The 218489-nt window shown below is 32.9% G+C and overlaps 31 protein-coding genes, 3 long non-coding RNA genes, 1 other non-coding gene and 3 pseudogenes across 52 annotated transcripts; 24 read left to right on the top strand and 14 right to left on the bottom strand.

Moving 5' to 3' along the window:
• Nucleotides 1-4053: 4053 nt before the first annotated feature.
• Nucleotides 4054-4818, bottom strand: LOC108834508 (glutathione S-transferase T3-like). The gene is made up of 2 exons (XM_018607843.1): nt 4722-4818; nt 4054-4655 (listed from the first exon to the last, which is right to left on the bottom strand). Exons 1-2 carry the CDS (start codon nt 4816-4818, stop codon nt 4054-4056), a joined length of 699 nt encoding a protein of 232 aa, XP_018463345.1.
• Nucleotides 4819-15529: 10711 nt separating this feature from the next.
• LOC108814710 (vesicle-associated protein 1-1) lies at nt 15530-17384 on the top strand. The gene is made up of 8 exons (XM_018587334.2): nt 15530-15695; nt 15762-15832; nt 15910-15991; nt 16084-16199; nt 16273-16428; nt 16508-16558; nt 16674-16751; nt 17063-17384. The coding sequence occupies exons 1-8, from the start codon at nt 15644-15646 to the stop codon at nt 17171-17173; spliced, it is 717 nt and encodes a 238-aa protein (XP_018442836.2). The 5' UTR covers nt 15530-15643; the 3' UTR covers nt 17174-17384.
• A 3413-nt stretch (nt 17385-20797) lies between these two features.
• LOC108816769 (putative F-box/kelch-repeat protein At4g02310) lies at nt 20798-22024 on the top strand. Its single transcript, XM_018589335.2, has one exon. It carries the CDS (start codon nt 20802-20804, stop codon nt 21897-21899), a length of 1098 nt encoding a protein of 365 aa, XP_018444837.2. The 5' UTR covers nt 20798-20801; the 3' UTR covers nt 21900-22024.
• A 1113-nt stretch (nt 22025-23137) lies between these two features.
• On the top strand, nt 23138-26077 carry LOC108818436 (transketolase-1, chloroplastic-like; annotated as a pseudogene).
• Nucleotides 26078-26754: 677 nt separating this feature from the next.
• Nucleotides 26755-28077, bottom strand: LOC108815924 (40S ribosomal protein S13-2). Its single transcript, XM_018588461.2, has 5 exons — nt 27928-28077; nt 27764-27836; nt 27340-27478; nt 27049-27235; nt 26755-26952 (listed from the first exon to the last, which is right to left on the bottom strand). The coding sequence occupies exons 1-5, from the start codon at nt 27948-27950 to the stop codon at nt 26919-26921; spliced, it is 456 nt and encodes a 151-aa protein (XP_018443963.1). The 5' UTR covers nt 27951-28077; the 3' UTR covers nt 26755-26918.
• Nucleotides 28078-28527: 450 nt separating this feature from the next.
• On the bottom strand, nt 28528-30102 carry LOC108814609 (proteasome subunit beta type-1). Its single transcript, XM_018587216.2, has 6 exons — nt 29947-30102; nt 29730-29837; nt 29422-29503; nt 29045-29317; nt 28875-28961; nt 28528-28780 (listed from the first exon to the last, which is right to left on the bottom strand). Exons 1-6 carry the CDS (start codon nt 29991-29993, stop codon nt 28706-28708), a joined length of 672 nt encoding a protein of 223 aa, XP_018442718.1. The 5' UTR covers nt 29994-30102; the 3' UTR covers nt 28528-28705.
• Nucleotides 30103-30209: 107 nt separating this feature from the next.
• On the top strand, nt 30210-32438 carry LOC108814150 (actin-related protein 7). Of its 2 annotated transcripts, XM_018586653.2 has the most exons (6): nt 30210-30269; nt 30387-30710; nt 30863-31004; nt 31475-31716; nt 31790-31973; nt 32058-32438. In XM_018586653.2, the coding sequence occupies exons 2-6, from the start codon at nt 30411-30413 to the stop codon at nt 32276-32278; spliced, it is 1089 nt and encodes a 362-aa protein (XP_018442155.1). In that variant the 5' UTR covers nt 30210-30269; nt 30387-30410; the 3' UTR covers nt 32279-32438. The 2 variants fall into 2 exon arrangements, with proteins under 2 accessions (XP_018442155.1, XP_056846912.1); XM_056990932.1 differs by having other exon boundaries at nt 30256-30710.
• A 1603-nt stretch (nt 32439-34041) lies between these two features.
• On the bottom strand, nt 34042-34811 carry LOC108814207 (protein LITTLE ZIPPER 2). The gene is made up of 2 exons (XM_018586724.2): nt 34449-34811; nt 34042-34358 (listed from the first exon to the last, which is right to left on the bottom strand). Exons 1-2 carry the CDS (start codon nt 34568-34570, stop codon nt 34169-34171), a joined length of 312 nt encoding a protein of 103 aa, XP_018442226.2. The 5' UTR covers nt 34571-34811; the 3' UTR covers nt 34042-34168.
• Nucleotides 34812-38209: 3398 nt separating this feature from the next.
• On the bottom strand, nt 38210-39728 carry LOC108814208 (fasciclin-like arabinogalactan protein 10). The gene has a single exon (XM_018586726.2). It carries the CDS (start codon nt 39666-39668, stop codon nt 38370-38372), a length of 1299 nt encoding a protein of 432 aa, XP_018442228.2. The 5' UTR covers nt 39669-39728; the 3' UTR covers nt 38210-38369.
• A 2027-nt stretch (nt 39729-41755) lies between these two features.
• LOC108814209 (uncharacterized) lies at nt 41756-43424 on the top strand. The gene is made up of 8 exons (XM_018586727.2): nt 41756-42008; nt 42097-42210; nt 42296-42364; nt 42450-42469; nt 42585-42637; nt 42770-42800; nt 42890-42971; nt 43062-43424. Exons 1-8 carry the CDS (start codon nt 41825-41827, stop codon nt 43262-43264), a joined length of 756 nt encoding a protein of 251 aa, XP_018442229.2. The 5' UTR covers nt 41756-41824; the 3' UTR covers nt 43265-43424.
• Nucleotides 43425-43730: 306 nt separating this feature from the next.
• LOC108817084 (calcium-dependent lipid-binding protein) lies at nt 43731-47069 on the top strand. 3 transcript variants are annotated; one of them, XM_056990358.1, is made up of 11 exons: nt 43731-43879; nt 43967-44075; nt 44265-44366; nt 44580-44630; nt 44922-45042; nt 45184-45302; nt 45441-45539; nt 45634-45714; nt 45814-45899; nt 46065-46290; nt 46374-47069. In XM_056990358.1, exons 2-11 carry the CDS (start codon nt 43971-43973, stop codon nt 46908-46910), a joined length of 1527 nt encoding a protein of 508 aa, XP_056846338.1. In that variant the 5' UTR covers nt 43731-43879; nt 43967-43970; the 3' UTR covers nt 46911-47069. The 3 variants fall into 3 exon arrangements, with proteins under 3 accessions (XP_056846338.1, XP_056846339.1, XP_056846340.1); XM_056990359.1 differs by having other exon boundaries at nt 43745-43884; XM_056990360.1 differs by having other exon boundaries at nt 43758-43879; nt 43964-44075.
• A 233-nt stretch (nt 47070-47302) lies between these two features.
• On the bottom strand, nt 47303-49166 carry LOC108817090 (peroxisomal membrane protein 11E). Of its 2 annotated transcripts, XM_018589694.2 has the most exons (9): nt 49034-49166; nt 48907-48929; nt 48560-48758; nt 48396-48470; nt 48219-48293; nt 48055-48135; nt 47893-47967; nt 47644-47817; nt 47303-47539 (listed from the first exon to the last, which is right to left on the bottom strand). In XM_018589694.2, exons 3-9 carry the CDS (start codon nt 48749-48751, stop codon nt 47504-47506), a joined length of 708 nt encoding a protein of 235 aa, XP_018445196.1. In that variant the 5' UTR covers nt 48752-48758; nt 48907-48929; nt 49034-49166; the 3' UTR covers nt 47303-47503. The 2 variants fall into 2 exon arrangements, with proteins under 2 accessions (XP_018445196.1, XP_018445195.1); XM_018589693.2 differs by having other exon boundaries at nt 48907-49121.
• A 679-nt stretch (nt 49167-49845) lies between these two features.
• On the top strand, nt 49846-51632 carry LOC108817086 (protein-ribulosamine 3-kinase, chloroplastic). The gene is made up of 9 exons (XM_018589689.2): nt 49846-50003; nt 50088-50241; nt 50324-50414; nt 50495-50566; nt 50647-50735; nt 50814-50932; nt 51010-51150; nt 51223-51299; nt 51396-51632. The coding sequence occupies exons 1-9, from the start codon at nt 49913-49915 to the stop codon at nt 51540-51542; spliced, it is 981 nt and encodes a 326-aa protein (XP_018445191.2). The 5' UTR covers nt 49846-49912; the 3' UTR covers nt 51543-51632.
• A 161-nt stretch (nt 51633-51793) lies between these two features.
• On the top strand, nt 51794-51874 carry TRNAL-AAG (transfer RNA leucine (anticodon AAG)). Its single transcript has one exon. It is a non-coding gene; the product is annotated as a tRNA-Leu (tRNA).
• Nucleotides 51875-52448: 574 nt separating this feature from the next.
• Nucleotides 52449-53597, bottom strand: LOC108817092 (40S ribosomal protein S27-2). The gene is made up of 4 exons (XM_018589696.2): nt 53463-53597; nt 53061-53162; nt 52841-52869; nt 52449-52755 (listed from the first exon to the last, which is right to left on the bottom strand). The coding sequence occupies exons 1-4, from the start codon at nt 53463-53465 to the stop codon at nt 52635-52637; spliced, it is 255 nt and encodes an 84-aa protein (XP_018445198.1). The 5' UTR covers nt 53466-53597; the 3' UTR covers nt 52449-52634.
• A 1711-nt stretch (nt 53598-55308) lies between these two features.
• LOC108837155 (uncharacterized) lies at nt 55309-57312 on the top strand. Of its 7 annotated transcripts, none has more exons than XR_001947282.2 (5): nt 55310-55495; nt 55571-55836; nt 56151-56354; nt 56531-56684; nt 56764-57312. It is a non-coding gene; the product is annotated as an uncharacterized LOC108837155 (long non-coding RNA). The 7 variants fall into 7 exon arrangements; XR_001947281.2 differs by having other exon boundaries at nt 56151-56684; nt 56764-57018; nt 57124-57312; XR_001947280.2 differs by having other exon boundaries at nt 55316-55495; nt 56541-56684.
• Nucleotides 57313-66297: 8985 nt separating this feature from the next.
• Nucleotides 66298-67342, top strand: LOC130497545 (uncharacterized). Its single transcript, XR_008936525.1, has 2 exons — nt 66298-66706; nt 66984-67342. It is a non-coding gene; the product is annotated as an uncharacterized LOC130497545 (long non-coding RNA).
• A 307-nt stretch (nt 67343-67649) lies between these two features.
• On the bottom strand, nt 67650-68896 carry LOC108817085 (F-box/LRR-repeat protein At3g60040). Its single transcript, XM_018589686.2, has 3 exons — nt 68221-68896; nt 67991-68134; nt 67650-67901 (listed from the first exon to the last, which is right to left on the bottom strand). Exons 1-3 carry the CDS (start codon nt 68788-68790, stop codon nt 67650-67652), a joined length of 966 nt encoding a protein of 321 aa, XP_018445188.2. The 5' UTR covers nt 68791-68896.
• Nucleotides 68897-71842: 2946 nt separating this feature from the next.
• LOC108839104 (F-box/LRR-repeat protein At3g60040-like) lies at nt 71843-73568 on the bottom strand. The gene is made up of 4 exons (XM_056990210.1): nt 73554-73568; nt 72534-73480; nt 72302-72445; nt 71843-72203 (listed from the first exon to the last, which is right to left on the bottom strand). The coding sequence occupies exons 2-4, from the start codon at nt 73470-73472 to the stop codon at nt 71952-71954; spliced, it is 1335 nt and encodes a 444-aa protein (XP_056846190.1). The 5' UTR covers nt 73473-73480; nt 73554-73568; the 3' UTR covers nt 71843-71951.
• Nucleotides 73569-78991: 5423 nt separating this feature from the next.
• Nucleotides 78992-79716, top strand: LOC130497470 (uncharacterized). Its single transcript, XM_056990271.1, has 3 exons — nt 78992-79235; nt 79327-79494; nt 79567-79716. Exons 1-3 carry the CDS (start codon nt 79209-79211, stop codon nt 79699-79701), a joined length of 330 nt encoding a protein of 109 aa, XP_056846251.1. The 5' UTR covers nt 78992-79208; the 3' UTR covers nt 79702-79716.
• Nucleotides 79717-84025: 4309 nt separating this feature from the next.
• LOC108815516 (beta-galactosidase 15-like) lies at nt 84026-88091 on the top strand (annotated as a pseudogene).
• Nucleotides 88092-96443: 8352 nt separating this feature from the next.
• LOC108815517 (beta-galactosidase 15-like) lies at nt 96444-101410 on the top strand (annotated as a pseudogene).
• Nucleotides 101411-112812: 11402 nt separating this feature from the next.
• On the top strand, nt 112813-115242 carry LOC108814188 (COP9 signalosome complex subunit 1). Its single transcript, XM_018586700.2, has 6 exons — nt 112813-113317; nt 113725-114045; nt 114128-114244; nt 114328-114413; nt 114559-114793; nt 114877-115242. Exons 1-6 carry the CDS (start codon nt 112925-112927, stop codon nt 115051-115053), a joined length of 1329 nt encoding a protein of 442 aa, XP_018442202.1. The 5' UTR covers nt 112813-112924; the 3' UTR covers nt 115054-115242.
• A 1547-nt stretch (nt 115243-116789) lies between these two features.
• Nucleotides 116790-120717, top strand: LOC108814493 (homeobox-leucine zipper protein HDG1). Its single transcript, XM_018587079.2, has 9 exons — nt 116790-117040; nt 117128-117336; nt 117422-117539; nt 117615-118259; nt 118338-118439; nt 118528-118728; nt 119054-119231; nt 119319-119686; nt 120060-120717. The coding sequence occupies exons 1-9, from the start codon at nt 116924-116926 to the stop codon at nt 120432-120434; spliced, it is 2313 nt and encodes a 770-aa protein (XP_018442581.1). The 5' UTR covers nt 116790-116923; the 3' UTR covers nt 120435-120717.
• A 6077-nt stretch (nt 120718-126794) lies between these two features.
• Nucleotides 126795-127169, bottom strand: LOC130498043 (uncharacterized; the record flags this gene model as incomplete). The annotated part of the gene is made up of 1 exon (XM_056991382.1): nt 126795-127169. A coding segment is annotated over one exon (375 nt), but the record flags the coding sequence as incomplete, so codon positions are not given.
• Nucleotides 127170-127535: 366 nt separating this feature from the next.
• Nucleotides 127536-130312, top strand: LOC108816812 (shaggy-related protein kinase beta). Its single transcript, XM_018589377.2, has 12 exons — nt 127536-127944; nt 128024-128257; nt 128347-128406; nt 128489-128761; nt 128858-128932; nt 129008-129064; nt 129142-129282; nt 129377-129427; nt 129517-129612; nt 129690-129773; nt 129870-129972; nt 130055-130312. Exons 1-12 carry the CDS (start codon nt 127684-127686, stop codon nt 130114-130116), a joined length of 1497 nt encoding a protein of 498 aa, XP_018444879.1. The 5' UTR covers nt 127536-127683; the 3' UTR covers nt 130117-130312.
• An 11851-nt stretch (nt 130313-142163) lies between these two features.
• LOC108818394 (DEAD-box ATP-dependent RNA helicase 12) lies at nt 142164-146171 on the top strand. 4 transcript variants are annotated; one of them, XR_001944142.2, is made up of 10 exons: nt 142164-143843; nt 143922-144009; nt 144087-144321; nt 144415-144653; nt 144816-145067; nt 145158-145338; nt 145414-145502; nt 145588-145661; nt 145753-145889; nt 145968-146171. XR_001944142.2 is itself a non-coding variant. In XM_018591357.2 (9 exons), exons 1-9 carry the CDS (start codon nt 143641-143643, stop codon nt 145829-145831), a joined length of 1440 nt encoding a protein of 479 aa, XP_018446859.1. In that variant the 5' UTR covers nt 142164-143640; the 3' UTR covers nt 145832-146171. The 4 variants fall into 4 exon arrangements, 1 of the variants encoding a protein (XP_018446859.1); XR_001944141.2 differs by having other exon boundaries at nt 145958-146171; XR_001944143.2 differs by having other exon boundaries at nt 142166-143843; nt 143946-144009; nt 145958-146171.
• Nucleotides 146172-148148: 1977 nt separating this feature from the next.
• Nucleotides 148149-150711, top strand: LOC108815518 (transcription factor MYB17). Its single transcript, XM_018588097.2, has 5 exons — nt 148149-148452; nt 148770-148917; nt 149084-149213; nt 149286-149626; nt 150410-150711. The coding sequence occupies exons 2-5, from the start codon at nt 148785-148787 to the stop codon at nt 150631-150633; spliced, it is 828 nt and encodes a 275-aa protein (XP_018443599.2). The 5' UTR covers nt 148149-148452; nt 148770-148784; the 3' UTR covers nt 150634-150711.
• Nucleotides 150712-158807: 8096 nt separating this feature from the next.
• On the top strand, nt 158808-160848 carry LOC108815521 (uncharacterized). The gene is made up of 5 exons (XM_018588098.2): nt 158808-159156; nt 159224-159753; nt 159829-160021; nt 160120-160395; nt 160469-160848. The coding sequence occupies exons 1-5, from the start codon at nt 159019-159021 to the stop codon at nt 160829-160831; spliced, it is 1500 nt and encodes a 499-aa protein (XP_018443600.1). The 5' UTR covers nt 158808-159018; the 3' UTR covers nt 160832-160848.
• A 629-nt stretch (nt 160849-161477) lies between these two features.
• On the top strand, nt 161478-162983 carry LOC108814636 (F-box/kelch-repeat protein SKIP4). The gene is made up of 3 exons (XM_018587250.2): nt 161478-161635; nt 161729-162242; nt 162312-162983. Exons 2-3 carry the CDS (start codon nt 161770-161772, stop codon nt 162904-162906), a joined length of 1068 nt encoding a protein of 355 aa, XP_018442752.2. The 5' UTR covers nt 161478-161635; nt 161729-161769; the 3' UTR covers nt 162907-162983.
• An 11409-nt stretch (nt 162984-174392) lies between these two features.
• LOC108815522 (U-box domain-containing protein 36) lies at nt 174393-178060 on the top strand. 2 transcript variants are annotated; one of them, XR_008937015.1, is made up of 8 exons: nt 174393-174721; nt 174804-174907; nt 175378-175499; nt 175583-175687; nt 175818-176046; nt 176137-176460; nt 176525-177889; nt 177991-178054. XR_008937015.1 is itself a non-coding variant. In XM_018588099.2 (7 exons), the coding sequence occupies exons 1-7, from the start codon at nt 174484-174486 to the stop codon at nt 176762-176764; spliced, it is 1362 nt and encodes a 453-aa protein (XP_018443601.2). In that variant the 5' UTR covers nt 174393-174483; the 3' UTR covers nt 176765-178060. The 2 variants fall into 2 exon arrangements, 1 of the variants encoding a protein (XP_018443601.2); XM_018588099.2 differs by having other exon boundaries at nt 176525-178060.
• A 237-nt stretch (nt 178061-178297) lies between these two features.
• LOC108814560 (SKP1-like protein 21) lies at nt 178298-181091 on the bottom strand. Of its 3 annotated transcripts, none has more exons than XM_056991299.1 (10): nt 180913-181090; nt 180571-180660; nt 180112-180345; nt 179845-180036; nt 179664-179774; nt 179499-179568; nt 179169-179236; nt 178914-179095; nt 178723-178838; nt 178298-178618 (listed from the first exon to the last, which is right to left on the bottom strand). In XM_056991299.1, exons 2-10 carry the CDS (start codon nt 180604-180606, stop codon nt 178611-178613), a joined length of 1017 nt encoding a protein of 338 aa, XP_056847279.1. In that variant the 5' UTR covers nt 180607-180660; nt 180913-181090; the 3' UTR covers nt 178298-178610. The 3 variants fall into 3 exon arrangements, with proteins under 3 accessions (XP_056847279.1, XP_056847278.1, XP_056847277.1); XM_056991298.1 differs by having other exon boundaries at nt 178298-178624; nt 180913-181088; XM_056991297.1 differs by lacking the exon at nt 178298-178618 and having other exon boundaries at nt 178688-178838; nt 180913-181091.
• Nucleotides 181092-185107: 4016 nt separating this feature from the next.
• LOC108815872 (brassinosteroid-responsive RING protein 1) lies at nt 185108-185889 on the bottom strand. The gene has a single exon (XM_018588394.2). It carries the CDS (start codon nt 185822-185824, stop codon nt 185327-185329), a length of 498 nt encoding a protein of 165 aa, XP_018443896.1. The 5' UTR covers nt 185825-185889; the 3' UTR covers nt 185108-185326.
• A 4455-nt stretch (nt 185890-190344) lies between these two features.
• LOC130497705 (uncharacterized) lies at nt 190345-191023 on the top strand. The gene is made up of 3 exons (XR_008936714.1): nt 190345-190575; nt 190651-190746; nt 190821-191023. It is a non-coding gene; the product is annotated as an uncharacterized LOC130497705 (long non-coding RNA).
• A 1318-nt stretch (nt 191024-192341) lies between these two features.
• Nucleotides 192342-193842, top strand: LOC108817412 (photosystem I chlorophyll a/b-binding protein 2, chloroplastic). Its single transcript, XM_018590086.2, has 4 exons — nt 192342-192547; nt 192761-192948; nt 193052-193566; nt 193661-193842. Exons 1-4 carry the CDS (start codon nt 192498-192500, stop codon nt 193676-193678), a joined length of 771 nt encoding a protein of 256 aa, XP_018445588.1. The 5' UTR covers nt 192342-192497; the 3' UTR covers nt 193679-193842.
• Nucleotides 193843-194894: 1052 nt separating this feature from the next.
• On the bottom strand, nt 194895-197377 carry LOC108817409 (pentatricopeptide repeat-containing protein At3g61520, mitochondrial). The gene has a single exon (XM_018590082.2). It carries the CDS (start codon nt 197315-197317, stop codon nt 195014-195016), a length of 2304 nt encoding a protein of 767 aa, XP_018445584.2. The 5' UTR covers nt 197318-197377; the 3' UTR covers nt 194895-195013.
• Nucleotides 197378-197426: 49 nt separating this feature from the next.
• On the bottom strand, nt 197427-200137 carry LOC108817411 (3-methyl-2-oxobutanoate hydroxymethyltransferase 2, mitochondrial). 2 transcript variants are annotated; one of them, XM_056990291.1, is made up of 6 exons: nt 199934-200137; nt 199422-199845; nt 198484-198690; nt 198250-198396; nt 197998-198051; nt 197427-197923 (listed from the first exon to the last, which is right to left on the bottom strand). In XM_056990291.1, the coding sequence occupies exons 2-6, from the start codon at nt 199827-199829 to the stop codon at nt 197684-197686; spliced, it is 1056 nt and encodes a 351-aa protein (XP_056846271.1). In that variant the 5' UTR covers nt 199830-199845; nt 199934-200137; the 3' UTR covers nt 197427-197683. The 2 variants fall into 2 exon arrangements, with proteins under 2 accessions (XP_056846271.1, XP_018445585.2); XM_018590083.2 differs by lacking the exon at nt 199934-200137 and having other exon boundaries at nt 199422-199912.
• Nucleotides 200138-200585: 448 nt separating this feature from the next.
• On the top strand, nt 200586-202292 carry LOC108815524 (uncharacterized). Its single transcript, XM_018588101.1, has one exon. It carries the CDS (start codon nt 200586-200588, stop codon nt 202290-202292), a length of 1707 nt encoding a protein of 568 aa, XP_018443603.1.
• The last annotated feature ends 16197 nt before the right edge of the window (nt 202293-218489 follow it).

The raw sequence follows: 218489 nt of genomic DNA, 5'->3' as shown, positions 1-218489 counted from the left end.
CTCACACCTTTGGTCAGACTAATTACTCGGGATTTGGTGAGATTAGTCTCCTGAAATTTTTTCGTCTGTTAATTTGATCATTTTCCAAATTTTGGAGGCATTAAAGTGTTTGAAGTTGGAATGAAAAATCTAGTGAGTGAATTAAACAAAAACTGTAGTCAAATACTTCTTCCGTTCCTAAAAAATGGTTGTTCTAGAAAAAAAATATTTTTAGAACATGATTGTTTTATGTTTTCTATGAAAAAATTGCAAACTTAAAAAAAAATTGGTTTTATTGGATTACTACTGGATAAAAGTTGTTAAAAATTGAAAACTACAAAAACAATAAGTTTATTATAATAATTTAATGCATTTTTTAATATGTGTGGAAACACTAAAAAATATATCTTTTAAAAACAGAGGAAGTGGTAAATATGAAATCACTTTTCATTAATGCATCTTCCCTTATATAAAATTGTGAGCCCATTTGATGTCAGTCGTTGGTACAAAAAGATCCTGAGACTCACACTAACAACATCTTTAATGGGATAAGTAAAAGATATATCTTAAATGTGAAAAGTTAATAAAATAAAGTAAAAAAAGAAATTTAGTGTCATGTTACCTTATTAATCTCACCAAAATACTTCTTGTGGAAGACCTTGAGATACACATCTCTGATCACTATTTCAATTTTTTCTTTTATTATATTCTCCTAAGATGTGTTGAAATACACCAATAAAGATGCTCTTAACCGTCACTAAAATTCGCATATGAAAGAATAAAGCAAGAGCACACCCAACGGCCAAACCTTCAACCGAAAGTAAACAAAACAAATACGATTAAAAGTTGAGCTAGTTTGGTCTAGTCAACTGGTAGCTTACTTCACAACTTTGCTGCTATTGATTAGACAAGCACTCATACTTATGGAAGACTAAACCGGGCTAAGAGCCTAAGACGACCTAAGAACATCATTATCAACGTGCCTTAAGGTTAGGGCCCTTAACATATTATATTAATACTTTTGTGTTTAGGCACTTTGCTAAAGACAAATGATTAATGTTAGATTATTGGTGGGACTTTGTATTGTCCCTTAGTAAAATTTTTTTTTTTGAAACAAAATTACATATAAAAGAGAAGTTAAAAATAAAACATATAAAAGAGAACTTACAAAATAAAACATATAAAAGAAAAGTTTAACATTGAAATTGAAAATACAAAAAATTACAAAGAAAAAAAATATTCGAAACATCATAATACATAAAAGGAAACAAATATTTTATTCAATTTATAAATTATATGTTATTTGGAAGATGTCCAAATTTATCCCATATATTTTCAATCAAATCATTTTTTAATTGTTGATGGGCTTGTTTATCCCGAATTCTTTTCCGAGAATCAATAGAATTCCCGATATTTGAACCCTCACTAACGGAATATGCACCTTCTCCTTCTCCTTCAATAAATTCAGAAATGTTACGCAGACTGTATGAACCTCGTTCATTTTCGACAATCATATTGTGGAGTATGATGCATGCTTTCATAATATTTTTTATTTTTTCTTTATCCCATAGATTAGATGGATTTTTCACCACGGCGAATCTTGCTTGCAGAACTCCAAAGGCACGCTCAACATCTTTTCGCACAGATTCTTGGGTTTTAGCAAATAATTTATTTTTCAGACCCTGTGGTAGTCGGATAGATTGAATAAAAGTCGCCCATTTTGGATAAATACCATCTGTGAGATAGTAAGCCAAATTATACTCCCTACCATTGACGTAGAAGTTGACTTGCGGAGCAATCCTGTTAATCATGTCATCAAAAACAGGTGATTGATCAAGAATATTAAGGTCATTCATAGTACCTGGAGCTCCAAAAAATGCGTGCCATATCCAGAGGTCATATGAAGCTACCGCCTCCAACACAAGTGTTGGTTTGTCGGTTCCTCGTGAATACATTCCTTTCCAAGTAGTGGGACAATTCTTCCACTCCCAATGCATGCAGTCGATGCTTCCAACCATCCCCGGAAAGCCATGTTCTTCCCCAACATTAAGTAGTCTTTCTAGATCCTCCGGTGTGGGACGCCTTAGATATTCATCGCCAAACAATTGGATTATGCCGGCAGTAAATTTGTGCAAACATTTTCGAGCAGTTGTCTCACCGAGTCGTATATATTCGTCAACTGTATCCGCCGCAGTACCATATGCCAATTGACGAATTGCTGCAGTGCATTTTTGGAGGGGAGATAGACCAGATCGCCCGGCTGCATCTGGTGTTTGGTGAAAATATGGTATTTCGGTTGAGAGACGATCCACAATGCGCATGAACAATGGTTTGTTCATTCGAAACCGTCGCCGAAATAAATTATCCTTGTATGTTGGATTTTCGCTGAAATAATCATTCCAAAGTTTGTTGTGGTCTTGTTCCCGGTATCTCTCGACAAAAATTCTTTTCTTGCGTTCTTTAGGTTCTGGAAAAATTTCAGGTTTTTCAAAGAGATCATCGAATACGGTATCCATTTCATCATCATCATCATCATCATTATTTTTGTGATAATGGTAATGTGAAAAAGATGCCATATTGAATCAAAAAGGAAGAAGAGAGATGATTTGTATGAGAAAGTGAGAAGACAAGAAATGATTTGTATGAGAATATGATCATATGTTTGTCATATATATAGGTAAAATTAAGTGCATCATGTGAGCACACTGACACTACGAACCACTTTCTTGTGAGCACACTGACACTACGAACCACTTTCTTGTGAGCACACAGTCAATCTTGTGACATCTTTTAAAATCTTGTGACATCTTTTTAAACTTTGAGTCAGCTATAGAAGAAGAACAAATGTTAATTAAACTACATTACCGATTATCTCAAGTCCAACAGCATTACAGAATGTTACTTAAACTACATAACCGTTTTAAGTCAACTACATTACATCCGAGAGATCACAAAAGAACACAAGAATTACAGAATGTTACTTCAACATAAGCAGTACTCCTATTAAAAATATGACAACAACCATTACACCTAGAAAGAACTCAAACCCATGCTCCAGCCTCACCACCTTCTGCTCACTGTCGCACAGAACCTTCTCTAGCCTCACCACCTTCTGCTCAGTGTCACACACAACCTTCTCTAGCCCCACCATCTTCTGCTCAGTGTCGCACACAACCTTCTCTAGCCTCACCATCTTCTGCTCAGTCTCGTAGTCACTCATAAGGGACATATTGTCGACCTTTTGAGCCAGCATAAGGACATGTCTATCTCTGGATCTCATCTCCTCCATCACCGCATCATCCCACCATTTCCAAACATGACACTCTCCGTCATCTACATTGTGACATGTATAGTATCTTCTACCTGTGGTGAGCACAAACGCAAGCAAAGTATAGTATCACATGTTTTTGCAAAGTATAGTAAGACAGTAAGGGCAAAGTATATACCTGGATTTTCTCTACTGGAAGATGTTGCAATCTCAGGCTGAGCACCACAGTAACACGTCTGCGGGAAGCCAAACTCCACCTCCGATTGTGGAGGGTACTGAACCGGTGAACGAGCTTGTAAGCTTAGCTCTTCTTGGTCACGTCGAATTAGTTCATCCGTCTCGCTGTAGCAACCATCTGAGTTTCCAAATAAGTCCTCTGACTGCGAAGGCTGACTATAGCTGTAGTCATGTCCCATGTTGTACTTAACCTGCACAAATGGTGAAAGTTATTAAACATTAAACCACCATACTGATTCAAAGACAGAGATGTTAAAAGCAACAGATTGATTCAAAGAAAAAGATATATAACAGAGATTCATTCAAACTGAGATATAGAAAGACAGAGATATTAAAAGTAACCAGGAACATAGATATTGAAAGAGTTCAGACGACACAAATTTAAAAGATACATAGTAATTAAAATAGATCAGACGACAAAGATTTAAAACAGGATTTTCAGAAGTAAGCGGCTAAGATCTTATCCTTGACAACTTCTTCAGCTTCAGTTAATGCTTCTTTCTTGGCGAGGAGAGTATCTAAGATGGCCAGCTTAGATAATGTCACCTTCATCTCCAAATCCTCCTTCTTCATTTCCAAATGGACTTATAATCAGCAACAGACTTCCCTTGAGCAGTATTCCTTCTAGCTTTAGCTGCCTTGATACCTTCAGGCCGGATGAGATGATCAGGAACTTCGGTGGTTGGAGTCTCGGTACTAGTCTCACCAGTTTTCCACTTTGGAGTTGGCTTTGGAGTGTTGAGGCAAAGCCATTTCTGTTCATACCTCAAGAGACACCACGCGTGCTCAAGGTTGAACCTGCTGTTGTGATCAGAGTAGAAGATGTCATGCGCCTTCTTGAGAACATCAGTGTCACTCTCACCACTGCTAATCTGTCTGTCTGCTGCTGAAAATGCCCCACAGAACTTGTTAACCTGATCATTGATTCTATGCCACCTCTTCTTAACACAATGATGAGTACGCTTTTCACCATCCTCTCCTCCGTGAGGACTTGCTGCATAATAGTCAGCCACCCGTTGCCAGAAGGTCTGCGACTTCTGGTCATTGCCAACAATAGCATCTTTGGAAGTGTTAAGCCAACCACTGATTAGCACCTCGTCATCAGCAGGGGTCCATTTGCGTCGAACAACACGGTCCACTGGTGTGGGTACTGGTGTGGGTACTGGTGTGTCTACAGAGTTTTGGGAGCTGAATGGAGGGTTTTACGATTCTCCTAAGTGGACACTAGAGTGAAAACTTTCATAAGGAAAGTCTTCACGGGCAACACTGCCTTGTTGACTGTAAAGAAGTCCTACATAACTAGAGGACTGAGCATGAACATTTCTTCGATCCATACCAGTAAGAAAAGAGAAGAGAAGAGATTTAATAAGAGGAGAAACCCTTATAAGATGATAGAAGAGAGGAAGTAGCTAAACCACAATTCTACTTTCACTGCAAATGGTTGGTGTTGAAACTAACTACACTTACTATCACTAAATAGATTCGGGTTTGAGTGCAACTTTCAACTGCAATTCTACTTTCACTGCAATTCTACTTTCACTGCAACTTTCGTAACATTACATTCAATATTATCAGATTCGGGTTTGAGTTTAAATAGATTCTTAAGAAAACGAAGCGAAGGGGAGTTTTATAATTTTTAATATCAGATCAGAAAAGCCATACCTTTTAAGAAAACGAAGCGAAGGGGAGATTTTGAGATGGAGAGATTTGGGGATGTGAAGACGTTTGTGGATGACGGGACGACTCTGAAACACACCAGAGATTTCGAGATCGGCTGGAGAGATCGGTTGGAGATCAGCTGCTCATCGCCATCGGAGATATCGAAGACGATTTGGGATTCAGAGCGGTTGGAGATCACCACCTCGGGTCTACGCCATCGGAGATATCACGAGATATCAGGGCTTCGACACCGGAGATCGGTTGCAGATAACGTCAAACGCCGGAGATCGATGGGAATCGCCTTCGCCTTCGCCTTCGGGATTTTCCAAATGAGAGATGAACAAAACAAAGAAAATAGACGGTCTTCGATTACATCTCCAAGCGTATCACCTGCTGCCACGTAGCCCAGAGGGACGAAGAAGAAATGCCTTAATTAAGGCCCGTTTGCAACGTCCTTTACTCTTTTTTATTATTTTTTTAAACCCAAAACACCGGAAGGATCGGCCCAAGGGACGCCGATAATGCTGCTCTAAATACATGATCTTAGTTTTAGTTTTACTTTTGTATACTTTTAAATATTTTTTGGATCCTATATTTGTATATTTTAAAAGTTTTTGGATCTAATACTGAGACGAAAGGTGAATACCAACTGAGAATGACAAATGTAATTGGTTTAGTAGAGAGTTTAAAAACCGCATGAACTGTAGGGAAAATCTTAAATTTAGGTTTAGAATCATAGAGTTTAATCTAACCCTATCTATCTATACTAATAAAGTAGACTTTTTTATCTCCTTGGGGGGAAAAATGCCATGTTCTTTTAATAATTAAAATATTTTTAACTTAAATTTAATGAATTTTGGTATTAATTGTGAAATAAATAGGGGGGGGGGTAGGTTAAACTTTTCTTGATACATGTCTAAGCGTTTATAAGAGTGTTTTGAATCTGATTCAGATCCGTAATTAAACTGATAAATCTGTGACCCAATAGAAATCGAGTTTGAGTTTTATTGCAGCACTGGTTGAACCAATAGATAATTTTTACTTTACCATTTTTAGTTTAAGTTGTATTTTGAAATTATTTTTTATATTCTAAATTTCTAATTAGAATTTTGAAATTTCAGTTATACTGTCGTCTTCCTCTTCTACACTACAATTTACGTTTGCAAAAAGAGTGAGTCATGATTGTACTTGAGCTGCACGTCCGTAAAACAGACTGAAGCACGATGAGACTTATTATTTCCCTACACTGTAATTTACTTTGCCAAGAAAGGTGAGTAATTTTTTTTTTAATTTAATTTAATACAAATCATTACATTTTTAATTTACAGATAAAAAAAAATCATATGATCATATGAATCACAAAACAGAGTTTGGATTGTTGAAGAAGAAAAACCTGGCGAGATTGATTATAATAAATTAGAGAATGCTCTTACTGAAAAATATCCCAAAAATGATGAAGTGACAAATTTAGAAAAAAATTGTTGGTAAGTTTTAAAATTTAGAGAAAACTAAAATTAGTTGATGTGATCTGGTGTTAGTTTATTTTTGTTATTCTGGTTTATTTTGTGTTGGAAAATGTCTTGATTTTTTTAGATGTCATAATTCTTATGTTACAACTTTTTAAAATAGTCTAAACTATTTCTTAATATTTTGTATGTACACTTAAAATTCTTAACTTTAGTTTTTATATATATTTGTTTTCATAGCCAAAATATTATTATATAATAAAACTAATTTATTTTTTAACCCGCAATTCATCTGCGATTAATCCAATGATCCAGTGATTCGGTAAATCATCTGATTCAATGTTCGGGTCGGGTTACAAAACACTGGGTTATAGGATTTTTTTTTGTATTTGATGTTGACGATGGAGAATATAGCCTCTACAATTCTCTTTCTTTAACGCAATCGACGTCATTCATATAATCAATCCAGAAATCACATTCATCCCAGCATCTCCTATTGAATGCTTCTTTAGTTTCTGCTTTCTCAGTTTCATTGTATATGTATAGATGGTGTGAGAGTTCGGACGATACTCCCTTTACTTTTTCCAATTCAATTATTGTCGAATTTCCAGTTTCATTGCTCGGAATTAAAGACAAGTCAGTGTAGAGATGTTTAAAGAACAAAACTTAGCTTCACCCCCTAAGGTGAACCTCTACATTCACCCACCAATAGAAATTAGTTACTTGAGATTTGATATCTTTTAAAAAAGGAAACCAAGTAATAAAAATTTAATGAAATAAAATTATGTTTTTGGATAAATAAAAAATAGTAGCAATTATATAAAATATAACTTTTTAATATTGATAAATCCGTCAGAAAATACTAAACCCTAAATACTAAACCCTAAACCTTAAATTCTAAATACTAAACCCTAAACCCTTGGGGAAAGCCTGAACCCTTTGGGCAAATCCTATACCCTAAATCGTTAATCTTAAACCCTAAACCCTAAACCCGTAATCATAAACCATAATATTAAACCCTAAATTCTAAACACGAACCCCTAAACCCTAAACTCTTTGAAAATATTAAATCATAAACCCTTAATCCTAAACCATAAACCATTTTTGGAATTGGGGATTTAGGGTTTATTATCAGAGGTTATGATTTAGGGTTTAGAAATTAGGATTTAGTTTATAATTTAAGGTTTGGTTTAAATTTAAGGATTTAGGATATAGAATTTGCCCAAGGGTTCAGGCTTTTCCCAAGGGTTTAGTATTTAGAATTTAAGGTTTAGGGTTTAGTATTTAGGGTTTAGGGTTTAGTATTTTCTGACGGATTTATTAATATTAAAAAGTTATATTTTTTTGATAATTGCTACTATTTTTTATTTATCTAAAAACATAATTTTATTTCATTAAATTTTTATTAATTGGTTTTCTTTTTTAAGAGATATCAAATCTCAATTAACTAATTCTTATTGGTGGGTGAATGTAGAGATTCATCTTAGGGGGTGAAGCTAAGTTTTGTTCATGTTCAAACTAGGATACAACAATTTTGGCAAGCTTGAAATGTTAAGAAAGGAGAAAGATATTGGGGTTGATATGTTGTTGATTAATGGGAAGGTACACCGATTTCTTATTTCAGTTTACCAGTTGATGATTGCTTACTTTTAAAGTAGCAGTTTTCTTATGCATCATCTCCTTTCTTAGGTGGTGCTTCTAAATACATTAATCAACTTTTTCAGGTTTTTTAAACATTTTTTGAAAGAAATCTCAGTTTATGACACGAGTATTTAAGATTCCAACTAAAAAAGATTTTTTACGACTATTAATTTTTATTCTATTTTTATTAAATCGATTAGTAACAACTACTTATGCTATTTTACTTTGAACTAAATAACTTCAAAAAAATAATATATTACGGTCGCTAATCATTATAAAAAGATCAGAAAATATTTTTTACATATTTTCATTTTACATATTTTCTTTACTAAAACCATATAATAAATTATAAATTTAAGTAAGCAAAAAACATACAAATCCGGCACGTAGCGCCGGAATATCAATAGTATATTACAATAAAATTTCTCTCACTTCATTCTTCCACCTCAGGACACTCCATAAGGTAATTTATGACATCTGTCATATTGTCTTTAATTGTTTGACTTAAACTTTTCAAAAAAAACTCGAAGCTACCTCTCTCCTAAATCTAATTAAAGATCAAGGATGGAATTTTTTCAAGCATGTAAAAACTACAAAAATAAAACCGATTTACAAAAAAAAAGAAATAGTAACAAAGAAAACAAAAATTACAATTTGTTTTCAGATTATGTATGGTTATACTCTTGTACTTTGTTTGTTTACGAGAAAACTCTTTTGTTTTGTTCTTGTTTTTTTTTTGCAACTAATTTTGTTCTTGTTTTTCTTTTGCTGGATTGTCTTGTCTTCTTCCCTACTATTTTTGTTGGACGCAGAAGTATACACTAAACAAAAACAGAACATTTTATTTTCTTTCCGCTATTTCAGATTTTCCGATTTGGATAAAAGGAAATACAAACCTGAATTCTTCTTTGAAAAACCTTGCTTGTGACCGAAGTTAATATACAAATGCTATAACAAAAACCCAGAGATCCAGAGAAAAGAGTGAGATCCAGAGAGTTTGAACAACAAAAAACAGAATGAAAAGATATAACAAATACAAATTTACTTTGGAGAAGAACGATTTATGAAATTGAGTAAGAGAGAAGTATGCTTTTTCGACATGAAACAAATATAAATAATTGAACGAAGGTAGTTATTAGAGATTGAGGTGATCGTGGAGTTGTGGGAAAGAACAGTAGAAGAGACTAACTGAACAAATATTTGGATTTAGTAAATACTAGATATCTGCCCGCGCTAATGCGCGGATTGGCCAGTTTTTATTTTTAATGCATATTACAATGTAAAATCAAGTAACTTTATTAGAAAACAAAAATACATTATATTTACATACATAGTAAATGCTTAAAAGTTATCTACTAAATCAAATATAGCTAAGTTACTTTCTACAATCATATTGATGACAACAATATAATGAAAGCTTAACATAATTTTTTGTTCCTAACATTTGCACCAAAAAAACATAAATGTTTGTTTTTGTTTTTAAGTATGAGCAAAGCTATGTCATTTACCTATAAATGTGAGAAACATTTTTTATGTTTTACATTTAAATCAAAGGTCTTAAAACTGATCAACGCAACAAATATGGACATTTATTTTCTAGGAAATAATACTTTGATAAGTACCTATTAAAATTCTTTTTATCATATTTTTACTTCCATTTAAATTAATTGGGACCTATAAAATTGTAATTTTCTTTAGTTTTTAATTAAAAGTACCATAATTATAGTCACAAATATGGATAACACATGAAAATGCTGTATTTTCTCTGTTCAGTTTTATCTGTATTTTTTTTCTAAATAAGTCTTTTCAAAATATATTTTTTTGTTATAATCAATATAGTAAAAATAAAACAACATCTGTAAAAATGACTCACCAAAAACCAATTTGATGTTACACAGATGGAATGCTCTCCCTCATTTGCCCTGAAACTTATATGTCATGCAACTACGTTTTCTTAATCTTTTGTTTTTTCTGTCTTCATTTTTACTTTTTAAATGTAGATCATTCGTATGTGCTTGCTCTCATATTCTATTCCTAAGCAATAGTTTGTAATATTCATTTTTTGTTCGTGTAACTTTAGCATTTCAACCAAAAAAAAAGATTTGTAACATAGTGTGATGTGTATAATAGTCAAACCAAAACCAAAAAAAAAATGTTTACCAATTTGCACCACTATAGTTGTTGATAATCTTTTTCCTTGATAGAATGTTGAGTTCTTTTGTTGTATTTCCAAAATGATCATTATTTGTTAGCTGTGGGATAGGCTACAAAAACAAAGTGTTTTTGAAAAAAATAAGAGAGTTTTTGAAAAACATAAGCTACAAAAACAAAATGTTAAAGAGCAACATAAGAGAGAGATCAGAAAACCATTATGTATACCTTTTATTTCTTGTTCGTCTGTTGGCAGCATAATGATTCTTTCTTGTTAAAACCTTGTTTTTCTTTTGTCTTCTTCCTTCTTCATTTTTGTTTTGGTTAGATGCAAAAAAAATGTAAGTAATCTATCATAGAAAGAACCGCCAGTTTTGTAGATAACATAGTTGAACATACCTATCGTTATCCTTGTTGCTGTTAAAGCTATAAAAAAATTACTCAAGTGGCATTTTAACCTGAAATAAACAATTAAGAGATTGTAAATAGAAACCAAGAAGAAACCATATCTTAACAAAGCATGATCATAAACTTGTATAGAATTTATTGGTATTGGTAGAAGATCTCAATAGAAAGAGAAAAACTCAAAGTACAGAGCAATAGAGATTAAGAAAGAAAACTGAAAAAGAGACAGATGAAATATTCATCTAACGTGAAATAGAAAAAAAAAACAGTTTCAGAACGTGATATTCATCTTTGAACGTGGTGGTGATAATGTGAGAAAATTCAGGGATTTAGATATTTGAAAATTAACTAAAAACGTGATCGAATGAATTTATTTTAATGAGAAATTTGTTATTTTATTTGTTGTTTTTATGTTTTGCCAAATGTCAAATTCTGATTAGATAGGTGACTTGTGCTTTAGTATATAGAGATATTTTAAAGTAAATATCAAATTAACATGTAATTGGATTATAAATAACGTGAGTTCTCTTCATGTTTTTATTTAAAATTTTATTTATGCTTTTATTATTTTAAAAATTATAATTAATTTTTTTAAATATAAAATAGAATCCATGTGTCAAAATATCATTGGTAAAATGACTTGTGCTTTAGTATATAGGGGATGCTAACCAAAAAAACTAATGTATCAATTAACTAAATGATATGAATTTATATAATAGGATCATTTTTGTTTAAGTGATACAAACTGATAGAAATTATATCATTTAATTAAATTGATGTTAATTTAATTAATAATAACATCAATTACTATAACTGATTTTAAACTATGTATATTTGAATCATATATAAATAAGTAATTTAAAACAATATCACTTATTCTTGTAATACAATTAAGCGATGCATTTCATTCTTTTTTTTGTAGTGGCAATAACATGGTCCGCTAAATCTGGATTTTATTTATTTATTTTCTATCTATTGCAACAATGTTTTTTCTGTATATCAAATCATCTCAAACAATTGCTAACATTTACTGGATGGCATGGAGTGCTCCTCCTACTGCTGAATCTAAACCAAAGCTAAGTATATATGGGATTTTACTTGTTTAGGCATTTCTTCTTGCAGGAAGTTCACTTTGTGTTAGCAAAAACAATTGTAGTGGCAATAAGTGGTTATATGTTTGAGCATGGAGTGCTCCTCCTACTGCTGAATCAAAAAAAGTTGTTATGTTTGAAAATTCTTTCGCAGTCATAATTTAAACATTTATCTGATAACTTCCACAATTGTATTAGTACAAGCTTAGTGCATTTTGCTAAGTTTCCTTTTATGAAGCTATTCCCTGAAGAAGATACACTTAAAGTGTTTATATGTAATATTACCAATGAATTCTCGCAAGTAACATCAGGCAAGGTTGGGATCTATAAGTAGTTGAACGGTCCATCTTGCAGTACTCTACGACTCGCCAGAGGATGTCGCTCCTGACTACAGACGGCACTTCTATAAGACGGCAAGAGACCAGATCGTCTAACAAACGAGATACGAACTGCGACTTACGTGCCACTGATTCTTTTACAACGAAAGACTCACCATCAGAGCTCTTCAAGGTGGTCGTTTTGTTAGACATCATCAACATGGTTTGTGTGCTTTCTTGGATCTCAAGAATGGTTTGTATATTTTAATGAGAAATGATCACGACTATTTATTATATGTATTCACTCTTTAATTCTGTTTTTTGTCATTCTTTAATTTTTTATTTGATTAATATTATCTATATTATTAAAATAGAAGTACATTTAGGAATTACCCCTTAGTTTTTCAACTTATTTTCTAATTTTTCAACAAAATAACAATAACTAAAATTTTAATAATAAATAAAATTAAATTTAAATAGAGAAGAACTAAATAAAAAGTTCAATTTAAAAAAAAAATAGAAAATTCATAATTCAAAATAGTTTTTTTAATTATAATATTTTTTCAAAAAATATATCATATCATCGTGGACAATGATGGTTTTTGATTTTTATTTATTATGAGTTTTTATTAAATTTTACGATTTTTGTTTAATTTTCTGATTTTTTAAAAAAATTGTTTATTTTAATTATTAAATAATATTATCTACTTAGTAAAATAATCAAAAAATTAAATAAAATCAGAAAATTAAACAAAAATCGTAAAATTTAATAAAAACTCATAAATTAAATAAAAATAAGAAATTAGAAAAAATCAGAAAATTAATTAACATTTAGAAAATTAAAATTCAAAAACAAATGAGATCAAATTATAAAACAGAAAAATAAAAAATTCATATATTTCAAAAATGAAAATTCAAAAGTTCGGAAAAGATTTGTTTTTGTCATTTTCAACGATGATGTTGGAAACTATCATTGGAGATATGGCCATTATCGTCATTGTTAATGGTTATGTGAGAAACTATCATCGTCACTAGTGAATTTTGAATTTTAAATTTTCTATTTTCCATTTTTTAAAAAATTTGTGAACTTTTTATTTAGTTCTTCTCTATTTAAATTTAATCTTATTTATTATTAATTTTTTGTTATTTTTATTTTATTAATATTTTAGAAAATTATTTAATTTTTAAATTTTTTTATTAATTTTCTAAAATTTTAATTTTTTTTATTTTGTATAAATTTTATTAAAATTTTCGATTTTTATTTATTTTTTGGATTTTTATTTATTTATTTTGTTTATTTTGTTAATTAAATAATTATTTTTGAAAAATTACATGTTGAACCGGTCAACTTTTTGCTTTGGAGGTTTTTTATGATACAAAAATCACTTTGAATGTTAAAAATGTTAGTGACAAAATTTCAATGTTTAAAATGCTAATAACTGACATTTTGAAGATTTTTTATACGATTTTCCTTTTTTGAATGTATTAGTGATGGATATAACCCACACCCCGAAGATCACTATTATAAACCATGTGGGACACTAATAGATTGCTCCTTTAATTTTGTGATTTTCCTAACTTCAGTATCTTTTATCTAGAGAAACAAAAAAAATTAGAATGACTTGTACTTAATATAAACACCCTTATCTACCAACCAGTTATGAACTTATGATATACTGCATAACTGAAGAAAAAGTTTTAATATGATTGTACGGCATTATATTTAGAATACAGAAGTGATAGTAGTGATGGACAATTCACTTCGACTCGTTTTCGTATTTTACACAGTTCATTTATAGTGTCAAGTATAGTAGAGAGAAAAATCTTATCTAGTGATCTGCTTAGTGAATTAAACGGTGGAACCAAGGGAGACAGTTGAATGAGCCCTTCAGGCCACCAGCAGTAGGAACTTGCATTTTTTTTACTCGTTAGAAATTAATTCATATTATTAGTATCGATATTTTTGTAATCTGTTTTCCTTGGTTCCAACGTGCATAGTGTACTTATGTTCGATATATACAATAGAATCTCTATAAATTAACAACGTTGAAGCTTTGAATTTTTATTAATTTATAGAAATATTAATTTACAATTTTTTTTATTTTTTTCTATTTTAAGATATATTTATTCTAAAATAAAAAAAATATTTGATTTTAGTGTACAAATATTAATTGTTATTTTATGAAATTTGACATTTATATTAATTTGATTATATTATTTGGTTTATATAATATATATTGCATAGAATTTAAATATGATTTTAGATATAATATTACTAAATCTCATAAAAATAATGTTAAGAAAATATAAAGATAATTCTATTGTGAATATAAAACAAACAATATAATAATAGATTCTTAATTACATAATATATATACATACATATAAATTATTAATTTATGATTTTAATGATACCATATATTTTGACATAGAATTTTCTATAAAAAATATTATCTTATATAAGTTTTACTGTATTTTTATTTTCAACCTTTAGGCAATCCTTTCCGAGTTAATAGTTGGTTCTTGAGCCATCAAAAAGATCCATCGCAATTTTGTAACGGCAAACCACCATGTAGATGTAGGTACAAGTTATAGAGTATTTCTTGTTTTTTAAATTCCCCTACTTCATTCTCCTCCTCGATCGGACATTAATAAAGATCCTCACATGGGATTGGTAATCACCGGTTTTGCTTGTGACACCAGTTGTCTACGAAGCTAACCATTTACCAAGTTCTACAACTGATTGCGAGTGTTGAAAATCTAAGCGCAAAGTCAACGCACATGGTTGGGTGGTGCATATGCTTCGTGGGCATGTCTCTTGGTGGGATCTTGGGGATGCAATCAGCAATCCACGAGAGTTGCTTTGTTTACATCTAAAACAAAACAAGTCAGGAATTAGAAAATGTAGCTTCAAAGTAAAGATGGATATCCGTTTAGCTTTGAAGTCATGTCAGAAAAAAAAGATCTTTTAACTCTTCATTGCGTAAATTTTATTGCTGTTGACAGTAACAAAATCATATTCTTTATATTCATTTCATACATTCCTCTCTGCTTCAGTGAGGTACAGGTTCAAAAAAAAAATGCATATGTTTATATGTTAAACATCTCGATGTAATAAACAACGTAATATGGCTTATTAATCATATTCAAATATTTTCTCAAATTGATACCTGTCTCTCCTTAAAATTAATCAGGTCAGTTATTTAATGCGTTTGCGATGAGATCACGTTTGCGTTTCAAATTAAATAATGATTATTGTAATGTAAAAGACGATAGTACCCTCGACACGGAACAAGACAAATAGCGATGTCACACTCTCTTGATTCTCTCTCTCGATCTCGGTTCTCGATCGACGACTGAACCGGAGACGGGACCGATTTAACCGCCGTGAAACTCAAAATCGAAATAAATTCCGGCGATCTGATCGCGATGAGTAACAGCGAGCTTCTCACCGTCGAGCCTCTCGATCTTCAATTCCCCTGTAAGCCACTGTGCATTAATTTCGAATGATCCCCAGATCTAGATATTGATTGTGATTTGATGGCAGTTGAATTGAGGAAGCAGATCTCATGCTCTCTTTACTTGACCAACAAGACGGACAATCATGTGGCATTCAAGGTGATGATGAATCTCTTTACAGACTTTCTATTTGCGGTTTCTTAGGCTTCACGGTTTTGTGTGTGTGTTTGTTTTAGGTAAAGACAACGAATCCGAAAAAGTATTGCGTAAGGCCTAACACTGGAGTTGTTCTTCCAAGGTCCACTTGTGAAGTTCTCGGTCCGTCCTCTGATTGATTCTTTGTGTCCTTCCTTATGTGTTAAACTTTCAATTTGCCCAAAGGAAAGCTAGCTCTTTGTATGTTTGTGTAGTGACAATGCAAGCTCAAAAGGAAGCTCCTTCAGATATGCAATGCAAGGACAAGTTTCTACTTCAAGGTGTGATTGCTAGACCTGGTGTCACGGCCAAGGATGTCACTCCTGAGATGGTACTACTGATTCACATTCTTTGTTTTTTTTTTTTTTTTGGCTTCTTAAAGCAGTTTTGTTGAAACGTTGCAGTTTAGCAAAGAGGCTGGGCATTTAGTTGAGGAGACTAAGCTGAGAGTTACTTATGTTGCTCCACCACAACCACCATCACCGGTTCACGAAGGTTCAGAAGAGGGTTCTTCACCAAGGGCTTCTGTTTCTGATAACGGACAGGCTTCTGAGTTTTCTGTAAGTATATATAGCCCTCAGGTCAGATTCCTCTTCACTTCTTGTTGTACATTCTCTCATCTCATGTGTTTAATTTTAGTCTCAGAGACATATAGCGGACAAGGTTGAACCTCAAGAAAACACATCTGAGGTATTGTCACAATTTGTCATTTTTTGTTTTTGCAAATGTTAGTGTGTGAGAACGGTTACCTAGCAAGTCAAGTGATTCTACATATCTGTTAAGAGTGAGTTTTGTGTGATTTCAGGCAAGGGCTCTCATCACAAAGCTAACCGAGGAAAAACAGTCTGCCATTCAACTAAACAACAAACTTCAAAGAGAACTGGTTAACAACTTTCACTTGACTTACTTTTGTTTTTTATATATACTTTGACTATTAGCAATCACGGCAAGCATTTTCAGTGTTTTTTCATGGTCTTGCTAAGAAGGGGTCTTCTGGTTTTGAGTTTTCTTTTTCTTTTTTTTTTAAACTTTCTCTCCGTAATTTGACATTCAAGAAAGGCATGAGTTACTTGGGATTTAGGATGAAAGTGGTTGATTTATCTAACCTTACCCTAAACTACAAGCAAGTCTTAAAATTTACAGCCTTTTTTAGATGTTGAGTTTGTTTTCTGACAAGATTTGGTTGATCTGCAGGACCAGTTGAGACGTGACAGTAAGAGAGGCCAAAGTGGTATGCCTTTGATGTACGTTCTTCTGGTCGGACTAATCGGTCTAATTCTGGGATACATTATGAAGAGCACATAACCACCTGAGTTCTTCGTGCCACACAGGAAAGAAGAACAAAGGAAACAGACTATTTCTTTTATTTTTGTATTTGACAATTTCACCTGAAAGGTGTCTGATTGATTTGTAGTGAAAATGTCAATAACTCATTTTGCTTTGTTTTTATTTAAACTTATTTATTTTACTTTTGGTACCAATAACATGGTCCGCTAAATCTGGATTTTTTTTATAACTTCTTCATTTCATTGAATCAAATACATGAAATTACATAGTCTTCATGGAGAAGATCTGTTATAAACATTGGAACATGACAATGATACAAGAACAATATAGTAGATGGTAGTCTGTTTTTAGCTAACTTGTCAGTCACTCTATTTGCTGTTCTTCTTGTCCATTGAAAAGTAATCTCCTCAAATTTCTGAAACCACCATTGAATATCTCAAATACAGTTGTAAGCTGCAAAGTGTAGTACCGTACCATTTAGTAAATTTATCACCTTCTTGTTATCGTTTTCAATGATGATTTTAAGATGACCTCTGCTCCAGCAGTGTTGAATGGCCATTAAAATGGCTTGTAGTTCCGCTTCCAATGCATTACCAACTTTCCTTCCAATTACCTGAGCTGAATAATGATAGACTCCATCTGCACTACGCACAACCCAACCTGCCGAAGCTGTTGTATCCTCATTATAGAAAGATCCATCTACATTGCATTTAACCCATCCCATCGGTGGTCGTTTCCATGAATTCTCTCTATCTAGGGGAGTAGTCACTAGATTTGATATAGGAACATTCTCAGTTTGTGTTTCAACCATTCTCCATTCATTTGCATCATTCTTAGTATACTTCAGAATAGCCTTCCAATGCATATGCTTCCGTTGAAAGATTAGTTTATTTCTGCTGCGCCATAATCCCCACAGTATCCATAAAGGGAGTTCTTGAAAGTGCAGTAAATGAACAGATGACGAGAATTGTAAACACGCTTCCAATTTCTCTTGAAACAATGTTATATTTTTCCGTATATCAAACCATCTCAAACAATTGCTAGCATTTACTGGATGGCATGAAGTGTTCCTCCTACTGCTGAATCTAAACCAAAGCCAAGTATAGATATGACTTTACTTGTTTACGCATTTCTTCCTGCAGGAAGTTCACTTTGTGTTAGCAAGAACAATTGTAGTGGCAATAGCTGGACTTTCAACAGCAGAGAAGCTCTTCTCAAGTTTGCTCTGCAGCATTTTCAGAGCTCCCGTGTTCATGACGAGAACCAGACGAACAAAGCATAATGGTTTCTTTCTTAATCAAAGACTCGAGTACCTTTGTTTTATTACATGTTCAATAATAGGCATCCACAGATCAAAGAGTTCTGGATTTTGGAAATGACAATAAAACTAGGTTGGTGTGCTTTCTCCATTATTCAGGTTGTTGGAACTATCTTCGTCATGTCTCAAGTTGCTTGGCGAGTCTGTATCATCGTCATTCCAGTAGCAGTAGCCTGCGTGTTTTACTAGGTAAGACATAGTCTGATTCCTTGTCAAGGCTATATAGATAATCTTGCTAAGTTTATTTGCTCGTTTTTATTCAGAGATGCTACACACCAACAGAAAACTGTCACGCATGTCAGGTGTATAAAGAGCTCCAATCCTTCACCACTTTGCTGAATCTCTTGCTGGTGCAACAACAATACGTGCTTTTGATCAGAGAGATCACTTTATTAGCTCAAACCTTAATTAGTCTGATTGATAACCATCCAAGGCCATGGTTCCATGTTGCATCAGCAATGGAACGGCTTTCCTTCAGATTGAGTTTGCTTTCTCATTGGTGTTACTTGTGACACTCCCTGAAGGTGTCATAAATCCAAGTAAGTCAGCAAATACATTGTCTAATGGGATTAGAGTAAAAAGTTAGTTTATACATTGGTACTAGGTGTTTTCCTGCACAATGTGCAGAAAATATTTTTTATTCAATGTATATTTAGTAATATATATGTATATATACAAAAATTACAATTTTGAAATATTCTTTAATTTATATCTTTTTGTTAAAATATATTAAATCAAATTTTGTAATGTAAGAAAAAGTTTTGTTAAGTGTATAATTATCAAAACATAAAACTAAATAATTTTCTAAAATTTATGGATATTAAAAATAAACTAATAGTATTGGATTAGAAAATTACATTTAAAACTGTATAATTTTGAAAAATTGTTTTAGTAATAATAATTATAAAATAGAATTAAATTTTGAAAATTCCAAAATAATATTATATTTATATTTATAACATTATATTATTTATTGCTATATTAATGATGATCTATGAGTTATTACCATATTTTATAAACTTACTAAAATTACAAATCAATAATAAATGTAAATGTCCATGTCACTATTTAAAAAATTATTCTTAAAAATGCATAGTATTTTGAAGAATTGTTTTTGTAATTAAAATTATAAAAATATAGCTAAATAATATTTCGAAATTTTAATTATTATTATATTTCTATTTAATTTATTATTTACCATATTTTAAAAACTTATCTTAAATATAAATCAATATTAAATGTAAATATGTCATTATGATCTATAAGTTATTACCATATTTTAAAAAATTATCTTAAATATAAATCAACACTAAATGTAAATATCCATGTCATAATTTACTTCAAGCCATGTCATCAATGTTAGTGTGCCATGTCATAATTTTTTGTTCAAAATTAATATGGTGATGACACATGTCAAAATCACTTCTCAAATATAGACTAGGGGATTACACTTCCCTTCGAGACAGATGTCAAATAAAATGGAAAATTAATAATTTTAAAGTTAAAACAAAATTTAAATCTAATTAAAAAACAAAATTTAAATCAGTAGAAAATATAACAGTTAATTTACATAACAACATAAATGATCCAGAATAAAAGTAACTTAGATCCAGACTAACGTTTATTTAATTTCTAACTCATACTATTACCTCAAATTACAAATAATAAAACACACAACAAACTATGATTTTAATACTTCAAATTTATCAGAACTTTCTTATAAAAATTTGCATACTGACTAATTTTATAATAAATTCTAATGATAAATAAATTCAAATAAAATAATTTAATTAAAACTGTTGAGAAAAACCCTACTTATATAATATAGATGAAAAAAACTCATCTGTGAGCGAAAATCAAATATCAGTGAAGCGTAAATTTGGATTGTTTTGTGAATATTTTACTGTTCGGTAGAATTTCTTATAGAGTGTATATTTATCAGCAAATTGTAATACACAATATCACCTACTTTTAATTTTTATTTTGAATATAAAATTTGACATCAAAAATAAGATTTATTTTTCAAAAGATCAAAAGAGCTGTTTTCCAAATTAAAAGGTAGATAGCACGTTTTTAAATCTCCTTATTTAAGATATTTTTAAAAAATGATGTAAATCCATTATATAAATATATATATATATATATATATATATATTTTTTTTTAATTCTCAAAATATTATACAATTTAAACCAAATCAGAAATATGAATTAAAAATAGGAAATATGTAGTAATAATATAAGGATTCCAAGTGGGAAAAGGAAAAAAAGATTTTTCTTTATATAAAGAATGCTTGTGTTGGTGTTGATGATAAGAAAGCAAGAAAGCGAATGATGATGAGATGTGATTCAAAGAGAAACAAGTTTTGTAAGAGGATGTCTACCACGGCAAAGGAGGCACCGTCATGGTCGTTTTCGTCACTGCCAGACGATATCATCTTAAACGTCTTAGCACGTGTCCCGAGACGGTACCACCCAATTCTCTCTTGCGTGTCGAAGAAGTTACAATCTCTAGTACGTTCCTCTGAGCTTCAGATAACGCGATCTCTCCGGGGAAAAGAGGATCGCTTCTACGTCGGCTTTAGAGAAACGCTTCCTTCTTATAATTACGAAACCTTGGATGAGTGGTCGTATCATTGGTTCACTTTCACTGAGAGTCATCGTCGTTTGGCCTCGATCCCGTTCCCTTTTCCTCCGATCAAGCCTTACTCTACAACTCCTATTATGGTGGGTACTGATATCTACATTGTGGGCGGCTCGAGAAACATGTGGATCCTGGACACTCGGTCTGGAAAGTTGCGTCATGGTCCAAAGTCGCCTGTGTTCAGAGATAAAGCAGCCGTGGGACTAGTCAACGACAAGATTTACATTTTTGGAGGAACTTGTCCAAAATGTTGCTACCGGGATATCCAAGCGCAAGCGTTTGACCTAAACACCCAAACTTGGCAACTCGCGCCAAACCCTAGCGTGCCAGTGTATAGTACAAATGATTCTGTGGTAACCCCGGCACTAGGCAGAAAAATATATGTGATGGATGGTATGGACGTCATAGTTTATGACACTAGAGATGGTACATGTGACGAAATTGTAAGAGCTGAGGGCTTCAACAGTCAAAATATCTGTGTGGTAGACAACGTGCTATACATGCATTACAATGGTGTTGGGTTAATGTGGTATGAATCTAAGGCTAAAGAATGGAGACTGGTTCATGGTTTGAAGTTCAAGGGTTATTTCTCTGATATCAAAATGGCTGAATACAATGGAAAGTTGGCATTTTTGTGGCATAGTGTGAACAATGGAGAGGTTTGGTGCTCAGTGATCGCCTTGTATGGGAGAAGTAATGTAGCCATTCGAGGGCTTGGCATACTTTCCGACGTTCCTTTTAGCTACAACTTGAAAGATTTTATGGTTTGTACGGATTATTATTAAGTAGGGATCTCTTATCTCTTTTTTTTTCTTAGTGCTTTAGGTTGTGTGTTCAGGTAGTGAATATTTATTTCATAACTGAGTTTGTTTTGTTCTTAGCCATTTTTTTGTTGTAACGTAAATTGGAAATAAAGGTTGTTTTACCAAAAAAAATGAAATAAAGGTTGAAGTTTACAAAGAGCGATTAACAAAATGTAGTTTTTTTATTATCAAAAAAAAATAAATGTAGAGCTTATATGGAATTGGTTCCATGGCAAAAGAAATTTAAAAACATGAAAGCAAACACAATCGAAAATTTTACATTTTCATCTTCGTAACAAACATGATTAGAAGCATCGATACAGTCTTGACGTATCTGAATGAAAGGTCGAGCTGATACTGGTATATCAAGAGAGACATAAAGACAAAGTGTAACAACAACTAATTTCGCGAGAAAAAAGTTGATTCAGCCCGTCACATGAACAATGACAATTCCTCAAAATGAAAAGTTGATTCTACAATGAAAAGTGATTCTACAATCAATTATTTGCAGTTTTTTGGATTTTAATAAATCTAAAAAATCAATGACAAAAAAATAAAATATTATTATTTTAATCATATCCAAAAATTTTGTTTTCGATAAATATTCTAAAAATTCACATAAAGAAACAATTTTTTTTTGTTAAAACAAAATTTTATTTAAAATAATCAAACAATAAATATAAGTAAAACAAATCAACAAATTCAATGTCAGAGCTATAAAAACTTTTGATCTTCATTTTGGAGCTACAATAAAAAAATACTTTCTTTTTTCTCTTTGAAAATTAAAGTATTTACATTTTTTACGAATTAAAATAAAATTTAGTTATATAATCAATTACCTAAACCAATTATGATATTGATTTCATGTAATAAAATTTTTAGTGACTTAGATTTATGTTGTTGAATTATCTTAAATCCCATAACTTTTCTAAAAATATATGTGAAATTTTTTATCATCAAACTATGAAGTTAAAAGATAAATTATAATAATTCTGATTACTATAATATTGTAAACAAAACACCTAATTGTTCTTTTAAAATAATAATAATAATGTAGTATAATAAAAAAAACTTGCCAAAGTCCATACTCCATAGAGGATCACTAAACTCTTAGCCTAAATCAACGGTCACGATAACACCCTTTGGTGAGATTCAACGGTCAGATTCAATCCTACTTGTCCCTTAGTGAAGACGAAGAGATGGCGAAGCTTTTGTAATAAAAATACAGAGAGTCTCTCTCACTTCACTGTCTTCACCACCACCATGGCATCAACTTCCTCCCTCGCTCTCTCTCAAGCTCTCCTCACTCGTGCCATCTCTCACCATGTATCTGACCAACGCCTCTCCTTACCCTCTTTCTCACGCGCCTCCTCCGCTTCATCTCGCCGACGCGTGAGCAAACTCCGCTCTCTCCGTCCCCTAGTTCGCGCCGCAGCTGTCGAGACGCTCGAGCCGACGACCACCGACGCTTCTATCGTCGACAAGTCAGTGAACACGATCAGGTTTCTAGCAATCGATGCGGTGGAGAAGGCGAAGTAAGGAAGGTCATCCTGGTCTTCCCATGGGATGTGCACCCATGGCTCACATTCTCTACGACGAGGTCATGAGGTATAACCCCAAGAACCCTTATTGGTTCAACCGTGACAGGTTCGTTCTCTCTGCTGGACATGGTTGTATGTTGCTTTACGCTTTGCTTCACCTCGCCGGCTACGACAGTGTCTTGGTCTGTGAATCTTAAAGATTCAATCTTTTTTTTCTTTATATTAAACTGAATAAAGTATTAGACTTTATCTGATAAAGTGTTTGACTTTGTTGATTAGGAGGAGGATTTGAGTTTCAGACAATGGGGAAGCAAGACACCAGGACATCCTGAGAATTTCGAGACTCCTGGGATTTAAGTCACTACTGGTTAGCTTTTTGTGTGGTTCCATTACAGAACAGAGCTTTCTATGTTCTATGTTTAACGATTGTGTGTGTGTCTCTCTATGGCAGGTCCTCTTGGACAAGGAATAGCCAATGCTGTTGGTTTAGCTCTCGCTGAGAAGCATTTAGCTGCTAGGTTCAACAAACCTGATGCTGAAGTTGTCGACCACTACACGTAATATTTAAAGCTTTCTGTTACTATTCTTGGTTTTATTTCAATCTCTGATGTTAATAACATTTGTCTGATTTGTTTAGGTATGTGATCCTTGGAGATGGTTGTCAGATGGAGGGTATTTCAAATGAAGCTGCCTCTCTAGCTGGTCACTGGGGACTTGGGAAGCTTATCGCTTTCTATGATGACAATCACATCTCCATTGATGGAGACACTGAGATTGCCTTTACTGAGAACGTTGACCAGCGTTTTGAAGCTCTTGGATGACATGTTATCTGGGTGAAGAATGGGAACACTGGGTATGATGAGATCCGTGCTGCTATTAAGGAAGCTAAAGCTGTTACAGACAAGCCTACATTGATTAAGGTAACTACACAATCTCTTAGCCATCATCAGACAATATTGAATTTTGTAACATCTTGCTTGTGTCCCAGGTTACTACTACAATTGGTTATGGATCTCCCAACAAAGCCAACTCATACAGTGTCCATGGAGCTGCACTTGGTGAGAAGGAAGTTGAGGCTACCAGAAACAACCTTGGATGGCCTTATGAGCCATTCCAGGTACCTGATGAAGTTAAAAGGTAATTAAAACTAAACCAAATCTCATGTGTTTGCTCTGATGAGATGGCTCACCTGTCTTCTTTGCATTTTTCTAGCCACTGGAGCCGTCATACACCTGAAGGCAGTACCCTTGAATCTAACTGGAATGCAGCGTTTGCAGCATATGAAAAGAAGTACCCTGAAGAAGCTGCAGAGTTGAAATCTATCATCACTGGTGAATTACCTGCTGGCTGGGAGAAGGCACTACCAGTAAGTAAAACTCTCATCTCACAATCCAATTGTTATATTCTAGATATGGGGGGTTTATAACGTCTTTGTCTTTTTATAGACATACACACCAGAGTCTCCAGGAGATGCCACCAGAAACCTGTCACAGCAATGTCTGAACGCCCTTGCTAAAGTTGTTCCCGGCTTCCTCGGTGGGAGTGCTGACCTTGCGTCCTCCAACATGACATTGCTGAAAGCCTTTGGCGACTTCCAAAAAGCCACACCTGAAGAAAGAAACCTTAGGTTTGGTGTCAGGGAGCATGGAATGGGAGCTATCTGCAACGGCATTGCACTTCACAGCCCCGGTCTTATCCCTTACTGTGCTACTTTCTTTGTCTTCACTGACTACATGAGAGGTGCAATGAGAATCTCATCTCTGTCTGAAGCTGGTGTTATCTACGTTATGACACATGACTCCATTGGTCTTGGAGAAGATGGACCAACCCATCAGCCTATTGAGCACATCGCCAGTTTCCGTGCAATGCCAAACATTCTTATGTTCCGTCCTGCTGATGGAAACGAAACAGCCGGTGCGTACAAGATCGCTGTCACCAAGCGCAAGACACCATCTATCTTAGCTCTATCTAGACAAAAGCTTCCTCAGCTTCCAGGTACATCCATTGAAGGAGTTGAGAAGGGTGGATACACAATCTCTGACAACTCATCAGGAAACAAACCTGATGTGATCTTGATTGGAACTGGTTCCGAGCTAGAGATTGCTGCACAGGCTGCAGAGGTGCTTAGGAAAGAAGGCAAAACTGTGAGAGTTGTGTCTTTGTCTGCTGGGAGCTGTTTGAGGAGCAAACAGATGAGTACAAGGAGAGTGTTCTGCCATCTGATGTATCTGCTAGAGTTAGTATTGAAGCAGCTTCTACTTTTGGATGGGGAAAGATTGTTGGAGGCAGAGGAAAGTCCATTGGTATTAATTCGTTTGGGGCTAGTGCACCAGCGCCTTTACTATACAAGGAGTTTGGCATCACTGTTGAAGCTGTTGTTGATGCGGCTAAGTCACTCTTCTAAGAGAGTTGAAGATCAGAACCATCCTCTTCTATAAGGGTTTGATTTGGGAGTAAAGCTATTCATAACTTTGTCTCAAAATAAAGACATCTTGTTTTCTTTCTTTTTGTTACTTGTAAACATAGGTTTTGGGTTTGGGAAGAGATGAAAAGTAGAAGACAATGTAAACCTCTCAATGATAATTCTTGTTTTGTTGTTAAATAATTAAACTTTACAGCTATTCCTTCGTAGGTAACAACAGACACCAACATTGGTCAGTACTACTAGCTGTATGTGGACAAGAATTAATGATTGTATCTGGTTCTTCTTAAGGTATATCATCATCTACGTTTGGGTCCCATATTTGTCAAAGGAATGGTGAAGGATCCACCTTGAGACATATCACAATATCCATATCCTAATAACAAAGAGAAGAAAGCTAGGTTTGTCTCTTTGTCAATCTGTCATCATGACAAACAACACAAGTAGGACACACTACTTTCGAATACCCCAGAGACTATATTATGCTACATAAGCAAGCATATTCACATTCCATCTTGTATTTGCTTTGCAAGTTTATATTATACATATGTGATGAGATAAAGAGACCCAAATTATCGTTTCAGCAAAAGAAAGCCATGGGCTGCATCAAGAAAAACGTAGAGAGTCGACCAAAGTACTTGACTAGTACTTTGCTCCATCATGGCAACTAATACCAAGATGGTTGTGTTCAGAAAGAGGTGGCTTGTGTGGTTTCTGACTTAATAGTATTTGAGCCAGACTATTTTGTTAAATGGGTCCACCGCATGCTACATAACAAGGCATTAAAGCACAACCTTACCTTCTTTTTTTTTGTCAAAGCACAACCTTAATAAAGTGAGGAATGTTATGAATGAAGTTAAGCCAAACTAAATGATAACAAGAACAAGAGTTTTCATTAAATTAAAAATCGAATTGTAAGTTGTAACAAATCAAAAAACTAGAGAAAACAGATACAAAGTCCATAGTCATAGAACTAGAGTTGCAATGTTGCAACGAAATGGTCGCTCATTAAGGACTTTGACCTACTCTATGCTTTCCTTAAGCCACAAGAGTGCTTGCGGTGGTAGACTCACTGCAAATACAACAAGAAATGAGAATCAAAATCCAAAGTAATTGATAATCAATTAAATGTTTGAAGAGAACTCTTTTCAAAATTTGAAGTACTTACTATTTCCAGACGGGTGGGAGCTTCTTGGTCTTCTTGTAGTAACGAGCAAGACGATGGATTCTGCTCTCCACAAGAATCAACCTGAACTTGGAATCCTTGTCTTTCCTGTTCCTCTCAAGGTGCTTACGGATAGCAACTGCTTTCTTGATCAAGTGATAGAGATCCTCAGGGATCTCGGGAGCAAGACCTTCACCATATCACAAATGAACTCTCTTAGGTTTCTTTGAATGTTTAGCTATAAACAAACAAAACAGAAACAAAAAGAAAGACAGAAGAGAGACTGAAAAGTACCGTGTGCTTTCAAGATTCTCAAGATCTTGTTTCCAGTAACACTCTTCACTTGTGGGATTCCGTGAGAGTCACGAAGAATGACACCAATCTGAGATGGAGTCAAACCCTTCTTCGCAAACTTGCAGATGGACTCATCAACCTATTTGTGCACCAAAAAACAAATGTCAAGACGAATCAAAAGTAAACGCATTCCAGTAACGTCACGTGGTGAAAGAACAACAAACACAATATTATTAACATCAAGATGCTAACTTCATATCAGATCGTTCCTATTAACAAAGTTAATGAATCTCTTCAATAATCAACACATTACTTGTACTGCAAGCAACCTAAATGTAGATGATACAAATTATCAAAAAAGTTGACAACATTTTCAGAAAAAAATCGACATATGAAATGCAAACAGAAACCTATCGAATCTTACATCCTGGGAGGTTGTCTTGAGCCAGCTTGGTGGTGATCGCTTATACGGCAGAGCAGAAGCTGAGATTCCCTTACTACAGAACACAAAACAGATACGAGGAATGTAAGAGACACAGTTTCCAAACAATGCTGAGTTGAATACAAGAAAGAAACAAGCATACGAACCCTTTAGAGTGGAGTCGGCCCATGTCGACGGCTGCGCACGGAGTTTACTTTCTCTGAAGATCGTTCTTCCTCGGCTTTTTTCCGGCGGCGACTGCAGTCAAGAGTGATCAAAACCCTAGTTGCTAATATATAGTCTCTTAATGTCGTTGCTACATATCCCCTCACTTTTAATTCCGAAAGGCATTCTACAGGCCCATTAATAACGAAAATCCTTCTAAAATAGGCCCATTAAAAGAAATCCTTCAATTAAAGGAGTTAAGGCCCCAAGTATACAATACAACCTTGTTCAAAAAGGTGTTGAAAGCATCTATTAACTTTACATTTCCTTTATGAACTTCACAAATTTTTGCTAGGGAACTTTTTTTGATAAAAATTCAGTACTGAGAAAGTAATATAAATGTATCGCTAGCATCTTTATCGAATTGATAAACGTCTCTTGATAAACTATGAACTAGAAGATTTCTTTTGTTATCAATATAATTGAAAATGTTTTTAGATCATAAACCAAACACTGATAACAAGCTATTTAAAACAAATCTATTTAACAAGATATTGGAGATGAACTTTATAGAAGTTTATATGTAGCAAAGAAATCGAATATTGTTATTAAAACTCTCCAAAAGAACTTTTGTCATAAAGGAAACTTCAAGCATGAGTTGATAACTGCAATACATCAAGCCAATAACAACACAGTTCAAGATACCAAGGGAGCCTAATGTTGAGATGCGAATAAGAAAAACGAACAAAGTTGTGTCCTCGAACACTCTTATGCTTTTTCTTAGTCTTTCCTCAAGTCCATGACTTCGGTCCTGATGCCATCGGCTTTGAGAATCATGATCTCAAGCTTGTCTCCCTATTACCAGCAACGAACCCACAAAGCATAAGTTAGACACAAATGTTAAATCTTCAATAGGGAATATCTTAAATGGTGACATGAGAAAACTTACAGTGTAGATATCCCTCTCAGTGGCAGATGCGAACACAGTCTTGACCAAGTCAACTGCTTCAAGTTCGGAAAGGGGTGTGATGGAATCCTACATAGGCATAGAAGACAAAAACATAAGCAACTGAAATGATTCATTATGTGCTCAAATTGACTTAAAGGCCAATCACAAACCTGTGCGGGTAGCAGAAGTGGGCTGGGACTCTTGAGTTGATTGTCAAGGAAAGGCATGATTAGAGTGGAACCAGAACCCTGAGCACTGTATCCAACCTTCTCATAGGAACCAACAGCATCGTAGGTGAAGACGCAGCCTTTACCTTCCTCGTCAAGCCCTCCAAGAACATTAAATGCATAGTAAGGAAAAAAGCGCTTAAAGTAAAGCGTGTTGGAGAGAAGCTGAGCCATCGCAGGACAGCTCATCTGCTTGTTATGCTGATGCTGATAAACCTGCAAGGACACCACCAAACACACAAAGAGAACAACTGTTATTACTATGCCAAGTCTTTATCTTTCTCAATCAAACAGAATTTGATCAAAAAAAAGAATCTCACCAAGTGCCTTGATTTCAAAACTTTCTGCAACGCTTTCACATCAGCCTGAAAGCCAGAGGAAGAGAGCACAGCTTTGTCTGCTCTGGAGAGATTAAAAAGACAGCAACTTTGCATACTCAACACACAAAAATTATTAATTTTGCAAGAGACCCAGAACTAATCCATCAACAAAACGATCAATTCTCCATCCAGATCTACGAATCAATCATCGATTTCAAAAGCCCAAATTTTCTATTACAGAAGCCCTAATAATCTACCAGCACTAGGTTACGTCCCCTGAAAGATCGAAAGTGAGGGGGGGTACTTACAGTTTATGGATTTTGGAGTAATCGCGAGTGAGAATACTGTAACCGGTAGACATCCGAGTATCGGCGGCGATAACGCAGTAATCGGATCCAGCTATGGCCACACATGTTCTGAAGTAAAACACACACACAGAGCATTGAATCGCGATTGCAAACGCTCAATTAGCAAATAAGAAGAAGATACTCAGCGTATCGATAAAAGGGTCACAGGATCCGTTACCCTCCATTGTTATCGTAAGGAGACCAGTTCGCGTGCTGCTTCGTCATGGAGCTTCTCCGTCTTCAGCAAAAAGGGATGATGCTTTGTTAGCAAAGAGGAAGAAGAGAGTCGAGAGAGATTGGAGCATAAAAGAAAAGCTCTGGCTTTGTAAACACGAAAGCAGACCGAGACAAAAGCTGGGCTCTAAAACTATTGGGCTTAACAATGGGCCTTAGATACGATAATGGGCTTTTTAATGCGTCTTTTATGAGCGTTTGTTTCTTCTTCGATCCTCTCTTTCTGTCACTCACTCGTAAAGCTTCTTCGCCCATTTTCAATTCGAGGTAGGTTGCTTCTGAAAGCCATTCTCGTTCTCACTTGATTCCGTTCTCTGCTTTAGCTTCCCTTACTTGGTGCTACTACCACTAATCTTCGCATTTTTCTGGAAATTGGGGATTTAGGGTTTCTTTGTGTGAGAGAGAAAAATGGAAGCCCTTGTTGTCGATGCGGGCTCTAAGCTCCTGAAAGCAGGAGCAGCGATTCCAGATCAGTCTCCTGCAATGATAATCCCATCTCAGATGAAACGAATGGTTGATGATGGGTCTGATAATAACACCTCCACCGCTGTGTTTGAAGACGTCACTCTTGATCCGATTGAAAGGGGGTTCATCAGAGACTGGGACGCTATGGAGGATCTGTTGCGTTACGTTGTGTACACTGGGCTTGGATGGGAAGAGGGGAACGAAGGCAATATACTCTTCACTGATCCACTTTGTACTCCTAAGGTCTCTTGTATTCTCTCAACCCTTTTTGTTCTTAGCTTGTAAAGATGGGAACTTTGACTGTTCACAGTGTTGTTGTTATATTGAAGTTACTTCTTTTTTTGGAACATAAAGGTTGCTAATTTGTTTGTGTAAATGATTGTTTTGGGGGGCAGGCTATTAGGGAGCAGTTAGTGCAGTTGATGTTTGAAACATTCAATGTGTCTGGATTCTATGCATCGGAGCAAGCAGTGTTGTCTCTTTATGCCGTTGGAAGGATCTCTGGTTGCACTGTTGATATTGGTCATGGGAAGATAGGTATAGTAACAACTTGACTCGCCATCTTATCTTACTCGTTGATTCGTGTCACATTTGTCATATTTACATCTCTAATGTGTCATTCATGTTACACGAGCTGTTGTTTCCCTTTGAAAACCTTTTAGTTAAACCAAATGTTTTTGTTCCTCTAGTAGATTGAAGTTTCGTTGTGTATGTAGCTTTGTATGATCAGGATGTGGTTATGTGTGATGTTTTAGCCTTGTGATGGATGTCTCATTTGTTTTTTTTTTCCCGTTTTACTCAGTTGTTATGTGATTTATGTTACAGTTGTTGTTGTTGTTTCCTTTTACTAACCTTTTTACATACTCTGGAACATTTAGTTAACCGATGAATTTTATACCTGTAAGTTGTAGTAGATTGAAGGTTCCTTGTGTATGTATGCTGTTATGATGTTTGAACTCTGTGCTTGATCTCTCAGTTGTTTTTAATCTTTTCCGGTGTGTACCCAGATATTGCCCCAGTTCTTGAAGGTGCCGTGCAGCACATTGCCTCAAAACGGTTTGAGCTCGGTGGAACCGATCTTACAAAACTATTCGCACAAGGGCTTGGAAAATCCAACCCTTCCATGAATCTCAGCATGTCTGATGTTGAAACGCTGAAGGAACAGTATGCAAACTGTGCTGAGGACGAACTTGCTTACGAGAAAACTCAAAACTGTGAAGTTGAGCAGCATACACTTCCTGATGGACAGGTTTGTTGGACTACAAATCAAGAATCTTCAACAATGTGTTTCCTTATAATAACAGAAAATGGTGGTGTACTAGGTGATAAGCATTGGGCGAGAGAGATACTCTGTTGGTGAAGCTTTGTTTCAGCCATCAATACTGGGACTCCAGGAGCATGGAATCGTTGAACAGCTTGTTCGGATTATCTCCACAGTATCATCTGAGAACCATAGGCAACTCTTGGAGAACACTGTGCTTTGTGGTGGTACAACCTCCATGACAGGTAACAACAAACAACTTAGTACACTTTGTGCGTGTTGATATTGAAAAACTTAATGGGTTGTGGTGTACTCGTCGTCATTGGCAGGATTCGAAGGCAGGTTTCAGAAAGAAGCAAGCTTGTGCTCATCTGCTATTAGGCCAACGCTGGTGAAGCCGCCGGAATATATGCATGAGAATTTGGGATTGTATTCGGCTTGGGTAGGAGGAGCAATACTAGCCAAGGTGGTGTTTCCGCAGAATCAGCATGTTACTAAAGCTGACTACGACGAGACTGGACCATCTGTGGTTCACCGGAAATGTTTCTGATCCTGAAATGAACAAAACGTTTGTACTTGTTGTTGTTGTAGCTGAGGATTGTTTTTGCTTCTTCTGTGTTTAGGTTTAATCATGGTTATTTGGAACACATCCCACTCAGTCTATCTACATTTAAGCAGCTTACATTGATTTGGACGAGATTAAGAACTAATAGCCTTGTAAGAAGCACTTCAATCTTCATAAAACCAGTAGTATACTAAACGACTTCTTCGTCCATTCTCTTCTCCAATGAATCACTAGAGCTGCTGGCGTCGTAGGTATCGAGCTTACTTTGTGGTGTAAGCATCCTTGTGAAGCTGTGATAGAGATCGGATTAGTCTAATCATTTTTCAAAAAAGTTTATCAAATGAGATTATAATATTTCATGTATGTATATCCTTCTTATACTTTGTTTATTTGCGATCAAGCTAGTACTGAGATTTTGACATGCATTTTTTTGAGTATATCCGACATGAACTACCTAAGACAATATTAAAAGAATAAAACATCTTGAAATGATTAATTTTCGTGCTAGGTACATGTGTTCCATGCAAAAGCTTTCAAACATAGAATACTAACGATAGAGATTGGATAAGATTAAACTTTATAAAACCTTACTAGATTAATAATAATAATGTGGAGTTGTATTAGCATAGCTCTTTTTTTTTGTGTAGCTCTTTCTTGTGCGTTTGTGTTATGTAATTGGTCTACACTAAAGGCATAAAGCCTAACCACAATAATAGGTTTGAAAAGATATACAAAACTCTTCCCTGCAGTAAGGTAAAAATGAACAAATGATAAATTAATTTAGTTTCCAATAACAAAATTAGTTTTGCTCATTATTTTATTTGTTTCAAGAAGCACTTTCAGTATTATAAAAAAAATACAATTGTTAGTACAAATAAAAATAAAATACACTATAAAAAATAAACATAGTACCCTTCGGACCTATCAGTATTGTCAGACCGAACCGGAGCTTAAACTACCCAAATCTTTGAAAAAAAGTCATCAGTCTTCCTCTGCAAAGCTTCATTTCCATCCTCCTGATGAATCCTCACAAAACAGAAGATCTCTTCCACCATGATGTTGATGTTGTTGTTGTTCCTTGGAACAGATAAGGCCACCACCGGGGTGTTCAAGTCCAAAAGATATCTTGTCTGAAACATGAAAGCCTGAGAAATGGTTGATGAGAAGAGCATTCTGAGTTGTGAAGTTTCTAAACTAACAAAAACGATGAGACACAGTGAAGGTATAGTATCAGACGTAGGTTTAGTTGGACTACAAGTTGATTGCTGCTATCAAGAGAACTCCAAATGGTATGATTCTCCTTGTGGTTTGGATTCAATTCAAACACTGACAATGGGTTCAGACATGGATAGATTTTGTAGAAACACGGTAAGATTGTTCTCTTTGTAACCAGTTTCTAACTCACTATCTCAAACGTCTTCTTATGCATATGAGTCCCCAACTCATAACTAGGGATTAGATTGTAAGCATTCCATAACACATTAATGTTTCAGGGGTATTTCGTTAGCTTGTATGTTGAAGCTCTGTAAGGGTTTCTTTGTGGGTGTGGACCGTGTGGTTATGTAAAGTGAAACCCGGATTGTTTCTCTGCATATATAACATTGTTACTAAATTTAACTAAGAGTTGTAACCTATGAAATTTTCACTTTTGATTAATGTGAAATGATCTTCTTTGGCTCCCAAATCATTCGTGTGTATAACTGTAATGTATCATTAAGGTTCCATTTGATTTCACCAGAGAAATTGGAAAAAAAAAGGGCGAAATATAATCATTGATATGTATTAACACTTATTACATAGACAAATTTAGGTTTCTAGCGAGGGTACAAGACGAGTAGTACAAACGTAATCAAGAAACAGGGTTCAAGAACATCACTAGGGGAAGGAGGATGAAACAGGGGAGAGTTTTGGATGAAGCAGAGAGAAGAGAGCATTGTTTTCTTGGTGGAGAAGAGCAGCTTTCTTCTTTAGAGCCTCATTCTCTCGTATGATGCTTTGATTCTCTAGGAAGAGCTTCATGTTTCTCATCTCCATCTCCTTCTCTTCCCTAAGTATTCTTCTCCTCCTGCTTCGAAGGAAAGGAAGAAAAAGAAACAGAGTAAAGTCGTTATAACTCAAAACGCTAAATACAGAGTTAATGTATCTGATACTGAACCTGGTGAGATTAAGGACACGAAGATGGGTTTGTGTCTTAAAGTTACGTTTGTTGTGGCATGAAGCTGATCTCATCGTGGGTGTGCGTGTGTCTGGGAATGATTCTAAAGATCTCAGACACATCTTATGGTTTTATAAAAGAACTATGTAAAACAGAATGAAAAAAGCAAGCATTATATAGAAATAGATAGAGCGCTTGTGTTTTGCAAGTGAGAGAGAGAAGAAGAAGAAGTGTTCTGAAGGTAATGATGGTAAAAGGAAACTCATGATTATAGAGGGACCAGAGATGCATGGGTTAAGGACGAAGATGATGAAGAAGAAGACCAAACATACTCTCTCTCTCTCTCTCTCTAGAGTCTCAACTTCTTGATTTTGAATATGTACCTCAAACAGCAAATGAAACAGTTGAGGTACATACCAAAAAGACCACTTTTTTCTTGTACTGTAATCGACAAAGAGAGAGGTTACATAAATATTTCCTATATAAAATCTAATAATGTGATAAAATTAATGAAATATTCATGCCAAAATAAAGTGATAAAATGAATAGAGAATAAACAAACATAATTGATGAGGCTACGGACTAGGACCACTGTTAACAATTCTTGTGTTGATATATTTTCAAGATGAAACCAAAATATACAAAAATAAAAGAATGGTGAGGAACAAGTCAACATACAGAATTATTAGCATGCTTCAAAATGATCAAAGCTGTTATAATTCGATACCTATGGTCTCTACTCCTAGCTGTTTTCAGATTAAGCATATTGTCTTCCACAAGAGATGATGGTTCTTCTTCAAACCATGCATCAAACATAAACTAAAACTTATGAAAGGATGGGAACAAGTATCATAAATGGCAAAAGATCTACCATAGACTAGGGGGAATCTCTGGTGCTGGTACTGGTTACAATGATGAGTTTTGATTCATAGAAGTGGTCCAAAATCAGAATCACACGCCCCCTTCATTATTTCTAGATGCTACCTTGTATGATTCATCTTTGATACTAAAATCATATAATCTTCTCATAACTTGGACCAAGAAAAAGTGGGTCGGTGATGTGGGAATGGCAAGTTGGTTACACTAAGCCCGTTGGGCTCTTGAAATATAATTGATGGGTCACTTTCAGGGGCGGCTTAGATGGGTGGGCGGGGAGTGCGACCGGGCCCAAGGATCCAGTTTTTTTTTTAGAATTGTTTTTAAAATTTTTAATAAATAAAAATGTAAATATAAATATAATTTAATTAAATTTAGTTATGTATATTTTAAAAACTAAATTTATCTTGAAATTTTTCATACAAAATAATATAATTTCTTAAATAATTATATTAAATTTTAGATTTTAACTAATTTTCAAAAGAAAAATTGCCAAAAAACTATATAATTTATTTTTGCCCAGGGGCCTAAAATGTTTATGAGCCGGTTCTGGTCACTTTAGTGTTTTGAGTAGGCCTAGGTATTTTACCCGGATCCGAAGACCCGACCCGAAACCGACCCGAAAAACCCGGCTCAGGTAGGAACCGACCCGATCAAATTACCCTATCGGATCTTGTTGTAGAGGACCTGCGGATCTTGGACCCGACCCGACCCGAACCCGAAACCCGGAGGATACCCGAGTTAATAATGTAAATTAAATAAAATGAATCAAGGGAGAGTCAAAGACGGGTTATTTGTCTATAGAGCAAAGAGGCCAACCACTAGGAGACAACCAATTATTGTTCTATCTTGCATAGTTTAATATATATACACATTTTAATATAATAAAAACATAAATTTTAAATAAAATGTCAAATATTTTTGGATATATTAATATTTTCAGATATTTTTTGTATTTTTAGGGATTTTTAGGTCGAACCCGAACCGAACCCGACCCGAACCCGACCCAGAACCGAACCGATAAATTCTAGTTATCCGAATGGGTCCAACTATATAAGACCCGAACCAACCCGGACCCGGTACGACCCGAACCGACCCGGAACCAAATATTTGAAATTACCCTATTGGGTCCTAAACTTCTAGACCCAAAAGACCCGGACTCGAAAGGACCCGGCCCGAACCTGACCCGACGACCCAAATGCCCGGGCCTAGTTTTGAGTCTGACTCCGATCGAATTCTTGTTTTTTTTGCATCCGGATTCTTGGTTTATTTTATTTATTTTACGGTAAGCACAAAATGATTTTGATCTTTTTGTGTACTAATCATTTTGATTTTCCATCATGATTTCTATTTGAGATAGGTCAAACCAGAATTATATTGTTTGTAAATGAAAATTATGGCTAGGCAAAATATCTGAATGCAAAGAATCAAACAGATCGGATCCAAATAATTGTACTAAACCCAAACCAAAATTAATTAAATATCCGAATAGATCCAAAATTTTAATATTTAAAAAATCAAAACCGAACTTGACATAAACCAAAATATTTCAGGTATCCGAAGATATATGAATCATAATTATATACTAATTTGTTTGAATATAGCAAAAAATACCCAATATTTGAAATACCTATTTGTTTTTCAGCCAAATATCCAAATTGAACTAATTTCATGCTAATTGTAGATATTTAGTATTTTATTATTCAAATTTATATGTTGTACATTAATTTACTTTGGATTTTAAGTATTTTAAAGTTGATTTTGAGTTTTTTATTTTTACATCATTTATGGGGGTGTTAGTGGAGAATATAATTTTAATGATTTAGGAATTTATAGAGTTTAGGGTTATTGTTTTATAGATTTCAATATTCTCACTAAAATATATTGTTATTGGTATGATGATTTTATAATTCTATACAATTTTTTGTTATTCAAAATGTTTAGATTTTAATAATTCTATAAATCTATTAGTTAGTGTTGTTAAGATTTATATTTTTAACCATTTAACTCATAAAACAAGATTCTTAAAATTACTATTATAAGTTATTTATAATCTTTCATAATATACAACATTCTCTACGATTGTTTTCAAATTTAACAAATCTTTCAATTTTTAAAAGTAACAAACTCTATAAAAATCTAACTTCCACACTAATACTCCTTTATATGGATATTTGAATCTGAACCTAACTGCAATGATTTGAATTGAACCTGGACCAAAATTTATAAATATTGAATGTCATTTAAGTTTCTAATTTCAAAAATTCAAAACAAACGTAAACTGAACATACCTGAACACCTACCCTTACTGAAAATGATAAAGAATGTGGGATATCACTGGCCCAATTTCTAAAAGTCCATTCCACTTTGTTACTTATTTTTTTACATGAAAATCCATCAGATTACTAAGAAAGTTGTATTCAATTTAACATTTGATGTGATTTAATTTTTAATGGAGTTTTAGATGATTTTAATAAGTTACAGAGATTTAGGTGATTTTTGTTAAACTACTCTAGAATATCACCTAAAACTATGAGATTTGAGTTTAAATTTTTTTAACTAAGAAAATCCACCCAAACACCCTAAAATCACCTCAAAACTTTAAAATTCCACAACTTAAAATATTTTCAATAACAATGGATTTCAGAGTACTTTACGAAATGTCAAATTCAATAACAGTGAATTTTAAATAAATTTTTAAAATTCATGATTGGATAACAGTGAATTTATCATTTTAATACAAATCACCTAAAACTCTCGGTTGAATACACCCCCCAAAGTTGCATCGCCCAATGATAAGCGTGGTTGCTTTACGTAATTGTAAAGTGTCAAAAACCTCAAACTGGAAATCTAGTTAGCTAGAATAGATCTCCAAGTTTCAACAGTATTACAAACTCACACCTTTAGACGAAACAAACATCTATGTCTGGATTAATACAAAGATTAACTTCAACCTCACTTTCTTATCCCAGTTTTAATTAACAAAGCTAAAGAAAAAAGAGAAAAAGAACAGTCGGCGTAATAACGAGAAGTTGCAAGAGTTCTCTATATCAATAGGGATGTGGCCGCAAGAGTGACCAATGCGGTGAAGTACGCAGGAGTGTTCACGTGAAACGCTGCGTTTTTTGCATGGCTGTTCTCTAAACTTGTTGGCGAGTCTGACGGAGCAGCTCCTTCCGAAGATTCATCAACTGGAGGTGCCGGTGGAGAAGGAGAAGCTGCGACCGGTGACGGTTCTTTCGTTGGAGACGGTGATGGTTTTTTCGTTGGAGACGGTGACTTAGCCGGAGACGGTGTCGATGCACTCGTTGGCGACGGTGCACTCACTGGTTCCGGCGCCGGAGATGGAGATTTTCCGAAGAGCTCTACGGGGAGGAGGACTTTATCCACCTTGAATATTACGAGGGGCGTCTCATCAACCACCGTGTCAGCAACTCTGGACGGACCGACGCCAGTGTGAAGAGTAACCTCGTCACCTGAAGTTGACGTCGTTAAATCATATTTTCCGGCTCCGTTAGTGGCTAACGTGGAGATTACATCTTTGTTGATCTTTAATGAGCCTTTGGGTTTGTACTCCGCGAGGGCGTGATACTCTAGCAGCGAGACCACCTCAGCTTGCGTGAGCTTCGTCAGATCTGGTGCTGCACCTTCGGATTTGAAACCTTCATCGGACGGCGCAAAAACCGTCAAGCCGCCTTTTTGAACGGTGGATTCGTAGGTTTTTAGCACACCGCTTGACACGAGCATACTCGCAAATGTCTTACAACCAGCTTTCTCGAGAAGTCCGGTCATGTTGTTGGAGGGAGCTGGTGCGGTTAAGATTCCAGGAGCGATGATTGGAGCGTTGATCTCGAGGATGGAGATGTTGTAAGGGATCTGTTTAACGGATTTGGTGTAGTTGGCGTCGAGATTGGAACCAGGAGCGGCGGAGCCAAAGCCAACCTTGCCTCCTTTGAGATCAGTGACGTTGACGAACCCTGCGTTTCCGGCAGCGCGACCGGTGGTTTGGTAAAGCGTGGTGGTGAGTGTGGTGCCTTGTGAGATCTTGTGGAGCTTCAGGGGGTCGTAGTAATCGAGGAGAACGAGGAGGCTGAGAGCAGTTTTGATAACGGAGAGTGGGTGTTTCCCGGCGAGGGAAGACATCGCGTCATTGTTGAGGACAAGGACGGTGATGGTAGTGCGGCTGTTGATCTCGTCGCTGAGCTTTGTTTGTGAGAGGTAGCTGTTGAAGGAGGAATAATCCGGGGATTCGGAGAGAATTTGGGTGATGTTATGGCAGGAGACGGTGAAAAATACGGCGAGGAGAGTGAATGCAAGGAGACAGAAAACTCGTGATGCGGCCATTGAGTGGAAGTGTAGACTGTGTGGGAGAAGAGAGAAGACACGAGTTTAAAACAAGAGAGAAGAGTTGAAAGTTAGACGTTACACAACAATGGTTGGATTGTGAACACGTGGCTTTGATTATTAAAAAGAGCATGAAAATCACGTAAAAATGGGCTTCATGCCTGCTTCTTTTCTCTGGTTCGTCTTCTAAAAGCATACGTTACAGTATTTCTTTGTCATCTGATTTTATTTTATTAGTAACAAAGGCAGTTTGAACAACGCACAAACAAAGAAGACTACAAGAGACAAGAATGATGAGTGTACTAATAACAAACAAAAACACTGACCATTACCCAAAGAATAAGACTACACCTGACACCACCGAGACTGAGACCAAGGTTGCATACGTTACAGTATCAAAAGAAACAATTTGATAAAACAAAATTTATGTATTATCTACTATATTAAAAGATAAGTCATGACTTAGTTCATGTGTGATTTTTTTTTATTTGGACCACCTATTCAAAAGTTGCTTAAATTATATTTTAATTGATATATGAATTATTTGAATAATTCAAAAACAAACAAATTCAATAGATATTCCTATATTTTCTCTTTATCTAAACAAAATCTTTTCATATTTTTTTATTTAGAATATGAATATATATTTACATTTTTCAATTTTTTAAATATTTAGTTAATTTTGTGGTTATTTAAAAATTAAACATATATTTCATTTTAACTAAAAAACTTTTAAAATATGTAACTAATTTTGTAATAATAAATAAACTAATGTACAATTTTGTATTAAATCTGTGATTTTAATTTAATATTATAATTTTCAATTAAATTTTGATCCTTAACGAATAAATTTTTCAATTTAAAAATTTGTACATGATTTAAAATATGCTATCACTGAAAATTTAAAACAAATAAATAAAATTATTATGTGAACTGTAAAACAATGTTGTATTTTAAAATAATATTTTTTTTTTGAAAGAAAAAATATTATATTATTAAAAAAATTGTAAAATGGCAGATATTACAATTAATCATGCAACCAAATAATTATGTGTGTAAAAATAAAAATAACCACCCGCACGGTTGTTCGGGTCGAGATCTAGTATTAAATTAAAACAGAAAATATCATTTTAATATCGTACAGTTTAAATTAATTACATCAAAAACAAATCTTTAAATCTCTAGAAATAGGGAAGATGACGCTAGGCATGTCGATTAGGGCCGCAACCCGAACCTGCCTGACCCTAAAAATTACCGGGTTTAGATTTAGTTTTATAAGCCAAAATAATCGTGCCTTTCAGACTAAGTCCATTTGGACTTTGGATATATTGGGTTTAAGCCTGTCTCGGCTACAACCGACCCGAAAACCCGAAACTTTGTATTTTACTTTAAATATTATCATTCTCGTAATCAAAACATTTATTGGTATTAACATATTATTATAATATTTTTAATCCAAACTCTAATAAAAATATAAAAGTTATTAATGCACTTTATTGTTTGATCATTACAAATGTCATAAATGTAACTTTTTTTTATAACATAGTTTTTTCAACATATAAAGTATGAAACGTTTGGTCATGTTTATCATAAATTTTGTTCTTTTATATGTTTAGTTTAAATTTATATTTGATTAATTAAATCTTTTTAAGCTTGGTTAGTTTATAATATGTTTTTAAAGCATACGAAAAATAAAATATTTTTGATAAAGAAGAAAAATTGAAAATCACTACATTTAAAAAAAAAATTAAAACTGATTTTTTTTTATAAAATTCATATGTATTAAAATGGTAGAAATGACAATGATAAATTATTTTTTGTAAAGAAAAAAAAAACCTGAAAAGCCCTATAGCCCTATAAAAACCGGGCCGGGCTTGGAATTCTAGGCACGAAATATTTTCCGGTCGGGCTGGACCGGGCTCAAATATTTACGGGTTTAGCGGGTTTGGGCCGGACTGGGTCGGGCCAGCCCGAATCGACACCTCGATGCTGCACGTGTCACTCACTATTCAGCTTGACATGATATCTATTGGGCCTGTCTGAAGCCCAAATTTCGTAAACCGGTCCAAATAACAAGTCAACGACAAACAAAAAAAACCTCCGCCGCAGATTCTCAGATCGGATCCTTCGCGCTAGAGAGAGAGAGAGAGACAGAGATGCAGAGGGACGTGTCGAGCTGCAACACTTACAACTATGGAGACGCTCACTACTGGGACGCTCGTTACGTGCAAGACGCGCTTTCCTTCGACTGGTACCAACGCTACTCTTCTCTCCGCCCTTTCGTCCGAAGCTTCGTCCCTACTTCTTCACGAGTCCTCATGGTCGGCTGTGGCAATTCCCGTAAATCTCCCATTCCTCCTCTTACCATTGATTGAAGCTGACAGTGTTCCAAGTTAAAAAAACCTTTTGAACTCATTTTTTGGTGCAGTTATGTCAGAGGATATGGTCAAGGACGGATACGAGGACATTATGAACGTTGACATATCTTCAGTTGCTGTTGAGATGATGCAAACCAAATATGCTTCTGTTCCTCAGCTCAAATGTACAAACACTTTACTTTTCTCTGGTTTCAGTTACTTGATTTTAAAATATATGTAAAGGAAGAAGCTTTATTGATACCCCAACAGATATGCAAATGGATGTTAGAGATATGAGTTACTTTGCGGACGATTCCTTTGGCACTGTCGTTGACAAAGGTGAGTCCTTTGTTCCACTTCTCTGTTTTTTTTTTCTTCCCTGGTATAATAAAGCTTATTGGTTATGGTTTTTTCTTTTTGTTAGGAACCCTTGATTCATTGATGGTAGGGAGTGTATCTTGAATCTACTCTCATCCTTTGTTTTACGGTATTACATGTCTCCATGCGTATGTTTTTTTAAAGCTTTCTTCTTTTGTGGTGGCCGTGTGTCTACTTCCAGTGTGGGACTGATGCTCCTCTAAGTGCTTCGAGAATGTTGGGTGAAGTTAGCAGGTTCTTTAGTTAGTTAGCAGCAGCACCTAATGTCATGATTACTCGCTTCTGGATCATCACATGAATCGCCATTACTAGATTAACATTTACCCCATATGTATATGAAAACTCATTTCTTTTTGATTTATGCAGGCTGATCAAACCTGGAGGGACCTATTTCCTGGTAATGTGTTTTTCACTTGTTATGTCTGGAACTGTTCTTGTCCATCGTCTCTGGAAAGCTTAGACATTGACTTTGTGTGTATGTTATAGATAACGTATGGTGATCCGAAAGTGAGAATGCCTCATTTGAATCCTTCTGTTTACCACTGGAAGATCTCCTTATACATCATACGTAAGCTTTCCATTTCTCTCTACAAGAGAAGCAAGCTTCTCACTAACTATGCAACTGCATTCTCTGCTTAATCCTTTTCTCTTACTGTAGCAAGACCAGGATTTAAAAAGCCTGGTGACTGTAGCTCGTCGTCGAAGTCGTGTCTTGAAGCTATACCATTGACAAGTGAAGGAATGTTGCCCCATGATTATGTTCTGGAGGACCCTGATTCCCATTTTATCTACATATGTAGAAAGACGGATGAAGAAGTAGCTCAAATACCCTCATACCCATTAATGGAGGATGATCTGTAGTGTGATGCTTGTGGATGGCGTAAAACAATGCACTGAGTGTTACCTTCTTTGATCTATTGTTGTATTTTGTATTTTCTCTTTTGATCTATATCCCTTTTGTAACTCTTAAAGTGTACTCTCTGTGTCTCCTTTATACGAATAAACATCTTACTTTTTTTTAGTATCTTCTTCACATTCTTTCATGTATGGGTCATTTAACAAATTGACTCTTTATAAGTAAATTTGTAAAAAGAAGTTCTGCAAAGTGGAACCATTATTATTACAAATAAAAGATTCGAATTAAGCCTCTCTAAATCAGTGACCTTCAAAACTGTGCACGGAGTGTTTATCTCTAACACTAACAGGGTGCTTGATTACTTTAGTAAAACTAAAGGGGCAGATTTGAGAAAATAGTAAAATAGAAGGGGCTAATAGTAAAGATTGTTTTGGAAGATAGTGAAGTAAATACAAGTTGGATTCGAAAAGAAGCGTTTTTCCTTTCTCTGGCCTCGCATTATCACAGTCCCTCTCTCTCTCTCTGGCCTACCAAAAGATAATAATACTACTTGAATGCGCTCTTGACTCTTCCCCGTGAAGATAGAAACTACCTGCCGACGCTTCAGTCTTTGTGTGACCGTAAGGTTCCTGATTCCGTTTTTTTGTTTGTCGTTTTCTGGCTCCATTTCTAGGGTTTATTTGATTGGTAACTTGTTTTGGTAGCAGGAAGATGGGGTTGATATCAGGGATTCTGTTCGGGATTGTCTTCGGCGTTGCTATAATGGCTGGCTGGGCTCGTATGATGACTCACCGCTCCTCCAAGCGAGTCGCCAAGGTTCGATTCAGTTTCTTTTATTTTAAATCTGGGATTGTGCTAAGAATCTTATTATCAGTGTTAGGTCGTGAATGCTAAGATAGATAGGTTGTATAGGTCACTGGATTAGCTGAAAACGCGTAACTTATCAGTTGTGAATCTGTTTCATTCTACTTAACGGCCTACCTGGTGGCTGTTTAACTTTGACAGGCAGTTGATATGAAACTTCTAGGCTCTCTTAGCAGAGAAGATTTGATCAAAATTTGTGGTGACAACTTTCCTCAGTGGATATCTTTTCCTGCCTTTGAACAGGTACTTCTCATCATCTCTGTGTGCTTCTCTTGTATAGTCAACGTTCAACATGATTTTAGTTTTTTTTTTCTAACTTAGATGTTGAATTATTTGCCTTATATTCCACTATGGTTGGTCTTGGGTTGTGTAGATATTATCTTTCTCTGGTTTTGGAACACGTGTTATTAGAAAAAATTTCATAATGGAAACTTCTTACACGTTTATTTTTTTCAGGTCAAATGGCTCAATAAACTACTAGGCAAGATGTGGCCATTTATTGCAGAGGTGAGGTTTTAATTTTTCTGTTGATACCTTTCTTTCCCAGTGTAGATGGTTGGAATTTGCCTTATGAGATTACCCCTGAAAATTGGTAACTGTAGATATATTGATCAGAAGTTCGGTTTGAACTCGAAATTATTTTTTAAATGAAAAATCTGTGGGGGTTTAGTTGACCTGGTATACAAGTCTAGTGTAAATCGACACCTAAGATAGGTCCTACTTGTTGGAATGCAAGAAAACACTATGCAGTTTTGGCCGTCAAGGAGTCTAACTATCCGTGTTATTCTATTGTACCAGGCAGCAACTATGGTAATCAGGGATTCTGTTGAACCGCTACTTGAAGATTACAGACCACCGGGAATTACTTCCCTGAAGTTCAGCAAATTGACTCTGGGTAACGTAGCACCAAAAATTGAAGGTAAAGTATGGTGGACTACATCATCTTCTGTGACTGTTACTTTTTTCTCTTCCATTTTTTGTTTTGTTTAGGCTTGCATCGTCCTACTATCTATTTTGGATAAGTAAGCCTTAGCACATGCATTGTTAATCATCGCTGCAGGTATTCGTGTTCAAAGTTTCAAGGAAGGTCAAGTCACAATGGACGTTGATCTTCGGTGGGGTGGTGATCCAAATATCGTTTTAGCTGTTACAGCACTCGTTGCTTCTATACCCATTCAGGTTACTAAAGATATATTTTTGTACTTCTTGTTTGGGTTTTTTCTGTAGTATAAGATTAACATATACGTTTGCACCTTGAGTATTGCTTCCCAATGTAGATTGATTATCTGTACCAACACTTGTTTCTGGCTGAAACAGATGAAGGATCTTCAAGTTTTCACAGTTGCACGTGTTATCTTTCAACTTGCGGATGAGATTCCTTGTATATCTGCTGTTGTTGTAGCTCTACTTGCCGAGGTACATTTCCTTTTTAAAGATCCAGAACCAGATACATTTTTCTTTATCACTCTCCTATCTGGCAATGACGAACATTTAAAATGATGCCAATCAGCCAAAACCAAGAATCGATTACACTCTGAAGGCCGTGGGTGGAAGCTTGACGGCAATTCCTGGACTATCTGATATGATCGATGTAAGTTCTTCTCTTGGCTGGTCAAGCAGTTTCCATATGTTTTATTTGTTTTCCCGTTTGCTCTCTTATGCACAGCTTTATGCTTTTTTATTCTGCTAGGACACGGTTGAAACTATTGTCCAAGACATGCTTCAGTGGCCTCATAGAATAGTTGTTCCCATTGGTGGTATTCCTGTTGATCTCAGGTACTTTCCTCTGTTTTGTTTTGGATTTTTCTTCACTTACATATATATTCTCCTTGCCGTTGCCAATATTTTGTCTTTTCTCCTCTGATATAGCCGTAGGATTTACTTGGTCATGATACATATTGAGAATTACATTATGACAATTATCCTCTCTTTTTTTCACAGTGATTTAGAACTTAAGCCACAGGGAAAGCTTATAGTAACAGTTATGAAAGCAACTAACTTGAAGAATAAGGAACTGATTGGAAAATCAGACCCTTATGCTACCATCCACATTCGTCCTGTGTTCAAGTATAAAACAAAGGCAATCGAGAACAACCTGAATCCTGTTTGGGACCAAACATTTGAATTGATTGCAGAGGACAAAGAAACCCAGTCGCTCACTATTGAGGTTTGCAATCTGAAACAGTCATACTTTCGTACTTTTTCAACTTTTTCATGTCAAACATTAACTGTCCTCTAAACTCTTGACAGGTATTTGATAAGGACGTAGGCCAAGACGAGCGTCTAGGACTTGTGAAACTTCCTTTAAGCAGTTTGGAAGTCGGGGTAACAAAGGAAATGGAGCTGAATCTGTTGTCTTCACTTGATACTCTGAAAGTAAAAGATAAGAAAGATAGAGGAAGTATAACCCTAAAGGTACATTACCAGGAGTTCAACAAAGAGGAGCAAATGGCTGCGTTAGAAGAAGAGAAGAAAATCATGGAAGAGAGGAAGAGATTGAAGGAAGCAGGAGTGATAGGTAGCACAATGGATGCAGTAGGGATGGTGGGAAGTGGGCTCGGTGCTGGTGTAGGAATGGTTGGGTCTGGCATTGGTGCAGGAGTCGGTTTGGTCGGAACTGGGGTGACCTCGGGTGTTGGGATGGTTGGTAGCGGTTTTGGAGCCATGGGTAGTGGATTGAGCAAAGCAGGGAGGTTTATGGGTAGAACTATTACAGGTCAGTCCAGTAAGCGTAGTGGCTCCTCCACACCTGTGAATAGCGAGACCGATAATTCGAAACAACAGTAAGTAAACTTTCGGACTTTAAGCAAAGATTTGTGAGTGCAATATTCTCTGAGCCTAGTCATACGATGTGACTTTGTGTTCTTTATTACTTGTTTACTTGTTTCTATATTTTGAATTCACTCTTTCAATTCTCTTAATCGGAAAAAGTGTTCAAGACCCACATCTGAAGCCTTGAGAAAATGTTTAATGAAAAGTTAAGCAATAATATTAACTTCAAAAGATTAAACCCAAGTTGTGTTACACAACGGTGGAGGTCTCATTGCATGTTCTTGCACTGCAATTACTATTGCCCCCAAAAATACAAGAACATAGAGGCAACACTATAAACAGAACAGAATTAGCTGTTGTGGTATTTCAGTCTTTTTCAATTTTGCAGCAGCAGTTATGAACTCAAATAAGCAACACAAACTTTTCTAATCAAGAATGTGAAGAAATATCACATATAGAAATCTTATTTCAAGAGTTATCATTATTCGTGTATAGAGAATCATAGGAAGTGCAAATTCTTTGAAGGGAGAAACAGAGGCTTCTGAGAGATGAAATATGAATATAAAACAATTATTCTGCAGGCCCTAGAGAACCATCTTCTTCCTGCTTCAAGGTGTCTTCACCTTGGGACGTGCAGGGAGTAGCTGTGTAATTACATAAGAAAATATGTGAGATTTTTTATTGCAAAAATGGGATGAAAGATGTGAACTTGGAAGTGGGTTTGTGAGAAGGAAGACAGAGTTTTTACCTGATAACAAGAGATAAGAGAGGTGGTAAAACCGAGAGCGCCAGTGACGCGAGGAGTAACAGTTTTTGGAGCTAACTGAAGCAGACCAATGGCTACAACGATGTCTATGCTTGTTTTAACCAAAGCTAGAGTTCGGTCGTTTGATTTCTGAAGCTTAGCACGATACACCTCATCCTACATTTTTACCAAGAGAATAAGTTTGTTTTTTAAAGATCAAATAATTAAAATGACAGAGGAGAGTGTTCTTACATGCTGCTTTTCACCACCTTTGAGTTCCTTCTCCATCTTCTTGATAGAAGAAGAGAGCCTTCCAAGCTCACCAATCTGATACACACATGAAGATCAAGATCAGTATTTATGTTAACACATGGACAACATCAAAATGTAGAGAAAGAGGAGATGAATAGAAACCTCGACTGCTGTTGTACAGACAGATGACCCAAGCCAGCAGAAAAGTGATATACGTCCAAGCAACTCAGTTCGTTCTTTGTTCTGTAATGTGAATGAACAAGTGTCATTACTCATTAGTCACTTAGCAGACTAATATGGATTGTTTGTCTTAAAACTACTCTCACCTTGTATATGCCGGATCTACCAAGCCAAACGATTTGATCAAGAAACAAGAAGGTAGACAAGAGCGCATTCTTGGACTGAAACAGCCAACCAAAAAAACAAAACAAAAAGTTCAGAGACAGAATAAAACAACATACGATGAACAAATGTTGTAAGAATCCATCATCTATTTTCATCACCTTCCCGAGTAAGACAAGAGGAAGTGGGGTCCCTTTAGGCACAGGGCTGATTAGACCGTGAAAATCATTGACAAACTGCACCATTAAAACCCATTAATTTTTTTCTAATCGGTAATCAAAAACAGTTTTCAAAATCCAAAATGAAGTGACAATGAATGAATGACCTTGAAAAGACGAAAGACTTTTCTAGCCAAGCTGGTGTTTTTGTCAACTGTTTGAGCAGTACCAGGCTGGCCACCGCTCAAGAACTTGGAACCATATTGTATAGCTCTGCATATCTTATCTCTAGCCTCAGCTTTGTTCAAATACAGAACTATAAGAGCTAGCTCGGCTCTGGTCAAATCTAACGTTGTCATCTTCTCTCTACCAAAACAAACATCAAACACACAAGAACCTAGAGATTCAACAAAACTGATTCCATAATAAGAGTGAGCATAACATATATCAAAAGATTGAATCTTTTTGATTCTCGCAAGCCAGAAACATTCAAGGGCCAAGATTAGAAGCTTACCCTTAATGATCTCTATTAGGATCCTGTAGATTATACAAAATGAGATCGATTCAGGTTTCCAAGACGCAAACACACAAAAGATTAAAGATAGAAAGCTATCGAATTTTCAAGAGAAGGGATCCAGTGCCTTAATATATGGGAAGATCGTGAGCTGTTCTTTCTTATTATTATGTCATTATCTTCTTACTCGTTTACGTCATCTAAAGATGAAAAAAACAGCTTTTATGTATTTGATCAAAAGCGTGTTTGGTCTTCTTTCTATTTATAAACTGATAGTAATCTCCTTGATCGCTTTACATTTAACCGTCGATTCTTCGATTTAACAATTTGTGGGATCCACAACGTGTTAAACATACCGTGTACTTTTATCGTATCCCACATAAGACAAACAAGTTTTAGACATAGGCGTGTGTGGCATACGTGGCACGCATATCAATGAAGTTTAATGATCGAGGTCAGTTTCCGCCAAATTAACTGGGCAGAGCCTTTAAGGAGCCTTTGCTTGCTAAGACCGAATGAAGAAAATAAGACACCTTTTATTTTTTCACTGAATATCACTGTTTCACACTATATTTTTTTTTTTTTATCTTACTTATTTTTTAAATTCTAAATTGTTTATTATTTTCATGGAACAAATAGAATATCTAAAAATACTGATGCAATCGGATATACAACATTATAGCAGAATAAATCAAACAAAAAAAAACAAAAAAAAAATAGCAGAATAAATCAAATAAATAAAAATATTAATCCGGATAAAGTGGAACTGAAATCCGATCAGCGTCCATCCCACCGTATTCTTCATCGTAACGCGGCACTCGTATCGAGGAAGTTAAATGGGCCGGATCAGTCATCGATAATCTAAATGGGTCAGCAGGACCCTTACGAGGCCTTATTACATTCCAAGACAGGATGAAGATAGCCTTGCGTCCAAACAAACGTCTAAATAAGCTCCTGTCGGTAAATAACGGCCACATGAACCAAATCAAAAGCCGGAGAATGAAAAATGGCGGCTGTGGTGGCTTCTCTTAGTCTTTGCTACTCTGCTCGGCCAAAGCTTCATCTTCGCAGCTTCTCTCGACCCAAATTTTTTGCTAGTAAGTTGTCTTTATACTTGATGGAGTTTTGTATAGTTTTGAATAACAGTGTTCTTGTTTATTTTGAATATCACCTGGTGGTAGTGGCTGCAATGAGTGAGGATCCAATTCGTGAATGGATTCTAACAGAAGGAAAAGCGAGTCAGATCACGAAGATTACTTCTGTTGGTGGTGGATGCATCAATCTTGCTACCCATTATCATACTGATTCTGCTTCTTTCTTTGTTAAAACAAACAGGTAACATAAAGACAAACAATGTCTTTTCTTAGGTTATATACAATCACAAGCTCTAAATGTTTTATTTGTACAATGGTTTTAGGAGTATTGGACCTGAGATGTTTGAAGGAGAGGCTCTTGGTCTTGAAGCTATGTATGAAACAAGGTCCATCCGTGTCCCCAAGCCACACAAAGCAAGTGAATAACTTCTTTTTTTTTTTTTTTAATGTGGAGATAGATCTTTACTGGTAATAAAGATTCTTGTGTTAAACAGGTTGGGGCATTGCCAACCGGTGGATCTTATATCATCATGGAGTTTATAGAGTTTGGATCAAGAGGCAGCCAGGTGATTGATAAAATGATGAAATACTAACTAATGAGCCAATGCTTAAGTTTCATGGGTTCATGGGTTCTTTTAGTCATCAGGCTGAGCTAGGAAGGAAACTAGCTGAGATGCATAAGGCAGGACTTTCCTCAAAAGGCTTTGGTTTTGAGGTTGACAACACTATTGGAAGGTGTGAAAATCTTTTCCCTTTGAGTGAGTTTTGAGTTTATGTCCTGTCACAAACTTAGTGTGTGTGCCCATGTTTTAGTACCCCACAGATAAATACTTGGTCATCAGATTGGATTGAGTTCTACGGCGAGAAGAGATTAGGTTACCAGCTAAAGTTACTTAGGGATCAATACGGTGACTCTGCAATTTACCAGAAAGGTTTTAAGCTTTGTCTCTTCTCTGTTGTGGGAAGAGGATAGCTTAGTGACATTTTGAATGAATGTGTGAACAAACAGGTTATACACTGATACAGAACATGGCATCTCTCTTTGAGAATGTTGTCATAGAACCTTGCTTGTTACATGGAGATCTCTGGAGCGGGAACATAGCATACGACAAGAACAGCGAACCTGTCATTCTTGATCCTGCCTGTTACTGTACAAACTTTCTCTTCTTGATGATACAGTTACCATTCCGGCAACCACGTTTTGATCTTACTCATCTTGCAGATGGGCATAACGAGGCGGAGTTTGGGATGTCTTGGTGCGCAGGGTTTGGAGAATCTTTCTACGATGCCTATTTCAAGGTTCCACCACACACACACTTACTTAAACCACTTTTGATGATGGTTTTGTTTTATAGTAACATAGTTGCTGTGTTTGTTTGTTTTGACTTGTTCAAGGTGATGCCAAAAGAAGAAGGATTTGAGAAGAGGAGGGATCTGTATTTGCTCTATCACTACTTGAACCATTACAACCTCTTTGGATCAGGCTATCGTTCCTCTGCAATGTCGATCATTGATGGTTATCTAAGGATGCTCAAAGTTTAAAATGTATAAGGCTGGTGAGAGAAAATATCATCATAATGTACTCTTCTTCATTAAAAGCATTATTTGAAAAAGGCCTAGCATTTTGATGAATTCTCAACGTTAATGAAGCTTCTTGTTTATAAACAAAGGTTGAGATTTTAGTTCCTCTCACAAACCATGTGGTAATGTAAAAGTTAAAAGACTACATGTTCAACTTGAAAGTTGGGCGTAATTGGATTTGTCTACTTAGTTGGGTCAAGGATAACAACATAGTTGATATGGCCGAGTTGGTCTAAGGCGCCAGATTAAGGTTCTGGTCCGAAAGGGCGTGGGTTCAAATCCCACTGTCAACAATAACTTTTTTGTAAATTTCATCGTTCTGCAAATTGTCACAATTTTGGTTTGTGAAGGTGAAATTGTTAGGTAAACAATATTTTCAGAAGGAAACATGAACCAAATTTTATTGAAACACTTTTTGACAATAAACAAATTATATTTCTAGAAGAGAACTTGAATGAAATGGGACTAATCCCATTGTCAACAATGAACTTCTTATCATTCTCATCGTTCTGCAACTTTTCACAATCATAGTTAGTGAAGGTGAAAATGTTAGGTGAAACAATATTTTTGGAAGAAAGCATGAACCATATTTGGGTAAAAACTCTTTTGACAGTAAACGAAATGTTAGGTGAAACAATATTTCTAGAAGGATATGGGACTCACGCACTCTGTATAAGTAACTCCGTATAAGTGTTATTATCAGGTGATTCAATCAATGAGTGTCAGGACAAGAACTAGTGTTTACTACAAAGAATTGAAGAAGTACTAAGAACATATTTAATGATTCTACATAAAACCTCAAAATTTTCTCATAAACTATATTCGTTTATGTTCTTAAATTATTTCATTGTGATCAAAGTGGCAATCTCCAAGGAAAGAACCTTTTAAAATAGTAATAACCTTAAAATCCAAACATCAACAAAGGTTTCTTCCTCTAAACTCCAACTGAGTTGCTTTTTTAAAACAGATAACCAAGATTCATAATATCATAGAACAAAAAAGAAACCGGCCTTGATTGATTTGATGATTGCTTCAAGCTTCAAAACCAATCTCTCACTTTTTCCTGAAAGAGCATCCTTCTGTGAGCCTAGCCTTTCCTCCTGTAGGCTGACACAGAACTGTCTGGCAGTTTCCACACACCACAACGGTCTGCGAGTGACTGAAAACAGTAGTGCTGCAAATACCAAAACGGCGACTCCATTAGTTTACTATCGATGTAAGGACAACAAGATTGAATAAAAATGTAATGAGATTCTTACATGTTGAAGCATCCTTGGCACTTCACATCCTACAATTAAAAGTTTTAACAACAACAACAATAAGAAACATAATCAGAGACATATAAGCAGAATTCCATCATCAATCAATCACTAGGTTACGGTTCATGAGAAAATAGAATTCAAAGAAACTAAATTCCTAAAAAAATTGTTGTTTCTCAACGGTTCAAAAAATATGAGAGAGGGTGTTCAAAATCAGTACCATGAAGAATGAGTTGGGAGATTGAACAAGACGCTTGAGCTTGTGCTTCCTCTTCTCAAGCTCTGCTGGTGGGTTAAGGAGATCGATGTCGTTTTGTAGAACCTGTTTCACATCAAAGACAGTAACATTCCATTAAAAAATAAAACAAACTTAGCTAATATCAATCAAAACACAAGACTAACACTCCTAAATCAGCTAGTTTCCGCTTACGATACGTTATTTAAAACCTAAGAATCATACTTTCGAATAGTTTTAAGCTATGGAGAATCATAAGACTCGAGATCAAATCAGAATATAAACAACGAAGAATCATTAGACTGGAGATGTCACTAAGAGATCCGATCCGTACAACTATGTCGAAACAAACATAGGGAAATGGAATGGAGAAGAGCGGGAACTAACCATCTTCGCAAGAATCTCAAGACAACGGCAAATGAGAGTAGCGACGGCAGCAATAAGCGAGAGGGATCTTTAGGGTTACCACATCATCCCCTTCCTTATATACCACACGACAATCTGACCTTACTTCCTTTCAGGACCTTCGAAATGCATTAGAGGGTTTCATTCTAATTTTATATTTATTCTAAAAAGTGTCAACAACTTTTTCTTTTTACAAAAAAATACAGTATTATGAAAACTAGAGAAAATGTTTTTTTTCCATAGCATTTTATTTTGTCGACCTATTTTTTTACCAACCTATAAACGAATTATTTTTTGGAAAATTTGCATTTTCTGTTCTTTATATAAATCAATTATCCGAAAGCAGAATTTTGTTTATTTCTATGTGGAGATGTTCAATGATACATTACATACAAAACAGGCATTAAGTTTTTCTATCAACATTGAAGCATGCGGTGATTGAGGTTCTAATCACATATAAATAAATTCACTACGTCAAAAGTTGCAAAGAAAGGCACATGATGATAGTTGGCCATGCATGACTGATACACTAAAAATGAATCCTTACTACTGCCAAGTTAACAGTTGCAATTGTAGTACTTGTGATTCAAATCCAGAGGACCAGTCTACACTCTAGTTCTATAAGTTCCAGAATCAAGCTAAGAAGAAGATATAATTTGGTTGAAATAGGCGATAGTAAACAAGCGAAAAAAACACGAGATTGATTCAATTAAACAAGAGCTAGCCTAGGGTATTTCATTGGGTGTTGAATTGGAGCCAAACAATTATTTAAGCGCGATGAAGTGCTTTTTAGAACTCGGATCACTCAACTGGAATACTCCACTGTCGTGGCAGTGATCGCTTTGCAGATCGATCTCACCACCTAACTGTCGTTGGGATGAAGATCGATTGCAAGCTTTAGAGAACATGTCCGATCAGTTCACTTACCACCCTAATATCTACTTTCGCTGATTAGGGATACTAAGCTCATTCAATACATGTCAAGTTATCATCCTAAGCGGTTAACTAGGTGATGAACTAGTGATCTAACATCAAGTGATCAGTTTAATGAAAGCAGTAAGAACAGTATGAAAGAAGAACAGTTATGGATCGCTTATCTATGTTTAGCTCATGCCTCAACACCCTAAAAACCCTAAGCGAGCAAGGTCACTACTCGATCATGATGCACATAAACAAAGACATAAATCCTGAATAAAATTGCATAAGAACAGAGTATGAAACAATAGGATTCAGATGATCTTCTCTATGAGAGGATGGATTCTTCTCCCTTACAAGTTGCATATCGCAAAATACTCAGTGTTCTCTTGTAAAACTAGCGTAAGAAAAATAGAAAATAGATAGATGGCGTTTTTATATGGAGGCGCCAATCAGAAGAAAAGAGATTAGGGCAACATGGCTTTAATTCCCGAAATAGGAGTTTCCATATTCGTCTGGAACAATCTCCGGATCACTCCGTCTGCTTGTTCCGCTCCCGAGAGAACAGTCTCGGGACTGTTCTCTTGAGTGTTCTCCGCAGGAATGCTCCAAAAAGACTTCTTTTCATCAGGCACCTTCTCTTCTTCCTTCTACTAACTCCAGACCTGTAAAAGGTCAAAAAGGACTAGACTGACACGAATTAGTGACTTGAAACAAATGAAAACATATATACAATGATGTGAAAACAACATATATCAATGACTGACTTGCAAAGTTGAGATGAATCTATTTATATATAATTGAGTTCTCTCACTCCTTAACTATGCCAGCTCGGATGACAGGCTGGAAACTCGGAGGCTGACTGACAGACACGTGTCACAGTCGGCTTAAACACCGCGTTTCATTAACCGCAATCCGTATGGGCTTTCGTCGTTTGTTGCATGATGGGCTGTGAGTTTGGTTCATCTGAAACGACAGCGCCGCGTGATGTCTGAACTCCCTTCCTCCATCTGAAACTACCCGATCTGTGTATTCTTATCGCCAAGTATTTCTTATTTGTCTGTTATGAATCTCATAAAACTTTCCCTTCATCTCTACAAGTATTGCTTATCTCTTCTCTGTGGATTATGTTATGTTTCAATCAAAAATATCTTATTCTTTGGATTTTGTTTCAGTCAGTGAGCTCGATGTGGTTTATGACTACGGGACAAGCTATTGACGGGAACAAGAGGATGAATCAGACTTTTGGGTTTGTTGGAGTCTGATCGACGATGTGTTAGATCGAATAAATGATATTATTTCCTCCATGGATGTGTCTGATGAACCCAAGCCGTGTCCTTTTGTTCGGGAAGGCACCCAAAGTCTCGACTATCCCTTGAAAGTTTGTGTGTTCTCAGGAAATGCTCCAGATGATGATATAGACATGTGAAACCAGTCAAAGGTAAGCTACATCTGGTATTTTGTCCTATATTTTTCCTTCTTCATTCGTTTTTAGTGAAGTGAATCTTAGCTTAATCAGTTCGTACTTGGTACTCATGTTCCAACCAATCATTATCTGCTCTAGAACTATTTGATCATTGTTGGTTTTACAAAAAAAATGAACGTTTAGCTATTTTATGGAAGGTGATAGTGTTTCTGTTGAACTGAACGTAAAACTGATTATTCCCATTCAGATTCATTATTTCATTTCATTGACATGTTTACTGGTTTGGGATGACACTAACTTTGTTTTAATCTGCTTTGTCTCTGGTGTAGGCTTCTCAGTTGGATTGAAACCACCATGGATACGCATCTCTCTGATCTGATGGGTCCATGGGAAAACATCTCTGGCTATGCAATGGATCCCAAAGATTCTATTCCGCCTTTTAGTAAGCTCACCTGCCTTAAGAAATCCCAAGTATCTCTTAAACTTTTCTTCAGCATGTGATGATAAGAGAACTCTTATTCCCAATGTTCTTGGTAAATAAAACTCCTAACCCTTCCTGTTCAGATCACATCTTCCCTTTGATGCCTTCCTGGATGCAGCTTATGATTATCAAAGTGTTTCCATAGGCTTTATCTAGATGAATCTGATTTAAGAGTTCTCCTAATCCCTGGATACTTCTATAATCCTAATGCTCACTTGGAAGTTTTAGTTTTGTACAGGTAAAAAGAGTTCTTCACATTGTGGAGTTTTGTGGTAAAAGTCAACAGGGCATTTAAGTTGGATGTAGGACCTGAATGGAGAGAAGGAAAATAAAAGATTCTCTTTAATGGCTGGACCGGTAATGCCCTGTTGTGAGAACTTTGGTATGAAGCCAGCTTATTTCATAAAATTTTCTCTGTCAAATCTCTCACTCATACTCTCTGATAATGGCTTCTTTCACAGATTCATCTATCTGAATTGAAGGCGGGACAGTGCAGGCAGAGTGTTGAGGCAAGGCTTTTGCGTTTCTGGGAATCCTGAAATGTTAAGAAAGGTGGTGAGCTCATGGGCTTTGATATGCTTTTGGTTGACCTTATTATCTTAACTGCGTCGTTAATGCAACCATCCATCAACGCCTTAACACCTTCAAAAACCTCGATTCAAACGAAGCTGAGAACTTGACTATAACATTAGCATCAATTGTGATTTACAAACAAAGTATGGTTTTCGGATTATGGAGAATTGGCTTTTGGTACCCAAAGTTTTCTACTTTGTTAATAATACAGAATGAAAGCTTATGGATTGTACTTTTTGACTTGCAAGAGGTCAAAGTTGGTGTCGGAACTGAGTAACCGATTGTTTGTGTGGGAGTAGGAAGTCGTTAGTTAGTGTGAGACTCTGGTATTGAAGGTTTGATCTTGCGGTGTTGCTTATGGTTGCAGCTTCTGCTTATTTACATTGTGGCAAAAAATGACGTTTTATGATGAACATATGACCATTTAGTTCTGTCTATCTGCTATAACTTTTGTAATGTGTATACACTGCTGATAAAGTCATGCTTCAGACCCTATAACACTAAACAAGCAACGTTGTAGAATCATGAGCAATAAACTTTTTACTCACCCCCAAAAAGGCTCGGTTCCAACTAAAAAACATTGGTCCATGTAAGAACACAAATGTAGCAACCAAAATATCAAAAATTAATCCAAATTCGAGCTCGAACTCAAAATACATAATGATAGTTGATACATAATCAAAATATTTTTTTCCTTAAAAATCAGAATGAAAAAAAAAATCAAAAATGAACAAGATATAAAAATAAAATAATTAAGATATTGAAGCAAATATATAATATAACTTAAGTGAGAACTTTAGTAAATTTTTTAAAATATAAAATTTCAAGGGTAAATAGAAAGATCTATAAGAGCGAAAAGGAAAAAAACATTTACAATATTTCTTTTGGAAGATCCATAAACTTAACCTGAGAGAAAAATAAAAGTGAATTTGATGAAATATGCTTACCATTTTTGGCCATTATCCCAAAATTAAAGAAATTAATAAAAAGAAAAACAGAAAAAATAATGGAAATCGCAACCAATAATAATAAATAGTCGAAATAAATATCTTTTAAAAATCATTTTGCGAATAAAAATAAGAAAATATAACAAATAAAAAAATAAAAGTTTAGAGAAGTCTTCGCCCCTCCTTTAGCTGCACTTTGGTGTGTAAATAATATAAGAGTAAAGCATTTAGTCAACAAATAATAATTAAGTTAAAAATACATAATATAATCCAAAGTATATAAAATTCAAGAAGTAGTAGAAAAATCCATAAGAAAAAAGAAAATCTATTTTATATTTTATCTCACAAATACTTTTTGGTTCTTTTGTGGTTATAAAGCTCAAACTTGAAAAATTTACATAAAATAACCCAAAAGCACAAATTTGATTATAATAAACACATATATTATCTAACAATATTTATTAACTTAAACAATAAAAATATCATATATATTACTATTGCTAAAGCATCATCACACTCTTAACAAAAGAAAAAATTCAAGAATTAGTAGAAAAAATCCATAAGAAAAAAGAAAGGAAATCCATTTTATATTTTATCTCACTAATACTTTTTGGTTCTTTTGTGGTTATAAAGCTCAAAACTTGAAAAATTTAGGGGAAATTTCATAACTACACTTTGTGTGGTACCACAATTCAACAATACCATCAATAGAGGGACATTTTCACAAATACACTTTTTATTAATGTGTAAAAGACAAAACTAACCTTACCTTATCTCCAATTCATCTCTCTCTCCGTCGGATCCATCGTGTCTCTCTCCGTTGATCGACTCTCCGGCGGCGAAATCCAATCACGTTCTTGTACGGCGGCGGTTTCGATCTTCCACCGTATGCTCCTCTCTTGGAATGGCGTCTGTGATGAATTGCTCTATGAACTGTACTGTCTCCTCGTAACACTCTGCTTACTCCGTACTGGTCTCTGTTTAATTTCTTATTGGAGAGAGAGAGGGGGGGAGAGATCTCGCAGAGAAAGAAGAAGAAGAAGAGGAGATGGATGCGAAGATTAAAGATGGAGTCTTGAGGATGATTGTCTCGATAACAAATGTACTCGCTTTCTCCCTCCTAACACAGGTTCGAATCCTTCCTCTCACTCAAAAAGATCACACCTTTTTTGCATTAGGATCCATTAAAGGCTTAGTTTGTTTATATATAAATCTGGGAGATACAATATGGATGAAGGACCATCCATTTGTGGTGAAAAGTCGTAAGCGTTTAGACGATAGTACACAACGAAAAGGTGATGGAAGTGTTTGCGTTTCATTCAACTTGCCAGGTGTTTGTGGTGTTGATATACTGGTGATGCCTAATCAGAATGAAGTCAAGTTCTACGCTGAGAACAAGGAGGTGTATGAGCATGATGAGAGCTGCCGTATCTTCATGGGAGCTGTCAGCTGTGCTTACGTTTTTGCTCATGGAGTCCCACTATTGAGCCATGACATCGCTTGGGATGCTGAGTTTGGTGTTCTCACGGTCCTCATCACCTTTGCCAAAATCCTCATCACCCTTGCCAAAAAATATGCTATTTGGTCTGATCCGTCTTTCAATATATCTATGTCTTTCAATATATCTATGTCTTTCAATATATCGATGGATTATTTGTGCTTGCAAAGAGAAAATTTATAATGGCTGATAACAATACTCGTGTGTGTTTATAAAGGTTTATAAAACCAATCATATGGATACTTAAAACAGTTTTGTATATCAACCATTTATAAGATCTTATAATACTTTTTACGAACCATTTATGAATTTTTATAAAGTCAACTATACAGTTTATAAAACACTTAAAATATTTATAAAACTATTTATAAAACTATTCATCACACTATCCTTGGAGATCTTCTAGGCTTATCTCTCATCGTAGATGACATGGAAAACCTGAGTAGGTTCTCTGAAGAAATCTTGAGATGCATATCTTCTATGTATATCACTCTCTCCGGCAGAGCAAGAACCAATTCTTGTCTTCAGGCTTCACCTTCATCCAAAACCAGATTTGATAGCTGGAACCCATGCCTTGGGGATAGCAAAGAAGCAAACGCCCCACGTGGTGTTGTAATAGAGTCTCTGAAACTTCACCTTGATGATAGTTGTTTCGATAATTTATAAGTATTTATAATTTTTATAACTAATTTATAAATCTTTATAAACTAAGTTATAAACTCTTATAAATTGGTTAATGAATCCGGATAAATGACTTATAAGGTTTTATAAATCATTTAGTTGTTTCTTTTAAATTTAAATTACCCAAGAGATCATATGTGCAGTTCTAAGCTACTTTTACTTGAAATCAAACTCGTTTACAGTTAGTTTCACAATACATATGTCAAGTTCTCTGTCTGATGTATAAGAGTTGTATAGGTTTATAAGAGGTACTATAAGTGTTGTATAGGTTTATAAATCAACTAAAATAATCTATAACCATTTAGAAAGTCTTATAAAATAATTTATAATGGTTTGTATAATAATTTATAAGGGTATGTAAATAATGTATACGGATTTATAAAAATAATTTATAAAGTTTATACACCATTATAAAAGATTATAAAATGATTTATAAGGGTATTTAAAATTTCTGAATCGGTGGAGCCTTGCTTGCTGTCCACATGTACCTCAGAATCTGCCACGTATCATCATCTCTTTAAAAAGCCTTATAAAGGCTTTCTAAATATATTATTAAAGTATAGTTCATTTATAAGAGTTTATAAAATCAGCCTATAAGGCTTTATAAGGATTATAAATAATTTATAAATGTTTATAAACTATTTATGAAGATTTAGAATCATTTATAAACCTTTATCAATAGTTTATATATATATATATATATATATTTATAACTATTTATAAAGGCTTATAAAACCATTTATAAAACATTTATAAATTTTATAAGGGTATGTAAAATATCTGAAGCGGTGGAACCTTGCTTGCTGTCCACATGTGCCTCAAAATCTGCCACGTATCATTATCTCTTTACAAAAACTTATAAGGGTTTGTAAAATTATTTGTAAAAGTATATAAATCATTAATAAAGGCATATAAAAACAAGTTATAAAATCCATAAACCATTTATAAATGTTTATAAAAAATTTATGAAAGTTTATAACTAATTTATAAGGGGTATGTATACTATTAATAAGAGTTTATAAAAACTTTATGAAAGCTTATATTCAATTTATAATGGGTATTTTGGGTATTTAAGAATTTTATAGGTTTATAAATCAACTAAAAGATTCTATAACCATTTATAAAGCCTTATAAAACAATTTATAATAGTTTGTATAATAATTTATTAATAATTTATAAAAATAATTTATAAAGTTTATACACCCTTATAAAGGATTATTAAACAATTTATAAGGGTATGTAAAATTTCTGAAGCGGTGGAGCCTTGCTTGCTGTCCTCATGTGCCTCAGAATCTGCCACGTATCATCATCTCTTTACAAAGCATGCACGTGTTCTTAAGATTTATAAGAATATTTAAAGTTATTTATAAGGATTTATAAATTCATTTATAAAGATTTGTAGAATATCAAAAGGTAATTATTTTATGAAGTTTTATAACGTTTTATAGAGGCTTATAAATCATTTTTAAGAAATAATTGTCTGCTCTCCATAGTACTCGAGCTAATTCTGAACTTAAACCTTCATGTTTTGGAAACTTTTCAGGAGCAAAAGCTCTTCAACATCAGTAGCATAAACACTTAGCATCTCTTCATCATCACCAAAAAAATTATCCCATCCAAAACTATTATTGATGTTGTCACAAACAACCACCTGAAGCTTTTCCTTCTCTGTAAAAACCTTGTCTCTGAAATTATGCCTTTCTTTATTGGGTTTATATTTGAATCGCTATGTTTTTTGTAATTTACTCAGGACCTTGTGTTGCTGTTCTCTCATTCCTCTTAAAATCATTTGCTCAAACAGTTGGTGTGCAACAAAGCCAACAACTTCAAGTGACTTTTGAATCATTTCTTCCACATCTAAAATGAATGTAGGCTCTATTTTTGGAGAAATCCAAACACAAGTTCCTGAGAAATACTTGATTCAGTGAATAGAATCTGTGAGCTACCACTTCTAAGCAACACAAAATCCACTTCGTCAATGCCTTGGCTCCAAAATAAAATTTGGTACCTATTTTAAAACTACCCTAATCAACTCTTTGTAAGATATATCTTTAGGAATAACACTAATTGAACCTTCTCTTTCTTTATCAACAGTGAAATCCCAATGAATTATATCCCAATAAATATTCAAACGTCAAAATTTATAGAAATAGTATGTTTTCTATAATATGAAATTTATAAGGATTTATAAATATCACAGAGTAAAATTTCAATTTCAATATCAACACTTTCGTCAACATCACATAAACAGATCATGTTTGAAAATTTTCAACCTGAAATTAATTAAACAAATCATTTTCTGAAAAATAAAAGTAGAAGAGAGAAATCACGTTCTTCGATGCTTCATTCTCAAATTATCTTGACACCTTCGCTAATCTTCTTCCTTTGTTCGCCGGATCGCTTCTACATCTCGCCAAGTTCGCCAGAGATAGCAAGTTCAGTGGTGATTTCGTTTGGAGCAACTCCCAATTTGATCGCGGGACAAAGATTTGGAGAAAAAAGAAATATAAGTTAGTATGAGTAAAAATATATTCAACACAAAATACTCAAAGCTTGAAGGATCAAAAAGATACATCAAAAGACGATAATACATAACACTAAGTTCCTCATCGATAATATTTATAAGGTTTTATAAATTTGAGATTTTTAAAACCTCATAAGAAAAGCTTCGTCTTCCTTCCCAGAAACTGATCGATTATTTGAAATCAAGCTAAAATTACAGAAAGTGACGAAATCACCATATATTATCCTCTCACCTTTGTTACGCGTTCGTGGTAAGAGATCGTCTTGTTCTGTCCGTTTGAGATTGAAGTCTTCGTCAAATCTCACCGGACGTCGGCGTCATCAAATCTCGCCAGAAAACTCGTCAGCGTCATCGAATCTCGCTGGAGAACTCGTCGGAATCGTTGAATCTCGCCGGATTTGATCACCGAAGATAATTTGAGAGATTGTTATTGGTGAATCTGAAATTTGAAGAAATCGTGGGAGAAAGATACAATGTGTATGTTTGATCAATTAGGGGTATAATAGTATTTTATCTATTAAATTTTTAAGGGTAAATTTGGTTAGTGTAAACATGAAAAGTGGTACCTTGAAAATGGTATTAGTGGCAATTTCCCAAAATTTTACATAAAATAACCGAAAAGCACAAATTTGATTATAATAAACACATATATTATCTAACAATATTTATTAACTTAAACAATAAAAATATCGTATATATTACTATTGCTAAAGCATCATCACACTCTTAAAATAGTAAAATAGTAATATAATACAGTCTTTTGCATTTTGAAATTAGCAAAAAAATAATTGCAAAGTCCGGACAAACAGTGAAATACGTAATAACTCCACAAAAACATATAAAAGCACGTACAGTAAAAACTATACAAATTAATAATGCCGAAACTATAATATTCATTAATTATAAAAAAATAACCGAATTTAACCGGAATAACCGAGTTAACTGAAAATATCCAGAATGTTTAAAAAATGAACGGAAAAACCAAAAAAAACTGTTATTTCGGAAATAAAAATGAAAACTGAAAGTAACCGATATCTGAACTGAACCGAAACAAAATTTATTCAGTTAGTTTCACTTTTAAAATATTTGAGATGAATATTCACTCTTACTATTACTTGCTTGTTTTTTAAGAAAGATAATAAATTGGATTTTATGAATTTTTAATTATAAAATTTAAGAAAATGTATTAAAATCTATTCAATTCAAGAAAAGCAAATATTGTGAATAAAGTAAAATATTTTAATACAATTAAAAATATATAATTTCTAAAAAGGAAGAAATAGTAAATTTGTAGTCAAATAGTGAAAATTATAATTTATATAACTAAAAGTTTATAAAAATTTAAAATATATTTACATTGTTTCGTTTATTTGCTTACCCGTTCGTAGGGCGGGTCCGACCCTAGTTCTATATATTACATTTTTTCTAACCAAAAAGGGTTAAACCCGGATCACTATTGGAACCAGACCTAACTCTCTGGGAGAGTCGCAAGCCCGCAGATGAATTCTTTCTCCTGGATATTCAAATGGGTCCTAAAGCATAGACCCATATCCGCGTTAGGTGAACAGAATAATTTGACTTAGTTTCGCATAGCAAGAGGATTGAACCTGAAACGTGTTGGCGTTCCAGGCCCGTCCACTGCCACTTGACCACAAGACCAGTTCAATTCTATATATTACATCTAATACAACAATCTTCTCATGCGTTTGTTAATCCCAATCAACATTGTTAAACAATAACCAGTGTTCTTATTAGTAGTAACAAAGGAGAGATGAGTAATAAATACAAAATGAACATAACTTTATACAATATTTTCATATTTTTGGTAAAGGGTTTGTACCAATTTTTGACTATGAAAGTAAGAACATATATTCATGTTATTTCATATAATTTCACGAACATCTCATGAATGTTTTTACTTTCATAGTCAAATTGGTACAAATCCATGAAAGCAAATCTTTCATTACTGTCAAATTGTCAACTATGATGTATAAACATCCACTAGTAAATAATTCTATATTATTAAAACTAATGTACCTTTTAGAATTGTTTGAAAATACTGATATCAGTATAAAAAATAAATATAATGTTGTTTAGAAACACGGATAACAATATATTAGAAAAAGGTAATGGATTTATGTTATTAAAAAAAGTTAGAAGTTCATTATATTATGAGAAACTATCTATTTATATCAGTTTTAAAATATTCGAAAATAATCCAATCTAATGACCTAAAAACATATTTTGTCTAAAATAATTATAAAACAAAATTTAAATTTTATATAAATATTTTAAATCAAAATATAAAATTAATTTATATCAAAAGTTAATTCAAAAATATATTATATTCAAAAATTGATTTTTTACTAAAATGTTTTCTAGTAACCATTATAAAAAGTAGATTTCAATATATATATATATATATATATATATATATGAAAAATACAATACAAACCCAATTTCAAACACCAACTTATATTATGGTTTTTATATTTCACATTAAATTTTTAAAATATAATATATGTGATTATTTATATGAGGATACATATAAAATACCATTAAGTATATGATTACTTATATGATGGTAGGTATAAAAACATAAAATAATTGAAATTCCAAAATAACATGAAACAAAACCAAAATAAATAATGAGAAATTATATATTTGGACCACCTTTAAAATATACGAAAATGACTCAATCTAATTACCTAACAAACAATGAGCTCAATTTATTAAGAAAAATTGGAACTCCATCATATTATAACGAAACTATCTATCTGGACCAGCTTAAAATATATGAAAATTGCCCAATCCAATTACCTAAAAACATATTTTGTCTAAAATATTCATAAAATAAAATTTAAATACATATTTCAAATCGAAATAATAATAATCTAAAATTGATTATATCAAAGCTTGATTCAAAATATACATATACTCAAAAATTGATTTTTACTATGATATTTTCCATTAACCAGTAAAATGTTTTCAATATATATATAAGAAAAATACATTGCAAACCCCAATTAAATTGTGGTTTTATATTTCACATTAAGTTTTAAAATATAGTGTATGTGATTATTTATATGATGATATATATAAAATACTATTAATTATTTGATTACTTATACGCTGGTACATATAAAATACAATTATTATACGATGATACATAATTAATATATGATAGTGACATGAAAACAAATAGCAACATATTTTTGAAATACTAACGTACGGATCAAAATCTAATTTTTTTTTAGTTCTTATATAAATAAATAGAAATAAACAATGGTAATGCAAGGCCTTGATCAATGATCATAATGTCGACATAACCTTTCATGCCTTGTTGTTAATATTACATTTTAATTTCCCGATGACCATATCCAAAAGGATAGCATGCTGCTTTTTTTTAGCATCTGAATTTTTGTTATTATTTATTAGTATCATGAACGATCCAAAAAAGTCATGAACGATCAAAAAACGTAATTGAAAGAGCCCCTGGTGAGAAACCAAAAAGAGATAGATTCAACAAGATAAACGACATCGGATTCTAAATTCACAATTGTTTTCAGTAAGTTATGAATAAGCCCGAGAGTATTCAAATCTAGAGATCTTGATATTGTGCTGATTTTTCATGCACCTTCCAAAACATAACTAGCCAAGATGTCTAAACCATTCCGTAACTGTTTTCCTCTAAAATAAAATTTCAGATTCAAATTTGTATAGCAGAAATTTTCTTTTATAATAAAACTGTATTAAGTTTTAAATTTTAAACTGAAACATATTTCTATTCCATTCTCAAATAGTATAAGCTTAACGTTCTATTACCAATGTTAAACAAAGGACCATATAAAATAATATGAATGATGATGAATCACAATACAATGGCAAATTTATGCATCCGTTGACCTAAATATTTAAAACAAATAGGTGATCATTGTGGCGACATTATAAACAACAAGTCAACAACACAAATAAAATAAATGAATTAATAATTACAAAGATAACAAAATTTCACTATAAATAGACTGCAAATTTCAATCCAGTTTCCACAACAGACAATCAAAGCTTAAAGCCAAAGAAAAAGAAAAAGAAAAAGAAAGCACGAGAAGAAATGGCAAAGATATCCAACTTTGCATGCTTGACCACAACCGTTTTACTTGTCTTCTTGGTTGTTTCCAATGGTAACTATTAAAGTTGATTTGATATACTTTTTGCATAATAATAATAATACTAATAATAATAATAGTAATAATAATAAAATAATAATTATAATAATAATAATAATTCATAAACTACTAGTTTTGAAATGTCAGTATAACAGATATGCCATATTATTTAGGTCTAGTAAATATAAACAAAAGAGTGATTCAACATGTCTTGAAATATATTGCTGAAAATGCTATTCATGCATGTGTATGTTGTGCTGATGTTGAACTTGATGGCTACATCGAAATGTAGGAATCCCGAAGAGCAACGCATGTCATACATTCTTAGGTGAATGCGATGTGCCATCACCATGTACTGAAACCAATTGTGAAGCCTGTTGTCTATCAAAGTTTGGAGCTCTCCATTGTGACGGTGTGTGTGAAGTTGAAGGTACGGAAGAACACTGCCACTGCTATGGACAGCCATGAAAATTTAATCAACCACCAAGCAAATATACGTGCAAAACATCTCGCTTTATCACTTTGTTTGTAATTCACGTATCTGTGCATAAATAATAGATGGGGGAGTTGTCCCACTGCTCAAGCCTATTTATACATGTACTCTTGTGTTGTGTGCTCTTTTAATAAAATACATCTGATGTTTGTTTGTAACTTTGTATATCTTATCATTGATAAGTCCCAACTATCGATAATCTGTTTGTTTAAGGCTCCAGTTCAATCCTCTATTACTAGGGAAAGTATCTAAGAGAAGAAAGAGTTTATATGAATGTGTATGTCTTGTGTTCCAATCTTTTAAACCGTACATATAAAACAATTTCGTGATTAGAAAAACAATTTGTAAAATTCTATTTTGGCATAGATCAGGTATTATTCACAATGACACTTTACATAATGAAAAAAGTAAAAAGTTCGTTCAGATTATGGAAATCAGATTTAGGTTGGATACAAGATTTTAAGCTTATGTGACTTTGAACTGGCACTTGGATGGAAGAGAGACTCCAAGAAGCATCATTAGATCCCTCCTTTTGGTTTGCAGTGTAATGACATTATCTTCTACAGCTTCAGCGATATCCACTTGTACCATTAAAAGACAATCGAATTCCCGAAGAAAAGACTTCAACTTTAGGGCAGTTCCATGATAATCAAGAATATGTAACACCTTCACGTTGTTCAGTGGCATGGACACAGCAGGAGTGTAACCACAAATATCCTGAAACCAAGAAGAAGAGGAAGGTATTAATATTTATGTAAAATGATCAAAACCAACTAAGCTACATATTTTGCTTAATTGAATCTCACCTGGATGATTAGAGTTTCGAGCTTTGGAGACTGCTTAAGTAGACATGCCAGCAACTTGCAGCCTCGCTTACTAGTAATCCCCATAGATAGATTAACAAGATTGCCGAACACCGGTAACCCATCCCAACAGTAACGATAAATCACCTGATGAAACACAATAACAAAACACAACAGGTTTCAAAGAAGAATATCTTAAAAAAAAAAGAAAAAGAAAAAGCTCACAAACTTACATCAACAGAGTCAAGAGAAAGATGAAGGATGTGCACATTCCGCATCCCCATAATGAGATCCGTAACATCAGGCCTCTCACCGGCGTTTTTTTCCGGGTAAAGATCCAGCTTAGCTTCGACTAGTGACTCGAGATTAACTTGTCTATACTCACTCAAGGCGCAATGGGAGTATTCGAGATAGACGAGCTCAGGCATGTCAAACGACATAAAGCTACAGCCATCGACATCAATGGGTGAATCGTAGTGAACCGATAGTCTCTTGACGGTCCGGCTCGCTATGGTGTGAGGGGTAGCGGTAAAGTTATGGTGGTGGACTGTCAACTCCTCGAGAACAGGGCAACCAGCGAGAAGCACACAGCAAAGATCTCCGTACTCGAAAAAAACAGTGTCGATGAAGAGAGTCTTGAGAGACGGAAGGGAGACGTTTGGAGGGATGGTTCCGAGATAGAGCTTTGTTCCTATTGTCAGCTTAACAAGCGTTTCGCTGGCGAAGAGGCGAGGAGGGAGATAGTGTATGCCTTTGTCTTTTATCCTCAAATTGGTACAAATCCATGAAAGCAAATCTTTCATTACTGTCAAATTGTCAACTATGATGTATAAACATCCACTAGTAAATAATTCTATATTATTAAAACTAATGTACCTTTTAGAATTGTTTGAAAATACTGATATCAGTATAAAAAATAAATATAATGTTGTTTGGAAACACGGATAACAATATATTAAAAAAGGTAATGGATTTATGTTATTAAAAAAAGTTAGAAGTTCATTATATTATGAGAAACTATCTATTTATATCAGTTTTAAAATATTCGAAAATAATCCAATCTAATGACCTAAAAACATATTTTGTCTAAAATAATTATAAAACAAAATTTAAACTTTATATAAATATTTTAAATCAAAATATAAAATTAATTTATATCAAAAGTTAATTCAAAAATATATTATATTCAAAAATTGATTTTTTACTAAAATGTTTTCTAGTAACCATTATCAAAAGTAGATTTCAATATATATATATATATATATATATATATATATATATATGAAAAATACAATACAAACCCAATTTCAAACACCAACTTATATTATGGTTTTATATTTCACATTAAATTTTTAAAATATAATATATGTGATTATTTATATGAGGATACATATAAAATACCATTAAGTATATGATTACTTATATGATGGAAGGTATAAAAACATAAAATAATTGAAATTCCAAAATAACATGAAACAAAACCAAAATAAATAATGAGAAATTATATATTTGGACCACCTTTAAAATATACGAAAATGCCTCAATCTAATTACCTAACAAACAATGAGCTCAATTTATTAAGAAAAATTGGAACTCCATCATATTATACGAAACTATCTATCTGGACCAGCTTAAAAATATATGAAAATTGCCCAATCCAATTACCTAAAAACATATTTTGTCTAAAATATTCATAAAATAAAATTTAAATACATATTTCAAATCGAAATAATAATAATCTAAAATTGATTTATATCAAAGCTTGATTCAAAATATACATATACTCAAAAATTGATTTTTACTATGATATTTTCCATTAACCAGTATAAAAAAATGTTTTCAATATATATATAAGAAAAATACATTGCAAAACCCAATTAAATTGTGGTTTTATATTTCACATTAAGTTTTAAAATATAGTGTATGTGATTATTTATATGATGGTATATATAAAATACTATTAATTATTTGATTACTTATACGCTGGTACATATAAAATACAATTAATTATACGATGATACATAATTGATATATGATAGTGACATGAAAACAAATAGCAACATATTTTTGAAATACTAACGTACGGATCAAAATCTAATTTTTTTTAGTTCTTATATAAATAAATAGAAAATAAACAATGGTAATGCAAGGCCTTGATCAATGATCATAATGTCGACATAACCTTTCATGCCTTGTTGTTAATATTACATTTTAATTTCCCGATGACCATATCCAAAAGGATAGCATGCTGCTTTTTTTAGCATCTGAATTTTTGTTATTATTTATTAATATCATGAACGATCCAAAAAAGTCATGAACGATCAAAAAACGTAATTGAAAGAGCCCCTGGTGAGAAACCAAAAAGAGATAGATTCAACAAGATAAACGACATCGGATTCTAAATTCACAATTGTTTTCAGTAAGTTATGAATAAGCCCGAGAGTATTCAAATCTAGAGATCTTGATATTGTGCTGATTTTTCATGCACCTTCCAAAACATAACTAGCCAAGATGTCTAAACCATTCCGTAACTGTTTTCCTCTAAAATAAAATTTCAGATTCAAATTTGTATAGCAGAAATTTTCTTTTATAATAAAAGTGTATTAAGTTTTAAATTTTAAACTGAAACATATTTCTATCCCATTCTCAAATAGTATAAGCTTAACGTTCTATTACCAATGTTAAACAAAGGACCATATAAAATAATATGAATGATGATGAATCACAATACAATGGCAAATTTATGCATCCGTTGACCTAAATATTTAAAACAAATAGGTGATCATTGTGGCGACATTATAAACAACAAGTCAACAACACAAATAAAATAAATGAATTAATAATTACAAAGATAACAAAATTTCACTATAAATAGACTGCAAATTTCAATCTAGTTTCCACAACAGACAATCAAAGCTTAAAGCCAAAGAAAAAGAAAAAGAAAAAGAAAGCACGAGAAGAAATGGCAAAGATATCCAACTTTGCATGCTTGACCACAACCGTTTTACTTGTCTTCTTGGTTGTTTCCAATGGTAACTATTAAAGTTGATTTGATATACTTTTTGCATAATAATAATAATACTAATAATAATAATAGTAATAATAATAAAAATAAAAATAATAATAATAATAATAATTCATAAACTACTAGTTTTGAAATGTCAGTATAACAGATATGCCATATTATTTAGGTCTAGTAAATATAAACAAAAGAGTGATTCAACATGTCTTAAAATATATTGCTGAAAATGCTATTCATGCATGTGTATGTTGTGCTGATGTTGAACTTGATGGCTACATCGAAATGTAGGAATCCCGAAGAGCAACGCATGTCATACATTCTTAGGTGAATGCGATGTGCCATCACCATGTACTGAAACCAATTGTGAAGCCTGTTGTCTATCAAAGTTTGGAGCTCTCCATTGTGACGGTGTGTGTGAAGTTGAAGGTACGGAAGAACACTGCCACTGCTATGGACAGCCATGAAAATTTAATCAACCACAAAGCAAATATACGTGCAAAACATCTCGCTTTATCACTTTGTTTGTAATTCACGTATCTGTGCATAAATAATAGATGGGGGAGTTGTCCCACTGCTCAAGCCTATTTTATGCATGTACTCTTGTGTTGTGTGCTCTTATAATAAAATACATCTGATGTTTGTTTGTAACTTTGTATATCTTATCATTGATAAGTCTCAACTATCGAGAATCTGTTTTAAGGCTCCAGTTCAATCCTCTATTACTAGGGAGAGTATCTAAGAGAAGAAAGAGTTTATATGAATGTGTATGTCTTGTGTTCCAATCTTTTAAACCGTACATATCAACAATATGTAAAATTCTCTTTTTGGCATAGATCAGGTATTATTCACAATGACACTTTACATAATGAAAAAAAGTAAAAAATTTGTTCAGATTATAGAAGTCAGATGTCATAATATTAAGTTGGATACAACATCTTAAGCCTATGTGACTTTGAACTGGCACTTGGATGATAGTGAAGCTCCAAGAAGCATCATTAGATCCCTCCTTTTGGTTTGCAGTGTAATGACATTATCTTCTACAGCTTCTCTGACATCCACTTGAACCATTACAAGACAATCGAATTCCAGCAGAAAAGTCTCCAACTCTAGCGCAGTCCCATGATAATCAAGAATATGCAGCATCTTCACTTTGTTCAGTGGCATGGAAACAGCAGGAGTGTAACCACAAATATCCTGAAACCAAGAAGGAGAAGAAGGTATTATCATTTATGTAAAATGATGATACACAAAAACCAAGTTTTGTGTATATAAAACACATCATTGAATCTCACCTGGATGATTAGGGTTTCGAGCTTTGGAGACTGCTTAAGTAGATATGCCAGCAACTTGCAGCCTCGCTTACTCGTAATCCCCATAGATAAATTGACAAGATTGTTGAACACCGGTAACCCATCCCGACAGTAACAATAAATCACCTGATGAAACACAATAACAAAACACAACAGGTTTCAAAGAAGAATGTCTTAGAAAAAAAAAGAAAAAAGAAAAAGCTCACAAACTTACATCAACAGAGACAGGAGAAAGATGAAGGATGTGCACATTCCGCATCCCCATAATGAGATCCGTAACATCAGGCCTCTCACCGGCGTTTTTGTCCGGGTAAAGATCCAGCTTAGCTTCGACTAGTGATTCAAGATTAACTTGTCTATACTCACTCAAGGCACAATGAGAGTATTCGAGATAGACGAGCTCAGGCATGTCAAACGACATAAAGCTACAGCCATCGACATCGATGGGTGAATCGTAGTGAACCGATAGTCTCTTGACGGTCCGGCTCGCTATGGTGTGAGGGGTAGCGGTAAAGTTATGGTGGTGGACTGTCAACTCCTCGAGAACAGGGCAACCAGCGAGAAGCACACAGCAAAGATCTCCGTACTCGAAAAAAACAGTGTCGATGAAGAGAGTCTTGAGAGACGGAAGCGAGACGTTTGGAGGGATGGTTCCGAGATAGAGCTTTGTTCCTATTGTCAGCTTAACAAGCGTTTCGGTGGCGAAGAGGCGAGGAGGGAGATAGTGTATGCCTTTGTCTTTTATCCTCAAGTCGATCTCCCGAGCGCCCCGGTTAGCCACGTTGGTTATCCAGCTGCTCACGCAAGCCTTTTGGGGGTCGTCGTCTTTGCCAACGTGGCATTGAAGAGAGAGTTTGTTGATCGGGTGGGTGGTTTGCAAAAGGAACCGATCCACGAAGTTCTTGAAACTCTCGGGAAACACGTAGCTAGTGGTAGGTTCGCTGTCTTTTTTTACTTGCGTGTCGGAATCATCGAAATCGAGAGTATCGAACACTGTGAAGAGATACCTCCATCGTTTGGAGAGAATAGATGTTGAAGCGGCTTGCTTTGTGGTGGGGAGTAAGGACAAGATGGTGCTCAGAACCTCATCAGGGAGACAGCTGATTGAATCTCTCGAGCAGCAGCTTCTTAAGACAAATCGTTTGGCATCCATTGAGAGCCCTGAAAACATCAACAACAAAAAAAAGGTTAGGAACTTTGGAATGTATTTATAATATGGAAGACCGGAGGCTACCAGGCGGGGGCGTTGGTCTTGTCTGGATTAGGAATTTAATAGAATTGGGATAGAATTGAATAGGGTAATTTAATAGAATTGAATGGAATCTAAGTTCAGACTTAAATCTAGTGAATTGGGTATTTGGAAGACAGAATTTAAATCCACTAAAAAACACTGTTATTCAATTTTTTTAGATGTCATTAGGAATTCAGTTAGGAAGGATTTTAATGGAATTCAATGAATCTTTTTAACTAAAACAAATCCTACCTTTTTTTATTAATACTTTGAAAGAAAACATTTTCCATCAAAATACTTGCATACTTAAAGTCCACTACTTGATTTCAATTCCAACATTCAATAACACTTCCTTAGATCGCAAATTCTCCTTTTCTCAATTTACATGTTTTTTTCTGGTTTCCTTATTAATAAAGAGAAAAAAAAAATATTACAAAAATCCCTTTCTTCTTATTGATAGAGAAAATTTTTTAAAGAAAAACATAAAACAATAAACTATTTATTATAGTTTTATAATTGTTTTTTGCATTTGTTATGTGAGATTTATTTTATAGTTAAAAAACAGATGTTACACATAAGTTTAAGTTAATATTTTATAATCATGTTCCATAGATGAATTGGTATCAAATTTGTACTGAGATTACAAAAAAAATCTATACACTTTGTTATAAATAAAAGAAAAAAAAAAGTCAAATAGCGTCAATCGAGTCAATGGCATCATCATACACTTTCTTATGTAAAAATTAAAAGTTTTATTGAATAAGTTTTTAAAATTTTATTATATTAGGATTTGTTTTAAATGGAACACATTCTATTTTATAAATCTCCTTTTTATTTACAATTTAAAAATAAAAAATACTCTTAAATACTTTTTTACCTTTTTATTTAGGATGTACAAAAGGAAAATTACTGCTATGTAAACTTTTACAATTTATATTCTCTTTTAGAATTTCCAAAAAAAATTGCTATCAAATACAAAATTTTACACTTCTTTTATTAACTATATAATTTTTAGTATCATGTCCATCATCAACATTCTCTCTCTTTTAAAATTCTCTATTGGTTATCACTTAAAAATAAGGCAAAAATCTCTTTGATTAGGATTTTTAGAAAGGAAAACAACTATCATATATTCTTTTACAGTTTTTAGGGTTTTAAAAAAAAAAATTAATATTACATAATCTTTTAAAATTCTATTTTAATTGTCTAGGATTAAAAGTTGCCATTTTCAAGACTAGGCTTTTTCAATGTCAGTAATATTTTTACAATTTTTCTTGTTAATTAAAAATTGTTAGTATCATATTTGTCATTAATTTTTCAAAGTAAAAATTACTATTAAGTATAATTTTACAATTCTCTCTGGTAAGGATTTTGTTTTATAAAATAAAAAAATCTTATTTGGTTAAAATTAAAAAGAAAAATATTTTATAAATCTCTTTTATTTAGGATTTTAGGAAAAAAAGTTATTTTCAGATAATGACATGTTTAATTGTTTTAATTGATATATGTTACAATCATATCGGGTGAAATATGTATTTCATTTTGGTTTACAAATTTTTTAACACAAAACTACTAAAATTAAAGTTAGTTAATTATACAAAAATGAAAATTAATTACTTTTTTTTTTTTGTCATCGACTTTTACAGACTCATATAGACTCTGTAAACCAAACCGGCGGCTCGCCATCCATGTGCACAACAAAAGACGCTTGATTCCTAGTTCCACGTGCTAGTCCATCGGCCTTCATATTGTGTGTGCGTGATACATAGATGATTTCGGAGCTGTGAAAATTCCCCTGGAGGGTCTTGATATCTGCCAAATAAGATTCAAATGCAGGCCATTCCTCTGGTTCCGATACCATTTTCACCAATTGTGAACAGTCTGTTGCAAACGTAACCCGAAACTGACGTAAGTTCCGCATGCACTCCATTGCCCAAATCAAAGCTTCTATCTCCGAGTGAAGAGGAGATAAAGAAGCTCGGACATTTCTTGCCCCCATTAAACCTGCATAACCTTCAAGGGTGCTATACCATCCTTGCCTAGAGAAGACATCTTTATCCTTCCAAGACCCATCTATGAAGCACCAGCGCCCTGGGATAACCGGTAAATTCGGGGTTGGTCTATCTACCACAGTAATAGTTTGTTGTTGTGCATCTTCCCAGAGTTTTGCTTCCGTTACCGCTATTTTAAGTGTGTCCCTAGGATCAATATCCAGATTACTGAACACCTTATTATTTCGTCCTTTCCAGATGTACCATAATAGCCATGCAAAATGATGATCCTCCATTGTTGGCAAAACTCTCCAAAACAAATGATCCATATTCGTGTAAAGAGATTCAAAAGGAAAAATGTTTGGATTCGATGGAATCTGGGATAGGGCCCAGACTTGACGTGCTGGAGGACATTCAAAAAACACATGGTTTATTGATTCCTCTGGAGCACCACATCGATCACAACCTAGGTCCCCTGATAAACCCCTAGCATGTAAATTCTTTCTCACCGATATACATCCTGATACTAACTGCCATAGGAAATGTTTGAGTTTAGGTGGGCATCGTATTTTCCAACAATGTGCCTTAAGAGCATCCACTGTGGGTCCAAAAATCTGTTGTGGTCTTTCAATATCTGGGTATGCCCGTTCCACTTGATAACCTGATTTTACCGAATACTTTCCATTCTGAGTGAAATGCCATCCTTCCATGTCCAGTCTATGAGTCCTGCTCAGTGGTATGCTTTCTATTATCTTTGCATCCTCAGGATCTACTACCGCCCGAATTGCCTGTGAGTTCCATATTCTCCTCTCATGATCGATGAACTGATCAACCGTGAGGTCAGGGTGACTAGTAACTTGATTTTTATTTGCTGGTCTCGGGCGAGTGGTTGGGAGCCAAGGATCAGTCCATACAGATATGGACGATCCTGATCCCACCCTTTTAATTAGTCCTTTGCTTACCAGAGATCTAGCTGAAGAAATACTCCGCCAACCATATGACGGAGAGTATGAACGAATCAGATCCAGGGGTGATGCATTCCTGAAGTATCGACCTTTAAAAACACGAGAAAAAGTGTGTTTGGCTTCTCAATCAGCCTCCATAACTGCTTAGCCAGCATTGCTGTGTTAAAATCAGTTATCTCCTTGAAACCCAACCCGCCTTCCTCCTTGGTAAGGCATACCTTATCCCACGATTGCCAATGCATTCCTTTGGTACTTCCGCCTGGGCTCCACCAAAATCTAGCTACCACACTTGTTAGTTTCTTTGTTGTCGCTTTCGGTAATCGATAACAAGACATCACATGATTAGGTAGAGCAGTTGCCACAGATTTAATAATCACTTCCTTTCCTCCTTTCGTAAAAAACTTGAAGGTCCATCCATTAATTATACTATTTAGACGGTCATGTAGAAAGCCAAAAACCTGAATTTTTGATCCGCCCAGGTTCTCTGGCAAGCCCAGATAAGATCCCATACCTCCCAAATTTTGAATACCTAGTATATCCCGCATTTCCTGTCTTCGAGGCTCCTCAATCTTATGACCAAATTGAATCGATGATTTTTGAAAGTTTATAAGTTGTCCCGAAACTGCCTCTCAATCCTTTAAAATCCTGAGAATTGTTTGACATTCATCTCTTTGTGCTTGACAGAGAAAAGGCTGTCATCTGCAAATAACAGATGGGATATGGAGGGGCAAGCTCGTGCCACCTTCATTCCCGTAATTTCCTTATTTCGTTCCGCCTTTTTAATGTTTGCAATCAATGCTTCCGTACATATTATAAACAAGTACGGAGATAATGGATCCCCTTGTCGTAATCCCCTCTGAGGTACAATTTGACCTCGTGGTTGACCATTTAATAAAACCCGATATTGAACTGACGAAATACACTCCATAAGTAATTTAATCCAATGAGGATCAAAGCCCATCTTATGTAGAATTGCTTGAATAAAATCCCATTCTATGCGATCGTATGCTTTACTCATATCCGTTTTAATTGCCATATATTTTCCTTGACATGATTTATTTGCCCGTAAACCATGAAACATTTCCTGAGCTATTAAGATATTATCCGAAATCAACCTCCCAGCCACAAAGGCCGATTGAGTCTCCGAAACAAGAAGTGGGAGACACACTTTTAATCGCTGACATAACACCTTCGAGATAATCTTATACCCAACATTACACAGACTTATTGGCCTTAGCTCGGTCATTCTCGTTGGCCTCTCGGTTTTTGGGATCATACAAATATTTGTAATATTTAGCCTGTCATCCAATTCCCCCGTAAGCAGAAAATTATTAACCATTTCAACCACATCTTGCTTAATTATGTGCCAAGAACCTAATGGAATGAAATTAATTACTTTATAATTGGGTTTTCTTTAATATTTTTATACAACTAACTTAATTTTCCATAGTGTTTTTATTAATTGTATATACTCTATACATTATTTGAGAAGTGATTTTTCCACATGTCTCCTGAACAATTATTTTCACAAAAATAATATGATATGGCTACTAAAATTGATGACATGACTTATAACTTAATAATATTATTTATTTTATAGTTAGTTTTTCAAGATGATTTTGTTAAATAATTTATTATACTTGTAGGATTTTGTAATTCGTTTTTGTTTAATATTTTTGCTTAAAAGTTAATATTTATCTTTAATATTTATCCTTCTTTAATATCTTAAAATTATATATTAAAAAAAAGAATTACTTTCAAATAGATTTTTACAATTATTTTTATACTCTTTTAAAAAGAAGAAATTACTATCAAATAATTAAACAATATATAATTTTAAAAGACTATGTAATTGTAAACATCACTTTCAAATAGCTTTTTACAATTATTTTTTTGTTTAGAACTTTTTTAATAACTAAAATTATTATCAAATATTTTATAAAAATATAATGTTAAAGACTATGTAATAGTAATTTTACTTTTCTAAGATCTTAAAAAAACTTAAGAATAATTTGTAATTGAAATTTTACTTTTCTAAATCTAGACGAAAGAGAATTGTATAATATTTTTAACACATGTCATAATCTTAAATATATAACTAACATGTCGCGATCATGTATGTTGAGTTTTTCATGTGATCTAAATCTTCATAATTTTGGAATCAAAAATTTTCAGACGGTATCTAAAGTATTTGTTGAATCTAAGGAGGCGGCGATAGCGTCTTTGTCCGAAGCTGCCAAAAAGATGGATTTTGCGGCTTTGGTCGACAAAGTAAAGGTAAGAGTTGAATATGCGCTCGCTTTTGTGTAATCCACAAAATCGAATTTCAATTTTGGTCTTTTTTTTTTCTGTTAACAGGGTGTGCCGGAGCTTGACTTATTGAGGTTTAACTATTACCTTTCGAATGAATTTTCCCAAGTATCGTCATTACCAAGGTTTAACATGTTTTTGTGAACAGCCGTTTAGGTTAGAAGAAGAATAGAGAAGAAAACGTATTGAGGCAAATACCCGTTTAGGGTTTCTTATTAATGATGTGATAATAATTTACAAACTCTTAGACCCATATTTATACAGCCTCAAAAAACCCGATTTCCTTTTCCCAATAGAAATAGTAACTTTCCTAAACCGAAAAGGCATACTGTACCCACGAGTGCTGAACATTTTACTGGTACAATAGAGATTTAAGACACACAGATGCAACAATGGTAAAGAAATCTCCTTTGTCCGATGTGAGTGACTTTACCTTATTTTTTTCTTTCTTTCTTTCTTTCTTTTAAATAAAAAAAAAAAAACTCAGCTGATATCTTGCTTGCTTAACAGGTTCCATTATCTCATATTCCTAAGTCTGTCTACGAAACAGCAGCAGTTTGGATCAACCAACTTTCATTTGAGACACAGTGGAAGTTCGTATCGTGGGCACTTAATCGACTTCTCATTGATTGGGCAGCACATGCCACAGGCCAAGAACAAACTTTTACCAAATCTCAGGTAAAGTAAATTTCCCCCTTTGTTTTGTCACTTATATACCTTCTTCTACTTAGTCATTGTGGTAACATGTAGGTGGCGACGTTGGTTGAATTAGCCATGGTGTTGCGTGCGACACCTGATTCTTTGACTTGTCTTTTGCTGATGCTGAGGGGGAGACCTAAATATCATGGCCAAGACAAGACAAGCTTCCGCTTATCGTTTGGATGATGACTCAGGCCTTCCAAGATAATCTACTAATCATTAAATTAAAGCAACTATAATAAAAGGGATCAGATCAAAATATCTCCAAAAACCCGGATACCCGATTCATGTCCATTCTTACATCTATATGTACAAACGCCTAAGTATAATTGTAACAATAACTAATGTATAACAGCATGACAATCATATTCTTTTTAAAAAAATCAACATTAGGTTAATGTGAAGATCATGATATCTAGTTATTTCCTCAACATGTGACACAAAAAAAAAACACGCGAATATGTGAAAGATCATGTAGGAAAACTCTCCAGATATTTTTCTTGTGTGTCTTGACAATATATGAGAGAGCTTAATCACATATATAGATGTGTATAATTATAATTTTTTTCGGTTTATGAATTTTAAAAAGAAAATTATAGAGTTGAACCACATATATAGATATGTATAGTTCTTTTTGGTTTATGATTTTTAAATAGGAAAATTAATTAGTTATAATAAATACTTAAAATAATTATTCTACAAATATTTCTTATTAGGATTTGAAGAAAAAAATTACTATTAAACATTCTCTTGTTTAAAATTTTAGAAAAGTACAATTACTATCAAATTGATTTACAATATACTTTATTTAGAAATTTAGAAAACGAAAATAGTATTAATAATTATTTGACAAATGTTTTTTGTTTAATTTTTTTGTAAGTAAAAAAGTGCAGAAAAATACCAATAAATAATTCTGAAATTACTTTTTAAAAAAAAAAATTTAAAAGGAAAACTAATATCAAATAATCTTTTACAATAATCTTTTACAATAATCTTTTTTGGATTTTGGAAAAGCAAATTAGTATTAAATAAGTTATTTTACAAACTTCTCTTCTTTAGGATTTGTAAAAAGGAAATTTTCTAAAAATTACTAATGAATAATTTTTAAAATTAAATTTTACTATTAAATATTTACGGAAATTAGTTTTTCAAAATTATTTTTTAAATTTTATTAGTATATATATTTTTAATCATGAGATATTCTAACACAACTTCAAAATATTAAAAGGAAAATTACTGTCAAATAATATTTCTAGAATAATATTATTATGTAATTTTTGAAATTTCTTCTTTACTATTAAATAAATTTAAAAATTAATTTATTTCAAAATTCGTTTTTTTATTGTCTTAGTATATAGTGTTTTAATCATGAGATATTCTAAAACATGTCACATTATTAAAAAAAGGAAATTACTTTTAAATAATATTTTGAAATAATATTTTGTTTAAGATTTTAAAAATGGAAATTTACTATATAATTAATTTCACCAAAAGTTATTTTTATTATCTTATATATTTATTTTAAATTATGAAGTAGTTTAACACATATCACAATTTTAAATATATAACTATCATGTCAATTAACAACTTTGAAGAACCAAGTTTCCTATTAAGTAATTTTAATTAAGTATTTTTAAAATTTCCTTTTTCTATTAAATCAATTTCAAAATTAATTTATTTCAAAATTCATTTTTGTTATCTTAGTATATATATTTTATATCATTATAAATTTTAACCTCTTTAAAAATATTAAAAGGAAATTTACTATCAAATAATCATTTGCAACTATGTTTTGTTTAGGATTTTAAAATAGAAAATTACTATTAGAAATACTTACAATTAGTTTTTAACAAATTTGTTTTTATTATTATCTTAATATATATTTTAATTATAATATAGATTAACACATGTCGCAATCTTATTAATTTTATTGACATGTGTTGCGATCATGTTAATTAGTAAATTTGAAGAACCAAGCTTTATATAATAAGATATATAATATTTTAAGAGAGAATTTGATGATGAACATGCTACTAAAAATTATATAATATAAAGAAATAACTGACCAAAAGAATCTTACCATATAAATCGTGTGTTGAGTCTTTCATGTGATCTAAATCTTCATAATTTTGGAATCGAAAATTTTCAGGCGGTATCTAAGGTATTTGTCGAACCTCACATGCAACTGATTTTCTCTCAGTCAATCTTATTTGAAATTTATGATCTGAAACTCTGTAGTTTTTATTGCAATCTTGCACATTAAAATTGCAGATTTCAATGATGGCTCCTTCACGTAATCCTTGTCCAAACTTTTCAATAAGAGAATGATGCACATAACCTTGAATAGTATTTTCCTATATAATAAACAAATTATTTTTAATAATAAATTATATAAGGTTAAAACTAAAAAGAAATTAACCTTCTCATCGAGTATGAGAAAATTCATTCCCATAAGTTCATTATTCTTATTTAAATTTCTGGCCTCCCACTTTCGAGTAAAATGTTCTACGGTACGACGGTAAGGACATTTTTTATTCCACTGATTTAGAGTTAATTAACTTGCTGGAGCTATTATTTCTTGAGAATTCCTGGTAAATAGTCCTAATAAATAAGCATAGTTGAAACACACAGAAATAATAAGCATAACATTGATTGTTATGTCACCCAACACAACATAAATAAACATATTAAATAAGCATAATCACAACTAAAAGTCATAAAAATAGGACAAACACAACAATAACCATATTCACAACTAAATATATTAAAAAAGGATATGACAAGTTTGGGATATAAAACCTAACCTTCTATATTTCTTGAAGCAACGCTTATATTTGGTTGTGTGAAAAAATATGAGAGAGCTTAGTTATATATATAGATGTGAATAATCATTGTTCCTCTTGGGTTATGATCTTTTTAATTAGGGTTTGAATTAAGTAAAATCAACATTAAACAGTCTTTGACTTTTTTTTAAAGGAAACTTAGCATTTAATATTTCTTTACAGTTGTTTTTTTTATTTCTTTCGTAGTTATCTTTACTTTTTATTTACTTTTACTTTTTGAATCGTTTTTATATGTAAATATTTTTTTGGGGTTATGAACTTTTAATTAGGATTTTAATACATGAAAATTAGCATTAAAAATTCTTGTACATTTTTATTTTTTATATAATAATTTTTTTGGTTTATGACATTTTTAACTAAGATTTGAATAAAAGAAAATTAGCATTAATCAGCCTTTTACATTTTTGGTTTAATAATAATTGTTTTTAAATCATTTTTAAATGACAATTTCTTTCTTGGTTATGACCTTTTAAATTAGGATTTGAATAAAGAAAAATTAGCATTATTAAACAGTCTTTTAAATATTTTTGGTTTAATCTTTAAAAAGATAAGATTAATTTTATTTACTTATATGTATTTTAACACATGTCACAATCTTAAAGTTATAATTACCATGTGTCGCGATCGTGTTAATTAGTAAATTTGAAGAACCAAGCTTTATATAATAAGATGTTATTTACAAGCATGCCATGCTGATGTGGCGCTTCCACAATCATTCTTAGCCTAAATAATTAACTATCCTTCTTTAACTAGATTAATTACACAAAATACCAATCACAGATATGGACTAACATATTAACATTAATACTTATACACTTACCAACAAAAACTGGACGAACTGCATACACAAAAACGATTGGACCTATATGTTACGTAAAAATGTATAACATATTTGTCTGGTCAAGTTTAATATTTTTATATAAACATATATGTGGCTGATCAAAAAAATATGACGACACTAACGATAAAGAATTCCTCATATGTTCTTGGATAACTCAAGATAATACATTATAACACTGAAGTGGAATTGTTTATGTATTCATTGATATAATAGATGTGGTTTACATCGTAATTCATTGTTTACATTTGTATTCAAAAATTCATACGTGATAGTCACACATCATAAAATATATAAATGTTACAGTTATGGTTGGTTTCGGATTACTCTGGTTAAAGATCAAGAATTTTAAAATTCAAAAGGATAATTAATGCAGTATTTTTCCCCTGCATTTGTGCTTAAATTGAATTTTAAGGTGAAAATGTAAAGTTAAATAATTAAAAAAGGCAACTCCAACAAGATATCTTTTATATAAAAAACAGAGGTTGTCAAAAAAATTTATTTTATCTTCATTGTGAAAAATTGAAAGTGTTAAAAGATTATTTAGACTATAATTGGTTAAAAATCAGATGAAAACATATAAATAAGTATGATGCTTTTAATATTTACATTATTTAAAGCAGTTAATTTTTCATGTTCAGACATGATTTCATATATAATGAATTGATAACAAATTTCAACAGAAAAGCAACATCGATTCATATTTTTGGCGTAAAATCTGTTATTATCCAAATCAGTTTCAAATTAAAAATTAGGATAAATGTTTTTGTATTGGTTACAAAATTCAAAAGAATTAGTTAAAATATAAACAAATTTATACTTAAATAAAATGGCAGTTAAATTTTTGTTTTTCGGAATATCTATAGTTATCCATATTATCTTCAGGTAACGATTTTTATACCCTATAAAAGAGCTTTCTTTGCTTTCATATTTCTTCATTCAATAAACCATTTGTCTAGGTAAATATGATTTCTCTAAGATTTCTTTTATGTTTTCTTTTCGTAAGTAGTGCATATGCCACAATCGTTTCTCATGATGGCCGAGCCATTACCATTGATGGTCACCGCCGAGTTCTCCTTTCTGGTTCAATCCATTATCCTAGAAGCACTCCCGAGGTATTTTGATCTACCTTACATCAAACAGTATGTGTGGTCTTAGTCTTTTATGTTTGCTACTAATTATAATAGTTTTTGTGTAAATGTTTAGATGTGGCCGGATCTTATCAGAAAAAGTAAAGAAGGAGGTCTTGATGCGATAGAAACTTATGTCTTCTGGAATGCGCATGAGCCTACTCGCCGTCAATATGATTTTTCTGGAAAATTAGATCTTATCAGGTTCCTGAAAACCATTCAAGATGAAGGATTGTATGGTGTTCTTCGCATAGGACCATATGCATGTGCTGAGTGGAATTACGGGTAATGTATTAAAATGGATTTAGCTAGTCTCTTTAAATGCACTATATAACAGTTTAATACATTTTCATAATAAGCTAGCTTCTTGTATGCTGATATTGTGGTTTCCTATATAATTTTTTGGTCGATAAACGGTCTAATGAATTGATTTTATAAATTAGTATACCAAAACTTATGTATCATAAATGTCAATACTAGTCTTTTGATTGTAATATATATGTTTTTCTAATAAATTATCTTAATGAGTTAGCGTCTTGTATAATGATATTACAGTTTTTCATATAATAATTTTGACATGCAAATTTTTTAATAACAGAGGATTTCCTGTGTGGCTGCACAACATGCCTGGAATGGTGTTCAGAACTACAAATAAAGCATTTATGGTAATCTTACATGATGATCAATATTATTTTTATCATATATGTAGTGTTATTACTTAATTAAATTTTATATGAATGATTTATGTATAGGATGAGATGCAAAACTTTACAACTATGATAGTAGACATGGTCAAGAAAGAAAATTTATTTGCATCACAAGGAGGCCCAATTATTCTTGCTCAGGTAATTGATTTAACCTTTTACATACATTATGTGTTTCCAAATGTTATATACAATTCTTAAAAATATTTTTTTGTTTTATTAATCTTGTAGATAGAAAATGAGTATGGAAATGTAATGGGACCCTACGGAGAATCGGGTAAAGCATACATTAAGTGGTGTGCAAACATGGCTCAGTCTCTTGATGTAGGTGTTCCATGGATAATGTGTCAACAAAATGATGCTCCTCAGCCTATGGTAATTAGATCAGTCTAGTTATAATGAATATTTATTTAATATATTCAAAGGTTAACTTTTTTTTTAAATTGTTTTGTTTTAATAGTTGAATACATGTAATGGCTTCTATTGTGACAATTTTGTACCAAACAATCTCAACACTCCTAAGATGTGGACTGAGAATTGGACCGGATGGTTAGTTTCATTTTCAGTATGGTTTTTTCCTTATTTGTATATATTCTATCATAAATATATATAATTTGTCTTCTGTTTGTTTAGGTTTAAGCAATGGGGTGGTAAAAATCCTCACAGAACAACCGAAGATGTTGCATTTTCCGTTGCAAGATTCTTCCAAAGAGGAGGAACTTTTAATAATTATTATATGGTAAAAGATAATAACGAAAATTTAACTTATTTATTAAAATAAGCTCACATAAAATCGACATTAACTAGAAAGAGTAATTGATTTTTTTTATTATTATAGTACCATGGAGGCACCAACTTTGATAGAACCGCAGGTGGTCCATACATCACAACTTCATATGATTATGATGCTCCCCTTGACGAATATGGTAAATTTAAAGTATATTCATATTTAAAATATTTTAGAAGTTTCTATTTTTACTAACATGGAAGTCTATTAGGTAATTTGAATCAACCAAAATATGGGCATTTGAAACAACTTCATGATGTTCTTCATTCTATGGAAAGAACTCTCGCATACGGAAACATCTCCACCATTGACTTTGGAAACTCTGCATCGGTAATATTCTTATTATTTTATCAGTATTTTACATTTTATTCTTGAACTAATTATTTATCATGAAAATATTAAGTAGGCAACAATTTATAAAACCGAAGAAGGATCAAGCTGCTTTTTTGGAAATGGAAATGAATCTTCAGATGCAAAAATTAGTTTCCAAGGAGAATCTTATGTTGTTCCGGCTTGGTCTGTTACTATTTTACCGGATTGCAAAAATGAGGCTTACAACACTGCCAAGGTTTTTATTTTACATTTCTTTTGTTGATTTTAAATTTTCATACTAGCAACCATTATTCATTCAAATTTGTAGAAAAACATATCATTTTTTGTTGGTTTTAAATTTTCAGATTACCACTCAGACTTCAGTGATGGTTAAGAAACCAAATGAAGCTGAGGATAGCCCTTCAACTCTGAAATGGTCATGGAGACCAGAGAACATAGACAACTTCCTTTTGAAAGGAAAAGGAGAATCTACACAGACACAATTATTTGATCAGAAAGTAGTAACCAATGACCAAAGTGATTATCTATGGTACATGACTACCGTTAAGTTTAGAAAACGAGATCCATTTTTGGGTAAAACCATGTCTCTTCGCGTCAACAGTACTGCTCATGTCCTTCACGCTTTTGTCAATGGACACTATATTGGTAAGTAGCTCTTATATATATTGTACATATCTCAATAACACTAACTTACCAAAATCATTAATTTATATTTTTAGGTAATCAACACGCTGAGGATGGAAATTTTCATTATGTATTTGAGAAAGATGTAAAGTTTAAGTCTGGTCGTAATGTCATTGCTCTTCTTAGCATAACTGTGGGACTTGCGGTAAGTTCTTATATATTATTTTTATCTTGTATTTTCTTTAAAGTTTAAACTCTTTTATTTTTAATTTTTAACTGAAAACTATTTTTTGTCAAATTTTTTATAGAACTATGGTGCTTTCTTTGAAAGTAAGCCGGCTGGAATCACTGGACCCATTTTTATTAATGGAAGAAATGGTGATGAAACTATAGTCAAGGACTTGTCTGCTCATAAATGGAGCTACAAAACCGGTTTGAATGGGTTTGAGAACCAACTCTTTAGAACCGAATCAATGTCTAAATGGTCAGTTGAAAGCGTACCATTTAACCGAACCATGACTTGGTATAAGGTAAATAGGTGTTATTATCTATAAGATAACTAACCAAACACTTTTTTATTTAATATCAAATCAAATCATTCCATTTTATCTTTCAGACTACGTTCAAGGCTCCCTTGGGAAATGATCCAGTTGTTGTCGATCTTCTGGGACTTGGAAAAGGTACAGCTTGGGTCAATGGAAACAACATTGGACGTTATTGGCCAGCATTCATTTCAAGCAAAAATGGTTGTGCTGCAAAATGTAATTATAGAGGTGCTTATCATGCTGAAAAATGTCTGACCAATTGTGGAGAACCCACACAGAGATGGTATGTTTTCCACATCTTATTAGGTTTTAGAATCAAATATTCTAATGTTAAACCTGATAAATATTTACTGGGATTTTTTGCTTTGTTCTTTTCTTGAACAGGTACCATGTTCCTCGTTCTTTCTTGAATGCAGAAGGAGATAACACACTTGTTTTGTTTGAGGAGATGGGAGGAAACCCATCGCTTGTCAGTTTCCAAACTACTAGAGTGGGAAGTGTATGTGCTAATGTTTATGAGAAAAACTTTATTGAGCTTTCATGCGACAGAAAACCCATTTCTGCCATCAAATTTGCTTCCTTTGGTAACCCGGATGGCAGTTGTGGATCTTTTGAAAAAGGAAATTGTGAATCAAGTAACAACACTATTGATATTCTCACACAAGAATGCGTTGGAAAAGAGAAGTGTTCCATTGATGTCTCTACAGAAAAGTTTGGAGCACCGGATTGCAGTGGTGCTGCTAGAAGGCTTGCTGTCGAAGCTATTTGCTAAATGTTTTTTTAGATTTATGGTGTTTTTCTGTATCACATTTCCAAATTATGCTATATTTTTATTTTTCAAGTATTTAAGTCTTCTAATCTTTAAGGGCGGTGGTTTTATTCAATAAAATAACACATTCTTATATACATTTTACACAATCATCTTCTTTTCCCACAAAGTCGTGGTAATTTCTTCCCCACAGTCCTCACTCTCTCTCTCTCTCTCTCTCTCTCTCTGAAATATTGAATAATTGTTCCCTTCAATATTTTTCTCTCTCTTTAATATATAACACTAACTAAACTGCGCTAGCTAAGTTGGTAAATAACAAATTTTAGTGTATTAAGATACATTATTTCAAGTCTTATTGTGAAATTTTTATTTTCTTTTTCTTTTTTTGAATTAAATAAAATCATGAGCTTACAACCAATCACACAAAATGAAGGAGAAAAGAAATATCAAATTTGAAAGCAGAATGTTTTAGTTCAAGTAAATAGTATATAAAACATGAAGAATAGAAGACTATATCTTAAAAAGTATAGTAGACTCTCTATAAATAGTATAATTCCCATTATTCCAATATATAATTTTTACAGGTTCATGGTATTCAATACTTTTTGGCCATCTTTGATTTTCAATAATATAACCATAATATGTTATCATTCGTAAACGCTTAGGTTTTATAATAAGTTGATATACTATGGATCTTACCAATTTTATGCCATAGTATATGTTTATTTAGAGTCTTTATATTAGCCCAGGGGTGTCTGTCCGAACCGAACCGATTTTTTTTGTTTTCAGTTCAGTTACGGTTTTGGATTCGGTTTAGTTCGGTAAGACTTTTAAAAATAATTATGTTTTTGGTTCGGTTCGGTTTTTTGATTTTCAGAAAAAATTAAGAAAATCCAAAATAACCAAATATGTTTGAAAATAACCAAAATAACCAAATTAAAGCGAAATAATATTTAATTTGTAATATATTTGTACGTATTTGTAAGTTTTGTTTTTGTTAAACAGAAAGGAAAATAAAATATTTGTCGAGTTGTTAATAATTTTTAAATTGATCTTATATAAAAATTACTATTATAAATATTTTTAATTTAACGTAATACATATGTAAATATATATCTATATAATTTTGTTTTAATAATTTTTAGAGTCTTTATATTAGCCCAGGAGTGTTTTTCTGAATCGAACCGATTTTTTTTTGTTTTCAGTTCAGTTACGGTTTTGGATTCGGTTTAGTTCGGTAAGACTTTTAAAAATAATTATGTTTTTGGTTCGGTTCGGTTTCTTGATTTTCAGAAAAAATTAAGAAAACCAAAAATAACCAAAAGTGTTTGAAAATAACCGAAAATAACCAAATTAAAGCGAAATAATATTTAATTTGTAATATATTTGTATGTATTTGTAAGTTTTGATCTTGTTAAACAGAAAGGAAAATAAAATATTGTCGAGTTGTTGATAATTTTTAAATTGATCTTATATAAAAATTACTATTATAAATATTTTTAATTTAACGTAATACATATGTAAATATATATATCTATATAATTTTGTTTTAACAAAGGGTTTACTAAAGTATTTTTATCTAATTTGATTTTGTAATATTTTGAATTTTATAAATATATAAATTAATTTACGTAATATATCACGACTGGTACTATTTTGATTTTTTATGTTTGGTTATCTATATATGGTCGAAAATATGTATATTTCATATTATTATCTTGTTTTGATTTTTTTTCCTTACGTATGAACTGAATAATAGTACACTCAAATATTGAGATGTGTAAAAAGGTATGTTTACTTAGAAGGTTTCAAGAGATCATTGGGTTTTGACCATTTATTTTTGGTAAATCCAGTGGGTCTCAGTGGTGGCTTAGCTCTGTTTTGGCGGAACTCACATGAGGTGGAGGTGATTTCAGCATATGATAGAATTATCGATGTCAAAGTCAAACAGAGAGATTTAGTGTTCTTCATCTCTTTTGTTTATGGAGACCTGATGCGACACAAGAGACATATTGTGTGGGATAACTTGAAGTCTATTGGTCTGAACAGGAACGCAGGATGGTGTTTAGTCGGAGACTTCAATGAAATGATGAATACATAGGAGAAAAGTGGGGGTCCAGTTCGTGAAGAATCATCATTTTACCCCTTTCGTTCAATGGCAAGAGATTGTCAGATCAAGGAGATACCGAGCTCGGGAGACAAGTTATCATGGGCTGGAGTAAGAGAAGTGATCTCCAATGGAGTTAAAGAGAATGTGTGGGTGCAGTGTAGGCTTGATAGAGCCTTTGGAAACTCAGAATGGTTCAGTCTTTTCCCTCGTTCACACACTATATACCTAGAGAGGTTGGAGTCCGATCACAGACCAATTCTGACTAACATTAGGGGAATTGAATCGAGGCGTGTGGGACGCTTTATGTATGACAAGAGATGGAGCAATAAGCCAGAAGTTGTGGAGCTTATACGCAAAGGCTGGATTTCTCATACAAGTAATGCTAGCGCTTCAGTCTCAGAACGCATTGCAGCTTGCAGGAAGATACTTTCTAAATGGAAACGTTCTGAAGTTAGCAATTCAAAGAGGATGATAGTGAAACTGCGAGTGGAGCTTGAGCAGGAAGAGATGAAGTCAGATCCCTCTATGCCCAGGATCATATTTTTAAAGTTGGAATTGGCTAAATTATTTCAAGAGGAGGAAGAGTACTGGAAGCTTAGGAGCAAGAATAATTGGCTTCAGTCGGGTGATAAAAACACTAAAGTGTTTCATGGATGGGCTAAGACTAGGAAGATGAAGAACAACATTCCAAGTCTCACTGACTCTGAGGGGATCGAACATACTTCTGAAGAAGCTAAAGGTGATATAGCGATAAAGTATTTATCTGAGCTCTTCAAGTCGTCTCATCCCACGGATGCTACTGAGCTTCTTCGAGACTTCGCACCTCGAGTTACTGCCAGTATGAATGAAGGTCTGATTAAGCCGGTCTCTGATGCAGAAATAAAAAGAGCTGTCAAAGCTATAAAGAGTGATAGCTCACCAGGAGCAGATGGAATGACAAGACATTTCTTCCAAAAGTTCTGGACGATCACGGGACCGCAAATCATAGAGGAAGTTAAGAAGTTTTTCATAGAGGGAGTGATACCACAAGATTGGAACTTCACACAGCTTTGCTTATTACCGAAGAAACCAAATCCTACCCTCATGACAGACCTTCGACCAATCAGTTTATGCGCAGTCTCGTACAAGATTGTCTCAAATATCTTATGCGCACGTCTGAAGGGCATTCTTCCGCGACTGGTATCTCCAACGCAAGGCGCTTTTGTTGCAGGCAGACTGATATCTGATAACCTACTGATTGCACATGAGATGGTACCTGGCTTGAAGACCAATCCGAACTGCAAAAGAGATTTCATTGCTATCAAAACAGACATGTCCAAGGCCTACGACCGAGTTGAATGGGGATTCTTGGAAGTTCTGTCACATATACTGTACTCATCAATGGTCAAGCGTATGGGAAGATAACACCTGAACGTGGCATTAGAAAAGGTGACCCATTGTCACCATTCTTATTCATACTATGTGCGGAAGCATTAGTACATGTCATGAATAAAGCGGAGCTCGAAGGAAATATTACTGGTATGAGATTGACGAAAAACTGCCCCTCTATTCAGCACTTGTTGTTTGCCGATGACAGCTTGTTTCTGTGCCAAGCAACGTTGAAAGAATGCACCAATTTCTTACATTACCTGCAGCTTTATGGTAAAGCATCCGGCCAGGAGATTAATTTTCACAAATCATCGATCACTTTTGGTGCTGACATTGATCCGGTCATGAGACGTCTACTTGCTGAGAGACTTAAGATCGAGAATGAGGGCGGAGCTGGCACTTACTTGGGTCTTCCGGAATGTTTTAGTGGCTCCAAACAAAAGTTGCTAGCCTTTATAGGTGAGAAGCTTGGTAAAAGACTCAATGGATGGTACGCCAAGATGTTTCTCTTGGTGGAAAAGAGGTCCTCCTTAAATCTATTGCTATGGCGCTTCCTGTATACGCTATGTCTTGCTTCAGATTGACAAAACATCACTGCCAAAAAAATAATGAGTGCTATGTCGGCTTTCTGGTGGAACGAGTGCAGTGACAAGAAGAAAATACATTGGGTATCATGGCCAAATCTATGCTTACCAAAGGATCTCGGGGGTTTAGGCTTTCGAGACATTGAAGATTTTAATCAAGCATTATTGGCCAAGCAAGCATGGAAGCTTCTCAATGAACCGCAAAGTCTCCTTTCTCAAGTATACAAAGGCAGGTACTATGCCAACAAAGAATTCTTAGAGTGCGGTAAGGGGTACAGACCTTCATATGCTTGGAGAAGCATCTTGTTTGGGCGAGAATTACTTCAAAAGGGTCTCATTAAGTCCATTGGTAATGGAAATTCGACGTATGTTTGGGGTGAGAAGTGGATTATGGATGATTCTCCCAGAAGATCGGTTAACCGTCAACTACTCATTGATGTTATGTTAAAGGTGTCATCATTAACAGATGGGTCAGGGGGCTGGAATAATGATTTACTGGTTGAGTTATTCCCTCCCAATGAGGTTCACCGAATTCAGCAAATGAGGCCAGGACTAGCAGAGGACTGTTATATTTGGGCATACTCAAGACAGGGAGCTTACACAGTCAAGACTGGGTATGAGATTTTGGTTAGAGAGAAAGTACTCCAGGCGGGTCAGATTTCTCAGCAGGAGCAGGTCCGCAATAACCTGAAGAAAAAGATATGGAAAATGCCTACTTTGCCGAAGGTTAGAATGTTTTTGTGGAGGGCTGTATCTGGAGCTCTTGCAGTCGCTGAGCGTCTTAATCATAGAGGATTGGGAGTGGATACGACTTGCAAATTATGTCACAATGGTCTGGAAACAATCAATCACGTCTTGTTTCAATGCTCCGCAGCTTCCAATACATGGTCTGACGCAGGAATCCCTCTCCCGGTGGTCACTCTGCAACAGTCTCTGGAGGAAAATCTTACACTCGTGTTTAATCTAATGGAGGACAAGAGCCGACCTCAAAATATAGTACGTGCTATACCTTGGATACTTTGGTTAATTTGGAAGAGCAGAAACTCCATTTTATATGCGGAGACACAAATATCCAAGGACAGAGCTTTGCAAGAGATGAGAGAGGAAATAGAACAGTGGTTTCTATTAAATATGCCTATCGTACAAGACTCAGGAGAGAGATCCAATGGTGAGATATGGCTTCCACCGGAGGAGGGAGTAATAAAATGTAATATACATGCAAATTGGCGTAATACAGTTCTTTACAGTGGGGTTGCGTGGTTAGCAAGGGACGAATCAGGGAACGTTTCTTATCATGCACGAGACGCGTTCATTCAAACACCCAATCGTATGATTGCAGAGCTCCGTTGTGTGATATGGGCCCTCACGAGCTTACATGATCTTGGTGTCACGAGAGTCATCATCTCCTCAGACTATAGGGAAGTAATGGAAGCTCTGAAACTCCCACTACAATGGCCACGATACAGAGAGTTGATTTCACAGGTACTAAAGCTCACAGAGAAGTTTGTGATGGTTTCCTTTGAAACTGAGAAGGTATCAACGAATGGTATAGCAAGAGATATTGCGAGAAGCGTCTTGAGAGATGGAAGACTGCGATCTTATCTAGCCTTGGGAGGGCCATCTTGGCTTCATGATCGGCTTGCTAGAGAAAGAAATGGAAGCGACATATGACTCTTATTTTGAGTATTGTGCGTTGTCCTTGATGTTACCTACCTTGTGGTAGAAGGCTTGGCCTTGTTTTGCTTTAATTGTCACCAAACTTTCTTTGACTAATATCAATCTAGACGTTAAAAAAAATGCAAAAATGTGGGTGATATAATGATAGGCACGTGAGATATTATTATGTTACAAATAAAATCTTATTTAGACATAATTATTAACAGAATTAAGTGGGATTGATAAATGATGGTAATATAATGTATACAATAAATGAAAGGGTCTAACAACCTTGTTTAAGTATATTTTTTTAGAATATTTCCCTTTAAATAGTATAGATTATTTAAGAGCATTTTTTATTTGTGAGGGTCTATTTTTCACTACAAACCTTATCTTATTAGTTATTAGTAAAAAGCTGAGGTCGAGATACTATTAAAGATGGAAATACTTGAATTCTTATCTGAGGTCGAGATACTATTAAAGATGAAAATACTTGAATTCATAAGAAATTGTTTACAAATGTAGCACATGATTTACATAAGCTTTTCAAAAGGAAAAACATGGAGAAGTGACTTTTATAAAATATAAGATTTATTAGGAAGCTTTACAAAAGGAAAAACATGGAGAAGTGACTTTTATAAAATAAGATTTATTAGGAATGATATGATCTTAAATGAAGAAAGATTATTGATTCTATGTATCCTTAAGAAAAGATTTTTTTTTAATTCTTTTTCATATAAATCCAAAATATTAACAACAGATGTAATTGCTATTTAAGCTTTAAAACATATAAACTATATTTTTTTTTATGTTGGATTGTATTATTAAGCTTTGTAGACAAAGAGTTTTAAACAATGAGAACTATTAAAATAAATGTAGAAAAAGATACACCAGTAGAGATCCAAAGTAAACTAACACAAATTTATTTTGCGTATGAATGATTAAAAAAATATATATAAAAACCCCATATTTGTTTCTGGAATAGTTGAGTCTTAAGCGAGATAATCTTCGTATTAGTCCGAAACAACACGCTTTAGACTGAATTAAGAATTGTCCCTCTCTTTTAATACTTTTTAGTAGGAGTCACCGAGACAAAACAATTCTTTATATTGCTCTTTTGATAATACTAGAGTCAAAGAGATTACTGTTCTATATAATTTGATTCTGCTTTTTGAAGTACACATAGTTTGCAGAAAAAATCCGTCATTATCACATGAAGAACCATCAACGATTAAAGCTGGTAAGACCTGTCGCCACCATCTGCAGTAGATTTATCAATTACTTTTTCTAAAAAATTCAATTGAAGTGAGGTTTTTATATTTCCAAATATATTGGAATAAACATACAAAAAACAATAAAAACTTTGTCAGATTTAAAATAAATTGGCTATCAGACAAAATAAGTAAGCAGAATTAGATCAAATTAAGGAAATAGAATCAAAATGAATCAAACAATCCGATGATGGAGCTATAGAAGCCTCCAGACATCAGCTTGAAACTATAAAAAATCTTCCTTTTTCTCTTGACGGCTGAAATATATTTTTCCTATTTTATTGAAATATAGTTCGTTATATACAGTGGAAAGTCTATAAATTAATACTCGATAAATTAATAAACACGGTAAATTAATAAACATCTTCGATCCCAAGTTGGACCGGTGTAATATATGTAATAATTCAATAAAATAATAAGATAATAATATTTTAAAAACTCTTAGATAAAGATATGGTCCCATTAAAATTATAAATACATAATTAACATACATATAATTTTTTAAGCATACACAAAACTTTTATTGTTTATTTTTCTTTAAAATAAATTTTATCTCTAATTTTATCCAACTACATATAAAAGTGAATTTGTATTCCACAATATGTAATCATCATACATAAAATACATAATTAATCCAATAAAATAGTTAAAACACATCTATACAAACTTTAACCAATATATAATCATAAATGAAAATATTCATTTCAGTTTTCTACACTATAAATATTTTAAAAAATATAAATTAAAAAAGGAAATTCTTCTTAAATTAATAACTCCATAAATTAATAAATTCTTGAAGTCCCAATATTATTGTTTTATAGTTTTACTGTACGATGTAATTTCTCTAAGATATTTAACCCTTCTTCTTCCTTTGAAGAACACGAACCAGAGCTTATCGTCGCCCTTGGCGAGTTTTTTCCAACCAAGGTGATTCCGGCGAGACAGTGAGCTTTGGAAGAGACTGAAGCACTTTCTTCTTCAGTCTTTTGTTTGCCGCTTCTACCTATGGTGGAGTAGATTTACTTGAATTTCCTTATGATCCGGAGGATTAATTGTTACTGATGGCTAGACGATAGAGCCAAAGGAATCGAGGATGAAGATAAGTTTGGTTGGGTTTATAATTTTAAAAGGGTTTCAAGGAAGTTGATCTCGGTGGGAAAAAGAAGTTGAACCAGTTTGGTTCATGTTAGTTTACTTCGAATTCCATCTCCATCATGTTGTTGCTCTTTAAAAGCAGCGGTTAAAATCTTTGAATTCCATCTCCAATGGTACTTCTTAATAAGATTATCAATATTCCCATAGATTTAAATAGAAAATATTCTCACTTTTGGTGGGAAATGCTGATTATAAATTACAGATTATAGGTATGGAAGATGGTTTACTCGAAGATGTTTTCTTATTGGCAAGTTTCTCCGATGAAGGTGATTCTGGTGAGAATACATATCAAGGTGCATAGGAGAGAAACTCGACGAAGACGGTGAAACCAAATCAAATGTGTGATTATGTTTTGATTAGAGAAAGTAGTTAAGAAACTTGAGCCAATGAAATTAGGCTTATTTGTTTGAGAGTTTTGAAAATAAGGATTTGATGGATAATGGTCCTTGTTCGTATAAGAAAAGTTAACAGTTTTATTCAATGCAAAAATAAAAAATGAAAAAGTTGTCAAACTAAGTATCAAACTCTTGTACAGTAGCACAATAAAAATTAGATATTTCCAACTGAGTTCGTGCGACTATCTGAATATTTAAGGGTAATATTTATAAATGTAAAAGATAATTCATATAAATTTGGCAATTGACAAATGATTTGTTTATCATAGTAGTTTTAATGGTTATGATAAGATTTATTCAATGCTCAGACACAAATTTGATCGACACCAACAATATATCTTTTATATAAAAAGCAGAGGTTGTCAAACAAATTATTTTATCTTCATTGTGAAAAATGGAAAGTGTTAAAAGATTATTTAGACTATAATTGGTTAAAAATAAGATGAAAACATATAAATAAGTATTATATGATGCTTTTAATATTTACATTATTTAAAAACAGTTAATTTTTCATGTTCAGACATGTTTTCAGATATAATGAATTGATAACAAATTTCAACAGAAAAGCAACATCGATTCATATTTTTGGCGTAAAATCTGTTATTATCCAAATCAGTTTCAAATTAAAAATTAGGATAAATGTTTTTGTATTGGTTACAAAATTAAAAATAATTAGTTAAAATATAAACAAATTTTATACTTAAATAAAATGGCAGTTAAATTTTTGTTTTTCGGAATATCTATAGTTATCCATATTATCTTCAGGTAACGAATTTTATACCCTATAAAAAAGCTTTCTTTGCTTTCATATTCCTTCATTCAATAAACCATTTGTCTAGGTAAATATGATTTCTCTAAGATTTATTTTATGTTTTCTTTTCGTAAGTAGTGCATATGCCACAATCGTTTCTCATGATGGCCGAGCCATTACCATTGATGGTCACCGCCGAGTTCTCCTTTCTGGTTCGATCCATTATCCTAGAAGCACTCCCGAGGTATTTTGATCTACCTTACATCAAACAGTATGTGTGGTCTTAGTCTTTTATGTTTGCTACTAATCATAATCGTTTTTGTTTAAATGTTTAGATGTGGCCGGATCTTATCAGAAAAAGTAAAGAAGGAGGTCTTGATGCGATAGAAACTTATGTCTTCTGGAATGCGCATGAGCCTACTCGCCGTCAATATGATTTTTCTGGAAAATTAGATCTTATCAGGTTCCTGAAAACCATTCAAGATGAAGGATTGTATGGTGTTCTTCGCATAGGACCATATGCATGTGCGGAGTGGAATTACGGGTAATGTATTAAAATGGATTTAGCTAGTCTCTTTAAATGCAATATATAACAGTTTAATACATTTTCATAATAAGCTAGCTTCTTGTATGCTGATATTGTGGTTTCCCATATAATTTTTTGGTCGATAAACGGTCTAATGAATTGATTTTATAAATTAGTATACCAAAACTTATGTATCATAAATGTCAATACTAGTCTTTTGGTTGTAATATATATGTTTTTCTAATAAATTATCTTAATGAGTTAGCGTCTTGTATAATGATATTACAGTTTCTCATATAATAATTTTGACATGCAAATTTTTTAATTATTTTAAACAGAGGATTTCCTGTGTGGCTGCACAACATGCCTGGAATGGTGTTCAGAACTACAAATAAAGCATTTATGGTAATCTTACATGATGATCAATATTATTTTTATCATATATGTAGTGTTATTACTTAATTAAATTTTAAATGAATGATTTATGTATAGGATGAGATGCAAAACTTTACAACTATGATAGTAGACATGGTCAAGAAAGAAAATTTATTTGCATCACAAGGAGGCCCAATTATTCTTGCTCAGGTAATTGATTTAACCTTTTAAATACATTATGTGTTTCCAAATGTTATATACAATTCTTAAAAATATTTTTTGTTTTATTAATCTTGTAGATAGAAAATGAGTATGGAAATGTAATGGGACCCTACGGAGAATCGGGTAAAGCATACATTAAGTGGTGTGCAAACATGGCACAGTCTCTTGATGTAGGTGTTCCATGGATAATGTGTCAACAAAATGATGCTCCTCAGCCTATGGTAATTAGATCAGTCTAGTTATAATGAATATTTATTTAATATATTCAAAGGTTAACTTTTTTTTAAATTGTTTTGTTTTAATAGTTGAATACATGTAATGGCTTCTATTGTGACAATTTTGTACCAAACAATCCCAACACTCCTAAGATGTGGACTGAGAATTGGACCGGATGGTTAGTTTCATTTTCAGTATGGTTTTTTTCTTATTTATATATATTTTATCATAAATATATATACTTTGTCTTCTATTTGTTTAGGTTTAAGCAATGGGGTGGTAAAAATCCTCACAGAACAACCGAAGATGTTGCATTTTCCGTTGCAAGATTCTTCCAAAGAGGAGGAACTTTTAATAATTATTATATGGTAAAAGATAATAATGAAAAATTAACTTATTTAATAAAATAAGCTCACATAAAATCGACATTAACTAGAAAGAGTAATTGATTTTTTTTTAATTATTATAGTACCATGGAGGCACCAACTTTGATAGAACCGCAGGTGGTCCATACATCACAACTTCATATGATTATGATGCTCCCCTTGACGAATATGGTAAATTTAAAGTATATTCATATTTAAAATATTTTAGAAGTTTCTATTTTTACTAACATGGAAGTCTATTAGGTAATTTGAATCAACCAAAATATGGGCATTTGAAACAACTTCATGATGTTCTTCATTCTATGGAGAGAACTCTCACATACGGAAACATCTCCACCATTGACTTTGGAAACTCTGCATCTGTAATATTCTTATTATTTTATCAGTATTTTACATTTTATTCTTGAACTAATTATTTATCATGAAAATATTATGTAGGCAACAATTTATAAAACCGAAGAAGGATCAAGCTGCTTTTTTGGAAATGGAAATGAATCTTCAGATGCAAAAATAAGTTTCCAAGGAGAATCTTATGTTGTTCCGGCTTGGTCTGTTACCATTTTACCGGATTGCAAAAATGAGGCTTACAACACTGCCAAGGTTTTTATTTTACATTTCTTTTGTTGATTTTAAATTTTCATACTAGCAACCATTATTCATTCAAATTTGTAGAAAAACATATCATTTTTGTTGGTTTTAAATTTTCAGATTACCACTCAGACTTCAGTGATGGTTAAGAAATCAAATGAAGCTGTGGATAGCCCTTCAACTCTGAAATGGTCATGGAGACCAGAGAACATAGACAACTTCCTTTTGAAAGGAAAAGGAGAATCTACACATACACAATTATTTGATCAGAAAGTAGTAACCAATGACCAAAGTGATTATCTATGGTACATGACTACCGTTAAGTTTAAAAAACGAGATCCATTTTTGGGTAAAACCATGTCTCTTCGCGTCAACAGTACTGCTCATGTCCTTCACGCTTTTGTCAATGGACACTATATTGGTAAGTAGCTCCTATATATGTTGTACATATCTCAATAACACTAACTACCAAAAATCATTGATTTATATTTTTAGGTAATCAACACGCTGAGGATGGAAATTTTCATTATGTATTTGAGAAAGATGTAAAGTTTAAGTCTGGTCGTAATGTCATTGCTCTTCTTAGCATAACTGTGGGACTTGCGGTAAGTTCTTATATATTATTTTTATCTTGTATTTTCTTTAAAGTTTAAACTCTTTTATTTTTAATTTTTAACTGAAAACTATTTTTTTTGTCAAATTTTTTATAGAACTATGGTGCTTTCTTTGAAAGTAAGCCGGCTGGAATCACTGGACCCATTTTTATTAATGGAAGAAGTGGTGATGAAACTATAGCCAAGGACTTGTCTGCTCATAAATGGAGCTACAAAACCGGTTTGAATGGGTTTGAGAACCAACTCTTTAGAACCGAATCAATGTCTAAATGGTCAGTTGAAAGCGTACCATTTAACCGAACCATGACTTGGTATAAGGTAAATAGGTGTTATTATCTATAAGATAACTAACCAAACACTTTTTTATTTAATATCAAATCAAATCATTCCATTTTATCTTTCAGACTACGTTCAAGGCTCCCTTGGGAAATGATCCAGTTGTTGTCGATCTTCTGGGACTTGGAAAAGGTACAGCTTGGGTCAATGGAAACAACATTGGACGTTATTGGCCAGCATTCATTTCAAGCAAAAATGGTTGTGCTGCAAAATGTAATTATAGAGGTGCTTATCATGCTGAAAAATGTCTGACCAATTGTGGAGAACCCACACAGAGATGGTATGTTTTCCACATCTTATTAGGTTTTAGAATCAAATATTCTAATGTTAAACCTGATAAATATTTACTGGGATTTTTTGCTTTGTTCTTTTCTTGAACAGGTACCATGTTCCTCGTTCTTTCTTGAATGCAGAAGGAGATAACACACTTGTTTTGTTTGAGGAGATGGGAGGAAACCCATCGCTTGTCAGTTTCCAAACTACTAGAGTGGGAAGTGTATGTGCTAATGTTTATGAGAAAAACTTTATTGAGCTTTCATGCGACAGAAAACCCATTTCTGCCATCAAATTTGCTTCCTTTGGTAACCCGGATGGCAGTTGTGGATCTTTTGAAAAAGGAAATTGTGAATCAAGTAACAACACTATTGATATTCTCACACAAGAATGCGTTGGAAAAGAGAAGTGTTCCATTGATGTCTCTACAAAAAAGTTTGGAGCACCGGATTGCAGTGGTGTTGCTAGAAGGCTCGCTGTCGAAGCTATTTGCTAAATGTTTTTTTAGATTTATGGTTTTTCTTTATCACATTTCCAAATTATGCTATATTTTTATTTTTCAAGTATTTAAGTCTTTTAATCTTTACGGGCGGTGGTTTTATTCAATAAAATAACACATTCTTATATTCATTTTACACAATCGTCTTCTTTTCCCTCAAAGTATTGGTCATTTCTTCTCCACAGTCCTCACTCTCTCTCTCTCTCTCTCTCTCTCTCTCTCTCTCTCTCTCTCTCTCTCTCTCTCTCTCTCTCTCTCTCTCTCTCTCTCTCTCTCTCTCTCTCTCTCTCTCTCTCTCTCTCTCTCTCTCTCTCTCTCTCTCTCTCTGAAATATTGAATAATTGTTGCCTTCAATATTCATTGTTTTTATCTTAATATATAACAATAACTAAACTGCACTAGCTAAGTTGGTATATTATTTCAAGTCTTACTGTGATATTTTTATTTTGTTTTTCTTTTTTTTTTGCATTAAATAAAATCATGATCTTACAACCAATCACCCAAAATGACGGAGAAAAGAAATATCAAATTTGAAAGCAGAGTGTTTTAGTTCAAGTAAATAGTATATAAAACATGAAGAATAGAATACTATATCTTAAATAGTATAGTAGACTCTCTATAAATAGTATAATTCCCATTATTCCAGTATATAATTTTTACAGGTTCATGGTATTCAATACTTTTTGGCCATATTTGATTTTCAATAATATAATCAAAATATGTTATCATTCGTAAATGCTTAGGTTTGATATAAGTTGATATACCTTGGATCTTACCAAGGGCCGGCTCAATGGTATCATGGGCTCTCGGGCAAAAACAAATTTCCCTAACTAATATCTTTCTTTAAAAAATCTGATAGATATTTGTGTTTTTTCTTAAATATCAGAAGTATTTAAGAAAATAACTATGATAAAACAAAAATACTTTCATATAAAAAAATTTGGACTCCTTTTTTATTTTTAATATAAAATTATATATATATTTTTAAAAATTGGACCCTTATCTACTAATAAATAGGGGACAACGGACTGGACCCGGGGCTGTTGCACCGCTTGTCCCCGCGGTTGCACCGCTTGTCCCCGCGGTTGCACCGCTTGTCCCCCTATCTAAGCCGGCACTGATCTTACCAATTCTATGCCATATTATATGTTTATTTAGAGTCTTTATATTAGCCTTGGGATTTTTGTCCGAACCGAACCAAAATTTTTGTTTTTTGATTCGGTTACGGTTTTTGATTCAGTTTAGTTCGGTAAGACTTTAAAAAATATTATGTTTGCGGTTCAGTTTGGTTTTTGATTTTTGATTTTCAAAACAAAATTAAGAAAACCCAAAATAAACAAAAAATGTTTGAAAACAACCGAAAAAACTAGGGGTGGGCGTTCCAGTTTAATTATGGGTTCGGTTTGGTTTGATTTATTTGTATCTAGGAAAACCTTAACCAAAGTCAACTCAAACTATTTTGGCTTGGTTTGTATTCGGTTTGGTGATGTTGGGTTCAGTGATGTTGGGTTCGGTTTCTATTCGGTTTGGTTTGTGTTTGGTTCGGTTTAATATGGTATTATTTTTGTTTATTCAGTTCAATCGAGTTAATTATTTTATTTTTTCTAGTTTTATTAGAAAAATATATGGGCAATTCTCTCAAATAGCCTTTTTAAGTTTTTGTCACAAAAAATAGCCCTTAAAAATAAAATTACAAAAATAACATTTTTGGTTTTGAAAATTTTAATTTTAATTTTTTATTTTTAAAAATTTGAAGACATTCCTAAAACTCCACCCCTTAACTCTAAACCCTAAATCTTAGATTAGTTAATCCAAGTATTATAAATGCATATTTATCCTTTAATAAAATCTCTTTTGGTTATTTTTTTTCTTGGGAAGCTATTTTGTGAAAATAAACTAAAAAGGGCTTAAGAGAATGTAAAACGATATTTTATAAAAACATAAATAAATCACCATTTACACTAAATCATTACTTTCTTCGTATTTAAATGTAAAGCTAAACATCACAATAAGAATCTAGAAAATGTAATCCAATAATCTATACTATTAAAATAGAAGTACAAACTTAACTTCACCCTTAAACTTGCAATATATTTACAATTCAATACCACTGAAAGTTAAATAAATAATGTATTAAGTAATGTTATCTTTATGAGCATTAAATAATATCCTACACAAAATTGTAAAGTAATGTTTGCGTTTTTAACCATTAACTAATTTCCTTAAAAATTGTACGTAAACAATAACCCACTCCTCAGTATTTCCCCTCTAATTTATCATTCATCATTATACATTATGAAATATTACTTTAACTACAAAAGACTTGATATTATGATAACAATCCACCAGTAATTAGTGATTTATTCAATTTCATTGTAAGGTACTATTTTAAATTGCAAATTATAAAACTAACATAAATATATATATATATATATATATATATATATATATCCTTTAAATTTTTGTAAATAATGACTAATGCAGTTACTTTTTACATAAGTAAGACCAAATGTTTTATATTTTTAAGTGTATAGGCGTTTGTACGACATTATTTTAATTGATTATTTATAGTTTATTTGACGGTATTTGACAATTAAATTATATTTACTCAATACTGAAAATAAAATGTCAATTAAAATTGTCACAATAACATAGAAAATATGTAATATATTATTAGTCAATATTATGTAAATTTTGTAAACATAAAATAACAAAAACACACAAAAAACGAAAGACAAAACAATATTCGAGAGGTCGTGCGGTCAAACTCTAGTTTTATAATATTATCTTCAACCTAATATAAATATCATAATAAATTTTTGGTTTTGATGTTAATGTATGAGATTCATATTATTTTATTTATTTTTTAGTTATATTTATTCTATTTTTAGAAGTAAAGTACATAAATTTTTGTTTAGTTGTTTAGTTTAAATGGTTAAATATATTAAATTATAATATTAATAGTATTTTAATTAATTTAACTAAAAATACTTCGATTTTTCGGTTTGGTTTGGTTTAAAACTATCAAACTGAACCATTTGGGTTGATAAAATCTCAAACCAAATGGTTTAGACATATACTTAGGTCTGGTTTGAATCGGTTTGAGTTCGGTTGGTTGATTTGGTTTGGTTCAGTTTTTTTTTTGCCAATCCCTATGAAAAACCAAACCGAAATTACTCGAAAAAATAAAAAATAACCAAATTTAACCGAAATAGCCGATTTTAACCAAAAATATCCAAATAATTTTAGAAAATATACCAAAATTAACTGAAAATCGTACTTTGGAAATAAAAGTGAAAACCGAGAAATAACCAAAATTTTATTCGGTTAATTTTGGAATTAGTTTTCAAAATTTCGGTTAACTGAAAACCGATGGTGCGGTTTGGTTTCGGAAAACCAAAATTGTAGGCCTACTTTATATTATGTATGTAGTTTACTTTAGGGTCTTTACATGTTTAGGTGCGTTTTGGAGCATTGTGGAGTTTATGGACCGAAATGGAGCTTAAATGGAGTTAGTAGCTGAGTAAATGAAGAGATGACAGAGTCGATACCCAGAGGAAGTGTCGTTCGATATACATCCTTGGTTTCGGTCGACACCCGATGCGAGAGGCCTTACGGGCTGAGATCAAGAATTGGGCCCTTAAACTTCCACAAATTACAAGATTGTCCCTGACGTGTTTTGACCTACATATATATGTTATGCCATTGTTTAGGAAATACACATACACAAAGAAAAAAATAGGCTTTTATTCTTAGAATATTTTGTAAGATTTGGAGTGAAGATCAAGAACTCCTTCGGAGTATTGTTTTGAAACTTCGGTTGTTCTATCTCTAATCTAATTATGCAATTAATCGTGTTTATCTCTATGTATTGCTTGGTTATGTCTGAGTAGAATACTTGTTAGACTTAGGGTTTAACATGGTTATGATGAATTATTGATATTAGAACTTCTAAGGTTATTTTCTAGAATCCTTCATAGAGTTAGATCTTATTGCTTGCATTCTAGAGTAGCTAACTAGAATCATGATCTAGGAGTTGAAAATTGCAAGAGTAGGGTTATACATGATAGTAATTCTGTTGAGCTAGGTTATTAGTCGCAGTGACACACTGGTTTAATCAACTTAGTGAAATTATGGATCTGAACACTAATGCCTGTTTGGAAGCGTATCGATCGACATCCTATACTATAGGTGTATCGATCGACATTCGTTCCGTATCGCATATGAAAGTATGGTACAGATTCAAACTTCTAGTCTCACAGTGAGAGCTGGAGATCTTATAATTGCATTCGAGTTATAGGGTTGATTGTCACTTAGCAACTATATCAGAATTTATTACCTAAACCTGAAAGTCTAGCTTTGGTTTTATCTGTTTTCACAACTATTTCAATATTATTTACTGCTTTATAATTTATTTACTGTTTAATTTATTGCTGCTTAGCTTAATCTTACATTCTATCTGATATTTTGTGTGTCTACGCTCCCTATGAATTTGATCCCTAAATACTACAGTTGAACCTATTTGAGAGAGTAAAGTTAGCTCTAAGGTAATTTGAGCTTGCATCAAAAGAAAAAAAACTTGTTAAAAAATGCGGCCTCCATGGGCTTTTAATCGGCGGATATGCGTGGGGGCGGAGGACCACCGCTGTGAGTTGGTGTTAATCGGAGCATTAATCAGATTTTTTTTAAATTATCATTTTTGTATATTTTATGTTCTAAATCACACAGATCTCTTAGATTTGTTCTATTGTGATTAAAATCTTCAAGATTAAACAATGAAATCACGAAAGTAAAAGAATGGTGGCTGCTGCTTTTTTTGTCGGGTTTATTATGCTATTAGAAACAACGAGAAACATTACATAGATGATACAGTATTACAGCTGACCATTCTACCTGCTTTATAAGAATTCATGTCTGACTGCATCACCCTGAGCCGCCCTATGAGATCCATTCCTGACGGTATTCCTTGCGCCATGCTGAAGATCCCTTGTAAGACTTGTCTCCAATATTCTGCATAATTCGCCTTCTCCGGGAATTGAAACTCAAACCTCCTGGTGTAGAATTTGCGTCGCCTGAGATTCAAATCCCAGACTTGGGTGTATAAGCCTTTTAAACCTTGACCACTAGGCCATGGTGGCTGTTGCTCTGTTAAAAAAATTGCAGGGATTTAGGTTGAAAACAAGGATATTTTCGTCTTTTCTCAGTTAATTAAACCTAAAAATTCAAAAAATCAACATAATGAGCCTAACTCCCCTCGAGCACGGGCCTGGAATAAGTTTAGAGAAGCTCATTACTACTAGACTAGGTGTCTTCAACAGTTTTAGTACACATATTAATTATATAATACTAATATATATATATATATATATATATATATATATATATATATATATAATATATAATTTATAAAGTTACTCCCCAATTAATCTTTGTATAATCTCCGATTAACTGATTTGGTGCTAGACACTACTCGATCACATGCATAGCGCCTAGTGAGTTTCAGAACAAGGGTAAAAACCAATCGATTTAAAACAACGATACAACAACAAACATACCAAATGTTTATTTACTGTGCAGCCACATTTTAATTCTACTTAGTCAAAAAGAATAGAAAAATACAAATGACACATTGCAACCGAGTGATAAGATGTAAAGCTGATGGAGTAATGAAGGAGAAGAATGAAGAGACGGATAATATATGACTTGCAAAAGAGCTGGTGACAGGATTGATGGAGGAGGAAAAGAAACCACCACGGAAGGTGGAGAAGAAGAAGAGACGATGGGATGAACATACATGGGTGGAGATGGAAGTGGAGAGAAGATGGTGGCAGCGATGAAATAACTGGTGATGATGGTAGTCGTAGTGCTGATTTTACCGATGTATTAATAGCAAAAACATAATATATATTGCGTCTCATTGCGTCTCATTTCTATTCTGTATGTATACAAAAGTATAGAACATAGAATTTTTTTATTTTCTCCTATCTTTTACTAACTGACGGTGGCGTGTATGTGACGGCAGAGAAGAAGAAGGTGCATCTCTCCATATTGAATACAGAGGATGTGGATGAAGTGAGTCATAAAATGTTTGAAAAAAAAAAGAAGAAAGTGAAGGGGTTTGTGCTTTCACAATGGTGTTTGTCACTGTGAATTTCTGAGACCAAGGGAAAACACATGAAGGACTTCAAGCCTTGGTCAGATGACAAAAACTCAAAACAAATTCATTGTTTGCTTAGGGCTGGGTAAAAAAACTAAATCCGAATAATTGAACCGAACCCGATCCGAAAAAAGTAGTACTGAATTCGAAAAGAAATTGATTAGATATCTGAACGGGGTCAAATTTATATATTTAGAGAGCCAAAACTGAACACGATGAGAACAAAAGTATTTCGGGTACCCAGATTTATCTGAAATAGATCTACAGACCTATATATATGATAAATTTTTAGATTTAATGTATATTAAAACATCTAAAATATACATATGATACTTTTAAATTATCTAAAATACTTTAAAATATATACAAATAGTCAAAAATAAATATCTAAGATAGTTAAGTATACTCAAAACACCAAATATATTTAAAATATTTATTGATTCTTTATCCAAATAGTCAAACCAAACTAATTCATATGTAAGGTTTAGGTATTTTGACATATGTTATTCAAATTTATATATAATATATTACATGATTATAAATTTTGAGAAATTTAAAATATACAATGAATTTTTTTTAAATAATTTAAATGCATTATCCAAACCAAACCGAAATTCATAAATACCCGAATGAGGCTGAAATCTTTAACCCCAAAAACGCGAAACCAAAAACCCCAATAGACCCGAACCGAACCTGAATGGATATCCGAACGCCCACTCCTAGTTTGTAGAGTGTTTTGAAACCCGACCCGGATCCGCGGTTGAACCGGTAAACCCGGTGATCCAAAATAAATTCGGGTTAGGTTTTGTGAAAAATCCAAAATTTAAAAAACCCGCAAAACCCCGCTAAAACCCAAAATCCGGTACTGGTTGAACCAATAGATAACTTTTTAGGTGTTAATTATATTTTAATTATGTTTTATATTCTAAATTTGCAACTAAAAATTTAGGTTATTATTGCCGTCTTCTTTTTCCTCTTCGTCTCCTTACATCTACTGGCTTACTTACAATTTATTACAATTTGTTTTACTTTTAGTTTATTTTGGATTTGAAGTTTAATTTATTATTCACATTAGACATAAATATTTATGAATTTTATTCTTGATTTTTTAGATGTCATAATTCTTAACTAGTTACAATTTTTTTAAATAGTCTAAACTATTTTTGATATTTTGTATATCAAATAAAAATAAAAATATAAAAAGTTAAGCTAAGTATTCTAAATGTTTATTAAACATAAAATATATACATATCCAAACTATTTTTTTATGTTTTAAAGATATTTAGAAAGTAATAACTTTAGTTTCTATATTTTTATTTTTTATTTTATTAGCTAATATGTTATTATATAATAAAATTAATTTATTTATTAATTCACGATTCAACTGCGGTTCACCCGCGGTCGATCCAATGATCCAGTGATCCGGTAAGTCGTCCGGTTCAGTGTCCGGGTCGGTTTTCAAAACATTGTGTCCCTCTCTGTTTTGGCTGCAAACAAGAAGAATCCGAGAAATGACAGATCTTTTACATATACTAATTATTAATTAAATTTGGTTTTTCTCTTTACAGGTTGCACCAGTTTCATGCAAAGGTGATATGATATTATTACATAAAATACATGGCATATGCTATCAATTTAGATTATTTAGATAGGGTGAATTATATTTTTGCGATATATAGTAGAAACTCTATAAGTTAATACTAGATAGATTAATAAACACGGTAAACTAATAAATATCTTCGGGCTCAAGTTGCGTCACTGTAAAATATGACATAATTCAATAAAATAGTTATCATATATATAAAATTTATATAAACATACACAAAATTTTGTTGCTTATATTTCTCTAAAATAAAATTTATTCTAATTTTATCCAACTAAATATAAAAGTAAATTTGTACTCCATGATATGTAATCATCATACATAAAATGCATCATTAATCCAATAAAAATAGTTAAAATATATCTCTATAAACCTTAAACAATATATAATGTCATAAATGGAATCTTCTTTTCAGTTCTCTACACTATAAATATGAAATTATCTTTAAATTAAATAATTCCATAAATTATATAATTATATAAACTAATAAATTCTTGAATTCCCAACATTATTAATTTATAGAGTTCTTACTGTAATAAGGTTGATTTTAACACTAGCTAGTACTGGAAACAAAGCCCCTATATATTAAAGGAGAAACATTTGAAAAACTGTAACCTCAATTTTGTAAAAATTAAAAAGACCCCAATTCTTAGGTGTCACTCAATTAGGTAGTCAATTACATTCAATTGAAAAATAATTAGGTCCACATTCGATTTTTATATGTTGCTAGATACATTTGTTGGTTAAACTATATGATATGATGATATAATATGATATTTACGATAGAAACATTTATGATTGTTCTGCTAGATATAGTTACTATTTTCTTTTATTTCCTTAAATAAAATCTATGGAATTACCATGAATGACTAATATATATATATAACAATTAATGTTTCTAATAATAAAGATTTGATAACAATTTATATCTCCTCGATCATTTTTTATTTAATTTAATATTATTAAAATAAATTAAACAATCGAAATAGCTATAAAATTAAAACTTAGATGTTTTCGTATATGTTATATTTTGAATTTAAAAAATGAAAATAAATGACTAAAAATATTAAAGTTATTATGTTAAAAATTAATGATCAATGGTTTAACACTTTTATTATAAAAAGATACACATGATTTTAAAACCATATGAGTAAAAAGTATCATTTAATAATAACACAAATATATATATATATATTAAACTATATATCATATAAGATTACATCAATATTTTAATTTCAAAACTTTCAATGAATTTTCAAGAACATTTATAAATTATAAACTTATTAATTTTTCACATTGAAAATTTTGTTATCAATGATATTAAATATTTTGTTATAAAACGATATGAATGATCATAGAACCGTATGATTATGAAGTTTCATTTAATAAATAACTATATAAAATATAATATATAAATATACTATTCTTAGAAAAGTAGGTTGGTTCATCTTAACTTATATTACACTTTTATTAAACTAACTCGAATTGATAAATAATGTACAAAAAAACAATCTCGCACTTTCTTTAAATAAAAGTTATGAAATTACCTAATATGATTAACGTATATATGAAAAGTAACTATTATGAATAATGAATATTTGATAAAAAAAATTGTATCTTAGTTATTTTATTATTGTATATTATTAAAAGATATTAAACAATCACATTAACTATATAATAAAAACATTTAAATTTTTTCTTATATGCCATATTTTGAATTTTTCAAAATGTTTATAAATTATTAGAAATTTGAAGATCTCACTTTGAAAATTTTGTGATCAATAGCTTAATTTGTTTTGTTATAATAAGATATAAATAATCATAAAATGGTATTAAATATGAATTTTTATTTAATAAATTTTCAAACTAAATAATATATATATATATATACAAACGATTTAAAGCAACAAAACTGGCTGCATCAATTTTAGTCGTTCAGTTGAAACATTTCAAAACTATGTGGAAGACTATAGTCAAAGTAATTCAATTTTGAAAATAATAAGATGATGGTTCTAAAATCATTAAAATTGTTCTCAATGAAGTGAACATGATTTTGTAATAAAAAGTGACTTATTGACCATAATACAATTTTTATAGATATAAACAGGGTGATAAAAAAATTTAAGCCCAAATCGATCAGGCTCATCATAAATTCAAAATAGATTTCGGTCCACAATTACAATTACAAATATTCAGCACAACATATCCCATATATATATTAAAGGAGAAGCATTGTAAGAAATGTATTCACACTATAATGGACATGTGGTATTCTCACAATGATTTGAGAATGAGCATTCACACTCTCAAAAATATTTTCACACTCTATATAAATGTGTTCAAACTATGTATTTTATGTTTTTTAATATAAAATTCACATGTAAGGTTCCAAAAATATGAATTTAAAATCTAATTCTACAATAGGATATTAAGACATGATAAAACAATCCAAAACCAACTAATATCCAAATTAGGGATGTTCAATATGCTAAAACCAAAGAGTACCGAACCGAACAGAAATAGATAATATGGTTTTTTTTTGTATATACCATCGTAACCAAATGGATGTGATTTTTTTAAAAAATCGTAGGATTTGGATATGGTTTGATTTATAACCGATTAAACTGAAACATGTAAATATGTATATATTTATAATGACGCATGAATATCTATTTGTTATATGAGTTGAAATATAATTATAATTTGTAAATCACTTGAATCACTTGAATTATAATAAAGTAAAAATTTACTGCAAGTGAGGCTTCTTACTTTTTAGTCTTTCTTTTTTGATCTTTTTGTTTTATTTTAACAATAACTAAATTGAAGTAAAGATTATAAATTTGATGGACAACAATTAGTTGAAATTCTTTACAACTTTTTTTATCTTTAAACAAACAGAGTTGTGTTTAATCGAAGACATATTAATTTGATGAACACACTAAATATGGAAGAATAGAAAATCTTTTATTTCATGCTTCTGTTTTGTTTTTTTTATTTTTGGTTTTAAAATTTAGAGCTTTGATATCAATTCTAGATTTGATTATTTTATTAGATGATAGAAGCATTTTTTATTCTTTTATTTAATATATAATATTTTTAATAAATGACTTTTTGACAACATGACTCTAAAATTCGTATAATATATAATATGATCTCAAAGTAAATAATTATGTTTTTGGTATAAAACCGAATAAACTGAAAACCGACGGTATGTAAACCAAATCGAACCGAAGTAAATATGGATTTAGAATAGTAGTTATATTTTACTAAACGAAATACCGAAAAAACCGAACCAACCGAAACCAACCCGATATTTGGATTGAACACTCCTAATCCAAATGAAACGGAACTGTTGTTTCATTCTCCAAAACATAATAAAAATAACAATTTCATCCAGTAAAAGATGTGGATCTTATTCTATCCTAGTTAGACAGTATTTATTAAAGAAAATCCATAGTATATATTTTTGGACAGATTAATAAAACACAATAAAGTGAAAAAGAAAGAAATAGTATATAGTTTTGGACAGATTAATAAAACACAATAAAGTGAAAAAGAAAGAAATTTAAAACCCAACACTTATATTGAGATGGGCCTAAACCGGACCGACGTATATTTATCTACTAATACTAAACTACAAATCGCCCCTCCGTAAGATTCAGAAGAGAGAAAGCTCAAAAACCTTTGAGAGCGGAGAACAAAATAATCTGCAAGTAAAAAAAAAAACCCTAACTCCTCCCCCGACGAATCGATGGAGCGAGACGAAGAATCAAGCGTACCGATGATGGAGATGTGCACTAACGGAGGAGGCGAAGACACCTCCAATCGGAGACCAATTATAAGCGGCGAACCTCTCGACGTGGAAGCTTACGCGACGCTGTACAAGGGACGAACGAAGATCATGCGGTTACTCTTCATCGCTAGCCATTGCGGTGGGAACCAGACGATGCAGCTCGAAGCGTTGAGGATGGCTTACGACGAGATCAAGAAGGGGGAGAACACTCAGTTGTTCAGAGATGTGGTCAATAGGATCAACGGGAGGCTCGGGGATAAGTATGGGATGGATTCGGCTTGGTGTGAGAGTGTAGATCGTCGCGCTGAGCAGAAGAAAGGAAGGCTGGAGAACGAGCTCAGTTCGTATCGGGTAAATCTCGCTTGTTGATGACTCTCTGTTGCTGGTTTCGATGATTCTGTTACATTAGGTTATTAGAGAATGAAGTATGTGGTGTGTTGTTTATGTGTGGCCTTAGTGTGTGCGTAGCTCTTTTCTGGTGATTTGTTTGCTTGGTTATGTAATTACATAGTAGTGATATTTCTGTCTTGATTATACAGACAAATCTTTTAAAGGAAAGTATCTGATTGGGTTCATTGTTATCTGTTAATGATGATTCTCTACTGCTGGCTTTTATGATGTTATTGCTTAAGAGATTAAAAGTAGTGTTTTTTATGTGCTGCTTAGTGTGTTTGCATGGCTCTTTATCTGGGAATATAATTGTTTGATTCTCTAATTGTGTAAATAGTGATTTCATCTTCTTTTTTTTGATTATACAGACTAATCTGATCAAGGAAAGCATCAGAATGGGTCATAATGACTTTGGTGACTTCTACTATGCTTGTGGTTTGCTCAATGATGCGTTCAAGAACTATGTTCGAACACGAGACTACTGCACCACGGCTAAGCACATTATTCACATGTGTATGAACGCCATTCTCGTCAGCATCGAGATGGGACAGTTCAGTCATGTTTCAAGCTACGTGAACAAGGCAGAGCAGAATCCAGAAGCCCTTGAACCTATTGTAGCTGCTAAACTGCGATGTGCTTCTGGATTGGCTCACTTGGAGCTGAAAAAGTATAAGCTCGCTGCTCGTAAGGTATGTTGAATTGTCGTGTTTTCTAAAGCTCGAGTTCTTATTGATATATAATCCGTTGAATTTGGATATTGTCTTTGTGCAGTTTTTGGATGTTAGTCCAGAACTTGGGAATTCATATAACGAGGTCATTGCTCCACAAGACGTTGCAACCTATGGAGGACTTTGTGCACTGGCTAGCTTTGATCGATCAGAATTAAAGGCATTCATTTGTCCCTTTAAGATTTTTCTCATTTTTTTTCATGTATTCTTGAACCATCATAACTCACTAGTCTTATGTGACAGGCAAAAGTGATTGACAACATCAACTTCAGGGATTTCTTGGAGCTAGTACCCGAAGTGAGGGAACTTATCAACGATTTTTATTCAAGGTAACATGTTTCTTACAAAACTTTTGCCTATACCATGCTTTTCTCCAAATTCTTATCAATCTCGACGTTGGATAGATTACCCAAAGTGAACCTTTTTCTCCTGTATTTCTCATCGGAACTCATGAATAACATCTCTTGTTGGCAGCCGCTATGCTTCCTGTCTGGAGTATCTAGGAAGTCTCAGAGCGAATCTGTTGCTGGACATCCATCTACATGATCACGTTGACATTCTCTATGATCAGATAAGGAAGAAGGCTCTTATTCAGTACACGCTGCCATTTGTGTCTGTTGATTTGAGCAGGATGGCCGATGCGTTCAAGACGAGTGTCTCTGGTCTAGAGAAGGAACTGGAAGCCTTGATAACAGACAACCAAATACAGGTTCTGTTCTGTTTCCAGTAAGAAACTGTTGTTTTATTACTGTCATTTCAAAACCATTAAATCCTTTTTTTCATCCTCGACAGGCACGGATTGATTCACACAACAAAATCCTCTATGCAAGGCACGCGGATCAGAGGAATGCAACTTTCCAAAAGGTGCTTCAGATGGGTAACGAGTTCGATAGGGATGTCAGATCAATGATGTTGAGAGCCAACCTTCTTAAACATGAGTATCATGCCAGAGCTGGAAGAAACCATTGAGATGGGACTTCTTGTACTTGGCTAACTCGAGAGGCACTGGTCTATTCCAAGGTCATATACGTTTATGAAAGATTCGTTTGGTTTTAGTTGTTTGTTAGATATGTCTAGACAATCATCTCTGCTCTCTTGTTACTGCGTTTGTTTTCTTGACTCTTAATTTTTAATCAAATCATTGGACTTTGAATCAAATCCTAAGTGTGAATCTGAAAAACGCTTGGAATTCACATTGAAAGTGAATATGGTCAACAAACTTTATAGTCAGGCATCTAAGTACACACTTGGTTCCATGGGCCAGTATCAATTATTCTACAGCTTTTCCACGCATGTGGGGACACTCATATCTCATCTCCCTAACTAATATCTGTTTCACTTTGTCAACTTTGCTAAGTAAATTATACGATACTTAGGGCCAGATGTCACTCTAAAATGTAGGGCTCTTTCTAATCTACAAAGATAATCATGGAAACGGCATGGTCATTTTCTACAAGTACAATCTCGAAAACTGCAAAACCAAGAGTTGGTGTCGGCAAGACGTATCATCATGTGAGATTTAAGTGTGAACTTTTGAATTTAGTGTCAAAGAACTTTTGATATTTAATTTCGATAGCTACTTTTCATTATTGATAGTTGAATTTATATGAATTTCATCATCGATTGAGGTAACTCTTTCTAAGTCATCGACTGAGGGTACAAAACTTATGTTCTGTAATCTGTAAGCTGTAATAATTAATCGCGTTATCGTATGTATTTCTTCACTCCCTATGCATTTCTTTAAGTTGTTCTCTTTGTGTATACGTTTAGTGGTTTATCTTTTTCTATTTTTGTCCATGGCAGAATATTCAAGGGTGTTTTTTCAACATTCGAACAAAAGTAGAAACTGGGCAGATTACTTTATGTAAACAGCCTATTGGTTTTTGTATGGTCGATTGGTATTTTGAGTAAGTAAAGGCATTATTCTAAGATGAAACGGTCCATTATCAATCAAACTATATATTAAAATAATTATTTTGCCCTTTTTATAATGGGTCTTAGGTAGCATCGCAATAACTCCATGTAATTGTATTTACTTAAAACTCACAAACCATAGAGTTATGATTCCACCAAATTTGGAAGATGTGCCATTAAATCTACCCACCCATGTACTGTACTCCATCGGAAACATGTCTTCTGTGCATGGTTTTGATGTTCTATATTTTAAAATATACTCCTATAGTTTATTCATCTCATGTGATTCTAGACCATAGACCACAAAACTACTCGCTCTAATAACGCGCTGAGATGAATATTCTTTTAAAAAATCTTTTCATATTTACAATACAATGGTTTCAAAAGTAAATTGACATATGATGCGTCGCACTGTGAATTATGAAACATTTGCTCATATTGACGCTGAAGAAAACCCATCAGAGATTTACAATGCAACAATATCCATCGTGAAGAAACGTGTGGGAAGATAATGAATTCAACAAATAAACACAGCTCAAAATACGAAGCAAATGTGAAGTTAAAAGCCAACAGAAAGCAGTAGGGGGCAAAACAGTAAGCCTGGCTTGAAGTGGACTTTTATAGCAAAAGGTTCCTAATGTCAAAGAGTCAAACCCAACTTTTCAAATGGGTTTATATAATTTGTAAGGCTTTCCATGACTCCACATCTCATCATTTCCCTTTTTACCCTTTTTCTATCATCTTTTTATTGTCGTTTCTCTTGTCTTTTTTCATTTATTATGTATTATCTTCTCTCTCTCTCTCTTTCTTTTTCATGGACATGCACCAGAGCGACAAAAAGCTAGCTTAACAGTTAGGGCTCTCTTCATCCATGGCGGATTCATAAATTTTTCCATCTTTTCATTATTACGCTAATTGAATCTTCATGAATTTCAACGGTTATCTCGGCGACGGTTCTTCCGGTGACCACTTCTCTTTCTCCGCCGCATCCACCATGCCTCACTCTCGTCCCTTCTCCTCTAACGGTCTCTCCCTTGGACTCGTAAGCTCACAAAACCCACCCTATTCTTCTTAATCCTCTACTTAGCTTAATTATATAATCTCTGTGTGTTGGTTTGGACTTTGGTAGCAAACGGATGGAGTAAACGGAGGAGGAGAGGCTTTCGAGACGAATGCGACTCGTAATAAGAGTAGAGGAGGAGAAGATGGAGAAAGCAGATCTGAGAGTGATAACGCCGAAGCTGTCTCCGGCGACGATCTCGAAACCGGTGATAAACCTCCGAGGAAGAAGAAACGTTACCATCGTCACACTGCTAAACAAATACAAGACCTCGAATCGTAATTTAATTAACTAACCCCTCCACAGAAGAAAAAAAGTTATCTTCTTAATTACTTCCTTACAAGATGAATCTTTTGCTTTCAGGGTTTTCAAGGAGTGTGCACATCCCGACGAGAAACAGCGTCTTGATCTCAGCCGTCGTCTCAACTTAGATCCACGACAGGTCAAGTTCTGGTTCCAGAACCGCCGTACTCAGATGAAGGTACTGTCTTCTTCTTGTTCTTTGTTTTGTTTCTTTTGAGCTGATTTTTTTTTTTTTTTTTTTTTTTGTTTCTAGACTCAAATCGAACGACATGAGAATGCTTTGTTGAGACAAGAGAACGATAAGCTTCGAGCTGAGAACATGTCTGTACGCGAAGCAATGAGAAACCCTATGTGCAGCAACTGCGGCGGACCAGCAGTCCTCGGCGAGGTCTCCATGGAAGAGCAACACCTTCGCATCGAAAACTCGCGTCTCAAAGACGAGTTAGACCGGGTCTGCGCCTTAACCGGTAAATTCCTTGGCCGGTCACCCCCCGGTTCACATCATGTGCCGGACTCATCACTCGTCCTCGGAGTTGGATCCGGTGGTTGTGGTTTCACTCTCTCCTCTCCCTCCTTGCCTCAAGCTTCTCCGAGATTTGAGATCTCTAATGGTACCGGTTTAGCTGAACCACCGGTTAGTGATTTTGATCAGAGATCGAGGTATCTGGACTTGGCTCTTGCGGCTATGGAGGAGCTTGTGAAGATGGCTCAGAGACACGAGCCGCTTTGGATTCGGAGCTCGGATAATGGGTTTGAAATGCTTAACAAGGAAGAGTACGACGCAAGTTTCAGTCGATGTGTTGGACCAAAGCAAGATGGGTTTGTGTCTGAAGCTTCTAAAGAAACTGGAAACGTTATCATCAATAGCTTAGCACTCGTTGAAACCTTGATGGACTCGGTTAGTAAACTAATCACCTTAGTTACCATATGCTTTATGTATAAACAAAATGTTAACAATAATGATTGTGTTTGATAGGAACGATGGGCGGAGATGTTTCCGTCTATGATCTCAAGAACATCAACCACGGAGATTATCTCTAGTGGCATGGGAGGGACACGAAACGGTGCACTTCATCTGGTAACTTAACACAACATACTCATATGTGATGTTATATATGATCAAATGTGTCTCACTTTTAAACTTTTGTTTTTGGCTCAAATTTTAGATGCACGCAGAGCTTCAACTGTTGTCTCCACTTGTGCCTGTTCGACATGTCTCGTTCTTGCGGTTCTGTAAGCAGCACGCGGAAGGTGTTTGGGCAGTTGTAGATGTCTCAATTGATTCCATAAGCGAAGGTTCTTCTTCAGGCTGTAGAAGGTTACCTTCTGGTTGCCTCGTACAAGACATGGCCAATGGCTACTCCAAGGTAACACAATTGATCAAAACTATTTTTCATGTTCTGATTTTACCCTAATCTTGTAATGGTGTCACACTTCTCTATGTACCACATGCTTAAGGTTCTTTGGCTTGTTCTAGAAAATATATTAGTGTTGTATATAATAAAGGTTTCTTAAGCATAGGGTTTGTAGACATTATTAGTTATAACTAATACATCATGCAGGTCAAGTTATACTATACTTTATTGATCAGAAGCATCTAAAGATATCTTCGAGTTCTGTGCCCTTGGATCGTGCATCAAACCCAACACTTACTTTATAAACAAACACTAACATTGTTTAAGCACATTACAGGTAACGTGGATTGAGCACACGGAATACGATGAAAACCGCATCCACCGTTTATACCGCCCGTTACTCAGCTGCGGTCTAGCGTTCGGTGCACAGCGTTGGATGGCTGCGTTACAACGTCAATGTGAATGCCTCACCATTCTCATGTCCTCCACTGTTTCACCTTCACGTAGCCCAACACGTAAACTCCCTCTAAAACGCTGCTTCATTACAAATCCTAACATACTTTCTTGTTAATATGTTTCAACGTTTGTTATAATATCCACAGCCATTAGCTGCAACGGGAGGAAGAGCATGTTGAAGTTAGCAAAGAGGATGACTGATAATTTCTGCGGCGGCGTATGTGCATCGTCGTTACAGAAATGGAGCAAACTTAACGTCGGTAACGTGGATGAAGACGTTAGGATTATGACTAGGAAAAGTGTGAACGATCCTGGTGAACCGCCTGGAATCGTTTTAAACGCTGCGACTTCGGTTTGGATGCCCGTTTCTCCAAAGCGGTTGTTTGATTTTCTTGGAAATGAACGGCTGAGATCTGAATGGGACATCTTATCCAACGGTGGTCCCATGCAGGAAATGGCTCATATCGCTAAAGGCCATGACCATTCAAACTCTGTCTCCTTACTCCGTGCCACCGTAAGATTATCTATACTCTTTTTCTATGCATTAATTTGGTTTACTTTGGGTTGGTTTAGTTAAACCGGGTTTTTGGAGGCATTTAATGTTTATCCTATCGTAGCTGTAATGTGAATGGACTTTGCGTTACGTGACCCCATAGGATGATGTAGTCATATGAATCTTGTCGCTGTGTGATTAGAAAGTGACAAATCTAACATTTGGAAGTATTGTGAAGTTGAAAGTCAAAATTATTAAAAGACACTTTTGACCTTTTCTCTGACGGTGACACTATCGAGCTCACATTATCTTGTTTATTTATTTAGAGTTATTAGTTTTTGGCTTTATTTTTATTACCAATATACCCCTGGACTTATTTTAACTATTGTTGCAGGCAATAAATGCGAATCAGAGCAGTATGCTGATACTACAGGAGACAAGCATAGACGCTGCAGGAGCGGTTGTGGTGTACGCGCCTGTTGATATTCCTGCTATGCAAGCTGTGATGAACGGTGGAGATTCTGCTTACGTGGCACTACTTCCCTCAGGATTCGCCATTCTCCCTAACGCTCCGCAAGGGTCAGAGGAACGTAACGGTAACGGTGGGTGCATGGAGGAAGGAGGGTCGTTGCTAACGGTGGCGTTTCAGATACTGGTGAATAGTTTGCCTACAGCTAAGCTCACGGTGGAATCTGTAGAGACGGTTAATAATCTGATATCGTGTACCGTTCAGAAGATTAAAGCTGCTCTTCATTGTGATATCACCTGAGTTGAGATGGAACGGTGTGTGTTTGTGTGGATTGAGTCAAGAACGAACCTCATCTTGTCAGGAATCGGTGGTGTGATGGTTCGGGCATTTACTCAATATTAAATTTTAGTTTTGGATTATGTTGATGAAAATGTAATTTCGTTTTGTTTTCGGGAAAAATGGTATTTAAAACACCAAGAGTGTAACTTATTATCACATTAAACACTAAACTTTTTTTTTAGCACTTTAAACTTTTAAAATGACATTTTGTCATAATAAACTTTCAACCATGTTTTTCTGGTCATATGATGTTTTTCTGGTCATATGCAACCGATACTGTTCATTTTATAGGTTAAAATGTTGATGTATCAATCTTCTTTTAAGAAAATTAATAAATAATAATAATAATTCAAAAAATTAAAAAATTGAAAAATACAAAATTAAATTCAAAATTTAAAAGTAAAATATTAAAAATTTCTATTTTTTCGAAATATCTAAAATTAAAATGTCGAAATGAAAATAAAATTTTGAAAATTCTAAAAGTTCCAAAATAAGATCAAAAATTAAGAAATTCACACTTAATAGTTAAAACTATAAATATTTACCCAAAATTCATATTCATTTTAAAATTTCATCCAATGACAGTGACCGTAACTTATGACGATATCAAAACTTGCCCCCATCAAAAACTTTTTTTGATAATTCACTTATGGGGATACCTTACGGATTTCGACTAACGCCTAAATACACCTCCATAAAGTATCCCGAGGTCCGCTGATTTCACCCTATAATAATTGATGGTGGCCATACCCGGGGGCGGGGAGGAGGGGCTAATAATTCTCTCTCAAATATACAATTTTGAGTTTTTGTCTTAAAAAAAATTCTAAGAAGAAAAATGACCAAAATATTTTATTAAAGAGATAAAAAACTTTTACATCCTAGATATATAAATACAAATAAATAAAATTAATTTAATTTTTTAATATTTTGATCTTATTTTTGAATTTTTAGAATTTTATTTTAGTTTTTTAAGTTTGAAATTTTAATTTTACATCTTATTTTTAATTTTATAAAATTTTAATATTTTATTTTATCTTTAAGTTTGAAATTTTACTTTTGAATTTTTAGATTTTTTGGAAAAAAAATTAACTTTTTACAAATTTTCAAATTTTTTGAATTTTTATGTATTTTATTATTTTTATTAATTTTTTTGAAAAAACTAAAGAAATCGACACGTCATCATTTTAACGACACCTAAGAATAGGAAAATGTCATTAGAGGTTTGTTATGATAAAAATGTCATTTAAAAGTTTAAAGTGCGAGCAAAAATACTTGAATGTTTAAAGTGATAGACACTTAAAGTGTTTTAAATGGGGTTTTCCCTGTTGTTTTCTATCAAATCATTTTTAGGATGTTCCTATTACTTCATTTAGAACACTCTTCTTTTTTTGTTTGTCACAAACTTCATTTAGAACACTCAAAACTTCGAAAATACTAGTTATGGATAATATCTGATATTTTTTTCTGGTAAAGTGTGTTCTGTGTTGTGAAAGGAAGGTTGGACCATTTATTCGAGGGACCTTTTATTTAATGTCGAAGTTCATGGACTCTTATTAACTGATAGGAAAGGAACAAACGAAGAATGAAGCACGTGAGTGCATGAATATACAGTTTGCACTCATACTCATATATCCTCCATGCAGTGCACAGAAAAGTACCTCAAGAAATGGACCAACTAGTAAGTTTATATATTTTTTTACCTGGTTAAGAGATCTGTTTCTCTTTTAACATGTTTACCAGAAGAAAAAAAAACAATCTGTTTATATCAACATTTTTTTGGGGCTATTCCATCGTAGACTAACATAGTATGGGCTATTATTGACTCAAGGTGGGCCAGGAATCAAAAGCCTTTTTAATCAAGATTGGAAAACATCTTCAGAAAATACCTTAAAAACTAGGTAATAACCCGTGCCTTGCACGGGATGAGATTATTGATTTTGTTATCTTTTTAATAGGTATGGGTATTCGGGTATACCTGAGTCGGTTCTTTCGGATATCGGGTTTTTCGAGTTTGAAAATTAAGTTTTGTTCGGATATTACAACCGAGTCGGGTTCTTCCGGGTTCGGGTAGGTTCGATTTTGATGTAAAAAATCTGAAAATAACCGAATAACTAAAGTATCTGAAACAGGTTTAGATAATAGTACCCAAAGTAACCATATTACACAATTCGGTTCGGATATTTCGTATCCAAACTATCCAAAGGAACCAAAAATAACTAAAATTACTCATTAGACACGGTTTTTTGAGTATTTCTATCCAAACTATCATATTTTATCCAAAAATACACAAAAGTAATTAATATATTTATTTTAATCATAATTTTAATTTTTTAAATAATTATACATATAATTATAAATAATATTTTTAAATATTTATTTACATTTTGGATATCTTCGGATACTCATTCGGTTCTTGGTTCCGATCGAGTTGAGTACTGGTTCTTCGGATACATCAATTTAGGATCCATTTGGTTATTTATCCCGGGTCTAATCGAGTTCAGGACCCTGATTTTCGGTCGGTTCTTTAGTTTCAGATATTTTTCCCAGCCTTACTTTTTAATATAAAAAGACATTATGTCTGTTTAATCTGGATATTCGTTCGGTTTTACGTTATTTTTTCTAACCTACTAAAATATAAATAACATTCTAAATCCATATTTATTTTGTTTTGTTCAGTTGAAATGATCGAGGTTTTTCAATTTTCGGTGATAAACCTAAAACTATTATATTTGTTTGGTTTCATGTAATATGAATTTTGACGGTTCTTATGACGAACCAATGGTTTCATTTTTTAATTTTTAAATGCTTACAAAATCAAATAAAATCTAAATAATAGTTTTAAAAAAAGACATCCAATATTATTTGTATTGTTTGTACAAACAATGTTGGTGACATTTTAAGATTGTGTATTTTATATAAGATAATCTAATATTATTTGTGTTGTTTGAACTTTCATATATGTTAGACATAATATAAAAAGTTGTATATTTATATTCATAGAAATTAGTTTTTGTTGAGTTTAATAATTCTTTAGTAAATCTGCCTAAAAATTCATAGGCAAATTTTGTATTACCTTATTCAACTAACTACATTCAATATCTTCTATATTCATTTTCTGTTTGAATATGATTTAGTAACTTATATAAACTTCCTACTCAAGGTAAAAATCACACTAATTAATTAACTAAATATTTGTTTAATATTATTAACATACATTTCAAAAAGACAACTATAAATATATGTCAAATTGGTCTAGACTAAATCAATTTTTTTACTTTGGTTTAGATTAAATCATTTTTAACTTTGTTATATGGTTTGGATTATATAGATATCTAGTCACTGAGTCAAAATTCACCCGTTCGACAAAACATGCACCCCTTTTCTAATTTTTTTAATAATATCAAAAATTGATTTTCCAAAATGATTAAAAAGAAAAAATAGGTAACATCCAGCCACCCATCGACTTATTTGATTATTATGAACTTATTAATATATTTAAGTTTTTTTTTGACTTATAAAGAAAAAGTAAAATACATTCAAACAACCATGCATGTAAAGCTTAAGCAAAAAAAAAAAACATGCATGCATACGTCAACATGAATGCAACACTTGAAAGTTCATTTTGCTATATGCTTGCAACCATGAACACATACGTTTTATTCTTTTTTCTTTATATATGTTTGCTAATTTGCACATGTGTACATATGTTTTGTTCATTTCTCTTCGCAACTTATTTTTTTTTAATATCAACTTAGCCACATCGAAGAACCCACATCACATGATCTAAACAAAATTTAGATTTTGATGGTGATGATGAGAAGGTAGATGGAGGAAACATGAAAGAAGAAGAAGGTGAGAGGCGGTCGTTGTCCAAGAAGAGCAAGAGAAAGCAGATGTTGAAATCTGATTCTGCCAGTGACAGAGAAGTTGTATTATCTCGAAATATATAATACCCTATGCCATATAGTTACAATATTATGGTTAATACGAAAGGAAATAACAATGTAAATGCTAAATTACATTATGTTAAATAAATATTCTATAAATTCGAACATAGGATATTATCTTCTTTTCTTACTTATTTGAAACTTGGTAAGCAAGATATGCCATATAGTTGCAATATTATTGCTAATAAAAAGGAAATAAGAAAGTAAATGCAAAATTAGTTTATGTTAAATAGATATATTATAAGTTCGTACATTAGATATTTTAACATTTTTTCTGATTTGAGACTTGGTAAGCAAGACAAATATATTAGTTAACTTTAATCTTTAATAAATAATAAATGTTATCTTTAATAACCAAAAGGGTCGTAAATAAAATTAAACAAAACAATTTACATGCACAACGTCCTCTTAAACGGAAAACAAAACAATGTGTTTTACTCCAGAGTTCAAAATTATTATCATGCAATGTTATCCTAAGCTAACGTGATGCGTCAAATTAATAACTACCGCAAAAGTTCAACTAAATCCACCCATGTCTGAATAGCTTCCTTCTATAACGTTGTGAACGTCTATATAGCTTCCTTCTATAACGTTGTTTAACAAAAAGAGAAGAGAACAAACATTATTTGAAGCTGTTGTTTCGGTTATGAAACTTCTGCGAAGAAGAAACACATAATTCAAAAGAGACATATATGAACATTGTGGTCGAGAAGGAAGCTTAGTTTGAGTTCGAGAAGGAATCGTAGTTTGAGTTCAGTTAGTTTATTTGCTATAGCGACATTGTACCTTTGGCCTCTAATCAAGACCACATGTCGGGTGAACAGAGCGACATAGCAATATAGATATGCTCTTAAGCTCACGCAAAGTCGGGTGAACAGAGCGACAAAGCAATATAGATATGTTTGTATATTTTTAGTTTGAGTTCGAGAAGGAAGCATAGTTTGATAACTCTGTTCAAGTCGGGTGAACAGAGCAATATAGATATGCTCTATACTTCTGTCAATAACATTATTTATTCATCTCTCTTACCTTACACACGCGCACAGATTACACAAATATATAATACATTCACAGATATGCACAATACTAACATTACATGGGTGCATGCATCTCATAAATACTTGAGTGTTTTCTTTTTCATCAGTAAACACAAATATCTCGCCAATACACCTCAGTTAAGAATTTTTTTTTTAATGTTTTGTTGTACATCTTTTCTATCATACTTGATAGTATATGTGTTTGTAAATTTTCATACTTTGATTGATTACAAAAATATATCAACTCGCATTGACTAATCAACCTTTTGCAGGTTGCAGTTCAGTTTCTTTTGGTCTAACAGAGTCTAAAAGCTTACTTCTTGATCTCCAGTTTATAGCTTTAGTTTAATTCTGTTATTTTAGACTAAACCTAATTATGTATCCAAGTGTTTTTTTCAGAGATCTATAATATCCCAAACTTTTTTGTCACAAAATAGATCACGATGGAAAAATATAAAAGGTTTAAAAGCACATAATACCTTTTGGGTTAATTAGTCTAAAATCATGTTATAACTTTTTGTGATTAGATATTATATGATTTGAGGATTAGAGTTTAGAGTCTACAATTTAAGAATTAATATAAAATTTAAAATGATAAATTCTTAAATAAATATTTTAAAAATATTTATTTAAATTAGATGTATTATTCATTAATGATATTTATTTAAATTAAATGTATTATTCATTAATGGTAATTTATTTTTGGATCCTTAATAGAAAATTTTGGACATTTTTTTTCTTGTGGGTTATTTTGATCATTAAAACTTATTTTAGGGTGTCTAAGAGACTTCCTTTTTTTAAAAAAAAAATCTTTTTGGAGTTACTTAAAAAAGAATGTGCTCAGCTTTATATACAAGATCTCTTGTGTTTCTTTACCATTTCACTGAAACGTTTTTGGCAAAATAAAAAAAATAAAATCGCACAGTCAAATTTCTTACTACCAACTTTTTCTTAAACTTTCTTTGATTAATTTGGCAGGGATTTGAAGAAGTTTTCTTGCATGGAAAACACTAATCAAGATGACGCTGTTGAACTTATGTTTTTCTTAATCAGGTCTTCTAAGCATAGTTCGATTTTGTAGTGTATGTAATTTCGGTTCAGAACACTGTATTATCTCAAAGGCAATGAGTTAACCAATAATGACAACAATGTGCAAGAGATTACATAGTCTACATGCTATATAACATGTTATTTGGACAGTTTATTTGCGTTTTACATAAGCGTTTGCGCTCTCGGACGCAGACAAGGTTGTTTCATCACATTACAAACAAATTCCGCTAATACTACAACTCTTGAAACTCAACGAACATCCACACAAGAAAAAAATAGAGAAAATTCTACAGAGAATGAACGGCTGATTCGATTTCACCGTCCATAGACTCAACAATCTCTCTGAACGACTCGCTATGGAGATGCCTAGTGAAGCTAGTGGTGGTATCCAAGAAATAAAGAATCGACGACATCATACAGCAACACACAAACATAGGGATGGGACCGAAGTTCCACAGGAAGAGCGGGAAGGAGAAGTAGAAAGCTCGCAATCCGAGAGACCAGAAGTAGCTAGCTCTGTTCAGGTTTCTAGACACGTACTCACAGTGCTCTCTCTTCCCTCTCGAGACGGGAACAGTGATGAGGAAACTCACATGAGCGTAGTACCTGATGGACTGGACGTTGCAGAGAAAGACCATGAAGAAACAGACGAGGATCGCAAAAAATTAGTCGTAAAGTTTTATGTAATATAAGCAAATAAGGAAAGAAAGCAAATAATTAAATGATCCGTTTTTCTTAAAATCGCTCACAGAATGACACGTGGAATAGAGTTTTCTCATGCATTCTCACCAAAATCGTTTAAGAAAAGCCTTAAAAATGCTTCTCCTTTAATATATAGGGGATTTAAGGATAGGGTTTAGTTTTGGACTAGCCGTAGACGTCGTTAGATAATAATATATTCCTTCTATTATCTTTTTTTTTTATCTGGCTAAAATAAATAACAAACGGCCGATTTAGTACAAGAGATAACAACAAACGGTCATGATCGTCATATGATATCTGTACACGTATTTTTTTTTTGTTAGTTCATAACAGAAATCGAGAATGATTGGTTCTCCAATGTTAGATCATGGCCGATCATAAACGAGAAATCTTGCCACCTATTTTCTCTTTAGCTATATCCGCTCCTCCGTAGATATAAATTTTCTATAAATATGTTTATATATAGTCACTGTAATGAACAAAAATCTATACTTTTCGGTTTCTTTGTTAATTTTTTTTTCTGGCAGAAGAGGGAAGAAAGGGGAGAGAAGTTGGCATCATCGTCTCTCTCTCTTTCTTTCTCCTCTCCGTGAATCATCATCATCATCGTCTTCGTGTTTTCTCGTTAAGCCCACTTTGTTGTTTGTGGGAAAAAAAAGTCTGCTCAAAACTATGAATGTGATGCGTAGATTGACGAGTATGGCTTCTGGGCGTGGCTTCGTCTCTTCTGATAACGTAAAGATCTTTCTTTCTTACGTACTCTATGCATGTTAGGGTTTTTTTTAAAGCTTTTCTTTTTTGGCAACTTATATAGGTAGGAGACTCCGAGACGCCGAGATCAAAGCCTAACCATATTCGTGATGAGATAGAAGAGAACACACGAGAAGACTCTGTTTCTAAAACAGAGGATTCTGATTCATTACCAAAAGAGATGGGAATCGATGATGACGACAAGGATAAGGACGGTGGGATCATCAAGGGGAATGGGACTGAGTCTGGTCGGATCATTACCACCACAAAGAAGGGTCTGGACGATCAAAGAGAAAAGGTGATTAACGGTTTTTTTGTTTTGATTGAATTCTCTGTTAACATTCTGTTTCATGAAAGTCTGATTGTTATTATGTGTTTTTTATTCAGACAATCTCCTACAGAGCTGAACATGTGATTGGCACTGGCTCATTCGGTGTTGTCTTTCAGGTAATAAAAACTAAAACAAAAACAGAAGTCTCTCATGAGTTTGTTTTAAAAAATGTGATTGTTTTTCTTTTAATGAGTATAGGCTAAGTGCTTAGAGACAGAAGAAAAAGTAGCAATCAAGAAAGTGTTGCAAGACAAGAGATACAAGAACAGAGAGCTTCAGATAATGAGAATGCTTGATCATCCTAATGTCGTTGACCTCAAGCATTCTTTCTTCTCCACAACTGAGAAAGATGAGCTTTATCTTAACCTTGTTCTTGAGTATGTACCCGAGACTATATACAGGGCTTCGAGATCTTACACCAAGATGAATCAACAAATGCCTTTGATCTATATTCAGCTCTATACATATCAGGTGAAAAAAACTAACTTTGGATCTTGAACTTTTTGTTCATTCTATATCCTCTCTCACTTCTTTAGGCTCTGAGAAACTTTTGTTGAAAAAAATCAGATTTGCCGCGCAATGAACTATCTACATAGAGTTGTTGGAGTGTGTCACCGTGACATTAAGCCGCAAAATCTATTGGTAAATATAGGCCTAAGCATTCAGATACCTGTTCGGGTTCGGTATATGTAATAATACATTTTCTGGATTTGGCAGGTCAATAATGTTACACATGAGGTGAAGGTATGCGATTTTGGGAGCGCCAAAATGCTGGTAGGTTCTTTAGATTTTCACTGCATGGTTTATAGAGAACATGAGGGAGTGAGTGAGTGTTGTCTTCTTGGTTTCAGATTCCAGGAGAACCCAATATATCATACATATGCTCAAGGTATTACAGAGCTCCTGAACTCATATTTGGGGTAACTGAGTACACAACGGCCATAGATATGTGGTCTGTAGGCTGTGTCATGGCAGAGCTTTTTCTTGGACATGTAAGACAACATCTTCTGTTGTGATGGTTTTCTTCAAACTTTTAACTTGAGACAGTTTATCTGACATATGCGTCTTGTTTTTTAACGGCTACAGCCTCTGTTTCCTGGAGAGACTAGTGTTGATCAATTGGTGGAGATCATCAAGGTAAAGAAACATATTGTGTTTTTTTTCTTGTCCTTTTCCTGTTAGAGATTCTCAGAGTTTGTGTTCTGCAATTTTTCTGTGTGAATCAGATTTTGGGAACACCAGCAAGAGAAGAGATCAGGAACATGAATCCTCGTTACAATGATTTCAAGTTCCCTCAGATCAAAGCTCAGCCGTGGCACAAGGTAATTTTTACATAAAGGCCTAAGTAAATTTCAGATAATGGTAATGTTTTTGCTTATCAACTATCACTTTTTTTCAGATTTTCCGGAGACAGGTATCTCCAGAAGCAATGGATCTTGCCTCTAGACTCCTCCAGTACTCCCCAAACCTGAGATGCACAGCGGTAAGTAGGAGAGAACAATGCTGATTGATTGATGTCTAACCTATTTTTCGAGCATGTCATCATTAAAAAAGAGCTGCTTTGTTAACTATGATTCAGCTTGAAGCATGTGCACACCCGTTCTTTGATGATCTGAGAGACCCAAGAGCATCCTTGCCTAATGGAAGAGCACTTCCTCCACTGTTTGATTTCACAGCTCAAGGTTTTGATAACAACAACTCTCTGCTTTATCTTTCCCTTCTTGAACTATATAAAATAAAAAATGCAATTTATTTCATTTGCAGAACTGGCTGGTGCATCGGTTGAATTGCGTCATCGCTTAATCCCTGAACATGCAAGGAAATAACTACTTTTGTCTAACACAGATGTTGATATCTAAATTTTTTTTTTTTTTTTTGGGCATTGTTCTGGTTATGAACTCTCATTGACCTCTGCAAACCACTTGCACTAGCAGTTCCAAAAAGTGTATGATTTGTAAGTTTGTAACTTTGTAGACTCCATTGTTGCAGACAGAAATTGCAGAATTTTCCGAGTTTTTTTTACTCTTCTTCTTTATGCAAAACGTTCACAAGAACAGTTTTCCATCTCTAAAGTGATGAAAAGCAGTTCAAAATCTCTTAAGATGATGATATGCCTGAGGTATACTTCTCGATATGTACTTCATTGCATTGTGGCAATCCCCACAGACACGTAGCTCCATGAGGTACATCAAGTAGACCGAACGCTAGAGCTGGTAAGCCAAGTCATGGAGTGCAAAACTCAAACTCCAACCAGGCTCTTTGCTTATATTGCAAGATTTCACCAGCCTACGAACGTTTGAACTTTGAAGCTTCCTCTTCTCTTCCCGCTGCAGAAAACATGTTTGATAACATATCCGCATTGTTTGGTATCCTATTTGTTTTCACAATCAGACAATGTACAGAAGAAGCTATCGATCTTCGTTTCTGTCCTAGACGAAGTGAAACATATTAGAATGGATGGGATTATTGTGAAATCATCTATCTTCATATCTCGCTCATGCATTCTTCCAAATAAAGACCGAGCTTCTTCTTCAAAGAAACCACATCATCAACTTCCATATAACAAGGCTCTTTGTGTTAGTCTTTTACCAACCGCTTGTTTTACACAAAAATCACACACTGTTATACACGACTGCGAGAGAAAGGACGTTTCAGGCTTACTTTAAACTGCAAATAAAAATACTTTTTTTGTATTATTCAGATTCTTGTATACCGTGTTTACAACTTATGATTGCCCTTTATATAGATATCGAATCATTGTAAGTATAAGAGATACAACTTTTCATACTAAAAGACACAACATGAAGAGTTACAACTCTTTGTGTAATAACTAACTTATGTAAATGTACTAAGGAGAGATTAGATTATATCATTTAATTTAACACTTTGCAGTTGCAAAGTCTCTGCATTTAGCATACATAGATTAGCAATCACTGCGCTGTGAACGAAGATATTGGCTTTGAAACCATTCTTAACTATGCAGCCATGTATCTGAACTCCAATCCTGCAGAAACAGCAGCACACGCAGTTAAAACGCTAGGAAAGGTATATACTGATTTGGTTGATTCCCTTTTCTTCTCATATCCTTTTTTTTACCTTTTTTTATTCTCCTAACAGGAATGGAACTAGGGACACAATGGAACCAACTCGAAGGACTCAATCGCCTTGTAAACAAATCCGTTTCTAGAGTAGCCAGTGACCATCGAAGAAGTCCATGTAACGTTATTCCTCTCACAATGCCATGGTCCCAAAGAGGTATTCAGCTGCAGAGATGCGTCTCCATTGTGCATACATAGCGAGAAGGCCATTAACCACACCAACATCCAAATCAAAACCGGTTTGGCCAGTAAAACCATGAATCTGCTCACCTCTCAGAATCAAATCAAGAGAAGTACACATCTTAAGAACACTACCTAAAGTGTACTCATCAGGGGTTCCAAAAGCAAAACCAGAAACTTCTTCACTTCCATACTTGCAATACCCAGAGATTATTAAAGTATTCTTCATTGGGTTTCTATTTTCTAAGGAAAAGCTGTTTTGCATCAGACAGTCTAAAAAAATGCTTAAGATTCTCAAAATAAAATCTGCAATTAAGATGATAAAATTCACATAATAAAATAATTTTATCAAAATATTTATAAGGAAAATATTTTTTGCATTAATATGATAAAATTCTAAAAATAAAAATATATTTTTAAAAATGTAAGATGATTATTATATATATTGTGTTGCCATCTGAAAATAATATTTTCTATCATAAATAATAATTACTAGATGACTTTCCGCGATACCATAGGATAATAGCATTTAAATGTTATTTACTGTAAGTAATTTTTGTATATATTTGAAATGTATAATAGTTTTGATAATTAAATTTGAAATGAAAAAGGGAATCAAACACAAACAAATCGATAGAAAGATAAATCCCATATTATACAAAAATATTAATTTATAAAATGCTTCAAGCGGAATATTTAATATAATATAATACATAAAAGTTTTAAAATATGTTCTTAAAATTATGTTGTAACTCTTACTTCTACTTATTTAATTATTATACATGTGTTAACAATACAATAAATGTTATATTTATAATAGATGAAATTAAGTTAACGGCACCATACAGATAGAATTTGTTCATTAGTATTTTTTTTTTGAGAATTATGAAAATCTTAAAGTTTTAATTAGTGCAGTGACGTCAAATTTAGTGTGTATATATATCTTTTCTTTTAGAAAGATTGAAACAAAATAATTAAATTACGAATACAATAAAGTATTTACATATGATATATTTTCCACTAACTAGAATCTCTTACAAATTGATTGATATATATTACACTACATATTATATAACAAATGTGATTTTAAAGATTGGATCAAAAAACTATTTAGAATTCGGTCCCGATTTCACTTCTAATTATTTAACAAAAGTCAGATAATAATATAAATTTAAATTAATGAATCATGAGTCAAAATTAGAAGTATATAACAAAAATAATCAAAATTTTGTATTGTGTATTTTGTAGCTTGTTGATTTTTGTATGTCAAATTCTAACAATAATACTATAGTTATGTTTATATTAAATTTAGTTTATTATTACTAAACATACTCTATATATATATATATATATATATTCATTATATGAGTAATATGTACACATATCCTCGACAAAATAAGTTTTTCTCCCGTGATGACTTTTTTTTAGAAGAGTGACAAGATTCTTGTTTGAAGTTTAATATTTAATGATTTAACATATATATTGATGTCAAAAAAAAGTTTGACATATATATTATGGCGTTGATATATAAAGAAAGTGTTGAATTTATTTTTCATTTTGACGTTTCAATATTTATTAAAATTTAAAATTATTAAAACTTAAAAGCATAAATATATTTTTTTCCTGTCAGTGTTTTTTGGAAGAGTAATTGGATGTTTATTTAAATTTTAACATTCAGTGGATACACAAAGCAAGTGTCAAATTTCCTTATCCATATTGATGTTCCATTATTTATTAAAATATACAACTATTAAAATTAAGATTATTAATTAATTATAAGATAAATTTAACTATTAAAATCATAAATTAAATATCAATATGATAATATTGTTAGAATTTGTTAATATACATTTAATAAGCAATCATCTAAAATATATTAAAATATGTACATATATATAATAATATAAAGTTTAAATAATGGTATTATTAAAATTAATGATTCATCCTAATATATGATAAATAAGAAAAATTACCTAAAATAATGGAGAACATGAAACATATTATTAAAATATGACAAATAGTAATAAGATAGTTTTTAAATAATGATATTATTAAAATTAATGATTTATCCTAAAATATGACAAATAAGCAAAATTGTCTAAAATCATGGAAAACATAAAATGTAATCAAAATCACTTTAAAAATAGTAGTGTATATCACGCTGATTTTTGAATTATATTCAGTGCCATGCATACAATCTAGGCCAAAGTAATTCTCCCAAGGACAGTACTATTGGATCAGCCAAAATTGTATAAGATTGATTCTATATATTCATAGTGACATTGCAATTTTTATTGCTTGTTTTGATTATGGACACATCACTATGTCTATGGCACATATGCTAAGATATGCAGTCTATAGTTCATGTTATGATGTTAAATAACTGAAATTAGAATTCACATTTGCATAAATTTCAATATAATTTTCAGTCCTTTTTATTAAAATAGTAGTATATTTTATGATAACATAAATAACAAAAAAAGTTTAAGCTTTACACTTGAAAGTGCAGCCGCAGGTTGTGGTACCTCCAAAACACCTGCCCGATCCTTTCCACTTGGCAGTACACCTATCAGCACATTGTTTAGGATCACAAATTCCTGATTCAACAAAATATTCATGACACAATTCTTGTCCTTGTGACTCCATCGTCACCGTTCCTAAATAAATATTTAAATATATATTAGTATCATCTCAATTATTTTGTTATAAATCAGAAAGGCTATGAACAAATAACCATTACGAGACAAATGAGAAAAAATATAAAACTATTGAAGTGTAGAACAAACCTAAAACAAGAACAATCATGAAAATAGCAAGAATAGTGATTTTAGCCATTTCAAATGATACACCAAGAATAAAAAAACAAAGAACTGATGTAGTTTGTTTTGTATTGGTAAATATCTTAGACATAACAAATAAGATGTATAAATAATATGACTCATAACCTAAATAGGAAAAATATCTAGAATTAATCAAAAATAATTAATTAATTAGATAGATGAAACAAAAAAGTCATAACCTAAATAAGAAAAATATCTTGAATTAACTAAAAAGAAAACAGATAAGAACTTAATAAAACATACTCTTTCCGTTTATCTTTAATTTAAATTTTTCTTTTTACTATACGTGTTATTTTACATTTTTAATGTACACATTAAATAAAAATTTTTCTTTTTACTATACGTGTTATTTTACATTTTGTTTATTAATCTATACTATTATTTGCGAAATAATTTTTGCAATAAAACCCTCACGTTAAAAGTTAGAGTGGTCAAAATCGATGATATCCTTAATGAATTTTATATATAATTAGTTATATAATCAAAAACGAATCTATACTATTAATAATATTATTTTTTAAAAAATAAGATAATTCTTATGTATTGAGTTGTTATCTTAAAATATTTTTCAGTTATAAAAGTTAAAAATAATATATAAAAGTAAAAAGTTTAGAGTGGTCAAAATCGATGATACCCTTAATGAATTTTATATATAATTAACTATAAAATAAAAAACAAACTTTTGTTAATAATATTATTTTAAAAAAATAAGATAATTCTTATGTATTGTGTTGTTATCTTAAAATATTTTTCAGTTATAAAAGTTAAAAAGAAGATATAAAACAATTTATAATAATTAAGTGATTAAAGTCAATACTAACTTTCATGACTTTTATATAAAATGATTTTATAATTAAAACGATTTTTTATTAATAATCTTAGAATTTTTTAAATATCTGTGTTATTATCTTAAAATTTATTTTTCAATTATAAAAGATATAAAACAACATAAACTATTTACAATTAAATATTAACCAACTAAAACCATTTTCTATAAATATATTTTCTAAAATATTGCTAATATGTGAATGTTTTCATACATATTTTAATGAAATGTTTTTGTCATATATATATATATAGTTTGATGTTTGATTTTTTTGAAAATATAAATAGTAAATTATCATACTGGTTTTTGAATTAATAAATTATAAACTAATAAATATTAGTAAGAAGATTAAGCTCACACGTGCGGACAAAATATACTTAATAAATTTTTATATATAATTAAAATAAATTTATATTAATCAGATTATTTTAAAAAAATAAAAAATTATATATTTTTATTTTAAAATATTTATTTCTATTATAAATGTTTTAAAATAAGATATAAAGCAACTTTTTAATATCTATACTATTATTTGTGAATTTATTATATATTTAAAATGTATTTATATAAATAATATTAATTATTTTTAAAATAAGATAATTCTCACGTATTGGATTTTTATCTTAAAATAATTGTTTCTGCCATAAAAGTTAAAAAAAAAATTAAGATATAAAACAATCTATCTATCTATACTATAATTTGAGAATTAAATTTGCTTATTTGTCATGTTCACCATAATTATAGGTTGAGTCTTATTTTATGCTTAATTATTAATATTGATAAATAATTTTAGTGATCTAACTGATAATTTATCATTATCTTTAAAATAGTTAAAATATTCTAAAGACAATATAATAGCCAAACTTATACACTATAATTTAGTAATATTAAAATATTACATATATGTTTATATTATATTTGGTTTAATAAATATATATCACATAAGATAGAATGAATCATTTATTTTCTTACGATACTTTTTTGGACAATCAAAATCACCTATTGTGATAATTTATGAAAAAGTTAAAAATTCAAAATTATTTATATTATTATTTAAAAAATAATTTGTTTGCTCTCACGTTTAAATTTAGAACGTTGAAATTTTTATTATTCTTAATAAATAATTAGGTTATATTTGTTAATATATAACTACCCATAAATTTAAAATTAATTTCATTAGTTTGGTATTTCATCATTATCTAAAATATTATATATTATATTATCTAAAAATATTTTACATCGTAATATTTTTAAAATAAATATAGTTTATGTATATGAATATTTCAATTTTGTTTTCGTAATAAAAGATATTTTATTAAAATAAAAAAATAAAAACATGAGAATAATTTTATTTTAATGGTTTTTGAATTGATAATATATCTATTTATAATTTTTAAACCTATTAAGCCCGCAATTGCGGGCAAAAAACCTAGTAGATTAAAATAAAGGTAAAGGTGGAATTTTAATTTGAGGTATACATTGAAAATTAAAATAAAGTGAAATATTTTTTTAAAGTACAAAAATATTTAATATGAAACAGAAAGAGTATGTTTTATTAAGTTCTTATTTGGTTTGTTTTCGAGGTATTTTTCCTATTTTTTGTTTCATGTATCTAATTAATTACAAGTTGACCCTAATTAATTAAAACTAAAAACGTTGATTCTCCGTTTTCTATTATCTGTGGTACTCTGTATATATATATACATCTTATTTGTTATGTCTAAGAAATTTACGAATGAAAAACAACTACAACAGTTCTTTATTTATTTACTAGGGTAAACCCGCCCTACGGGCGGGCGGACAATTAAAATTGATAGTACAAATTTATTTTAAATTTTAGTTTAAATAGAATTAGTCTTCATAATTGTTTTACAACAATTTTATCTATGTATTTTACTCTTCATTGTATAAATTATAACTTGTATAATTATAATAAATTTTTAAAAATATAATTATGTACTTTCTCTCAATATTTATTTTAGTTTAACTATACCAATAAGTCAGAAAGATTTTTAAATTTACAATTAGAGTAAGTAGAGTAAAATTATTTTATCTTAGTTATATATTTGTTTCATGTGTTAAGTTGTTTTTTACTTTCCACATTTTCTTTTAAAACTAACGATTTATGCAATATAACGAAATAACTCATGAGTTTTAGTGCCTTTAAAACCTATTGTTGTTGCTGTTAGTAGAATAAAATATAAAATGGATCCTAAAACTTATATGAGACATGTATTACAAAATAATTTTTGAAGTTTTGTTTCTTAACTAAATAAAATTAAATAAAAAGATTATCTACATAGACATATTTTTTTTAAATTGTAATTTTAATCATAAATAATATTTTTATATTTATTTTTAAAATATTTTAGGGCTCATATTTTAATTTCGTATTAGATCCAAAATATTTTAGGGTCGACACTGCATTCATTATAACTTAAAACTATTTTCGGACAGATAAATAAATAATATGAAACTATCGTTACTATTTATATGTCTACATGTTTATTAGAATCTTATATATTATTATATGTGAAAATGAAGTTACCCATTACTTTGATTATAATATTTGAAATAACTATTACTGACTAACTTATAAAATATAATTCTTAGAATAAAAAAATCCTTAGGCTGTTCTATTTTATGATTCTACTGTTGATAGCCATTACTTTTTGTCTTAGGGTTGGTCCGCGCTATGCGTAGGATATGTTGTATTGGTTTATGTCGAAGATTTAACTTTTTGTGTAAGTATTTAGTTTATGTTCATTTGGTTATATTTAGTCTATGTTCATTTGGTTGTTAGTGTGATAATGTTAGTCGTTAGTGTTGTCTACACCAATCTATTGACTGTTTAAAGGAGTAAAAATGTCTGATGGAAGGAACAAACTTTGGCAAAATCATCTACATAAATTTATTACTCTGTTTAAAGTAAATTGTTGGGCTGCATTTTTTATAGCTTTATGGTTTGTGTGTTTGTAGTTTAATTAGTTCCAAAAGCAGTAGTATGTGCGATAAAAATTTCACTTTTTAACTGGGAATCTCTTATAAGAAGTGGACTAATACTGAAAGCGAAGAGGAGAGCATATCAAAACAAATAAAAATTATATTAAAAAAGACATTGAAACATGACAGTTGGAAAAGTGAAATGTATAGATGATTGAATCTAAACCAAAAATAAGAGAACATAGTAATTGTAATAAATATTATATTAGTTAAAGCTTAACTTTTGAACACAGTTTGAAAAACATAGCAAAATGTAGAAGAAAAGTTTAAATACAAACCACAAAAAAAAAAAATTGATGTCCAAGCTTTATTCAAGTTGAAAAACCTGAATCCAGCTACTTCAAGCTGACGGTGCTGAAGAGTTCTTGGTGGTACGACCAATAGAAGATGTTCCTATTACTGACGATCCCTCACCATAATTACCACCAACAGGCACCTTAGTAGATACTGAGTTGTTCCCAAGCATATCATCTCCACCATCATCGTTGACATCATGTTAAAAGCGAAGCACATATCACTATTTGCATAGTACGTAGAGAACAAAATAAAATATGAGATGTGACTTACATTGGCAACAAAGTCTTGTAGTGGCACACGGTCACCTCCGCTCAGAATGCGAGAGATAGTTAATGTCTGATGGTTGGCAGTGAAGTTGTAGCTGCTAACCCTAACTTTGGAATGTGCAAGTCCTCCCTCTGGTTCACTCCTTCGCTAGCCTATGTGGTAAATGTTTATGTAACGCCCCGACCGTCCACGGCTAATGGACCACCCACGTCCGTTCTCTCGGCCCGTGGGCCTCATCCCATCCGACGGTCGGTCGTTAATTTTTCCAAAGCTCGAAATCATTGTTTACTGACCCTACAATCACCACCAGACCTTTCCCCGTGCTTTGGCATCACTTACACGGTATCGCGAATCACTTCCCGATAGGTCACCCATCCTTTCACTACTCCAGTCCAAGCACGCTTAACTCTCGAGTTCTAAACGGATGTGTGACGGAAAAAGTAAGTCAACTTTGGTGACATAGGTAGCCACATCAATTCTTTTAAGTATTTTCACATATCACAACTCGGGATGTTACAATTCATCCCTTCTCAAAGAACGCAACGTCCTCGTTGCGCCCCACGACAGGTCTCAAGACGCCTCTCAGGTCAGAACTGAGACGGCTAACCAGCTCTAAAACCACTTGTAACGCCCCGACCGCCCACGGCTAATGGGCCACCCACGCCCGCTCTCTCGGCCCGTGGGCCCCATCCTATCCGTCGATCGGTCGTTAATTTTTCCAAGGCTCGAAATCATTGTTTACTGACCCTGCAATCACCACCCGACCTTTCCCCGTGCTTTGGCCTCACTTACACGGTATCGCGAATCACTTCCCGATAGGTCACCCATCCTTTCACTGCTCCAGCCCAAGCACGCTTAACTCTGGAGTTCTAAACGGATGTGTGACGGAAAAGGTAAGTCAACTTTGGTGACATAGGTAGCCAAATCAATTCTCTTAAACCTTTTCACATATCACAACTCGGGATGTTACAGTTTAATTGGATGTATAGAACGATGCTACATGCTGAAACAGATATGTACCAGTAGATGATCGGCTTCATAGGCTCGCATGTTATGTAACTTCGTAATTTCCCCATCGAAACCAACAAATAGCCAATCCGCAGTCTTATCAACTATTGTCATCTCCACACAGTAGCTTTGAAAAACAAAATAGAAAGTATTTTTAAGTAACGTGATTACGTATGCGTGTGTGTGACTTTCTTGCAGTTTAATAATAAGAACATGCCCAAGGGTCCAACATACCAGAGTACACCAACAATGTTAATGCTATTGCAGGTCAAAGATTCAAAAAAAATCTGAGATTCTGTTTATACGTCAGAATCTGTTTAAAAATACAACTATAATGAGTCTGACAAAATAAATAACCTTAGCATCGAGGAGGAACATGTCAAAACCCATCTACTTGCCACGACGTTTAATGTTCCTTGCTCCCAAGAATCGGAGCAATCACACCTCCACCATGGAAGAACAATGGCCAGCCTTCAACTCAGAGAGAAACACAAATGAAATTGAGATTAGGAACGAACTGTGAAGATGATGAACAATGATTAGCCACACCTTTTTATAGGTGAGAATCACCGCTTCCAAGATGGATTAGATTGATTGTGGGCAGGAAGAGTTAAAGCTTGATTAATTACGATTCATCAATGCGACTTGTAACTGTTCGGAGGAAACGAATCGAGAAACCGACATGAAACATGCTCCGACGCTTAGGGTTCCGATGAAGCAGCGAGTCACGCCCCGTTTCATAATCGCCATTGTTGATATACAAAACCATGTCTTCAAGAGACGACGAACCCTAGAATCTCGAATGGAGAAAAATGTCTATGCATAAACGGCGATGAATAATACGAAACGACACAAACAAAGTATAACACAGAGTTTCTCCACGACGATTCTTCTCAATTGAAATTCAGAATCTCCATGGTTGGTTCAGGTCGTGACAGATCGTAGAAGACGATGAAATCCCAATTTCGTATATAGCTTTACCTTCTCACAAATAAAGGCTTTCTCTATCTATTGGGCTTAATACTTATACGCGTTACGGTAAAAGCCCAGCAAGACCCGATTGTCGGTTCTTCGTCATTCGAATTTGTGACATAGATGCTGATGTGTCAGCAGGAGAGAAACAACTCTTCTTTATATAAATAGATTTATATTCTTGTTGTATCATTTGATATGGCTAAAACCACTATTCTTGCTATTTTCATGATTGTTCTTGTTTTAGGTTTGTCCTACACTCAGAATTTATTCAATATTTTTATATTTTTCTTCTTTGCCTCATAATGTTTATTTGTTCGTAGCCTTTTTGATTTATAACAAAATAATTGATTATTCTGTTTTCCCTCCATGACGTATGTCTATAATTTTAGTTTACAAAAAAAACAAAATAATTGAGATGATACTAATATATGTATTTAAATATATTCTTAGGAACAGTGACGATGGAGTCACAAGGACAAGAACTGTGTCATGAATATTTTGTTGAATCAGGAATTTGTGATCCTAAACGATGTGCTGATCAGTGTACGTACTGCCAAGTGGAAAGGATCTGGCAGGTGTTTTGAAGGAACCACAACCTGCGGCGGCATTTTCAAATGTAAAGCTTAATTTATTTGTTATTTATGTTATCATAAAATATACTACTCTTTTAATAAAAATGACTGAAATTTATATTGAAATTTAATGCAAATGTGAATTTTAATTTCAGTTGTTTAGCATCACAACATGAACTATAGACTGCAAATCTTAGCATATGTGCCATAGACATAGTGATGTATCCATCATAATCAAAACAAGCAATAAAAGTTGCAATGTCAGTATGAATATAGAGAATCAATCTTATACAAGTTTGGATGATCCAATAGCACTGTCCCTGGAAAAAAATATTTTGCCGCAGATTATATGCCGATACTGAGATATTTGAGGTCCAATATGAAACTAATTACTGAGCCTCTAAATAACATAGAAACTAAAATTATTAAAGTTTAGTTATGCAACAAAAGAAATTTATAGTATCCTTATAATCAACAAGAATCTGTCAAACCTTTTTATTGTTTTTTCATCGAAACTCATCTAACAAAACTATATAGCTATATGTTTTAATCATGTTTTTTAATTAATATATTCAAATCATTTAATATTTTGATGTTTTCCCTATATGTCAATCAGATAAATATGAAAACTAAATAATAAAAAGTTAATAACAAATCTCTATGCTTTTTAGTTTTATTTTTCTTTAAGTTTTATTTATTTATTGAAGTTTGATTAATTATTGTACCTTTTTATTAATTTCATATTATATAATGAGATATTTAAGATCTAGTTTTGTTCTTTGTTTTAGAACAATTCCACAAGTTTATACACTTTGACATCAAACAACAATGAAAAATTGGTATCAAAGAGTTAAAAGGTTATGGGTTCCATACATATGTTTCGTATGAATAGGTTCAAGACCGGAACGACTGATAGTTGCTAATCTGCGAATGATAAGATAGACTCCTCTAGTTTCTTTCCCCCACCAAAACAGTGGAACGATCTTGGAAGAATCATAAGAAGAGAGGAAGAAGAGGTAGATACCACGAGAGGGCCATTGCAATGGCTGCACCTGAAGCATGACTTGTGGTAAGGCATTCCTTCCAATGTCATCAAATCCATAACATATACAGTCTTGTCACACGCCTTGCATTTGTCTAGTGTCCCAGTAAAATCCATTGTTCTCTGTCTCTATCCTTTTGTTATCCTCTTCCTTAGCTTTCAGATCATAATAGAGACAACAAGAATCAAAGCTCTTTTGTGATCTTTCTGCCTTCATTTAAAATCTTGGATTGAGAGTTTGGTTCTGATGGATAAGATTCGAATAAGGAGAGCCCATTATAGACTTTTATCGTCTATGGTTCAATATTCTAAATCTGGGTAGCTCGTGTTTTTTTTTAACTATCATTTATCAAAACTAGATTGAGAAATTGAAATGGGCAAAAAACCGGGTCATTTATATAAAACAATCAAATAGGGGAAAATGATGTATATATTGTAAAAATTAGAGCTGTTGCTGTAAAGATGTTGTACATACTTTAGCTGCTGTAACTAAAAAAGAAACAGTAACCATGTTTTATGCTTTAGAAAAAAAGTGTTGATTAGTAAACAAAATGATTAAAATGACTTGAAAAGATTTTGAAAACTTTTAAACCAATAAAACCTGATTGAGACTTTTAAGACTTTGGAAATTTCTTAAAGAATTTACAGATGTTAACGTTGATTTACCAACAAAAAAAGTTGATTTACCATCACAACCTTTAAAAAGTAAAGGTCAAATAATAGATAGTACAGGGGTTCTTTTCAAATAATCGACAAAGAGGACTCAGAATCAGAAAGAACTTTGAAGTTGTTTGTTATTATTACTATAAAGTATACAAAATGTAGGGATCATAAATGTAATGCGTTGAGAAAAGAGTGGTATGTCACTGAAATAACAGAAAATCAAGACAATCGTATAAAGTATAGAAAGATGAAGGGTCATATTTATAAATAACAAATAACAGAGGGAGAAAGTCTGAAAGAAGAGGAAACTCCATTGACGCCCTAACAAGAAGGCCGGAGGAGAGCAAAAAGTTCTGTTACACTCGCTTTCTCATTCTTCGGTTTGTGAATAAAACAAATCTGAGCTCTCGATCCATCCGTTTCTTCTTCTCCGGTTATTTGGCTGACCGGTTTGTGGTTTATTTGAACACTCCGATCAGTAAAACCCCTAGGTTTTGAACCAGCATTAGGTTACGGCGGTATTGTATAGATTTAGGGTTACCTGTCTCCAGTTTTCGAGATCAAGAGAGAGAGATTGCGATGAATAACAACAGAGGACGATATCCACCGGAGTCCGGAACGCGACGTGGAGCCCCGCCGCGTCCTTCTTATCAATCGCAGCACGGTCAGCCTCACAAACATCAGCAGCAACAGTGGTCAAGACGCGCTCAGCTTCCTGGGAACGCCAATGAGGTCCAGAACACGGCGTCGTCTCAGCCGCCCGTACCTAGCAACGATCATAAGTAACTTATTACTCGTTTTCTTGGAAACAACTGTTTTATTACGATTTGGATTAGATATTATCTCTCTTGTGCTGATAGATTCAATGGCTCCGTTACTCTCAGTGGCGACCAAGATTGGAAGGCAACGTTAAAGCTCCCACCTCCTGATACTCGTTACCAGACTGCGGTTTAGCTTCCCCTCTGAGATTTGGTTCTCTTTCTTTATGTGTATTTGAACCTTCTTGCTCAATATTTTGTCTGCAGGATGTTACAGCTACAAAAGGAAACGAATTCGAAGATTACTTTCTTAAAAGAGATCTGCTAAAGGGAATATACGAGAAGGGTTTCGAGAAGCCATCTCCCATTCAAGAAGAGAGCATTCCCATTGCTTTGACCGGTAGTGATATTCTCGCTAGAGCCAAAAACGGTACAGGAAAGACTGGTGCTTTCTGCATTCCTGTCTTAGAGAGAATTGATCCTAATACCAATGTTATTCAAGGTGTATGCTGGTTTTTGTTTGGAACTCCTTCTCTATCTGTGAAAACACAAAAATATAGTTACTGTCTGACTGTGTTTTGGTTTTTTTATACAGCCATGATTCTAGTTCCAACGCGAGAGCTGGCCCTTCAGACTTCGCAGGTTTGCAAGGAGCTTTCCAAATATTTGAACATCCAGGTTATGGTCACCACTGGCGGTACCAGTCTGAGAGATGATATCATGCGGTTGCATCAGCCTGTACATCTGCTCGTTGGAACTCCTGGAAGAATATTGGATCTTACCAAAAAGGGAGTGTGTGTTTTGAAAGACTGTACGATGCTTGTGATGGATGAGGTGAGCTCTTTTACTGTATCTTCGTTTTTGTGATTTATTGCTAAAAGCGTGATGACAAAAGTTCTTACTGTAGTGGATTATAAAGTTCTACCTGATGTTGATTTTGTTTGATTGTGCCATTTAGCTTCAAAGTTTTTAACTCTTTACAAACTATCTTACCAGGCCGACAAGCTTTTGTCTGCAGAATTCCAACCTTCTCTAGAGGAACTGATACAGTTTCTGCCAGAGAATCGTCAGTTTCTGATGTTTTCGGCTACATTTCCTGTCACTGTGAAGGCTTTTAAGGATCGGCATCTCCGGAAACCATACGTTATCAATCTCATGGATCAACTCACGCTAATGGGTGTCACACAATATTACGCTTTTGTTGAAGAGAGACAGAAGGTTCACTGCCTCAACACACTTTTCTCTAAGGTCAGATGTTTAAAACAATCCCTGTAACCACATAGCTATCTGCTACTCGATTTTGATCATCTAAGCTGGTTATATCGTTTTTAATTGCAGCTGCAAATAAACCAGTCGATAATCTTTTGCAACTCTGTTAATCGCGTCGAACTGTTGGCTAAGAAAATTACGGAACTCGGTTATTCGTGCTTCTACATTCATGCGAAGATGGTTCAAGACCATAGGAACAGAGTGTTCCATGAGTTTCGCAATGGTGCTTGCAGAAATCTCGTCTGCACTGGTATGCTTTCGAACATATACTTTGAACTATGCTGAATGATGATGTTTTACAACTTACTGAAAATTTCTGGTGCAGATCTGTTTACTCGTGGAATTGATATTCAAGCTGTGAATGTAGTGATTAACTTTGATTTTCCGAGGACTTCTGAGTCGTATCTACACAGGGTAGGTCGAAACAAAACCTCTTTTTGTTCTAGCTTCTCTAGTACCCAACCTTGTTTTCCTTAATTCATGCTGTGAAAATGTCCAGGTGGGCCGATCAGGACGGTTTGGACACCTTGGGTTGGCTGTGAATTTGGTAACATATGAGGACCGTTTCAAAATGTAAGTCGCTCTTCCTCTCCAATGTTCTTACCGCGTCGTTTTTTTTTTCGTTTTTGTTATAGTTTTCTCAGACATTTAGTTTTGAAAACAGGTATCAGACTGAGCAAGAACTTGGCACTGAAATCAAACCAATTCCTTCTCAGATCGATCAAGCAATCTACTGTCAGTAAACCTGTAACCACACGAGAAAATGTTACCACCCGACGAGTCACAGTGTTGATGAAAATGGTGAGGCGGTTTCTTCTTCTTAGATTTGTCAAAAACAACATTGATTTCATCCTAAGACCAATGTGCAGCAATGTTCAGGTGTTTCTCAAGCTAAGAGGTGATGAGGCAACTGATACTTGGCGGTTTATGTACAATACAACTCGTCGCAGATACGAACCTGAGTGGTTTGGTTTATAATCTTTCTCTAGACTTTGTTTCGTGTCTATACTGAAATATGTTAACGTTGAACATTATCTTTGACTTGGCGGTCAAGTAATAAAGAGAACATAAGACTCTCCTACTCTTTTCCGTGTTGGGTTTTTATCTAAATGAATATTTGCTCTAGCCCATTTAGAATCTCACTGTTGTGAAAGTTGCACTTCTTATTTTTCCTAATCTCGTTTTTTACTACCAACTTTATCCCTGTTATCTGTTGAGAATTATTTTTAAGACATTTCTTTGTTTTTGGTTTACTTGTTTTTTTCAATATAACTCATGTGATTCAGATTCAGATTCAGATTCAGATTCCTGTGGAGATATCTCGGCATTTGATGAATGGATATGTCGCATTTAATTCTTTCATGAAAATAAACATATATGAAATAATATGTTTGTAGAAAAAGGTTGCACTTATATGAAAATATTGAACAATAATTTATTAATCTATGGCTTTGACTTGTAACTGACCACATTCATGGAGATATTAAATGGAACCCCACATATTGTCTACAAGGTCATGACACAACAGTATCTTCTTTTTCTTTGACTCTTTGTGATCCCTAGACAACCATGACGGTGTCGACTTTCTGCTCGCCCATTATGGATTCTGTAAATGTTAGTAATAAACCAACTAGTAATAGTAAGAAGCTCAAGCATGTCTTCAAAAAAAAAGTAACAAGCTCAAGCACATATCACTTATTACACAAAAACTACAAGAGTAGAAAAGAAAAAAAAAATTTAAATACTGAATAGCACACATTACATCATCGTATAATCCTAACTCTATTAGCTATGATGACAACTACATGCAACACATGGTGATGAACAACTTTACGGATAATAATTTCACGATGAAGCTTTCTCCAGAACATTTGGATCGACGGACGGTTCTGCACGTACGGCATTTAAGATGGATAAACTTTGCCTACAAAACTCAAAAACCCTTAAAAACTTATATTTTTTAATTGCAAGAAATTTTATAGTTTGGAAATCGAATTTAAGACCTTAATATATAAGCTTTTAAATTTTAACTAGTAGACTAAGGTGATTCGACTAAAAATATATGTTTAAAAGGCTATTATTCACTATTGTTAATCTATGTACATTGGTTAGATTTTTGCAATAGCCTTTTTTTTTCTTTTTTTTTATCTACCACCTCGTATTCTTTTTCTTCCACTTCATATTTTGTTTTCTTTTATTTATTTTTTCATATTTTCATTTAGAAACTTATGATAAATGAAATTTTTATATATATCCAAAACATATGAAACTAGTTTCTTTTTGTAGGACACAAGAAAACAATATTTGAAATAAAATATTAAAGGGAAAAACAATTTGCTATAGTATAATAAATGACAGAAGTAACCAAAGTGAATAAAATAATTTGTGGATCCCATCTTTTTAGGTTTCAACATGTTAGAAACTTTAATAAAATATTAAAGGGAAAAACAATTTGCTATAGTATAATAAATGACAGAAGTAACCAAAGTGAATAAAATAATTTGTGGATCCCAGCTTTTTAGGTTTTCATTTAGAAACTTATGATAAATGAAATTTTTATATATATATCCAAAACATATGAAACTAGTTTCTTTTTGTAGGACACAAGAAAACAATATTTGAAATAAAATATTAAAGGGAAAAACAATTTGCTATAGTATAATAAATGACAGAAGTAACCAAAGTGAATAAAATAATAAAATATTAAAGGGAAAAACACTGTCATGTTTTTAAGTTTTTCAATAATTTCATGGCAAAGTTTCAAAAATTCAACGCTATCATTGTATATGGTCTAATAACATCAGAGCGTTTTCGTTTTTACTTTATACTCCTTGTTTGTCGCATCAAACTTATTTTCCTTGGGCTCTACTAGTCTACAAGAGTCAAGAGTACAAGTCCCTGTCATCTACATTACTTCCACTTCTGCTCCTTTCTTTACTAACAACTTTTCAATTATTTTTCTAAGAAAAATGACAATGAATGCTGCTCTGTGTCTTTGTTTCCCGGCTAAAAAAGGATGTCACGTATTATCCGCTTTCAATGCTCTTTTCATTTCCTGTTTCTTGCAAACTGAAGACCTGAGAAATACCTACCCACTTCTTTACTTTGCCTTACGTGTATTCTACAACCCAATCTATATCATATGCACACCTTCATTGTTATCAATCGAAATCTCAAAGCTCTACTTGCTATATCTTTGCATCTTTGAAAAAATGTTTTGATTGAACAACCTGCTGTTGCTGTCACAAACATTGAATACAATATCATAAATGTTGTACGAAATTTGCGTGTAATAAATGGCGCCAGGGCCGGCTCGAAGCTCACTGATCGTCCTTATTTGGTTCTCTACTCCACACACACAATCGTATTTATTTCGATTTGCGTATACCTCATTTCGTTTATATCTATCTATATATAAATAATATAATCATCCATCTTAAGTCATTGCTTCCTTCCTCCGGCTTTTTATTTAATCTTTACGACATTAAAACCAGACCAGACCAAAAACACATTAATAGTTTTATCTCTTTCTAAAAAATTCTCACTTTGATTCATTTGGAGGTTTGTCGGTCTCTTCTATAAACTTACAACTTTTACTATACGAAAAGTAGTTTTCATTCTCTGTGTTTCATCTTCTTCTCTAATCTTCAAAACTTGTAAAGGGTTTTCGGTTTTTGTTAGCGAGTGGTGAGCAAAATGGGAAGAAAGCCTTGCTGTGACAAGAACGGTTTGAAGAAAGGTCCATGGACTCCTGAAGAAGATGAGATTCTTGTTGAATATATCATGAAAAACAGCCATGGAAGCTGGAGATTAATTCCAAAGAAAGCTGGTAAAACTGACATTCCTTCCTCTTTTGAACTTTTGTTTGATTCTTGAGACAGTTAAAAAGCAAAAAAAAGAGAAAAAACAAAGTTTCCATCTTATTCCTTCAACCTCAAGTAACTGCTAGGGTTCTTTATAGTTTTCATGGAAAAAAGTTTTCATCAATTGATTAGGTTTACTTCGCTGTGGAAAGAGTTGTAGATTGAGATGGACCAACTATCTTAGACCAGACATTAAGCGAGGTCCATTCACTCCCCAGGAGGAGAAACTCGTTGTCCAACTTCACGCCATTCTTGGCAACAGGTTGATTCTATATTGTCTTATGAAGTTCTGTTTCTTGTTGTTTGAATCCTCTGTTTTATTTGTTGTTGTCAGGTGGGCTGCTATAGCAGCACAGCTACCAGGGAGAACAGATAACGAGATCAAGAACTTATGGAACACTCACTTGAAGAAACGTATGCTAAGTATAGGTCTCGATCCCAAAACCCACGAGCCGTTACCTTCATATGCGTTAGCCATGCAAGCTCCAGCTTCACAAACAACTCGCCACATGGCACAATGGGAAAGTGCTAGACTTGAAGCTGAGGCAAGGCTCTCTAGAGAGTCATTGCTTTTTAATCCTTCTGGTGGAGAAGTAGTGAAACATGAATGTGATCACTTCTTACGCATTTGGAACTCAGAGATTGGTGAATCTTTCAGAAGCATTGGTGTATCATTAGAGATGTCAAATGGGCCGGTTATAAATGGGCGGCCCATGTCCAAATTGATATGGTCTGAAATGGACATGCCCATTTTGACCCAGTAACTAAGTTTTGTCCACATGGACGAGCCCAATTATAACATGGACAATATTGGGTTTAACCAGTTGGACAATGGGCGGCCCAAAATTCTAAAATATCTAGGTTTAGCAAATTGGGAAAAACACAATATCCTTTTTTCAACATTTTCCTTCCTGAAGCCTCAAAGTTTGATTTCTAAATGTTTATTTGTGATTTTTGTTATGGGAAAACACAATTTCCCGCTAAAACCGAAAAAACGTAATTTTCCGTTAAAATCGAAAAAACGTAATTTTCCGTTAAAACCGGAAAAACACAGTTGCCCGCCAAAACCGGAAAAATGTAATTTCCTACCAAGACAGAAAAATACAATTTTCCGCCAAAACCGAAAAAATACAATTTCTGCCAAAACCGAAATACCCAATTTCCCGTCAAAATCAAAACGCAATTTCCCGTCAATACCGAAAAACGTAATTTCCCGCCAAAACTAAAAAAACGTAATTTTCCGCAAAAATCGAAAAAACTGAAAATTATGTTGTTTACATTAAATGGGTGTATGGGTCCCATGGACAGCCCAACAAATCATGAGTCTTATTTGGTTATGGTCTCATTTGGACATGGTTCTATTTGGGCTTCGACCAAAAATGTCCAACAAAAAAATGAAGCCCATGCGGACACGCCCAAACCCGCCCGGCCCGCCCAATTGACATCTCTATGTATCATCATCAACTACTATTAGTCAAAGCCCTTGCTCGAGGACAACATCTTCATCAAATGCACTTGTAGTGAAAGAGTGTGTTATAGGCACTCATCATGGTTCTGATTCTTCTTCTTCTCCTTGTTTTAATAATGTTGAAGATGTTTTATCAGACACCTCTCTTCAGTTTCTTCTTGATTTCCCAATAAGTGATGATGATATGAGTTTCTTGGAAAGAGAACATTGTTAGCAGCTACACATGGACCATGGTTTCTAAATTCTAGAAAGAGATTCAAACTTTGGTCATCTGATCTTTAGTGATCAGAAGTGGAGTACATTTCTATGTAAATTTGCATTTAGTTGGTTTTAAATTAATTATTTTCTTATCCGTTGGGTACTAAAGTCATCAAGCCAATAATCTGTTGCCGATCACGTAAACTGCGATGTAGGCGAATATAAAAACTCTGGTTACCGAGAGACAGGTAATACTGTTAACAATGCCACGTAAGACTAAAATCGTGAAGCTTTTCAAGCAATTTTTAAAGAGGATGTCGTTCTCTGTTGTCGTGACCACCACTCATGCCGAATAAGGTGGGCTTTATCTATTGGGCCTGCTTCCATTTTGATATTCTAAAAGGTTAAAGAGCTATTTGACAAGGTTTGATTACCAAAGATAAAAGGAATTTTAACACTAAAATCCCTCAGCTAAGTTTGTTTTAGGTAAAAACCCCCAAATTAAGTATTTAATAAAATAACCCCAAACTAATTTTATTTAATGAATTAAACCCTTTCAGGTCATAATTACCGTTACTACTGGTAAGTCTTTAGTTTAGGGGTTTTTACACTAAGCAAACATAGTTGGGGTTTTATCATTAAAATAAAAAATCCAAAATATAATAACATTATCTAAAATTAACTAACTTTAATTTTCAAAATTAGCATTTTTAATTTATATAAATATGTGAGTTGATTTTTTTAAAAATCAACACTATATATGTATAAATTAAAAATGTAAAAACCCAAAAATAGAAAAAAAATTATCTAAAGCTTTACCTGTAATAAAAATTATCTAAAAAATTAAAATGTAAAAAGACAAGAAAATATACCAAAAATATATATTATCTAGTAACTTTAATTTTCAAATTAGCATTTTTAATAATTTCTACAAATATATGAGTCTTGTTTGTTTTTTAAAAAATCAACATTATATATGTATAACTTTAATTATACATTTTTTATTTATACATATATAATGTTGATTTAAAAAAAAAATCAGACTCATATGTTTATAGAAATTTTTAAAAATGCTAATTTTGAAAATTAAGTTACTAGATAAGATATATTTTTATTATATTTACTTGTCTTTTATATTTTTTAATTTTTAGATAATTTCTTTTATATTTTTAGATATTTCTTTTATATTTTTTGGGTTTTTACATTTTTAATTTATACATATATAATGTTGATTTATAAAAAAATATCAGACTTACAGATCTATATAAATTTTTTAAAAATGCTAATTTTGAAAATTAAAGTTACTAATGTTTAGTAATGTTATTATATTTTGGATTTTTTAATTTTTATTTTCAATGGTAAAACCCCTCAACTATGTTTATTTATTGTAAAAATCCCTAAACTAAAAATTTACCGGTAGTACTGGTAATTATGACCTAAGAGGGTTTAATTCATTAAATAAAATTAGTTTGGGGATTATTTTTTTAAATACTTAGTTTAAGGGTTTTTATCCAAAACAAACTTAGTTGAGGGATTTTAGTGTTAAAAATCCAAGATAAAACAACCCGAGAAGATTTTTCGTCTCTATTATATCATGTTTGAGAATTGAGAAATCTTCTTGTAGTGACTAGTGACATAGATGTTTGCTGGTTGATAAACTTATGGGCTTTCATTTCCCTTTTGTCTTTGGCCCGGCCCATCTTGTATACCAAATTACCTTATTACTCTCTCCGTTTTTTAAAGAGTGTCGCTGTGATATTTTTCACACAGATTAAAAAAGTTGTTGAAATATATGTAAGTTGTAATTAATTATACCTCTTTGACCAATAGTATTTTAGGTAAATAAAATTATTTATAAAATTAGGCAGTTTGCAATTAATTTTCAGCTGAAAGTTAGTATAATTTACATTGGAATTGTAAAGTGACACTCTTTGTGTAACAAGAAAATGAGCTCAGAGTGACACTTATTATGAAACAGAGGGAGTAGTAAACAAGCAGAGTTTTAGCTCTAAATATATCGTATACTTCATTGTCTTTAACAATGGACGTGTGAAAATCAGTAACCTGACGTGCTTATTTGATTTGCGTATGAGTCTCAGGGCATCTCCATCTTCATTCCATAATTTACTTTATTTATAGAGTAAATGAAATGGAAAATAAAGTGATGAACAGAAAATAAAAACATTACTCTATAAAATTCTCTGAGAGTTGTCAAGGTTAGGTAAGCTACTAAACGTTTGATTGAGCATGATCTCTCGTAGTTACTGGTAAATAGAATATAGTATAGTCTGACAAGTGACAACACACCACGATAATCTCATTTAATGTTTTGAAAAATGATACATCTGTTAAGTATTTATAATCTCCAATCCAAAGCCGAGATCTAAAACAAAACCGGGAATATTTTCGGTTACTTATATAGTATAATACTATAATTAATTAAATTTATGATTTATCTAAGAGTTTAGAGTTTATCCAAGAGTTTATTGTTCATGATTTAGAATTTAAGGTTTAGCGTTTAAGATTTAGGGTTTAGAATTTTCCTAACAGTGTAAATAATATTAAAAAAATTGTGATTGTTACTATTTTTTATTTAATTTAAAATATAATATAAATCAAAAAATGTTTTTTTTATTAAAAAAAAGATTATGAATCTGAAATAAATCATTTTCATTGGCTGGTGAACCTACATTTTTATCCTAAAAAGTGAACAAAAAAAAACTCTTATTTTATTACTTAATTATCTTATGTTATAAAGTTATTTTTGGGTTCATCTTAGGGTGAACATGTAGGTTTATCAACCAGTAGAAATCATTTATTTCATAATCGATATCTTTTAAAAAATGAAACAAAATATTGTTAAATTATATTATATTTTAAAAATTTAAAAGTAAAAGAAAATAAATAAAAATAATAGTAGTTACAAAAAATAATTTTATAAAAATAATTTTAACATCTTCAAAAAAAACATTAAACCCCAAACCTTATATCCTAAACTATAAAATCTTGGGTGTACCATAAACCCTTGGATAATCCTAAACTCTAAATCTTAAACCCTAGTATATGCATTTTTTAAAAAATATTTTAACGCCATCGTCAAAATACTAAACCCTAAACTCTTGGGTAAATCCTAAACCCTTAATCACAATCTCTAAATTTTTTTAGGATTAGTGGTTTAGTATTTTTAAGATTTAATATTTAGTGTTTTTAATTTAGGATTTAGAGTTTAATCAAAAGTTTAGGGTTTAGTGTTTTGATGACGGTATTAAAATATTTTTTAAAAAATATTTTTTTTTGCATATAATACTATTTTATTTATTTTAACCTTTTTATTTTAAAAATATAACTAGGTTTTGATCTACGCTTCAAAAGTGCGAGAATTTTTGGATTATAGAAAAACTTTGACATGAATTAGTATTTTGTGATTGTTGTACATTATTATATTACAAAATTGTATTATATCGAAGAAGATAATTTGTTTCAAATTATATAATTTATAAAGTAGTTTATTTGAGATTTAGTATGTACATTTTTATATAATTTTTTCTCTTAAGCCTAGACATTTACTCGATCCAAAATACAAAATCGGGGTTGGGTCGAGGGAAATGTACATATTGAGTATTTTGGACCAATGAATCTTGGTTCGGACGGATCCAACCCAAAACCAAACCCAAACCCTGCATGGTACCCAAAATACATGAAATGTTTTGTGCATTAGGTATATTTTGATATTTTGAATATGTTTTTGGTATTCCAGATATTCTTTTTGGGTAATTTTTCAGTTATACTTTCAGGTTTCAGGTAAAATTTCGAAATTTAAAAATATACTTCGGGCATTCAGACAAAAGTTTGGGTATTTTTTTTCTCGGGTTATATTTCAGGAATAATTTCATATCGGTTTTTGATATTTAAATATATTTTGGTATTTGTTAGATTTTCAGTTATTTTCAAGTTTCAGATTATTTTTCAAGTTTCAGTTACTTCTAATCTTTTCAGATCTTAATATCTGAACCGATCTCTATGTACCCAAATATTACATGTACTTTACATGTATTTGAATTATGATTCTGAACCGATTCGGACCTGAAAGGAATTGTCCTAAACCCAGATTAAAAAAAAAATCAAATATTTATTTGGGTCTAAATGTTTAGAACCTAAAGAATCGAGATAAAAAGGAACTGACCCGAATATCTAAATACCTAGACCTACTCTCTCATTATATTTTGTGTATTTTTAATAGGAGTTACATTTGTTAAATTGATATAATTTAATGGTAGATTTTTTAGCTAATTCAATAGAACATATTTGTAGATTTTTAATAGTTTATAAAGTTTCTTAATAATTTTTTATTATAATATTTTTTATAAAAGTTAAGTTACTGTAATATATATATGTAATTTTAACATATAATTTGTATAAATATTTTTATTAAATTTGATTTTGTAAATATTTGAATTATATAATGTAAGATGACATGGTACATTATGTATATACTAATTCATTTTAATAATTAATATATAAATATTGTAGATCCTGAGCATGAAAATATAGTGTATAAGACTATTGATTAACAATCACTACGATGAAAAATAAAGTTAATTTATAGAAGATGTGTATGATATAAAATGAAGAGTAATAAATGAAAACAAATTTAAAAAATAAGATTTTAATCCATGTTTTTAGTTGGATGATTGTATTATCAATACTATTAAAACAGAAAGCCCTTTTTTGAGGTGCCATTCTCTTTCAATAATATTTACAATTAAATGCCACTGCGTTAAATTTAAGCTATGATTCTGATTAAATCTGAATTAAATTCAAAAAGGTTAATTTAAACTCCAAATCAACGTGACTTCTTATATTTGTTTAGTAATAATCCATTCCACTTTTCCATATCTCTTTGCATTCAAATCGTATGTGAGTTTTTGTTGATTCCTTTTCGAATTCATATTCTTTTCTCGAACGTAGCAAATGATTGAAGAGATTGATAAATCTATTGTGAAACCTTAGCCTAGATATATCGGGCGTATAATCAATTGTATTGATCCTTACTGGGAGTTGAAATTTGTTATTTTATCTCTTAGATAATGGAATCTTAGCTCTATTGTACTTTGCTTAGAGTTTATCACTATGATGCAGAACCCTAATTTTTTGGGGTGTCTGTGCAGTCGAATGCTTTACGTTATCAATTTTTTGGTTTCTATGTGTTTATTATATTTTTCAGTAGTAATCATGGCTGATGAAAATAATGAGACGAAGGAAGTGAAGGACGAGCAAGAGGTAAGTTGAGTTTTTTTTTGTCTACATATTAATAATTTCGATAAAGCTCAAGTTAGACTTTGTTTTTTTTTTTTGCTTGATTAGTCTGATTGTTGGGTGTAAACTGTTTGGCTATTCTTAATCACTCTTTGATCCAACCAAAAAGAAGAGGAAGAAAGTCGTCACTCAGCATCCTATCGAGGACTCAACAGAGTCACAAACAGAATATTCTGATTCATTGCCTGGTATGTTGATCTCAGTCTATGTGCTGTTATAGGTTTGATTTTGCAAGGATTTTGTAAATAGTTATAGGTTGTATACCAGTTTGCTTATAATCTATTAAGCTATTAAATTAAATATATAATCAATTATTCCTAGATTTTTTGTTGAAAATGTTAACTGATTTTAGCTATATTTAATCTAAAATCATATTCAATTCAAATGCGGATATATAGTTTAGTGTTCAATAAATATTAAGTTTATCAGCCTAAAACGGATTTATAGTTATAGTACATCTACCTAACATTTTTACTATTGTAAAAAAATTAAGTGAACAAAACAAAATTTTAAAAGATTTTTCTCACAACTAAAACTATTGAACCCGCAAAAAATGTTAAATCCAAACAAGCATTGAAAAAAATCACTTGGTAAATAATATAGATGGATTTAATATAATTCAGTTCTTAGCTTTTTGAAAATTTTATTTCCTAAATATTTGCACCATATCTTTCCAAAACATCTTTCACATTATTAATTATTTGAAAGTATTTATTAAATAAAATCTCAAAAAATTGAAACAACAAATGATTAAATCAACAAAATCATAATACTGGTCTAAATTATCTCAAATCTTAAAAAAAACATATCCATTTAAAATAAAAACTAAATCACATAAACTGAATTTTATAAAATTATAGAATTTTTTTTTGATATGCACAAATAAATTTTTCAATACAGAGAATATTGAAGATATAAAATATTTTATTTAAATTAGAAAAAAAATCAGTGTAAAATAAGTTTAACTTCGGGTTAAATGAATAAAATCATATAACGGGTTAGAATGATTTAAAATCTTCAAAAATTTAGTCATATTTAAAATAACAAAATAAGCCATATAAGTAAATTTAAGATAAAATTCATAAAAATTTAAAATATATAATATATCAAAATCATAATTTTATTACGTAAAATAAGTTTTCCAACAAAAAATATACCCACCACTTTTAAGCGCATATCAAAATATGGATTTGCAGGAGTTCTCTCAATGGATATTAGACATTTTGAATATATTATATTTTCCAGTATCCATTTAAAAGCCTGATTATGAATATAGTGGATCATATCAATAGCTAGGCATGGACGTTCGGGTACCCGTTTGCGTTCGGATCGGGTTTTTTGGGTTCACGCCTCTAGGTCCCATACTAAAATTTTATTAGTACAGGTCGGGTTCGAATAATAACACTCCGGGTTCGGTTCAAAATTGTATTTCTTCCTAAAACCCATAAAACCCATAAAGTAACCATATCGTTCGGATTCGGGTTATATCAGTTCGGTTCGGATATAACCAAAGTAAAAAACAAAAACTTAAAAAAAACATAAAGAAAAACACCTAAACTAAATAAAAAGTAATCTCTCAAACATAAAATTGATAAAATAATAATAAAATGTTAGATCAAGCATAAAAACAAACATCATTTATAAACAATATACATTACCTTATAGAGAGTAGACCTATTATTTAAATGAGCAAATTATAAAGTATCTATTTATAACTAATTGTGTACTTAAAGCATTTACAAAAAAATTAATATTTATTATTATATATCATATTACCATAAATATTGAATTTAATAATTGAAATACTTATATATATTTCAAAATATTTATATTAACTATTACTTTCGGATTTTTCGGGTTACCCGTTCGGGTTCGGTTAATAACACTTCGGGTTTGGATATTTTTTGTACCACCTTACAAGACCCGTTCGGGTATTTTTACATTTCGTGTCGAATAACAGGTCAGATTTTTCGGTTCGGGTTCCGGATTTTATGCCCATGCCTATCAATAGCCATTATTAATTTAAATAATATTACAATTCATTTAGAATTTGGTATAATTTTACAAGTAAATGTACAAATTAATTTTACTGAAAATAATTTTAAGTTTAATTTCTTAATGTATTTTTCAATAAAAAATGATTATTTCACAATACTAACATTTTGCATAGATGAAAACTAACATAAACCTAAAAACAACTCCTAACAAAAATCATTAACACACTTGATATACATTTTATATTGAAACATATTTGTTACAAAAATAAATTTGTCAAAAGAAACATACCCGCCCTTTAAAAGGGCGGGTCAAGATCTAGTTAGACGTTATAATGGAAATTATATATATTGCATGTACTAAATTAAATATGCTGTTCGTTTTAATTAAGAAGTATAAACAATAAAGCATAAAATAACATATGGATAGAGTGAGAGTGCATACATGGAATGCTCAATAAGCGCCGATTTTCCATAATTTGATTTCCTCCGACTTCGGTAACAAACTAACAATATTATTAGTTAATAGCTCTTATTGTTATGAAAGAATAAAAATCTGGTAATATATGGTTTTAACTAAGGTATTGTTACAAAATATAAGGTAAGACCAATAAAAGTTACTTTGGGTGTTTCAAAAAAAAAAAAAGACCAATAAAAGTTAATTCTAATGAAAGGGTGCAACAAATTTGTATAAATAGATTGTTTAAGAATCATTCTTTTCAAATAGCATAGATATATTTTGACAATATTTTATTTCTTTTTTTAAAGATATTGATTGTAAAATAACTGGTTCCTATTGGTCGGTAAACTAGAGTCAAATCATATCAACAACATAGGTAAAGACTTTAAGCATACATATACATCAATCTTATCTACCCTAACTTATCATTGCCTATACATTATAATATCCAAGTCATTACTCATTTAATCAACAGGTAGTTAATTGAAAAATCAAAGCCTCTGTTTTCTATCGTTAGTCTTTTTGTCTTGGGTTTTTTGACCGTTTCCCCATGTCGTATATGTCCTCTCTTTTATAACTTTTGTTAACTTCATAAAGAACACCAAGACTCGTGCATCAAGGAGTGAAAGGCATGAAGATGAACAGCAATGATGAACAGCGCAGAACGCTGCCGTTTCCTGTAAAAAACATCGTGAAATCTACTGTTTTCATCCTTGTTTATCTCTTCGTATCAACTGCTCTCTTGGATTATCTGGGCTATCTCGATGTTGTGAGTTTTAAATCCAAAATATTATTTTTGTGTGCATTCTGTAGTGTAACACTACAATGTTTTTTAGAATGCTTTTGCAGGTTTTAAACTAATACCGAAGATATTTGAACCTAAATTCCCTTACCAATGCGAGCAGATTCAAACACATCAGATTCCTTCCTCTCAGAATCTCACATGGAGAATACATTCCAACCGTTCACAACCACAACCATCGTCGTGTCCTTCTTACTTCCGTTGGATCCACGAAGACTTACGACCGTGGAAAGAAACGGGAATAACTAGAGACATGGTCGAGAAAGCGAGCCAAACGGCGCAATTTAGACTAGTGATCCACCGCGGCAAGGCGTACGTTAAGCGATACAGAAAGTCCATTCAAACGAGAGATGAATTTACTCTGTGGGGAATTCTACAGTTGTTACGGTGGTACCCTGATAGATTGCCTGATCTGGACCTTATGTTCGACGCTGACGATCGCCCTGTCGTCAGATCTGATGACTTTACAGGTCAACAAAACAATTATCCACCTCCACTGTTCCGTTACTGTTCTGATGATGTCAGCTTGGATATTGTCTTCCCTGATTGGTCCTTCTGGGGCTGGTAAGCGAACTCTACTAAGTACTGGGCTTTAGTATCATTAGGCCTTATTTGTAATATAAGCTTGTAATGGGACAGGGCCGAAGTAAACATTAATCCATGGGGTGCGTCGCTAGAGGCAATACAGGAAGGGAATAATATAACTCAATGGAAGGACCGTGTGGCGTATGCTTATTGGAGAGGTAATCCTTATGTAGCCTCCACGAGAAGAGATCTTCTCAAGTGTAACGTTTCGGAAAAAGAAGAATGGAACACTCGTCTCTATGTTCAGGTGTTACCAAGTTTCACTTTAGAAAAATATTTTATCTTATACATTTACATGTGTATATGAGTTAAAAAAAATTATTGATTTTGCTAATTGTCTTCAAGGACTGGGATAAAGAAGCGAAAGAAGGGTTCAAAAACTCAAAACTAGAGAACCAGTGCACCCACAGATACAAGATATATATAGAAGGATGGGCATGGTCGGTTAGTGAGAAATATATTATGGCATGTGATTCTATGACATTATACGTGAAACCAAGATTCTACGACTTCTACATACGAGGAATGATGCCACTGCAACACTATTGGCCAATCAGAGACGACTCCAAGTGTACTTCTCTCCAGTTCGCCGTACATTGGGGCAATACCCACGTGGACAAGGTCATCAAGGTTTATCAAATTTGACATCAAAGTTTGTTTTGTTTAAATTTAAACGTGGTTTTTTTCTGTGTAGGCACGTGAGATTGGAGAGGTAGGGAGTAGATTTATAAGAGAGGAGGTGAACATGAAGTATGTGTATGACTATATGTTTCATTTGCTCAATGAGTACGCAAAGCTCTTGAAGTTTAAGGTAAAGATTCCTTCGGATGCGGAGGAGATCACGCCGGAAAGTTTGGGATGTGCGGCGACGGAACGGTGGAGAGATTTCATGGCGGAGTCTATGGTCATGTCTCCAAGTGAAGAGTCTCCTTGTGTGATGGTTCCTCCTTATGACCGTCTAGCTTTAAAAGAGGTCCTTGAGAGAAAAGCTAATTTAACACGTCAAGTTGAGTTGTGGGAGGACCAATATTTTGATGATTTGGGTTTTGATTGGTAACATGAATTACAATTGATTTTTTTTTTTGTCACTGGAATTACAATTGATTAAGTTTGAATTAGGAGTGTAACTCAAAAATGTTACTAATCATGAATTGAATTTAATCTTTTGAGTTATGATGTATTATTCTTAAGTTACAATTTTGAGTTATCCCTTTAATAAAATTGATATCTCAAGTGCTAACTTAACATCAAACATTTTTCATATATTAGGAATTGTGTTAATCATTTTTGGTGTTTAATGAGTTATTTGAACCTTAATCAAACAAAAAAAACCTACACTAAAATTTGTAAATACTCGAATAGGAATCAAATATTTAATATTAGAGCCTGAAACTCGAATAGACCAAAAAACAAACACGAACGGATATCTGAATACTAGTACACTATCGTGTGAGCAGCTTTAGCTTTAGCATTTGGAGTTAATTTTATATTCAGTGTCTTGTACGCACTAGATCAAGTAACTAATCTCTTCATAATTTCTTTTTGAGCAAAATCTCTTCACAATCTATCAGGTTCATTCTCTCCAGTGACGCCGTTTGTTAATTATGAACATTTATGGACCGGATATGCTTGGTCAAGCTCAGCTTATGAAACTAAGGCCCAACAGAATATGCCTACACGGCGTCGTTTGCGAACGAATCGTAAACTGATTCCAAAAAAAGATGTCGTCGCACGCTGTTGGTTAGATAGAAGAATCGATCTATCTCTCTCTCAAAGTGGAGGCTGGTGATTCCTTAATCACGCTTTACCTTTGTCACGATCCGAGATCTATAAGACTACTCGTCAAGCTCCGGAAAATTCTGTAAGTATCGTATCTGATCGCTTCAAAACTTTCGAGATGTAGATCTGATTGTAAGGCGAATTGGATTTGATGTATTGAACATGGTTTCTGTAGGATCTATCTATCCTTTGCTGATTTGATTCACTTACACAACAATGGACCGTATAGTAGTACATGAGAACGAATCTTCGAAAGAGACACAAACGTCGCTTATAAGCGGAGTCCCTGACGACATCTTGAATCTCTGCTTAGCCAGAGTTCCAAGAGAACACCACATGGCGATGAAATGCGTTTCCAGGAGATGGAGAGATTCCATCTGCAGTGATGGCTTCTGCGACTATCGCAATAAGTCTAACCTGGCTGAATCTTGGATCTACGCCTTGTGCCGCCACACATCAGGCCGTGTCTACTTGCACGTGCTGATTCCTTCGAGAAGGTCATGGAGAAGAGTCAATCAGATTCCTCGGCATATCACTTTTAGAGACGGTATGGGTTTCGCAGTGTTGGGTAAGAGACTGTTTGTGTTGGGTGGGTGTGGCTGGGTGGAAGATGCTAGTGATGATGTTTATTGCTATGATGCTGCTATGAACACTTGGCTTCACTTACTCCCTCCTCTCTCAACTAAAAGGTTAGGGTTCTTGACACTTGCCATATTTAGCAAAGAGTTCAATGTTTGATCCTATGATCGCATTTGCAGATGCTTCTTTGCTTGTGAGACGCTGGGTGAGAAAGTCATGGCTATTGGTGGGTTAGGTGTGAACTCAAGAGCTTCACAGACTTGGGACATCTATGATCCTATAACGAGAGCATGTGTATCGTGTTCAGACGCGAATATTGTCCCTGAAATCGAGGATTCATTTGTAATGGATGGGAAGGTTTATGTTCGTGGTGGTGCTGGATCTTATGCTGCAGTCTATGATGGGTCTACCAAGGTTTGGGAACGAGTCGATGATGATATGGCATCAGGATGGCTAGGTCCAGCAGTTGTTGTAGGAGATGAGGATCTCTATGTTTTGGATCAGAGTTTTGGAGCTACGCTTACAATGTGGTGCAAGGAGACGAGGATGTGGATCCGTATAGGGAAGCTATCTCAGTTGGTGATGACGCAGCAATGTCGGCTTGTTTGTGTTGGGAGTAATATCTTTGTGATTGGTAAGGATTGCTCTACTGTGGTGATTGATGTTGAGAATGCGTGGAAGAAGACGATGAATGGAGTAATGGTGTGCTCTTCTATACCCAAGACTTGGGATGATCATATTTATGTTATTAGCTGTAAATCTATAGCTGTATAATGTTTTTTAACGCTCTACTGTTGAACCTTGCTAACTGTTTCTGTTGCTCATCTAAAATCACAAGCCTGTGTGAATCATGCGATACTGTAGCAGCCAGCTTCGTCGTCCACTAAGTCTGATCTTTTAACAAAATCTATTGAAAATACAATATTGTTTTGTCAATGTTCGGCAACTGAACATACTAGTCTCTAAATTTACTTAGCTTGCAAACAAGAACCAACTACACTGGAGTTATGCGGTTTCTGTATCTTACTCGAGCTCCTCTAGTTTTTCCGAACTACCTTTGCTTGTTAAGAGGTCTTAACATTCTAAAGACTGGTTCGCTCAGGCACCTTTCTCTCTCCACTGACTGCCTCTAGCACACTATCCAATGCGTCATTAGCTCTTCTTCGAGCACACAGTTTAGTCTTAAGGAGTTTTAACGCGTGGCCGTGAGGGCAATACTCTTTCGCCAGCATGTACCTCCACAAGTCTAGTCCTCGATTAACTGAACTTCTGACAGAACACTAGAACAGCTTCACCACGGTTTGTGTTTTCTGAACCAAATAACTTCCCTTCTTTTTGTGGTAAAGCTCACATACCCCGTCGAATACAAACTCTTTAGATTTCGTCATTCCGATAAAGTTCGACTGGAAAGTTACACTGTAGGGTTCAATTTCCTTTTCTTGATTGACTTTGTTTATGATATGACTTTGACGTAAACTACAACTGGCAGAATCCCCTTATTGTTAATAGAGGAGCAAATAATAAGAACAACCTTAAAAGAGTAAAATTATTACCATGTTGCCATTTTGCATAGGTGTCAACCTCACATTTTTCCTCAGCCTTAATATTGATTAATCCTTAATTTACTAGACTAATTACATCATTTGCCATTGGTATGTCACATTATTTACAGCATGATCTTTCATTACATTTTAATTATAGTTAATATCATATCATTGATATAAATAACGGCCAATTGCCTCACGGATTTCATGTCGACCAAAAGATTTAACTACAACTTTGGAATGTACGTAACTGTAGATTTCTTTTTAAAAACAATACGGATTTCTGAAAAAACCAAACAATTCAGCCGGATAAACAATTATATTTCTATTGTATTATTTATGTTTTTTAAAAAAATATCAAACGAAAAAAATCAAAACAAAAACACACACATTATGGATGTTTTAGGAAGGAGACCAACATATAATTGAAATAATATTAAGAAACCTATGTTAATAATGCATATTTTATAATGCATATATTTTACAAACATCTTAAACGTCCATCACGAAGCAAAGTAAAAACATAATATTTTTTTGGAAACAAAAACATTTTTTTCAAGTTTTTTTAACAAAAACTATATAAATGAAAACGTAGCTGAAACATTCTTGATGCATCGATTTTAAAACGTAACATATGTTCAAAATGTTTCCATAATTACGACCTTAAAATCTTCACAATGAAATTGGCAATATGGAAGTCACGGAGAAATCTATGCTTTCAGGAAGAGGTATTATATTTAATTCACTTAGTTTCTTAATTAAATATGTAAATATTTATGCTACTCAACTTTGTTTTTCCTCTTTATAGGATTGCAGACAATGGATTTTAATTTTACTAAGCGGCAATTCTGATGTTTTTAATGTTTTTTAATTGTTTTTCGCTCTTTTGCTGTTTTATTATTATCGAGTTTTATTGTCTTATTTTTTTTAATATTATTTCAGCACTTATATTATGAAAATAATTATGTCTTATAAGATTTAAGTGAAAGACCCATTCCAAAATTTAGATAGATTATTTATTTTGAAACAAATACAAACTCATACTATAATCTTATTTTATTCTAATATGTCGATCCTCAACTTTTCAACATAAGACATGATGTTTGTTATTTGTATCCTCTAATGCATATATTCGTGTTATCCTTTTCTCACTTTTATCATATTTTACACATGCATACTATATATGTTTTTTTATAAAAGATCAAACAAAAAAAGTCAAAACAAAAACACACACATTATGAATGTTTTAGGAAGGAGACCAACATATAATTGAAATAATATTGAGAAAGCTATGTTAGTAATGCATATTTTATAATGCATATATTTTAACAAACATCTTAAACGCCCATCACGAAGCAAAGTAAAAACGTAACATTTTTTTGGAAACAAAAACAATTTTTCAAATTTTTTTAACAAAAACTATATAAATGAAAACGTAACTGAAACATTTTTGATGAGTCGATTTTAAAACGTAACCTATGTTCAAAATGTTTCCATAACTACGACTTTAAATTCTTCACAATGAAAGTGGCAATATAGAAGTCACGGGAAAATCTATGCTTTGAGGAAGAGGTATTATATTTAATTCACTTAGTTTCTTAATTAAATAAGTAAATATTTATGCTACTCAATTCAAAAAAAAATTATTTATGCTACTAAACTTTGTTTTTCCTCTTTATAGGATTGCAGACAATGGATTTTAATTTTACTAAGCGGTGATTCTGATGTTTTTAATGTTTTTTAATTGTTTTGCGCTCTTTTGCTGTTTTATTATTATCGAGTTTTATTGTCTTATTTATGGTTTTTAATATTATTAAACACTTATATTATGAAAATAATTATGTCTTATAAGTTTTAAGTGAAAGACACATTCCAAAATTTACATAGATTCTTTTATTTTGAAACAAATACAAACCCATACTATAATCTTATTTTATTCCAATATGTCGATCTTCAACTTTTCAACATAGGACATGATGTTTGTTATTTGTATCCTCTAATGCATATATTCGTGTTATCATTTTCTCACTTTTATCATATTTTACACATGCATACTATATATGTTTTTTTTTAAAAGATCAAACGAAAAAAGTCAAAACAAAAACACACACATTATGGATGTTTTAGGAAGGAGACCAACATATAATTGAAATAATATTAAGAAACCTATGTTAATAATGCATATTTTATAATGCATATATTTTAACAAACATCTTAAATGCCCATCACGAAGCAAAGTAAAAACGTAACATTTTTTTGGAAACAAAAACAATTTTTCAAATTTTTTTAACAAAAACTATATAAATGAAAACGTAACTGAAACATTCTTGATGCATCGATTTTAAAACGTAACATATGTTCAAAATGTTTCCATAACTACGACCTTAAAATCTTCACAATGAAAATGGCAATATGGAAGTCACGGAGAAATCTATGCTTTCAGGAAGAGGTTCACTTAGTTTCTTAATTAAATATGTAAATATTTATGCTACTAAACTTTGTTTTTCCTCTTTATATGATTGTAGACAATGGATTTTAATTTTACTAAGCGGCGATTCTGATGTTTTTAATGTTTTTTAATTGTTTTTCGCTCTTTTGCTGTTTTATTATTATCGAGTTTTATTGTCTTATTTTTTTTAATATTATTCAGCACTTATATTATGAAAATAATGATGTCTTATAAGATTTAAGTGAAAGACCCATTCCAAAATTTAGATAGATTCTTTATTTGAAACAAATACAAACCCATACTATAATCTTATTTTATTCTAATATGTCGATCCTCAACTTTTCAACATAAGACATGATGTTTGTTATTTGTATCCTCTAATGCATATATTCGTGTTATCATTTTCTCACTTTTTATCATATTTTACACATGCATACTATATATGTTTTTTTTAAAAAGATCAAACAGAAAAAGTCAAAACAAAAACACACACATTATGAATGTTTTAGGAAGGAGACCAACATATAATTGAAATAATATTGAGAAAGCTATGTTAGTAATGCATATTTTATAATGCATATATTTTAACAAACATCTTAAACGCCCATCACGAAGCAAAGTAAAAACGTAACATTTTTTTGGAAACAAATTGGAAACAAAAATAATTTTTCAAAATTTTTAACAAAAACTATATAAATGAATACGTAACTGAAACATTTTTGATGAGTCGATTTTAAAACGTAACCTATGTTCAAAATGTTTCCATAACTACGACTTTAAAGTCTTCACAATGAAAATGGCAATATAGAAGTCACGGAGAAATATATGCTTTGAGGAAGAGGTATTATATTTAATTCACTTAGTTTCTTAATTAGATAAATAAATATTTATGCTACTCAATTCAAAAAAAAATTATTTATGCTACTAAACTTTGTTTTTCCTCTTTATAGGATTGCAGACAATGGATTTTAATTTTACTAAGCGGCGATTCTGATGTTTTTAATGTTTTTTTAATTGTTTTGCGCTCTTTTGCTGTTTTATTATTATCGAGTTTTATTGTCTTATTTTTTTTAATATTATTAAACACTTATATTATGAAAATAATTATGTCTTATAAGTTTTAAGTGAAAGACACATTCCAAAATTTACATAGATTCTTTTATTTTGAAACAAATACAAACCCATACTATAATCTTATTTTATTCCAATATGTCGATCATCAACATTTCAACATAAGACATGATGTTTGTTATTTGTATCCTCTAATGCATATATTCGTGTTATCATTTTCTCACTTTTATCATATTTTACACATGCATACTATATATGTTTTTTTTAAAAGATCAAACGAAAAAAGTCAAAACAAAAACACACACATTATGGATGTTTTAGGAAGGAGACCAACATATAATTGAAATAATATTAAGAAATATATGTTAATAATGCATATTTTATAATGCATATATTTTAACAAACATCTTAAATGCCCATCACGAATCAAAGTAAAAACGTAACATTTTTTGGAAACAAAAACAATTTTTCAATTTTTTTTAACAAAAACTATATAAATGAAAACGTAACTGAAACATTCTTAATGCATCGATTTTAAAACGTAACATATGTTCAAAATGTTTCCATAATTACGACCTTAAAATCTTCACAATGAAAATGGCAATATGGAAGTCACAGAGAAATCTATGCTTTCAGGAAGAGGTATTATATTTAATTCACTTAGTTTCTTAATTAAATATGTAAATGTTTATGCTACTAAACTTTGTTTTTCCTCTTTATATGATTGCAGACAATGGATTTTAATTTTACTAAGCGGCGATTCTGATGTTTTAATGTTTTTTAATTGTTTTTCGCTCTTTTCCTGTTTTATTATTATCGAGTTTTATTGTCTTATTTATGTTTTTAATATTATTCTGCACTTATATTATGAAAATAATTATGTTTTATAAGTTTTAAGTGAAAGACCCATTCCAAAATTTAGATAGATTATTTATTTTGAAACAAATACAAACTCATACTATAATCTTATTTTATTCTAATATGTCGATCCTCAACTTTTCAACATAAGACATGATGTTTGTTATTTGTATCCTCTAATGCATATATTCGTGTTATCCTTTTCTCACTTTTATCATATTTTACACATGCATACTATATATGTTTTTTTATAAAAGATCAAACAAAAAAAGTCAAAACAAAAACACACACATTATGAATGTTTTAGGAAGGAGACCAACATATAATTGAAATAATATTGAGAAAGCTATGTTAGTAATGCATATTTTATAATGCATATATTTTAACAAACATCTTAAACGCCCATCACGAAGCAAAGTAAAAACATAATATTTTTTTGGAAACAAAAACATTTTTTTCAAGTTTTTTTAACAAAAACTATATAAATGAAAACGTAGCTGAAACATTCTTGATGCATCGATTTTAAAACGTAACATATGTTCAAAATGTTTCCATAATTACGACCTTAAAATCTTCACAATGAAATTGGCAATATGGAAGTCACGGAGAAATCTATGCTTTCAGGAAGAGGTATTATATTTAATTCACTTAGTTTCTTAATTAAATATGTAAATATTTATGCTACTCAACTTTGTTTTTCCTCTTTATAGGATTGCAGACAATGGATTTTAATTTTACTAAGCGGCAATTCTGATGTTTTTAATGTTTTTTAATTGTTTTTCGCTCTTTTGCTGTTTTATTATTATCGAGTTTTATTGTCTTATTTTTTTTAATATTATTTCAGCACTTATATTATGAAAATAATTATGTCTTATAAGATTTAAGTGAAAGACCCATTCCAAAATTTAGATAGATTATTTATTTTGAAACAAATACAAACTCATACTATAATCTTATTTTATTCTAATATGTCGATCCTCAACTTTTCAACATAAGACATGATGTTTGTTATTTGTATCCTCTAATGCATATATTCGTGTTATCCTTTTCTCACTTTTATCATATTTTACACATGCATACTATATATGTTTTTTTATAAAAGATCAAACAAAAAAAGTCAAAACAAAAACACACACATTATGAATGTTTTAGGAAGGAGACCAACATATAATTGAAATAATATTGAGAAAGCTATGTTAGTAATGCATATTTTATAATGCATATATTTTAACAAACATCTTAAACGCCCATCACGAAGCAAAGTAAAAACGTAACATTTTTTTGGAAACAAAAACAATTTTTCAAATTTTTTTAACAAAAACTATATAAATGAAAACGTAACTGAAACATTTTTGATGAGTCGATTTTAAAACGTAACCTATGTTCAAAATGTTTCCATAACTACGACTTTAAATTCTTCACAATGAAAGTGGCAATATAGAAGTCACGGGAAAATCTATGCTTTGAGGAAGAGGTATTATATTTAATTCACTTAGTTTCTTAATTAAATAAGTAAATATTTATGCTACTCAATTCAAAAAAAAATTATTTATGCTACTAAACTTTGTTTTTCCTCTTTATAGGATTGCAGACAATGGATTTTAATTTTACTAAGCGGTGATTCTGATGTTTTTAATGTTTTTTAATTGTTTTGCGCTCTTTTGCTGTTTTATTATTATCGAGTTTTATTGTCTTATTTATGGTTTTTAATATTATTAAACACTTATATTATGAAAATAATTATGTCTTATAAGTTTTAAGTGAAAGACACATTCCAAAATTTACATAGATTCTTTTATTTTGAAACAAATACAAACCCATACTATAATCTTATTTTATTCCAATATGTCGATCTTCAACTTTTCAACATAGGACATGATGTTTGTTATTTGTATCCTCTAATGCATATATTCGTGTTATCATTTTCTCACTTTTATCATATTTTACACATGCATACTATATATGTTTTTTTTTAAAAGATCAAACGAAAAAAGTCAAAACAAAAACACACACATTATGGATGTTTTAGGAAGGAGACCAACATATAATTGAAATAATATTAAGAAACCTATGTTAATAATGCATATTTTATAATGCATATATTTTAACAAACATCTTAAATGCCCATCACGAAGCAAAGTAAAAACGTAACATTTTTTGGAAACAAAAACAATTTTTCAAATTTTTTTAACAAAAACTATATAAATGAAAACGTAACTGAAACATTCTTGATGCATCGATTTTAAAACGTAACATATGTTCAAAATGTTTCCATAACTACGACCTTAAAATCTTCACAATGAAAATGGCAATATGGAAGTCACGGAGAAATCTATGCTTTCAGGAAGAGGTTCACTTAGTTTCTTAATTAAATATGTAAATATTTATGCTACTAAACTTTGTTTTTCCTCTTTATATGATTGTAGACAATGGATTTTAATTTTACTAAGCGGCGATTCTGATGTTTTTAATGTTTTTTAATTGTTTTTCGCTCTTTTGCTGTTTTATTATTATCGAGTTTTATTGTCTTATTTTTTTTTAATATTATTCAGCACTTATATTATGAAAATAATGATGTCTTATAAGATTTAAGTGAAAGACCCATTCCAAAATTTAGATAGATTCTTTATTTGAAACAAATACAAACCCATACTATAATCTTATTTTATTCTAATATGTCGATCCTCAACTTTTCAACATAAGACATGATGTTTGTTATTTGTATCCTCTAATGCATATATTCGTGTTATCATTTTCTCACTTTTTATCATATTTTACACATGCATACTATATATGTTTTTTTTTAAAAAGATCAAACAGAAAAAGTCAAAACAAAAACACACACATTATGAATGTTTTAGGAAGGAGACCAACATATAATTGAAATAATATTGAGAAAGCTATGTTAGTAATGCATATTTATAATGCATATATTTTAACAAACATCTTAAACGCCCATCACGAAGCAAAGTAAAAACGTAACATTTTTTTGGAAACAAATTGGAAACAAAAATAATTTTTCAAAATTTTTAACAAAAACTATATAAATGAATACGTAACTGAAACATTTTTGATGAGTCGATTTTAAAACGTAACCTATGTTCAAAATGTTTCCATAACTACGACTTTAAAGTCTTCACAATGAAAATGGCAATATAGAAGTCACGGAGAAATATATGCTTTGAGGAAGAGGTATTATATTTAATTCACTTAGTTTCTTAATTAGATAAATAAATATTTATGCTACTCAATTCAAAAAAAAATTATTTATGCTACTAAACTTTGTTTTTCCTCTTTATAGGATTGCAGACAATGGATTTTAATTTTACTAAGCGGCGATTCTGATGTTTTTAATGTTTTTTAATTGTTTTGCGCTCTTTTGCTGTTTTATTATTATCGAGTTTTATTGTCTTATTTTTTTTAATATTATTAAACACTTATATTATGAAAATAATTATGTCTTATAAGTTTTAAGTGAAAGACACATTCCAAAATTTACATAGATTCTTTTATTTTGAAACAAATACAAACCCATACTATAATCTTATTTTATTCCAATATGTCGATCATCAACATTTCAACATAAGACATGATGTTTGTTATTTGTATCCTCTAATGCATATATTCGTGTTATCATTTTCTCACTTTTATCATATTTTACACATGCATACTATATATGTTTTTTTTAAAAGATCAAACGAAAAAAGTCAAAACAAAAACACACACATTATGGATGTTTTAGGAAGGAGACCAACATATAATTGAAATAATATTAAGAAATATATGTTAATAATGCATATTTTATAATGCATATATTTTAACAAACATCTTAAATGCCCATCACGAATCAAAGTAAAAAACGTAACATTTTTTGGAAACAAAAACAATTTTTCAATTTTTTTTAACAAAAACTATATAAATGAAAACGTAACTGAAACATTCTTAATGCATCGATTTTAAAACGTAACATATGTTCAAAATGTTTCCATAATTACGACCTTAAAATCTTCACAATGAAAATGGCAATATGGAAGTCACAGAGAAATCTATGCTTTCAGGAAGAGGTATTATATTTAATTCACTTAGTTTCTTAATTAAATATGTAAATGTTTATGCTACTAAACTTTGTTTTTCCTCTTTATATGATTGCAGACAATGGATTTTAATTTTACTAAGCGGCGATTCTGATGTTTTAATGTTTTTTAATTGTTTTTCGCTCTTTTCCTGTTTTATTATTATCGAGTTTTATTGTCTTATTTATGTTTTTAATATTATTCTGCACTTATATTATGAAAATAATTATGTTTTATAAGTTTTAAGTGAAAGACCCATTCCAAAATTTAGATAGATTCTTTTATTTTGAAAGAAATACAAATCCATACTATAATCTTATTTTTTTTCAATATGTCGATCCTCAACTTTTCAACATAAGACATGATGTTTGTTATTTGTATCCTCTAATGCATATATTCGTGTTATCATTTTCTCACTTTTATCATATTTTACACATGCATACTATATATGTAGATTAATAATTAACAAATTAATATTATCTACGTAAAACTATTCATTATTTCTTTCACCCCGCGCAAAGCGCGGGTCATATCCTAGTATGCAAACTATACAGCGATGTTTGTCTTTATTTTATTTATTTATTATTTAGACTACTAACCACCAGATAATTAATTTTTGAAATGTTTTCTTAAATGCATGCAAATTTATCTATTTAGTTTTGTTTCGTTGTTTTTTTTTGGGGCAAACTCAAAGCTGTCTTATTTAGTTTTGTTTCGTTGTTATATGCGTGTCTGAGGGAGAGAGTCTAATGAAATTCAAAGCTGTCTTATTTGACTTATCTTTCGATAAATAAGCTTATAATTTCGTTGGAAAATTGTGAAATACTGAAGTTGAGATACCCTTAATAGTGATGGTCTTTCTTTTTGTCAAACAATAGTGATGGTCTTTAGAGCTAAAATTTAAAACTCAAAAATCAAAATAAAAGGTAAGCGACTAACTTTAAATTTAAAAGATGTGGGACGAAAATTATAATCATAAAGTTCGTGGATTTTTAATTAGACTTCATAAGTCTATGCTTTGATATTATGAAATAACTGCTTTTAACTTCTAAGTGTACATATTTTTTTTCAAAATTCTGTGTTTGACCACAAATTTAAAAATTCCAAGGAAACAATTATTTTTATTTCATCCGAAAAAGATAACTTCAATTATTACACTCTAAACTACGCATAAATTGTTCAAGCAAAATCATCATCACTGAGATCACTATTTAAAGTTAAATAAGTTACAAGACCAGTTTACAAGAGAACCAAAAAGTTAAATAAGTTAGGAGACCAGTTTACAATTGAACAAAACTTACATTCACCCCCGATCAAAATTTAAATAAATTAGTATCTAAGGTTTGAGTTTAGACTATATGATTTAGGTTTAGTGTTTAGAATTTGTGTTTAGAGTATAATGTTTGAGTTTAAGTTTAGAGTTTTGGTTTAAGATCTAGAGTTTTGGTTTGGAAGATAGGGTATAACATTTGGATTTAGGATTTAGATTTAAAGTTTGAGATTTTGTTAGTGGTGTTAACGTCATTAAAATTAAGATTTTTTTTTTACTTTTATAGACTTTTTAAAGAATTTAATATTTTTATTACTATGGTGGCATTTTTGATTGGTGATAAAAATGCAGTAAATTTAAATATTTACCCTAAACTGTGAATCTAAGTTTTGTTCTTTACAAGAACATTATTTCAGTTGTATACACTTTGTTTGCTAAATGATTTTGAAGTAAAATTGAAAACTAAACTACCTAGGAGACCTCTATATAGTTACATTCATTATATAAAATTTTGAGTTTTAATCCAGTGATTTTCTTTATTTTTTCTTAAGGAAGAATATTCTTTTTTATCAAAAAAAAAAGAATATTCGAAATACATTCTATTATTATCACAATTTAAAAGTTTATTGTCAGGGTCATAACCGTAAAACATAAAATTGGCGCTGAAGTAAGCATGCATACGTAACGCTGGACGACATGAGACCTTAAGAATGTTCTCAGACTTTTTTGTACAAATTTGAAATTTCTATCTCACTTTCCTATGTTCTTAAATTCTCTTGACAGAGACCGAACATCACTTTCAGATTATTAAGTTGGTCGGTTCTTTGAAGTTTGTAGTAAGTGTCTTATCTACTCATAGGTTTCTAAGTAATAATGTGATTACGCTTCTATGATAAGGTTAAAATTAATACGGATTAGTGATCAGATAACGTGTTTTGTCTTATAATCGAAGCCTTTTGCTTCTCTCACTATATATATTTGAAAGTTGAATAGTTTTGGCTTATAAAATACTGTGCTAGCTAGATCAAACCTTTACCACTCATTTCTGCAGGATTACTCAGATTTTTATGCGGAAGGGGAGTGACGATGAAGTTAGAGATTCAAGAAAATGTGAAAATGGCTGGATCAACAAGAGATGGTGGCCGCTATGACGGTGAATCAATGGAGATCAGCAAAAGAGAGACGGTGATGGATGAGAAGATCTATGTAGCAGTGACAAAGAGAGATCTGGAGTGCAAGTCTAGTCTCGTTTGGGCGATACAAAACACTGGAGGCAGAGAGTTTTGCATCGTCTATGTTCATCAACCGATTCATATCTCAGTCCGTAAGTATATATATTCGTTTTGTGCAGAGTTTGTTAGATATTTTTGGTTAAAATAATTGAATCTTGTTTTCTTGATTTCAAGCGGGAGCAAGGTTCCACGAGCAGAAACTGCGGCGTTATAGAAAAAAGAAGAATAGAGCACTTAATAATCTGGACAAGTACCTTCATATATGCAGGCAAATGCAGGTATAATTTATATCTTAGGCAGAAACGGTCGAACAAGATCCCGATTCTAAAATATTTCTTTTTTTTAGAAAATAGATGTATAAATTAGGGTCTAAGCGTTTTGAAGTATGAATTATACTCCTAAGTTTATGGACTGTAGTTTTAAAAAAATGAACATATATGAATGAAACTATTAACTTTTTAAAAGTATTATCATTACATGTTTAAACATGGTTTATAAATAATTTGAGACTATACTGATGGTATCCATATGTCTTGATTGTTCCAAGAGATGTTTTGGTTTCTTGAATCTCAAGTTCAATTGTGAAATGATTAGGTTTATCCATATGTTCTTAGTAGTTATAAGAGATGTTATGGTTTCTTGAATCACAAGTTTAATTGTGAAATGGTTAGGTTTATCCATATGTTCTTGATTGTTACAAGAGATGTTTTGATTTCTTGAATCTCAAGTTAAATTGTGAATTGATTAGGTCAGAGCAGAGAAGATATATATTGAAATGGACTCCATAGAGGAAGGTATCCTCCAATTGATATCTCAGCATGGAATTAAGAAACTTGTCATGGGGGCAGCAGCTGATAGACACTATTCAATGTAAGTGGTTTAAAAGTAGCATGGAGTCAACTTTTTGCCAAGTATGGATCTATTGATCAAGTAAAGACTTCAAAACTTTGCAGGAAAATGAGAGACTTGAAGTCCAAGAAAGCTATTTACATTCGCAGAGAAGCGCCAGATACTTGCCATATATGGTTTCCCTGCAATGGATACCTAATTTTTACAAGGTTTTGGCCAATTCTGTGTCAAATTTTCATCTTCTTTTGTGCTAACTACAAAAGTAGTAGTCATTGTTTAGGTATGGTAATTGAGCCTTGCTTGTGACTTACACTAAACAAGTGTATGATTTTGATGCAGAGAAGCTAGAATAAGAGAAATCTTGTATCTAGAAGGTACATCGTCAAGTTCTTTGAGCCAATCCAAGATAACTAAAAGAGCTGAAAGTTTTCCAAGTTCGAGTATGCCTAAAGATGATGTTCGGATCCAAGTAGCTCTCATAGAAGCTGAGAGAGCAAAAAGGGAGACACTCATTGAGGCGTCTAAACGTGAAGAAGCTGAAAAATCTGCAATTGATGCAATCAAAAGGGTATATATATAAGTTACTATAACATGTTTATTTAATTAGCTTGGAAGTATTTAACATCTTATAACTCTTTGTGTATGACCATAAATGTAGGCTAAAGAATTGGAAAATAATTATCACAGTGAGTTGAAGCGTAGGAAAGCAACAAAGAAGGCACTGAAAAAAGAGAGAGAAGAACTTGAAAAGATCAGATCAGAATCCGAGACACGAATTGCTGAATCTAATATGGTGAATAGAGAGCTTCAAGGCAAAAATAGGTTAATAATGGAAGAGTTGATAAGACTTAGAGCTGAACATGAAGAGTTGAAGAGAAAGCTTAGCAAAGTATCAAAGCTGAAGATTAAAAGCGAGGGAGAGGAAGTGTCTCCCTCTAAGGACCTTGAACTGCCTCAATACTTCTTATGTCCCATTACACAGGTAAAGAATCATTGTAAATGATCAAAATGTTGTAATCATAAAATAATCAATATTATGTTTGCAGGATGTGATGGAGGATCCACAGGTAGCAGCAGACGGATTTACATATGAAGGAGAGGCCATACGTGATTGGTTAGATAGAGGACACCAGACTTCTCCAATGACAAACAAAAGGCTTCCTCACACCAGCTTGGTTCCAAATCTTTCCCTTCGATCTGCAATCCAAGAATGGCTTCAAGAAGCTCCTGAATCACTGAACCAGATCTTCTGCTTGTTAAAGATTGAATCAAAAGGAGTTCCTTAGTGGCTAACTAAGGAAGCTCACTCATTGTTAAGACCCGAGTTTGAAAGTGTTGGTGCATCTCTAATGGGGATGTTTTGTGTGTTTTATATGGTTTTGACGTTCACCCATTGTCCAATAACTAGCCGGTGTTGTTTGGTGAGTCGGTCTTCTGTAATGTAAACTTTTTTTATTACGATATTGTCTTTTTTCTATTAAGAATGCCTTCGAGATAGCTCCCTGAGTCATTGAATAGATCAAAAGGAGCTTAAAGTCCTCAAGTGTCTTTTTTTCTCATGTGTTTTTTTCTCTCTTTTTTTTACGTTTTGTAATACTTCACTCATTGTCCTATCACTAGCCGTGTTTGGCATGAGCCAGTCATTTGTAAAATTGTAATATATGTATTGTTTGTAAGTCATGATGGGATATGAAGTTTGTGCCTGCAAAAAAGGGTATGTGTATACACAGATGAGATATGAAGTTTGTGCCATTTTTAAGGAGAATTGCTTTTCAGGTCCTCACAGAGAAGTTCTGCAGATGATTTTTTAGAACAGAGTAAGGAAGTTCATAATGAAGAGCATCTGCAGACAAACACTATTCAACGTATTGTGTCTTCTTAGGCTTCAGCCTTTTGTGTTGCTTCTTCACCTGTTTCTCTTTATACCCCTCTCGAATTTGACATCGGTGTTGATCAATTTTACAGGAAGATTGGATAAATAGAGGTCGAGAAAAGCCATCTTGGACTGCTAACACGCATCTGCGACTTGTCAAATTCAGTTTATCTGCCAAGGACATCCCATCCATACAAGGTTCAAGCCAAGAGTCCTCTTTTTCATAGCTATATAGAGACAGTAGTTGAGTGCTTTAGTAGCGATACATGTGTGGAACCAATGTAGGGAAGCTAGAATGGACGAAGTCAAGCTCTCTCAACTCTAAATATCTAACTTTCAGAGGCTTGTGTCCTCGCGAAGTAGCTCCAAATTAGATATGCAGAGTTGACGTTCAAAGGGGAAAAGCGAGGTGGAGGAGAGAACATCACGAACCAGTTCTTCATGGTCTGCTGGTAACATTGTCATACGTTGGAGGATCTGAGGCTTCATCAAGCATAACAAAGAGAAATCAAACCACTCATTTCCTCCCTCTTTACCTGTAAGACATGCGATCCTGAACAAGAGCGAACCCTTTCACTTTTTGATATAGTTTTCCTCTTTAATTTGCATTTCACCTGACTCGTGAGTTGCCTTTCACAGTGCCGATCTACCAGTGAAGCGGGGATGGGACTAGGTATGATAACCTTACTGATCACTCCACAAAACTCTGGAACTCGCCATCCAAAACCATCAGCAGTGTTATTGCCCCAGCATTGCCTGAAAAACTACAGAGGAAGAAGAAGACAGAGAACATAAAGCTGCAAAATCTTGATCACATCTGTAAATACATGTATGTAATAATTGTAAAACCCATTCAAGTGAGGTGAAGCTGTGTGAGAGAGGTTTGTGATGATAAAGACAATGGGGACTCATCCTCTTCATGTAATTATTCTTTAGTTTAAGAAAATACAGAAAGGTAACCAATAAATAATTAAAAAAGGGTGGTATACAAAGGTTGATCAAAAGAGAAGCAAAACTGCATCCTAAACTCTCGGATCAACGAAAGATTAACAGTTTATGAGAATAACAAAGCAAATATATTACAGGAGGGGACACCCATGAAAGAACACCACTCTCTCTCTAATTGCTTACAATCTAAATGTGGGGGGGATCACCAAAACTGTTCCAGCCATTGGGCTTAGGAGTTATCAGCTTCATTTGTGTCCTGCAGCTGGACCTTCAATGTTCAAAATGGAAGGCAAACTGAACTATCTCTCCCATCAGTCATCTATAGCTATATCCAACACTCGATATGATAAGTGATTCAGTTCAACTTCACCTTTGTGATGCATATAGATTAACCCTGAGAAAAACCTTGTGGTGTGTGTGTACCTGTTAATCGCCTTGTTGCTCCATTGCCGTTTATGGAAAAGTGCACAGGCTGCCTTTCTTGTCCTGAAGATAGAACCCAACTTGAGTTCAATCTCCGAGCAAAATCCTCTACTTCCCTGTAATTAAGTGATGTTCACCATTTATTGTTTTTAAGGCGCTGTGAAGAGTTTTAACTAACGAGGGATACTTACCTATCAAGCATTTCCTTCAAAACTGGATCCATTCCATCATCTACATAACCATCTTCAGAGTCGGTCTGCAGTGAAAAAATATCATCTTCCATACTGGGTAAGTTAGATACCCCTCCCAAGCTGGACGCAGTCTCATCAACAATTTGGACACCTTGTTGCTTGGAATGCAATTTATGTGAATCCTAAGCAGAAAGAACACATTCAGATTATTTATTTCTTCCAACCAAGAGCAATCAGAGAGAAACTAGTTTAAACCTTATTTTTATGCTCCTTCCTTTTCTTGTTCTTCTTTTTGTTCTTGGAAGTCTTTACCACCTTGTGATCTGCGAAAGATAAATCAAGATATCAACAAGGATTCGTGCAACAAGTAGCCTAAGAGATTACAGCACAAGACGGTGAGAATCCCATAACAAGCACTCAGCAACTAGAAACGAGTCTTATAAACAATAGACTAGTGTAATGTAAGCATCAAAGTAGACTCAATACATGAACTAATATGTGGTGCCATCGACTATGGAATTGAACAACTCGAAGGAGAAAAGGAACATGGCATAATGGAGAGAGATATGAAGATAGGAAAAGTACCTTTGCCATTAATAAACGATAAAAGGTCATCTACAGAACGCTCGTCGACTCGTTCTTCAACCTCTTTACCCTGGGGACATGGACATACCAAAAAGGTATAAAGCTACTGCAAAAGTCCAATCTTACAAACCAAGTTCCTAACATAGAGCAAAGTCCTAGACAAACCTTAAGTTTTTCTCTTTCTTTCAACTCCTTTCGTTTCTTAGCATACAATCTATTCAAGAGTCGGATACGTGGATCATCCATCAAGTTCTTCAGAGGCTCTAATTTCTCCTCCTGATAAATTATAACCAATTAAATACAATAAAGATGAATGTAACATTCTAAAAAAGAGATGACTAGATACCTCAGTAAGGTCATCAGGTAAATGAAAAATTTCACGTATCTCCTCAGGGGTTTTGCCCTCTATAATCCGAGCAAGAGCACGACTAGAAAGATCAACCAAAGGCTTCAACTGCAAACTGTCAGCGGCTGAGGCCAACTCACAAAGCCGCTTTGTATCCATCCGGATGAATTTTTCATCATGAACTTTACGCTCCTAAATAGTAATTAACAATCATATGAATAAATGGGGCATATAATTTATCAATGTCACCATTTTTGGAAGACAAACCTTATTAGAACGTCCAGGAACTTGATGAAATCTGCAGTAATCGAGAATCAAGCTTAACATGGCAGGATTGACTCGCTGAGGAAGGGAAATCGCACAGTTCTTAGAAGATCCAGCACCGAGACCCTTCTGTAGCACTTCGTGACATATCATGGGACAGTACATTGCAACCTCTTGCTCCACTTGTTGGATTGATCCATCCGCAGTTTCAAGCCATATATAAGATTTCATCATCATCTGTGTTCATACCCCCCCAACAAAAAAACTAATTGAGTCTTGAGTTCAAGGTTAAAAAAAGTAAATCAACTGATCTTCCTATCCTACTACATATCAGAAGAATATCTAACAGACTTCCTCAATAAATACTAGCTGAGACAGCATTAAGTCCTTGTTGCCATCACTTTCGAGATGGTAAGACAATAAAGTCCCAACACTAAAAAAAAAAAAGAAGCTTTTATTTACCTCAGGTTTAATGATGGACATATCAGCTTCCGACATTGATTTGAAGAGAGAGCCCCAGTCTCTTCAGGTACTAAGCTTCCAATAGCAAACCTGGAAGGTTCTGTTTTTTTAGCAACTTTCATTTTCAAGAAAGATTCAATCGAATTAGCGAAAACCCTAAAGCCCCAAACACAATCTGAGCGCGAAATCGAAAAAACTAATTTGATTTGAAACGTAGGGGAGATAAGTGCCCAGCTCAATTGATACAATGAAGAGTTGGACAATAGCAGACGCGTAGAGAAAGATACGAACGATGAAGAATCGAAATGAATCAATAGATACGCGGATACAAGCGTGTCGTACCTTACAAGGCGGAGGAGGTAATGAGTGGTGGTAGCGGCGGCGGCGGCGGATGAGAGGATTGAATCTGGCGGAGGGTGACGGCGGCGGCGGAACAGAGGAAGAGGACAGGACAGGAGCGGATAAGAGAGAGAAAAGAGAGGGTTAATATTTTTGCCGATTTTATTTCTATTAAAAGTTTCGTTTTTTCAGTTTTTTAGGCTTTTAGAGAAAATGAATATTAAGGGGAAATGGAATATAAATTAATGGTTTAATGGTAGGCAAAGACTCAAAACTCATATAAGTATACAATGATCAATACATGTTTTTATTCTTAAAAATGAACACATATGTTTTCAAAAGGAAGATACAGCTTGATTTGACTAGCACACCCGTGCGGATATTTAATTTTACTTTTTATGCATAAATATTTGATTTTCAAAATTACTGATAGTATATCAAAAATTACCAAAAATATTCATTTTGTATAGTCAAAGACTCAAATGAATACATATGTTTTCAAAAGAAAGATAAAATGAGTACATATTTAACATGAATGTAATTGTTTGAAGGAACAAAAATAATTTTAACCTAATTAGATAATATCATTAAAAAGATAGATAATATTATTATTTACATATCAGAATGTATATGGTAAAAAAATAATATTACAAAAAAATTAGTCAAACAGTGCTAAATTTAAAATAGGATTTAGTGTTTGATATGCGCGGTCGCGCAAATGTTAGTTTTTATATTTTAACAAATTGTTTAATGATATTTCTAAACATATAATTCTTTTTAAGTTCCTGCGTATCATAATCAAAATCATCCGGATTTTGAAAGATCCAACTCGAATTCAATTCAAAATTTATGATACCCGAGTATTAAAATTCAAAACACTTGATAACCGAAGAACTGATCTGTATACGTACGAATATCTGAATATCCTTACTTAAAATATGTAAACGAATAATAAAAATTTGTTTGTTGGTTTGAATTATTATCACGGACGAAGATTATTCATTTAAACATGTATAATTATTATGTTTAATACGTTAAATAAATGATATCAAATTATCATGATAAAAACAATTAATGAATTAGTTCAAAATATGGAGAAAAAGAATGTAAAAGATATAATAGAATATTTAAAAATAAGTAAGTTCTATTTTGTATTTTTATAACAAATACTGCCAAATTATTTAGAAGAGAGTAATTAATAAAGTAGTTAAGATGAGTGAAAATAAAGAAAACAATATGTAGTAAATTTGTTGAACATATATAGGATTAGTTTTAATAATAAGTTTTTATTAGATAATGTTTGAGGAAAAATAGGATCATGTCTTTGAATATATATATATATATATATATATAACCTGATAGTAGAATAAAATACATATTTATAGCTACTTTTTATCAATTTAACTAAACCTATGTATTTTTGTCTACAAATAATAATCTTTGGTTAGTATTTAATTTTTAGTAAGTTTATTTTCTTCTCTTCCATTTACAGTGATTTTGTTTCTGGATACTTTTAGCTTCATTCACCTTTTCCCATATCCCATTAAATCAGTGGAAAGAAAAATTTCTTTTTTTGTAACTAAAAGGGTTAAATCCGGGTCAATGACACAAGCCTAACTTCTGGGTGGAGGTACAGCCTACGGATAGACCTTTTCATGGGCATTTAAATGAGTCGAAAGCAATAACTCATATTCGTGTGGTCGGTGGGTTTGAATCCGGGTTCGCCTTATTAGGTTTCTCAATTTTTTCAAACGCCACTAGGCCACCACCACCGGTTGAAAGAAAAATTTCAGCTTGTGGATTTTTCATGAATAACTTATTCCATGTAAATTTATCCCATAAATTATATAAACTGTATATAGTTGCAGTAAAAGTAAAAGCCAGGTCCACCATTTAGATTTTTTGTGAGTTTTAGCCCGTATATCTGGGCCATTTGCCGGCGCAAACTAACAAAAACAAGTCTATTAGAAATTTAGATCAATGAAAAATAAATACATTAAGTATTAGCCCGTATGTATCTGGCCCATTACCATCTGAACTGAGAATTGTGCATACAATTAATGTGCAGGGTGCATGATGGTGAAACATTCAAATGTTCTTATCCTAAAGATACACTGAACTAAACACCACGTCTCCAAACGCAAGTCTCTAGACTTTAGATGTTTTAATGATATGTAAGGATAAGCTTGAGTGTATGGGCTTGTTTTCGTGCAGCCTGAAAATTGAGTTTATACTTAAAAATTCAAGAGCATGCGCTCCTGCTTCAAGAGAAGAGAGAGTACTATAGATTGCAAACAATAACCCATAACTTTATATCTAAGCCAACTCCAGTTGGTGATGGGATTCAGGTGCTAGCAATACTGCGGTTTAATATGACTTCGAGGTGGAGGTGTGTGGAGCCAACCACTAAGCTCCGGGTTCTAACTTTTAATTGTTACGACTATGTTTATACTGGTCTAGAGTTAGTGTTATTTGTTTTTAAAATAAAATTTCATATATGTATGGGGCTACTAGTCACGACTATCTATGCTCAAACTGGTTTGTTATTATAGGTCATAGCTCAAACTGGTTTGTTGTTATAGGTCACACGTCTATAAGAAAAGTACCTACTCCCTCTACTATTGATAAATGCATTTACTTCCCTTTTAGATTCGGTCTGGGTTTTCGTTTCTCAACACAATCTAGATTCTTAATCATGATTGCCATAATCACTGATCAGAATAAAAATCTAGAATTATTCGGGTTTCGAGATTTTTGTGGTTTTCATTTTTATTATAATAAATACAGTATGTTTAGTAAATACGTTTGAAATTGACAGATTGACCAGGCATGTTACCAAACTAATTTGCCTTTACGCATTACCATGACCCACTAAATTTAGATCCTTCTGGCTAAATCTAAGGTTGTGACTGTATGTCACTTCTAGAGTAAGTAATAAAAGAGAAAAATCAATTACTTTTATTTACTCTGAAATTTCTCCAATCAGGTGAAAAGATCTTTCTTCTTATTTTTCGAATAATTTAGAGAATAGTAAAGTACACAATTATATTCACTCCAGTTTAAGCAAAGAGTAAATATGTTTATTCTATTTTACTCTTTCTCCCATTTTTATTTTTCTACTCAGTTTCACCTTTTTATTTCCCTCTCATTTACTCCATATTTTTTAATCACATTCTAAAAACAAAAGGTGAGGTTTAAGCAAAAAAATAAAAATAAATAAAAGGTGAGACTATTTTTAAAATAATATTTATTAGGATAATTTACAAGAAAAATACATATGTGATCACTGGTCAGTGGTCAGAGACAACTACTGACAAGATCTTAACTACTCCCGATTAAAAGTTACTCCCTCCGTTTCATATTAAGTGTCGTTGTAGAGATTTTTTTCGTTACAAAATAAGTGTTGTTTTAGCAATTCAATGCAAAATTTATTAATTTTATTCTACATTTTATTTTTCTATTGGTTGAGATGTATGGATAATGATGTTTTTGTATGGAAAATATGCAAAATTTAATGATTTCTTAATCCGTGTGCACAACTCTAAAACGACACTTATTAAGAAACATAGGGAGTATTAATGTATTGATAAACCTCAGAATTAATTGAAACAGTATAGGTTGCTATAAATAGTAATTTAAGGCTATAACTTTCAGTCTTCAAATAAACAACTTGATTACATTAAAAGCCAAAGTGTAGAGAAGAAATATAGAATTGAGATCAGCATCATCCAGATCTATTTTATTTCTCTGTTAATTTGGACTAGGTTTTCATCATTCTTTTACAGTATTCGAGTGTGGTTCGAATCATCTCTATCCGAGTTTTATTTAGAAAGTAAAAATATACTATTTTTATTTTTACACAAAAGTGGCAAATCTAATGTTACCAAGGTTGAAAAAGCAGAATTATGCAAAATTTAATGATTTCTTAATCCGTGTGCACAACTCTAAAACGACACTTATTAAGAAACATAGGGAGTATTAATGTATTGATAAACCTCAGAATTAATTGAAACAGTATAGGTTGCTGTAAATAGTAATTTAAGGCTATAACTTTCAGTCTTCAAATAAACAACTTGATTACATTAAAAGCCAAAGTGTAGAGAAGAAATATAGAATTGAGATCAGCATCATCCAGATCTATTTTATTTCTCTGTTAATTTGGACTAGGTTTTCATCATTCTTTTACAGTATTCGAGTGTGGTTCGAATCATCTCTATCCGAGTTTTATTTAGAAAGTAAAAATATACTATTTTTATTTTTACACAAAAGTGGCAAATCTAATGTTACCAAGGTTGAAAAAGCAGAATTAAAAGTACACTGGTGAAAAGTGAAAAAAAAAAAAGAAAAAGAAACAAGGAGGGGAGTGGCACAAAAGTAGCTTTCTCTATAGTTCCGAGTTCCGACACGGGGTGGTGTACTAATCACTATGGAAGTCATGAACACCAGAAGCAGCCCATAACCGTTGATTAAACTCTTCTTGCATCTCATCCGGAACAAACGGAGTTCTACAAAGAGGACACGTCTTCTGATCGTGATCCATCCAACGGTCGAGACATCTCCGGTGGAATATATGTCTGCAGTTTCTCAGCCATCGGATCTCTTCCTCTCTTTCGAACCCGTAGAGACAGACGGCGCAGCTTTCCGGCAGATCTTGGACGGAGCTCGCCGCGTCTTCGAATTTGATAACCGGTAGGATATCGCGGATTAGTAGGGCGGAGAAAGGTGAGCGGAGTTCGGGTATTCGGGTCGGGTAAGATGTGTAGTCGGGCCAGGTTTGATCCGTTTCGAGGAAGTGGGAGAGACCGAAGAAGCGGAAGAGAGTGAAGACGACGGTTCTGATGAAACTGAGTATCGAAAGCGTTTGTACGAAGAGCTTTGGGAGAAACACCTCTGTGTAACCTACGGGAAAGCCCATTGGAGAGAGAGAGAGAGTTTGTGTGCGCTCTGATTGCTCCTTTCCTTTTTTTAATTAAAATGCAGAGAGATTCTTTAAATAGAGCTCGTGTGAGGAAGAAGAAGAGTTTAAACGACGTCGTGGCATGAATGATCACCTTTGATAAGAGTTATTTAACTGACTGTGACGTTTGTTGCGTGAACTTTCCCGATAGAAAAGAGAAAGTAGTAATGGGAAAAGCAACAAAGGTAACTAGGATTGGTCTGTCAGATGTGGCTCTGTCACCAACATTGTTGCATTTTTTTATTCGCTAAAGTTGCACGACGATCGGCACTCGTGGTACGTGCGGTTGATAGGAGATTTTGATGTGGACTAGGAATTCGTCCTTTTTTTTTTCTTTTTATAAAAATGCATCGCAGTTTTTATAAAGGATGTAGACCAAACGCAATTAATCTTCCAAAATACCGTACCAATGTTTAGTCTGGCTGCGGATGTAAGATTTGAGTATAAGACTGACATATGAACTATTAGGTACTGAATACATTTGTTTGTGGAAGTGTACTCTCAAAGTTATTGAAGTGTACTTATTTTTTGGGGAAAATCATGACATTATGTTAAGAGATATTTCTAAACTTTCAATGAAATCTATTGAATCTAAAAGAAAAAGAGGCATTAAGTCTAGTGAAACATTGACAAACGCAAAAGTTAAAAATGAAGGAAGTAAAGAGAAACGAGAGAGGGCCAATGCTCTCTGTGTCAGTGTGTGGGTCATGGAGCCTTTAAAAGAAAGATTAGAGATGATTAATTAGGAAGAAGAAGAAGAAGAATTAATCTTATCTATACCCCTCAATTTCAGAACGATATATGTGTAAAATTATACAAAGAAAGCAAATTTAAGTGTTTAACTAAGCGGTCGGGTCGTCAAAAAAAAAAAAAAAAACTAAGCGGTCGGGTGAAGAAATATAGGAGACAAGTCGTCGGTGGCAATGATCCTTCCACCAACCGGCAATGGTTCATGCTCTACAATGACCGGAGAAATGTCGTTTTTGCGACAAATGATATGAAAACTTCAGCCATGTTTTATTTTGTGATATCTGAAATCGTATTTCATCAATCAAGTGATTGTATGATGTCATAATCTAATAAGGTATACATTTCATACAATTATAGATTTGAAATAGCTAGGAGACTCGATGAAAATAAGAACTATATGTAATTAGTAAATTGATACTTTTGTATATTCATGAATCATGAAGTTGTGTGTCTTAATGTCCTCTTTAATCAGTGAGTTTCTAGCCAAACTTCTTTGATCTTAACTAGGCACCGAACATACATGTTTAAATTATATTATACGACAAGAAAACTTGGAATTTGTCAATTACAAATACAATCGGTTCAATTAATCGAAGAAAAAAGCTCTAAACGATAAGGGAAACGAGTGTTGATGCAGAAGTGTTATAATGAGGCCGAGACAGTCACATGGCCCCATTGCTTCCATCCTTCATCTCATCTCCAATCTCTCCCACACTTCTCTTTGTACTGTCACTGTTCAGTTTTTTGGTTACTCCCACCATCTCTTTCTCTGGTCCCATCATGAATGATACGATCGAATACACTTGACTGGTACTCTTTCTTGTTAATTTATACGATAATCCCAAGTCCCAACATCATGATCCAATACCGACCTTAGATTTAATTGATGTTTTGGTGGAATCTGAGGTTCAATCATTACTTTATATGTATTAGAAAATACAGTTAAATGATGAGTCACACGCCAATAATTCATATCTTATCACACAATATTATTAATTTTATTTGAAAGTACGATCAAATCTTTAATATTGGAGTCTATGTGTGTAAGTCTCTTCTCGGTTAGCATTGTCCATTTGGTTTTATTAAAACGGAATATGTATGCCTAGAATAACATGATTTATGGTGCTGCATTGCATGTGTAGCGTTGGGAATCAATAATTAGGTAGTGCAGTTGATATGTGAATGATACAAAGAAAACGATGTAAAAAGACGATAAAAAGAAGTCTTAATTACTTACAATAACACATATTTTCCATGGAATGACTAGAATAACATACAAAAACAAAAAAAGAAGGAAAAAGTGAGTATAAGTCCAAAATACCCATTCAATAAATAGAATTAAACTAAATATAATTTTTAAAACAGAAAATAAAAGACTCTACCTGAGGTGGAAGCTTTGTTGAGAAAACTTAAAAGAATAAAAAACACTTTCTCCCCCACGATACTCTCGTGAACCCCCCACCCCCACACACCAAAGAACCCTGGATCCCCAGATTAAGAAAAATCCTCAAACCCTCAGTTCTCTTTCTTATTAACATGGTTCATCACAGATTTGATTATGTCCGAACTCTAATCTACCACTAGAGCCTTCGGACATAGGGGAAGTAAATCCGAAATCCACTTGATGAACCCTAGATCCCTTTTGAAATTCTCAGTTCTGTGGAAGGTCGTGGCTTTATTCACTTTTTTCTCAGTTGTTTATTTCATGTTTCAGAATCATTATCTACTTGATGACTAGAAGTTCTGTAATTTGATTATGAATTTAAGTTTAAATCGTTGGAATCAAGCCGACTCAATGCATGTTATCTTTTTGCCATCTTGTCTTTGTGGTTACCGAGTACAACAGGACAGAGAACACATTGTATAACCAGTAAATAAATTGTCTAAAAAAGAAACAAGCGAGTTAAGTCCAAATCGAAATGAGAAACAAGGACATGTTTTACGGGTAAACCTAGAAGTTAATGATCAATTTTTTGGACTCAATTTGGTCATTACTTAACCAAAAATTGATCTTATTTGAATCAATTAGTAAACAAGAATCTGGTTTATTTTTAAAAAGTTCATTTCATAAAACTCCTAAAGGTCTGCCATGTTGTAAATAAAAGTATGCTATCAATTAAAAGTTAGTTTTAAGTCTGCTATAATGAATACTATTCAAAAACTTTGCCATAGATAAATAAGATGATATAAGTTTGCTATCACGAATATAGAAAAATCTGCCAAAATATAAAAAGTCTGCGAAAGAATTATCAATCCGAAAAAAAATCTTCCGCATATTAAGAACCTGCTATCGTAGGATCAAAAATCTGCTATAAAAGTCTCCCAGCTTAAATAAATCTACGAACTTAAATATGTCTATTATAATGTATGGCAGATTTTTTACAAAAGTCTATAATGATATTAAGTTTGTTGTGGTAAATTTGCTGGAGAAAATAAATTTGCCAGAAATTAATAAATATGTCATCATGTATTGCAGGTTTTCAACGGTATACTTTTTATTAATTTCGAAAATAATTTTTTATTTTTGATAAATTAGTAATGGCATTTTTGGTAAATATATTTTTTGTTAACAAAGGATATGAGGATAATTTGGGTACAAAAAACAGTTCTGTAAAAAAAAAAAACTAGTGTTAGTCTAGTAATAAAAACACAGATTAGTGTTATTTGAGTAATCTTCCCTATAAAAAGAAAACATGGTGTTTGTTCGCTAATCACTAATAATAACATAAGTGTTTTTTTTTTTTTTGCATGTGTGTTTCAGTGTCAGTGTATTGTTTCCTGCTATAGCGATAGATTATTTTGTTATTTTCCCGTATAAAGAAATCAAAACAAAATCAAGTTCTAGTTGACAAGAAGGTTGTTCTGAGAACCACATCTGTTTGATCCAGTCTGATCTACATGTAAGAAATACAGAAGGATAGACTATCCTAAAGATTCTGAGTGGCCTAGAAAGATTAACACTTTCTTTGTGGAGAATAGAACATAAGTCTTTGATAAAAAGAAATCAAAAGCCAACATTTCCCCGGAACCCGTGGTTTTAAACAAGACATATGTATACTATGTGTATTTCACATGATATGAGACCCAGAGTTGAGTGACACTATTGTCCAGCGCAGTTTAGAGAACAAACTCAAAATAAAATATTTTTTTTAAATGTGAAAATGTTGTATTAATAATGATTTTAGTAATTGTGATTTATTATAGACTATAGTCAAATATTGATGATAATATTAACAATTATTGCTATAAAATCATTGCTATACCAAGTAACTTCATATAGTAAGGCATAATATATTTATTAATAAAAATAAAATACTATTTTTTTACAAATATTATTATTATTAAATAATACAAATTATGTTTACATATAAAATATAATAAAATTATATAAAATATATAGGTAAAATTATATAAAATTATAAGTAAAATTATATAAAATATAAGTAAATATTTTTTAAAAATGTGAAATTTTGTATTGACAATTTGATTTTAGTAAATTATGATTGATTACAGTCGAATATTGGTGATAATATTAACAATTATTGCTAATAATTAATTTCATAAAATTATATTTAATATTTAAAATTTGAGTTGATTTAGTGTATAAATTTTTGAGAATTTATATTTATATATATGATATTAGAAAAAAATATATGTTGTTAAAAGTTTGTTTAAAGCAAACACTATGTATTGAACTGACACTGCTTTGTGGGTTGTGGGTTTTACTAGCATCAAAAAGACTGTCTCCAGAATTCTTCTGTCGTCTCTATTGGTTTCAAGGCTAACCTCTGTGGTAAGGCTCTTTTTCTTGGACTTGGAGTCATCTATCTCGTGGCATCTTCGGCTTTTGAGGTTTTTGAGCACTTGGGTAATTTCCTGGAAAGTATTTGCTGTTTCTCGTGGCTTGCATAACTCTTTTGATTTTCTCATCCTTGGCGAGAACTCGTGAGAAACTTCAGGTAAAGAATGATAAATATTTCTTTTTTACCACTATAAATATTTCATTTGTCTAATACTCTTAGTGTTCATTGCAGATTGGGAGGAACATGGCTAAACTTCAGCTTTACAGGAACATCACCAACGCATTTGCTACATATGTTTTTCTTTCCACTGGATGGATTAGTTTCGAGGTAATTAAACTCAGATAAATCACTGTGAAACTGCAAAATCAATAGATGCTTATCTTTTTATGTCTCTGTACCAGCTATATTTCTTTGCAACTAAAAGTATAAGGAGGACGTGGATTATACCTGTGGGCTGGAATCTACTGTATTATGGTCTGCTAGCAATCCAATGCGTCATTTGGGGGGCTCAGATAGTAGAAGATAGTGTTACAGGAAATTAGAGTTAGAGACATTGTTTCCGTTGGCATTTGGTTTGATTGCAATCTCATTCCGGTTTGTCTTATCTCGAAGTATGCTAAACCAGTCTTTATGGTTTGTTATTGGTTCAATAAACAATAGTTGTATGATTTCTATAATAAATCAATAAATAGGGTGCAGTGAAAACTAGGGGTGTTCAATCCGGATATCGGTTCGGTTTTTTCGGTTTTTGGTTAGTAAAATACAAATACTATTCTAAATTTATATTTACTTCGGTTCGGTTCGGTTTATATACCGTCAGTTTTTGATTTATTTGGTTTTATACCAAAAACATAATTATTTAGTTTGGGATCATATTATATGAATTTTAGAATCACGGTCACTTATTAAAAAATATATGTTTAAATAAAAGAACAAAAAAATAAAGACACTTCTACCATCTGATATAATAATCAAATCTAGAATTAAAATCAAAGCTCGAAATTTTGAAAATAAAAATAGAAAACAAAATAGAAAAGAAAAGTTTTTATATTCTTTCATACTTAGTGTTCATCAAAGTCTTACTTCTTCGATTGAATACGAAACTATGTTTGTTTATAGATAAGCAAAAAGTTATGAAGAATTTTCACTAATTGTTGTCCATCAAATTTACAATCTTCACTTCAATTTAGTTAATGCTAAAATAAAGCAAAAAGATAAAAAACTAAGAAAATAAAAAGCCTCAGTTGCAATGAATTATTATAGTTCAAGTGTTTTACAAATTAGAGATTTTTTATTATTGTTAAACATATGGTAATAGTTATTAATAAAAAAATAATTATATAACAAATAGATTTTATATACATATTTACATGTTTCTACTTTTGATAAGTATTATTCGGTTTATTCGGTTTAATCGGTTATAAACTAAACCATATTCAAATTCTACGATTTTTGTAAAATCATATCCATTTCGTTTGTATGGTATTTGCCAAAATAAAACCATATTGTCGGTTCGGTACGGTTCGGTTTTACCATATTGAACAACCCTAGTGAAAAACTAAGTTTAGGAGTAAGTATAGTCATAGATGTCTTGTCTTTCTCGCAAACGTCACATGGTACCACTTCATGTATTTTGGTCCTTGGACCATGCTACCTACCACTACATGTTTTCATTTTTACCTTCATTAGAAAAATGCATTTAACTTGTAGATGGTACATGTACTAAAAATGTAACAATCATAGCTTGTTTCTTGCCGGCCCATAGCTTTAAACATGGAAAACAAAAGTTTAACTTAGGCTTTTCTATTCTATTTCTGGCCCAATCCTTTGAGATAGTTTTATTTTGTGAAACTCGTGGCTATTTTCAAATAGAGAGAATCTAAGATACGGTGGACGAAGGTGCCACGTTCCACGAGTTGGCCAATGAGGAAACTTAGTGCGTTATCCATAGGGATAAGCAGAATCTAGTTCTGTCATCATAGAGCTTTATAGTTTATACATCACTCGATCGTTTCTTCTTCTTCTCCTAACACTTAACATTTCTGAGTCTTGAAGAAGGTCAACCAGCTTCGAGAATAATGGCTTCTCTTTGTGCTTCTTCTGCCATCGCCGCTATTTCTTCTCCAGGGTAAGCTCATCTTCTTCTCTCCTCTCTTATCAACTTAACATCAAATTTGCTATTTAAGAAGACTAGAATAGAGTGATCAACTTATGTAATGTAGTGATTTATATTAGTGACGCCGCTCTTTTACAATCTGAGTGTGCATGTGTGAAATGCTAAAAAGGTCATAGTCACAGTAACGCTAACAAAGTTTATATTAATTGTATAATACATGTGCAGTTTCTTGGGAGGGAAGAAACTGAGGCTGAGCAAGAAGTTGAGTGTTCCAGCTGGTTCCAGATCGGCTGCGTCCGTGCGCGCCGCCGCAGCTGATCCGGATAGACCAATCTGGTTCCCTGGAAGCACTCCTCCAGAGTGGCTAGACGGTAGCCTCCCTGGTGACTTCGGGTTTGATCCTCTTGGTCTTTGTGAGTGTTATTTAAACCATCCTCATGCTTAACAAAATGATTAGATTATATTTACATAATTTTGTTTAACCAAATATTGACAAACCGTACATACATGTGACAGCGTCTGACCCGGATAGTCTAAAGTGGAACGCACAAGCAGAGCTAGTCCACTGCCGGTGGGCGATGTTAGGCGCCGCCGGGATTTTTATCCCGGAGTTTCTAACCAAGATAGGAATCCTCAACACGCCGTCGTGGTACACGGCAGGAGAGCAAGAGTACTTCACGGACAAAACCACACTCTTCGTCGTTGAGCTCATCTTAATAGGATGGGCCGAGGGACGTAGATGGGCTGACATCATTAAGCCAGGGAGCGTCAACACTGACCCAATCTTCCCAAACAACAAACTGACGGGGACAGACGTTGGATACCCGGGTGGTTTATGGTTCGACCCGTTGGGTTGGGGATCCGGTAGCCCGGCTAAGATCAAGGAGCTGAGGACCAAGGAGATAAAGAACGGAAGGTTGGCTATGTTGGCAGTGATGGGTGCTTGGTTCCAACACATATACACTGGGACTGGTCCTATTGATAACCTTTTTGCACATCTTGCTGATCCTGGCCACGCCACTATCTTCGCTGTAAGTGTGATCCAAACCAACGTTTTGTTTTTTATATGGTCTTAGGTCATTTGGTTTTAACTAGCTATCTTGGTGTGTGTGTTTTTGTTTACAGGCTTTCACACCCAAGTGAGACGTTAAAAAGGAAGGATGGGTTTGTGTGATCATGTTTGTACAAATATCTCTTTTGAACTTAGAAGCATTATGTATTTTATACAAAACTGTGGTCGAGTGCAAATTAGGGTTCGTCGTAACAATGCTCCTTTCCTGACTAAATGCTCATATCTTGCTTTTACATTGCCGTTCTGTGAGAGTGAACATCTTCATTATTTTTGCTCGTTTAGTTATCTCATGACAATAAGCAGTTGACAATAAGACACACTTGGAGGAAGTACTGGTTATACCAATTACAATGCATACAAAAGTGGGCTACCAACAACGAATTGGCCTATTGGTTATACCATTACCGAAAACGTATAAACTTTAGAAACCACTTATTTGGTGTGAGGCGTCTTCTCTCAAAAGTTAAATTATATAGTTTGAACTTCGTCAAAGGGGATAGCATGGTATCATTGGTATGTATACTCTTAATCAGGAAAAAAAAGGTCTATTAACTTAGGCTCTGTTTATGCATATCTTCTTACTTAGGCTCTGTTTATGCATACAACGTTCCCATTTTGTGTACAAAATCTGATGCTAAAACTCAAGTAGCCAATGTATTTCAAACCCGTTGGTAAATAGTTTCAGTGATGTCAAATATAGTTTTAAAGCAATACAAAACAAGTAGCATGAGAATACTCTCGATAAATACTGGCAACGTTAGTGATATTCAGTTCTGGGAAGTGCTCTGGAAATGGTCGGGAATATGGGGGAATGGTGAGATTGGTGATCTTTTGCTAAGTGAGCAGGTCCCTTTGGCTAAGGGAAGGACTTGTCTGTGTAAGTGCTTTTCTATGCTGAGCCCAATAGTTACCGTGTGAGTCCGAACAAGTGTGTTGGGAATGTAAAGCTGGTTTCTATAACTTTGTGCAGGAGCAATTTTGATAGTATTTCCTGGAAAGGAGTGGTAATGTTGATCTCCATATCTCTTGGGTGTTAGTAACTGCTTCTTTTCTGGATTTCTAAATTTCTGTTTCTCTTTCCAGTTTGGTGGAGCTTTTAGCATCGGTTCCCAACGTTCTGATAGCAACGATGGTTGTTCTTTGTCTTCTGGGGTAGCTTCAGCAACACTTTCATCTGATATGATAAAATCTCTACAAGATCAGCTATTCTTCAGTTGGAACTCTGCACTCGTTCCAAGTCATTGTTTGTTTTATATTTCTGATGGCCAGCTAGTGCTATGTTCTGTAAATAAGAAAGGCTTAAAAAACTTGAACAATAAATCTAGCATAGGGAGCCATCCTGTATTCTATAAAAGAGCAGCGAAGAAGAATAGAGGTAGATGATACAAAAACCAAATCATCACAAACTAAAGACATGGAAAAGTGAAGTTTTTCTCGACCTGATAACCAACAGTGTAACCTTGCATAAACTGTTTAAGCTTAATCAAATCATCAGAGCTAGTAAGACGCTCCATTAAAATCTCCACGGTGGTCTGATTCGCTTCACATGAAGACTGGTTCATCTCGTTCATTAGTTTAAACAACGTCTCTTTCTGGTGCACCTCATTAAGACTCTTAAACAATGCATTGTAAGTTTCCACATTCGGTCTCACCATCTTCTCCTTCATATCCTCTTTCAGAGACATAGCTTGTCCGAGGTTCCCCACTTTGCAAAACGCGTTTATGAGAATGTTGTATATCACGGTGTTCGGGCTGACCTTTGAGCGTGAACCCATGTCGTTGAACAGCTTCAACGCTTCGCTTACATCCCCAGCCGAGCAGTAAGCTTCGATGATCACTCCATACGTCACAACAGTAGGATGCAATCCGTCTTCTCTCATATTCTCCATCATTTTCTGAACACTCTCAAAGTCCTTGAGTTTACAGAAAAATGACACCAATGTGTTGTAAGTGATGGAATCTGGTTTCATCTTTGCTTCCTCCATATCCGTTAGCATCTCATACACTTTCTCTCCGTTGTTCTTATCACAAAACAGCCCAATAAGCATGTTGTAAGCCAGCAAATCAAGAGAGAACCCTGACTGTTTCAGCTTCTCCACCACTCTAACCGCGTCATGATCTCTTCTAGCTTGGCACAGTCCAGATATCAAAGCGTAATAGATCTTCGCATCAGGAGAACAACCAGCTTCCAACATTTGGTCAAACAATCCCATAGCGTTTTCAACGTTACCGACGCTGCAGTAAGCATGGATCAACGTCGTGTAAGTAACCACGTTCCCTTTCAACCCTTCCCTTTGCATATCCGTAAAGAAAGCAATCGCCATGTTCACTCCATGGTGCCTGCACATCCCACCGACAAGCGTATTGAGAGTGACCACATTGGGTTTAATCCCATCCTCCTTCATCCGAGACACAACTTCTTTAGCCGTCTCAAGCTGTCCCGCTATGCAATACCCACCAACCAAGCAATTGTAAGTAACCGTAGTCGCCGCACAGCTCTCTTCCGTTTTCATCTTCACCAACAGCTCCTCAGCTTCCTTCATCCTCCCCACCTTACACAACCCATCTATGAGAGTATTAAAATGAATAGAATCAGCTTTAATCACATCCCCATCATCACTTCTCTTCCCACACATTTCCTGAAAAACTTCGAGAGCTTCATCAACCCTCCTTGACTTGCACAGAGTGTTAATTAGAATCCCTAACGTCACTACATCAGGCCGAATCTTCATCTCGTCCATCTTCACAACCACATCATTCATTCTACTAATCTCCATGTTCCTTCCCAAGACCGTCAACAACGCATTGAAAGAAGGAGCCTGAAGCGGAGCTCTGTTCTTCATCAGACCGCTCAAAACCTCCCACGCTACATCGGTCCTCCGAGCATTTCTGCATAGACTAGTTATAAACCGAGTCAACCAAACACAGTTTGGAGCTACACCGTGAGAACCAAACCTCGAAATCAACCCAACAATCTCATCTTCCTTCAAAACTCTTCCCCTCCAAACCTCATGGAAAACAATATCAGCAGTGATTCTATTAGGACGAAAGACCGAAGATCCTTCGCAAAGCATTTCGTCGAGCACCTTGAATGCATCACCCGCTCTCCCGTTTCTGAACAAAACATCGATCAAAACGTTACGAACCTGCGTGTTCTTCACACTCGAATCGAGCCGTTCGTAGACGAGAACGGACTGGTTCACCATACCCATACGTGAAAACCATCGGATGAGAAGCTTAGCGGCGACGACGGTGAGAGGGACGTTTTTCTCTTTGGCGGTCTCGTAGAGACTGAGAAGCTTGTCCTTCGAGTCGGGTTCGCTACCGGCGAATTCGACGACCGATTGAAACACTAACGAGAGAGACTCTTCGCGGCGGTGGTTCAGAGACTGAGATTTCGCGGCGTCGAGGAGGTAGTGTAAGAACGAGGCTGCTAGAGAGTAGGATCCGAGACGGCGGGTGATTTGAGATAATGCTGGAGGAGGTATAGAGGAAGATACGAGGAGAGAAGAAAGCGTCTCGCTTGACGCCCAATCCTGCTGTGGGATTTTACGGAGATTCTCTAATAACCGGACTTCTGCGGATTCTTGGCTTTCCGGTTTGATTCCGGGAGGTGGGTCAGCATCGGCGGAGAATCTACGGAGGAGTCGGGGATGGGTGAGGAGATAGTAGGAGTTCCGGCGCCGGGAAAGAGATAGCAAAGTAGTCATCTTTTTCAAAGGTTTTGAACAAGACGACGGCCGCCGGGGAGAAAGTGAGGCGACTAACTGGGTTTGACTGGCACTTTAATGGGCTTTAACGAGGCCTTTGGATATATTGGGCCCAAGAAGGATTATTATATTATTGTTACAAAAAGGATTAGTTACATTTGGAGGACAAACCTTTATTTGTTTCGGTAAAACTAGCACTTATTTTTACTAATCGTTGATGCACAACCCTGCAGTAAACTCTGAAATTACTCATTTTATTATCACATCAAATGCTGCCCAGCAAAACTCCTAACAAGTGCTATTAAAGGACTTATAATTTCTTCAAACCATGTCTTAACTAACTCAAAATGAAGATGCTGAGAGTTTCTACACTGGATCTGAAGACTCCATCTTTTCAGCAGATGCTGCTGCATCAGAAGCAGCTTTATCCAATCCCATTTTTTGTAACTCGCTTAAGAATCCGTCCAGGTCGTTTGAGGAGATCTTGTAAGGGCTGTGAGAAGGACCTGGAAACGAGTGTTTGGTTACTTCTTCCTTGTACTCCAAGAGTGCTCTGTTGATCACTTCTCCTACTTGAGCGTACTGCTTGCAAAACTTTGGAGTCACCTGACAATGAAAGGGAAAACTATTTAAAAACAAGAAGAAGCATGATATGATGGTTCACTAGTTTAGAATTTGACCTTAGCATGATGTGGATGCTGCATCATTCCCAGGAGATCATGATAGACTAAAACCTGCAGCCACAAAACAAAACTATGACTTAGTTGTTCATAATCGTAGACAGCTAGCTCTTTTTGTGCTAATCTTACTCTTTAATCATGCAAAAAGACCAATACTTGAGTTATTCAATCAAATCATTTAAGCATACAAAACCGGAAAAAAAAAACTAATGTCTCTCAGTAAGACCAATGTAAAAGAGTTTGAAAAAGAACCTGTCCACTGCAGAAAGGACCAGCTCCTATGCCAATGGTTGGAATATGAAGGGCAGAGGTTGCAGCAGCAGCCACAGGGGGAGGAACACATTCTAACACAACCGAAAAACATCCAGCTTCTTGTAAAGCCATTGCAGTTTCCACAACCTAAAATAAGAGATGAAAGATAAAACTTTTCATCACAGCTTCAAAAAAAAAAACGACCACATGGATGCACTTTTTGTTATCAGAGACCTTAACAGCACTAGCTATGTTTCTCCCTTGTGGTCTGAAACCACCAAGAACACTGATAGCTTGAGGAGTCAAGCCAACATGTCCCATAACCGCAATGCCTGCTTCCACAATGGATTTTGCAGCAGTAATCCTTGAAGGTGAACCTCCTTCAAGTTTAATAGCATCCATTCCTCCTTCTTTCAACACTCTAACTGCAGTATCAACCGCCTGACCATCATGTAAAACAAAACTTAACCAACCAAACTAGTGCTTTGCTCAAAGAGTACAAGACTCAAAAGGGTACAAGAAACACAACTTGGTGCTGTTTAACGAGATTAGCTAAACAAAATCATCCACATTTCCATTGTAATTAAAAGGTTATCAACAGTCTGGTCACAATCAAACTCTAACTTAATCAACCGAACTGGTGTTTTGCTCAAACAATACATGTCTCAAAGTGCCGAAAGAACACGACTTGGTGATGTTCCAAAGAGATTAAAAAAGCATCTACATTTCAACTGTCATTAAAGGGTTATCAACAGTCTGGTCATCATTCAAACTAAAACTTAACCAACCAAAAGGGTCTTGTGCTCAAACAATGCATGTCTCAAAAGGATAAAAGAACACAACTTGTTCCAAAGAGATTAGCTAAAAAAGCATCAACATTTCAAGTGTCATTAAAGGGTTTATCAACCCCCTGATCATCACTCAAACTAAAACTTAACCAACCAAACCGTTGTTTTGCTTAACAATACAAGTCTCAAAGGGCCAAAAGAACACAGCTTGGTGCTGTTTAAAAGAGATTAGCCGAACAAAAGCATCCACATTTCAAATGTAACTAAGGGGTTATCAACCGCCTGGTTACCATTCAAACTAAAGAACACAACTTGGTGCTGTTTCAAATAGAATAGCTAATCAAAACCATCCACATTTCCAAGTGTAATGAAACGCTTATTCACCTGATTGGTGCTGGACTCATACGTACCAAACGGCAAATCGCCGACAAGAAGAGGCCTTTTGGCTCCACGAGCAACGGCGCGACAGTGAACGAGCATCTCATCTAAGGAGATAGGAAGGGTGGTGTCGTAGCCATGAACAACCATGGAAGCTGAATCTCCGACGAGACAAACATCGATCCCGGCCGTATCGATGTGAACGGCGGAAGGGTAATCGTAACCGGTGACGACGGTTATCGGCTCGCCTTTCCGATGTTTCTGCCTCAGCTGCGTGAGAGTCACTCTCTGGTTCGGGTTTTGCGGTTTGGGTCCTCCGTAAACGGTGTTCTCCGGTACGTTGCTCATAAACCGGGCGGTGGCTATGGTTCTAACGGCGCGACGAGAGCAGCTCCTGATGAGCGAAGAAGCCATTGTTGTCGATTGAAAACTGAGCCGAAATTAAAAAATTTAAAATTTTAAGACTACTAGATAAAAAAAGTCGTTTCTTTCTTTGAATAAAGACGTTGGTAACTCACGCGCTGATGACTCTTTTGATCGAGACAAATTTGGCTTCGAACCGATACACGCAGATCAAACAAAAATACAGATGAAGCAGAACAAATCGAGAACAAGTTAAATTAATAAATTATTATAGTTAAATACATTTTAAAATTTAATGAAAATTAAACATATAAACAAAATAAAACTTATGATGCTGGCTATTTAGTTTTGAGTGAATGCTCTCTGGCGACTTCTTCGAAAAAAGTCCCCCGCAAATTGACTTTGTGTAGTTAACCCTTTTATCCACCGATTTATTTCCGTTTTTTGGAATATTCTCTCTGTTTTTTCCAAATACTTTTCAAATCCTTTTTCTTTAAGGAATTATCCAACGGTCTCTTCTACGCTCCACCGCTAGAGCTCTCCGTCGCCGGGTTCATTCCCCCGACTTGCTCGGCGGGACCATCAGGCCGCGTCTCAGAATGACTCCTCCGTTCATCTCTAACCCCAGCGGCGCTCTGCTCCGGCTTTGACCTTCTCTCCCTTTGGGTTGTTATAACCTCCGGTCTTAACGCTTCTTCTTTGTCATACTGCTCACTGGTTCATCTCTCTCCTATTGAGTAGATCTTGTTTCTCGTCCTCACAGATTAAGCTTTACCTCTCTGTTTGTACTCGCTCACATCGGTTACCATGACTCGCCGGCTTTCACGTTCTGATAAGGAAAAATGGGCCGCTGCGCCTCCACCACCGCCTAGACGTCCACCTCTCCGCATCCCTGCCAGTGATAATACGGCTCTTATAGCGACTAATAAGCTGACTCTCGTGGGAAGAGTCACTAATCCTCTCCTTCAAAACACTAGAGCTGTCGTCAACTTCTTACCTCAAGTGTGGGGGTTGGAAGGCAGAGTTGAAGGAAGAGACTTGGGGTCCAAAAAGTTTCAGATCCGTTTTCAGTCTGAGAATGATATGGAGGTTGTCTTCAACAAAGGTCCCTACCACTACAAGAAATGGATGTTGCTATTACAAAAATGGGAGCCTGTCGTGTCTGAATCCTTCCCGGACAAGATTTCTTTTTGGATCCGGATTCATGGAATTCCTCTCCATTTCTGTAATGAAGCCACAATCGACACTATAAGCGACTCCTTAAGTCTTCAGACTGGTAAAGTCGTCGAAGAGGCCAAGGTTAGAGTGGAGTTTAATGGGCTCCAGCCACTCGAGATGAGTACAGAGATTCAATTACCCTCTGATGATATCATTACTGTGGAGTTCGAATACTTGAAGATGGAGAAACATTGTTTCACCTGCTTCTCTTTATTCCACGAGGATGAGAGCTGTCCAGTTAAACCTCCAAACACTCCCCCTATCAAGGAGCGTAAGCTGGGTATCACTCAACGGTTAGCCTTACAACGTATTGAAGCTGACAAAAGGAGGCACGAGGAGCGCAGGGGTTACCGTCGTCCTGCCTACTCTCAACAACCTTTTGAGAATCGCAGAGAGGACCTAAGACCTCGCATTCCTCACTTCTCTGATAATAGAGACTCTCGTCGAGCTCCCTTTGAGGTTGATGCCTTGGGATACAAGAAACCCTACCATCGCTCCTCACAACGGTCTCCATCTGAAGAGAGCCGCCATTCCTCACGTAATGAATCACGAATTCTCTCTAGTGGAGTTAAGGTACAGAATCAAGATGTCCCCATTGACCCTCTATCAAACCCTCATGGGGCTTCTCGGTCTCGCTCTCTCTCTTCTCATACACCTTCTCCTCGCAACTTAAGGGAGCGTATGGACTTTCCACTGGAAGCCAATGGCTCTGGGGGAAGCTCACGTGCCCATTCCAGTGAAAGACGCTCTGCTCTGGCACGTATTGGTAGCTCCAGTCGTGAGCTAATCCAACCCCCTCGCGGTCCAACCAGCTTTGATTCTAATAGGCTGCAAGAGGTGGAGATTGTATATGATGATCGTGATGAACAGGATCACATCAGCCCTTTTCAAGCTCGCTTCCCTGAGATAGGGCAAAACTCTCGTGTGCCAGCTAGTCTACGTCTGGGAGGTTCGTCAGAGGTTATTGTCTTTGGTTCTGTAAATGAAGTTGCCTCTCCGTCTGCCCATGTTGATGGTGCTAAAACAAAGGGGAAGGGAAAAGCTACAAAGACAGCTAAAGTAGGCAAAGGCCCCAACCCCACTACCAAGAAAAGAGGTGTTGCTAGAAGCCCACTTCATAGAGTCAATCTCAAGAAGAGCAATGTTGCTTTGTCTATGAACCCTCCCAAGAAGAAGCTCTGCATTGAGAAAGATCCATCTCTGCCTTGTGATAAGGCTGGTCCAAGTACCACTTCACGATTGTCCTCTAGGACGAGAGGGGCGGATTTTCGGTCCCCTCCCCCTCCTCTTCCTTAGCTGTACTGAGTTGGAATTGTCAAGGCTTGGGGAACGTCATGACAATTCGACGATTACGGGAGATACATCGCAGTAAGATCCTGGACATTACCTTTCTAATGGAGACGAAGAATAACGATGATTTCGTGAAGAAAAAGACTCGTGATCTCCGGTTCCCCAACTACTTCTCTGTACCACCTGTTAGTCTCAGTGGAGGGTTATCACTTTTATGGAGAGAAGGAGTTGACATAACAATCCTGGAAGCTCTTCCTAATCTCATTGATACAAAAATCTCTTTCAAAGGAGTTATATCACATATTACCTTTGTATACGGCGCTCCATCGGCTGAGAACAGAGCAGAGTTTTGGTCAAAACTCACTGAAGTAGGGCCTGGTCGTGATTCATCTTGGCTCCTGACTGGAGATTTTAACGACATTCTTGATGATTCTGAGAAGGTAGGAGGACCCGCTCGGTGGGAAGGTTCATTTACGGCCTTTAGATCCTTTGTATCTCAGTACGGCCTCTGGAACCTTAAGCATGCTGGTAACCATCTTTCCTGGAGAGGCAATCGATATACACACTTCATCCGTTCTAGACTCGACCGATCTCTTACTAACTGTGCATGGAGTGAACAATTTCCCATGGGAAGGTGTCGATACCTTAGATTCGAGGGTTCTGACCACATACCTCTTATTACCTACTTTAATATCGTTGTTAATAAGAAGAAGGGGTCTTTCCGTTTCAACAGAGCTTTGACTGAAAATAAAGACGTTGAGAATTTGGTGGAGTCTGCTTGGAACCATGATCCCCTTGAGTCAGTGATTGAGAAACTCAACGCTTGTCGTCGCAGTATCATTAAATGGGCTAAGGAGCAGAATATGCAGCATAATCTCATCATCAATAAGACGCAGAAAGATCTGGAGCTAGCTCTGTCTGCTGCAGTTCCTGACCCCCCTCGTATTACAGAGCTGACTAACACTCTGCGTGATGCTTATAAGGAAGAAGAGCTCTTCTGGTTACAAAGGAGCAGGATCCTTTGGCTTAAGGACGGAGATCGCAATACTGGCTTTTTTCACGCTGTTACACGACAGCGCCGGATGATCAATAACTTCTCAGTGATAGAGGATAACAATGGCAAGGAGGTGTTTGAGGAATCACAAATCGTTTCTGTTATTACTGACTACTTCCGCGACATCTTCACTTCGGTGGGAGATGGGGACTTTGCAGATATTCAGAACATCCTCTCATGCCGAGTAACCCCTGAGATGAACATCTCCCTTACAGATATACCGAGTGATTCGGAGATTCTTAATGCGGTTCAATCTATCAATGGAGGGAAGGCCCCGGGGCCGGATGGCTTCTCTGCTAAGTTCTATCAAGCCTATTGGGGGATTATCCAGACAGATGTTGTGAGGGATATACGACAATTTTTCATCTCTGGTTATCTAGACCCGCAGCAGAACGAAACTCACATTCGACTCATCCCGAAAGGGACTGCTCCACGGAAGGTCTCTGATTATCGGCTGATTGCTCTGTGTAACACCCATTATAAGATTATTGCCAAGATCTTATCTCAACGGCTCAAGCCCCTGCTGCCGGATTTGATCTCTGTCTCTCAGTCTGCGTTTGTCTCCGGTAGAGCCATTGGTGACAATGTTTTGATCACACATGAGACTTTGCATTACCTTAGGACATCGGAGGCAAAGAAGTATTGCTCTATGGCCGTGAAAACGGATATGAGTAAGGCGTATGACCGCTTGGAGTGGGGTTTCATAAGAGCTGTTCTTCTTCAGCTTGGCTTCGACCAGCAGTGGGTCTCATGGGTTATGACTTGTATTGAATCAGTCTCCTACTCGTTTCTTGTTAACGGAGCACCTCAGGGAACCATGAAACCATCACGTGGGATACGTCAAGATGACCCTCTCTCACCCTTCATCTTTATCCTCTGCACAGAGGTGCTCTCTTCCCTTTGCGACAAGGCCCTCTCCAATGGGTCGCTCTCAGGCATTCGGGTAGCACGAGCAAGTCCCTCGATTAACCATCTCTTGTTCGCGGATGACACTATGTTCTTTTGCAAATCGAATAAGGCCAGTGTCTCTACTCTCTTGCGCATCCTCCAATGCTATGAAGCTCTCTCGGGGCAACGGATCAACTTTGCTAAACCGGCCATTATTTTCTATGCGAGAACCCCACCAGAAGTTAAGGCCAGAGTAAAAGTTGTGCTGTCTATAGAGTTGGAAGGTGGGATGGAAAAGTATTTGGGCCTCCCGGAGCTGTTTGGAAGGAAAAAGAGAGACATCTTTGCTGCTATTTTAGACCGTATCAGACAGAAAGCTCATAGTTGGACCACTAACTTTCTATCGGGTGCTGGAAAGCAAGTCTTGCTGAAGGCAGTGCTAGCTGCTATGCCTTGCTATGCAATGTCTTGCTTCAAACTTCCGAAATCTCTGTGTAAGCAGATTCAATCGCTTTTGACCCGTTTCTGGTGGGATGCCAATCCTTCGAAGAGGAAAATGTGTTGGGTAGCCTGGTCTACACTCACGCTACCGAAACGCTCCGGTGGTCTCGGTTTCAGAGATATTGAAGTCTTTAACGATGCTCTGCTAGCAAAGATTGGGTGGCGCATCCTCACTCAACCCCATTCTCTAGTTGCGCGTGTTCTGCTTGGAAAGTATGCTAGAGACTCTTGCTTTATGGATTGCTCTGCCTCCTCTACCGCGTCTCACGGTTGGCGCAGCATTTTAGCAGGGAGAGAGATTCTAAGGAAAGGGTTGAGCTGGTCTGTAGGTAATGGAGAGAAGATTCGGGTCTGGCGTGACCCGTGGCTTAGTTGCGAGTCTCCCGTTACCCCTATTGGCCCCCCGCTCCCCTCCTCAACTGATCTTCGGGTTAGTGACATTCTCTGCAAGCTCACAAACACTTGGGATGTGAATATCATTCGTTAGTTAATTCCAGAATATGAGGAGATGATTTTGAGTATAGTAACCTGCTCTGCTCCAGCAGAGGATCAACCAGCTTGGCTGTTCGATAAATCTGGGAAGTATACTACTCGATCTGGTTTTGGGGTTAGTATTGGTGCTGATCAGTTTATGCTCCCGCTCCCAGATGGTTTTGACTGGCGTAGGAATATTTGGAATGTTCATACGTCACCAAAGATCAAGGATTTTCTTTGGAAACTTGTGAAGAAAGCTATCCCGGTTAGCGCTAACCTAGCTTCTCGTGGCATCACTTCCTTTCCTTGCAAGACTTGTGATGGAATAGAAGATGATCTTCACGCCTTTCTCCACTGTTCGATCGCCAAGGAAGTATGGGAATCAGCCCCTATTCTCTGGTCTCAACCTCCATCGGAGACGTCTATGTTGTCCTTCATCTCTTCATGCTCTCATATCACAACGCTTCCACCAGTTGGGGTCTCGGTTCCGGTGTGGCCTTGGATTCTATGGAATCTATGGAAGGCTCGAAACAAACTCTGCTTTGAAAATAAAGCTTTCTCCAGTATGGAGATCTTGATCAAGTCTCTTAAAGATGCCAGGGAATGGCAGAGTGCTCAGTCCCCTCAAACAACTGTCTGCGAGGAAAATGGAGCTCTCTCTCGTGCTAGAAATGTTCGAGTTCATACTCCTGGGATGCCTGGCATGATAACCTGCAACGTGGACGCTGCTTGGGATTCTAATTCCAGGAGATGTGGGATGGGAGGGATCTTCTCCGGTCCTGTTCCAGTTCAAGTTCCTGCTCAACTGTGTTCTTCCCGTTCACTTGTTTCGTCTGCGCTTATGGCTGAAGCACTTGCAGTTCGTCTTGCGGTTATGACCGCAGCTTTTGCAAACATTAAATCCCTCCTAGTACTGTCTGACTCTCTGGATCTTATCAAGCTCTTGAACAAGATGGAGTCAAGACCAGCATTGTTTGGTATTGTGTTTGACATTTACCACTTTAGTTCCTATTTTGATGTAATCTCCTTTGCTCATGTCCCTCGTTTAAGTAACTGTGAGGCGGATAGTGTGGCTAAGTCTGCTCTCGCTTTGTTCAATGTCAACTTCGTTGGTGGAGTTTAAACTCTATTCTGAATGGAAATTTATGTTTGATCAAAAAAAAACAACAAAAAACTTATTATAAATATGTAATAAATATAATAAAGATAACATAACAATAAATATCATCATTCTAATAAATATAGTGAAATTTTAAATTATACTCTCTGTATCATTATAAGTGAGTTTTAAGATTTTTTCACAAAGATTAAGAAACCACAAAATTTTATGTGATTTGTCTTGGTTGTATAAAAATAGCATTAAATAATATTAGTTCAACCAATTAAAAAAAGATACACTATTTTGTAATTGGCTAGAGATTTCAAATGACAAACTTCACTTATTCTGAAACAAAATAAAAATCCTAAAACACCACTTATATTGATACAGAGGGAGTATAAAAGTTAATCATAATTACAAAAATTATAAAGAATATTCTTATCATGCTCTTACTTTTCGTATCTTTATTCGACTTACAGTTCTTTTTTACCATTTAGTTTAACTATAAAATTAATTAATGTATGTGTCATAAAACCAAGAATCGAGAACCAAAAATCAAATCGGAACCAAACCGAATCCAAAACCAAATTTAAAAATAACCGAATGGTTCTTATGTTTCTATTAATAAAAAAATGAACCAGAACCGAATTGAAAACTGAATGGGTACCCAAATATACAAAATAAAATTTAAACACGTAATGACATTAACTTATATTTAGTATTGGAAATACTAAATATTCTAAACATACTATTTATACACCAAACTATAAAAAATCGAAATACTCAAATATTTTTCTATCTTACGTATTTCAAATTATCTAAACTATCCTAGAGAACCAAATTACTCGAATAATTCTTATCCAAATTATTAAAATGTATCTGAATTATGCTATTTATATCTGAAAACTCCCAAAAATCTGTTTTTATCCCTAAATATCCAAATTAACCAGCAAGAGGAACTGAACCATAACCGAATTGGAATAAAAAAATTATCGGATATTAGTCGGTTCTTATAATTGCTACCCGAACTGACCCTAAACTGAAAAGAACCAAACCAGACACAAACCGAATTTCATAAATAAACCGAACAATTTCTATACCTCTATAACAAAAAAAAACAAAATTGTAAGAACCGAACCGAAAACCGAATGACCATGCCTATAATTAATATTGTCTAATTATATATGGTATTGTGAATATATAAATTCTATAAACATATTTTTAGAAGATAACTGATGTATAAAACAATATAGATTTTTATATAATTTAAAAAATAAACTCATCAAAACATAATTTTACACTAAAATAGAAAATGAAATAAAATATTAAACTATAGTTTTGAGAGAATTTTTGTTTGTTTCAGAAACTAAATAAACTAATTATAATAAACTAGATTTTTGTTTGTTTACTTGGTCTGAATGTAGACTAGGACAAATACATAAGAAAAGCAGGAGAAAATAATATGCAGATTGATCTGCATTTAGTTTCCAATCAATATTAAAAATGCAGAAGAAATAATAATAATAAAAAAATGAATAGGACTGCATGCAAGATGAATTTGTGTGAAAAAAAATTGTTCTGCAGGAACAAAGAAAAATGGGGTAGACCACATGTAGAGGCCCAATAGAAATCTTTCTTTCAATTTTCTTTTTGCGTGAACTGTTTTTTTAGTTATTTTTTCCTTTTTTATTTACGTGTAATGTGTTTATACATGTTATGTTCTATCTAATATAAAAACAACTACACTAAATTTTACCTTTAAAAAAAAAGACAGATATATTAAATGACACTCTCATGACTCTTTTCGGGGAAACATTTTAGATAAATAGAAAAACATTTTAGGTTATAGTTTTTATATTGTATTAACTAGATTTTCATATTTTCAAGTTGTCTCCTTTACCTATAAATATTTCGTATCATTTTATTTCTTTCTTTCACAAATTAAAATTCCTCTTCAAGTGTAAGTTTGTATTGTTTTTAATTGAGAATTCTAAGATGAATTTTCTTATATAAATATTTAAAATGATTTTTATATATGTATATATTAATTATTATTAAATTTGATAAACGCTTATATATAAAGTAATGTGTTCTCTACAAATATATTATAACATATGCATGCATTTTAGTCACCTATTTACTTTTATATTATATATATATTACTTTAATGAATTTATGTATGTTATTTATATTATGTATATTATCTGCATATATTTATAAACTAATATATTTTTATAATTAATAACTATTTAAAATTTTTATTATATATACTATAACACATGCATGTAATTTAATCGAATGTTTATTTTTTCAGTTTATCTCTTATATTTATTTTCATATAATTAAACTAATATTATTTCAAATTTATAGATATGGCATCTAACTATGGATAAAGCGTGAAATTTAGTGAATGTATTTGATTTTCATTTGTTATGTTTGATATGTGTTTTATAAATAAGTAAAAAATATTTTTAAACAATTTAAAATACAAATTTTATAAATAAGTAATAAATATTTTCAAATAATTTAAAAATTTATTATACTTATTAAAGTGATGATATATATTGTTATTATAAATAGTAATTTGTATTTTATTTACATACATAATTTTTATTTTAAAAATCAATATTCATTTAAATATAATAATTTATTAAATTAGTTTGATCTGCATTTGTTCAGCTTGATCTGCATGATCTGCATTTGTTCTGCTTGATCTGCATCTCTGTTTGAACTGCATTTTTTGAACTGCATCATCCATTCGAAGCCAAAATTTTCTTACTTTTTGCAGATCAGATTTTTAAAGTCCATTAATAATCTGCATGCAGATTTGTAAATATTTTATTATTTCTATTTGTCCTGCATTTAAAATGATGAATGGCAAATAAATGCAGATAAATTTGCAAATTAATTGTACTGCATATCCCCTTCTTATTAATCAAGAAGCATTTTTAAAAAGTAACATTTGGTTTGTAAGTTATTTACGGGTGTGTCATGCTGACGTGTCGGCACCATATTCATTCTCAGCCCATTTGTATATTTGCCCTCAACTCACTAGAATAATTACATAAGTCTGTTATTGTCATATAATATACTCTCATCGTCAAACATTAATATAATTCATCGAATTATTTAGCATTCAATTCTGATTTACCCGTTTATGGCAACATTCATATAATTGCGTGTATGACTTAAATATTTGAATTTATTGTGTTTTGTTTCATTTGTTTATATATGGGAAACTCGGCTGGTGGACTTTAATTTGGTGTCAGATTTGGTGAGTACTATGATTTGCAATTTATGATCCTTCTATAATGATTAGGCAATTTATGATCCTTCCATATATAATGATATTGGTCTGTCCGAAAAGTATGAATATTTTAAATATAAATGTAAGTGGTTCATTTTATAGTTTTAGTTCATTTTAGGAGACAGCCTTCATTTTATAGTTTTGTTTAGATTGCAATTATATCCTACTCATAATAATTGTTTTCAAAAATCTATACTCGGATTACTATTGGATATATCCCCTTCTTATTAATCAAGGAGCAATTTTTGAGAGTAACATTCATTCTCAGCCCATTTTTAGATTTACCCTCAATTTACTAGAATAATTACATATGAATGTCATTGTGATACATGTGAATAATCGACTTATATAATATAGTCTCATAACATAATTATTCGCATTCAATTAATGATGCATCCGTTTATAGCAACCTTAATTTACTGCCTTTAATTTCGTGTATTAATTTAATGCCACTAATTTATTGTCTTTAGTTTCGTGTGTACATTTATAGCAACCTTTTGTAGAGCGATTTTAATTTGGTTTCGATTTTGGAAACTACTATGATTGGCAATTATGATCCATCCATAATGATTAAACAATAATTCCTTATATCATTCATTCATTTTCAAAATAGACAATTATGCTGTCATTCAAGGAGTGGTAATTATGAGTAAAACAATATCGGGTATTAATTGCATAATACTAACGGAAATTTAAACTTGGTGCACAAAATAAGTCGTATACATGTAGGTGTGATTATATAAGGTTTCTATTACTTTTATTGCCTTATAATTCGTGTACATGTTGCTCCTTTTTTTTGTCTGATAGCAATCCGTCTAATGGTTTTCAGGGTTTTAACCAGAGCATTTTCAAGCGAGAGACTAAGAATCGAAGTGGAGCTTTATCTTTCCAATTCACAGGTTTTTGTAATTCACATTTTTTTTAATGTTTACTTTTAAGTATATTACTTTTATCTTTAACTTTCTAATTCACAGGTTTTTCTGCGAGAGACTAAGAATCGAGTTCAGACTAAGAATCGAATTTGAGCTTTACCTTTCTAATTCACAGCTTTACCTTTCTAAGTCGGTAAAAAAATACTGACTTGCTTTACCTTTCTAAGTCGATAGGTTTTTTTTTCAAATTAGGCCACAAGTATCTTTCCTTATTTCTTTTATGTTTACTTTTAAGAATATTATATGCAGCTGTTTGTTACTCTTTGTTATTTTAATATTTTTGATTAGCAGTTATATAATTTCGGTAAATGAATAGACTTGATTTTTTTGAATTGTTGTTTATTGATTATTAGCTAATAATCAAGAATTTGATAATAGTCTCATTCATGGAAGACCAACTCAGAGAAAGCAGCCACACAAGATATGTTTTATTATATGATTTATATTTGGTGTTCATATTTTCATATACAAATATGAGGACTGGCCACATATTTATTTAATTTATTATAATTGTCACACATATAAATAATATGGAGAATATATATATAGAGAATATGAAATTTAATATAAGTAGGGAACTATATATCTAGCATATTGTAAAGTCGGAAATATAGAAATTTATATCAAAGTATTTTTTTCTCTATATGGAATTTCGGTTACCATATAATTAAGCTTATCTTACTTGGTAAAACAATATATTTAAAGCTTCTTCACACAAGTTTGTCAACATTAATTGGATTTTTAATTTATGGAAATATATGAATATATGGTGGAGCATTGATAGTAATACATTTACTACTCAAAATATTCTCACGAGTTTATATCTTTCTTTTTTTAATATAAAATCAATAAATTCAATATTGGATTAACAATCTAACATATAATTACTTTTCCTTTATTGATTAATAGGTGAATACATTTATGAACAAATTCAACTTAATAAATATGTATAATCCCTTTCTTATTAATAGGGAAGAAAAGTAAAAAATAACATTTTAGTTAATACTTATTTACCCCAATACCATGCTGACATGTCTGTTCCACAATTCTCTTCAAACCATATTTAGAAATATCCTTAACTTACTAAATATATTACAGGTTTTGCCATTGGTCTCACTTCTCTCAAATATTGGTTTAGACTATAGTTACGCATATAAATCTTTTTTCCTATTTATGACAGTGTTTCGAACACCATAAATAAGAAATATGAATCCTTGCGTTACGCAATAAGAAAATTGGAAATAAGCAGTGATTAATTACTCTATATATTTGACTATATTAATAAAGAGAATAATTTAGTTTCTTATTCTGTATAAAGTAAGTTACTCATAGTTAGCAACATTTATGCGAGATTTTCCTAATCAAAATATGAAAATTTATTTTTGCATTTAAAGTAAAGATACGCGTACTAAGTATGATTATTTAATTTGACCAAAAAGTATGATTATCCTCTATATATTAATAAAGAAACATTTAAAAAGTTGTAACCTTAAGTTTGTATTAACTAAAAAAATCTTGCTTAAGTGTCACTTAATTATGATGTTAATTTTGTTTACGTGGCACCATAAAAATTAATTAAAAATTAGTAAGTTCAAAATCCAATTTCTAGGAAATATTATATTAATCCAAACATAAATGTATATGATATGATAAACTTAATACTCGACGATCTCATTAAATTAATACTCGGCGATCTCATTAAATTAATACTCAACGATCTCATTAAATAATACTTTCTTTAAATGGCTCAAGGTTGATTTATATTGTGATTCAACATAATACTAGATCTTAACCCGCCCGACTGGGCGGGTCTTTTTCTATGATATATATAAAATTATGAAAAACATAAGGTTAGGGGGTACAACTTCTACTACTTATAGTTTACTGTCGTAAATAATATTAGAGGCTGATCTACGTATCTGTGTGGATATTGGGCGGGTCTTTTTTTATGATATATATAGATATATAAACATTTCAGAACTTTAAATTAATTAAACGAAATTGTATTGCTTTTGTTTATTTTTTAAACTTTGTATTTCGTAATTGTATTATGTAATCACGTACTTCCTTGAAATATTGGGAGCAAAAGGAAAAATATATTGAATGTGTCTGACAGCTTATTTATACAGAACTCATAATAGTTTTAAATCTTACCATGCGTATTAAATGTATATTTATTTAGTTTCAAATATTTGAGAAATATAAAATTATAAGGAAATGAAAAAAATTGTAAATCATATTTGGTTACCACGGTCTCTCCTAAAAAAATCAACTTGTATTGATGTGCAATTGGTTGATACTGTCCAAAAGCAGCCAAAACTTTAAAAGTGTCGATAGTCTTCCACTCTCCAACTGGTAAACCACATTGCATATGATAAATCTGATTTTTTTGGCACGCAGTTGCAATCTTTACACCCTATAAAATAGAAAAAGAAACAGATTTATAAAACAGTAGAATAGAAAAAAACTTATAAAACCTTAAATAAACGAAAAGTACAGATTAACTCGAGGTTTTTCTATATTTTTCTTTTTATAGTTAATATATTATTATATAATAATGTTAATTCATTTATTAATCCGCGGTACACTCGCAATTGATCCACGGTTTATCAGATGACTCGGTGATTTGGAAAGTCATTCAGTTCAATGTCCAGATCAGGTTTAAAAACATTGATGAAAATATAACGTGATTTGACTGCAATTGATTTTCTAGTATGAAATCTCACTATAGATATTTATATATACTTAAAATATAATAGAGAAAGAAAAAAATCTTAGGACTTTATTTAAAATATACTCCTTAATCAAGGGTAGTTATTGTCAAAGATAATTATATAAACAAATGTGAAAAATATGTTAAAGATATCACATGTAGATATTTGAGTAGTTTAGATTATGGGGCAAATATATTGAAATAATATATAGGAATTGTAATAATTGAGAAAATATCTTTTATGATTATAGGGATTTAAATGGTAATGATAATAGAATAAAAATAATAATTCAGTTTAAATATATATTATTTGTTGACGAAAAAAAGATTTTACTTGTTGAAAAGATTTAAGGGCCTGACTGGTGTAACCGCAGCAGTTGCGGTTGCGGTTGCGGGAGTTTGCGGGTGCGGGTGGTTGCGGTTTTAAGCGTTTTTTAGAGATTTGTACGACTGGTATAGCTGTTAGAAATTGTTGCGTTTGCGGGACTCTTATGACTGGTAAACTACAAAACGCAACATCTGTTAAATAATAATTTAACAATATTTACATTTTATGTAATTATAAAAATATTAAAAATCATAATAATATGATAAATATAAAATTTATATTTATAAAATCATATTATTCAATTTTAAAAATTTATAGAAAATATTTTAGTTTTGAATTTTATAATATAAATTGAAATATAATATGAATACATTTTACAATTTCTATTATTTCAATTGAAAAATTTTATTGGATATTTTAGTATTATTTTTATTTATTCTGTTTTTAAAGAAAAAAAATTTACCCTCCCGCAACCGCCCGCAACCGCAAACGCTAACTGGAACCAGCTTTTGATTTTAAGAGGTTCGAAACGGTTTGAAGCGATTTGTAGCGTTTTCTGTGATTGTTTCGAAACGCCAACAACCGCTATAAACCGCAAAAGCTGCGTTTGCGGGTGGTAGCGGGAAAACCAGTCGGCACCTAATTTTTTATGTAGAAAAACAATTTTCAGAACTAAATAACGAAATGTGTATATTTTAAAATATTAAAGTGTAGAAAATATACCAAGAAAATCTGGAAAGAATAAATTACATATATACCTTCACATCTATCTTATTAAAGTAGATTTTTTTTTATTAAATTAGAATTTTGATTGACAAATAATTCTTTTCTCGAGAGTAGCTTCCAACACAATTTTGATTTAAAAATTTTGTTATAAATATTAAAATATTACATTAAAATTATATATTTTGAATTGATTATATAACTGAGTTTTGATATAACAAATCTCACTATTGATATTTATATATTAAATTTTAAAATTGAAAAAAAAATTGTAGGTTCCAACAGCTTTTGATTTGAAAATCCCCTGGTGATATAATAATATTAAATATATTTTGATTTAAAAATATTTAAATACTAAAAAAAATTATATTAGACAGAAAAATTATATCGTGAGTTGTTTGATCAAAGGTCAACACTAATCCTATATTAGTTGTTGACGTTAAACTATTTCCTATAAATTGGTTTTTTAGTTACTATGATATTTATTAATAGTTAGTTTTTGAACGAATGATGCAATAATACATTTCCACATAAGGAATGTTAATATAGATTAAGGCAATTATTAGTTCCTACATTTATTGAGACTGATTAATTTCTATAATCACTGAGTATTGTTACCATTTAAATTGTTTTTGAATTATAGATAAATCATGATAAAATCTCGGTAAGTTGATTAATAGTATTGATTAATATGTTATTCAAGTTTCCAATCAATAACTTTTTTATTCTTATCCTTGTCACCAAACAAAAGCTTAAAGTACTTCTACTTTAATAAGATAGATTTTTTTTTAAAATGTGTAAGATATACTCTTAGTCCATATTACTAAAACAGAAATTTAAATCAAAATTTACTATATATTATGGTCTACGTATTGCATGCTTTTGGTATAAAACAGAAACTAATGATTTTCTAAGTGTTGTTTTTTTTAATTAATAACAAAGAGACGCTTTGATAAAATAATAGCAAAAGAGACGCAGCTATTCAAAATTTGTTTTGTTAAAAAAAGAAAAAATATTTTATAGCAAAGAGACACAATTTTAGTTTAGTTTTCAAATTTGTAATTGTCTTTTTTAATATTTTAATTTTCCATCTTATATTTTCAAAACGAAAGTAAAAATCTGATATTTTGAAAATTAGTATAACTTCAAAATCGAAAAATATTTAAATTTTATTTACTGACAAGTTAGTAAAAGAAAATATCCATATGTATCAGCCCAACATATAAATGATTATATAAACAAACAAAAATTGTAAAAAAATTCAATCATATATAAATCTTAAATTTGTCAATACAATATGTTTAATTAGAAAATAACTATTTATTTCGGATTATCTATAATCAATGTCGTTTAAATGTTCTTTTTAATTTTAATTGAGTCGAAATAGGATCAATCGTAAACTGCCGGTATTATGATCATTAGAAGACAGTAAAAATCCTAATATTTGAACCAAATTTTCCTGATACACAATTTATGTATCAAACTCTTTTGGTAAGTTTAAATTAATTGTTTTTATACCATATTGTTTGAATAGTTGAGAAACGTTTTGACCAAGTTAATGATTCAACCAAATTTTTAAGCTTGGTACAAAATTTTGAAGAAGTTCTATATGGTAGGTTTAATTTAAGATAATAATATACTTTGTCACCAAGTCTAAAATTTCTACAACTTAAAACAACTTTGCTAAATATGTTTGTGGTAGTTATTGAAAATTTACGTAAATATTGGTTCAATATATCACATTAAAATATGGTTTTTAGATAATTAGTGCTAATTATTTTAACTTTCCAAACAATCCGAAACCTATCTATGCCTACTATATATATACGGTTGAGTTTTTCCTTATAAATACCATCAAATGTTTTCATAACCCTTAATCTATGATTATAAGAATATCAATGATATCTCATTTTAATTGTTTGATTTGAGGTTCTATATTTTTTTATGTGTACCAAATATTTATACTTAATTAATTATTCTACATTGAAAAAAACATAAATATCAAATATATTTTAAACACAAAAACACATGTATTCAGAAATCATGGAATTTTACAATATAAAAACATAAATTTTAAAATAAATATTTCACCATGCGCAAGGCGCATGTCTTATCCTAGTTATTTGTATTTTATCTGCACTACATTTATAGCCAAAGAGTAGAATCTATTTTGGTATGTGATTACAAGATGTAATTGTCAAAATTTGTCCAATCGCTACACGTAGTTGGTCACTCATTGTCTTACTCAGAGCCACTCATCATCTAGATTTCTGAGAGACAATGGCGAATCGTACAATGGCCAATCGAATCGCCTTTTTCATGATGATCATAATATCGGCAAAAGCTTCCATTCACGTGTACCAGAACCAAACCTTCACACCAGAACCCAATGGTCACTACTTTCAAGGAGGAAGCGAAGACCTTTATTCTTCTTCCTTCATAAGGAAAGACCCTAAGGATTCTGAGTGGCCTAGAAAGATTAACACCATCCTTGTGTACAATAAAACAGAAGCCTTTGATACAAAGAAATCAGAAGCCAACATTTCCCCAGAAACCGTGGTTTTAAACATGACATATGTATACTACGTGTATTTCATGATATGAGACCCATAGTTGAGTGGCACTATTGTCCAAAACCGGTCCAGAGAACAAACCCAAATTAAAATATTATTTTAAATGTGAAAACGTTGTATTAATAATGATTTTAGTAAATTGTGATTTATTATAGTCAAATATTGATGATAATATTAACAATTATTGCTATAAAATCATTGCTATACCAAGTAACTTCATATAGTAAGGCATAATATATTTATTAATAAAAATAATATACTAATGTTTTTACAAATATTATTATTATTAAATAAATACAAATTATTTTTACATATAAAATTTAATAAAATTATATAAAATATATAGGTAAAATTATATAAAAATATAAGTAAAAATTATATAAAATATAAGTAAATATTTTTTAAAAATGTGAAATTTTCTATTGACAATTTGATTTTAGTAAATTATGATTGATTATAGTCAAATATTTCTGATAATATTAACAATTATTGCTATATAATTAATTTCATTAAACTATATTTAACAGTTATTACTGGAGTTGAATTAGTGTATAAATGTTTGAGAAATTTTATGTTTTTATATATGATATTAGAAAAAATATATGTTGTTAAAAGTTTGTTTAAAGCATTTAAAAGTATTGAACTGACACTGCTGTTATCATTGGATTTTTGCATAATTCTCTTGATTTTCTCATCTTTGGCGAGAACTCTTGAGAAACTTCAGGTAAAGAATGATAAAGATTTATTTTTTACCATTTCAAATATTTCATTTGTCTAATACTCTTAATGTTCATTGCAGATTGAGAGGAACATGGCTAAACTTCAGCTTTACAGGAACATCACCAATGCATTTGCTACATATGTTTTTCTTTCCACTGGATGGATTAGTTTCGAGGTAACTAAACTCAGATAAATGACTGTGAAACTGCAAAATCAATAGATGCTTATCTTCTTATGTCTCTGTACCAGCTCTATTTCTTTGCAACTAAAAGTTTGAGGAGGACGTGGATTATACCTGTGGGCTGGAATCTACTGTACTATGGTCTGCTAGCAATCCAATGCGTCATTTGGGGGGCTCAGATAGTAGAAGATAGTGTTACAGGAAATTAGAGTTAGAGACATTGCTTCCCTTGGCATTTGGTTTGATTGCAATTTCATTCAGGTTTGTCTTCTCGAAGTATGCTAAACCAGTCTTTATGGTTTGTTACTGGTTCAATAAACAATAGTTGTATGATTTCTATAATCAATCAATAAATAGGGTGTAGTGAAAACTAGGGGTGTTCAATCCGGATATTGGTTTGGTTTCGGTACGGTTTTTCGGTTTTCGGTTAGTAAAATACAACTACCATTCTAAATTCATATTTACTTCGGTTCAATTTGATTTATATACCGTCGGTTTTCGGTTTATTCGGTTTTATACCAAAAACATAATTATTTAGTTTGTGATCATATTATATGAATTTTAGAATCACAATCACTTATTAAAAAAATATATGTTTAAATAAAAGAACAAAAAAATAAAGACGCTTCTACCATCTGATACAATAATCAAATCTATAATTAAAATGAAAATAAAAATAGAAAACAAAGCAGAAGCATGAAAGAAAAGTT

Source organism: Raphanus sativus, chromosome 7 (genome assembly GCF_000801105.2).
Source record: "Raphanus sativus cultivar WK10039 chromosome 7, ASM80110v3, whole genome shotgun sequence".
Classification (NCBI taxonomy): domain Eukaryota; kingdom Viridiplantae; phylum Streptophyta; class Magnoliopsida; order Brassicales; family Brassicaceae; genus Raphanus; species Raphanus sativus.
Note: the sequence above shows the minus strand (reverse complement) of the source record. Positions and strands in the feature narration are given on the sequence as shown.

What these genes read in the sequence shown, in the direction of transcription:
- LOC108834508 (XM_018607843.1), bottom strand. Translation starts at nt 4,818, where the DNA reads ATGGATCGAAGAAATGTTCATGCTCAGTCCTCTAGTTATGTAGGACTT. An exon ending in TGAAGACTTTCCTTATGAAA is followed by an intron (nt 4,656 to 4,721) that starts GTTTTCACTCTA and finishes AAAACTCTGTAG; the next exon opens with ACACACCAGTACCCACACCA.
- LOC108814710 (XM_018587334.2), top strand. Translation starts at nt 15,644, where the DNA reads ATGAGTAACAGCGAGCTTCTCACCGTCGAGCCTCTCGATCTTCAATTC. An exon ending in TCTCGATCTTCAATTCCCCT is followed by an intron (nt 15,696 to 15,761) that starts GTAAGCCACTGT and finishes ATTTGATGGCAG; the next exon opens with TTGAATTGAGGAAGCAGATC. An exon ending in CTCAAGAAAACACATCTGAG is followed by an intron (nt 16,559 to 16,673) that starts GTATTGTCACAA and finishes GTGTGATTTCAG; the next exon opens with GCAAGGGCTCTCATCACAAA.
- LOC108816769 (XM_018589335.2), top strand. Translation starts at nt 20,802, where the DNA reads ATGATGATGAGATGTGATTCAAAGAGAAACAAGTTTTGTAAGAGGATG.
- LOC108815924 (XM_018588461.2), bottom strand. Translation starts at nt 27,950, where the DNA reads ATGGGCCGACTCCACTCTAAAGG. An exon ending in GAGAATCTTGAAAGCACACG is followed by an intron (nt 27,236 to 27,339) that starts GTACTTTTCAGT and finishes GATATGGTGAAG; the next exon opens with GTCTTGCTCCCGAGATCCCT. An exon ending in CTCCCACCCGTCTGGAAATA is followed by an intron (nt 26,953 to 27,048) that starts GTAAGTACTTCA and finishes TTGTATTTGCAG; the next exon opens with TGAGTCTACCACCGCAAGCA.
- LOC108814609 (XM_018587216.2), bottom strand. Translation starts at nt 29,993, where the DNA reads ATGACGAAGCAGCACGCGAACTGGTCTCCTTACGATAACAATGGAGG. An exon ending in CCTTACGATAACAATGGAGG is followed by an intron (nt 29,838 to 29,946) that starts GTAACGGATCCT and finishes GTTTTACTTCAG; the next exon opens with AACATGTGTGGCCATAGCTG. An exon ending in TTTTGAAATCAAGGCACTTG is followed by an intron (nt 29,318 to 29,421) that starts GTGAGATTCTTT and finishes GTGTCCTTGCAG; the next exon opens with GTTTATCAGCATCAGCATAA.
- LOC108814150 (XM_018586653.2), top strand. Translation starts at nt 30,411, where the DNA reads ATGGAAGCCCTTGTTGTCGATGCGGGCTCTAAGCTCCTGAAAGCAGGA. An exon ending in ATACACTTCCTGATGGACAG is followed by an intron (nt 31,717 to 31,789) that starts GTTTGTTGGACT and finishes GTGGTGTACTAG; the next exon opens with GTGATAAGCATTGGGCGAGA. An exon ending in TGGTACAACCTCCATGACAG is followed by an intron (nt 31,974 to 32,057) that starts GTAACAACAAAC and finishes CGTCATTGGCAG; the next exon opens with GATTCGAAGGCAGGTTTCAG.
- LOC108814207 (XM_018586724.2), bottom strand. Translation starts at nt 34,570, where the DNA reads ATGTGTCTGAGATCTTTAGAATCATTCCCAGACACACGCACACCCACG. An exon ending in CGTGTCCTTAATCTCACCAG is followed by an intron (nt 34,359 to 34,448) that starts GTTCAGTATCAG and finishes CCTTCGAAGCAG; the next exon opens with GAGGAGAAGAATACTTAGGG.
- LOC108814208 (XM_018586726.2), bottom strand. Translation starts at nt 39,668, where the DNA reads ATGGCCGCATCACGAGTTTTCTGTCTCCTTGCATTCACTCTCCTCGCC.
- LOC108814209 (XM_018586727.2), top strand. Translation starts at nt 41,825, where the DNA reads ATGCAGAGGGACGTGTCGAGCTGCAACACTTACAACTATGGAGACGCT. An exon ending in CTGGAGGGACCTATTTCCTG is followed by an intron (nt 42,801 to 42,889) that starts GTAATGTGTTTT and finishes TGTATGTTATAG; the next exon opens with ATAACGTATGGTGATCCGAA. An exon ending in GATCTCCTTATACATCATAC is followed by an intron (nt 42,972 to 43,061) that starts GTAAGCTTTCCA and finishes CTCTTACTGTAG; the next exon opens with CAAGACCAGGATTTAAAAAG.
- LOC108817084 (XM_056990358.1), top strand. Translation starts at nt 43,971, where the DNA reads ATGGGGTTGATATCAGGGATTCTGTTCGGGATTGTCTTCGGCGTTGCT. An exon ending in CCTCCAAGCGAGTCGCCAAG is followed by an intron (nt 44,076 to 44,264) that starts GTTCGATTCAGT and finishes TAACTTTGACAG; the next exon opens with GCAGTTGATATGAAACTTCT. An exon ending in CCCAGTCGCTCACTATTGAG is followed by an intron (nt 46,291 to 46,373) that starts GTTTGCAATCTG and finishes AACTCTTGACAG; the next exon opens with GTATTTGATAAGGACGTAGG.
- LOC108817090 (XM_018589694.2), bottom strand. Translation starts at nt 48,751, where the DNA reads ATGACAACGTTAGATTTGACCAGAGCCGAGCTAGCTCTTATAGTTCTG. An exon ending in AAGTCTTTCGTCTTTTCAAG is followed by an intron (nt 48,471 to 48,559) that starts GTCATTCATTCA and finishes TTAATGGTGCAG; the next exon opens with TTTGTCAATGATTTTCACGG. An exon ending in CTCTTATCTCTTGTTATCAG is followed by an intron (nt 47,540 to 47,643) that starts GTAAAAACTCTG and finishes GTAATTACACAG; the next exon opens with CTACTCCCTGCACGTCCCAA.
- LOC108817086 (XM_018589689.2), top strand. Translation starts at nt 49,913, where the DNA reads ATGGCGGCTGTGGTGGCTTCTCTTAGTCTTTGCTACTCTGCTCGGCCA. An exon ending in TCGACCCAAATTTTTTGCTA is followed by an intron (nt 50,004 to 50,087) that starts GTAAGTTGTCTT and finishes ACCTGGTGGTAG; the next exon opens with TGGCTGCAATGAGTGAGGAT. An exon ending in TCTACGATGCCTATTTCAAG is followed by an intron (nt 51,300 to 51,395) that starts GTTCCACCACAC and finishes GACTTGTTCAAG; the next exon opens with GTGATGCCAAAAGAAGAAGG.
- LOC108817092 (XM_018589696.2), bottom strand. An exon ending in CTCCCAACTCATTCTTCATG is followed by an intron (nt 52,870 to 53,060) that starts GTACTGATTTTG and finishes TTTTAATTGTAG; the next exon opens with GATGTGAAGTGCCAAGGATG. An exon ending in TGCCAAGGATGCTTCAACAT is followed by an intron (nt 52,756 to 52,840) that starts GTAAGAATCTCA and finishes TGGTATTTGCAG; the next exon opens with CACTACTGTTTTCAGTCACT.
- LOC108817085 (XM_018589686.2), bottom strand. Translation starts at nt 68,790, where the DNA reads ATGAAAGATTTGCTTTCATGGATTTGTACCAATTTGAGGATAAAAGAC. An exon ending in TTTCTCTTGACTCTGTTGAT is followed by an intron (nt 68,135 to 68,220) that starts GTAAGTTTGTGA and finishes GTGTTTCATCAG; the next exon opens with GTGATTTATCGTTACTGTTG. An exon ending in TCGAAACTCTAATCATCCAG is followed by an intron (nt 67,902 to 67,990) that starts GTGAGATTCAAT and finishes TCTTGGTTTCAG; the next exon opens with GATATTTGTGGTTACACTCC.
- LOC108839104 (XM_056990210.1), bottom strand. Translation starts at nt 73,472, where the DNA reads ATGGATGCCAAACGATTTGTCTTAAGAAGCTGCTGCTCGAGAGATTCA. An exon ending in TTTCTCCTGTCTCTGTTGAT is followed by an intron (nt 72,446 to 72,533) that starts GTAAGTTTGTGA and finishes GTGTTTCATCAG; the next exon opens with GTGATTTATTGTTACTGTCG. An exon ending in TCGAAACCCTAATCATCCAG is followed by an intron (nt 72,204 to 72,301) that starts GTGAGATTCAAT and finishes TCTTGGTTTCAG; the next exon opens with GATATTTGTGGTTACACTCC.
- LOC130497470 (XM_056990271.1), top strand. Translation starts at nt 79,209, where the DNA reads ATGGTAAAGAAATCTCCTTTGTCCGAT. An exon ending in AGAAATCTCCTTTGTCCGAT is followed by an intron (nt 79,236 to 79,326) that starts GTGAGTGACTTT and finishes CTTGCTTAACAG; the next exon opens with GTTCCATTATCTCATATTCC. An exon ending in AAACTTTTACCAAATCTCAG is followed by an intron (nt 79,495 to 79,566) that starts GTAAAGTAAATT and finishes GGTAACATGTAG; the next exon opens with GTGGCGACGTTGGTTGAATT.
- LOC108814188 (XM_018586700.2), top strand. Translation starts at nt 112,925, where the DNA reads ATGGAGCGAGACGAAGAATCAAGCGTACCGATGATGGAGATGTGCACT. An exon ending in TTGATCGATCAGAATTAAAG is followed by an intron (nt 114,245 to 114,327) that starts GCATTCATTTGT and finishes CTTATGTGACAG; the next exon opens with GCAAAAGTGATTGACAACAT. An exon ending in ATCAACGATTTTTATTCAAG is followed by an intron (nt 114,414 to 114,558) that starts GTAACATGTTTC and finishes TCTTGTTGGCAG; the next exon opens with CCGCTATGCTTCCTGTCTGG.
- LOC108814493 (XM_018587079.2), top strand. Translation starts at nt 116,924, where the DNA reads ATGAATTTCAACGGTTATCTCGGCGACGGTTCTTCCGGTGACCACTTC. An exon ending in CAAATACAAGACCTCGAATC is followed by an intron (nt 117,337 to 117,421) that starts GTAATTTAATTA and finishes TTTTGCTTTCAG; the next exon opens with GGTTTTCAAGGAGTGTGCAC. An exon ending in GAAACGGTGCACTTCATCTG is followed by an intron (nt 118,440 to 118,527) that starts GTAACTTAACAC and finishes CTCAAATTTTAG; the next exon opens with ATGCACGCAGAGCTTCAACT.
- LOC108816812 (XM_018589377.2), top strand. Translation starts at nt 127,684, where the DNA reads ATGAACAAAAATCTATACTTTTCGGTTTCTTTGTTAATTTTTTTTTCT. An exon ending in TTAAGCCGCAAAATCTATTG is followed by an intron (nt 128,933 to 129,007) that starts GTAAATATAGGC and finishes TGGATTTGGCAG; the next exon opens with GTCAATAATGTTACACATGA. An exon ending in AATTGGTGGAGATCATCAAG is followed by an intron (nt 129,428 to 129,516) that starts GTAAAGAAACAT and finishes TGTGTGAATCAG; the next exon opens with ATTTTGGGAACACCAGCAAG.
- LOC108818394 (XM_018591357.2), top strand. Translation starts at nt 143,641, where the DNA reads ATGAATAACAACAGAGGACGATATCCACCGGAGTCCGGAACGCGACGT. An exon ending in TAATACCAATGTTATTCAAG is followed by an intron (nt 144,322 to 144,414) that starts GTGTATGCTGGT and finishes TTTTTTATACAG; the next exon opens with CCATGATTCTAGTTCCAACG. An exon ending in CGATGCTTGTGATGGATGAG is followed by an intron (nt 144,654 to 144,815) that starts GTGAGCTCTTTT and finishes CTATCTTACCAG; the next exon opens with GCCGACAAGCTTTTGTCTGC.
- LOC108815518 (XM_018588097.2), top strand. Translation starts at nt 148,785, where the DNA reads ATGGGAAGAAAGCCTTGCTGTGACAAGAACGGTTTGAAGAAAGGTCCA. An exon ending in ATTAATTCCAAAGAAAGCTG is followed by an intron (nt 148,918 to 149,083) that starts GTAAAACTGACA and finishes TCAATTGATTAG; the next exon opens with GTTTACTTCGCTGTGGAAAG. An exon ending in CACGCCATTCTTGGCAACAG is followed by an intron (nt 149,214 to 149,285) that starts GTTGATTCTATA and finishes TGTTGTTGTCAG; the next exon opens with GTGGGCTGCTATAGCAGCAC.
- LOC108815521 (XM_018588098.2), top strand. Translation starts at nt 159,019, where the DNA reads ATGAAGATGAACAGCAATGATGAACAGCGCAGAACGCTGCCGTTTCCT. An exon ending in GATTGGTCCTTCTGGGGCTG is followed by an intron (nt 159,754 to 159,828) that starts GTAAGCGAACTC and finishes GTAATGGGACAG; the next exon opens with GGCCGAAGTAAACATTAATC. An exon ending in GCAATACCCACGTGGACAAG is followed by an intron (nt 160,396 to 160,468) that starts GTCATCAAGGTT and finishes TTTTCTGTGTAG; the next exon opens with GCACGTGAGATTGGAGAGGT.
- LOC108814636 (XM_018587250.2), top strand. Translation starts at nt 161,770, where the DNA reads ATGGACCGTATAGTAGTACATGAGAACGAATCTTCGAAAGAGACACAA. An exon ending in CCTCCTCTCTCAACTAAAAG is followed by an intron (nt 162,243 to 162,311) that starts GTTAGGGTTCTT and finishes TCGCATTTGCAG; the next exon opens with ATGCTTCTTTGCTTGTGAGA.
- LOC108815522 (XM_018588099.2), top strand. Translation starts at nt 174,484, where the DNA reads ATGAAGTTAGAGATTCAAGAAAATGTGAAAATGGCTGGATCAACAAGA. An exon ending in GCTGATAGACACTATTCAAT is followed by an intron (nt 175,500 to 175,582) that starts GTAAGTGGTTTA and finishes AAAACTTTGCAG; the next exon opens with GAAAATGAGAGACTTGAAGT. An exon ending in TCTTATGTCCCATTACACAG is followed by an intron (nt 176,461 to 176,524) that starts GTAAAGAATCAT and finishes TTATGTTTGCAG; the next exon opens with GATGTGATGGAGGATCCACA.
- LOC108814560 (XM_056991297.1), bottom strand. Translation starts at nt 180,606, where the DNA reads ATGTCGGAAGCTGATATGTCCATCATTAAACCTGAG. An exon ending in TGTCCATCATTAAACCTGAG is followed by an intron (nt 180,346 to 180,570) that starts GTAAATAAAAGC and finishes GTATGAACACAG; the next exon opens with ATGATGATGAAATCTTATAT. An exon ending in ATCGTTTATTAATGGCAAAG is followed by an intron (nt 179,237 to 179,498) that starts GTACTTTTCCTA and finishes TATCTTTCGCAG; the next exon opens with ATCACAAGGTGGTAAAGACT.
- LOC108815872 (XM_018588394.2), bottom strand. Translation starts at nt 185,824, where the DNA reads ATGGGCTTTCCCGTAGGTTACACAGAGGTGTTTCTCCCAAAGCTCTTC.
- LOC108817412 (XM_018590086.2), top strand. Translation starts at nt 192,498, where the DNA reads ATGGCTTCTCTTTGTGCTTCTTCTGCCATCGCCGCTATTTCTTCTCCA. An exon ending in GCCGCTATTTCTTCTCCAGG is followed by an intron (nt 192,548 to 192,760) that starts GTAAGCTCATCT and finishes ATACATGTGCAG; the next exon opens with TTTCTTGGGAGGGAAGAAAC. An exon ending in GTTTGATCCTCTTGGTCTTT is followed by an intron (nt 192,949 to 193,051) that starts GTGAGTGTTATT and finishes TACATGTGACAG; the next exon opens with CGTCTGACCCGGATAGTCTA.
- LOC108817409 (XM_018590082.2), bottom strand. Translation starts at nt 197,317, where the DNA reads ATGACTACTTTGCTATCTCTTTCCCGGCGCCGGAACTCCTACTATCTC.
- LOC108817411 (XM_056990291.1), bottom strand. Translation starts at nt 199,829, where the DNA reads ATGGCTTCTTCGCTCATCAGGAGCTGCTCTCGTCGCGCCGTTAGAACC. An exon ending in ATGAGTCCAGCACCAATCAG is followed by an intron (nt 198,691 to 199,421) that starts GTGAATAAGCGT and finishes CATGATGGTCAG; the next exon opens with GCGGTTGATACTGCAGTTAG. An exon ending in GTCCTTTCTGCAGTGGACAG is followed by an intron (nt 198,052 to 198,249) that starts GTTCTTTTTCAA and finishes TTGTGGCTGCAG; the next exon opens with GTTTTAGTCTATCATGATCT.
- LOC108815524 (XM_018588101.1), top strand. Translation starts at nt 200,586, where the DNA reads ATGACTCGCCGGCTTTCACGTTCTGATAAGGAAAAATGGGCCGCTGCG.